A 288,358-nucleotide genomic window follows, 5' to 3' on the forward strand; every position below is an offset into this window, starting at 1 on the left:
ACGGCCTTGTGATTAAATGGAAATTTAATGCAGTTTCTTTCTCTTTATATTTCAGCTGGCAGTGGAAATGACCACTTCCTCCTTGGTAGCAATATAACCGTTGCGGTTCTGGGTATAGTCATTCCAATAGGTGAGTATTAAAGTTAACTAAGCATTTTATCCTGCATTTTGAATTTAGCCTTGTTCACCCAGTAGATGAACAGCTTTTGCCCTTGAGCTTTATGTGCACTACCTGCTTTGGAGACACTTATTAGTGGTCTTAACTAGCCATTTATAAACTTGCTGCTGCTTCATTTAGCTTAATATTCCAGGTTAAATACAACTTGAGTGCTATCGACAGCATGCTAATTTTTCCGGAAATATTCAATACTCAATTCTGAGTTTGTTAAATAAGAAAAACGTACAGTATACTGTTAGCTCTTGAATGAATTGAAAGTCTGTATGGCTGTCTAATCAAATGGTAGAATGAAAAAAGAAATGTAAAGCTCATGATGTTATTGTCCCTCTGTGCAACAAATCCACTTTCTTCACTTCGCAAACACATGATGCATAAAATACAATTGGTAATAATAAATCTTTATTCTTAGAGATGACTTAGAATACCCGTACGAGCTTTTTCAAGGTCGCATCACATCCAGTCGTCAGTGTAATCTGTCAATTCTTATGCTGGCATGGTACACAATGTGGAGGACACACATTTTTGCTCTTGAAACTTCTCTGATAAACATTTTTATAGATTTTTCATCAACCAAAAAATGTGATTTTGAATGAATATGAATTTAAACATGAATTTGCTTGTTGCCTAGAAACAACATTGTGCAGTGAATCTGATATTGATGTAGCAGTTTTTGTAAACTCTGCCACTGGAGTAAAAATAATTTGATAGGTTTTTATCTTTTCACTTAATTTCTGTACAAATATTTAAATAAGTAAATCAAGAATATTTCTTTTAGAACATTTTATTAGTAATGAAGCCAGTTTTAATTAGAAAAAGTGATTTATTTATTTTTTAAGCGAAACTTTTTTTAAAAAAACATTGCTTTCACAATTTTTTAAACAATTAAGTCAAATTTGTATTTTCCATTCATTTCTGGTTATGTTAGTGTCATTTGTCTTTACTCTATTAAAAGTTGTTGTGTGGAAAATTATATTTATACATTATAATTATATTTACACTACCAGTCAAAAGTTTTTGAACAGTAAGATTTTTTATTTATTTATTTTGTATATTCAGTATATTTTGAATATATTTTAAAATGTAATTTATATTTTTGCATCATTACTCCAGTCATGTGATCCTCCAGAAATCATTATAATATTCTGATTTGCTTATTATTATTATTATTATTATTATTATTATTATGATAAAAACAGCTAAGACGATTTTTTTTCAGGTTTCTTTGATAAATAGAAAGTTCAAAAGAACAGCATTTATCTGAAATAGAAATCTTTGTAACATTATATGTCTTTATTATCACTTCTGATCAATTTAAAGCTTCCTTGCTAAATAAAAGTATTCATTTTTTATCATTTGTACCCCGAAAAGAATATAAATACTGATTTCAGGCTTTTGAATGGTAGAGTGTATACTGTTACAAAAGCTTTTTATTTCATGCTAATTAGAATGCTAATCGTTGGATCTTTCTATTTATTAAAGAATCCTGAAAAAAATTACTCAACTGTTTTAAATATTGATAATAATAGTAATAGAAAATGATTCTTGAACAGCAAATCAACATATCAGAATAATGTCTGAAGGCTCATGTGACACAAAAGACTGAGTAATGGTGCTGAAAATGTAGCTTTGATCACAGTAATAAATTACATTTTTAAATTTAGAAGTTATTTTAAATAGTAAAAATATTTCACAATATTACAGATTTTGGATCAATAAATGCAAAAAAAACATTAAACATCTTACTGTTCAAAAACTTTTGACTGGCAGTGTATATATTTATGATTTAGTATTTTTTTCACAGAGGAGCTTAATAAATGCTTAAGACTAGTCTGAATATGGTTATACTTTGGTGACAGTGTGACATTTCCATATTTTAAACATTACATTTTTTGTAAGACCTTTACATTACACATTCACAGATAAACCACAGATGCTGTCGATTAACCTTGAATTGTATTTAATCCAGAATATTCTGTGTTTTTAAATATATTGTGCTGATTATGAAATTAGTGCTTTATAAATGGTTATTTTTGATCCTACAAAAAGAAGTGTCACTCATGCATTTTGATTTTGTGATCATTCTCTCAGTTAGTTTCTATACATCATCCTTTTGACTGTTTGATCAAACTAAATAACAGTACATGTGTATTTTTACAGTACAGTACATGTAAATGTATATATCTCATGGTTTTTACAGAAAGTCTCTGTCAAAAGGACCTGATGGGCTTCATTGATTGTCTGAGCTGTGTCTGGCCGAGTGGCTTAGTGGGATTGAAATGACCTTGTCTGTGCTCATATTTAACTGAAAGATACTAAGTGAAATGCCTTTCCTCTAAAACCCATTTTAATAGCTCTTTGTAATTGCAGTCCCTTTACGGCCACCCCTCTTATCTTAAAATTGTAACATTTTTCTAAATGCTCTCTTTTATTGTAGTTGGGTGAAAAAATCGAATGTAATTCATAGACGGAATGCATTCCAAGTGTTTATAGCGAGACAATAGAACTGAGTGATGGAGGAAAACACATCATGAGGAGGTCTCTGTGGCCCCCCAGACAAAAGAGCAATTAGGGAGAACTTCCAGGGGACCAGAGCAGTCACGGCTGATCTTTTAAATTAGGGAGTAGGTTAGCCAGCCACTGCAGGAAAGCCATACATGGTTATCAATTCATCCTGAATAGCAATGTGCTCCCCTCCTACCATTCACATGTAGACGTGTGTGAGCATACACACAGTCCAATTCGATTTCCCCTGGTCCCCTAAGACCCCTGCTTTCTCACTGAGCAGCATGTGAGCACCCCCTTCACATATTCCACTAAGCCACTGTGGGAGTGAATGTGTGTGTAAGAGTGGGAAAGGTGTGTCTTTGGCAGCCCTAGATTTTTTAAATATACATATCTGCTATTTTGGGGATTTTAAACCTGCTTTTTAAAGGGATAGTTCGCCAAAAAAAATTATATTCTGACATTAATTACTCACCCTCTTGTCGATCCAAACATGCAAGACCTGAGACCATGAAGACCTACAGGGAAGAGAGGACATTGTTGAAAAAAATGTCATTATTTTTGTTTTCTTTGCATACCAAAAGTATTGTCATAGCTTCGTAAAAGTACGGTTGAACCACTGATGTCACATGGACTATTTTAAAGATTTCCTTACTACCTTTCTGGGCCTTGAACGTGTCTGTTGCATTGTTGTCTATGCAGGTTCAGAAAGCTCTTAGATTTCATCAAAAATATCTTAGTTTGTGTTCTGAAGATAAACAAAGGTCTTACAGGTTTGGAACGACATTGGGTTGAGTAATTAATGATAGAATTTTCATTTTTTGGTGAACCCTTTAAATAATACACTACCTATCAAAAGTTCGGGGTCGGTAAGACTTTTGTTTTTAAAGTTTCTTATGTTCACCAAGGCTGCATTTGTTTGATCAAATATACAGTAAAACAGCAATAATATGAAATATTATTACTACTTAAAATAAGGGTTTTCTATTTTAATGTATTTTAAAAAAGCGTTTTTTCTGTGTTGGCAAAGCTGAATTTTTTAGCAGCCTTTACTCCAGTCTTCATGATCATTCAGAAATCATTTTAATATGCTAATTTGTTGCTCTAGAAACATTTCTTATTATTATCATCAGTTCTGAAATCTGCTGCTTAATATTTTTATGGAAACCATGACACTTTTTCAGTATGCTTTGATACATATAAATAAAAAAACAGCATTAGTTTGAAATAGAATAATAAATAAGTAGCATAAATAAAAGTATTAATTTAAATCTTACTAACCATAAACTGCACAAGGTGCATTATACACTGTATATTGCTTTATTTTAATTAAAACAATATGCATACTTCATTATTGTCACATAACCTCACAGCATTAATTTAATTCAGCAAATTACCATCAAAAATAAAAACCACATTCCTATTTTTTTTTCAAACTAACTGATCAAATAAATATTTTTTATTTAGTTATTGTAAATTTACTTTCAGTGTTTCAGTAACTACAAACCAAAATTTTCCCTAAACTCAACTGAATTTAATTTAAAATTGTATTTCATTCAATTATACTAAATTTACAACCCTGTTACACAAGCTTTTTTAGTTATTAATGAATTTTGTCTTTTTCATTTAGCTGCTTAAAACTGCTATAAATTGCTTAAATAAGGGTTTTAAACTAAATTTAATTATCCTTTATTTTGCTAACATGGTTGCAAAAACAGCATGAAATTAAATAAGATTTGCTTTGATGCAGAATTTTAATAATGATACATTTGAATAAAACCATTTAGCCCAGGTCTGCCATAATGCACCTTAAAGGATTAGTTCACTCCTGATTTAAAATTTCCTGATAATTTACTCTCCCCCATGTCATCCAAGATTTCCATGTCTTTTTTCCTTCTTCAGTCAAAAAGAAATTAAGGTTTTTGAGGAAAACAGTCCAGGATTTTTCTCCAAATAAAGGACTTCAGTGAGGATCAACAGTTGAAGGTCCAAATTGCACCTTCAAAGGGCTCTACACGATCTCAGCCGAGGAATAAAGGTCTTATCTAGCGAAATGATTGGTAATTAAAAAAAAAAAAAAATCAAATGTATATACTTTTTAACCACTTTTTAATGCTTATCTTTCACTAGCTTTGCAATGACGTCTACAACTTCGAACATTACGTAATCATGTTGGAAAATTCACACAAGATTAGTTCTTCTCCTGTGTACTCCGGTTCAAAAATGAAGGGTCAAAACATAAATCTCATTTTCTTCTTAGACTTCAAAAACATCCAACATTGTTTTACCTTTTTTTAAAAGGGACTTTCTTTGCACGTTCACTTTGTAAATACTGGGTCGGTACACTGTAAAAAATTTGCTGTAGTTCTGCAGCTGGTTTCCAGTAACTTACTGTAGATTTTTAATTTATGTTATTTACTGGCAACAGTTTGTTCAAAGTTAAATGAACATTAAACATTAACAAGTCTTTGTCTTTACAGAATAAAACTATAAAATAACAACCTACTGCAAAGCATTCTGGGAACCAGAAACCTTCATCAACCTTTTTCTGTTTTTTTCCTTCAGATTTTGGTTCCCAGAATGCTTTGCATGAGGCTGTTATTTTAGTTTTATTCTGTAAAGATAAAGACTTGTTAATGTTTAATGTTCAATTAACTTTGAACAAACTGTTGCCAGTAAATAGCATAAATTTAAATCTACAGTAAGTTACTGGCAACCAGCTGCCAGTAATACTGTAATTTCTACAGATTTTGTTTACAGTGTACTTATGCCTACGTCATGCATGACCTTTCCAGCGTGACTATATAATGCGCGAAGTTGAGCTAGTACAAGTATATAAATGATTATGTTTTCTAGAAAATGGCCAATCGTTTCACTAGTAATACCCTTGTTCCTTGGCTGTAATCTTGTAGAGCCCATTGAAGCTGCATTGAAACCTCAATTTGGACCTTCAACCTGCTGATCCCCATTAAAATCCACTATATTGCGAAATTCCTAGAATGTTTTCTTCAGAAACCTTACGTAAAAAAATGTCTTTTTAACTAAAGAAAGAAAGGCCTGAACATTTTGGTTGACATAGAGGTGAGTAAATTATCTGAAAATGTTAATTCTGGAGTGAACTAATCCTTCAATGTTTGAGTGTGTGAGCTTGTGTGTATATCTGTGTGTGTGTCATTATGCGCCGCTCTGTGTCCCCTGGCTGTGTTAACGCCCCCGCCGTATGTGTTGACTGTGTGTTAAATGCATGCAGTTCCTATCCTTGCCACAGTGGTCATCGGCCTGATGTGTACCGGAGGCTACCTGGTGTGGCGCAACTGGAGGAGACGGAACACCAAGAGCATGAACTTCGACAACCCCGTTTACCGCAAGACCACAGAGGACGACGACGACGAAATCCACATCGGCCGCAGCGAGCAGATCGGCCACGTCTACCCTGCAGTGAGTGGCAGTGCCAGACAGCCATACCTAGCACTGCCACTGGGAGGCGGTATCCCAGACCCGGCAGCTCATTGGTACTCAGGGGCACCTATGCTGTCCAGCGCAAAGTAAACAAGGAGAGGAAAGCAATCGGATAGGGATCAAATGTGGGCGGGGCTAAGACAGCATTCCCTAAGCGAGGGCATTATGCTGCCTCTTTCCTCACACATATTTATACTCATAATTCACCACACATTTTCATTCAAATGTATGTTTAATTAGTGTACGGATTACTATGTGAGAATTCATTAGTTGTCTGTGTGTGTGTTTCCCATAGGCTGCGTCCGAAATTGCATAATCTTTGAGTAGATACTTCTTTTGAATAAAGATAAATGTGCGTAATATGAACTTAATTTGACTACTATGAATTCTCACATACGCGCAGTTTTTCGCCTACTGTTTACTAGGGAAGTATGCAATTTCGGGTTGCAGCCAGTCTTTGGTTTTTCATGTTGTGTGTGTGTAAAGCTTTAAATGCTTTCCACGTTTGAAAGCTTTGAAATTGGGCTCTCCCATTATCCCATAGTTGTTTTTTTATGAATTCAGTATAACTGCTTTAGGGATGAGCAATGAGCACCTTAAATGACTGGACAATCTTTTAATATATTGTAATTTATTTATTTATTTAGGTGTTTTGCTGGTGATTTATTTGGGTGATGATTTACATGTATTAGCATAAATGTCGGCCAGGGCTGAAATAGTTAACATGGCACTGTTGAGAGCTGTTAGTCAGATGGAGGGATTAAACCAGTGTGATTTGAACTTCCTGTGCTACAGTTGGTATGTCAAGCACAAGCAGAGATAAAGACATCAGTCGCGCAGCAGAAACGGGGCGGGCCGCCCCGGTGGCATAACAGGATTCTCTCAAGCGCCCCACACGTCACACTCTTCACAGTGTGTGTGTGTGTGTGAGGAGGGGATCTGCATATCGGATGTGTCTGTATCTGTCTTCTTCTCCACGGGCCTTGTCGTTCTTTCCTATGTGTTTATTTTTCACCGTCTTTCTCTCAACACGTGTAACACTGTTTTTATTTGCTCTCTGCAGCGCGTGGCGCTCAGTCCAGATGATGACGGATTCCCCTGAGGGCGTTTCTTGCACTCGCTCTTTCCTTCTCCATCCTTGAATCCATGCGTCCTTTAGTCCTTACCATCGAGGAGGTCGCACGAGACAACGCAGCAAGGCGCACAGAGCCAAAAGGACACAAGAGCACTTGCTCTCCACAGCTGAGAGCTACAAACTGGGTTTGTCTTCTTGTAGTGTCTTTCCCAGCCCATAAACCCTCAGTCGGGCAGTAATCACTAGTTCTTAAATTAACTACTAGCATCATTCCTGCTCTGTGTCAGTAGTAGTAGGTAGTGTTGTTTAATGATGACTAACTTCATAGCTCATCACATCAGTAGTCGCTAACACTCAATGGCTCTCTTGCTGCACTCGTGCTGTAGTTTTGTTTAATTAGAAATAGTTTTATTAGTGGTTAAGCTGGTTTGAGCTGAGCTGTGGCCACTTTGTCTGGAAAAGAAGAGAACTGTGGCCAGTCCATCCTGATGAGAAGGAAAACATGAAATAGGATGGAGATGAGATGTGGGAAATTCATATTTGCAGACATGCAGTTGAGGTCAAAAGTTTGCATTCCCCTTTCAGAATCTGCAAAATGTTCATTATTTTATCAAAATAAGAAGAATCATACAAAATGCATGTTATTGTTTATTTAGTACTGACCTGAATAAGATATTTCACATAAAAGATGTTTACATAAAGTCCACAAGAGAAAATAATAGTTTATATAATTTATAAAAATGACCCTGTTCAAAAGTTTACATACACTTGATTCTTAATACTGTGTTCTTACATGAACGACCCACAGCTGTTTTTTTGTTTAGTGATAGTTGTTCACGAGTCCCTTGTTTGTCCTGAACAGTTAAACTGCCTGCTGTTCTTCAGAAAAATCCTTCAGGTCTCACAAATTCTTTGGTTCTCCAGCATTTGAACCCTTTCCAACCATGACTGTATGATTTTGAGATCACACTGAAGACAACTGGGGGACTCAAATGCAACTATTACAGAAGGTTTGAGCACTCACTGATGCTCCAGAAGGAAAAACCATGCATTAAGAGCTGGGGGGTGAGCACTTTTGAACAGAATGGAAAATAAATGTTTTTTTTTTTTACTTTGCCTAAGTATCATATTTTTTCATTTAGTACTGCCCTTCAGAGGCTACAGAAGATAATTACATGTTTCCCAGAAGACAAAATAAGTTAAATTTACCCTGATCTTCAAATTCAAAAAGTTTTCACCCACCCTTAATGCATGGTTTTTCCTTCTTGAGCATTAGTGAGCATTTGAACCTCCTGTAATAGTTGCATATGAGTCCCTCAGTTGTCCTCAGTGTGAAGAGATGGATCTCAAAATCTTACAGTTATTCAGGTCAGTACTAAATGAACAATAACATGCTTTTTTATGATCCCTTTTATTTTAATAAAATAATTAAGATTTTGCAGATTCTGAAAGGGGGATGTAAACTTTTGACCTTTACTGTACTAAACACAAATTCCACCATGTGGATGTTATGCATTCATATAATCTCACAAACAAATAACATCCCTGTTGAAAAAAACAACATGCTGGTTGTTTTGAATCATGGCAGCTGGTTTGAGCTGGTTTATGCTGGTCCTTATTTGGTCATAAGCTGGTCCTGAGCAGGAGCTAGTTGCTTAAGACCAGCTCAAACCAGCTGTCATGCTTTAAAACATACGTAACCAGCATATGGTGTTTTTCAACAGTGATACCACAAAAAATAAGACTTACTTTGTAAATAAGTCAGAATCTGTAATTTTCTGTCCTCCTGCTTACATACTTCCAATGCCAAGACTAGAATACTTTCATGTCTTCCATAGTTGCTTGAGTCAGACTTGACCCATGGAAATGAAGGTTGTCACCTCCCACCTTTGAGAGGCAATATTTCCATTTATATTTATTTCACCAGCACTGGGGCTTCCATTTTTCTTACATTTCTAGGACCAACTAAATTCTTCCTGCCCAGGCGCATTAACAACCCCAAAACTTTAGCTCAGGACATCAGTTTTTCTAAAATATTATCAGTTATCACTACAATCTGTGTGGTTTGTTATCACAAACACACCAATAGATATGGTAGCCAGGGTTTGATAATGGCTAAAATGCTGTTTGTTCATATCTACAGTCTAGATCGCTCCCTCTCAGACACACACACGCTCTCGCACAAACACAAACCAGACTTTTCCGCCCCTACATTAGTCATGCCTCGGGTAAAACTCTTTAGCATTTAGCATGCTGACAACAAGACACCGCCTGCCATACTAGGTGACTTAATGGTGTGATAGATTAGAGTCATAGATCAAAGCTTTGCTCCTCTGAACAGTCATCTGTTCAATGCGTGGCACAGGAAATGTGGAGTGCCTGAATATAGGCTTCCTGTACATATCAACTCTCCAACTCTCTCTGTGTGATGAATGAGTGCTTGGTTATTTCTGTATCACTGTCAGAAGGACACTGACTGATTGAACAAATGTAAAAAGAGAAGAAGAAAAACAGGTTTTGATCTACCTGGATATGCCTGCTGATAAAAAGCTCAATCCACCCAAAGGCTTTATGCTGGTATTAGTTAGGCTAGTCTGAACTGATGATTTAAAGAGGTTTGATAAAATTAGAACAGTGCTTGTCAACCTTTTTCTGGGGCCCCCTGATAATTTTTCACTTGCCCTGGTTGAAAAACACTGATTTACAGTTCTTAGAGACCATCAAGGCCATCTAAGATTCATCAAAACCATCTTAAACCAGCAAAAAACCTTAGGCTGGATTAAGATTTTCCAGCATGGATTCAAATTTGGCATGTGGCAGTATGTGTCTTTGTACTGGGGTGTGATGTTGGTTTTGAAGAACTAGTTATGAGACGCGTATGTTTGGTTCTGGCCCGCATGTGGGTGGTCTCGCGTCTGGAGTAGTTTTTGTTCCTGCCACCTTTGGCTCCTCTCTGCTGTGATGAGGCATCTTGTGTGCGGCTCTTTTAAAACATCCCTCCGCATTTCAAAGAATCCTCCACCTCCATTAAGTCACTGTTTGTTTTCCATTAGGAAAAGAGACAGTGTGGGAGTTTGGTTGCTCAGGCTTTTGTCTGTGAGGATTAAAGAAGTGGCAGTTTGTAGTTGGTTTTCTGATCAGATGGGCTTGAGATGTCCTCTCTGAGATAACAGGCCTTTTGTCATCGATACTATAGTTTGTTTGATGAATCTTCATTCATCCTTAACTGTTTCTCACGTCAAACTGTGTATACAGTATGGAAAGTGAAAAGTATAAATCGATTTTCTAGATTTTATCAAATGGAAGCGGTAACATTTTAGATGCTTCGGATACTTTCAATATATATCCGTTCTGAAAATGCGAAACTTTAGTTTTTGATTCGAAAATTTCAGACTAGCAATACAGGGTAAACAAACTGCTTCATGTGCTTTTTCAGAACTGTAATGTCATAAGTTATTGTTTGATCATTATCAATGGTTTCATCAGATGTCCCTTGCTGGGGGAAAATGCTTAAACCAGCCTAATCTAGTTGCTGGTCTTATTATATCTGGTTTGCTGGTTTTAAAGGTATTTTGGGTACTTTGCCAGTATGACCAGCAAACTTATTCATCGCCAGACTAGGAGACCAGCTAAGATGAGAAAAACAGCCTAAACTGGCTTTAGATGGATTTTGGGTACTTATGAAGCTGGTTTAGACTGGAATACAAGCTTGTCCACCAACTGAACCATCTGGACACTAAACTAAGAGACCAACTTTGACCAGAAAAAAACAGCCTAAATTGGTTTTACATGGATTTTGGGCACTTGTCAGTTGGTTTAGACTGGAAGACAAATTGTTGACCAGCTGGACCAACTGGACACCAGGCTTGGAGACCAACTAAGACCAGAAAAAAAAACAGCCTAAACTGGTTTTAGATGCATTTTGGGTACTTATCAGCTGGTTTAGACTGGAAGACAAATTGTTAAGCAGCTGAACCACCTGGACACCAAACTAGGAGACCAATTAAGATGAGAAAAAAACTGCCTAAATGAGTTTAAATGGATTTTAGGCACGTGTCGTCTGATTTAGACTGGAAAACGAGCTTGTTGACCAACTGAACCACATGGATGCCAAGCTAGGAGACCAACTAAAACAAGAGAAGCCAGCTAAACTGGTTTTAGACGCATTTTGGGTACTTATCAGCTGGTTTAGACTGGAAAACAAGCTTGTTGACCAACTGAACCACCTGGATGCCAAGCTAGGAGTCCAACTAAGACAAGAGATGCCTGCCTAAACTGGTTTTAAATTGATTTTTAGGCACTTTCATCTGGTTTAGACTGCTTGTTGACTAGCTGAACCTCCTGGAAACCGAGCTAGGAAACCAAGACCAGAAGAAACAGCCTAGTGGTTTTAGATGTATTTTGGGCACTTCATTTAGATGTATTTTGGGCACTTCATCTGGTTTAGACTGGAAGACAAGCTTGTTTACCAGCCAAACCATCTTAATACCAGACAAAGAGACCAAGTAAAAACAGCTTAAAGTGGTTTAAATGGTTTTTGGGCACTTGTCAGTTGGTTAGACGGGGAGATCAACAAAGACCAGAAAAAACTGTCTAAACTAGTTTAGATGGGTTTTGGGCACTTGTCAGTTGGCTAGATTGGGAGACTATCAAAGACCAGAAAAAAACAGCCTAAACTGGTTTTTAGGTGGGTTTTGGATACTTGTCAGTTGGTTAGACTGGGAGACCAACAAAGACCAGAAAAAACAGCCTAACTGGTTTGAGATGCATTTTGGACACATGTCGTCTGGTTAAAATGCCAGTTGGTCAGGCTGGTAGACCAGCTAAACCAATTGAAAACCAGCATGGCCAGACTGGAAGACCAGTTAAGACAAGCAAATAAGCTTAGGCGGGTTTAATCAGGTTTTTGTTCCAGAAGGGGCATCATGCATGTTTTTTTCCTTACCCCAAACTCATCGTTGTTATCAGGTGCTGCTCTAGAGTAAGCTCAAAAAATGTTTTTATGGGAAACTTTGTTACACTGAGCTCTCTAGCTGTCAAGGTTTCTATAAACACATCTCTTAGCGTATTATAATTTAGTATGTGTGGTACACATATTCGATAAACACATGTACGGTCTGGTCACAGAAGGTTCTAGAACAGGCTTTTAGACCTTTGATTTTCTGCCTCCGTGTACAGTAGATAACACGCAGTACTTTGTGACGGTCGTCCATCATTCTTACTCTATGCATATGTACCGGCGAGTCCTGCCTTCCTATAGCACTGCAGGGACTCGCCACGCTGCTCCTTCACCCCACTCCACTGTGACTAACATTCGTAATGTCCGTAACTCCTCCCCATCACTGTCTACCTGTCATCCCCCATCAGCCCAACAAGTAGGACATTGCTTTCGAAAGGGCTACCATTCTTTTAAAATGGACGATACACTGGACGATACGCTGGAACCTCTCCTGGAACAGTGCTCCTTAGTTTGGACTTGTAGAGCTGATCCGCCGACTCTAAATGGATGAGTCAGGTCCTCCACATACATGGTAACATTCCTGTTTGTTGTCTTTGTGACCTGTGGAAAAAAAAAAACTTTATTTTGGTTTCCCCCTATGAGATCATGTTGACATGATGTATATTACTTGAAGAACTGTTCATTTTTTGTATGGTTTGTAGGCGTTAAATTTCAGGAGAGGGGGAGGAAGGAGGGCCTGTCATTCCTGTTGTTTGAGGAAACATGCGTCGCGGTCATTCCATAGCCGTTTGGAGACATTTTGTACGCTGTTTGTTGCACAAACTTTTTCAAGAAGCCTTCTGCACTGTGTAAATGATTACATAGGATGGGGGGAAAGGGTGACCGTTGCAGTCCAATGAGTCTGAATCATGATTTGTAAATATGTTTTCATACAGCAAAACTTTTGATAAGGTTTTAAACATTTCTTGTAAAAAGAAGATGTGTATATTAGTCTCCTGGACGAAAAAGAGTGTAGACCATACATGGATTTATTTGTACTCAAGAGCACTGGATTTCTTTACTACTTGATTGTAACTAAAATTAATAATCTGCCAAAGTGTTTTCAATTTTTTTTTTTTTTTTTTACATTTCCTTCCTTCTGGTCTTAATTTTATTTTTGCTTTTTAACCGTAAACATTGCAGAAATAGTGTTTAATTTGTATTTGTACATTTATTTAATAGATAAATTAAATTGTAATTCTATTTAATAGGTTACACTCAGTGTTGAAAGAGAGGGTTACAGTTTAATTTATTGGTGCCTTGTATGTGTTCATGTATATTTTCCAAATTATGTTTTGTTTTGTTTGCTTTTCCGGTGTCTGTGTCAGTGGGTCAGAGGTGGTGGGAATAGGGAGGGGGTTTTAACGTTAGCAAAACTGTACTTACATGGAATATCTGTACTGTATGCCAAAATGGTCTCACTCACGTTTCTATGAAATTCAAGTTGTTGATAAATATCTATATATTGATATATTAAATTGTTAAAAATCCTTCGCTCTGTCTCCTTCATTGATTAAATGAAAACAGTGGTCAGGTGTTTGCAATATTGATGAAATGATTTAAAGTTATGTTATCTTTTGTTCCGCTGCATAAATTCGCCCTTTCCTACCAGCTCATGATTCTTGTCAGTATGCCGACATTGCGGTTATGCCTGGCTCCCCAGAGGAGACGGTGGCTCTGTGCCTGGTAATGGGAAGAGGAACTCCCCCACCAGGTGTCACACTGTGATTTTGCTAATGTCTGCGGTGAGTATTAGCCTCCAGGGAGACCTAAATAAAATGGGGAAACTGTTTGAACTCCCAGCGGCCGCTCCTGACAGTGGGCAAATTTGATGAATGTGATTTTTACAAAGTTGCCATGGTGTTCACCCAAAAATCTGAATTCTGTAGCCATTTACTCACCCTAATGTGGTTCCAAACCTGCATGACTTTCTTTCCTCTGCAGAGCGCAAAAGAAGATATTTTGAAGGATATCATACTAAAGAAATTCAGGTTTGGAACGACATTGTCAACTATGTGCAAACGCATTGATACAGCCAAATAAAATAATAATAGAAAAAACTGTGAGGCTGGTAGCTAGCTAGTTGTATCACATCTAGATTCAGTGACACCTGCACCATTTTAGTTCTCGTTCTTTCATTTTAATTCTCTTTTATCACTTTTTTATTATAAACTATTGAAAGTAGTCATTCATTCTATGGTGTTTTCACAAAGCATCATCAATCGGCCATATTGGCGGCACTGAGTGTAAACAATGCCACTGAACCAAGCTTGCATATTTTGCTGATTATTGCTGCTAAAAATGATCAATTATTGTCATGTTTTGGGCTGTACTGATCGGACAAGGAAAAACATTTGGAGTACACCAGACTGCCAAAAGTTATAACAAATCAAGGAGAAGAGTGCCAAAAACTCTGAAGAACAAACAGCATTTGTGATTGGCCAAACTGAACCAGATTTCCAGGGCTTTTCTATCTACTATCTATAAATATGGTTTATAGCAAGTTACAACAGAGAAACAAGTGAGGTCCATAATGCGCTGAACTTCAGTTTTAAAATTACCAAGAGTCATTTAAAACGCTTCTGTATATGGCGTCATATTAAGTCATCTCGAGAGGCCTTTTTTCTAAAATAAATACATAATGTCTCCAATTTAAAAGGACCCACCAACACTGCTAAAATATTAAGACATAAACAAACATCGACTAAATACCAACACTTGCACACATGGTGTTATAGGGGTATCATATTTAGCTATAAGAACATATATGGTAGTTTCTCAGGAGTTTTTTTTTTTTTTTTTTTTTTTTTTTGCTTTTTGTAATAAATTCCCTTCTTTGTTTAAAGTCACATAAAAAAATTAAATTAAAAAAAATCTTTTACAGCAAATATTTTTACCACATTTGTTACTTTTTAAACCTTTCGACTTGAAATCTTTACTAAACTTTTTTTTCCAGGCATATATCATAGGTAAAACAGCTTGTGAATAGTCATGTAATGTGATTTACCTCAGAAAAGACAACGTTAATGAGCTTTGGAGCCTGTATTACCCTATAACGTTTGGGGGGGGCGCTTGGCTTGTACTAAACCTGAACCCAGCACCAGACGGCAGTTAGACACTGTTTTTTGGGCTAAATCAAGTTGGCCCGTCATGGCCTACTTTTAGCCGAAAACTCGACGTTTAAAATTAAGTTTTGTTTGGTTCATCAGATTTGGTCCAAATTTAGTCGGAAAAATAGACATTGAAAACTGGGCTTTGTTTGTTCCATCTAATTTAGTCCAAATTTAGTCTAAGCAGTAAGCACATTTATTTCAGACCACATATAGCTCTAATATAGCCATGAACATAAAAGTAGCAAGTGAAGAAATAGGTTGTAGAAATAGTTTAAAGTTATGTGTCACCGCACAACCTGCACATCCCATAAATTATTTGTTATTAAAGGAGTAGTTCGCTTTTAGAACAAAAATTTACAGATAATGTATTCACCCCTTTGTCATCCAAGATGTTCATGTCTTTCTTTCTTCAGTCAGAAGGAAATTATGTTTTTTGAAGAAAACATTTCAGGATTTCTCTCCATATAATGGACTTCTATGGTGCCCCCGAGTTTGAACTTCCAAAATGCAGCTTCAAAGGGCTCTAAATGATCACAGCCGAGGAAAGCTGTCACAGCTGTCAAAATCGTCCTACGTCTTATTTGCGTGTTCACTTTGTAAACACAATTTTGAAGTTGGAGGAGAAAATGAGATGAACTGGAATAAGCAGAGTGCATGCAGAGCTAGGCAAGACGAGCATTTGAGATTTAATAAGTATATAAGTTGTAAATGTTTTTAGAAAATAACTGATCTTTCGCTAGATAAGACCCTTCTTCCTCGGCTAGGATCGTTTGGAGCCCTTTGAAGCTGCATTTTTGGAAGTTCAAACTCGGGGGCACTATAGAAGTCCATTATATGAAGAGAAATCCTGAAATGTTATCCTCAAAAAACATAATTTCTTTACGATTGAAGAAAGACACAAACATTTTGGATGACAAGTGGGAGATTACATTTTTGTTCTGAAAGTGAACTAATCCTTTAAGCACCTACATTAGCAAACCATATGTAAACATACGGTATATTTGGCATGGCAGAAATCCAGCAAAAAGTGCCCTCTAGTGGGTTAGGCTATATCAGATGTGCATTATTTTCTAATTTAATGGACCGGAGTCAATTATAATATGCTAATAATATGGTTACCACACCTCAAATATTGTTTTCAGATATTGTTCAGATATTTCAAGATTTCCACTGCTAATTCCAAAATAATAGTGAGCTCAAGAACAGGGCCATACTACCTCGCTTGAGAGAAATGTCACGTAGCTTTTGAGTTGCTGAACTATTTTACTGATAAAACACATTTCTGTGAGTGCGTTTGTAAAGAAGAAAGAGCAGAAGTAAGGGTATGTGCTTTACATACATAATAAAAAGTCATTTTGTGGTAAAGCATTTTGGTCAGTGTCATTGTTTTGAATCATTTGCTGTTGTAGGCTGCAATGACCTTTGAAATAACTGAAATCATTTGAAGTGATATAGACATGTAATCTGGTCAAGACCTGAAAATAATTACACACCTTAGAAAGTCTGCCAGCCAATCTGTAACTTAGAGACCTTCAAAGAGTTTTTTTTTTATTCTTTTGATGAAGCACATTTTTGAAAATACTTTATTAAATAATCACTTAATCAGCAGAAGTGCTAGTGACTGCACTAATGCACTCTATTTTAGCTCTTTTTGTAAGACCTGATGATATTAAGGAATGCTGCTTTTTTTAAAGCAGTTTCTAGCTCACAATGGTTTGCGCAATGAATTTAAGCTCTCCTCCCCAAACGGATTTGGCCTGCGGTAGGGGACCAACACCCTGGTTCGTTTCTACTTAGACAACCCTATTTATCATTCTATTTGTTGGTTCAGTTACTTTGCCCATTGTAGCAGTCTCTGAAAACAGTCCTCAAAGAGAATTTAATCTTGTTATCCTCATGTATGAATTTTTTTTTTCCTCCCAATCCCTAATCGCTGCTGTCCCTCAAGAAAAGAAACGGATATTTTCACAAGTGCAGTTATTTCCTCTTTCCCAGCTTTATTTTAGCATGGCGGATGACATTTAACACTCCCTCCTACTGTGCGAACATCTAATTATTATGCAGCCGGTCTAACTGTGGCAAAGGGAGCTGGGTGTGTCTGTGTCATCTGTCTAGGTGGAAGGGGGACAGAGCATTTGCTAAAAGCTATTAAGACTTAATTACTGCTAAAATATTCATTCTTGTACCAGGGAGTGTGCTGTTCACAAATAAACAAGGATCTGGAAAAAGGGCAGGGAAAGCATGAAGGTAATACTGATTAGGACAGGGAAATCAAAAGTAGCATTTGGGATTAAAACCCAATATGCTGCTGTTCCTGTTTCCATCCTTTCTGCCTTTTTGTTAAAGGGATATTGCAACCAAAATGTACTAACCCCCAATGTCATTTCACACCTGTGGTACTGATGTGAACACAAGAAATAGTTGAATAATGTTATTTTTGTTTACTTTGTGCACAAAAAATATTCTTGTAGCTTCAAAACATTACGGTTGAACCACTGATGTCACTTGGACTATTTTAATGATGCCCTTACTACCTTTCTGGGCCTTGAATGTGTCTATGGAGGGTCAGAAAGCTCTCTGATTTCATCAAAAATATCGTAATTTGTGTTCCGATGATGAACAAATGTCTTACAGGTTTGGAACAACATGAGGGTGAATAATTAATGACAAAGTTTTCATTTTTTGGAGAACTATCTCTTTAAGTTTATGAACGTCATCTAGTCTAGGTTTGCCTGGATTCGATTTCGACGTCAGATTTGGTCTGAATTTGTCCAGAGTTACTAATTTGAATTACATTTTCATTTTTGTTTGTTTGTTTGTTTGTTTTAATTAAGCTCCTGTGTTCTTCTGGCTATATACAAGAGTGACCAGTAGACTAAAGCCACTAGAAGGCAAGCCTCCAACCATTCGCCGAAAAAGATTAGGGGCTAATGCTAACGGAAAGGAAACCAGAGGCCGTTTTTACTTAATGGTTGTCAATGGAAGGGCCTTTACTATGCTAAATAAACAGCATTTTAGAAGAAAAAAACTAATAACTAATTTAATGAACTAACCACCTAATATCTTCAACATATTTTACACTAAACAATACTTTTGGATTGAATTACGTTTAGAGTTTACCATGAAAAAAATGCTGTTTTAAGAAGTAGTGAGTGAATTTTAGCGACAGGTGGGATTAAGTTTACAGCACTTGTCATTCATTTCTATGGTATCCATAAACCGTATTTGAGTGTCGCAAAACTATTCAGTTAAGGCTGTAATGTGATTGGTTAGTAAGGCACACCTGATCCAAGTTGGCCATTACACTTTATCCAATAGTAATACAGACCCTCTCATCTCCCTATATTAATGCCACGTTCCAGGCAAACCGTTAACCGTGTTTTTTCAACCATCTACCCGTGAAAGTGCACTCGAACGGCAGTCAAACCAATGACTTCATACTATATCGAAGTACTCCCAGTTCTGCAGTCTGACGTCACAAAGCCCACGAAACAACGACAGGCCCTACGGATGTAGTGTTATAAGTGGTACACGGTGAAAAAAAATAGACTTTAGGACAATATAACGTTGCAATCAAATTAATAATAATAAATGCGCTTTGGCGTGACTAGCCTGGAATGCTACAAGAGTCGTGGTTTGAAGTCGTGATTTTTCAAAAACCTGCCTGGAATGCAGCAAAGACAGTCTCTGGTGAGACTTCCGGTTTATTAGCCACTAAAGGGGAATAACAAAAAGACATTAAACGTGCATTATATGCTAAAACTGTTTGCACTACAAACTTATTGTGCTTTTCATTAATAAAGATAATACATTAAAATAACATGTTAAGACACCAATTTGCACTATTAAGCAGCAAAACCAGCTGTTTTGTACAGCTAAAAATAGGTGGAGGCAGATAAGACCAGAAGCCAGACCCATAACATTTACAAATGGCTGCGCCAACTCGTACAGGAAGGAAAAAGGTGGATAGACGTTTCATCTACCCATTTTTATTTGATTTTGCATTTTAAATCTCTTATGTTGTTGGAATCAATATATAATGTCAGTATACCTTAGCAGTATTGCTCCAAAGTTTAGGCTTTGTTTCTCACCTAAAATAAAACATCTCGTCGTCTGGTATTGTCTCGAAACGCTCCTTTGTCTTCCATATATATTCATTTGTGTTTCACATCTTCACATCTTTGTGTCGTGTGTTGGCTGTCCTGTTTTATTCTGTTTTTATCGTGAATTAGACTCTTCCAGCGTGAATGGAGCCAGCAGCTGAGGCATCTCCAACAATGTTCCCCAGAGAGCGGCAACCAGACACGTCTGTAGAACAAAGCAAAGAATGATTTTGTGAAGCTGAATGCTAAACTCTGTGTTTAGTATTCCAGGAACATTTCAGCAGCCGTCGGGTCATACACTTATGCGTACTTATGTTCTGCTTCTGTGCCATCCTTGATACAGACTGAATCTTCGGTCCTGAACTACACAACTTGATGTGTCATTGGTTTTCTCACGTGGTTCAGTCAGGAAAAAATAAATAAAGCAGAGGCGTATGTAGCTTATTCTAGAGCAGTCATTCCCAAAGGCGGGGTCCCGGGAGATTTTGTATGGGTCGAGCACTATTTTTCAGTGTGCTATATACTCTTGATTAAAATTTATATGTGTAGTTCACCTATTAGCCGCACGGGGGAGCTCGACGTTTTCTTCTGCCTTTTTTTTTCCTTTAGCTGCGCTCTGCACTCATAGACTGTATTTATTTTGTATTTTTATTATGTATTTTGCCTCAAAGTATCTTACTTGAGTAAATGTGGTCACAGTGGGTGCATAAAAAAGTTCTCAAAAAATATTTCAGTAAGAAACTTGTTTTTGATTTAACTTAATGTTCATATTCTGGTAGATGTAAAGCATTGAATGTTATATGAAAGGCATGCATTGAGTCTGTCTGGTTTTATTGATGATAGGAAGAAAAACAAATGATTAACTGCCCTATTCTGCACTTTGTCTCATTAAGTATAAATTGTGTACACTGTAATGATGATAATATGAAAACAATGAGATGCCTTGTCAACTCTTCCTTTCTCATTTCACCTCTGCATTTTACTTATTGTCAACAACAGGTAAATAAAAAAAAAATTGTGCTTTGTCAAATATCTGTATCTCTTTTAAATAGTTAAGTGGAAGCTTAACTGACCTTAAAAATGGTCATACATATTTTGTTAATGCATAAGTTCTCTTCGTGATATATGAACTATATGGGCCTAATGTTTATTGGGTCACAAGGATTTATCGACTTTAAAATATGGGTCCCCAGAAAAAAGTTTGGGAATCACTGTTCTAGAGAAACAATATCAGCTCTTTTTTTTTTTTTTTGGAGCGGTTAATTGTTCACTGAAAGGGTTAAATGTCGGTATTCAGCCTTTAAATAGTTTGGGGACCTCATGTGGTGAGTAGCCCAAATTCGAGCACCCTTCCTCTGTTCTGTGAAATAATGTGTTTGGTATAAAACAAGCAATGACTCTGTTTATAGTTCTGTTTCCAGCTATATTAAGAGCAACACTGACATCTGCTGTTCAGGCATATAGATAGACAACAACAAACAAAAGCTCTTGGACCACATGATCAATTTAACGTTTAAAATCAGGTCAGTTCACTTGGTGTGAACTTAGACCTTATGAAAGAGAGGATAACAGATGTAGCTTATATAGCTTTATTCAGCATACAGTACGCTTTACTAAAATGTGATAATGAGGTGACAAAATTTGATTCACAACAGTAATCACGAGACAATATGTGGGTAAATAGTTTGAGTTTAATGAATTAGTTCACTAATTGAAAATGGACATCTATTTGACACACCCTATAATGTTTCTGTACTTATTTTCCTGAGCTATGCAGACATGAATGAAAACCATTTTTTGGAAACTGTAGATTCACACGTTCCTCTACCATTTCTGACAGGAATAACAGGTCCTAGAAAAACGTAAAAAATGATATCTTAAGGATAGGTTGACATTCTCACAGTGAGAAAAAGAATAAATAGCACCATTCATTTCTGCGCTGCCTTTTTAATTCAACACTACTCGCTCCAGCCTATACAAATATACTCTGTATACTGGCCTCATGCGTCACCAATATCTGATTAAAAAAAATAAATAGCTATCAAATACAAAAATAAGACAATATTTCATATAAAGAGGAAATATCTTCTAAAAATGCTTTGCGTTAAAAGACCAATATCAACCATTCACTTTGGTCAAATAGGAAATTCAGAAATGACAAGGATGGAATGCTGCAGAGTTAGAAAAAGGACATTTTTACAACCGTCTGAATTTTTCAAAATGTTCCAAATACAAAAGTGTATTTTTCTTTCATAATAATTTTAGATTTCGAATATTTACAGTATTATACTTCATAGAAACTCAAGAGGGCTTTTCCACAGTGTGCATTTACAGCTAGAGCAATGTTTTGCACACCGTTTCACATTAAAATACAGTCAGCTGTCAGAAGTTGCTTTCGAACAACCTAGAGCAAACACAATAACATTGATCATCTTAACCTATATCAATAAATAGTGCTACAGAGTTGACTGTCTGATATGACAGTCTATCATGAGTGTTTGAGATATGAACTGAGCTCAGCGGCAGTAATGTGAGAGGACAGAAATGTGCTTCATTTGCATCCCTGAAATTCACACACACACATCTCAGCTACCTTCATGCTAAAAACAGGGCCTGTATCAACCCCTTATCTGAGGTCAGGAGTTTGGTGTCTTTTTTTTCTGGGTTTCTGCTGGTAAGTCAGACGGTTTCTGTTTTGTTATGGTGGACAGACCCTTCACTGCTGTGGTCTGTGTCAGTCCGAAGCCTTTTGAGAGGTCGCTCACAGTGTTCATCTTCCTCCTCCTGTTTGACTGTGATCTCCATGATTTGTGTGCTTGGGCTGCTGGCATCAGGGTTAGAGCAGGGTGGTGACTTTGCAGTAGATATATCTGGACACGTGATGGAGCCGTTTGTCTGAGATGTGTCATCTGTGGCACGGAGAAGGGCCTTGGAGGATTGGCTTCTTACACCTGTGAAATCAAAAGGTAACCTTTAATATTTAATGTTGTTAGAAAATTAAAGAAGCCCATTTCTGCCACAACAAAAAAAAAAGGTAATTGCAACTTTTTATCTCGCAATTCTGACTTTTTTTTTCTTCAGAATTGCAATATAAACTCACAATTCTGAGGTTTTTTTTTTCTTAGAATTGCAATTTTCTTAGACACGCAATTGCAATTTAAGTCGTAATTGTAAGATATAAACTTAAAATTCTGAAGAAGAAAAAAAAAAAAAAGATCAGTCTTTTTTCCGCCTCAGAATTGGACTTTATGACTCGCAATTGACCCTTTGTTAAAACCCGCCCTCTTTAGTTACTGCTGCCATGTCCGAACACGAAAACACTACACGTTCTCACGCAGTGAAAAATACATTGGGGAACAAAGAGAAAAACTGACAACATGCCAACAGACAACACAGAGCAGGTTACGAAACAAGGTCTCAGATTTAAATTGATGCAATGTTTTAAAGAAAAGTAAACAATAAATACCATTTGTGGCTCTTTAACTGTGTTGTGACAGATTTATTATTATTTAATTTCGTAAAAAGTCCGAATTGCAAGATCTGTCAGAATTGTGAGAAAAAAGTAAAAGAAAGGAAAAAAGTAAAAATTGTGAGTTTATATTCTTACAATTCTGAGAAATAGTCAGAATTGAGAGAAAAAGTAAAAAATACATTTAACATTTAATACTGAATAATTTATTTTGTGGATTAACTTGAAAAATGTGTCACTTAATGAAGAAAAAAATAATGATGAAAATTAACATTATGTGAATGCAGTCTTCGAATTGTGAATTGAGATTGGGTTTTTGGTGATTGCTGATTTGGTCAACATTAATATGATTTCTGTATCAGTGACACTGAAGACTAGAATAATAGCTGCTGAAAAGTCAGCTTTGCCATAACAAAAATAAATTACATTTTTAAATTATAATATCTCACAACTTTCTCTCTCTGTCTGTCTATATATCTATATCTACATATCTATATATATAGTAAAACAAAAATAAGTGTCTGATGAGCCTGACCATTCTGAACGTTTGCGTCACTCTCTGGCTCAGACGGGTGTTTGCCGTTGTTTGAAGAGGTGGGAGGTGAAGACGAAGATCCACTGGACTCAGTGCTCTCCAAAATACACTCCATATAATCTCTGTAATGCCAAACAAACACCAGGCAGGATATGACCTTACACAGCATCTGATTCTATATACAGAGTTTAATTAGAGGACTTAGACTTGTGACCTTCAATGTGCCACATGGTATTGACGACTGACTTACAAAACTCCAGGACGAAGACTGTATTTTCTTTTTCCAAGCTTGGTTTGCTGTGCAAAGAAATCATAACGCTCAGATTTCTTCCACATGTAATAAAAGGCCACACATTCCCCTACAGATCTAGTTCTCACCTGGAAAAGTTTAATTAAGTAACAATTACCTATGTGAACAATAACAGCCAACTGATTACTCTAAATTGTGATTCGAACTGTAGAAATTGTATAGCAGCAGTCATATTTGGCCCTGTTAGGTTTTGGAATGAGGAATGCGACTGAACACTAACCTTGTTTGCTTGTATTGAGCTGAAATCTTTTCCATAAGAGTTAAGTCCTTGCTCAAAACCTCGACACTCTTCTTCCGTCCAAACTGACATTTCCTCTGAGGGAGAGAGAGATTTTAGTTCAGGTGACAGATTGAGAGAATGTTGACTGACATAATCACAGGCTTGAATGCTTCTTGCGCTTGAGCTCGGAGCTTTTCAAACTTCCCAAAATAACATACTGAAAAACATTACTTCATAGAAGTCAAGAGTTTGGAGAAGAACATGCTGTTATTATAAACTTCATGCAGAAGCAACCCTATTTTGTACTAAGCTTTTAATAGATTAAAATACTTTTAATCTGATTAATAACATGTTGGTTAATTAGTCATATGAATCATACCCATATTTGCTGCAAAAAGCACCCAAGTAAAGCTAATTCAGAAACATTATTGTGGCACACAATAGTATTGTAATGAATATACAGTACATTATATTTCATTTCCATATTAACATTTCATTTTGCAATCCTTACAGTGCAAAAACCCTTCATGTTCTTGTGTATAAATGTGTAAAGATTCTTAAATCAAGATACTTTTCCTGGAGAAGCAATGACAAAAGTCTTGTTTTCTAAAAAACTAAAATAAAGCTTGTTCATGATTAAAACAAGAACAAATATCTGAAAAATTCAATGGGAAAACAAGTTTTCATACTCTATTGACATTTGTTCTTGTTTTAATCATAAACTCACTAAATTATAATTTTTCCAAGACTTTCAAGACATTTTAAATTTGCTTCTCAAGTAAATCTTAATTTAAGGATGCCTAGACACTCGTATTGGAAAACAAAAATACTACGGTGAATATAATTTTTTGCAGTGCATCAAATGGTTTTGGCATTTAATACCAATGATTTATGCTCTAATTTAAGAAATTCAAACTATTTTTGAATTAAGATTTTATAAGACCTGCAGAAAATGTGTAGCATCGTCTTTTTACACACACAAACACTCACCTTTGGCAGGCTTCACATTAAATTTCAGTTTTCTTAAAGCTTCTTCTGCATTAAAGTTGCATTTAAACAATTCATAAAGAGCCTGAAATTTAAGCAAAGAAATGTGTTACAACATAATGTCAAAAGGTAAAACTCAATCTGATTTAAGTAAACAGCCATTGCATGGTGACCTGCCTGTTCATTGTCTTTGATGTGAGATCCTTCAGGAATTGCATTGACACCAGACTCTTCTCCACTGCATTTCGAGGCCTCGGCTAAATACTCTACAACCTTTTCTTCTGGAATTAACTCCGGATTCCACAAAAGCTGATCATCATTTTCATATACTACATTTATAAGAGACAAGCAAAAATGTATATATAGGATATATGTATTAAATATTTATACATCACATCTAAATAAGCATATCTTTCAGTTCTGTCACCTTTTTCATTGTCCTTATACTTGCAAAGGCCAACAGGAGTCTCTGCTTGATACATTGAACCAACCATGATCTCCTATAAATGACAGAAGAAAAAAAAATCCATGTCTAAAATCTTTAAAAATATATATAAATAAAATAAAAATAAAACATTTGAGAGAAAATCATCAGAATTCTACCTTCTTCCAGTCTTCAGATGGAATATAATCATCATCTTCAGATTCTTCCTCATCCCCTGTAAAACAAAAAGTCACAGAGAGCCCTATCTAGTTAGACTCTGAATCTATATCACCATCTGCTGGTCCTACAAGGCATCTACTAAATAGCATAATATTTGAAAAACATTTCTGCAAGTGTACATTTGTTACATTTAAAACAATATATAATTAATAATATAGTGTGTGATGTTGATTTGGTAGATATATAGAAACATTTCTTATTATGAAGGTTAAAAAAAGTTATATGTAATATTTTTGTGGAAACGGTGATAAATTTTTTCAGGAATTTTTGATATGTACACTACCAGTCAAAAGTTTTTTTAATGTTTTTAAAGAAGTCTCTTCTGCTCGCCAAGTCTGCATTTATTTGATCCGAAGTACAGCAAAAACTGTCAAATTGTGAAATATTTCTACCATTTTAAATAACTGTTTTCAATTTGAATATATTTTTAAATGTAATTTATTCCTGTGATTTCAAAGCTGAATTTTTAGCATCATTACTCCAGTCACGTTATCCTTCAGAAATCATTCTAATATTCTGATTTGCTGCTCAAAAAAACATTTATTATCATTATGTTGAAAACAATTGAGTAGAATTTTTAGTTTTCTTTGATGAATAGAAAGTTCAGAAGAATAGCATCTTTTGTAACATTATAAATGCCTTTATCATCACTTTTGATCAATTTAAAGAATCCTTGCTTAAAGTATTCATTTCTATAATTTCTTTCCTTTCCAAAAAAAATAAATGTTTCTTGAACAGCAAATCAGCATTTTAGAATGATTTCTGAAGGATCATGTGACACTGAAGACTGGAGTAATAGTGCTAAAAATTCAGCTTTGAAATCACAGGAATAAATTACATTTTAAACTACATTCAAATAGAAAAAAGTTCTTTTAAATAGTAAAAACATTTCTACATTTTACTGTTTTTGCTGTACTTTGGATCAAATAAATGCAGGCTTGGTGAGCAGAAGAGACTTCTTTAAAAAACATTAAACATCTTACTGTTCAAAAACTTTTAACTGGTAGTGTAGAAAGTTAAAACTTTGTTCATCCCAATTCCCAGTTCCCAGTTTATATTTCACAATTCATACTTTTTTGCGAGATATAAACTTTTTTAAATTTATATCTCGCAATCCTTATTTTTTCCTTTTAATTTTTTAGTTTACATATCGCAATTGCCTTTTTTCTCTGCATTCTGAGTCTTTTTTTTTTTTTAGCTTTTACCACAAAAAATAAAAAGTAAACAAGTAAACAAGCTTTCAGAGATGTGTACCATGCTGTGAAATATTTGTATAATCATACTTTCAAAGTAATTGGATGGCCGAGGCCGATAGAGGAGTTGAGCTGTGCTGTGAGAAACACTGCAGGACGGAGGCTCTTCACCAGACGACTGCACTTCCTCATCTTCTTGTTCAAAAAGCTCCTGCTTTTCATCCTCCTGACAGCCAACACAATCATTAGATGGATTTACTATGTTTATCCACACAAAAACATATAAATTCACTGTTTTTCATGTAGAAACTTTGTTCTTTACCTTGAGTTTACTATGGCTGCTGCAATTATTCTCTGAAGAATCCTCCTCTTGAACTTCTTCATCCTCTTCCTCTGGAGACCCACCAGTGCTGTAGCCATACATCTTCAGGAGCTCCTCAATGGGCATCTCTCCCTCCTACCAAACCAGAGAGTAGCAATTTTATGAATCAATAACCTAGGAAGGATATTTAATGTGCCTTATCATATCATCATAACACTATGTATTGACACAGATGGTCCATACTCGAGTGAGTTCATCAATTTCAGTGGTGAAGTTGGTCTCTCCCTCCAGCTTTTCCTCTTCCTCCATTGTCCGCTCATCATCAAAGTCATGTACAAGCATGTCTGCTGATGGATCGAAGTCTTTGTCCTCATCCTGGACCACTGGATGTGCTCCTATTTAACATACATTTTTTTATTTATTGACATAATTATCTATTCTATATACACTAGCAAAAAGTTTTCGAACAATAAGATTTGTAATGTTTTTTAAAGTCTCTTCGGCTCACCAAGCCTGCATTTATTTGATCCAAAGTACAGCAAAAACGGTACAAATTTTAAATATTTTTACTACTTAAAAAAACTTTTCTATTTGAATATATTTTAAAATGTAATTCCTGTGATCAAAACTACATTTTCAGCATCATTACTCCAGTCTTCAGTGTCACATGATCCTTCAGAAATCATTCTAATATGCTGATTTGCTGTTTAAGAAACATATTTATTAATAATATTTAAAACAGTTGAGTACATTTTTATCAGGATTCTTTGATGAATTAAAAAAATCAGCATTTACCTTGATTTTTGGGAAAGAAATTATAGAAATTAGCACTTTTTTTTAAGCAAGGATGCTTTAAATGTATTAAAATTCCACACAAAAACATAGGGGAAACATGGAGTAAACATGACATTTATAATGTTACAAAAGATTTCTATTTCAGATAAAGAAACCTGAAAAAAAATCTACTTGGCTGTTTTCAACATAATAATAATAGCTATTTGAGCAGGAAATCAAAATATTAAAATGATTTCTGAAAGATCATGTGACACTGAAGACTGGAGTAATGATGCAAAAAATTTTGCTTTGAAATCACAGGAATAAATTACATTTTAAAATATAATTAAAATAGAAAACTGTTATTTTAAATAGCAATAATATTTTTTTTTACATTTGACTGTTTTTGCTGTACTTCAGATCAAATAAGTGCAGGCTTGTTGAGCAGAAGAGACTTCTTTTAAAAACATTAAAACATCTTATTGTTCAAAAGCTTTTGAATGGTAGTAATATCGACACTTTGATACAGCCTACATTCATTTTGTTATTGCTAGTAAAATAAAAACAGCTGAAGTATTTACCTTGCGAGCCTGAACCACTTAAGGAGGGCTAGAAAGAAAACAAGACGTTTTAATCACTAGAATACAATTATATGTTAAACTTTAAAAACAAAAACCGTAAGAGAAAACATTATATATGAACTGATTATGAATTATTATCTACAGTCAGAGGCAAATCTGTCAAACCACATATAACCCCATGTTAATGAATGAGACTCGAAATAATAGCATATAATATGTTATAATTTATTATGCAGTGTTGGCGTTGCGTAATATAAACACTGATAAACAAACTGGATGTGAGTTTGGCGCTCAGGCAACAAGTTAGCTGCTAGCTGCTAACACATTCAAATTGGGCGCCCTAACCTGTTTGCTAATTATTCAGGGCTGAATGTTAGGAAGAACGTCATCGGTGAAATACTTCAAAATTAAAAATGAAGTTAAGTTTATTAAGGTTGCACTGACCGCTCAAATGTGTTATTTGCTGCAATTTGTAATGTTTCTCTTACCTCCGCCATAGTACTTGTAGGTTCTGTGAAGCCAGCAATAATAAATGTGTTTGAAAATGAGGAGAGCTACACTACTGTGGTGAACACTACAAAATAAAAGTCATGTCACGACCCAAACACTGCGCCAGAGTAACAAGCAAAAAATAGTTACTGTCAGTAGTATTTGGAAAACACAAGAGTATTTCAAAAACAAGAATTCCTCTCATTATCATGATTAAAGAACGCATTTCAAACATATTACCAAACTGTAATTCAAAACTGTTGAAAATCATGTACACTCACATAAAAAAAAAAAAAAACACTGCTTATGTTTTTATTTTATTTTACATGGAGCAGCCATCATGGGTAGCTATAACCAGCTAAAAAATACAACAGCGTGTTTTGTAGACCTAAAACTTGGATGAGAATTAGCAGGAGGTGGTCTGTATTTAAGATTATTTGCAGCAACATTTTCTTCAACATAAATCAATATTATGCTTTTAATTTGTATTTGTTAGACAACCCATGTGGCTTCATGTAACAAATAACAAACAACCCTAAGAAAAGTAGTACACAATTTATTACCACAGAACAGAAGCATAGGCAATTTGAAAAACGAAAAAGGATTTTATTTTGGTTAACATCCGAAAATGAAATATTTGAGGTATTTTGAATGTTATACACTTTCCGTTTCTCACTGATACAATCACTGAGAATTTGCAGATATGACTTTGATAAAGAAAAGTTTCTTTAACTAAAATGAATAAAAACATGGAAAAATAAAATAAACATAAAATACTTCTGCAGTTACAATATGTCATCAGTGTTGAAAAATAAAGCACAAAAATGCACATCTGCTAAATAAAAATAAAAATAGAATCTCTAGTCTAGGCAATGAACAAAATGTTCAAAAAAAAAAGTGTCAAACATGAATGAAAATAGACATACATTCATTCAGTAACCGCAGAATGTATCATGTTTTCCAGATGGACAACAAATATAGCCCAAGAAATAACTTAGAAATGTGATATTTTCAGACTAGCATTTTGGATTTGTCAAAAATACCAACATCAAACATAAATGCAGGAGACATTCTCATTTCACTTTCTGATTCACCCAAAGGCATAAACGTTCTACAAGACAGATCAAAATACTGAAATGCTTATGTATATTATATTACAATGTTCTTGCAAAACTAATATCCTTATTAAATCACTGATAAATGAGAAAACCTGTAAACTGTTAAAGTGCAATTCCTACACCATTTTACCTTTGCCGTGATTCCATCAGTACAAAACAGTTACTGCATCTCATTCCCAAATACAAAAATTACAAAAGCAGTTATAAGAATTTGTCCAGTTGAACACTGTATAACACTGAGAACGCTTAACACAAAATATTGATCTTTAAAGCTTGTCATCAAAAGATCTCTAATTAAACATCTACATACAGTTGGTCAAAAGTTTACATCCCCCTTGCAGAATCTGCAAAATGTTAATTATTTGACCAAAATAAGAGGAATCATACAAAATGCATGTTATTGTTTATTTAGTACTGACCCTAATATGATGTTTCATATATATATATATATTTTTTTTTTACATATAGTCCACAAGAAAAAAAAAAGTTAAATTTATAGAATCAACCCTGTTCAAAAGTTTACATACACTTGATTCTTAATACTGTGTTCTTACCTGAATGATCCACAGATGTCTATTTTTTTTTTTTTTTTAGGTGATCGTTGTTAAACTGTTAACAGTTAAACTGCCTGCTGTTCTTCAGAAAAATCCTCCAGGTCCCACAAATTCTTTGGTTTTCCAGCATTTTTGTGTATTTTGTGAACCCTTTCCAACAATGACTACGATTTTGTGATCCATCTTTTAACACTGAAGACAATTGAGGGACTCATATGCAGCTATTACTTAAGGTTCAAACGCTCACTGATGCTTCAGAAGGAAAAACGATGCATTAAGAGCTGGGAGTGAATACTTCTGAACAGAATGCAGATTTGTACATTTCTTATTTTTCCTAAAAATCTTTTTTTTCTCCCCCATTTTATTACTACCCTTCAGAGACTACAGAATACAGTTACATGTTTCCCAGAAGACCAAAGTTAAGTTTACCCTGATCTTCAAATTCAAAATGTCTTTACCCCCTGGCTCTTAATGCATGATTTTTTCCTTCTGGAGCATTAGTGAGCATTTGAACCTTCTGTAATAGTTGCATATGAGTCCTTCAGTTGACCTGAGTGTGAAAAGATGAAAAACTAAAATTGTGGGACCTAAAGGACAGCAGGCAGTTTAACTGTTCAGGATAAACAAGGGACTCATGAACAACTACCACTAAACCAAACAAAACATCACAGCTGTGGATCATTCAGGTAAGAACACAGTATTAAGAATAATACTGTTGACTATATCTTATGTGAAATATCATATTTAGGTCAGTACTAGAAAAACAATAACATGCGTTTTGTATAATCTCTTATTTTGGTAAAATTATTAATATTTTGCAGATTGTGAAAGGGTGATGTAAACTTTTGACCTCGACTGTAAGTTCGCACACGTACCTTATTTTACAGACTCAAACACTCACTTTCCATTAATCATTCAAATTATGAAGGGACATTCCTAAAAACCATAAAACTCAAGTTGTGTAACAGGGTACCAGAACTGTCACAAGACTATTTAAAGAATGTATGTTAAACTCCCTTTTTATAGCTAGAATAAATCTTTCCCAACAATAAAACCCAATTTACAATCCTAGCATTAAAAAACAACTCTCATAAAAATAAATAGCCTTACTGACTAAAACCCATCTTTAAAAGTACTCTTCAATAGACAATACAACAGGTGTTTCAACACTAATGACAGTCCTCATTCCCAATTTGTGGCATGTGTCCAACATTGCAGGACACAAACCATCGGTTTGTAACACAGACAGCACTTCTTAACAGAAGTGAAAATTAACAGGCAAATATTTACACTGGAATAACACATTCCAGCATGTTTGAAACTTTCTGAACCTTTTTCATTTGAGACGATGTCCAAATATCTTCATATAATAACAATAATAATAAAAGAAATCTTAGGAGTGACTTCTTACTTTCGTGAGAAATACAAAAACTCACAGATACAGCCTTGTGCATCACCAACAAACGTCAAAACACTGGTCATACAGACACTTTCCCTTTGACCTCTAGTTTGTTGGCATTCTCGCTCTGTTTGGTGGTCTGCTCCTCTGTGAAGGTAATGTAGGAATACACCAGACTGCCAGCAATACTGAGAAGACAAGTACAGGCAATCAGATCATTAGCGTCACACTAAATCCATGCATCCCATCTGTTTCCTTCTGGGACACAGAGCACACTTCTTACCTGATGTTCAGACCAATGAAGTTAGTCCATGAGAAAATGTAATCTCCTCCAAACACCATTCCAATATATGTCACTAATATATTCTGCAGAGATACAAAAAGTCAGTAATTTAAAAAAGCAGCAGGAGAAACTGTATCTTGGCATGTTAAGGAAAGAAACACTCTTACTTTTAGGCAGCCGACGATGGTAGTAGTTAGCGCAGAGTTATACTGAGTGCAAAGTACGGTGGAGTACATTAAAACAAACCTGTAAACGTGCCGAAAGAAGATTAAGTTAAGGAAATGTCTAATTCCTGAAATCATAAATCTACATTGTTAATTTTTTTAAAAGAGGTCATGTACTGAGAAATGAACTGAGTCTTTGCATTGCCTTCCTTCTGATCCCAATGTCAGGAAAGTGTGGATGAACTTTATTTTTAATGAAGTTCCAGAACACGTCAGTTCTTTGTTCACTTCGCTTTGTTGCAGATTTGTTTACTAACAAGGCACAATCAGTCATGGGATTTTCAGAAAGACTGAAACTAAAAGACGATGCTGTACCGACTACATTGGATCCGACAGTAATGTCGCAGCACACAAGTGTGAGTAACTGTTTTTATTATGTATTCACTATTGTTTTGTATGTTATTACAGATCATTTGATATGTACTGAGTATTTATGCATCCATCTATGAAGGATGTAGGTTGTTAAACAAATACAACTGTGAGCCAATCACACCCACTGGGGGCATTTACTTTCGAGTCTACAATCCACCAGACCTATTCAAACAGAGCGTTCTGATGAGTGGGGTCAAAACAGGACAGAAAATAGTGTATTACTTAAAAATCTTGATAACATTATAAGGGGACTTCAGAGAACAGTACAAAATCATTTTAAAAAGCCAGTTCATGACCCCCATAAAGTAAAAAAAAAAAAAAAAAAAAAAAGGTAAATACTATCATATAGGTTTGTGGTGTGAGACACAAATTTAAAACATGGACACAAAAAAAGCAATAAACTATTTAACAACATAATATATAACTAATAAGAAACATACTTCAATGAAAAACTATCAAATGTGAAGTGTCAAACAGAATTCTGGGAAATTTCCCTTTCAATTTATTACAGGTTTTCATATAATATAATAAGGGAATTTGCCATTAACCAATTAACACTTTTACCACAGTATTTTTATGGGATTTTTTACCATTAAAATCATGTTTATCTCTTTGTGAGTGTAAAGGTGCGGTCACATTGGCAAAATTTTGCAGTAACTGACTTCCTGTTAGACTATGGAAGCCTGTTTCCGCCACTGAAAAATAATACATTTAAAAGGGTGTAGTGACTTTTTATCTCACAAATCTGACTTTTTTTTCTCAGAATTGCATGATACAAACTCACAATTCGGACTTTTTCTTAAAATTCTGAGATATAAATTCACAACTGCAAGTTATAAAACCAGAATTGCAAGATATCATAATCATAATTGTGTTTTATAAAGTCCAATTTTGAGGGGGAAAAGATGTTTTGAGAATTGCAAGTTTCTCACAATTCTGACTTAAATGCTTACAATTGAGTTACAAAGTCAAAATTGCAAGATATAAATTCAACTATGAGAAATAAACTCACAATTCTGACTTTATTATTCAGAATTGCGGGTTTATGTCTTGCAATTCTGACATAACTCACAATTGCGAGCTTACTACACAATTCTGGTTTCAATTCTCAGAATTGCAAGTTTATCTCACAATTCTCACTTTATAACTCACGGTTGTGAGTTTATCTTACAATTCTGAGAAAATTGCGAGTTATAAAGTCTAATTTTGAGGCGGGGACGGTTTATGTCTTGCAGATTACTCAAAAAAATAAAAAAAGGTTAAAGGGTAGACTTTTTCTCACAATTGCAAATTTCTCACAATTCTGAGAAAAAAAGTCAGAACTTTGAGTTTGTATCACACAATTCTGAGAAAAAGTCAGAATTGTGAGATGTAACCTCGCAACTGCAAGAAAAAAAGAAAAGAAGAAAAGAAAAAGTCTGAATTGTGAGATAAAGTCACAATTACCTTTTTTATTTTTTTTATTCAGTGGCGGAAACAGGTTTCCAAAGTTAGTCATTGTTGTAAATTCCCATGAACATCTTGAAGAAAATGGGAAAGTTTTCTCTTAACGTGCAGATTTTCATTGAAATGACTAGATTTTGCAAATTAGTGTTAAATGTACTATAACTTCATTCCTCATATCATTATGCAAGAGGAATCTATGCACAAAACATTAACATTTACTCTTTGTGCATTTACTCGAGTTCTTAGTCAACCAATGAAAATACATCATCAGGAGCTCAAAGTACTTCTCCAAAAATAATAAAGATTTTCCTCTGCAGCTTTCCTTAAACGTGATCTTACATCTGTACAGAGCACAGGCACTGGCTGCTGTCATCTGCTGGTGTTTGCATTTCTGTTTGAGTATGGTGATATATTATTTGTTGAGCTTTTATGACAATTAAATTACACCCTACAAACATTTACTGGCAAACAGATTTTAGTACTCACATAAAATTGATAAAACAAAGTAAATAAGCACATTCATCCCACTAAACATATTTAAGTTATACTAACTTTGACAACCCTAGTATTAACCAAATAGTTTCTATTTCAACTTACCCCATTATACAAGAGAGAACGAATTGACCTATAAAAAGCACATCTGACCAGCCGTCATAATCAAAAGCCTAGAGGAAAAAAAAGACATTTAGTGATTCATGGAAGGACAAACTAAATGGGAATCATTGCCTAGAGATCTTTCAATAACACAAACAGTTATTACCTTAGTTAACCATTACATTTCACAGTTATGGAGCTGTTTGGAAGGGAAATTTGTAGGTCAAGCTCTTGTATGGTAAAATGTCACTCATAACACAGAGAGAACTTTCCATATTTTTTTTCATAAGCTATCATGGTTGAAACGGCAACGAATGTATTCACATGGTAAGTAGAAGACAACAAACCCCCTCAACCAGTCTAAAAAGTGGTGAGGAACACACCTAAAAGGAATACACCTAACAAATAACTTCATAAGCTACTAGATTCACTTTGCTAGTTACGCTGACTGGTATAATGGCAGCTTTGTGCAAGAAACACACTGCCTCCTGTCCTCACTCCTTCCTGAAGCAACGCCTGCCAAATAAACTGGGGCCTCCCTGAGAACACACTGAGCTAAATAAAATGAGGCATTCATGGAGCAGGGCCCTGTCATCCTAACCTTCCAAACAGCTAAGCCTTGTGTTCATGTTGCTTTTCCAAAAAGACCAGGATGTAGCACACTTATTGACTAAGAAATTGCAGTTATTTTGTCATGGGAAAAGTGTTCAAGCAGCAACAAGCATGATGAAATTTATGTCATTCAGCTTGCTATGATTTCAAGAGAATTTATGACAAGCGTGCAGTCTTTCCAATCGGCTAATGGCGTGTGTTCTCTGGCAATGTGAGCTCACTGCAGCTGAGCAGATGGTGGGTTCGTGGTTGCCAGATCATCGGTGGGTATGAGGTCTTGTTGAGAGATGGACTTGAGTCCTGGGGTTATTTAAGGTCTGGTATGTGAACACAATGTATTATATATAATCTGCTGTATGTGTGCAACTACATTTTAATGATTATTAATGAGCCAATAACCATTGCTAGAGAAAACATATAAATTATAGTGTTTAAAACACAAACGCATAAAATGTATATTATAAAACAATATATAAATATATAATTAATACAAATATTTTAAATATTAAGATCTAGTATATACAGTTAAGGTCAAAAGTTTACATCCCCCTTTCAGAATCTGCAAAATGTTATTTTACATTTTAGTAAGAGGGATCATACAAAAAGCATGTTATTGTTTATTTAGTACTTACCTGAATAAGATATTTCACATAAAAGACGTTTACATATAGTCCACAAAAGAAAATAATAGTTGAATTTATAAAAATGACCCTGTTCAAATGTTTACATCCCCTTGATTCTTTATACTGTGTTGTTATCTGAATGATTCATAGCTGTGTTTTTTTGTTTAGTGATAGTTATTCATGAGTCCCTTGGTTCTCCTGAACAGTTAAACTGCCTGCTGTCCTTCGGGTCCCACAAATTCTTTGGTTTAGCAGAATTTTGTGTATTTCAACCCTTTCCGACAATGATTATGATCTATGATTTTGAGATCCATCTTTTCACACTGAGGACAACTGAGGGACTCATATGCAACTATTACAGAAGGTTCAAACACTCACTGATGCTCCAGAAGGAAAAAAAAAACATGCATATAGGGTATGTAAATCAGGGTAAATTTAACATATTTAAACATCTTTTATGTGAAATATCTTATTCAGGTCAAGATGCAACATGCATTTTGCATGATCCCTCTTACTTTTGTAAAATATTTTTTAAAATAAACATTTTGCAGATTCTGAAAGGGGGATGTAAAATTGACATCAACTGTAAATATTATATAATTAATATATAATTATTTGTGCTGTCAATTGATTAAAAAAATAATTAATCACAGTTTTTTTCTGAAATTAATGGTGATTAATCCCACCTAACAATTAAAGTTTGTAAATCTACTTTTATATTGCAATAATTTCACATTTAATCTTCAAATTAATGTAGAAACAACATAAAGACAGTATATTTTTAATATTAGTTATTTTTTATGACTGAAGGCGAGTATCAGTGATACCAATATTATTGATGTCTCTAGGAAATTGTTTTTTTTCTAATATTTAACCATTGACTATAGCCATTCAACATTACAGTATAACGAACAGCTAGCAATTTGAACATTAATTAGACTTTATTAGAAAAACAAACCTAATTTAAGTGAACTTAAAACAATCTTCACAGAAACCCATTATATACGTGTGCCTGAGCAAGTAGGAAATATACAAAAATTGAATAAAGTTATCAAACACTAAATAGCAAATTAAATATACATCCTCAAAGCTACAAAATGCATGGATTTCCTCTTTTTTCTTTTGTTTTAGATAATAATAGATATCACAGCAGCTGGGTTATTAGGTTATTTGGCTGCTATTACTTTAAGAGCTACCGTTGCTGAACGTAACGCGGATCTGACACGTATGCTCATAGTTTTATTTGTGCTTTAATATGAAATGATACAGGCTACAGCGCATGCTACCGCATTTCTGTGTGCAACTGAAGAGCACACACTACCAGCACAGTATAATGGCTGACAGGACAGGTAAATTAGTTTTTACTGAAATACTGCCTGACAACATCTCATCTGACCGCAGTTCAATGTTGTTCTACTAAAGCTCCTTGTTGTCACCGGGACCTTTCCCATGCTTGTTTGACTGGCACCTGGAACTGAAGTAAAATTGGAGTGCACACCTGAAAAGTCTGCCATTTGATGTGGTCATAAAGACATTCTGCGACTAAACAAACATTTCTTGTCAGGGAAAAAAAAGAGAAGCAGCAGTTGTGAATGGGGTGGCCACCTTAGCCCTGCCCCTGCAATAACTGTGTCAAATATTTTTTAATGCCATTAAACTAGAAAAATAAATATAGAATTCAGCCATCAATTTAGTTGCAGCATGGACTGACAAGCACACTATTTATATGCATCCTGAGAAAAATTAAATAATAAAATCACAATAAAATAAATCATATTAACTGAAGAAAAAAAAGGGGAAAAAAAAAACTTACCTTATCGATATCTCCTGTAACATGTGCTAACAGCAGTGTTGGAAGAATCATAAATAAAGCATTGTAATACAGCAGACCATACTTTCCCAGCTCCTATAGGACAAATAAAACATATATATAGAGTCAGACAAAATGAGGTACAGTAATGCCATGTCATGATTCCCTCTACCATCGCACTATCGACGCTAGCAGCTCTCTTTTTTTTAAACACCTGAAGTGAGCCAAAGGTCTTTCTTCAGACATTGGGCATTAGCTTTAACAGGTTGTAAAATTTTGACTTCCGCGTTCAGTGTTTGTTAGTGCTTTAGATAAATCTGTAGTTCCACATAGTCCACATTCTTCAGTTATAAAGACAGTTATAAATCTACTCTCTCCGAAGGCCTCAAATAGAACACACATGACTTCTTTTTTCAGTCCAAGCCAGTGGGGTAATGCAATAAACACTGCTCATGTTGCCAGCACTCTCGGTTTCATCAAATACAAGCACAGGCATATCTTCTAAATATACTGAAACAGAACCAGTGCTTGAAATGTTAGAACATGCATGTGAACAACTTATTTGCTCAAACTGGGTGAAGTAAAAAAAAAAAAAAAAAAAAAAAAGTGAAAGCACCTAAAATTACAACAATCATGTAAAACAGCAGTTCCAGGTCTAGAAATAGGTTTCAGATGTGTTCCGAAAGGACTGCGAGTAGGACAGCAAGGAAAACAGACTTATAACTCAAAAAAGGAGGACAAAATGTTTCCTAACTAGTGATCCATGAGGAGTTGCTTCATTTTGTGCAAGCATATGAAAGTAGTATATCTCAGAAAATGACTACAGAGAACAGCTGCTTCTTGAGGGAGAACTCAAGGTATTTGAGTAATCTCTACCATGAATGTGTTGCTTTCCTTACCTTAGAGTCAAGTTTCTGTTTCACAAAAGCTCCATTGGCAGCAGTTAAGACATCGTTCATTAAAATGAACACGTACCCTTGCAGGTCAAAAGCCAAGTCAGCACTGCACAAGAAATATTAGAGAAGTCATCAAAAACATGTTATTAGAAGTGTATTATCAAGTATTATTTCATCATACTTGATGACTAAGACAGAGATGTATAATTAACTCCTGTAATTAACTACAATTACTAATAACTATATTTAAGCTGGCAAGAAAAAAACTAAGATAAGGCTGAATTATATCAAACAATGAGTCATGGAAATTTTTACCTTGCAGCTACGAAGGCCCCTAGAATCATAGTAAATACTGTCAGCTGAACTGGCCGGGAGAACTTCTTCCTGTAATGAGGAATAAACTAGTCATATTTTTATCACCACAATATTAATGAATTACAGGTAAGCTATCAGAAACATTATTTGCAGTGGGAGAACTTTCACTTACTTTAACAAGAAGCCCTCTGCCAGCATTGTAAAGAGAATAGAAAACCTCCTCAATACTGTAAACATTGGCAGGCTGAAGAAAGGAGAACAAATTAATGTATAAGCTACAAAACTATAACGCAGATGTATTAATGGTTTTATTTTAAGTTGTTATCATACTTAAGTCTTTTTGTCCCAAAGAGTCCTGTTATTTGATTTCCTACATATAGTAGAGGTAGCGGAAATGTCTGCAATTACAAAAAGATAGGTAGAAGAAAGTTGAGCAACACTTACAAAGCACCATTGTTTTGCAGCCCCATGTGGGTATCTTTTTCCACGTCAACAGAAACTTGCAACACTGTTCAATAGTATACGTGAAGAACACGTGACAACACGTAAAAGTTTAAAGAGCCAGCATTCCTCACCTTTCTAGGTATGCTACCATCAAACTCTGGGAAGGTAATCACCCGGAGGGCCTTTCCAACCCGTAACACAACAACTGTTGCCAGCATCTGCAGAGGAATGTCGTAATATGTACATGACACTCTGCTTTGTAACGTAATGTGTAAATGTGTATTGAAAGTGAGAAAAACTTTGATCTGACAAAAGAAAACCCACCTGACCAATGCCAACACATATCGAAGAGGGGAACCTGTTCAGAAAGAGTGCTTTTTAGCAAAGACTGATTCTTTATATGATTCTTTAAGTTATTGCTATTATAAAACAATCTATCATATAAAATGTAGTGTTGATTGTCAGATTTAGTAACTATTATTTTACATCACTGACTCACTTTGATCCATACAAAACACATTGTACACATTTCAGGCTTCTTGCATTTAAAAGGAAAAGACAAAGGCAAACTCTGTAAAATCATCATTTTAAACCGTTTAAATCAGGCAGTAGCTCACTATGCTTACAAAAATGGAATGTGGACAGAGAAGATATAAACCTTAGAAGCCTACTCCAAGGTACTTTAAAGAATACTACAGTATCACAATGGTGTATGTCTAAGAAACATATGTCCCTAAATGCATTGTAATAACATTGCACTTCAGTCTTACACTGTATGTTCAAATCAGCCCACGAAGATCAACGTCCTTCCGTACCAGAGTGATATTGCTGCAATAACTAAGTTGCCAACTATCCCAAGTATTCTGCATCTAGAGACAGTCAAGCACTTGCAAAATAGAGTAATGTAACTCCAGTAAAAAGTCTTCTTACCTGTAATTGGTCAGGACGCTCTTGTTCACTACCACTATCAGGAAAGAGCTGATTCCATAAAAGCCGGCAGCTAAAAGTTTGCAGAGTACTGTCAACGTTGGGTCCGCCATCTCCGCCGCTTCATTCCTCGGCTCACATTGCTTCATTCTGAACGCAGCGCCTTTCTTCCTCCCCACGTTGACGCCTCTGAACTTCCGCCATGTTTACAGAGCTACGTATACGGTGACGACTACATTTCTCATTTACATACGTAAGGACCGTGCTTTTTGTCGCCACCCCGCGGCAGCTGACTGGAAGATGTTTACCGACAGAGCGTATGGCAAGCCGTTTTGAGATTTAATATCTATTTTATCTATTTTCATATTACTAGTACTTATTTTTTTAGATACTAGTGTCTTTTCCATTAAGTACTAGTACTTATTCATTAGATACTAGTACTTATTTTTTAGATCTAGTATCTTTTCCATTAAGTACTAGTATTCATTAGCTGCTTATTCTTTAGCTACTAGTACTTTTTTAAAAGATAGTACTTATTCATTAGACACTAGTTCTTATTTATTAGATACTAGTACCTATTAAATAGACACTAGTACTTATTTATTAGACACTAGTTCTTATTTATTAGATACTAGTATCTATTTATTAGATACTAGTACTTATTTATTTGATACTAGTTCTTATTTATTAGATACTAGTACCTATTTATTAGATACTAGTACTTATTTATTTGATACTAGTACTTATTTATTAGATACTAGTACCTATTTATTAGACACTAGTTATTTTTTATTAGATACTAGTACTTATTAAATAGATACTAGTACTTATTTATTGGATACTAGTACTTATTCATTAGGTACTAGTACTTATTCATTAGATAGTAGTATCTATTTAATAGGTACTAGTACTCATAGATACTAGTTCTTATTTATTAGGTACTAGTACTTATTTTGATAGTGACTAGTAACTATTCTGTTGTTACTAGTAACAAATTAAAAAAAATTCCATTGATTTCTATGGGGATCTATCAACTATTCAGTTTTGACTAGTATGTATTCCAGTTGTGACTAGTGCATAATTTTATGTACTAGTAGTTAATCATTAGGTACTAGTACTTATTAATTAGATACTAGTACTTACAGTTTTTTACAATCGTTTTTGCACTAATAACTGAACCTTAATGTCATTTTTCAAAACTCTAGATACAAAACTCAAAACAGTCATTATTTGTAACACAGGCCGTCCAGTGTTCAAAACTTTGCATATTGCGTTCATATCTTTAAAGAAGCCTTGCATTAGCAGAAGCTTTGTTTCAAAAAACGAATGTATTATGAAATATTATAGGAACATTACTTTAGATCACCCATACACAGGTTACCCATAGTTTCAATGTGTTTTTGCTAGTACAATCATTAAATATAGTTGTACAAAATATGTGATTCAGGTTTCATTTTTTTTTACTGTAGACTGAGAACAGTACAGACACAGTGGTATTGTCACGTATCTGGTCTATCTCATCATGAACTCTTGCACACACATTCTGGACTTCAATCCCCATAAGCCACTGCACCAATCACTGCACACAGCTGCTCCTCGTTTCCCACTGAACTGATTGCTGCATACACCTGTTTATCATTTACCCACATGCATTTAAGCCACTCACACACACAGCCACCTTGCGAAGTCTTATTGTTCCTATAGTCGTAATTCTAAGCGTATTTCTCTGTGTTGGATTATCTGTGTATGACTCTGGACTGTGTACCCCGTTGACGATTCCTGCTTCCTGCCATTGCGACCATTGCCTGTCTATCGAACTGTTTCCCGGATTACCTACGTTGTTCCTGTTTTCTGGTGATTATTCTTGCCTGTCGACACTTCTCAATAAAGCCTTGCAAATGGATCCGCACGTCTCTGACTCCTCCCTGTGACAGGTATCATTGAAATACTGTAATGTTGAAATTACTGATAAAATAAATCTCAGCATAGGTTTTCTAAAGGAAAAATTTTGATTCAAAGTTTTAGCTGTTTTTTTTCAGCAGGGTACAGAATACAGTTTACAGTATACTGTACCCTGCTGAAAAAAAAAAACTGCTAAAACCAGCCTAGGCTGGTTGGCTGGTCTTAGCTGGTTTTAGCTGGTCTCCCAGCCTGGTCAGGCTGGGTTTAGCTGGTGGTTTCCCAGCCTGACCAGACAGAAAAGTGGCCAATACCCCTCTAAAACCAGCCTGCTGACCAGCTATGACCAGCTAAAAACAGCCAAACAGCCTAGGCTGGTTTTGGATGTTTTTTTTTCAGCAGGGCTAATTTGTGTACCAACATTCTTTATACATTCTTTTTTTTTTTTTTACCAGGGTAGCCATTAACTCATTAAAAGCCCAAAAGCAATAACATAAAAATGACATCTTGCATTCAGTAATGTTGAATATGAAAATGTGTTCTGTAAAAGAGGTACATGGGGCCATAGAAACCATATCTGATAAAGAATGAAATATGACATCCATAGATACACAGTTAAAAAAAAAAAGGTACTGCAGAGGTACAATTTTGTTCCTGGGCAACAAAACATATAAAGGTACCTTTAAAGGTACACAATGGGTCCTTATTTTACAATTATGTACCCAAATATTTTTACCCTTGGTAACACCCCAGTGACAGCTACTTGTACCCTAAAAGGTATAGTTTTGTTCCTTTTTTTCTGAGAGTGTAGTGTAGTCCATCTGGGTCATATTCTGCGGTAACTGGTGTCAAATGATCTATCCTGAAACATGCACTATTTTCCATAAAAGCTATGCTTCAAGGGTAATGCAACAGTTACTTATCATTTTAAGCAGATGTATCAACTGATAGTTCAATCTTTGCAATGAAATGAATGCTCACTCATCTCAGATGTAATGTGTGAGTTGCATTTTGAAATAGTAATACTTTGATGTTAAGTTGTGTCATTTTGAAAAGGTGATTTAAGTTCAATGAACAAATTATCTTTGGCTTATGTGTATTGTATCCAAGCATTTGAAAAATGTGTTAAGTGGTTTGAAAAATGTGCATTTTGATCATTGGTTGTGTATTATGTGTCTAGAGTTTTGAAAAATGACATTACGGTTCTGTTATTAGTGCAAAAACGATTGTAAAAAACTGTAATTAATAGATACTAGTACCTATTTATTAGATACTAGTACTTTATTTATTAGATACTAGTACTTTATTTATTAGATACTAGTACTTATTTAATAGATACTAGTACTTATTAATTAGATACTAGTACTTATTAAATAGATACTAGTACTTATTTATTGGATACTAGTACTTATTCATTAGGTACTAGTACTTATTCATTAGATAGTAGTATCTATTTAATAGGTACTAGTACTCATTCATTAGATACTAGCACTTATTACATAGATACTAGTTCTTATTTATTAGGTACTAGTACTTATTTTGATAGTGACTAGTAACTATTCTGTTGTTACTAGTAACAAATTAAAAAAAATTCCATTGATTTCTATGGGGATCTATCAACTATTCAGTTTTGACTAGTATGTATTCCAGTTGTGACTAGTGCATAATTTTATGTACTAGTAGTTAATCATTAGGTACTAGTACTTATTAATTAGATACTAGTACTTAATTAATAGATACTAGTACCTATTTATTAGATACTAGTACTTTATTTATTAGATACTAGTACTTTATTTATTAGATACTAGTACCTATTTAATAGATACTAGTACTTATTAATTAGACACTAGTACTTATTAAATAGATACTAGTACTTATTGAATAGATACTAGTATTTATTTAAAAGATACTTGTACACATTTATTAGATACTAGTACCTATTTAATAGATACTAGTACTTATTAATTAGACACTAGTACTTATTAAATAGATACTAGTACTTATTGAATAGATACTAGTATTTATTTAAAAGATACTTGTACACATTTATTAGATACTAGTACTTATTTGAAATGTTACTAGTAAGATTTTTTATTTTACTAAAATGTTTAATTGAACTCTACTGTTCCATTCGGACAAGTCATAACATAAGACGAGTAAAAAAGCAGATCTGACTAGTAAGATAAGAATTGTTACTAGTAATAATTATGAAAAATACTAGTGTTTAATAACTAAGTACTAGTACCTAATGAATAACTACTAGTATCTTTTGAATAGTTACTAGTATCTAATGAATTAGTACAAGTATCTATTAAATTAGTACTAGTATCTAATGTCTGCTTACTAGTAATATTTAAATAGATACTAGTCACTATTGCAATAACTACTAGTCTGAAATCAAAAGATGATATCAAAAACAGAATAACTACCATTATGGCAATAACACTATGCAGATTAATTAAGAGGATAATTAAGTCAATTGTCAATGTTTTCAGATATAAAATTAAAATTCAAGTAGCCTAATATCAAACTAATATTAACTTTAAGGTACATTGTATTTTAAATAACAACGAAATATACTACCAATGAAATGTCCATAAATCTACCTGGAAAGTTTTTGTTTTTCCACTTAAGTTTTTCCCCCAAAAAATATGTGTATGCATTTTGTGAATATTAATTGTATAATATTCAAGGTACACATTTCTAGTAATTTTGCAGTTAATTCTCACATTGTATTTTCAGAAAGTTTTGTAATATTTGTCCTCTCCCCAAATTTGTCACTACTGAAACATAGTAATAATAATTTAATTAGAAGGGCTATATTTTTTAGAGGTAAATCAATAACAAATACATTTTTTAACAATATTTCTGTAATTTATGAGATTTGTTTTATTTTGAATTTTTTTTTTTTTTTTTTTTTTTTTTTGTAAAGGGCAAAAAGTTGATCACACTAATTTCAAACTTAAGGATTCATTAGTTTAATAATATATTGAACCAAAAACTATAACATCTTAATTGATAACTCAATATATTTTAGTTTTGACCAAACGTCCCATGTTTTGGGTGTGACAGCACATTCTTGGCAATGTGAATAATGTTTTGGTAGCAACCACATCACAGAACAGAATTAACTTACATACACAGGAATATTTCCTGATCATAAATGATGGGGTGTAGTTAAAACCAGCCTCGGCCAATGGACTAAAACATACACTGTTTCAGTAGTGACAAGAATTTTTTTTTAACATAAAGTTTCATAATTTACTAAAATAAAATAAATAAATAAATAAATAATAATAAAAAAATGTGTTTGTTGGTTGTGGGACAGCTGTTTGCACCAGTTCTGTAGAATGGCCCATATATATTATAACAAACTAGTGCTTTTTTAAGTTTCAAGAGTCTGATTTGGTATAATGTTAACTTCCTATAAATTTAGTGACTCACGGTCACTGGGCGCCACCTCATGGCACAACGATGTAACTTACAAAAAAAACCAGAAACAGCTAAAAACAGATTAAAACAGTCAAAAGTAGCTGAGGGTCTTCAATTCGTATGATATCCCACGATTCTGTGCAGGTGATTCGCCGGATGAAAAATTAAAAAAGGCGTTATGATGAAGTTATTGAAAAAGGAAAATTATTTCAGAAATGCCATTTTTTAGGTTAACTAAAAACAATAATTGTAGAACGTTGGCAGCCTGTCTAAACAAAAACACAAAATACACCCACGAAAAAAATATATATATATACTGTAGACTTGACATATTTGTGCAGCCAATCGAATTCGATGACCAAAAGAACTAATATAGCGAAGTAATGCATTGATATATAGGCTACTTATTATTATTGGATCATTTATATATATTTATAGCCTATACGTTGGTTTATAATGTTATTATTAAATATAAATTAATTAATTAATTAATTATTCAAATTAAAACTATAATTATAGCCCACATTTTATATTACTAATTAATTATTTTCTATTTTAGGTATAGGTAGAACAGTTCAAAGAAGCAGGTGCTGACTGTTTTTTTTAAAAAAATGAATTGAGGTCAAAAGACCACATTTTGTGCACGTTGTTGTTTTTATGTTACAAAATGAGGACAGATACAGTATATGATTAAGCTGCTCTTTTAACTCTTTAACACTTCTCTTTGATGCTATTTTAATGTGATATCTGATAAATCTATAATATATGCACATTGTAGGTAGCCTATATTAATCTTTCTCATTACTTCAAACGATCCTAAAGTAGTCTAACAGAGGCTCTTTCAAGATAGGTCACTCTTGAGATAAAATCATAGGTCAGCAACTGTGCAATCAAACGCTTATAAGTGAGAGGCAAAGGATATGAGTAACAATTGGTGGATTTTTTAGATAACGTTAGGTAAATTTATACAGTTACAAACGTTTTTAAGTGTCTTTTTTTATCCTTTCTATATTTTTTGAATACTTGTGGTCTGTCTTTGTGGTTCAGATGTGCCAGTTTCACACAAACTGTAATTGTGGCATTGACACATAACCTCATTGTTTTCCTTGTTTTGTTCGTTTTTTCGGTTTCCACACCCTTACGGTAAATAACTCGAACCTAATGTTTATGAAGAGTTTATCTTTTATTGTTTATTTTTATTATTGTAAACGCCTATGCTTATTAATCTACTGTTATTAGTGCATTCTTTGTATTACTCTGTATCTCAGATTCACCGTATCTCCGTGGGTTTTCCCCAGAAACACTTTGAAGATGAAGATGGAAAGTAAGTTTAAAAGAGATCAAAAATCTGGGGCAGACAGGAAGGCTGCTCTGCGGTGGTATTTTCACACGCTAAGCACATGTGTGAGGAGAATATGGGTAATTCATATTTCGTTTTTTCAGAGCCTCACATTTTTAGCTGTCCTTATGTATTTATATTTTTGATATCAACGGCGCTAGTTTGGGTGTAAAATGTATGTTTAATAAAAGGCATTACATCATAGGGCTTCTTGAGGAAGATTTGTCCACTGGTTTTCACATCCCCCCTAACATCAGTGTGTCTTTGTTGTGAAGTTGTCAGTCTCGTGGATCAAACTCGTGAACATCTATGATGGAAACAGCAGAGGAGCCCAAACTGAGGAGAAATCGCTGTTCTAAGTGCATTAGGAAAGGTTTGTTTGGTATTCACTTTTTTCACTTTTTTAGCCATTTGATGTATCATATCTTACTGAATTACATATTTTTCATTACATACATTTAGGTTTGAATTAACATTATTCTTTAATTCATGACTTTAAAGGTAAAGTCAATGCAACAAGCATATCTTTGTATGTACACTTGATAGAAGTTAATGATTGGTGATGACTAAAAAGGTGGTTTAATAAGTAGGATGCATAACTGTTGAAACACACGCTGCAGAGTTTCAGAACAGGCATAAATACCACAAATCTAGGTCATTGCCCCTTAAAAGAGCAAGCTAACTCTGAGAAAACAAGGTTGACACAAAAAAAATAGGCTTGTAACATTAAGTATCGCTCAGGAGAATGCTGACTATTTACAGAGATCGCAAGCTTATCATTTTCTGGTAACATTCTATCTTGGTGGTTTTTAATGTCTTTGATATACACACGTGCAGATGTGTGACCTGTTTATGTGACATCTTTAAACAGGGATGATCGTATGGAAGGCAACCCACTTTTTGTTCTGACTACATGCTGGTTTGCTTCATGAGTGAACAGAGAAGACAGGAGAAGACGCTGAAGGACTAGGCATGAAGTGCGGAGACAAATATCTGACTCAATATTCGCTGACCATCACTGAGACTCAGAACAAGAAAGGCATGAAATGGATTTTTTCATCAGAGTCTGGCAGGTGGTCTTCTTTCTCCTTTTCTATTGCAAATTTTGTGGTGAGTAAAGTCATCGTGATTGAATTTGTTTTACATTTGAATGCGTCATGATCAACTGAGTAGTGTTTTCTCTCTCTGCTTAGATTGCTACAGAGTCAGTTGTATTGGAAAGTTGATAGTAGATTCAAATGTCTTCCACCTGGGCTCCAATATGACTGTAGGCTGCCAATCAAACACTGAGCACTGTGGCAGACACTTTGCCATAGCCTTCAACGGACAGACCATTTACGAAACAATTAATTGCTCTGTTATAAAAACACAAATAGTCATCAATCAGCCCAGTTTTTGGCTACACTGCAGAGTGAAGGAGGGAAATACATGGCACACAATTTGCGGACAAGATTTCAAGGCTGGATGTAAGTTCATATGTTGTCTGTATTTAATTGCTCTGCATCATAGATGCAAGAAACATCTGGGTTTTATTCATGTAAAACTCAACCTGATTAAATCAGTTTGAAGGGTTAAATAAGCTTAAGAAATAGACATGCACATTTGCTAATAATCAATTGATGAAGTACATGAAATCGAAATATATAAAAAATACATGAATCAAAACTATGTGACATTTGTGACCCATGGACCACAAAACAAGTCATAAGCATGGGTATATTTTATATTTGTAGCAGTATAAAATTTTGCGATTTTTCTTTTTTGCCAAAAATCATTAGGATATTTAGAAACGATCATGTTCCATGAAGATATTGTGTAAATTTCCTACTGTACATATATCAAAACTTAATTTTTGATTTGTAATATGCATTGCTAAGAATCAATTTGGACGTTTTTCTCAATATTTCGATTTTCAAAAAGTTGTATCTCGGCCAAATATTATTCTATCCTTACAAACCACACATCAATGGAAAGCTTATTTATTCATTATTTCAAATGATGTATAAAACTCAGTTTCAAAAATGGACCCTTATGATGGTTTTGTGGTTCAAGGTCACATTCGTGATATTCATCAACCGTTAATTCCCATTATGTTTTTCCTTTGGTTAAAAATGCTAGTTAGTTGTGTACATTATATATAGCTTGTCAGATTTTGATTACAAATATCCAGCTATTAATTCATTTTCTGCTTTAGACCCTCCAGGTAAAGCTAAATTCAGCTGCGTCACATATCAAAATGCAGAGCACGTCAACTGCTCTCTGACGACCACAACTGAGACCTATTTATTTACAAATTTCACAGTGACATTTCAGTAAGTATGTCTTATTCAAATTTTACTCTTTTAACAGTTTGATTACATAAAAGTGGTATTGTACGCTTTATCATATCAGAATGTGACAGGAAGTAGAAATTCTTTACTCAAATATAGAGTTAAAAATTGAAACAATCTTTTTTTTCCATGCAAAGTGACAATACATCCCAGTTCCTTCAGTATGCGATGAACGAAGATGGTCAAGTCTCTATTCCACGATCGCTGTTTGTTGAGAACATGACATACAAAGTCCATGTAAGAGGTCACAATGCATTAGGAGAGTCACACTCTACTTTCAACTTCTCGATCTGGGACATTGGTAAGATACTAAATGACAATATCTTACTCATTTCTGAAGCACTTTCTCATTTTGATCATATTATGAGCTCTTAATTGTTCTTTTACTCAGTAAAAGTGGTATATAATATATTTTGACATACCAGATGTGCACTGAATTGTGATGATTTTATGACGTTTTTGTTTAGTGATTCCAAACACTCCAGAGATAACACAAGTTGTGTATGAAAATGGGACTCTATCTCCTACAATATGCTGGGATGGCTCAGAAGATATGCTGAAACCAATTTTGAGGTTCAGAAAAGCACATGACCAGGACTGGGTAAGAGTGAGATGCTGATTTCTTATACAGTGCCTTGTGAAATTATTCAAACCCCCATTTTTTTCACATTTTGTTATGTTGCTGCCTTATGTTAAACAATTTAAATTATTTTTTTCCCACATCAATCTACACTCCCTACTCCATAATGGAAAAGCAAAAAATAGGTTTTTAACATTTGTGCAAAATTATTAAAAATAAAAACTGAAAAGATCCCGTTGCATAAGTATTCATACCCTTTTCTGGGACACTTGAAATTTAGCTCAGGAGCATTCACATTGCTTCTAGATGTTACTACACTTCGAATGGAGTTAAACTGTGGCAAATTCATTTGAATGAGTATGATTTAGAAAGGCACACACACCTCTCAGAAAAGGTCTAACAGCTGAAAATGCATATCAGAGCAAAAACCAAGTCCTGAGGTCAAGATAACTGTCTGTAGAGCTCAGTGACAGACTTGCGTTAAGGCAATGATCTAGGGAAGAGTTCAGAAAAAAATCTGCTGCATTGAAGGTTCACAGAAGCCTCCATTATCCATAATGGAAGTTGATTGCAACAACTAGGACTCTAGAAAATGTCTGCCAGCCTCCATCCAAGCTGACAGAGGTTGAGAGGTGAAAAGGTGAGGCAAAGAATGGCAGATAATTGCACAAATGCAGATGTGCAAAGCTTGTCACATCATACCCAAAAAGACTTGAGGCTGTAAAGGTGCTTCAACTATGTACTGAGTTGGTATGAATACTTATGCAATGTACTTATTTCAGTGTTTTATTTGAATAAATTTGTCAAATTTGCAAATCTGGTTTTTGCTTTGTCATTATTATGGTGTATGGAGTGTAAATTGATGTGGGGGAAAACTAATTTAAAGCAGTTTAACATAATGCTGCAACAAAACAAAATGTGAAAAAAATGAAGGGGTATGAATACTTTTGCAAGGCACTGTATAAAAAGGGATTTGCAAAAAATGTGTACTGTTAGAGGAATAGTTCATCCAAAAACGGCAGAGAATGAAGAACCTTGAACATCCTTGGAACCTTTCAAATGCAGAAAAGGTTCTTTATAGTCAAAAAAGGTTCTTTAGATTTTTTAAATGTTCTTCAAAATGGTTCTTTCAACAACTGTTCACTGAAAGGTTCTTTGGGAACCAAAAATGGTTCTTCTTTGGTATCATTGCAAAAACACTCTTTTAGAACCTTTATTTTTAAGAGTCTAGGAACCGATTTGGAAGAATTTAACATTACATAACTTGCACACCAGTGGAACCTCTGCAGTGAATGGGTGCCGTCACAATGAGAGTTCAAACAGCAGTCAATCAGTTAATGTCTTGTGAAGTGAAAAACTGAGCAAAACAAATCCATCAAGGCGTTTTCATTTTAAACCATCACTTCTGGCCAAAATATGAGTACATAATTCATAATAACGCTTTTTGCATTAAAAAGTCAATCCTCTCACATCAAAATTGTTTAAGAACAATTTTGGACTGTGTTGGACTTGATCTGTGCATATTTGTCTACTGATTCAGATGAGAAAGCATTATGGATAGCAGACTGATATTTTAGATTTAAGCAATGCTTTAAAGTTAAAAACATCTTCACAATGGACTTTTTGCTTCATGAGATGTCAATTGATGAGCCATTGCTGAATCATGTGGATTACTTGTGGATTATTGTAATGTTTGAAGTCTCGTTCTGACGGCACCCATTCACTACAGAGGATCTAACATTGAGCAAGTTATTGCTCCAGATCTCCAAATCTGTTCTGATGTAGAAAAAAAAACTCATCTACTATCTTATTTGTCCTGAGGGTGAATAGGTTTTCATTTTTCTTTGAAAGCAAGCTATCTATTAGCTAGCTGTCTAAGAGATTTTTTTGCTATCGTATTTGAGCAGGCCCAGGGAAGTGTGAAGGAGCTCCAAGCTGGATGTATTCTGATGCAGGAAGCCTTAGAACCATTGATGCCCTATCAGTTTGAGTTAAGAGTTTGCACTGCTTCAACAAACTGCAGCATGTGGAGTAAAACTTTCAATATAACCAGCCCAGGAATTGGTAATTCCTTTATAGTCACATTAGTCAATGTGTTTTACCTGCATATTGTTTTGTCAATAATTGTGTTTTATATGTTCTAGCACCCTCACACAAACTTGATGTGTGGAGAGTCATCAACAGGAGCAGTACTCATGGACCTCTGAATGTCACAGTGATGTGGAAGGTAACAGCACCACCTACTGGAAAATCTGTATATAACTTAAATTCCTGTCAAATAGTTTGGGGTTGGTAAAATATTTTTTTGTTTTTTAAATAATTTGGCACTGAAGCAACATTTCTTATTATTATTATAAGTTATTACAAAACATTTTTTTGTAGAAACCATGATACTTTTTACATTTATTTTAAATTTACACTACCAGTCAAAAGTTTTTGAACAGTACTTTTTTTTTGTTTTTTTAAGAAGTCTCTTCTGCTCACCAAGCCTGCATTTATTTGATCCAAATAAATCAAATACATCAATTCAATACATCATCAAAAACAGTAAAATAACTGTTTTCTATTTAAAATGTAATTTATTCTTGTGATTAAAGATCAATTTTCAGCATCATTAATCCAGTCTTCAGTGTCACACGATCCTTCAGAAATCATTCTAATCATGCGATTTGCTGTTCAAGAAACATTTTTGTTATTTTTATAAATATTTAAAACAGTTAAGTCAGGATTCTTTGATGAATAGAACGATCCAAAGATCAGCATTTATCCGAAATAAAAAGCTTTTGTAACATTATACACTATACCATTCAAAAGCTTGGAGTCAGGGGGGGGAATTATAGAAATTAATACTTTTATTTAGCAAGGATGCTTCAAATTGACAAAAAGTGATGATAAAGACATTTATAATGTAAAGATTTCTATTTCAGATCAATTCTGTTCTACTGAACTTTTTATTCATTAAGGAAACATGACAAAATTATACTAATACTAAAAATTATACTAATTAATTTTATTTGATAAATTATTATAAAAATGTTTTTGAGCAGCAAATCAGCATATTAGAATGATGTGACTGGAGTAATGATGCTAAAAATGATGCTAAAAAAACAGTTATTTTAAATATTTATAAGTACAAATATTTTGAAATTGTACTGTTGCTGTACTTTGGATCAAATAAATGCAGGCTTGGTGAGCAGAAGAGAAAAAACATTAAAAATCTTACTGTTCAAAAACTTTTGTCTGGTAGTGTATTTAAACATTTTAAGTTATGGAAAGTCTTTTCATTTTTCAAGTAGGTAGTAACTGTCACTTTTTGAAAGAGTTTATTGCCACATATTTGATTAGTAATTAGTGAATCTTTCTGAAATTCTGGTCTGAATTATTAGTGTAATTTTCACAAGTAGCTTTCTTTTAATCAGTCTCTTGAATATGTCTATTCTGTGAGTGATTAAACTACTTAAAAGATTAAAAGATTACTTCAGTAAGTGCTGACTCAAATCACTACAGGAGAGTCCCATGTACACTGGTGGACGTGTGATCTCTCACAGTTCTTCTACAGGTTTCTTGGTTTAGCAGCCGCAGCCCACAATAGTTAATGCATTCTAAGTACTATTTGTCACCTAAGTGCTAAAAATCACACTCTTAAAAATAAAGGTTTTTTATTGGAAATCAGTGGTTCCATGAAGAACCTTTAACAACTATGTAACCTTTCCATTGGACAAAGGTTTTTATAGTGGAAACGGGTTCTTTAGATTATTAAAATGTTCTAGAAAATGTATTGGTATTGCTTTGAAAACCCTTTTTTGCAACTATAATTTTTAAAATATTACTTTGTTTCTGTGAAACATCAAATTAGATATTAATCTGTACACTGTATTCCGGTTATTTTGAAGACAATAGCTTTATATGAGACCTTGAAAATCAAAGGACTACAGCTACTCCAGAATGCATAGTGACTTTCTTTTTCTTCTGCGTAACACAAACAGTGATTTTCAGAAAAGCATCAATCACCATAAATCCATAATATGCAAGTGGTCACAGCTGAAGCTTTAATAAGTTAAAATTAAATAAATTAATAAGGCTGAAGCAAAATTATATTCATATTTTACATTTTTTTAACCATTATGAAAGAATGTTTGGGTGGACTATCTTTATTTCTTCGTCCCACTCAAGAAGCAAGTTTGCGAACTGGATCAGTCCAGTTTGAGAATGAATCATTCAGTTCAGTTTGTGAACCACATCAGGCAGTTCACTGAAAGAACTGACTAAAAAGAACGATTTATAATGTCATATACGGGGGAAAAACATTATTACTGTCCTTTGCCCTCAACATGAACTCACTTGTTGACTATTTATTTCTCCTTTTTCTTACAGCACTATAAACCAGAATATCACAGTGGAGATTTGTTATATTACAAATTATCTTATGAAGAAGAAGGCAAGATTCATGAACTCTATTGCTCAGCTCATGTCACCCATCAAACTCTTCAGCTGAATGCATCAGAGGTTAACATCAGTGCTGTGACAGCAGCTGGTTCCTCCCCACCTGCATCTGTCAGCTTGATATATACAGGTGAGAACTTTATTTTATTTCATTCTTTTTTAGTTTTGAGTTTTGTAGGACACACAATCTTGAATAAATGTTATATTCTACTGTTTGTATGTGTATCACAGGTAAACCAGCCCCCATGATAACACATTTAGTTCCAGCAGCAGGGGGCAGTGTGCTTCTAGCATGGGACGTGTCTCATTACAGCGAGGAGGTGAAGGGCATTCTGGGGTTTGTTGTGCAGTGGCATCAGAGCCCAGTGCACTTAGAATGGAAGAGATTAGGAAAAGACTGTAATTTTACATTCCTACAAGGTAAGAGTTTTCCAAAATTGTGTGCTATTGAACTTAATATCTAAGGATTAAAATAATAAATGCGTTCAGGTTAAGAATTTGATGAGTGACATGAATTGAACAATTCAGTTCATGGGTCTTGCCTACTTCTTAAATTTCTGTTTATTCCTTGTTGGCGGATTGAAAATAATAAATTTTCATTTTATTTTATTGCTGTATACTATTATAACTTTTTCTGTAGCACTTTGAGATTTTCTTTAAAATGTAAAGTGCTTTATAAAGAAAATGTATTATTATTATTATTATTAAAAATGGTTAAAAACATAGTATAACATGTTATGTAGATTAACCTAGTTCATATATAATAAAGTTCAGCATTCAAAAATCTGAAATTGTTCTTGCAGGTATGCGAGACGGTATCCTGTATAACATTTCATTATTTACTGAAGAAGCCAGTGGCGTTTCAGACCCTGCATTTGTTCAGGTTTATTCAAAGGAAGAGAGTAAGTACATGTTTGCTATATTTGCATTTGCATACTTTTCTCTCTTGCTTGTTTTCTAACATGTTTTAAAATGCGATTTATCCCTTTATGGCAAAAAATTATTTTTAGCAGCCATTATTTCAGTCATCAGTGTCACATAATCCTTCAGAAATCATTCTAATATTATTCTATTATATTATATTCTACTATAATTTGATTAAAATGATTACGATTACACTCTAAAAAATGCTGGATTAAAAACAACCCAACTTGGGTTATTTGGCAACACAGCGCTGGGTAAATATTGGATAGAACACATGCTTGGATATTTTGACCCAGGTGGTTGGGTTAAATGTTTTTACCCAACATGCTGGGTTGTTTTATTTAAAGGAACACTCCACTTTTTTTGGAAATAGGCTCATTCTCCAACTCCCCCGAATTAATAAATTGAGTTTTGAAATCCATTCGTCCTGTTTTGGCGATATCACTTTCAGCATAGCTTAGCATAGATCATTGAATCCTATGAGACCAATTTAGCATTGCGTTCAAAAATGACCAATGAGTGTACTAAGACCAGCGCTAAATGTAAAGCTGCGATTTTCTAGGCCGATAAGATTAGGAACTACACTCCCATTCCGGCGTAATAGTCAAGGAAGTTTGCTGCCGTAATATGGACGCAGCAGGCGGAGTAATATCACACAGCGCCTGAAATTAGTTCCCAGCTAGGTAACTTCCAATGAGGAACGCTCCCTGTGCATGCAGTTGGTCACGTTGTGCTGCGATGTGCTGCATGATATTACTGCGCCTGCTTTGGCCATGCTGCGGCTGCAAACTTCCGTGACTATTACCCTGGAATGGGAGTGTAGTTCCTAATCTTATCGGCCTAGAAAATCGCAGCTTTACATTTTCCGCCGGTCTTAGTACACGATATAACTACAGAAGAGTCAAGTTTTAAATAGGACAAATATCGAAACTCATTGGTCATTTTTGAACACAATGCTATATTGGTCTCATAGGATTCAATGATTTATGCTAAGCTATTCTAAAAGTGATATCGCCAGAACAGGAGAACGGCTGAATGGATTTCAAAACGGTAAAACTCAACTTATTAACTCGGGGGAGTTGGAGAATGAGCCTATTTCCACAAAAAGTGGAGTGTTCCTTTAAGTCAACTATAAGTATTTTAGCAATCATTCAAAAGTAGCATTTTAATTTACGTGTATTCAACCGTTCTCTATAATCACTTTTCACCAAAATAATGCTAATTCTTGTGCCGGTGTGTTGGCGAAATCTGAGCCATTGTTGGGCTGCTGTTCGCCGGGGGAACTAAGAACCTCAGACTGCCACCTTGTGTTTAACTCTTAGCTGAAAGATGCCGTGACTGACTCCATAACCTGGCCATAAACAAACAGTATTGAGATTAGAGTACATATTTTAACATCAAATTCAATTCAATTTAGTATTATAGTGAATAAAATCTGTTTACTGTATGTTATGCAAGGCAAAAGGCGTTTCCATCATGCGAAACGACCACTGCTGATGCAGCTGACTGACATTTCGTCCATATGTTGCGTTGCGTAAAATAATTGACAGCACTGTAAAGACTTTATAAACTAAATAAAATGTATACAAACCTTTATTTCGCTGAAGAAGTCCACCAAATCGGCGGCGCTAAGAACTGCTCTCTCTTGTAGAGGACGCAAAAAGCCCAGCTCTGACTGTTACTCAGCAGCTGGGTTGTTTTGTCGGAGACAGGCTTAACCCAGCATTAAAAAAAAAAGCAATAAGCTAAACCCAGCACTTTTAGAGTGAAGAAAAACTACCCAGAACCTGGATAAAAATATTAAAAACAACCCAATAAAATGACCCAATAGGCTGAACCCAGCATTTGGGTTTAAAAACAATAACCCAGCATTTTTGTTTCAAAACATTAGGCTATAGAGCAGTAAAGTGTTATAATAATCCCTGCTCTTCCTCCAAATTGCCACACGAGGGCGGTGACAGAATTTGTCAAAAAAAGGTTTATCAGTTTATTAAGTACAGTAGCATTTTAAAAAGTTGCATTTAAAAACAAGTTTAAACTTTAACTTCTCAGTGATTAAAGGGTCACTTAATCTCTTAAAACACTTTTATGTTCCTTTCCAGAGCCTTTAGCTGGTCCAGATGTATCAATTACCAATGAAGGGAAAAATCAGATTTTGATTCAGTGGAATGAGCTCAACCAAGAAAAACAAAGGGGATTTATCACAAACTACACCATTTACTTCCAGAGACATAAAGACGAGAGACTTCTTCAGAACCGTGAGTAAAACAGCTGTATGTGAGTGTGTTGGCCTGTGGTTTGTGTCTGAGGGGAGGAGTCACATGGTTTGTACACACGGAATCAACACTTTTGTTTGTTCGTCAACATTGTCTCAGCATAAAACACAATGCTTGTTGTTTTTTTCACAAGACCTCAGGTGTCTTCAACCTCACCCCACAAGTGATGCAGTGCACCTTTGTGCATTTCGCAAAGTGGAAAGACTTTACCTGTTTGGTTTGAGACTCATCACTGTCACACCCACAGTTTGACAGCAGGGTTTTCCACCATTTACTGAAAGAGTTCACATCCTCTTCCAGTAACCCCCACTCCCCTACACTTCTGCATTACTGGTCTAAAACTAATGCTCTGTCTGTTGCTCAACTATGACTGCGAAAACATTTAGTGTAAATAAGTTATGGATTTTTGTAGGAACTGACATGGGAACCACTTTTTAAAAGTTTTATATATTGTTGCATTGGTGGATTATTTATAATCAATAACCAATATCAATGCTTAAAAATACAAATCTATACCAGCGTAAACCTAAGCTGCTGGTTTTAGCTTGACTTCCAACCTGGCCAGGGTTGTTTTTAACTGGTTAGCTTGATGGCCAGCTGATTTACTAGACTCACCAGCTGAAAAGTGCCTAAAACCCCCTGTAAAGCCAACTAAAAGACCAGCTCAAACCTGTCTAATTTTTTTTAGTCATACCCTGATGCAACAAAATATGAAACGGAGTATGAAATATGCTAGCCAGGTTGGGAGACAACCTTAAACCTGCTAAAACCGTCTTTAAAACCATCTTAAACCTGTTAAAATCATCTTAAATAACCCAATACCAGCAAACCAGCTGACCAGTTGTTTAAAGTCTGTTACACTCACCAAGGCTTAATTATTTGATCAAAAACACAGTAAAATATTAGCTATTTAAAATAACTGTTCTCTATTTTATTATATTTTCAAATGAATTTATTTCTGTAATGAGAAAGCTGAATTGTCAGCTGCCATTAGTCTTTAGTGTCACATAATCCTTCAAAAATCATTCTAATATGTTGATTTGGTGCTCAAGAAACATTATTAATATCAATATTTAAAATGTTGAATATATATGTGAGTGTGTGTGTGTGTGTGTGTGTGTGTGTGTGTGTGTGTGTGTGTGTGTGTGTGTGTGTGTGTGTGTGTGTGTACCTGGTATTCATCACGTTATGGGGACCAAATGTCCCCACAAGGATAGGAATACCAGTAAATTTTGACCTTGTGGGGACATTTCTCAGGTCCCCATGAGGAAACAGGCTTATAAATCATGCACAATGAGTTTTTTTGAGGAAGTAAAAGTTTGCACAATCTCCTGTGAGGGCTAGGTTTAGGTGTAGGGTAGGGTTAGGGCGATTAGTACGGTTTGTACAGTATAAAAACCATTACGCCTATGGAATGTCCCCATAAAACATGTAAACCAGTGTGTGTGTGTGTGTGTGTGTGTGTGTGTGTGTGTGTGTGTGTGTGTGTGTGTGTGTATATATACATATTTTTATGTAGGATTGTTGTAGTTATATTTTGTCGTGTTGAGGTAATATTTTACTATTGCGAAAAAAAAGAAAATAATGTAGAGGTGTTGGAAAAAAGCTATCACTCTCAAAGGGACAGGCCCACATATCACTTTGCACTGAAACTGAAAACTATTTACAGGTGGGCTTCACATGCTTAAAACTGTAGCATGTGACTACATTATAAAATACTTGTGGTCAAAAAATTATTAGAGAGTAAACTGTGGTTTATATGTCAGTGGGCGTTCATATAGCCTGTCTGATCTGGCTGGGCATTAATGTATTCACGTATTCTCTAGAGTCTCACTAGAATCTCTTGAGGGCCTCTGTCTTCGGTGCCATTTCTGCGTCTTTAAAGTTACATCTCTGGCTGGCGCGAATGAGACCCAGCAGCTATTCTTAACATGTGGCTTCAGGCATGACAGGAAGTAGAGACAACAGCGGAAAGCATGTGGCTATGTGCAAATGTTTCTGTCTCCGACATAAGCTACTCTAACCAAGCTGTTAAACAGACACCAGTAGCTAAAAAATGTCTGTCATTATCCAGTGGCTTAACGGTATTGTCAAAAAAAGCAAAAAAAGTACATAACAGCTTTCTGAGTGTTAAATATCTCCACCCTTCTGAAAAGTTTGCTACATGAGCATTTTAACTTTCATGTTTTATTCTACTGTTACTCTTAGTTTGTTGACCCCTAACCATGACACCTGGTTTCATAGACGAACTGTCAGACAGCTAACTAGTCATTGCTGAAGTAGAGTGTGAGTGCAAATGAATCTTTAATATTATTTTCTGCTGAAAGAAGCATCCTGGAAGAAACACTCCTCATCTTCTGTGTTTTATGTGTTCTTGCAGAAACTGTGCCTTTTGCATCTCCTAGACGTTTGACTTGGGAGCTGCAAGGCCAACGGGAGTGTTTCGATATCCTGGTCTCTGCATGGAATTCTGCGGGAGAAGGGCCTAAAGGAAAACCTACCACTTGCTGTTGTCACAGCAAACCGTCATACCAAACTGCAGGTGCCTTTTCTTATGAAATAGATATCCACCTTAGTTTTGCCGTAGGAGTGGGTATGGCCATTTGTACATTTTATGGGTCTGGCTTCTGGTCTCATCTGTGTTCAGCTATTTTTAGCTGTACAAAACTGCTAATTTTGCTGCTTGATATTGAAAATTGGTGTGTCTTAACATTTTATTTTAATGTATAATCCTAATTATGAACACAATGATTTGAAGTGCAACGTTAATATTCTTCTCATTATTTTCATATAGCGGCTAATGAACCGGAAGTCTCGCCCATAGGCTAACTTCCGTGTTGAAAAAAAGGAGAAACTTTGACCTTAAAGTCAGTTTAAAGTACTATTAAATATGTGTTCTCGATGTTGTGAACACATATTTATGTGTTATTAACCACCCAGCCAAATTTGAATTTGATTTTTTTTAAAAAGCACGTAAATAAAACAAGTTATCAAAATCTTGAAAAAATAAGCAGTATTCTCTGCTCTCAAATGCTGGGGGCATAACGTCTAGAGCTGTTAAAATGGCTGAAAAACTAAATTTGAATTATATTTGAATTTAAAAAGCATTTTAATTTAATTTGGGTGAAAAAAAAAGCTTTTGGCTTCTCTCCTAAGGCCACAAGAGAGCACATCAAGCAAAATATTACTAATGCAAGTTTATTCAAAGCAATAAAATAACATGACATTTATAAAATAAAATAACATTTAAAAACATGAGATGCAGTGGGATGGGAAAAAAAAAACGCCATAAAGCCTCAAGATATGTTTTTTCAAAGCTGAACTTGCATTAATTTTACATAGCGTTTTTAAAATATGCATCTCTCTTGTGCGAGATGCAAGTGATAGATGTCACTCTAGAAAGAAAATGCGCGAAATAATGCGTTCTGTGTGAACGGCTTAGTTTCACATAAACAAGATGTTCTCCGCATTTATGTTCCCTTTTTCCGCAATATTTTTAATAAACAACGCAGCAGCGCCACATCTAGTGGCTTCAGATGGATAGGATAATAAAAACATTATAACGCAACGACAATTGCATCGTCTTCACATCTTGTGCACCACTGATAATGCTACCTCCTTAAAGGACACCTAAAATTCGAATGCTACGTTCTTGAATTAGAATGTGGGTTTTTATTTTCAATTTGACGAATATTTGAAATTACACTTTTTTTTGACAGCCCTAGTGGCTTCATCGCAGAAAGAGGACACTAGCATTTGAAAGCCGGAAAGCTGCCGCCTCTCTCAACTGCTAAATACCACTATAACCTAAATGAATGACCAAGCTGTTTTGTAAATTATCACGGCCAGGTAATACGCATTTACGTGACAATGGCATAGCTAGCTGGCAAACTGTAGGCTGTAGTACCTAACGTTTATGATAGTAACTGTTGGGTGGTAATTGAGTGGCTAATCACTGATGCTAATGCACTCTAGCAATTATAGAGGGTTTGCACTTATGTCACGGTTTGTTCCGTTATCTGGATGCACTGCCATATTGGAGATGCTCGGATGTACGGTTAATGTACTAAAGAATACGTTCTGCTAATTTATGCTGTCTAAACCATGCAAAAAATGCGTTGAAGCTTCTAAATCATATAGAGAAGGACTTGGTAAGCAGGAAAGGGCATGATATTTTGACAAACTAAACTTACAGGAACACTCCACTTTTTTTGGAAATAGGCTCATTCTCCAACTCCCCCGAGTTAATAAATTGAGTTTTACCGTTTTGAAATCCATTCAGCCGTTCTCCTGTTCTGGCGATATCACTTTTAGCATAGCTTAGCATAGATCATTGAACCCTATGAGACCAATACAGCATCGCGTTCAAAAATGATCAGAAAATCGCAGCTTTACATTTTCCACCGGTCTTAGTACACAATATAACTACAGAAGAGTCAAATTTTATATTGGACAAATATCGAAACTCGTTGGTCATTTTTGAACGAGATGCTATTGGTCTCATAGGATTCAATGATGTATGCTAAGCTATGCTAAAAGTGATATCGCCAGAACAGGATAACGGCTGAATGGATTTCAAAACGGTAAAACTCAACTTATTAACTTGGGGGGAGTTGGAGAATGAGCCTATTTCCACAAAAAGTGGAGTGTTCCTTTAATAGTGGGTAAAGATTCATACGAGCAGTATTAATTAAGATATTAGCCTAATATTTCACCTATCTCACCGGTAATGATACAAACAAACGAATGTTGTCAAGACTTTTGCCCTGGAAATCCTGGTTCAGTTTGGCCATCCACAAATGCCTTCTTTCCTCAGTCTTTTGCATTGTTCTCCTTGATTTGTTATAACTTTTGGCAGTCTATAGTATGTTTTCCCAGTCCTATCGATTTGTATACAGCCCAAAACATGACAATAATTGACCATTTTCAGCAGAAATAATCAGCTAAATTTGCGAGTTTCGTTCGATTCAGTGACATTGTTTGTATTCTGTTCCACCAATATGGCCGATTGATGACGCATTCTGAAAACACTCTGTAGTGTTAAGGTCACTGCACACAGAGTCAGAAATTTTCATCCGAAATGTTTGCACATTAAAAAATAAATACAATCTCACGTTGTGTTTACACACTGCCTGCGAAACTTTTTTCTGTAATAAAAAAAAATCGGATCAGATTCGATTTTTTGCGTTTTCGCATCTGTAGCAAGCATTTTGATAGCATTTTTTATACGAAAAAAGGCATACGAAAATTACAGTCACTAAAATGACCTTCAGTGTGTCATCGAAACTTGATTTCAGGCCGCCAAAATTTGACAAAAACAAAAATAGGGAAAAACTTTAACAATCTAACTCCACAACTCAGTTCCACATAGTTCACAGTCTTTGTAACACATTTCAGCAATACATTTTTAACATTTATAATGTGTTTAGAAACAATTCTTTGAATTGCCTTTACACAGACAGTCACAATATGTAATGTTTCTGTTTGAACAAATGAAAATTTTCTCATCTGCATTTACTCATCCTCATGTCGTTCCAAAACTGTACAACTTTCTTTTATCTGTGGAACACAAAAAAAGATTTATAAAACGAATAGTTCTGGTCCTTGATTCTGACTGGTTGAGCCGCATTCAAAGCTGTTACTCTAAAAAAAAAAAAAGGTGTATGTTTTTAAAAATATACACCATTGTTTACCACTTTGTTGCAAACAATAATGTTTTTATTAATATCATTACACTTTATTTGCGGTTTTATTTAGTGAAAGCTTACTACGTATTTGAAATAACCATTTTATTAAAGCAATAAGCCCCATGAAGCTGTGGTTTACAGTCAATCTGCTTCACCTCACGTCTAATAACGCACTGTAAACCACAGCTTCCTGGGGCTAATTTCGAAGTCAGTTTTTTCCACAGAATAAATGTCATTGAAACACTGGACCACTTTCATTGTATGAACGAAAAATCTTTTTTGCAATATATACATTTTTTTATGTTCTACTGATGAAAGAAAGTCAAACTGTCCCTTTAAGAGAATCAGCATGAGTTTCAGTGCACATTCTGACTATAATATTACTCATGGTCTAGGGTAAGGGTTAGTATTGCATACCATGCATACACAAGAAACTGAATAATATTCATGCATTATTCATAGAGTATGCACTTTCAATATTAGGAACAGTTAATGCAGAATTGTTCCAACAATACCATATCATGCGTTTATCCTAATGTGCTTAATGTGTTTCCAGGTGGAATGATAGCTGGAATTTGTTTGGCTGCTGCTGTTCCTATGGTGATCCTGGCTAACCTTATGTACCTGAAATGTGTGAGACAAAGGTGACGTGCTGAACTAGGGGGTTTTGGTTTTTACTGCACTTTCATTTGTGCAAGTAGTTTCACAATGTGGCTTATGCCTGCAGTTTTTCATAATGTTACAGCCACAGTCAGTGTAAACATGATGTGCAAGTTAGGTGTTTGAGTGTGTGTGTAACTGTCTCAAAAAACTTTCTTTACAGAATGATGAAAATGTGCATGTCCTTTGGAGTCTCTTGGATTTTTGAAAATCTACCAAAATTTGATAACAGCAATGCTATAAAGCTACTAAAGGTAATTTTTGTTAAATGATACAATTAACATGCAGTATAATGAGTTTGGCGGTCTTCTCTAGGACAAATACAACACAAGTGATGTTGTGATGTGGGTTTAGTTTGTAGCTCACAAGGTTGGAGGGGGTTACCTTATAATTCAAAGGTCAGGCGCTTTGTGTTCAAATAGAGGTAGTCTATTTTCACTCTTCGGAAGCGTACTGAACTTCAAGATTCCACAGAACCAAAACATAACAGCTGAATAGCTGCTGCCATCAATTGCATTTGAGAAAAGCAGCATTTATAAATCACCTGGCCAGGTATACTGAGTCAGTACCCTGTTTGGCATGTGGGCAGGTGGCCCAAAAATGTAACCTTTGAAAAATACAAAACATTTCTTATTTTTAAAAAAATTTCCACTAGAATTTCCCCCACTATGAAGCACAGTAGCAGAAATGTCATGGTTATACATGTCCTCAGTAATCGTCAAAACAATTACTGAACTTTGATTAAACAAAACTGTAAAATAAAAGTGCCAATGTTCGTTTTAACAATAAAAAAAGAACGCAGCGAAATTATGAAGTGGTTCTCATTCTCATTGAGTGGTTCTCAACTGAAAAGATGGTTGTAAAAAAGTAAAACTATCATTGACTTCATTTACACAAAAGTCGTTCTAAACCTGTAAGACCTTCGTTCATCTTTGGAAAACAAATTAAGATATTTTTGATAAAATTCGAGAGCTTTCTGAACCTGCATAAACAGCAACGCAACTGACATGTTTAAGGCCCAGAAGGGTAGTAAAGACATTGTTATGGTACTGTGGTGAAAACACATTGAAGACTGCACACAAAAAGTATTCTCGTAGCTTCATAAAATTAAGGCTGAACCACTGATTTCACATGGACTATTGTAACAATGTCCTTACTACCTTTCTGGGCCTTGAACGCGGTTGCGTTGCCGTCTATGCAGGGTCAGAAAGCTCTTGGATTTCATTAAAAATATCTTAATTTGTGTTCCGAAGATAAATAAAGGTCTCATTGTTTTCATACTGCATCTCGATACTTATACCACTTTTCTATCTTAGGATGACAGCTATGGCCCTTGGGGAGCTCTTCCTGGAGACTGTGATCCTCCCTTAACTCCCATTGAGGAAGTCAGTCTCTCTTTGGAGAGACAAGACTCTTATCCAACTGTGCTTCATGTCACAGAAACGGCCACGACGCACCTGTTTTCCATTGATTCTCCTTATAAACCTCAGCTATTGACCGCTTCACAGAGGAATGAAGACTTCTCTGAGAATACAGATGAAGAGCTAAAAGAGGAGGACCAATTTCCTTTGTTGGTGTCTCCATCACATAATGACTTCAGTTGGGATTTAACCTGTATTCCCGTGATACATGGACGTCTTAATAGCTTTTTAGCTATGGATGGAGCTCTGGGATCTTTGGGTGTTCTTGAAGATCTCCTCGCTCCCCCTCAGACAGCCTCCAATAAGGATGTGGATGTGAATGAGAGGACTGTGGAAAAAGGAGATGTAAATCAGAGCACTTTCACAAGTCAAACTGTACTACCCAATGACCTGGAGACCTGCCTCAGAGGCCCTGTCTTTAATTCCAGCCCTTATTCCCCACAAAGGCTTTGTCAAAGTTTTTCAGTTCCAGAAGAGAGTTAAGCACTCTATTTTAAAGGAAATACCATGTGGCAAGAGTACTTCTGAACTATAGGCGCATGGATGTGACCATAAACACAAGCATTTCCAGGAGATTGTATAACATCATCTTGTACATGAAGCATTAAGTGTTTTTTCCCAAGGATTTGTCAGTGATGATACTGTATTTTCTCTGCATAGTCTGCTGTATTGGGGCTAGTCAGATACATCTAAATCACATTGTGGTTTCCGCTCACTCTGCGGATAGTATGTAAAGTAAGTTGTACTGTACGTTGCTGATCAGTTTTTTCATAGTAACTTCTTCCTCTTGAATACTGTTCTGACACAAAAGGAAAGATACACGACTGACACACTGCACTTTTTTCTGTTTAACTGTATTGAATGTGCACTTCGAAAACTATACTTGCAGATAATATAATATTAACTCAATGAAAAGCATCTTATTGTAAAGTAGTCAATGAACAATGAATGTGGTTAAAAGAATAAAAAATCACCTTTGTGTGATTTAACATAATCATAGAAGTGTACTTAAACACGTCTATTATTATGTTTCCTATATAACATACTTAAATACAGTTAAAAAGTGCATAAAATTTCCTACTTAAGTGGGTCAAAAAGCACACTTATGTTCAACTAATTGCATTAAATGTACATTTAAACTTTTATACCATTTTATTTAATTGAAATTAAAGGGATAGTTCACCCAAAAATTAAAACATTGTCATTAATTACTTACTTTTATGTCACTCCAAACCTGTAAGATCTTCGTTCGTCTTCAGAACACAAATTAAGATATTTGTGATTAAATCTGAGAGTTTTCTGACCCTCCACAGACAGCAAAGCAAGTAAGCAACCACCATGTTTGAGGTCCAGAAAGGTAGCCAGGACATCGATAAAGTAGTCCATGCGACATTAGTGGTTCAACCTTAATTTAATGAAGCCACAAGAATGCTTTTTTCTCTTGTGAATGCATGATGAAGACTGACAGGGAAGAAATTGTTGAATAAAGTCCTTAATTTTGTTTTCTTTAAATTACAGTTGAACCACTGAAGTCACATAGAGGTCTTATGGGTTTGGAACGACATGAGAGTAAGTAATTAATCTCAGAACGTTCATTTTTGGGTGAACTTTCCCTTTAACATGCAATTAGGTGTCTAAAAACATTACATTCATATCACACTTAAAGGGATAGTTCACCCAAAAATGAAAATTTGATCGTCAGTAGAACACAAACTAAGCTTTTTAACTCAAACCGTTGCTGAGCCCGCGCTCAGGACAGTTGGACATATCAGAGGTAAAAATTATATAAATACTTTGTTTGTGTTCTACTGAAGAAACAAAGTCACCTACATCTTGGATGCCCTGGGGGTAAGCAGATAAACATCAAATTTTCATTTTTGGGTGAACTATCCCTTTAAGTATATTTTTAAAGTACATAATTTCAGTAAAATCAGATCAAATATGAATAAAATAAAACAAAGCAAATAAAGTGTAATGATATTGATAAAAATATTCTTCTGCCAAACAATGTAGTTCCTCAGAAACAGTTGTGGTTGCAGCAAAGTGGTTGCAACACATTCCAGGTGCTAAATATCACGCTATTGGGGTTGTTCAACCCGCGGACATGAAAAACAACCCACAGCAACAGTGTTAAAGTAGCCCAATTCCGCGGAAAACCACGGACTTGGCAACACTGTGGATGAGAGACTATGTGTTTGTGCATGTGTTGGTATTCCCTAGGTTCTGTGGACCAAATGTCCCCACAAGGATAGTAATGCAAATTTTGACCTTGTAGGGACATTTTTTGGTTCCCAATTAGAAAACAAGCTTATAAATCATACAGAATTATTTTTTCAGAAAGTTTTATGTGAGGGATAGTATGGAAGGGGATTGAAAATACAGTTTGTAAAGTATAAAGACCATTAAATCTATGGAATGTCCCCATAAAAGAAATCCAATGTGTGTGTGTGCTCATGTTTACGTGTGTATCTATCTATAGATATATTATCTATATCTATATCTGTGTGTGGGTGAATGTGTGTGTGTGTGTGTGTGTGTGTGTGTGTGTGTGTGTGTGTGTGTGTGTGTGTGTGTGTGTGTGTGTGTACCTGGTATTCATCACGTTGTGGGGACCAAATGTCCCCACAAGGATAGGAATACCAGTAGATTTTGACCTTGTGGGGACATTTCTTAGGTCCCCATGAGGAAACAGGCTTATAAATCATGCACAATGAGTTTTTTTGAGGAAGTAAAAGTATGCACAATCTCCTGTGAGGGCTAGGTTTAGGTGTAGGGTAGGTGTAGGGTGATAGAAAGTACGGTTTGTACAGTATAAAAACCATTACGCCTATGGAATGTCCCCATAAAACATGTAAACCCAACGTGTGTGTGTGTGTGTGTGTGTGTGTGTGTGTGTGTGTGTGTGTGTGTGTGTGTGTGTGTGTGTGTGTGTGTGTGTGTGTGTGTGTGTGTAACATTCTGCTCATGCTCAGAAAGGACTTCCTGAATGCATATTGGCCCACTAAATACAGATTTTAGGAAAACAGTAAGCATGATATTTTAAGGGAACTAATACATTTCTTGTACCACAACTGCAGGTGTTTCAAAGCTCAGTAAACAGGAACTACACCTTTATATTTCAGTGTTAGTTTACAGGAATTGTGGTAAGTTAGAAGTGTTTATACATTTTAGAGCTATGATTTTCTTGTTTAAAATAACTGCCTTTAACTGAAAATTGTGTGTTTGCTGTTGTCCTTTGGCATTATTGACTCACTATTTTCCTATTTACTACTGAAAAGCTGCTTTTTGTCTTGACTTTTCCAACCAATGAATAAAATCTTGCAGTGGAAATGTAACTGCTTATCTTTGACACAGTCAGATTGTGGCTAGAACATATTAAAAACCTGCAAAGCTGCGTTTGACATGTTTATGTTTCATGTCATGTTTAACCATGTTAACCTGATATGTTATTTATACCATTAGCCAGTGAGTCTCAAGAGGTTCATTTTGGTTCTCAGTTACACACCATCCTGCAGAGACACCTGCACCGCAAAGTTGTTTTTAAAACTTCCTGAGAAAGTTCTCATGTCACCCATAAGAATACAGTTCAACAGCTCACTTGTGAGGAGACGTCATCCACTCATTCGTAGCCCTTCTCTGCACAAACATTCCACTCTATTAATGTAGTACTGAATTACACCTTTCGAGATGATGTGTAGGAAATTTAAGGGTGAGTGGGCAGTCTGGCCTTACAAAAGCACCTATATATTTGGTCCCTTTATGATTACGATCATGCTTGTCACGTGAAATAATGTAGCACTGCCAAGCAAATCCTTTGGGTCAAAGAAAACATCCAATATCTTATGGAAGGTTGACAAACCATTACTAAGGCTGTTCAACCTTTACATCTGGAAGACATTCGTAATGTTCTATTGTAAATAATGACTATATATTGTCACAGGGACCCCACTGACACATTTCTTATGTACTAATGCTATGTTAAAGATTATTTAAAATCAGGTCGTTCTCAGCTTCTTGTCGGTTTGACGACACACTGACAGAGGCCACTCCCACGGTAGTCGATTGACAAGAGCGCCTTACCTTAGACCCGCCCTCCCCGAGCTCAAACAGTCAGACTCAGATCGCCATTGCGTGGACTCAGGTGCAGGGGAAGACAAGAATGTCTCCGATTGAGCGATTGAGGTGTTCTGTTGCTGGATGTAATAATGAACATAGTAGTCGTCATTTACTTCCGACATCTGAGCCGCTGAAGATGCAGAGGATAACGTCGCTTTTGTTCTTGAAAAGGAAAGCGGCAATCCCGATCTACATATGCGTCTGTGTTCGTGCGAATCATTTGTGATGCAGCTTCATCCACAGCAGAAGTGAGCATAAGGGTTTTTTATGCATCTTTGCAACTGGCATTTTTTAATAATGTGCTTGTTGGCAAGTTTTGCCGCTAAACGTGGCTAAACACGGCTATAGTAAACATTACGGCTCATCCTACGGCAAAAAGGGGCAAGGCAAGCAGAGCTCATTTGCATTTAGAGGACCATGCAATAGAATGAGTTGATTTTTTGCATACAGTGTAATACATACTTCAATTTAATTTAGGAGGTTTCCTGTCAGTCAAGTTTCCTCTCATAACAGCACACCTCCATTAAATGTAACCCGTTTTAACCGGTTTGGCACAGACTACCCAACATTGGGTTAAGCCGTGCATACACTGTGCGATTTCCACCAGGTACCATCTCACACTGTATAAGAAGATCACATCCGATGTAAAGCCAAAGCTCATGATTTATACGCTCGGTCCGGACCGATTGACGAGCTGTGACTTGACTGCTCACGCTATAATGTGTAAAATCAACACGTCATGCCCCCTGAACCCGGAAGACAAACAATGCACGACCAAGCTGAAATTCGGCCCGATTCAAAAAAGAATTCGGCACAAAATAGGATGAAAACCGCACAGTGTATGCCCGGCTTTACACTGACCCAGCACTGGATAGGTGTGTGAGGGGATTCATCATTTGTATCGACAGAATAATCAACAAAAATAACCCAGCAGCTAAGTTACAGAAAAACTACTCAGCACCTTGGTAAAAATTTGAAAAATAACAATAGGTTATTGTCGTAACCCCGGTTCTCTGAAACATCGAGTGGAGAGATCCACCTATGGGAAGGGCATCCGTACCTGACCTCTGCAGAAGCATCCAATTGCACCAAGTCTGGCTTGACAGACAGGAGCGCGTGCCCACTGGCAGGTAAGGGGCCGCCCCTTACCGAGCGCATAAAAACCCCTGCACGCGCTACCTTTTCTCAGTGAGCATATTCGCTTCTCGCGGCAAGCGGGGCAAACTTGGTGGATCTCTCCACTCGATGTTTCAGAGAACCGGGGTTACGACAGTAACCTATTGTTCTCTTTCATCATCTCGTGTTCGAGATCCACCTATGGGAGATATGGACAGCTCCCCGGTTGCCCAATACACTCACAGTGAGGCCCTGTAAGCCAGAGGACGGTCACCTGGAGAGGCGGTGCTTGACACGTCACTAAGGATCAGACCCCCATAATAAGCATGAATACCAGCCGTGCAGAATGAACAGTGGTAACATGCACATAATATGGCCACACACCTCATGCTGATATATTAATAATAATATATGCACACATAATAAAGATGTGTGTGTGTGGGGGGGGGGGGGGGGCAGATGACTTGCTTAGAAACATGAATAAGCTGAGTTGGACCACTCAAGCCTAAGGTGTTAAGGGTCCGAGGGCGCAACCCAACGAAGAACCCACACCTAAAACAGAATGAGCTACCGGGGTCTGGGTGACATCCAGCCGGTAGTATCTGACAAATGTATGTGGTGAGGCCCAGCTTGCAGCGGCACAAATGTCCTGCAAGGAAACCCCGTTAAACAGAGCCCAGGAGGCTGCCATGCCTCTAGTGGAGTGAGCTCTGAGGCCCTCTGGAGGACGCACTCCCTTAGATTCATATGCCAAGGAGATGGCTTCCACAAGCCAATGAGAGAGGCGTTGCTTAGAAATGGGATTCCCTGAGTTTGGGGGGGCCCAAGAAATGAAGAGCTGGTCGCTCCTCCTGAAAACGCTGGTTCTGTCAATATAAACCCGTAAGGAACGAACAGGACACAAAGCGTTTAGCCTCTTATCCTCTGTAGAGGAGAAAGGAGGAGGATGAAAGCTGAATCACCTCACACGTGAATGCTGGGAAGCATTTTGGCATGAAGGCCGGGTTAGGCCTTAGAAAGACCTTATCTCCATTGATGGAGAATTTCGTGCATGAGGAATGAACTGAGAGTGCATGCAAGTCACTGACACGCTTGGCAGATGCCAGTGCCAGGAGCAGAGCTGTCTTAAGTGACAGAAGCTTGAGAGAAATATCTCCCAGCGGTTCAAAAGGATATTGAGACAAGACCTCCAGCACCATGGAGAGGTCCCATTCTGGAATCACTCTTTTAGTGACTGGAAGGGAGCGGCGGGCACCTTTCATAAATCTACGAATGAGGGGGTGTTGCCCCACCGTCGTGCCATCAAACCCAACATGACATGCAGCGATAGCCGCCAAGTAAACCTTAATAGTGGAAAAGGATCTTCCACCATCGATAAGGTCTTGCAAAAAGCTCAAAATAGCAGTGAGTGAGCACTGATATGATATCAGCCGGCGCTCATCGCACCACTGCTCAAACACACGCCACTTACAATTGTAGAGGGAGCGTGTGGAGGAGGCTCTGGCATTCTGAATGGTAGCGACAACACGTGGGGGGAGCCCCAATGTGTTTAAGTTCGCCCTCTCACGGGCCAAGCCCATAGAGCCACCCTGTCTGGGTGGGGATGGTAGATCTCCCCGTTCGCCTGAGACAGGAGGTCCGTGCGTAGCGGGAGAGGCCACGGCTGTGCATACAGAAGAGGAATTATCTGTGCCAGCCATGGAGATTTGGGCCATCTGGGTGCTATCAGAATGAGAGTCAGGCTCTGTTCCTTCACCCTGGCCAGAGTGGGCGCTATTAACGATAGCGGAGGAAATGCGTAGAGGAGCACATTGGGCCATGGATAGGCCAGTGCGTCCACGCCGAGGGGGGCGTCCTCGTCCCGTAGCGAGAAGAACATAGGGCACTGGGCGTTTTCGCGCGAGGCGAAGAGATCGACGGTCGCCTGACCGAACCTCTTCCACAGTTGCCCCACTATCTGAGGGTGGAGGCGCCATTCCCCATAGAGCGGGTTCCCCCTCGATAGAAGGTCTGCGCCTCTGTTCAGAACGCCTGGGACATGAGTCGCCCGTAACGACAGGAAGTGTTGCCTGCTCCATATTAACAGCCTGTGAGCTAGAGCATGGAGCTTTGAAGAGCGCATCCCCCCTTGGCGGTTGATATAAGCCACGGCTGTGGTGTTGTCGCAACGCACCAGCACGTGATGCCCTTGCAGGCGGGGGAGAAAATGAGTCAGAGCTTTCCAAACAGTGAGGAGCTCCAAATAATTTATGTGGGCTGAGTGAAGTGTGTTTGGCCACACACCGTTCACTGTCCTGCCCTCCTGAGTGGCACCCCATCCTGTTAAGGAGGCATCTGTCGTCACCACTTTGCGCATCATGATTGCCCCGAGGGGAGTTCCATGAGCGTAAAACCCCACATTCCTCCAGTGGCGCAGCGCTGCAGTGCATGTGCGCGTCACCGATACAGAGCGGCAGAGATCGCGTAAAGGGCTGAGATGAAGAGATAAAACCCACTTCATGAACGCCCTCATTCTCAGAAGGCCTAAAGGCAGGACATGGACAGCCGAGGCCATAAGACCCTGTAGCCTGAGACATGTGCGATACTGTATCCTCGCCCCCTCTCTGAAAAGCGACAGGCAATTCAGGAGGGACAGAGTGCGCTGTTGCGAGAGCCGCGCGCGCATTGTGATAGAGTTCAGCTCCAGCCCCAGAAATACCACATTCTGCGTAGGAATGAGATTGCTCTTGCTCGCGTTCACTCTGAAGCCGAGCGCTGTGATGTGAGCGAGCAGACGGGCTGTGTTTTGTATCGCTTCCTCTCTCGAATTGGCTATGATCAGCCAATCGTCTAAGTACGTCAGGATTCTGAGTCCCGCTGCTCTCAGCGGAGCGAGTCCTGCCTCCACACACAGACAGAACGTCCTCGGGCTGAGTGAGAGCCCAAAAGGAAGAACTGTGAATTCGTAACAAACGCCTTGGTAGGCGAAACGAAGGAATTTTCTGTGTGGGGGATAGATGCTTATGTGGAAAAAAGCATCTTTCAGATCGATCACGGTAAAAAACGCAGTGTGATTTACGGATCTTAAAAGAGAGGAGTGATTCAGCATTCTGAAATTGTATTTCCTGAGATGTTTGTTCAACACTCTGAGATCCAGAATAGGGCGGAGAGAACCGTCTTTCTTCGGGACTAGGAAATAACGGGAGTAAAACCCCTGACTGCTTGAATGTGGCGGTACCACTTGCACCGCCCCCTTCTCGAGAAGAGCGGAGAGAAACGCGGGGGCCTTGTGGCAAACTGAAGTCTGTACCCCTTCGTTATTGTATGAATCACCCATTCGGGAGCTGACACTGACCGCCAGGCTGCGACATGATTCATTAGAGACCCCACACAAACCGGAGAGTTGCTTTGGGCTGCCAATTCGTCCGGTTCGCTCATATGTGATGCAATGGCGCCATCTAGTGGACAGACTAGGGACGGCGTGCAGGGAACCAGAGAGATGTTCTCTCGCTGAAACGAATTCATTTGATTCGTTTCTATCAGAGTGTTCTTTGTGTTTTGTGTGATGTTTGTGTTGGGGAACACATGGGCTGAAGCCTTTATTGTTTGGGTGAGGGGAATAAGGTTTGCTTGTGTACTCTTCCTCACAACGAGCCCCCCGAACGTGGGGCAACGACACACAACAGCTGCAGAACACATGGGCTGGTCGAGCCCTCCATGAGAGATTCTCCGTCTTTTGGACGGAGTCCCTTGGGCAAACAGCGAGTCTGACGGGCTTGTGGCCCGTGAACGTAGACTCGGAGCCCTTATCGATCCAACATCAGGCCGGCCGCTTCCGTTTCGTGTCGGAATGGGTGGGGTGGGATGGTTTTCCTGCTGCAGCGGCAGCAGCAGCCGTGGTAGGGGCTGGTCTTCCCCAGGCCTTCGCGGAGGGTGGGTTACCCTGTCGCGGAGGTGGTCTGTTGCGAGGCTTATCCTTCCCCTGTTGGAACTGTCGTCCCGTGACGGGGGGGATAGGCAAGCGCGCAGGGGGCGCCTGGCTTGGCGCTGCCTTCCTGGGCAGGCATAGCTTAAAAGCCTCGTCCTCTTTCTTTTTGTCGTCGCATCGCTGTTGCATCAGTGCGAAAGCGGGGCCAAAGAGAGCCTGGCCAGGCTCTACTGGAGCGCCCGCGATGCGCCTCTTCTCGCTGTCAGGGAGACCCGACAGATTGAGCCAGAGTGCGCGCTCCCCTACCACCGAAAGCGCCATGGAACGCCCGCAGGCTTGGACAGACTGACGGGCATTACGGAGGACGAGGTCGTTTACCGTGCGGATCTCCTTCCACAGGGAAGCGGAAGGGGGTCCCTTTTCTATCTGATGTCCCAAATCATCCAAAAGCTCCGCTTGGTAAGCGGAGAGGAGAGACGAGACATTAAGAGCTCTGACTGCCAGGGACGAGGACTTGTAGGCGGCCTGGTAGACAGAGGCGGAAAAGCGGTCCATTTTATTAGGCAAGACCGGTTTCGGAGGGGCGAGCAACCCACCCTGGACAGGGCTAAGGTGTCTGGCAATCGACGGCTCAATGACAGGGGGATCACCCATGCCGAGCGTTGCCATATCTTTTACCTCAAGGCCCGCGAGACCGTGTTTGAGGTTTAGTGGATCGCCCCAGTAGTGCTTCATGTGCTTCGCGCACGCTGGGAGGACGGGGAAAAATTGCTTTCTCGGGCCGGGAGGGAGTCCCAGCAGCTTCCCGTCATAAATATCCCGCTCCTGGTCGGAAGCGCTCTGTGGCGCCGGCCACTCGATTTTGAGCCGCGCGGCCGCGCGTTCACAGACGTCCAGGAGGATAGACTGAGTTGTAGGCGCAGGGGCGTTCATCTGGGGAAAGCCGGAGGGCGGGAAGGCCTCCTCGTCCTCTGACATCCCGAGAAGGCCCGCGTCATCGTCGTCGCCGCCGGAACCGGCCGGTTCGTCGGTCAGCGGGAGGATATCCGCGAAGATGTCCTCTTCGGGGAAAGCAGGATTGGGCTGGTCAGCCCAGTTGAGAGACGTCGCACCCCGGGAGTTCCCCGGTTGCGCAACGTCATCACCGACTCCACCATCTGAGTCCGAAAGGTCGAGCTCGACGCACTGAGTCACGGAAACTTTAATACGGCGCCGCAAAAGCTTCTTGGGCAGCGCGAGGCAATGGCTGCAGTTCTCCGGGTTCTCCAAAGCCTCTTGCGCGTGTTGGAGGCCCAAGCAAATGACACAGAACTGGTGAGTGTCCTTGGCGGCTATTAGAGCTCCACACGCGGCCGGGCAGGCCCGTGATAAAGTACCGCCGGCAGAAGAGGACGACTTGGAGAGCGACATAGCGGCAAGAACTGGGAGCAGGTGAATGAGAGAGAGCGTGGGCGGCTCAGGATGCAGCAACAGGAACTGACCTGTCGGTTGAAAACAGACTCTCACGTCTGGCGGAGGCTGATCAGATGATTTGTCCTCCTGAAGACACAAGTGAGCAGATGCAATCCAACCGTGTTGGTTTACGCAGAGATCGCGAGAAGCGAATGTCAACTGAGAAAAGGTAGCGCGTGCAGGGGTTTTTATGCGCTCGGTAAGGGGCGGCCCCTTACCTGCCAGTGGGCACGCGCTCCTGTCTGTCAAGCCAGACTTGGTGCAATTGGATGCTTCTGCAGAGGTCAGGTACGGATGCCCTTCCCATAGGTGGATCTCGAACACGAGATGATGAAAGAGAACCCAATAAAATGACCCAACAAGTTGAACCTAGCATTTTTAGAGTGCAGAAAAACTACCCGGCATCTGGGTAAAAATGTTAAAATAACCCAATAAAATGACAAAATGGGCTGAACCCAGCATTTGGGTTAAACAAATAACCCAGCGTTTTTTAGAGTGCAGAAAAACTACCCAGCACCTGGGTAAAAATGTTAAAATAACCCAATAAAATTACACAACAGGCTGAACCCAACATTTGGGTTAGGTTAAAACAAATAACCCAGCATTTTTAGAGTGCAGAAAAACTACCCTGAACCTGGGTAAAAAAAAAAAAAAAAAAGTAAAATAACCTAATAAAATGACACAACAGGCAGAACCCAGCCGTTTTTATAGTGCAGAAAAATACCCAGCACCTGGGTAAAAATGTTAAAAAATAACCCAATAAAATGACCCAACAGGCTGAACCCAGTATTTGGGTTAAAAAAAATAACACACATTTTTAGTGTGGATTGCAGCACTTCGATTTTAAGTTTTATGGATCATTCCTGTTATGCAGTACATTTTCCTCTATCATATATTCCTTTAGGCTAATATATTAAAGTAAAAAAATAATAATAAACTGATCATTTTGAATGTAAATCTATAAATCCCTTAAGTTTTTTTTTTTTTTTTTTTTTTTTTTTTAATATTGCAGTTAAGTACATTTAAAAAAAAAATCTGTACAAATTGGACATAATGAACTTTATTAATATAAATGGATTTCCGGTAGGCTATTTATTTTTTCAGGCGTTTTACCCGTTTTATTTATTTATTTATTTATTGGAATAGATAATGGCAGTACTTGTTGGCATTAAAAAATGACAAATAATGAATACAAAAAAATCATCGGTTGACTTCATTTTTATTCTTCTAATTAAAATGTTTCAAAACAAAATGTCTTCACTGTTAATCGATCTCATTAACATATTTTAAATGTTTCAAATAATAGGGAAATTAATTTCCATTCTAGATTCAATGCTGTAAATGTGTAAACAAGAAAGTTCTATTTAAAGTTTTAAACTTAAAATGCACTGCGTAACAGTAATGGCTACAGTACTGCCATCTGTACATCATATTACAGACATGAATAAAAACATTCCTGACTAACAGTATCCTACAGTGTTTTGAGGGCATAGATTACTGATGTCACCAGCACTCATTACTCATTCGAGTTGAAGCAAATCACACAAGCCATTTGCGCGCTCTCAGTTCTTCAACAGAAAAGGGAGGAGATGCGCTTGACGGCTCTACTGCCACATTCAAACCCACAATCAGCACAAATGACCAAACCGAACAACTTTGTCCCATGGGCAGGGGTAAGCATACAGCTATGTTATATACCACCAAGTCTTGAAAAGTAATAAAAGTGTTAAAAATGATAAACCGTTCTGGAATTCAAGTCTCAAAATTACGCGACATTGACGCGACGTGACAAACGCTCTGCTGTTGTAATACAATACGTGTGTACTGCTTAACTACATATTTTCGTTTAGTGTAGAACACGTCTAAATGTTAAAAGAGTGACATAAAATGTGTCAATAAGGAAGTAAAATGGAAAGGCAACGCTTAATATCTGATGAATGGTTGTCCACAGAGGGTCTTGTGAGTTTGTGTGATCTTCAGCACTGAGCTCGATGTCTTCTGAATGTACGTGGTCGGTCCTCATCATGTTGTGCTTCATCTTGGCTACAGGTGCACATGGAGGTATGACAATCATCTTCAATATTCATTTTATGGGCCAGGATTTGACTTTTATTCAAACAAACCACTTCATCCCGTTATTTGGACGTCTTGGAAACTTTAGCATGGCGTCGACGTTTATTCTTAGCCTACTACTTTTCAAAAAAGCATGAAAATACAATGTTGTCATTATTATTTAATGCTAGCTATAAAATTAGGCTTAGCCTTTTTATTGCCAAGAAGTTCAAACGCATCATTGTCATTTCTAGCATAGAATGTTCTATTAAATAAAAAAAAGAACAGAATTTGATGATGTGGTGGAAATTATACCGTGGCTTGACACCATGACTTAAAAAAATGGCAAAATTCTAGAGTGATGTTTGTTTATTGACTGCTGGATAATATTATTATACAAATAAAATACATGACTAAGAGAGTTCTTAAGACCAAAACTGTCTATAGTTAAAGAAACACCAGGACCTTAGATTTTATTTGGTCTAAATATCAAAACATTATTTAGAAAGGGTTTGAAATTAGACATGCTACATTTGTTTAAAACAATTGGCTTCTGTGTTCAGATTTGTATTTTAATTTATCAGATTTCATTTAGTTAATATACACTACCAGTCAAAAGTTTTTGAACAGTAAGATTTTTAATTAAAAAAAAAGTCTCTTCTGCTTACCAAGCCTGCAATACTGTGAAATATTTTACTATTTAAAAGAACTGCTTTCTATTTGAATATATTTAAAATTTAATTTATTCCTGTGATCAAAGCTCAATTTTCATCATCATTACTCCAGTGTCACGTGATCCTTCAGAATCTCAGCTGTTTTCAACATAATAATAATAAATGTTTTTTGAGCAGCAAATCAGAATATTATAATGATTTCTAAAGGATCATCGGACATCACAGACAAGATATTGATGCAAATATCCTGCATTTCCCACAAATATATTTTTGTTGCTTACTCTGTATGCTTCTTGCAGGAACTGTGTGCACTGTAAAGTCAAGCAAAGGTGTAGAAGTACTCTTAGGATCCAACCTTACCGTCTCCTGCTTGTTTAACTACCAATGCACCAAACGAACTTTTCGGAACGGGACACTAATTAAATTTATACAATCCCCCAATTCCTCAAGTGAGGTGTCTGTGGATGTTAAAAATTTAACAAAGCCGAGCACCTACAGCTGCAAGTGTGAGGAGCATGCAGAACCATGTGGAATTGACATCAAACCAGGATGTAAGCATGTATCTTATTTCAGGGTTCCCACACACATGGAAAGTCTGGATCATTTAATTTCTATCCACCTTTTTCTTTAACACGGAAGTAAGCCTATGGGTGAGACTTAGAGTTCATTATCCGCTCTAGGGAAATAAGAAGAAGAATAACAAAGTGCAGTAAATAGTAAAACTGTTTGCGCTACAAACCAGTGTGTTCATAATTAAGATAATACATTCAAATATGGTAAGACACACCAATTTGCAATATCAAGCAGCAAAATGAACTGTTTATTACAGCTAAAATAGCTGGTCAAGGATGAGACCAGAAGCTAGACCCATAAAATTTACATTCTTACGGGAAGAAAAATGTGGATAGTGACTGCATTTCCCAAGTTATTCTCAGTTCTGAAATGCAGTCTTTATATAATGATTTCATCCTAATCTTAAATTATTGAAAAAGTCTTGGAGGTTAACTGGTCCAAAGGTGTGTGGTAACCCTATCTTATAAGTAGCCACATTATTCATTATTCAGAAATTTAAAAGAAAATGCTTGTAAACCAAAACAAAGCTGACGAGTATGATCTGTTCCACCTTTTGGCAAGGGTGGAGACATTGAAACTTTGAAGTGAAATTGCATGCATGAAATATTCATGTGCTTTTTTTTCAGACCCTCCAAATGTTCCACAAAATCTGACCTGCATTCAAAAAATGATATCTGGCAATGTCAGTTGCATTTGGACAACAGGAAGGGGTACCATAATCGGCACAACATGTCAGTTATGGTTAGTAAAACGAGTCTTTACAAGAAGGATCTTTGAGTTTACAGATCATATGTGACCCTGGACCACAAAACCAGTCATATGGGTACATTTTGAATGAATAAATAAGCTTTCCATTGATGTATGGTTTGTTAGGATAGGACGATATTTAGCTTAGATACAACTATTTGAAAATCTGCAATCTGAGGGTGCGAAAAAATCTAAATATTGAGAAAATCGCCTTTAAATTTGTCCAAATGAGGTTCTTAGCGATGCATATTACTTAATATCTAAATGATTTTTCGCATGAAAGAAAAAATCTATAATTTTGACCCATACAATATATTTTTGGCTATTGCTACAAATATACCCATGCTACATAAGACAGGTTTTGTTGTCCAGTGTAACATATGATATAGCCCAAAGCAGAGACACAAGTAAAAGTCTCATTAATTATGTTACTTGATGTTTTTTCTCTGTTTTTTTAGGGTTCATGATGACCTGCACCCTAGCTATATGAGCATTATGGACTCTACAGGACTTTGTTACTCCACCTTCCCCATCAAAAGCTCAATGTCACAGCTCGTAGTGTCGCTCAGTGTCTCTAACAGTCTGGGCTCAAAAACCTCAGGCCCCCACACCTTCATTCTCAGCAATATAGGTAAAGAAATTCCCAAACACATTATTTTAAACCACAAAAAAAGTGAAACTGTTCAGTTCAGTTCAGTACAAGTGTGGCAAAAGTAAAAAAAAAAAAAATCATTGCATGACAAGCTTTTCTTTTCACACCGAAGAGCAGAAATGTTGCATGATGCAAATCAAAGCCACCAGTACAATGCAAGGATAAAATTTTTGTTTGCGTACTTTCAAAACACTAAAGCAGTGGTTCTCAACCATTTGATTCAAAGGCCATTCTCAGTCAAATATTCAAGTGTAGATATTTAAAAATATTTTATTTATGATTGCATAAGTAGAAAAATGTATATTCATAAAAAAATGTTTATGGAGTTTTTAAGATTTTACTAATTTACCTGACTTTCTAAGATATCACAATTTAAAAGGGTGTTCCCTTATAAACCCAGGTTTACAAGAACATGGAAATCCTGGTTCTTCACAAACAAAAAGCTACTTGATTAGCTTTGAGTCTTAGTTGTTTTAGATTATTTACTGGCTTGTTTTGTTTTGGAAGTTTGCTGGTTAAGGACCACTGCATTAAAGAGCATAAAACTAAGGACAGACTAATTGTTTCCTACTATGGTGAAAAACAAATACACTAAAATGTATTTAATATAATTTTATTTCATGCTAAGTATACTACAAATACTTTTACATATTATGTACTTAATAAAAATACCCTGCAATTGTACTTTTAGTATACTAAACTGTTATATTTAAAGTCTGCCAAATTGGAACAACTAATTTTGTACATAATGCATTTTAATTGTGCAGAAGTAGTGCTTAAGTTCAACTAAAGATATACTGATGTATATTTGATTGTGCTAAAGTGAAACGATTGCAAGTATACTTTAGGTACATTTGAAGTATTTTGCATTCAAGACCAAAATTATTTAAAGATCATACAATCCTCATCAATAGTGACATATTTTAGGCTTAATATTAGGAAATGTGCATTGTGCATAAGCAGTACTCCAAATACAGTTTAATTACAGTTTTTATATCAGTAAGCCTTAAGTGATATGTCAGTAAATATGCTAATAGACTTTAACTATACTTAGAATAAAATACATGCATTTTAAATCTATTACTTTTTTACTAGGGTATTTATGAGATAAATGATCAACATGTAAGATGTATATAGCATATATTGCTTGTGATATTGTCATGTTGTGCCTGCGCAAGAAGTGTTGTGGGTTGGGGGATTCCAGAGAAAAAAAATTGGGTCAGTTTGATAGAATTAGTTGTTTTTACACCAACCCACTAGTTGACATTATTATTGCAGATGACTGCAGTAAAAGATCTTATCATCTAAAACCAAAAAAGATTTGGATTGCATTTGGATTGCATCAAAAAATGACGCATTGCTTCTCTGTTTATTTACAGTAAAACCCTCAATGCCTAACATCAGTGAAGTGAGCTGCTCCTCCCGATGGTGCAGCCTACACACAGACAATCACAGCATGAACTTGGTTGAAATCCAATACAGTTCAGGAAATGGGATCCGGAACATCTACGAGGTAAAAGCTTCTGATTCTAAATGTGGTTTAATTGTTCTACATCTTTGGTTGTAATCAGATTGAAGTGGTATTCAGAGTCAAAGGCACTTCTTTGTACTTGCAGACCTATCAGTCGTCTGTCTTGGCAAAGCTGATAAATAAAAATGCAGAGTTGCAAGTCGAGTCAATTCATGATGACACAGACAAAACCCACAAACCTCACAGATTAGTTTGGTCGTCAAAACCACAAGCCCTCCTTGATGACTCAGAACTGGAATAAGAAATGTCAAGAAAGGGGTTTATCGTCATCCTTAGAGTCAGGAAACTGAACCGCTGACTGTTGCCCTTCCCACAATTAATGTCTTGAGGTGTCTTTATCAATGAAATTAGTTTCAGAAATGGTTCCATACAGTACATGACAGCCAGCTTTGAAGAAATATGTTTGGAGATCCAGAGATGATCTTATTGATTTTAAACCTAAAGATGCTTTTGACTGGTGAAAGTGCTTCTGCCATTTGCGTGCATAAAGGGATAGTTCAAACAAATTAAACGTTTGTCATCATTTACTCACTTTCATGTCCTTGGAACACAAATGGGGAAATTCTGATTGCCGTTTGACATCCGTGTCATCAAACAGTGTGTGATTCATTCACAGACGACATGTTGTATTTGGCTGTGAATGAAGATAAACATGTTCATACAAAATTTCTTTCTGGTCCTCGAATCTGATTGGCTGAGGCGAGTGTGATATTCTTGTGATGTCAGAACTCCAACCATTTCACAGTTTGTTTTGCTTGCAGTATTTGTCACAGCAAGGGTCATGGGGGACACCCACAGTTTTTGGAGTCACAGAATGCAGTTTAAAAAGTTTGTTTAGACAAATATGCAGTATGTCTGTTTAAAAAATTTGCTTTAATGTTTTCGGAGATGTGAGCTCCAGGGTGCAGTGGGCGCTCATTAACCCGTCTGAGAGCAGCCACACCTCGGCCAGATTTTCTGTAATTTTCCACTAGCTTTGATGTCTCTATAGTGGATATAATTTGTTTTGGGTAAATCTAACAGGCACTCTTTGGTCTCATAAATCTAATAATTGTTTCAGAGAAATTGTCTTGGCTGAGGGCAAAATCTGATCATGTTATGTTTTGTGTAACTTCAGTGCTGTATATCAAAAACTGCCTTTGTACTTTTGACTGAATTGCCTAGTATTTAGTATTGGGAAATGGTGTGAGTGCTCTCGTGCCTACAGCTGAATCACAGCTTTGCCGATATGCAGTGCCTTGCGAAAGTATTCATACCCCTTTATTAAATTTTTTTTATGTTGATGTCTTATGTTAAATTGCATTAAATTACTTCTTTACCACATCAATCTACACTCCATACACCATAATGGCAAAGCAAAAAAAAAAAAACATTTTTAACATCTTTGCCAATTTATTAAATACCTGAATGATTCCATTGCATAAGTATTCATGCAGGGTTGAAATTTAGCTCAGAAGCATTCATATTGCTTGTAAATGTTACTACACTTCGAGTGGAGTTAACCTGTGGCAAATTCAATTGAATGGGTATGATTTAGAAAAAGCACACACATCTTATTAAAAGATCTAACAGCTGAAAATGCATATGAGAGCAAAAACCAAGCCCTTAGGTAGAGCTCTGTAGAGCTCAGACAGGACTGCATCAGGCCACACATCTGGGGAAGAGTTCAGAAAAAATTCTGGTGTATTGAAGGTTCACAGAAGCATATAGTCTCCGTTAACCTTAATGAAAGATGTTTGAGACAACCAAGACCTCTTCCCAGTGCTGGCCTCTTGGCCAAACTGAGCAACTGATGCAGAAGGACCTTGGCTAGAGTGGTGACCAATAACCTGATGGTCACTCTAGTTGAGCTCAATGATCATATATGCAGATGGGAGAAACTTACAGAAGGACAAACATCACTGCAACACTCCACTGATCTGGGGTTTATGGTGGTGTGGCAAGACTCAATCCTCTCTTTAGTGAAGACATGAAAACACACTTGGAATTTGTAAAAAAGCATCTATAGGACCATCAGACTGTGAGAAACAAGAATCTCTGGTCTGATGAACCTGTTTGAAGGAAACTCATCACCTGCAGATTACTATCCCAAAAGTAAAGTGTGGTGGTAGCAGCCTCATGCTGTGGGGTTGTTTTTCAGTGGCAGGGACTAAGGGACTTGTCAGAGTAGAAGAAAAGTTTATTGAGATTGAACCCAATCAAACATTTCTGGAGAAACCTGAAAATGTCTGCCAGACCCCATCCAAGCTGACAGAGCTTGAGAGGTAAAGAGGCGAGGCGAAGAATGGCAGATAATTGCCAAATGTTGATGTCCAAATCTCATTGCATCATACCCCAAAATACTTGTAAAGGTGCTACAGCTAAGTACTGAGTTAAAGGTATGATAACTTATGCAATGTATTTAAAAAAAAAAAAATCATTTTTTTTTTTTTTTTAAATACATTTATGAAGTTGTGACAATTCTGTTTTTGGTTTGTCATTATGGTGCATGGAGTGTAGATCGATGTGGAAAAAAAGTCATTTAAAACATTCAACATAAGGAAGCAATTAGGGTTGTCACGATACCACAAAAATGACTTACGATACTATACCAGTTGAAGTATCACGATATCGAGTAGTATCGCGATACCATGCAGTTTTCATTCATTTAAAATTCAATTCTACAAAATGAATCAAAATTTCATTAATAAAAAGATGTAAATGAAAACAGACAAGATTTTTCTCTGAATACTTCATCAATGTGAATGAATGACTGGCTACTGTTATCCATTAAAAATCATGTACACAAAACTCATCTGAGCACTGCACAGAAGCTTTATGGAGTGACATTTAGATGTGGTATTAATACATTTAGACTGTACTTATAATTGCATAAATAATGGTATAAGATTAATGTTTTAAATACAAAACTCTGAATATGATGGGAAACTTAAAACCACCAGCAGGTGGCAGCAGTGTTCATGATTGAATCACTAAGTCGTTCAAACGATTCTTTCAAAACGTCTGAATCATTCAGGAGTGAATCAAATGACTGTTTTCTGAATGGCTTAGTGAATCAGTGATTCGCCCAAACCAACGCGGATTCGAACACAGAAACGAAACAAAAACATATTGCTCGTCTTGCTGAAGGAGCATTTATGCTCGCATATCTTGAAATTTCAAAGTTATCAGTTTTTTGTATATTAAAACGTATTCATTTATAATGTTGAAAAAATATATATACAATGATTGATAAGAACCAATTGCAAAGCCACTATGTTCATGAATGGAATTGCATTCGTACTGGCAAAAGATGCTTCCAGAAACGAATTATTACACGTGTTCTAAGAGTGGGTAAATGAATAAAAATACGAAAATACAATTTCTTGTAAAATATTTTTATGTTGAATAATTGATTAAGCTGCTATTTTTAAATAACTTAAGACGGTGTGAATCTGACCCTCTCTTCTGATAAACTGCAGCGTGACGCGACGTGCGCGTGCAACTTCTCATTTCAAACTGAACTGAAGGTCGGGAAACACTGAATACCATATAAAGCGTAGAGACAGCCTGTACTACACAAAGCACAGCAGAAAGACATTTTAGCAATCAACTTATAACATAATGTTTCTGCTGGCGTGCATGTAAACGTTTTAAACAGTGTTCCAGCCGTGCATACAACACATCTCACGGTATTACCGTGTGGACGGTACTACCGTTTCAAAAATGCAATGGCACCGCGGGTATTTTTAAGCTTTAGTATCGCAATTCTACCGTAGTAAAGGTATACCGTGCAACCCTAGAAGCAACATAAAACGTGAAAAAAAAATGCAGTATGAATACTTTCGCAAAGCACTGTACAGCCATATCGCATGGCTACTGGTTTGATCATATTGCTCATATTATATGTAATGAACAGCAAATAAATTGTTCCTGTAAGAATCTTAATAGAATCCTGAACAAATTTATCACAGTTTCTATCATAAATATTAGGCACCACAACCATTTTAAACTTGTGCTCGCATTTTTCACATTCTCTTTTTGCATTTCACTAAAAAAGGAAAATAATATTGCATGGGTTTTATGCTGAACTTTTCCTTTAAATTTAATCTCTACATAGGAATATCAAGGAAGCATTCAAATGTTTTGACAGACATTTTAACAGTAAACCAGAGAAATCTTCATAGTTTAGATATCACATAAACACATTATATTATGTTGTCTCCACAGACTGATGCTAAGAGCAGATTGAACATATCCTCACTGCAGCCAGATACCATGTACGAGTTCCAGATCAGAAGGAAAATTAGCCATACAGTAGGTCTGTGGAGTGACTGGAGTCAATCAAATAAAGCAAAAACCAAAGAAGAAGGTAAGTTACAAAATATATGTGACCCTGGACCACAAAACCAGTCTTAAGTAGCAATAGCCAACAATACATTGTATGGGTCAAAATGATCGATTTTTTAATGGCAAAAATCATTAGGATATTAATTAAAGATCATGCTCCATGAAGATATTTTGTAAATTTCCTAACGTCAATATATCAAAACGTAATTTTTGATTAGTGAAATGCATTGCTAAGAACATAATTTGGACAACTTTAAAGGTGATTTTCTCAATATTTTAGGATTTTTTTGGCACCCTCAGATTCCAGATTTTCAAATATCTCAGCAAAAAAACATACATCAACAAAAAAGATGAAAAAGATTTTAAAAAAAATCAGGTTATGTATGAATCTTAATTTAAAAAAATGTCCCTTATGACCAGTTTTGTGGTCCAGGGTCACATATTACTTGTAAAGACGTTTATTAAGTCACATTTTGTAATTAAACAATTTTGAAGGCAGTTTTCGTGCGTAATTATTGTGAGCTACTTAACTCTTTAAAAGTCATCAGAAAGTGTAAGAGAGATCAAATGAATGTAAGTAGTTCAGCGTGTTCTGGAAAGAGTACTTCAGAAGTATGATGGTGTTAGATAAGCTGACTGTATTGACGTAGGATAGTCACTTCTTTGTCAGCACGCCTCAGGTGCGTGAGATAATGGGGCAAAAATAGCTGAAGCAAACTTGAGTGGTGACCGATTAAATTAACTTTTGATAACATTTTTTAGTGTTACTTGGCCTAGTTGAGAAATAATCACAGAAAAGACTTAAATTTGATGGGAAGCAACTTTTGGTGCTATGTAAAAAACATTTGTGGACATTATTTTAGAGTAGTGCATCCCACAATATACTGATAATCAACAATTTAGTTCATTTACATGCCAAGTGAAGGAAAAAGAAAATTACTGAATGGAACGGTTTTTGTTCTTCTTTTTCTCACCTTAGCTCCTGATAAAGCGCTTGACGTCTGGTATCTCCAAGAACAAAAACCCCCACAATCTGAAAGCAAGTGTTTCCGCATATTTTGGAAGGCAAGTAAAACTTCACCAACCAAAATAATTGTTTGTATTTTCGATGAACTTTTAAATTAGTGGTATACAGGCTACGGACAGAACGCTACATGATCCCCTCCCCCTGTATTTCACTTTTCACACAGGCCCTTAAAGGTCAAACCACCACTAAGCGATGGTTTGCTTGTGTGAATTGCATCTTCCCAAACACACTGTTAGTCTGAAACCAAAAGTTAGCTCACAGTCAGTTTCAGTTTACAAAAACTGAGTAGGGGCTTAGAGGAAATGATGGATTTGAGAATTCTCTCTTTTAGAGTCATGTTTGTGTTAATTTATGGCTGACTCTGTCACAGATTTTGGTTAAATGCATCTGCATAATAGAAACTGCCTTCATTATGTTTTAGGAACTGAATATATCAGATGCTAAGGGGACAATTCAGAGGTATAATATAAGTGTTCGGAAGCAAATGGAAATAAAGAACTCTATCATCGCAGTTCCCCCCAGAAGAAATCAGAGCATATGCTGCTCTTATTGTTCTGTGTCCGTGTCCGCAATTAACTCGGTTGGTCAATCTCCTGTCAAATTTATTCCGCTGCATTTTGCAGGTAAGCCTGTTTTTGATCAAGTAAAGTGTTAGCAATGCTGAGTCAAATAACTGGTCCAGACTTATTTTAAAATGCTAAAAGTCAATGCATGTGGTCAATATAGCAAAGTTAAGCAATGCTTTTTGTGTTCACAGGTCTGGTTTCGGTTTCCCTGTCACACTCGCCATTGAATAATCATAGTATTGCCCTCTCCTGGACCAAGTTTGCCAATGCAGGCACTAAGTATGTGGTGCATTGGTATCCGGTTGAAAACAGAGAGGGGATTCAGTGGATTAGAGTGGTGGATAACAAAGCACACATTACAGGCAGGTTTGATTGGACGGTATGAGTTAAGACCAGTCATAATTAGTTGGTTGGTTTCCAGACTGTAATAAAAGTTCTTTCTTTCTTTCTCTCTTTCTCTCTCTCTCTCTCTCTCTCTCTCCTTGTACCTTTTATTCTGTTGTCTGTTCAGGTCTGCAGCCACAACAATGCTATCAGGGTGCAGTTACTGCTCTGCAGCCATCTGATCCCAAAATGTTATCCATTAAAGGCATCTCCACATGGCAATCAGGTTAATTCTTAATGCTTATTCTGCATAAATGTTCACTGAAGTGGATTAAATCATTATATGTAAATACAGTCAAGCCCGAAATTATTCATACCCCAGGCAAATTCTGACTTAAAGTTACTCTTATTCAACCAGCAAGTTTTTTTATTAGAAATGACACAGACTTCTCCCAGAAGATAATAAGACGATGTACAAGAGGCATCATTGTGGAATAAATTATTACTCATCTTTTATTTATATTTGAACAAAAAGTGGCATGTCCAAAATTATTCATACCTTTCTCAATAATTAATAGAAAAGCCTTTATTGGCAATACAGCAATCAAACGCTTCCTATAATTGCTGACCAGCTTTTTGCATGTCTCCACTGGTATTTTTGCCCATTCATCTTTAGCGATGAGCTCCACAGATTCTCAATTGGATTTAAGTCAGGACTCTGACTGGGCCACTGCAAAATGTTAATGTTTTTGTCTGCTAACCATTTCTTCTCTTCACCACTTTTGCTGTGTGTTTGGGTCGTTGTCATGCTGAAACGTCTACCGGTGCCCAAGGTCAAGTTTCTCTGCAGACTGCCTGATGTTGTTGAGAATTTTGATGTATTGCTCCTTTTTCATGGTGCCGTTTACTGTGATTAGGTTCCCGGATAACCCCCCCAAAACATTAGGTTCCACCGCCATGTTTGACAGTGGGGATGGTGTTCTTAGGGTTAAAGGCTTCTCCTTTAACCCTCATTGTGGCCAAACAATTCAATTTTTGTTTCATCTGACCATAAAACAGAAGACAAGAAGTCTTTTCTTTGTCCAGATGAGCATTTTGTGTACCTTATCTGGTGTCCTCCTTGGTCTGCGTCTGTGGAACCCAGTGGTGTGCACTGAGTAGGGTCCTCAGTGAGCTCCTTTGTCTTAGCCATGAGTGTCCACAAACAAACAGCATAGAGCATCTGTTTTTTTTTACCTGTTGAGTTGATTAAAACAGCTGTTCCCAATGAATCAGGGTAATTAGGATGCTTTAGAACAGCTTGGACTATTTGGAATGGTATAGAACTTTGGATTTTCCCATAGACTGTGACAGTTTACAAAGGGTATGAATAATTTTGGACATGCCACTTTTTGTTCAAATGTAAATAAAGGCTGAGAAATATTTTTTTTCACAATGATGCCTCTTGTACATCGTCTTATTATCTTTTGGGAGAGGCCTGTGTCATTTCCGTTCCAAAAAAACTTGCTGGTTGAATAAAAGTAACTTTAAGACTTTGCCAGGGGTATGAAAAATTTCGGGCTTGACTGTATATGCATGCACACTACTATTCAAAAGTTTGGAGAAAGAAAATTAATAATTTTCAGCTAGGATACATTCAATTAATCAAAATTACATTAAATTACCACAAAAATATTAAATAGCAATATTTTACAATGTTGATAATAATTAGAAGTGTTTCTTGAGCAAATCAGCATATTAGAATCATTTCTGAACAATCATTTGACACTGAAGACTGGAGTAATAGCTGCTGAAAATTCAGATTTTCCATCACAGGAATATTTCATTTTACAATATATTAAAATAGAAAACAGAAATATGTATGTAAATATAAGAGAAATACACCACCCGTCAATAGTTTTTTAATGTGTTTTTAAGAAGTCTCTTCTGCTCACCAAGCCTACATTTATTTGATCTAAAGTACAGCAAATACAGTAAAATTTTGAAATATTGTTACTATTAAAAATAACTGTTTTCTATTTGAATATATTTTTAAATGTCATCTATTCCTCTGATCAAAGCTAAATTTTCAGCGTCATTACTCCAGTCTTCAGTGTCACATGATCCTTCAGAAATCATTCTTTGCTAATAAATGCTGATATGCTCATTGGCTGTTTAAGAAACATATTTTGTTATTATTATCAATATTTCTTTGATGAATAGAAAGATCCAAAGATCAGCATTTATCTGAAATAAAGAGCTTTTGTAACATTATACACTATACCTATTCAAAAGCTTGAATTCAGAATATATATATATATATAATTACTTTTATTTAGCAAGGATGCTTTAAATTGATCAAAAGTGATGATAAAGACGTTTATAATGTTACAAAAGATTTCTATTTCAGATAAACGCTGTTCTTCTGAACTTTATACTTATCAAAGAAACCTGAAAACTTCTATTCAGTTGTTTTTAAGATAATAATAAAGGTTTTTAGAGCAGCAAAACAGAATATTAGAATAATTTCTGAAGGATCATGTGACTGGAGAAATGATGCAAAAAAATCAGCTTTAAAATCACAGAAATAAATTACAATTTTAAATATATTCAAATAGTAAATTGTTTTTGCTGTACTTTGAATAAAACAAATGCAAACTTAGTGAACAGAAGAGACTTCTTTAAAAAAAAAAAAAAAAAAAAAACTTACTGTTCAAAACCTTTTGACTGGTAGTGTATTACTATTATTCTTTCTGTATTTTTAATAAAATAAATGTAGCCCTGGTGAGAATATAAATAAAAAGCTTATCATAATCACTGTATCTTGGAATTCACAGCTCCAGAACAGGGTCCAGTTCCTCAACTTGGCTGGAAGAAGAGCGAGAGCTTGAACGTGACGTGGTCCAAAATCCCTCCAAAAAAAAGAAGAGGCTGTTTGAAAAAATATACCATTTACCTAATGGATAAGTCGAAGGGAGATATTGACAGTTTCAGTAAGCCCTGTCTTATTTTAGGGCAGCTAATTTGTGGTTACTGTTGCAACACAAAAAGACTGCTACTGTGCATCAATAACAGTGCTAAATAAACTGAGATTAAGAGTTTTCTAATATGGTGCTACACTTTGGCCGCAGGTGTAGACCATCCAAAGACACATTATGTCATCAGTGGACTAACACCAGGACAGTGTTATAATCTGTGGGTCACTGCCTGGACTGATGCTGGGGAGGGACCCAGAGGAAGTGATCTCCCATTCTGCACACCATCAGACTGTATGTATTCATGTAGAACACTTAAGGAACATTAAATACAATCTTAGTAATTATATGCTGGGATTTTGCACTTTTATGAAGATAGATGTCATCCTCTTTCAGCTGAGAGAATGCTGTCCCACGTGATCTTGGCTGGTGCAGCAGTACTTTTGACCTGTCTAATCATCCCGTGCCTCTGTCAGTTTACCTCCGTCCAGAAAAGGTAAGAATCAGCAGAATGCTTTAAATTCCACAGAAAAGGGCTGTTTTTGTGATTTTAAGCACTGCCATGTCTGTTCTGCTTGATAGATTTTCATGGTGTCGCAAGTGTCTGCCCACTATTCCAGATCCAGCAAACAGCAAATGTGCAAAGGCGTACACTGATGATCAGGTAAATGTGTGGAAATGCCCACACATGCTATGTTTCAGCGATGTGATTCTTCTGGATTAATCCGGAATTCTGGTTATTTGGCCTAAAATTATGGCCCACGTGAATCATGCTGATTAGTAATAAAAAATATTGGGTGTTGGGGGTAGTCAGGATGATGCTGGTTACTGCATGACTGAAATTGTAAAATGGCCTTAAGCAATTAACTAAATAAACTGTGAAGAGGTTATGTTTTCTAAAACATGGATGGAATGGTCCATGCAGCGCCATCTGCAGGACAGTTAAAAGGCTTCGAATGGTTCAAAGCCCAAAGAAAGTGTTGAAAGTTACTTTTTTATGAAAAGTGGTGAAAATTTGAGATTGCTTCATTGCACTACATGTCCGTTGTAACTTTAATTTGCATTTGGAAACTTTATTTTTGATCAAATAAATGCAGTCTTGGTGAGCAGAAGAGATTTATGTCAAACTTTTCATTTTTACAGGAAAATAGTATGTATTATTACAATATAGGAGATATCTTTTAATGTGATCATATATATATATATATATATATATATATATTAGGGGTGGGCATAGATTAATTTTTTTAATCTAGATTAATCTAGATTAAATCTTGGAATTAATCTAGATTAATCTAGATTAAAATGGCTAATTTGAATTCTGCTGAAGGCATTCAGAATACAGTATGTGTGCTACCCAAATAATGACTAAAAGTAAGTCTTCGAGAACGGGCCAGGTGGCGCATTAGATCAGGCGCTCATCTCCTGTTTCCAAAATGCATCACAAACTGCTTGACAATTGCATTTACAACATAATTACCTATACAAACTTGTGTAACCAAGTACTTCTGCCCAAAAGGTTGCACGACGTGCGCGTGCTGCACAGACGCGCACCGGCATGGATATCTGCGTGCATAGTCTTGGGTTAAACTGCGTTGCTTTTAGAAGCGTCAATTTAGTTGTTGCATATAGTTTAATGTCTTTATTTCGGGATTATCAAAGTAAATTATAACTCACGTGCCCCAGTAAAAAGGGTCTAGCAACGCACCTGCCCTGAAGCGGCTTCATAGCTGCATTCATGTTTGCGCGTCTCATTTGATGTGGTAATTTCACAGAAATTGAAGACTCGTTTTCGCCCCCTACAGTGCAATTCGACTAGGTATACGTCATCCGTGCTAAAATATCAAGGTGAAAGTCATCATAGCTTGCGTAGTTTAGACCCAGCTCCCAACCCAACTTTGAGAATAGATTAACGGCGATATTTTTTTTATCGCCCGATAAGAGTCTCACGTTAACGCAGCACGTTAACGCCGATAACGGCCCACCACTAATATATATATATATATATTTTTTTTTTTTTTTTTTTTTTTAATAAGTGTCATGGTCGTCACAAGGTTGGGGTCAGATTTTCCTGCTTTTTTGTCTGATCACATGCCTTGTATTTTCAAAACAAGCAGGCCACCTAACTGCATTTATGGGCATCATAGGCAGGGTTTGGCATCTAGGTTAAGAGGATAGTTCACCCAAAAATTTACATTCATGAAAAGTATATCATCATTTATTCATCCAGCAAGACACAACTGCAGAAAAATGAAAATCATTCCCTTAAACCACAGCTTTAAACCCTCATTTACGTGTATTTAGCAACTCTAGTGTTTCAATTTGATTGGCTGGGCATTGTTTTGGGGTCAGTTGCATAAACTAAAGACTGTTTACCTCTTGGCTAATTGTTAGTTGGTAAGATTTGTTTTTATGACATTTTTAAGGGTTGGTCACACTAAACTACAATACATTTTTTCGGGTGCTTGTCTTTTTTATAAATTTAACATACAACAAATAGTAATCAATCCAAACAATACACTCTACTTCACTTTCCTACAATGCTACAAACCTGCAGGTTTAAAGCCAAAACCCAAACCCAAAAATAAATTAGTAAATAAAAGTAAATTCTGTCATTCATTTCTCACCCTTATGTTGTTCCAAACCTGTAAGACCTTCGTTCACCTTCAGAAAAATAAATTAGGATACTTTCGATGAAATCTGAGAGCTTTCTGACCCTCCATAGACAGCAAGGGTCATTCTACGTTCAAGGTCCAGAAACCTACCAAAACATTGACAAAACAGTCTATGTTGACTATTTTGACATCAGTGGTTCGACCGTAATTTTATGAAGCTACGAGAATACTTTTTGCGAGCAATAATAATAATATTATTCAAGACCCTTGCTATCTAAGGAGGGTCTGAAAGCTCTCGGATTTGATCAGAAGTATCTTAATTTGTGTTCTGAAGATGAACAAAGGTCTTACAGATTTGGAACGACATGAGGGTGAGTAATTAATGACAGAATTTTCATTTTGGGGTGAACATCCCTTTAAGAGCTCATGCTATGATGTATCGATCTTCTATTGGTCACACATGATACCAAATTGCAGGTCAGAGATCACCTGTACTTTGGAATGCTTTGAAATGCAAAAGGTCTTTGCATGAGCCTGTGTTTCCAGTCTCCAGTATTGTCATACATATGAATAGAAGTGAATGGAATGAAAATTGCAGTGTGACTGACTGAAAAGCTTAATATAATGGCTTTGTTTACACAGTTGACCCCAGATATACTCTCCAAAAGCACTGGGACTTTTTATTCTTTGTATCAGCCCACTTGCTTGTCAGTGCATTAGTGGTGGGAATTTTTCAGTGGCTTTTTCTTCAGGTTACATTATTATGTTTACTTGCACTCACTTACATTGTGAGTGAACTATTGAATAATTTACTTAAAGGGATAGTCCAAAAATGCAAAAATGTAAATTACCCCATGATTTACTCACCTAGGTGTATATGACTTTCTTCTTTCAGACAAATACAATCTGAGTTATATTGAAAAATGTCCTAGCTCTTCCATGCTTTATAATGACAGTGAATGGGTATTATTTTCAATAGTCCAAAAGAAGTACAATAAAGTGCAACAACCCATCATAAAAAAGACTTCACACAGCCTTTGAATGTAAATAAATGTCTCCTGAAGTGAATCAATTCATTTTTGTGAGAAAAATATCCATATTTAAAACTTTCTAAACTGTAATCTCTAGCTTCCGCTAACTGCCATATGTGCATTAGAGGATGGATACCCTATCCGATCCCGACGGTACCCGACTGGCCGGGCCGGGTTCGGACGATAACGCCGGTTTCACACGGCACACGTAAGCAGGACGTAAGCAGCGAGTAGCAGGAGCAGAGCAGAAGCGTCAGTCCTATTTTTGCTGCACCGTTTACGCTGGATTAAAGCCACAGTGCATTTGTTCTTCATCAAAATTAACCAGATTAACATAAAAACAACAATTTCGTGTATCATATGCACAACAATCACGGCTTAAAAGACTCGCCAGATCAAAATAATGTTTTTGTGGGGTTTTTTTATAAATAATGTTGTAGTTACACTTGTTCAAAACAGTCACGTTAGCAATGTTTGTACTATTTTCTGCGTTTTTTGATAAATACAAGAATTTTAAAAATAAAAAATATAAGCTACTGTCATTAAAATGTTAACATAAAATATAATTTATAATATAGAAAGAAAATCATTTTTTAAAGTGAAATTTCTGAAAGTACTAAAGGAGATCCTATAATAATTTGATATAGATTTACAGTAGTAACAACAAATTATATTTGTATATGATATGTCTAACATGTTTTTAAATATAATGGTTTCATTATAAACCCGATGATTATCTTTGGTGGACAACCACCATAATAAAATATGATATTTACTATCTGAATCGAACCATGTCATGTCAACAAATTGAAAAGTCAGCCATCTATTAATTATCTTGTAAATTATTGTGTCGTTAGCCCCAACAGCAGGGGCGACTTTTACCCCAAATACCATTGTTTTACAAATTCTTTTCGTTATTGAAAAACGGTTGCTTTAATTATCTTAAACCAAACTGGGAATCATTAGGACGACCTTTGTCTGAAAATTTATTAAATAATTTAGTTTCTCATTTGTTACTTAAATCTACAACATAAAAAAGAGAAAGATTTTTTTTATATTGTAAACTATACAGCATGTTAGCCTGTTTATGTGGGACAGAGGGGAACACTTCCGCATCACAGCATGCTGCCCATATCATAACTAAAAGCACATGACCAATAATTAATAAATAGAACACCTGAAATCCGCAACTGAATGAACGATACTCGTATGTAATTGAAGTAGTTGGACTTAGTAATTGAACCAATCTGTGGTTCAGCTGCATGCAACAAATGCTGCCAGTGTGAAAGCACAATCTGCATACGCGCTGCATCTGCTCTGCTTGCGCTTCCAGTGTGAAACCGGCGTAAGGCATTGACCATTTAAAATTTAAAACTGCTTAGTAGGTAGCCAATCGGCCTGTTTCACTTGATGCAAAGGTTCGTTTTTGTGATTAAAATAAATGTAAAATATTACCCCAAATCTGTCTTCCTGTGTGCGGAAATGTGTCAAACTAGCCAGGACAACGAAAGAAGTGCGTAATCCGAACACCTTCTTACAGTTGCTCAATAAAAGCGGGCTTTCCACACAAAAAAGTGCATGTGTCATTAGTACGAGGAAAAAAATTAGATTTTAACTGTGTCGGGCTCGGGTCGGGTTCGGTTACTGCTCTGTCGGACGCGGGCCGGGCTCGGACAGAAAAATGCGGCCCGATCCGCACTCTAATGTGCATATGATGTATGATGTAAGTGTAGCATAAGCTTTAGTGTGACTATGGCTGGTCTCTCGAGAACCAAGGTTTGTTTACAGGAGCAAATATGTCTTCTTTTGGCTTATATTGAAATCCTACAACATTTTCCCTTTATAAATCCTTGTTATCTACTTCTAATTCATTACCTGTTTCTCGTTTTGCTCTCTCTTCTGCACTTCCACGTTCATCACTTCTCACCGGAGCTTACGCTACCCCTATGTCCTACTTCATCCACTGCATGTGCAAAAGACAGATTTTGGTTTATAAAGTTCTAAATATGGATATTTTCCTTACAAAAATGCACTGATTTGCTTCAGAAGGCCTTTATTCACCCCCCTGGAGCACTTTTAATGATGGATGGATGCGCTTTATTAGACTTTTTTTGGACTATTGAAAAAAATACACCCATTCACTGCCATTATAAAGCTTGGAAGTGTCAGGACATTTTTTTATAGAACTCCTATATTATTTGTCTGAGAGAAGAAATGCCTCAAGGGTGAGTAAATCATTTGGTAATCTTAATTTTTGTGTGAACTATCCCTTTAAATGATTAATTCAAAACATTGATTCATTTAGGAACAAAACAACCTGTTTTTATGAGTGAATCATTGAATCATTTACTGTTTCCCTTCCCACACAGAGTGAAATTAAATTCTACCTAGACCAGTGTGACTCCAGCATGAATGAGGAGCCTGATAATGTGGAGGTGGAGGAAGTTTCCTATCCCCCCATCTGCACCTACATTAAAAGTTTCTCTCAGGAGTCCAGCTCCTCTGATGCCACCCAGATCACCAGCATCACAGATATCACGGAGGACTACATCTCCACTCATGGTGCAATAAGTGGAGGAGAGGAGGAAGATGAAGAAGAAGAGACTGGTTTGAACGAATTTGAATTCTTCCCAAGCACTCACAGCCCATTCCTGGAGCCCCTGGTTGTAACTGGAGGGAAGCTTACGCTGGATGTAGTGAAAATAGACTGCAGCGAATTTCTGGATTGCACATGATTCTCAAGAGGCATTAAAATTGGACCTGACTGAGTGTGACTGTACTATGGATGCTGAACAATAACCATGGACATCCTAAAAACTATTTGCCAGTCAGAAGGACAAACATTTTCTTTTTGCTCAGAACCCAGCCAGACCTGGGCACCTGCTTATATCTGTCTGTTGTTGATTGGATGGAAGCAGATCTGAACGCGAAAGGTTTGAAACAAAAACATGATTGACTTTCCAGGCCTACCTCAGCTACTTATCTCTGAAATGCAGATGACCTAGCAGACTGGTAACAACCCATCAAGAGCACGGATACTTAAAGGGACAGTTCACTCAAAAATGACAATTCTGCTATTAATTACTCACCCTCATGTCGTTCCAAACCCGTTCATCTTCAGACCACAAATTAAGATATTTTTGATGAAATCCAAGAGCTTTCTGACCCCTCCATAGACAGCAATGTAACTGAAATGTTCACAGACAGAGAAATGTAGTAAGAACATCAATAAAATAGTCTGTGACATCAATAGTGTTCCAAAGATAATCGAAGGTCTTACGGGTTTAAAACAACATGAAGGTGAGTAATTAATATCAGTAAAACTATCCCTTTAACGAATGTAACTTATAAAGGTTTCAGGCCATATTCTATAAACATTGGTTCTTTTCACAAAACACTCAGCAGCTGTCCAACACTAACACTGTAACTTTTCAACTTTTTTACAATACATCAATCAAAAAAGAAATTGCACAGGTTTTAATATCAAGGCAGACTCAGTACTCTTGTACTCTATTGCATGATGTTTGACACAAATACATTCATCATTACATTAGTTTTTCATCACCTCAGCTGAATACTGTCTTAATGTAAAGTGTTTATTTTGCATGTAAACCTTTTAAGTCTAAGCGTTGAGAGAAAATAAATATGTTTTCTTTTTTACATATTTGCGTGGTTTACTGTCACTACAACTTTGAAATTAAATAGTAAATTGGTCCGTGGAGAGATGGCAACACATAAATTGCGTCTATACATGGACATTTTACCAGTTAGCCAGTCAGAGTTGTTTCTGTGAATTGCAAAAAGTAAACCTCAATAAACAACTAGATTTCAACATCTTCCAAAGAAAATGTGAATGCCCCACAACAGCACACACAAATGCTGCCAAGAGCTTTTGCAAATTCGACAGCAGTATTAGTACTGTGTAGTATGCTGCTGTCACTTAATACACAGATATAATAGAAGCATGCAATTTCCCTCCCAGCTGTTTACCTTCATAACCGACAGTTTTGTAACTTGTGTGTTTTTAACATAAACTTGTGTGAATTTGACAGTTTAAGCACAATGGAGGGTTTGCACTTATGTCACAATTTGGTTAAATACCCTGATGTGTTGCCATATTGATGATACTCGTATGTAAACAACAGCATGGATAGCACAGTTAATGTACTACTGAATAAGCTGTTCTGCTAATTTATCCTGTCTAAAAAAACGGAAAAACTGGAAAAACGTGGAGGCTGCTAAATCATAGACAGAAGGACTTAGTAAGCAGGAAAGAGAGCAATCTTTTGACAAACTAAAGTTAATTTGTGGTAAAGATACATATTAGCCTAATATTTCACCTACCTGACTGGAAATGATAAGAACAAACATGAATGTTGTGAAGATTCTTCCCCTGGAAATCCTGCTTCAGTTTGACCAACCACAAACGCATTTTGTTCCTCAGAGAGTTTTTTGGCACTCTTCTCCCTGATTTGTTATAACTTTTAGCAGTCTATAGTACTCCAAAATTTCTTCCAAATTAGCCCAAAACATGACAATAGCTGAACATTTTCAACAGCAATAATAAGCAACATATGCGATTTTCTTTCGGTTTAGTGGCACCATTTCTGATTTATAACGCATTGTGAACAGTCTATAGACATTTTTCCTGAGTAAACGAGGAGCGCCGTCATTACGAATTCTAAGGTCAGATTGGATGCTCTTCTGTTCCGGTGTCTTCAGAAATAGAGTCCGCTCTGGAATCGGGTCCCCTTTAGGATTCCGGCGGTAATTTCTGATCAAAAATGTTTTATATTTTTATAAAGAGCAACATACATATAATACATCTAATACAATGATGTAATTATACTATAAAAAGTAATTTAATAAATTATAAATGTGTAATTATCCACAATAATTCCTTTATGGGAAAACGTATTTAAATGTTTGATAAATAATGAATGAGTAAATCAATTTAAGTGTTGTTGTTTTTTTCATTTGCTGTAATATCTTGCCTCAGCATTGCTTCTGTATATATTCTTTCAGTTAGGAGACGATATGAAAGATGAATAAATGCTAATTTATTTATAATATATCCATTGTATTTATGTTAAATGTATATTCTGTTCATTATAACGCATTTTTTTACTATATAAAATATAACGTGATTTTGCAGGAACTGTAATCAGGCGCTAAAAATAAGACCCATTAGAAGTCAATTGAACCAATAAGATCACTCTGGGTCCTAATGGAGACCCGATTCCGGGTGGGGACTGGATTTCTTATAGGTTCGTTCCGATCGACAGGGACCCTACACAGTGTTCACTGCTCCCTACTCCCTTAGCACGGTATATCCGTTGAAGTGGACTTCGCTGACAATAATCGCTCATTTGGATTATGAACGTCATCAAAGCAAATCAACGGCAGGGACGGCATTTTATGATATAACATATATTGTAATTTATTTTACTTTCAAATTTAAATACATATAAAATACATGTTAACTAATGTATATAATAAATATAGTCAAAATGTATATGTTTAGACCGTTAACAGATTGTAGTGGTCTTATCTCGCGCACTTTCTTTTCAACACGCAGCCTATATTTAAGTATCTTGTGGTAACGTTAAATAAAACATGACAGAGCTTCACCTTGCCGGTTTTACTTTCATTCATACAATACAATATGCAAATGTAACATGAATGCCATAGCCATTCATAATCACTCAAATTTGTATAATAATAACAACATGTATTGTTCTAATTGGTGACGCGGTGCGCAATGACAGTTGGGTAATTTTCCCCGTCCACTTCCTGTGAAGTGATGTACCGATGTTCCCTTGTTCCCTATGCCGTTCACAGTGCCCTTCGAACTGAACATGTTCGCTCCCTTCGGTTTGGAATCTCACTTAAGATGGCGGAATACCCTTTGAAGTCCACAGTCGAATGAAACGCACCTTATGACACCGGTCTCCATAGGAACCCATTCAAATAGCATCCATCTGTTTTTAATGTAGCTAATGTCGGCAGTTTCGTGTCATTTACACACTCATTAAAGGAACACTCCAATTTTTTTGGAAATAGGCTCATTCTCCAACTCCCACCGATTTAATAAGTTGAGTTTTACTGTTTTGAAATCCATTCAGCCGTTCTCCTGTTCTGGCGATATCACTTTTAGCATAGCTTAGCATAAATCATTGAATCCTATTAGACCAATAGCATCTCGTTCAAAAATGACCAACGATTTTCGATATTTGTCCGATTTAAAACTTGACTCTTCTGTAGTTATATCGTGTACTAAGACCGGTGGAAATACAAAGCTTCAATTTTCTAGGCTGATAAGATTAGGAACTACACTCCCATTCCAGCGTAATAGTCAAGGAAGTTTGCTGCTGTAATAAGGCTGAAGCAGGAGCAGTAATATAGGGTGCAAATGCTAAACTAGCTGGGAACTCATTTCTGATAATACTCCGCCTGCTTCGGCCATATTACGGCAGCAAACTTCATTGACTATTACGCTGGAATGGAAGTGTAGTTCCTAATCTTATCAGCCTAGAAACTCGCAGCTTTGCATTTCCACCGGTTTGCATTTACCCCCAGTTTCACAGACAACGCTTATGCCTAGTCCTATACTAAAATGTAAGTCTGAGCTGTTTCAACTGAAAAAAAAAAACTTGCACTGACTAGACTAAAAATATATTCTTGCCTTTGTTTTGTCCCTAGACGCACACCAGTAATGTTTTTTGCTAAGCAGATTTATAAAAATGACTTTAATGTCCTAATTGAACTATGGCCTAATCCTGGTTTAGTCTAAGCCCTGTATGTGAAACCGGGCCATAGGCTACTTTGACTAGAAACACTGGAGACCGGAAATATAAAGCATTCTTTAGGTTAAGAGTCAGGCCTGAATTCTGACATGAAACGTTTAATACTCACATGCCATGTGACAGCCGCTTTCTGTGCATTCCCTCAGAAAACCGTATTTCAGAAGTTTAATCTGACATAGCTTTAAAAAGCATGATTTCAGCGAGATAGACATGATAATCAAAACCAAACATGTTTTAGCAGAGTATCTGAGGAACAAGCTGTAAAGGTACAGCCATATTCTGGAAAAGGGGGCGGGGAGCAGCAGCTCATTTGCATTTAAAAGAACCATGCACGAAAACAGTGTTTCTGCTTCGACTCAAAATAGGCATTTTCTAAATTATAAATGATCTGTGGAGTATTTTAACAAGAAATGTAACAGACACATTCTGGGGACATCTTAGACTTGTATTACATACAGTAAATAGGTCTCCTTTAATGCATCATGTACTAACATGAACAAACATTAAACAATTGCATTTTTATCAACCAAGATTAAAAAAACATGTTCATTGTTCATGTTAGCTAATGCATTAATGTTGACAACTGGGACCTTATTGCTACTTCTAAGCCAAACTCCATCTCTGATATAATTTTAACCAAGACTTCATTATAGGTTTTTTTTTTTTTTTTGGAAACTCAAAACAAACATAACTGAGAAACATTAGAACAAACATCTTAGGCAAGAGCAAGTTTGAAGCGGCTTCATCTTTGAAGTTAAAGTCCACACAACAACTCTGTATGAATCGACCATCTTTTAATTATTGACAGAGGTCTAATAGCAGGGTAGGAATTCACACATTATCATAGCATTCAGCTGTTCCACACTGAACAGGATGGCGTTTCTTTCAGATCAGTTATGCAGTAAAGCTGTTGTAAAAGCAATGGGGCAGAAAGAAAATGTCATTTCTAACAGGATTTATCTAGAACCTGGCTCACATTTTTCAGTAAACAGGAGTGTGGTGTGTAAACTTACTTGCTTGTATTTACACTGGAACTTTGCGTAACAAATATGATACTATCCTGAGTTACCAGAGTCAATGGTATAAAGTTACCATTTGGAACTTTACAGTGGTCATTCGATTAAAGACACTTTTTGTGGCAAGTGCAACTGAATCAGAACTACATCTTGGCATTAAATTATGAATCATAAATGGTACATTTAATCCAAATGTTTTCCGATTCAAGGCCTGCGTTCAGGGAATCGGGGGTTGTTAATTCCATGTAATTTCCCTTAGAGACGCAGTAACCTTTACAAACTAACTTGTAGACCTTATTCCTGAAATGGCTGCCTTGTTTTGAGACACTTGTGTGTAAAAAGCAAGCAAGCTACGGGACACCTTAAGATAAACTGGTGCTCTTCACACCTATTTTTGGAAATGCATATTTTCAAGCAGCAGTACAAAAAGTATCCATGAACAATGCATAATTTCCGAAAGAAAACAAAATAAAGAAAAACAATAAAAGAAACACTGTATGAAAACATCCCTGCTACCTTATTACTAAATACAAAACCTCGACCAATAATTTGCTTCAGAATAGCAAGAAGTCCGTCCTTTTTTTTTTTTTTTTTTTTTTTTTTTAATTTTCCATCTTTTTTTCTAAAACAGGTAAAATCAGTCCTCAGGGGTGAATGGCATGGATGACAGTCTTCCATCATTTCATCTGCTGAAGGATCCGTTAGCATGCAAGCCTCGTAGACAAGAACCCGTGGAGGAGTGATCCTCCGGGGTGAGCGGAGCGTGCCGTCTGAGCAGCTTAAGCCAGGGCTGGGAAAGCCTCTGGGTCGTCCACATTAGGGACAGACACTCCACCGACCTAAAAGAAGCAGAAACACAGCCCATGTGAGTCAAACGTATAAAACTTCAGAAATGATGGTACCTCTTTGAGATCATCTAGCAATACTAATCTACATGTACTTCATATTTTCTCCCAAGCAGCCATGGACATCTTGGTAAGTCTATTTTTGTTAATTTTCTCACAAATGGTACATTTCATATAGTAGTCATTTTGAGAAACTTATTCTAGCGATGGCAAATTTTCAGCAGACTTTTTTGTAACGATGCAATTATCTTCACTGTCACTTTTGATCAATTTAATGCATCTTTGCATTAAAATTTCTCAATTTTTTTCCTGACCCTAAACTTTTCAACAATAGTCAGCCAAATTTTAACAACCAATCAGCAGTCACAATCAAATCAGGTGTGCATTCCTCTATAATTAAGGTAGTAATGACAACATCCATTTTTGGTTAGATGTTCAGACTCTTCCACAGTGGTATATATACACAGGGTTTCTGCAGATATGAACAAGTGAAATTTAAGACTTTTTAAGACCTTTTTAATACCACCTTATATGAAATTTAAGACCGAAACCTGTAATGGAAATAGATATTATATTACATGCATAGATGTAATATTTAATGTGTTTAATGTAAAAAGTAAACACAATTTCATGGCTGTCATAAATTAAATTTATTACTACGATATACTGTGAACTTTTCATATCAGCAGATACTATTCCACACAAAATATCCCCATAAAAGTACCACTAGAAATATCTGACGTAAAAAAAAAATAATTCTGAAGCAATATTTTCATCAGTGCTCTATTAGCTTTTACATCTTAAATCTGCATATTTGATTTACCTTAATAAAGGCCTTTTTTTACTTTTGAAATGTATGCATTACCTTTGAAATTTATTTTATGAATTTATCAATAAATTCTAAATGGCTGTTAGCAGTGAGATTACATAATTTACACTGCAAAATTAAAAGTGAGATTAATGTTTTAAATACATTTATTGATTTATAAATATATACATTAGAAATGTTGGGTGTGGAGGCATACTTTTAAACACACTAAACTACCAGCAGGTGGCGGTAAGTCACTTCATGAGCGAGTTATTTCAACTGTTTCGACCAAAACGCTGAATTATAGCAAAACGTTGCTAGGAGAATGCTTCTGCTAATGTTGCATATTGTCTAATATGTAAGTAACTACTTGACTAACTACTTTTTTATTGAGCTAAAATTAATGTAACATTTGTAATTGTGAGAATATTCAGCAAAAAGCTCACTTGGTATATTACTGAACTATATCATGTTATAAATAAACTATACATTTTAAATTTTTACCTCAGTGTGTTTCTTTAGAGTGCTGTTACATTCATTTGTTTTAAAGTATGTCACAAATAGACCAGAAATACACTATCCATTATCAATTTCTGTTTACGCTGATTGTGTTAAAATAGGAATCTTTCTTGCCTTTCGATGCTTCGCTGGTTGTTTTTGTCACTTCAGTTTTAATCAGGCGGTTTGTTCGGTCGGGCAAGTAAAAAAAAAAAAAACTATATTTCTTATTATTATTGATAACATTATGTACAGAAAAAGGTCGTTTGACCTGTATTCTGCTACTGCGATTCTGAAGATGCAGTAACTTCCACAGAGGGAGAAAAAAATCTAGTTGTTAGCAACTGGCCTTAGCCAAGCCCTATATTCAGTTTTTTCAAGCTAAGTATCGCTAAACTTGCACTTCCCCATAGCTAAAAAGTTAAATCCATTTTACTTCTGTGGTACAATCCGAGAGAGACTCGCGCCAATAACAGAAAGCTGATTGGCTATTGCATGCTGGTCTCATTTGTAGTTTAAATGCAGCAAATTATATTTGGAATAGTGAAATAAAGAACTACAACACCACGGAAACAACAAAAAGAGAATTTAAATGAGCATTAGAGGTAGCGTTACATGGACATCGGAAAAATAAGACCTGTGTAAAATTATTTAAGACCTAGAACAGCGAATTTAAGACTTTTTAAGGCCTAAAATTCTGATTTTTAAATTTTAGACTTTTTAAGACTTTTTAAGACCCCGCGGAAACCCTGATACAGCAAATTTTAAAAATAATTCACACACCAGATTAAATTTTTGAGATTTCTTTTTTTTTTTTACTAGTGGGTGCAGAACACTAGAGTTCATTTACATAAGTGAGGGTAGCAAAATATAGTAAACTGTGACATATTATACCCAAAAATTGTTCATACATTTGGCTACCAGTAAAATGTATAAAAATTTAGGACCAAAAATTTTATTTGACTCTATGACTTGACCATGTTTTGTTACGTACTGTGATAATGTGAAAAATGTTTAAGGTGTCTGAATAAATTTTGGTTTGACTGTATATTTGCATACCTTGAGATAAAAAATAAATAAATAGACAATACCTTGTCTGGCCTGCGTTCGCGAGGTGGCCTGGCAGCAGGTGCTCCACGGCCTCCTCTGCCACCTCGTGGACCTCCACGACCACGTCCTGGGCGGCCCAGATCTCCAAAGTTAATCTCCAGCTGGGACGTAATGTCATTAGCTGGTTTGCGGAAGTGGTGATCCCCAGCAGCATCATCATCATCAACAGAGGCCTGCAGGAAAGGAATAAACATGTATGAGATATAATGCCCCTTTCCATGAAACTAAGACTTTAGTTCAACAGCTATTAATTTCTTAAATTGAATGAAAAGGACTGAAGCAACAAAATGAGACAATAAATGTGATGAAATGGCTTCTCAGTAATACAGCCTGAAGGCTTAGGTGTTTTTAAAGAAACACTGTGGTTGTGCTTTTAGAGTAATGACATCATACTAAAATGGAGCAATCAGGTTCCTCAAGCACACTTCCAGACTACTCACATGCATAAATTTAAATAAAAAAAGTTGTTTTGGGGAATGGTAGGAAAGCTACAACACACAAGCTCAAACGCTGTTATTTTACTTACATCCTCAGCCTTAGACTTGTGCAGAACGTATCCTTTCTTCCAATCGGTTCCCTCGTTGGCCTTACGAATGTTGAATTCCACTTTGGCTCTGTCTTTATTCTGCTGGGCTTTCCATTCATCCAGAGTCATTTCCTTGGGTCCTTCTTCTTTAACCTCCTCAGCCTCATTCTCCCTGTGAAAACATCAACATCACAATTGAGCTAAAACTGCTGCATTGAGCATTAATTGAATCAAAAAAGTACTTGTCCCTTCAGTAACTGTTAAAGATTGTATTGTTGCTGTGCTTGTAATAGAGCCAGTGTTCTTGAATTAATCCTAACTAGGGATGTAACGGTATTATCAATATTGTGGTAATGCAATAGCAAAACTCGCTCGATATATCGTGGTCCCATGACAATATGAAACGTTAGGTCTTTAAGGCAAAAAGTAGTTTTTAAAATATATTTAACTTATTCCACCATAAAAGGTCTTTAAAGTTGTTTTGGGCCATTATGCTTTGGCAAATCTAAACTATGCTTCAAAAAACTAAAACCAAAAGCACAATATGGCTTAATCCTTTCTTCAAGTCTGTTTTTACTGCGCGTTTCAAAGCAAAGCGCACACTTCGTTCAGGCGATCAACTTGTAATGCTGTGTTTTCCATGCCTCAAAGTGGCTCATTTCACAGTGAATGCAGTGAACTCTAATATTGCATGTGCTGTGAGTTTAAGCGTGCATTTGGGAATGCAGCGTCCACCAGTTATGGGGCAGATCATCTCAGGATTTCACTAGATTTGTACTGAGTTAGTCAAAGTAGTTTTTCCAGAAGCTGGAGTTTTCAGTCCAAAAAAAAAAAAACTCTACTGCTGTGTCCGTCTAAATAACATCTCAAAATGTTCAGCATGAATTGCTGTCAGCTGGTGGTTTAAATGGGTAATGTTACAGCAGTCCAAATTCAAAATATCTCATTCAAGTGTAGACATTAAGAAAGAAGTATCGTAATTCCCCTACTGTATTGTGTTCATTTGTCTTTTTCGTATCGAGATATTATTAAACCGTGAGATTTTGATTTCATCACATCCCTAATTGTAACGCTACTCAATACATTTTTCTATTATATGTGCCAGCAGCAAATGGCAAACAATGACTCAGCAAACGGCGCTAATTTAGAGCTGAAGTGTACACACTTGTTTTCTGAGTCAGCAGGTGGGTGCTCCTCTCCTTCAGGGGTGTCCTCGGTGACATTTGACTGGTCAAGCTCGCTGTAAAAAAGAAATGTATCCAGTTTCTTTACATGAGTCAAAATGTCTCCAACTGACCAGTCTGTGTTCAAATTCATCCACTTTTTCAAGATTTTGGCAGACAACGCATCTGTTGCTTCACTGACCTCAACTCATCCTTAACAGTGCCCCAGTTATGAGATCCACTCCCTCCACGTTTTTCCTCTGCTTTCAGGCTGCTGAAACAAAAATTAACACTTAGCTTTGATATGTCACACGGGTGGGTTTACAATTGGAGTCAACGTGTGGATGCAAATGACTCACGATCGGTCGCTGCCGCTGTGTCTGTCAAACTCGCGTTTGCCGCGTGCGTCAAAGCCGTCAGTCCTGCCAACACCTCTGCCCCGGCCTCCGCGCCCTCCTCTGGGACCTCCACGACCCCGGAACGGCCTGTCAGTGACAGACCTGAAGAGGAGAGATAAAATAGCAGTTAGACGCAGTCGTTTTAGCTGAAATGTTCTACATTTAGATCTTGCTACTTAATTGTAGACAGAAAGAATGTATTAAGTTCCTTTAAAGTCATGATTTTTCAAGAGATCTTTTCTCACATATTGTGATGTTCATCACTTATACAAAAAGGACAATATAGGGCATTGCACTTAAAAGTGAACGCAGGGACAAGGTTTAAGCCAATTAAATGACTAGAGATGTCCTGCATACATCACTTCAGAGAAGTCAGTTGTTTTCACTAAAAGTTATGAACTGATTATGTTTTAAGAAAATATATTTTCAAAATTGAACAGATTAACTGTTCATAAGGGTGAATTTTCATTTCACAATAATTGCAAACAATCAGAAATAAATGAATGTGAGAAAAATAAAGCATTAAAAACAGTATACTTGTGCTGGAATTAAATATTTTCAATATAAAAACATCAAAGATCAACTATGCATCACTACACAAAGAAACAATCAATTGACTCACTTCTCCACCGAGAATTCTCCACCCTCAGCAGGTTTTTCGTCAGCGGGCTTGTCAAAGCGTCGTTCACGTGGTGGCCTCCTGTCAGGCCGCCTGTCGGCTAGTGGACGACCCTCCCCCTGACCTCCCTGTTGCTGGGATCCCGGCTGACCCTGCTGCTCCGGCCGGCGGGTCATTTTTCTCATTCCTGCAAAATAGACACACAAATGATTCAACTATGCTGACACCAACAAGTACGACAGAAAACGATTATGAATAGGATGAAAAAAAGCCATTAAAACAAAAGGCGTTGTCTTAATCTGAATCATATGACCTACAAAAATAATTTGTCATTAGTCACCCTCAAAATTGTTACTAATTTCATTAGTGTAACTCAAAGTCTTTTATTAAAATGTACTTAAAAAGGGAATGTCACTCTGCAAAACATCTTCATAAAGGTTTAAAAAAAAAAAACATGAGGATGTCAATAAATGTTATTTCTGGACAAACTATCCTTTTATATGCAAAAATGGACTATACCACAGTTCTCTGAAAGGGAAGAACGATGTAAATACACATGTCTTCAACTTTACTTAAAAGTGTTTATTTTTCTTGTTTAGTCGCGCAGGGGATGTCTTTCTGCACGTAGTTTTCACACTAGCAAAGCAACAAACCTCACGTTGTGGTCTCTATAATAATGGTTTGCGCCTCTTGACTGATCCCACCCTCCACCTACCGAAATAGACGTTCTCGCGCAACCCAACAGCTGATCACGCGCGCGTCGTCCCGCCCGCGCGCACCTGTTCACGAGCCTGCTGCCTGCCTCCTCTCATCCAGATCTCTCAGGGCTAGCTGACACCCGAAAAAAAACACTTTGACAACCCTACCTTCAGAATTGTTCCGACTGGCGGAATTTTAAAGCAAATAATTAAGTTAAAAACCAGCGTTAGGCGAGTAACAATAGGAGGGTTTTCAATGGGAGTGTCGTGTCTGAGAGGACGGACTATGCTGCCTCAAACACGAGGTTGGAGCTGCAACCGTACTAACGTTACACTCGAGTGCTAATAAAAAGCCATACGATAACGTAACATTACTATGTATTTGACTGTCAATAAATAGTTTTTTTTAGTACTGAACGGAAGATTTTCACTAGTATGAAGAGTTAAATGCACGTTATAAGGTTACCCGACATTTAACAAACAAACTGATGGTTATCATTAGGCCTGCAGTTGTTGAAGAACCTAGAACATATTTAAGCAGCAACAGGTTCTCCCAACTTCCAACACATAAAAACAAAAGCATTTTTGCTGAAAGCGCTGGAGTTTTTGAGCCGTCAGGCAGTTGATCAACAATAGTGATGTGCGTGACCTCATGGGCTTAGTAGCGCCTTTTGCAGATTGCTCACTTAGAAAAGTGTGAGCAAATGGCGAGTTTAATGCAAGCGATATTTACCCTCTTTCTTGAGAGGAACGGGAGCGTGTGTCTCTTCCTTCTTCTCGGACGCGAGGATTTTTCTATCTTTCTGTGTCTCCTTTTTGGGCTGCTTTGTAGCCTGTGCGGCGGTCTTGGCGGCACCAGGAGCGGTCGCGTCCTTCTTCTTCTTTTCCGCCTGCTTTAACACCTCAAACGGATCCTCTTCATCATCAAATAGATGGTCGAACCGATTGGTTACGACACAGCCGAAACCTTCTTGCAGATTTCCGGGCATGATGGCCCCCTTTCAGCAGGATTCTCCTCCGATTCTACGGGGCTTGAGCGAGCACTTCGCTGCTAGATGCCACAAGATGGCTGGAAAAGACTCTCGCTTCTCTTCCGGCGTAAAAGACATCCGGGACTCCGAGCGCAAAGGCGTATGGGATATGTAGTCGCACAACATACTCGAGAGAGATACACAAAAAAAGACCAACATTATTTGATAGATTGGCTTTTGTAGTGTGATTGTATTAAAATCTATTATTATGTAAAGATATATAAATGTAAAGATTTTGTTTCACTTTTTTTTCTTATAGTGAAAAGCTGTCAATAAATTAGATTAAAATGTAATTTTTTACATAAAGGGATAGTTTACCCAAAAATGAACATTCTAATTTATTACTCACCCTCATGTCGTTCCAAACCCGTAAGACCTTTATACATCTTCAGAACACAAATAGAATATTTTTGATAAAATTCATAGCTTCCTGACCCTCCATAGACAGCAACGCAACTACCATGTTCAAAGCCCAAAAAAGTTAACACTGTTGGTGTAACGCGTTACAAGTAACGCATTACTTTTTAATTACAAGAAAATATCTGAGTTACTTTTTCAAATAAGTAACTTTTTTTCTTTCATTTTTTGATTGAAAGCTTTCCTGTCCCCATGTTGAGAGAAATCGGGAGTAAGGTGTTACTTTAGTTCTAGAATAAATGTGAACATGCATTACTTCTTCTCACTTGCACAAAAACAGATTCAGAATTCCTCAAAATTATTAAAAACATATTGAAAATAATGCAAACCTGCAATAATTAAATATGTTAAATTATACAAATATCCTTTAAGTAGCCTATTAAATCTCATTTTATTAGCCAGTGTCTTTGCTGCTGACCTTCGATAATCCAATTCAACCACACTAATAAGCCAAAATTACTTAAAATAAATGAACATTTTTAATTGCTGAAGAGTGTTGAACTCTTCTTCTGTGTTCTACTACAGACATGAATTACTTTTCCTTCAACCTAAAGCTTATTCATTTTACTTTTGGTGTAAAAGGGCTTTTACGTTTGCCAAAAATATCACTTTTTATATAAAAAAAAAAAAACAAGCAAGCCCAGTCCAGATATTAAAAGTAACGGAAAAGTAATGTAACACATTACTAAAAGTAACTAAGTAACGTAATTAGTTACTTTTTTAGATAGTAATGCAATATTGTAATAGATTACTTTTAAAAGTAACTTTTCCCAACACTGATCGTTATAACAGATCAGACATGGACTATTTTAACAATGTCCTTACTACCTTTCTGGGCCGTTTGAACTTGTCAGTTGCGTTGCTGTCTATAGGGTCAGAAAGCTCTCAGACTTCATCAAAAATATCTTAATTTGTGTTCCGAAGATGAACGCAGGTCTTACAGCTTTGAAACGACATGAGGGTAAGTATGACAGAACTTAAATTTTTGGGTGAACTTTCCCTTTAAAGAGTAAAAAGTCCCTCCCTAATACCCCTTGCGGTCCCTGAGGGACACTGAGTCAGGTCATATGACACCATGACTGGTCCTCTAAACAGCTTGAAATAGCTTTAGACTAGTGGAGTAACCCTATTCAAAATGATTCATCATTATTTAGCTTATCTTTGTGACAAAAATGTGCCATGTCACAACTTAACTATTAGACGCAAAGCTTGAATTATCTTGGCAGCATTGTGGAAATTTCAGAACAGGGTAGGCTAAAGTATGGTAGATTGGTGATGTTATTGTTAAAGGCCTATTTGTCTACTTAGAGAACAATGTAATTATATGATGATCATATAAAAATGATCCTAAAAACTTTTTTCATTGCTTCCATCTATTATTTACTAGTTTCAAATGATTTTTAATTATGCATTTTTATTGTTTTACCCTTGTTCCAGACTCAGTTCACCTAAGACTAAAAAAACCTGTCATCGTTTACTCACCCTTACGTCATTATAAACCTGTTTTGTTACCACTGACTTCTATTGTAAGCTTAAAATAAGGAGAAATTTCTTGGAATTCATACAGGTTTGGGTTGTGTAAGGGTGTGTTCATACTTGGAAGACTTGGTTTTAACATTGGTCCAAATACTCTGTTAGTGAGGTTTATTTAGATTAAGTGTGAACAAACCTTGGTGCACACCAAACAAGTTTCCAAATAAACTTTGATTCCGTTTGACTGAAATAATGGAACACAGACCAATTATAACCAATTTTGTTTCTAATATCCCCTGAAGTCAAATATCTGAGCTACTTTTTATAATAAGTTACAACATAAGTTACTGTTTTCCTATTTATTCACTGTGCGCCGTGTAAACATGATTTAGTTCTAGACTAGTTCTAGATGTAAATCTAAATTTACTCATCTCACTTGTGCTGAAACATATAGTATTTCTCCAACAATGAAATACACACTAATCACAACTAAAGCCAATCTAATAATTAAATATATTTAAGAAAACAAATATTCTTTGTGTATTATATTCCATTTTATTAACCAGTGTCTTTGCTGCTGACCTTTGATGATCCAATACAACCATACTAATAAGTAAACATAACTAGATAAACTAACATTTGTGCTTCATTTTTGTTTGTTTGATTTTTGAACATAACACATTACTTTCCATAAAAACTAACATATTTATATATAACATATTATTTTCAGTAAATATGTGACCCTGGACCACAAAACCATATGGGTCATTTTTTCTGAAATTAAGATTTATACATATTCTGAAAGCTGAATAAATATGCTTTGCATTGATGTAGTAGGCTATGGTTTGTTAAGATAGGACAATATTTGAAAATCTGGAATCTGAGTGCAAAAATTTTTTTTAAAAAAATCGGCCTTTAAAATTGTTCAAATTAAGTTCTTAGCACTGCATATTACTAATCAAAAATTAGGTTTTGATATATTTACGGGAAGAAATTTACAAAATATCTTAATGGAAGATGATCTTTTCTTAAAGGAGTAGTTCACTTTCAGAACGAACATTTACAGACAATGTACTCACCCCCTTGTCACCCAAGATGTTCATGTCTTTCTTTCTTCAGTCGTAAAGAAATGGTGTTTTCTGAGGAAAACATTTCAGGATTTCTCTCCATATAATGGACTTCTATGGTGCCCCCGAGTTTGAACTTCCAAAATGCAGTTTAAATGCAGCTTCAAAGGGCTCTAAATGATGCTGGTTTTAGCTGGTTAATGCTGGTCCTTTTTTCAGCAGGGTGTTTTGCTAGATAATAACTTTTTTTCCTCGGCTGGGATCATTTAGAGCCCTTTGAAGCTGCATTTTGGAAGTTCAAACTTAGGGGAACCATAGAAGTTCATTATATGGAGAGAAATCCTGAAATGTTTTACTCAAAAAACATAATTTCCTTACGACTGAAGAAAGAAAGACATGAACATCTTGGATGACAAGGGGGCAAGTACATTTTCTGTAAATTTTTGTTCTGAAAGTGAACTACTCCGTTAATATTCTAATGATTTTTGGCATAAAAGAAAAATCGATAATTTTGACTCATACAGTGTATTTTTGGCTATCGCTACAACAAATATAGCCTACACGTGCTACTTAAGACTGGTTTTGTGGTCCAGGCTCACATATATTGACAAATATTCCTTTAACTGTCATAATGAAGGCAGAAGCAATTGTGAAGCCCGAGCGCACAGGTACAGAGGACTGAAGAGACGACTGTGATTCATGGACATTCACCTCGACTTTGACTTCAGTTCACCTTTTATTCAAACCGTTTTTCCGCGACCAAGGATGCCGAATGTGGTGACGGAGGCGATGATTGAGTCTTATGCGCTCATGTTTTTAGTGATGTCAGCGTTTTTTGTGTACTTTTGTGGCATGGTCTGGGCATTCTGCAACCCTAAACTCAGCGGCTTCGCTGAGGAAAAAGAGTGCGACGAGAGCCGTTTTTCACAAGCCTCTCTGCAACAAATCTTTGCAGATCCTGAAGATGTGGAAACAACTCAGCCGGCACACACACGACTTTTGACCAGAGCTGAATATCTGGATCAACCGACACAAAGTTACATCGCTTCATCTTATATTGTGGATTAATATTAAGTTTAAAGAAAAAAGGACAAAATATGCTCAAGCTTCATTAGAGTTATATTCATAGTAGTAGAACATCTGCAAGCGCACATAACCAGAGGACTCCAGCATCAAGACAAAGGTAAGTTGACTGTTTAAAATTCTCGAAATCTAAAACTATTTACAAAACACACAAAGTTCAATCTTTATTTTCTTTATTAACACAGGGAAGTGCATCTTTATTGTCTTCGTCACCATGGCGACCCATCAATATCTGCAATCTTCCTACATTTCCAGCTGTCATCCTGAGAATTACAATCATTAGTTTCTGATATGTAACAGTTATATTCATTGATGCTGTGTAGTTGAATAAATTCTTACAAAGGCACATATTACTTTGCTGCATTTGCATTGTACTTTAAGAGCTAACACAATGACAATTTTCAACATTTTTTTTGTAGGAAGATGATCAAAGCTATAAAAGACTGTCACAGTAAAGTTGAAATAAAATCTTAAAACAAACACTATACACAGTTTATACTTTATTAGATGAATTTATTAATCATAAAATGTACACATACAGTTCCACACATACACTTTTATTCACTGGAAAGAGCAGCATCAGTGTCCATCCTCACAGCCTTTGTGGTCCCATCTTCAGAGACTGCTGACTGTTCACAGTAATTACTATGGTAAAAATCATTCACCTTGGAATGCACTACAACAAAACAGATATAAATTGCACAATATTTCTAAGTAGCTCAAACAGTAGAGCATGGTGCTAGCAACAACAATGTCATGGGTTTGATTCCTTGAATGCGATGTAAGTCGCTTTAGATAAAAGCATCTGTTAAATGCATAAAATCATAAGTAAAAATATAATGTGGTTTATAGCCAAGCTAGATTATCATCATAATTTCATATCCACCTTTTTTCTCCCCATAAGAGAGGGCATGGTTATTTGTAAATTTTATAAGTCTGGCTTCCGGTCCTATTTTTAGCTGTACAAAACAGCTCGCTTTGCTGCTTCATATTGCAAATTTGTGTCTTCTCATTATTTCCCTATAATGAATAATAAACCTGAAGTCTCGCCCAGTGTTGGGTGTAACGCGTTACTAAGTAACGCGTTACTGTAATTAAAATACTTTTCCACTGAAAAAGTAGAGTAACTGATTACTGTTCATTTTTAAGTATTTTAATTACAGTTACGTTTAATGTACTTGCGTTACACTGTAAAATAATTAAACTCGCTGAATATCATTATTTAATTTGATTAATTAATCTTCTAAATGTGAAAGTAAACTCTGCCGCTTTAAAATCGTTGAAGTGCAGGTGCACGTGATTTCGCGCAAGTTTGCTGCATACTCCTATGGTATTCTTAAAGGGGATGTTGGACTCGGCTGAAGCGAGTGGCTGTTTTGCGAAATGGAAATATGCCCATTACTTCGGTTTTCTGAAACAAGCAGACAAGAACATTACAGTAATATGTAAGCTATGTCCTGGGGAGAAAAAACTATCGGCCGCTGCGCTGTCAATAGCACGAGTACTCAAGCACCTGACACGGCAGCATAGACGAACACTTCTGTGTGATCCTTCATATTCGACGGATAAAACTGCGGAAACTCCTGCTAAACAGGCAAAACTTGATTTTACTTCGGTAGCGCAGAAAAGTGTCTGAATGAGCAAGGTTACAGTTCACTTTGTGGAAACACATGACATGATTACAAAAATGGTCAAATGTTTTAAATATTAAAATAATGGATAGTATTATAAAAGCTCCTTGAAATTCTAAATAACATTTTAGATTTGTTTAAATAAAGTAAAACATTTATAGAACTCATTGTTTTAAATTAAGTTTCACGTTTACAGGTTGATACATGTCATTTTTAACTTTTCTTAAGTTTCTTAAGAATAATATATATATTTTGTTATTCTGGAATTGTGTTTCTTACCGAAAGAAGGTTACATTTCTTACAAAAAAGTTTATTATTATAGAATGTTTTCATAGAATGTAATATAGATTATTAAAAAAGCTAAAATGCTAAACTATTTAATGTTTGACTCATGTTTTATTTAATTATCTATTATTTAAAGAGTTTAATTTCTATTTTTTGTCCACTCAAGGTTTATAGGGATTTTAAGAAGTATTTAGTTAAATTACTTATTGAGTATTTAAGTTACTTTTTAGACACAGTAATTAGATAAGTATTTTAAATACAACATTGATGAAGTAATTAGTAATTAGTAATTAATTACTTTTTTAAAGTAACTTACCCAACACTGGTCTCGCCTATACGCTTGCTTCCGCATTGAAGAAAAAGATGAATAGTGTTTCTAAATGTCTTGAAGAAAAATAAATATTTATGAGGTGTTTATCCATTCCTAAGGTGGATATGTGTTATAAGGCTTGAGGAATGCATGAGGTTTTGTGTCCATATTTAGTTTTTTGCTTTGATATCTAGATCCTCGTCTCTCAGTTTCTTCCGCACTGTATCCTCAAGATCTAATAACTTCACATAGAGGGCCTCTGACATGCTTTCATCAATATCCATCTAAAAAAATAATCACACAAAAAGCAGTTTAATTATAGACAGTATCAATAATGAATGCTTTGAAAAGAGATCAACAGCTGAGAAGCATGAAAGTCAATGCATTCCTTTGCAGAATCACATTTTTGAAAGTATATGTGACCCTGGACCACAAAACCAGTCATATAGGGGCAATTGAAATACCTGAAAACTAAATAAATAAGATTTTCATTATCATTGATGTATGGTTTGTTAGGATAGGACAATATTTAGCTGAGATATAACTATTTGAAAATCTGAGAGTGCAAAAAAATCTAAATATTGAGAAAATTGCCTTTGAAGTTGTCCAAATTAAGTTCTTAGCAATGCATATTACTAATCGAAAATTACATTTTGATATATTTACGTTAGGAAATTTGCAAAATATCTTCATGGAACATGATCTTTACTTAATATCCTAATGATTTTTGGCATTAAAGAAAAATTGATCATTTTGACCCATAATTTGACCCTGGTTTTGTGGTCCAGGGTCACATGTAAACCCTACAGACTATAATTTGCTCTATAAAACTGGTTCTAGTCTTAAAATGGACTAAAATAGGCATAAAATATAGATGGGTGAGGGAACCTAATTGTCAGTTCTGACCTTGTGTGGCTGGGTGTAATTGTTTCCAAGCCCAGAGGTCAAACTGTGGTATTTGGCCATCGGGTCCAGTGACTCAGGTTTCTGCATGAACAGCCAGAACTGTGTAATAAAAAACAACAGATGAAAACCGAGACAAGGAGAAAGCAATGAGGTCCAGACAACTGTGAATAAACTGAGTCATTTCTTCAACTGACATGCAGCACTAGGCTTCAAAAACGATTAGAATCCAAGTGTTTTCACATCTTGACTCAATTTTTCCATTCCATGTACTATGAAACATATTCTGTTTCACCGCCATACAATTTAGTAGGTTTATGAAGGGATTCAATACATTTAAATAATTATTTATGGTTAAAGGATTAGTTCATTTCATTTTAGTTCAGAATAAAAAATTTCCTGATAACTTACTCACCCCCATGTCATCCAAGACGTCCTTCTTTGTTCAGTCGAAAAGAAAGTAAGGTTTTTGAGGACAACTTTCCAGGGTTTTTCTCCAAATAGTGGACTACAAGGGTAGCCAATGGGTTGAAGGTCCAAATTGCAGTTTCAAAGGGTTCTACACGATTCCAGCCAAAGATTAAGGGTCTTGTCAAGTACATAATCAAGTTGGAAAGGTCATGTGCAGTTAGGTCTTCATCTGTGTGCTTTGGTTCAAAAAGGCAGGGTTGGGCTTCATCTCCATCTCATCTTCTCCTTCAACTTCAAAATCATTCAACATCATTGTTTTACCTTTTTTTGTAAAGGGTGTTCAACTTTTTCGTACATTCGCTTTGTAAACACTAGGTTGGTTACTTCCGCCTACGTCACATTTGACCTTTCCAAAATGATTTTGTGATGTGTGAGGTCAATATCTAAGAAATGAACTGTGATTTTCTGAACCACGAATGTTTATCTTGCACTAGGCAAGATTAGCATTTGTGGTAAATATGTTTTACATGTTTTTCAGAAAATGACATTTTCGCTAGATAAGCCCCCTATTCCTCAGCTGGGAACGTTTAGAGCTCTTTGAAGCTGCATTGAAACTGCAATTTGGACGTTCAACCCACTGATCCCCATTGAAGTCCACTATATGGAGAAAAATCCTGGAATGTTTTCCTCGAAATCCTTAATTTCTTTTCGAATGTAGAAAATAAGACATGAACATCTTGAATGACATATCAGGAAACTTTTATTCTGGAAATGAACATTTGTGGTGGGGATGGTACTTACCAAAGCCTCTGCTCCATTGTAAGGTGAGAGAGTGAAAGTATTGGTGAATATCCTTATCTGATGAGACAGGACAGGACACAAAGTTCAATTTGTCTGACTTTCCTATTATTGTGTTGATAAAGAAAAAGTAAAGTAAACTGAAGACCTACAAGCCACATTATTGGCATGATGAGAGTCCAGAAGAATGATGGTAGAATGCCATAGGTGAGGTTGGTCATGACCAGACCAGGACAGATCACTGATGAGTACAAACCCTGTGAACAGATCACTAGCACTCATAACTAATTCACAATTATGATAATCATAAATAATTCAGGTATAAAGTGTGTCAAACAGTAAGCATTTTCTGTAGGGAACTGTGAACTTACCCGGTTGTTGTAGTGACGGTTTAGGGCTAAGCTAAGTAGATCAGATGCATATTTTGAGGAGCTGTAGGGCTCACGGCCTTTCTGATGCTGTAGGTCATCTAGACTAAAAGCGGACCGCCGAGCATTACTGGAGGATGTCCAGATCACTAGAGAATTGTGGTCCATCTGACACATTAAGGGCTCCAGTTCTCTCACCTGTCACAGAAACAAAAATATGTTTTTTAATACGGGATTGTACTGGCACGAGTTAGTGCACTCTCAGGACTGGGTTGCATAAGGAAGGTCATCCGGCGTAAAACACGTGCCATCACTCCGCTGCGGCGACCCCTGATTGAAGGGAGCAAGCCAAGAGAAAAAGAAGAATACGCGATTGTACTGCTTCATTTCTTCACCATTTAAAGTGTAAACAGAATTACACTTTCACTTTTTAGACACACTGGTAATCCTACCCTGAACTATTACCATTAGTTGAGCCATAAAAAAAGACTTAAAGATAAAAAAAAAAATTTAACTACCATTCAAAATGAATTTATGTTTTTTGAAAAAAGTCTTTTATGCTCGCCAAGGCTGTAGCGTAAAAACAGTACAAGTGTTTATTACAATTTTATTTATTTTAAACAAGATTGTTACAATTTAAAATAAGTTTTTTTTATTTACCATATTTTAAAATGTAATATATATCAAGCTAAATTTTTAGGAGCCATTACTCCAAAAAGTCACAGAATTCATTCTAATATTCTGATTTGGTGCTTAAGAAACATTTTGTTTTATTATCAATTATGAATTTATTTAATGTTATTGATTTAATGATTTAATAATGATGTATTGCTTATTTCTTGGAAACTGTTTAAATGTTTTTTTTTTTTTTTCTGAATTCTTTGATAAATCAAACGTTTATAAACATACACTACCAGTCAAAAGTTTTTGAACAGTAATATTTTTCATGTTTTTTAACGAAATATGAAATATTTTTAACATTTAAAAAGACTTAGTTTTCTATTTGAATATATTTATTATTTATTTATCTGAAATAAAAAGCTTTTGTAACATTTAAAAGCTTGGATGCTTTAAATTGATCAAACGAGATGATAAAGACATTTATAATGGTACAAAAGATTTCTATTTTAGATAAATGCTGTTCTTCTAAACTTTCTATTAATAAAAGAAACCTGAACAAAAAAAATCTACTCAGCTGTTTCATAATAATAATAAATGTTTTTTGAGCAGTAAATCAGAATATTAGAATGATTTCTGAAGGGTCATGTGACTGGAATGATGCTAAAAATTCAGCTTTGAAATCACAGGAAGAAATTCCATTTTAAAAATTTATTTAAATAGAAAACAGTTATTTTAAATAATAAAAATATTTCACAATTTTACTGTTTGTGCTGTACTTTGGATCAAAAAAAAAAAATTCTGTTCAAAAACTTTCGACTGGTAGTAAAAAAAAAAAAATACTAAAAAAGCATTCATTTTCCCCCTTAAAAATACTACCGACCCCAAACCTTCAAACAGTAATGTAGGTATATTTGACCCTGGACCGCAAAACCAGTCGTAAATGTCATTTTTTTTTTCTTTTCGAAATTGAGATCTATACATAATCTGAAAGCTTTCCACTGATGTATGGATTGTTAGAATATAGGCTAATATTTGGCAGAAATACAACTATTTGAATATCTCGATTCTGCAGGAGCAAAAATAAGTTCTTAGCAATGCATATTACTAATCAAAAATTAAGTTTTGATACATTTACGGTAGGAAATATCTTCATGGAACATCGTCTTTACTTAATATCCTAATGATTTTTGGCATAAAAGAAAAAGTTATAATTTTGACCCATACAATGCATTTTTGGTTATTGCCACAAATATACCTGTGCTACTTACGACTGGTTTTGTGGTCCAGGCCTCCAGGGTCACATATATATAAAATAATCTAAAAAGAATTACAGTGTGCTGGGTGAGAGAGAAGCAGAGGGCAACTTGACTAGAAATACAAGCCTCGCTCCTCCTCACACGGTGCCTTCCCAGCAGAAAATCAATACGTCTTGTCTGGCCTTCGAGGACGTGGAGTGTCATATCTACTGCAACTTTAATGCCTCAGCCACTTGAGCTACAATAACATGAGTGTTTAAAGAAGCATGAGGAAAGAACGCTGCTGCCCGACTTCCAGCACTGATGACCAGATGCCTTAGTCCAAATGAATGAGCTCTTCAATTAGCAGACAGCAGTATTTTACAAAGAAGCACAGGGCTGCAATTTGAGGACTCAAAATAACTTCAGCACTAGAGACTTTCGGATGAATTATTGATCAGGACAGCTGCCAGGGAACAAGTTGTTGACAACAGTGAAATCAATCCTGTGGCATTTATGGGTGAAATATTGTTGAGGAAATATTTGTTTGCATGGAAATGCAACATGGAAACTATGTTGCATGGAAAAGACAGAAATACTGTAAAAATGAGAAGTGTTCTACCACAGTCAAAAACACTACTTTTGTCTATATGTGACCCTGGACCACAAAACCAGTCATAAGGTTAAAGTTTACAAAAATGAGATATATACATCATATGAAAGCTCAATAAATAAGCTTTCTATTGATGTATGGTTTGTTATGATGGGACAATATTTGGCCGAGATACATCTATTTGAAAATCTGGAATCTGAGGGTGCAAAAAAATCAAAATACTGAGAAAATCACCTTTATAGTTGTCCAAATTAAGTTCTTAACAATGCATATTACTAATCAAAAATTACATTTTGATATATTTATAGTAGGAATTTTACAAAAAATCTTCATGGAACATGATCTTTACTTAATTTCCTAATGATTTTTGGCATAAAAGAAAAATCAATAATTTTGACCCATACTATGTATTTTTGGCTATTGCTACAAATATACCCCAGCGACTTAAGACTGGTTTTGTGGTCCAGGGTCACATATGTGGTCATAAAAACACATTAATATCTAATAGATCAACTTACCAGAAGGAAATGACCAAAAAGATTAGTGGCAAACACCTCCTGCAAACCACTGGGTGTGACCTTATCTTCCTGGGTCAGAAGACCCTCCCCGGTGGCAAACATGTGAACCACATTACTGATAGGTAAAAAAAAAAAAAAAAATATATATATATATATATATAACAATGAATTATCATCAAATCAGTAAATACCAGGGTCAGAAATTGTGGGCTTGTGGGCCACCGAAATAAACAAAAATGCCCTATAAGTTCAAGACAAAGGGGTAAAAAATCTTTTAAAATGTCTTTAAAAGCAGTATACAATACAGTATGCAACAATGCATGCTATAGAAAGTATAATACTGAATGCAGAGTTTGTGTACTTTATTGTATTATGTCAAAGTGTAATAAGTAATATGACAGTAATATCAGATTTAAAGTAATGTTGGGGCACAAACTTGCTTTATAAAATATATTTTAGAAACTATGAACCACCATATTTTTACAATTTAAAATTACTTTTTCTATTTCAGCATTTTAAAATGCAATTTATTCTTGTGATAGCAAAGCTGAATTTTTCAGGGTCACGTTTCTTCAGAAATCATCCTAATATGCTGATTTTGTGCTCAAGAAACATTTATTGTTATTAATGCTAAAAACTGTTTTTTTAGGATTATTTGATGAATATAAAGTTTAAAAGAAAAGCATTTATTTGAAATAGTGACATTATAAATGTCTTACCCGTCACTTTTAATTAATTGATTAAAAGTGAATATACAGTAATATCGGCACCCTTGGTAAATATGAGCAAATGTGACTGTGAAAAAAAATCTGCATCATTTATCCTTTAGATCTTTCATCTGAAAAAAATTACGATTCTAACCTTTCATTGAAGTAAAACAATGGAAACTGGGGGGGGGGGGGGTCTCATTATGAAATAAATGTTTTTCTCTAGTTCACGTTGGCCACAATTATTGGCACCCTTAGAAATTTGTCTAAGTAAGATTTAAATTAATATTACAATTTCTTCAGCACACCAGGGTGGCTAGGAGTATAAAATTGTTCAGCCATGACTTTCTGTTTCACATGATTATATTATGAGGAACACAAAGGCCAAATACCCTTAATCACCCATCACAAGAAGTTAAACCAAAGAATATAGTTCTGATGTGCAGCTCAAGTTTGTTGAGCGTTACAAAATAGAAAGTGGCTGTAAGTAAAGAGCTAAAGCATTGACAATCCCCATTCCCACCATCAGGGTAATAATTAAGAAGTTCCAATCAACTAAAGATGTTACAAATCTGCCTAGAAGAGGATGTGTGTCTATATCATCCTAATGCACGATTAGGAGGAGAGTTTGAGTGGCCAAAGACTCTTCAAGGATCACAGTTGGAGAATTGCAGAGAATTGTTGAGTCTTGGGGTCAGAAAGCCTAAAATAAAATGATCAAACAGCCCCTACATCACCACATGTTGTTTCAGAGGGTTTCAAGAAAAATCCTCCTGGCTCACCCAAAAACAAACTCCAGCATATTCACTTGTCAGACATGATTGGAACTTCAAACAGGACTGGCTTTTATGGTCAGATGAAACAAAAAAAGAGCTTTTTGGCAGCTAACCTTCCAGATGGTTTTGGTGCAGACAGGGGTTAAAAAGTACCCCATGCCCACGGTTAAAAATACTGCTGGGTCTTTAATTTTGCGGGCCTATTTTTCTGCCGGAGGTCCTGGACATCTTGTTTAGATACATGGCTTCATGGATTCTATCAAATACCAGCAGATAAAAAATAAAAACCTGACTGCCTCTGTTGGACGATGATCCAAAACAAACATCAAAATCAACACAAAATTGTGTCACTTAGCACAGGTTGAAGCTTCTACCATGGCCATCCTAGTTCCCTGACCTGAACCCTCTATAGAAACTGAAGAGAAGAAGCACCAACATGAAGCTGGGAAGAAAGAGATTCTGGAGAATCTAGAGAGATTCTGTATGAAGGAATGGCCTCTGATCTTTGGTCAGGTGTTCGCCGAAACTCATTAGACATTGTTGGAGAAAACTCAGAACTGTTAGCTTGAGAAAAGGACGTTGCAATAATTGGGTGCCAATAATAGTGGCCAACGTGAAGTAGAGAAAAACATTTATTTCATAATGAGATTTCACCCCCAGGTTCTATTGTTTTACTTCAATGACAGGTTAGAATTTTGTGAATTTTTTTAATGAAAGATCAAAAGGATAAATTATGCATTTTTATTTTCACATCCACCTTTACTCATATTTACTAAGGGTGCCAATATTAGTGGAGGGCACTGTAATGCTGAATATAATAATTTATTTTATTTTTTTTACTGAGTTTCACTGAGCCAGAACTTTGAAATGGCAGTATATAAAGAAAGAAATACTGTACCTAGAAAACAGGCCTTTATAAAAGGCTTTGTGATCTACCCTGGGATTAGGCATGATTCCAGCATTGAGATACAGATAGTCCAATCTGTTGTACCTGTTAAAAAAAAAAAAGGTTCATCCAAGTTTGAGTTAAAAATAATGTTTTAAAGATTATTTACCATTATATTGTACTTAAATCAGACTGGGCACTTCAAACCTTCTCTTATAGAAGTAGTTCACTTCCAGAACAAAAATGATGTACTCACCCCCTGGTCATCCACAATGTTCATGTCATTCTTTCTTCAGTCGAAAAGCAATTGTGCTTTTTATGATTTCTCTCCATATAGTAGACTTCTATGGTGCCCCTGACTTTGAATTTCCAAAATGCAGTTTAAATGCAGCTTTAAAGAGCTGTAAAGGGTCTTATCTAGCGAAGCGTTTGGTTATTTTCTAAAACAAAATTACAATTTATATACTTTTTAACCTCAAAAGCTTGTCTTGTCTAGCTCCGCGTGAACTCTGTGTATCCGATTCATGACAGTTAAGGTACGTTAAAAAACTCCCATCTCATTTTCTCGTCTAAATTTAAAATCGTCCTTCATCACTGTTTTTTTGCATGTTCACTTTGTAAAAATTAGGGTCGGTACTTCTGCAGTGATGTAGAAGTGAACCTGAATACACAGTTCACGCAGAGCTAGACAAGATGAACGACTTCTTCCTTGGCTGGGATCGTTTACAGCCCTTTGAAGCTGCATTTAAACTTCATTTTAAAAATTCAAATTCGGGGGCACCATAGAAGTCCATTATATGGAACAAAATCCTCAAATGTTTTCCTCAAAAAACTATTTCCTTACGACTGAAGAAAGAAAGATGAATATCTTGGATGACAAGGGGGTGAGTGCATTTTCTGTAAATATTTGTATATGTCTTACTTCTGCTTGAACTGCTCAGCAGCCCTGAGCACAGAGCGCATGTTGCCTACATCTAAGTGCAGCAGAGTAACTTGAGCTTGAGGGTGAGACACTAGAAGAGCCTGTCGGGCAGCCTCAGCTCTCTGCATGTTCCTGCAGGCCAGACAGAGCTGCAGCTGGGCATCCTGACTTAGTAGACGCTCACACAGGGCAAGTCCAATACCACTAAACACACAATAAACACACATGCATGTAAACAGGGTTATATGGAGTGAACATACACATGCAGAGACATTATGCAACATGTCTTCTCTCAACTGCTGGTTATATGAGAACACACATGCAGAATAATACACCTTATGATAAACTGTCTTTTTGTTATTCAAAACAAACATTTTTGAAAAATAAACTAAAAGTTGTCACTACGATGATAACAGTTATGTATAACTATAACAAACAAAACAATTAGACAGACAATTCGTTACCTGTTTGCGCCGGTTACTAACACTACTTTCTTCATTCTTTCTTTACATTCATACAATATATCAGTACGCTACCTGTTACACTGTACTTTCCCTTCGTAACTGTTTCTAACGTGGTATTTCAGCAGTGTCTGTGTACGGATGGAGTTTGCACAGCCGCCATGGTGTGATTGGAGGTCACACTTCTATCGGCCAATCAGCTGCTTCCTTTCTGTGACGTGACATCTGCTCTGACCAATCCAGATTTAGCCCCAGTCAGACCAGGCTAACCAATCGTCGGAAAACAAAGTAATGCAATAGCACGCACACGGAATTTTAAAATCAGATTTATTTGACAGATAACCAATTCACGAAATTAACGATTTAAAAAAGAAATATTTGAGTACACACTTTGTTAAAATGAATGTTTCGATACATTTTAAACTGTACACAAATGTTCACTTATGTATACATACAAATACACGTTTTACTGTGAAAAGTATAAAAACCGTGTTTTTATAATTATAAAATGCCTAGACAAGTTGAAAGGTTCATCAATTTATTATCTTATGTACAGTTTCCTAACATATACAATAGGTTGTTAGAGGAAAAAAAGACTGCTAATTAAACAACACAGCACAACGCTTAGTTTAGAAAGAATGAGCATTTCTTTTGCTATTTGAAAACAAAAATCCAGTTTTCCATGCATTGTGATAAGACATTTCCAATATAGAGAATAGCATGTCCTCACAAAGATCTTTTATAAAGTGGAATGTTTTTGTAAACAAACTCAAAGCCTCAAAAAGGGCTAATACTGTTTTATGGTTATGGTTTGAAGAAAGAACATTTGATAGATAGGAAACCAGCACATAGAAACAGTGCAGAATTAAAGCATATCTATAATGCAACTTCATCAGTCATGTCAATAATGCTAAAATTAATCTATACATGTAGATAAAAGACTTTCAAACCCACAACTAAAACACGTCTTATAGACTGGCAGATATCTTAACCAAAAGGTGCACACATTTTCAACAATACGGTCAAATACAATGACTTACAAAAAATCATTTACAAGTATACAAGATAATTACAAAACAGATTTCCGAGCGTCCCATTCGCAGCACTTTTCACATGCCAAAACATATCACAACTTACTGTAAACCTTCATAGTGCATCTGTTCAATACAAATCCAGTATTTATCCCACACTTTAGCAATTCAGCACCACCTAGAATATACTCTGACATAAAAGTAAGACAAATAGCTTTAAAATAAGCTTATTTTAACATTTTCTACAGATTAGCTGGTGATAATAAATGTACTTACTACCCCATTCAGCCTAATTTGAGATTAGATGAAAACATAGGACAAATGCAATGAAAATGCGAAATTAGCATTAAGTAATATAACTATATCTGGTTTCATCCAACTTCATGCAAATATTGCTTCTTGATGCAAAAGTTGTTTTAAGCAAAGAAAAAAGAAAAAAGCACAAATGAAATGGACTTAAATAATAACCATCACCATAAGATTCTTTAAACAATATAACAAGAGGAAAAGCAAAACACTTACATAATGCAGTATGCTTAAATATAAACACAATATATAGGTAGTTGCAGAATAACATTTACAATTTTAATTGAATTTTGCTGATATTAAATTTGAAATTCTGTGACAACCAGACGATATGTGATAACCAGATACATCTGCTTTCTGTTAATCCACTTGATTGAAAGTGGTCTTTGCAGTTTACTACAAAGAAAAAATCAAATATGCAAGATAGCAAAATACTTTAGCATTTTTGATAAATGAGATGAAAATATACACAAACGTCAAGAGACATCAAGATGAAACCAAAGGTGAATCTGAATGTCAATTACTGATTCTTATTTACATTCAAGCTGTCTTCGGCCTCAAAATACTGAAAACAACATTAAATTGGAAATAATAATGGCGCGCTAGTAGCCAATGCCTCGTTTTTTTCTATTTAGAAATATTCTAAAAGATATTTTAGGAACTATTTGTAGAAAATACACAGTGTGTAAAATCCAATTCTTCTGTGTTAAAGGTGCCAAAATGCATTGCTACATTTTCTTTGGCCTAGTGCTGCACAAGTATAGTAAGCCAGGCAAAGGCACTTAGTTAGGGGACGTAGTTCAATCATACAATATATTATCAGTTTGCCTTTGCACACTCACAGTGAAAATTGCTACAGAAAAATGATAGATTCTCATCTCACTTATATACGGGAACATATAAGTGCATGTTGCGGTGTAGTTGACTGGAGTCCTGTGGGCGCACTGAAATGTCTCTGGAAGTGCCGAGGTTGGCACATAAGTGGACACTACGGCTTGCAATCCAGTAATGTGTGATGAATCTCCTGGAAGGATGGACGCTCTTTGGTGTTCCTGTTCCAGCAGCTCAACATGAGCTTGTAGACAGGGTCAGGACACATTGGCGGCTGGGGCAGGTATATCTGAGAACAAGAATATACTATTAGATGTGGTACGCTATTAAAACAAAGATTCTAAAAAGATGTTTTAGTAGTGATGCCATAGTAGAAGAACCACTTTTGGTTTCCCCAGGCAGAGTAAGTACGAATAGAAATACATATTACAAATAGTCAAATTAAATATGGATATTATTTATACTTGTAGGTGCAAATAATCACTACAAGTAGTCATGGCAACTTTTTGTCAATTTTGTGTATGTGCAGGCAATTTTGAACAAATAGTACAATTAATGATAGATACTATTTATACTTGTAGTTATTTGCAGCTCAGTGTGCAAAAAATACTTATAAGTAGTCATGAAAATGTCAAAAGAAACATTTTTTTATTTTGTGTATGTGCAGATAATTTTGAATCCAAAGTACAAGTAATGATAAACACTATTTATACTTGTAGTTATTTGCAGCTCAGTGTGCAAAAAATACTTATAAGTAGTCATGAAAATGTCAAAAGAAACATTTTTTTATTTTGTGTATGTGCAGCTAATTTTGAATCCAAAGTACAAGTAATGATAAACACTATTTATACTTGTGGTTATTTGCACCTTAGTTATCATTATTTCCCCAAATGTTCTGTATGTGCAGTTAATTTTGAACAAATAGTACAACAATGGTAGATACAATTTATACTTGTAGTCATTCGTACCTCAGTGTGCAAATATTCACTACAAGCAGTCATGACAAACAAACCATTTTTTCCTCCGAATGTTCTGTATGTGCAGTAAATTTTGAACGAAAAGTACAATAAATGATATATACTATTTATACTTGTAGTTAGTCGCTACAAGTAGTCATTACAACAGAAACATACCTTTTTTAATTTTGTGTATGTGCAGCAAATTTTGAATGAATAGTACAATTAATGACAGGTTCTATTTATACTTGTAGTTATTTGCACCTCAGTGTGCAAATAAGCACTACAAGTAGTCATGACAACAGAAACAATTTTTCTTTTCCCAAAATTTTGTGCATGTGCTGATAATTTTTAATTAAATGTACAATTAATGATATGATCTACTTATACTTGTATTTATTTGCACCTCAGTGTGAAAATAAAAACTACAAGTAGTCATTACAACAGAAACACCCATTTTCTCTTTTTTAATTTTGTGTATGTGCAGCAAATTTTGAACGAATAGTACAATTAATGAAAGGTACTATTTATACTTGTAGTTATTTGCACCTCAGTGTGGAAATAATCACTACAAGTAGTCATGACAACAGAAACAATTTTTCTTTTCCCAAAATTTTGTGCATGTGCTGATAATTTTTAATTAAATGTACAATTAATGATATGATCTACTTATACTTGTATTTATTTGCACCTCAGTGTGAAAATAAAAACTACAAGTAGTCATTACAACAGAAACACCCATTTTCTCTTTTTTAATTTTGTGTATGTGCAGCAAATTTTGAACGAATAGTACAATTAATGAAAGGTACTATTTATACTTGTAGTTATTTGCACCTCAGTGTGGAAATAATCACTACAAGTAGTCATGACAACAGAAACAATTTTTCTTTTTCTAAAATTTTGTGTATGTGCTGATCATTTTGAATTAAATGTACAATTAATGATATGATCTACTTATACTTGTATTTATTTGCACCTCAGTGTGAAAATAAAAACAACAACTAGTCATTACAACAGAAACACCCATTTTCTCTTTTTTAATTTTGTGTATGTGCAGCTAATTTTGAACAAGTAGTACAAATAATGATAGATGCGATTTATATTTGTAGTTATTTCGCACGTTGGTGTGCAAATAATCACTATAAGTACTCACAACAACAGAAACATTTTTTATTTTTGTTTTAAATTTTGTGTATGTGCAGCTAATTTTAAACTAATAGTGCAATTCATGATAGATACTATTTTTACTTGTAGTTATTTGCCCCTCAGTGTGCAAATAATCACTACAAGTAGTCATGACAAGAGAAACATCAATTTAAATTTTTTTGTACAGCTAATTATGAATGCAACAATAAAACTAACCACTAACACATTAGAAATTATGCACAAAAAATTTCAATTTCTAAGAAGCTACAATAAAGTTTTTTTGTTTTTTACACAAATCCTGTGTTTTTCATTTGCATTTTTCATTTGTTGATTTTTGGCAAAATTCAACAGAAACCAATGAGGATCAATTCCACCCTCAACGCAAAAGTTGCACCGAGTTTTTGAACACAACGGAAGGGTTTAAAGAGCTTTTATATAGAAAAAAATCTCATCAACCTCACCACAAAAGCAGATAAGCATACTTGTACCTGTCTCCTCTGATCCCGAAAGAACTCTCCTGTGTTTTCAATGACCTGCTCATCTGACAGCTGTGAGTAAGGTTGCTCTTTGCAGAAGGTAAGCATCTCCCAAAGGGTTACGCCAAAAGCCCACACATCACTGGATGTGGTGAATTTCCCCTGTAAGGACAAAAATCATCCTGTGTCAGACTTTTATAGACATAAAAAATGTTTTTACCTACAGAAAAATAAGTCACTAGAGATTTATTTGAAGCCAAAAAATACAAATTTGTTCTTCTAGGAGACTTTTAAGAGTATGATTTATTGTTTTCCTAGGTTATATGAGTGTGTCTGACCAGAAGAATGCTCTCCCAGGACATCCAGCGGATGGGCAGCACTGCTCTGCCCTGGATACGGTAGTAGTCTCCGCTATACAGGTTTCTACTCATCCCGAAGTCTGCAATCTTGATGGTGTAGTTCTTCCCTACAAGGCAGTTGCGGGTGGCCAAGTCTCGATGCACAAATTTGAGTGATGATAGATACTTCATGCCTGAAGCAATCTGTGTGGCCATGTGATGTAGGTTACTGTAACTGAAAGTTAAAACAGAATGTGAGTCATAACCTAGTGTGCTTGAGATATTTGAGATACATAATAACAAGTCCATCTTTCTTAGGGATTTAAAGTCACAGTCCACCACTGAAATGTTTGAAAACTTTTGGTATCTACCTGACTGTGGGAGCATTGCTGAGGAGAGCGATCATGCCCTCGGGCTCATGGCGAGACAGAAACTGATTAAGGTCTCCGTTCTCCATGTACTCTGTGATCATACACAGAGGGTCGGAGCTCATACACACTGCCAGCAGCCTGATGATGTTGGGGTCTTTCAATCGTGACATAATCTTTATCTCCTTCAAGAAATCATTCCTGTAAAGTATTGGAAAAAAGGAGCTATGGTAATTTGGCTGAGACATGTTTATTTTGTAAGGTTACAGAAAAAGGATGAATGTATGAATAAGAATACATTTTCATGAATATTAAAGCAACAGCATGCAGTGTTTTACTTTAATTTATTTAATAGTTGGTTGTGACATTTGGGCTTGCAAACCTTGCGCTTTTATTTGCATCCGCTCGAAGCATTTTAACAGCTACAAGCACTGTTTGGTTTTCAATGACATCAAATGAGAAATCCTCATCCATGAAATCTTGCATGCCTTCTGCTTCACACAAATGCACCTGGCGACACACAAAAACAGCCATTTAGATTCAGATATGATTTAAATACAGTTGAAGTCAAAAGTTTGCATACACCTTGGAGAAAATAAGACAGATCATACAAAATACATGTTATTTTTGTATTTAGTACTGACCTGAAGATATTTCACATAAAAGACGTTTACACATAGTTCAAAAGTTTACATACACTTGATTCTTAATATTGTGTTGTTACCTGAATGATCCACAGCTGTGTTTTTTTTTTTTTTTTTTTTTTGTGATAGTTGTTCATGAGTCCCTTGTTTGTCCTGAACAAACAAGTTCTGCAGAAAAATCCTTCAGGTCCCACAAATTCTTTGGTTTTTCATCATTTTTCTGTATTTGAACCCTTTCCAACAATGACTGTATGATTTTGAGATCCACCTTTTTTACACTGAGCAATTTCTGCAAATGCAGAGGTTCAAATGCTCACTGATGCTTCAGAAGGCTAAATATCTGCCTAAATATCATATTTGTTTTCATTTAGTACTGCCCTTCAAAAGCTACAGAACATACTTACATGTTTACCACAAGACAAAATAAGTTAAATTTACCCTTAATGCATTGTGTTTCCTTCTGAAGCGTCAGTGAGTGTTTGAACCTTCTTTAATAGTTGCAAATGAGTCCCTTGGTTGTCCTCAGTATGAAAAGATGGATCTCAAAATCATACAGTCAATGTTGGAAAGTGTTCAAATACACAAAAATGCTGAAAAAAAAAAAAAAAATTGGGGACCTGAAGGATTTTTTTGAAAAACAGCGGGCAGTTTAACTGTTCTTGACAAACATGGGACTTATGAACAACTATCATTAAACAACAACAAGATAAAACGGATAAAGCAGATAGATAAAGTATAGAACAGGAAAATGTTATGGATCTCCTAAATAGAGATGGTTATATGTTTTTTTGAGAACTGACCTCTCCAAACTGCCCTTCTCCCAACTTTTCTTTAAAGGTAAGCAGGTTCCGAGGAAATTCTTCCACAGCGACATCCTTCCCTGACAACAGATCCATGGTGAGGGCGGGCACTGCGTAAGTGTTGCCCCCAGTTACACCTTGCAGGTTGACGATGTCTGCCTCAGCGTAATGTGGGACTCCGTCTTGTACACTGACCGAAGTGGACTTGGAAGCTGTATTTGTTGAAGCTGCAGAAAAATAAACATATACATTATGTTTATTGCATAATATGCAATATCGTTATATGTTACATATATCACTTTTGGAACTCACCTGTGTCCTCTGAGGTTTGGGAAAACTCTGGCAGTTTGCGAACCAGGCGGGAGGGCTCTTGGTAGTCGGGTCCCAGAGGGAAGATGCGCTCATAGGTGGAGTTGGACTCTTGCTCGCTGGGCACGGAAGAGGGGCTGTTGTTGTTGTTATAGGTGAAGGTCTCACTCTGTATTGACAGACTAGCAGTTAGTTCATCGTCCAGCATCCTCCGAGACACCTAGAATGAGGGATGTTTAGTTAAGAAAGCTAAAAAAGGCTAAAATAGTAAGTAGTAGTTGGTTGTATTATGCAACTTGAACTGTTTTTTTTTTCCATATAAACACTGCAAAATAGCAGCACACTGTTAAGGGGTCAAGCAGCAAGGCCACAATAAACGCTTGTCATAATCATCCTTTTTTATATGTTAAGGTCTGGTGCAGAATGAGCTTCTGAGTGTACATATAATCAGACATAATTAAAACGCTTTTTAATGTTTTTGAAAGAAGTCTCTTACGCTCATCAAGGCTGCATTTATTTAGTCAAAAATACTAAGTAATATTGTAATATACTCTGCTGTTCAAAGGTTTAGGATCAGTGAGATTTCTGCTCGTCAAGGCTGCGTTTATTTGATCAAAAATCCAGAAAAAACTATAATATTGTGAAATATTATTTCAATGTAAAATAACTGTATTCTATGTGAAAATATTTTAAAATTTAATTTATTCATGTGATGCAAAGCTGATATTTCAGCATCATTATGTCATCATTACATCATTGTGTCACATGATCCTTCAGAAATCATTTTAATATGCCGATTTATTATCAATGCTGAAAACTGTTATGCTGCTTAATATTTTGTTAGAACCTGCAACACTTTTTTTCAGGATTCTTTAATAAATAAAAAGTTAATAAGAACAGCTTTTTTTTTAAACAGAGATTTACAATATAAATGACCATTTAAAAGTCTGTGGTCAGTAAATTTTATTCTTGAAGGAAATTAATACTTTTATTCACCAAGGATGGGTTAAATTTATAAAAATTAAAAGCAAAAAAAACTTATATTGTTAGAAAAGACTTCTATTTTGAATAAATGCTGTTCTTTTTACTTTTTATTCCTCAAGAATCCTGAAAAAAAGAATCACAGGTTCAAAAAAATAAAAAAAATACTACGCAACTGTTTCCAACATTGATCATAAAAGTAATAAAACAGTATATAAGAACGATTTCATGTGACACTGGAGACTGATGCACAGCTTATTTTTATCAGCCATTACTCCACAGGAATAAATTATATTTTAAAATATATTAAAATAGAAAACCATTACTTTAAACTGTAAAAATATTTTTTAAAATATTACATTTCTTTCTGTGATTTTGATCAAGTAAATCACAGAATATTTAAAAAAAAAAAAACATTAAAAATCTTACTGATCCAAAAACTTTTGAACGGCAGTGTAATAATATTGTTTAATATTACATTTTAAAAATAAAAAATTACAATCTTAAAATGACATTTATTTCTGTGATGGAAAAGCTAAATTTTCAGTGTCACATGACCCTTCAGAAATCATTCTAATATGCGGACTTTGTGCTCAAGAAACATTTCTTATTTTATACATTTTGAAAACAGTTGCGCTGCTCAGTATTTTTGTGCAAACCATGATTCTTTTCCCCCAGAATTTTAAAGGAACACTCCACTTTTTTTGGAAATAGGCTCATTCTCCAACTCCCCCCGAGTTAGTAAGTTAAGTTTTACCGTTTTGAAATCCATTCAGCCGTTTTCCTGTTCTGGCGATAACACTTTTAGCATAGCTTAGCATAGATCATTGAATCCTATGAGGCCAGTAGCATCACATTCAAAAATGACCAATGAGTTTCGATATTTGTCCTATTTAAAACTTGACTCTTCTGTAGCTATATCGTGTACTAATATCTGCGGAAAATGTAAAGCTGCGATTTTCTAGGCCAATAAGATTAGGAACTACACTCCCATTCCGGCGTAATAGTCAAGGAAGTTTGCTGCCGTAATATGGACGCAGCAGGCGCAGTAATATCACGCAACGCCTGAAATTGGTTCCCAGCTAGGTTAGCATTTCCGCATGTGCTGCGTGATATTATTGTGCCTGCTTCGGCCATGTTACGGCAGCAAACTTCCTTGACTATTACGCCGGAATGGGAGTGTAGTTCCTAATCTTATCGGCCTAGAAAATCGCAGCTTTACATTTTACGCAGATATTAGTACACGATATAACTACAGAAGAGTCAAGTTTTAAATAGGACAAATATCAAAACTTGTTGGTCATTTTTGAACGCGATGCTATATTGGTCTCATAGGATTCAATGATCTATGCTAAGCTATGCTAAAAGTGATATCGCCAGAACAAGAGAACGGCTGAATGGATTTCAAAATGGTAAAACTCAACTTACTAACTCGGGGGGAACTGGAGAATGAGCCTATTTCCAAAAAAAGTGGAGTGTTCCTTTAAGTAACTTGAAATATAAATATTTTTCACATTATAAATGTATTTACTGTCCCTTTTGATCAGTTCGAGTCTTTGCTAAATAAATGTATTCATGTATTAGTAAAAAAAAATGTAAACATTTTAAAGCTATGTAAGCTTCCGCCTGACGCAAATCCTAAATACATAGAAGAATCTTTATGATTATAAATCTGTCCACAATCTCACCTTCTCAAGCATCTTCTGCCACACTTGTCTCCACAGTATAATAACAATAATGGCCACTAGAATGAAAATGATGGCAACCAGGCAGCCAATCAGGATCCGGGTGTTGCTATCATCTACTTTGTGGGTGGGGTCATCCCCTAAGAAGGGGATAAAGAGAAAGACAACCTGTTGATGAAATTACACTCCAGAATACGTGAGAAACTGCTGGTTCTCAACATATGACTAATTCAAAAACAGTAGGAAATCTGACCTGGCTGATTGCTAATGGGAGGACCAGTTTTGGGGGGAACCAGTGTTGTGTTATACATGGCAGTATCTGAAATGAGTGCGTTTAACCATTCATTATATGACAATTATGCCATTATGAAACAATTTGAACAGAGTCTATGTTTTTGCTTGGCCATTTACTAACCTGACTGGAAGGTGATTTCACTAAACATCATCCAGATGTCAGCAAAGTAGTACTGGCACTTTATAGCACTGGCCATGTGATTGTAGAGTGAGACGGTGACAAAGCGAGCACTGGGATTGACATCGTCCATCACAGGGCTGAAGGATATGGGTGTGGCTTCCCAGTCCAACTCTGAGCGAAAGTAACACACCACCTTCTGAAACGTCTTCACTCTTTGGGAGAACATGTTGTTGCAGTGCACCTGAATCATGTGGGATTAAATGGGACAGAGAATACAAAGCATTATGCTGAGTGTAAAATAAGGAGAGATTTAAATCACTCAAAAGTCTTCAAACGCTTAATCACTGTAGTTCCAGCAATTAGAATGCACACCCATAAACTGGCTTTCCAACTAAGTTTATGTAATTGAAAAGAAGAGAATTATCAGTGTAGGACATGAGAGACATTTCTACCTTCATGGTGGTGAAGTTGCGGGTGCGGTCAAACTCAAACATGATCTCAACATATCCGTTAGAGAAGCTCTCGTTGGTCCAGCCGACATAGTCATAACCAGGCCATACATTGTAGACGTGACTGTGTGTGAAATCATCAAGGCCACACATGCCATCCGTCAGTTGTCCGAGTCCCTCTGTCATACTACAGGAGAAAAATAAGCCAGAATACATATTTTTGATTGAAATTAATACTTTTATTTAGCAAGGATGCATTAATTGATCAAAAGTGACAATAGATGATCAAAAATACAGATAAAAAGTAATATTATGAACTAAATATTATTGCAATTTAAAATCACAGTTTTCTATTTTAATATACTTTAAAATATAATTTATTTCTGTGATGCAAAGCTGAATTTTTAGCATCAAGTCAGTAAGATTTTTAATGTTTTTTTTAAAGAAGGCTTTTCTGCGCATCAAGGCTGCGTTTATTTGATTAAAAATACAGAAAAAAACTGTAATATTGTGAAATACTATTGCAATTCAAAATAGTGGTTTTCTATTTGAATATTTTATAAAAAATGTATTACTGTGATGCAAAGCTGAATTTTCAGCATCATTACGCCAGTCTTCGGTGTCACATGATCCTTCAAAAATCATTCTAATATGCTGATTTATTATCAATATTGGAAACAGGATTCTTTGATGAATAAAAAGTTTAAAATAACAGCATTTATTCAAAATAAAAATATTTTCTAACAATATAACTCACTTTTTTTTAAATCAATTTAACACATCCTTGCTAAATAAAAACATTAGTTTCTTTCAAAAAAAAGAAAAAAAAATATTTCCTGACCCCAAACTATGAACGGTAGTGTATATTGTTGCAAAAGATTTTTATTTAAATAAATGCTGATGTTTTATTCATCAAAGAATCCTTAAAGTATTACAAGTAATATTAAGCAGCACAACTGTTTCCAACATTGATAATAAATCAGCATATTAAAATGATGTCTTAAGAATCATGTGACACTGAAGACTAGAGTAATGATGCTGAAAATTCAGCCTTGCATCACAGTAATACATTCTATTTTAAAGTATATTAAAATAGAAAACCACTATTTTGAATTGCAGTAATATTTACAGTATTACTGTTTTTTTCCTGTATTTTTAATCAAGTGCAGCCTTGATGAGCAGAAAAGCCTTCTTTAAAAAACATAAACTTGAACGGCAGTTTATATGTTGCTACTTTTTGTTGTATTTTATTAATAAAAGTAAATAAATACTAGTTAATGATTATTTTTATGATAAGTCTGTCACAGAGCGCATTAATACTTTTAATTTGTGTTGTTTATAACATACCACCGCTAGATGGAGCCACTATATAAGCGTTTATCTTAATTTCTCCCAGCAGGCAATGACACAGGTCTCTCTTGAGATAGTTTAACGACTATGAATGTGTGGATTTTTACTTTGCGGTTTTCTGCCAGCTCTGTCAAGAAGGTAAACACGCTTTGCACTGTGTCATGGAAGGTATTGTTCAGGAAGCAGTGAGTCAAGTTCTCCTGTGAATATTGTTAAACCACTGTGACTCTCTCTGGTCTTGGCGCCTGTCGTCATAGCAACAAGTCAATAACAGACTGGCTATAGTTAGCCTGTCCATATTGTGCAACTGATCTGGGATCAATTTTTTCAAGTGCCAGGCATCAGGAAAACAGGTCACTTCAAACTATTAAAATGATCAGTCATCACTGGAGATATATTGACATTTAGTCATAGATTTAACACTGTACATCATATTTTGTAGATGTAAAATAAGACTATTTTATGTCAAAGGTAAATTACTACACACTGGTGTACTGGTGTATCCTGTATCTTGGCCATTTATTGAAGTGTACTGACCTGTAACTCATGGCTCCATCATATACTGAGTCATTGAGATAAATATGCTGTCCATTGAGAGTCATCCGCTGGCCAAGTGGAGAATTATATGAAACCAAGCCATCTAGAAACAGACACAGGAGAACACTGTCAATTTTTTTGTCAAGTGTCCTCTAATGGAAATGTTAGAGGAGGTTCTGCTGTGTGACATAATGCTGATTCATCCCACCGAAGGATGTAAAGTTGTCACTACAAAATGATAAAATACTCACCTGCATTTACAATTTCCATAACAGCATTTAACATATCACTGCAATATTTTTCAAACGTCACAGAGAGAGAATTTGAAGGGGGTTGTGAAGACGATGTCTTCCTCATTATCATATAATTCAATGTAGTAAATAAAAAGGTTGCGGGACAACACAATGTTGTCATTTACCTGGCCTGAATATAAGCCTGTAAGCAAAATATTAATAAAATAATTAAAAGTTAAAATATATTTTATATACAGTTGAGGTCAAAAGTTTGCATACACCTTGCAGAATCTGCAAAATGTTAATTGTTTTACCAAAATAAGAGGGATCATACAAAATACATGTTTTTTATTTAGTACACATTTCACATAAAAGACATTTCACAAGAGAAGATAATAGTTGAATCTACAGTATTTTTGTTTAGTGATAGTTGTTCATGAGTCCCTTGTTTGTCCTGAACAGTTAAACTGCCCGCTGTTCTTTAGAAAAACCCGTTCGGTCCCACAATTTATTTTGGTTTTTCAGCATTTTTGTGTATTTAAACACTGAAAATTAGGACAACTGAGGGACTCTTATGCAGCTATTACAGATGGTGATGCTCTAGAAGGAAAAATGATGCATTAAGAGCCAGGGATGTAAACTTTTGAACAGAATCAAGATATTTACATTTTTCTTATTTTGCCTAAATATAATTTTTTCATGTAGTACTGCCCTTCAGAAGCTTCAGAAGATACTTACATGTTTCCCAGAAGACAAAATAAGCTAAATTTACCCTGATTTTCAATTTAGTTGCAAAAGAGTCCCTCAGTTGTCCTCAGTGTGAAAAGATGGATCTCAAAATCATACAGTCATTGTTGGAAAGGGTTCAAATACACAAAAATGCAGAAAAACCAAAGAATTTGTGGGACCTGAAGAATTTTTCTGACGAACAGTGGGCTGTTCAGGACAAACTCACTAAAGTAAATAAAAAATAACATGCATTTTTTTATGATCCCTCTTATTTTGGTAAAATAATTAACATTTAGCAGATTCTGCAAGGTGTATGTAAACTTTTGGCCTCAACTGTATATCAATACATTAACTATAAATTAATATAACTTGTATGCGAAGGTAAAGACGATTGATTGGTCACTAAAGGTCCAACAACTATGATCTGATATGATGAATATTATAAAAGACAGTCAAAATGACCAGCGTTTATCAGCAGCTCATTTTAGATGCTGAAAGGACAACAAATGTATCTCACGCAACAACTTAATGAAGCTAAACAATGTATACTGTGTGTGTAGTGTTAAAGGGAACCCCGGCTTAAGGGCAACAGAACACGGAAAATATAAAACTTATACGATGACCACAGCTACTGAAGCGCAGGCTAATCCAAATGCCGTTCCATGGACTTTTCTGCACAAGGAGTCTAAAAGTCTGGATATCGAGTCGAAATTTGCACTGAGAAACTCCTTCAGTGGCTGCGGCATCATGACAAGTGTCAGCATGTTTACATCCTGCCAGTATGGCATCTAGCATTTCTTGCCTCTGCCGTTTGTAGGCTCTTTTAGTAGCTGTGGTCTACTAAAAGCCTCAAAGGGTAGCGCCAGTAGCTCAAGGAGTGCAACAATTTGATGTAATCAAAATAATGGCGCCTTCCTTAGTCCAAAATATGAATAAAACGATGTGGATTTTTTAAATGACGTAAATATTTATTGGGTTTTCTACTACATATTTCAGTTAAGCCATACAAGTCTTATATTCTCATTAAATTTTCAGTTCTATGTAAACATATTTTAAAATGAGTAGTAGTTTGGGTTGTGCAACATGAGTCATCAGGGTTTTTTTGTTTTGTTTTTTTTTTCCTAAGAAGAGAATAACTGTCAGAGATCATTTATGTTATATTAAGCCATTCAAGTCTTAATACCCAGGGTTTTCTTTAAGTGATTTAATTGGCCTTCAATTAAACAGCATTTATAAAAGGATAGTTCATCCAAAAATAAACCTGTATGAATTTCTTTCTACTGTGGAAGACCAAAGACAAATCTTTTGACAAAACAAAACTGATTTAAAGCATTTAACTCAACTTTAGTTCATTAGTTGTCAGACTTACCTAGCCACTCACAGCCGTACAGTTCCACACGCATACAAACGTTCATGGAATGATCGATGACGGGCATGAAGCGGACGAAACGTGCAATGATGGGCGGTTCCAAGTCCTTCAGCTTAATATCATAGGCATTCCTGTTTCCCTCAATCACCTTCACAACAGAAAAAAGTGACATACACATTGAAAAATGTATGTGGACACCTAAACAACTCACTTGTGCTTGTTAAGCAGTTAACATTACATTTCAAAATGATGTGCATTAATATAAAGTTGGTTCAGTTGCAGTTCTGGAACTCTTTTGGGAAAGCTTTGCTGGGATTTGCTCTCATTGGGCTCAGGCACAGATGTTAGACAATGAGGCCTGGCTCGCAGTTGGTGTTCCAATTAAACCCAGAAATGTTTGATTTAGTTTAGATCTGCACACCAGATCCAGTAAACCATTTCTTTCTCGACTTTGCTGTGTACAGAGGCACTCATGCTAGAACAGGAAAGTTATGTCTCATCCTAAAAAAGGATAGTCTATGGAGATTGCATTGGTGTATGCTTGATTTCATTTAGGTGAAATAGTCAAACAAGTTGATGGGTGTCCACATACTTGTGACCATGTAGTTTATGACTGCTACATCACATTTGCTACTGACATATTTTAGCTACAGCATTCAAATTTGTCTTAGGAGTTTTATGTTGTGTTCTCTGGACTAATTTGCTACCATTCAGCTTGCAAAAGAAATTTGCATAAATAAATTATATAACAAAAATTGATTCCTGTAATGACAAAAGCTAAATGATCTGAATATAATATAATATAATATAATATAATATAATATAATATAATATAATATAATATAATATAAATGTTTTTATTGTGCCAAAATACTCCAGTGTCACATAATTCTTCAGAAATCATTGTAATATGCTGATTTGGTTGTCAGGGAAAATATCAATGTTTCTACAATAAAATAAAATAAAATGAAATGAAATAAAAAAATTGTTCATAAAAAAAGTATTCATAAAAAAGATTCATGTCTTTGTTGGATTTTTCACAAGTTCACAAGAGCAGTATTTATTTTACTGTCAAATTTTTTTTACCATAAAGGAACTACTGTCTCAATTGATCAATTGAATGCATCCTTGCTAATCAAAAGTTTGAATTTCCATAAAAACTAATATAATATAATATAATATAATATAATATAATATAATATAATATAATATTAAAGTGTTATTAATAATAATGTAATAAGTGTTTTTATTGTGGAAAAAAAAAGATAAATAATTTAACTAAATTAAATTATTATTAACAAATAATTATGTTAATAAAAAATGCAATATTCTTAAATCAGACAAAAAAGGTATTATCAGTCAACCTCTATATTTTTCTTTCAGTGTTGCAGCATGTACCTCTTTGCCCTGCCTGTTGCGCCAGGAGATCCAGCGGCTGCCATCACGGCTGTATTTGATCTTGTATGTCTGGGCAAACTCATTCCCAATGCCCCCCGCGTGACGTCCCTGAGTGCCCACCAGAGTGATGAAATGCAGAGAACGCAGGTCTATCTGCAGGAACTCGTTCATATTTTCAGGTTCTCCTGCTATCTCAGGACACCACGCACCATCTCCTTCCTCACATTCCAGCCTAAGACACATAATAAATAAAAAATCATGTAATATAAAAAATACACGTAGACATCTGTTTAAGTTACAGAAATCTCTCTGGGTCTTTGGCCTCTGGGCTGCACCAAGACCTCAGTCAGGATAGACTGTAGGCCGTAATACTGAAAGTGTCTACTAATTTATTTATTTTTTTTCTCAGGAAAGACATTTCATTAGCTAGATAATCGGTATGTTGTTAAACATCACTACAATCCATTGAAAACACTGTACTTCTAACACTGAAAGACTCGTTTTCATTCTCATCAGAAATTAACTATAAAATGAGTCTAAAATGGTTCATTTTGGTGAAGGGGAATGTCTTGGGAACACTTGGGAAAATGCAGAAGTATATGCATAAGTATATAGAGGAAGCATAATTACATAATTTCAGTGAGGTCACCCATATTTCCCCAGATGTGGTTTGATCCCACCAAGATAACCTGCACTACAGTTCATGGAAAAGGCTGTCTGTGAGTGTGTGTGTGTGCGTGTGTGTGTGTGTGTGTGTGTGTGTGTGTGTGTGTGTATACCTGGTATTCATCACGTTGTGGGGACCAAATGTGCCCACAAGGATAGGAATACCAGTAGATTTTGACCTTGTGGGGACATTTCTGAGGTCCCCATGAGGAAACAGGCTTATAAATCATGCACAATGAGTTTTTTTGATGAAGTAAAAGTGTGCACAATCTCCTGTGAGGGCTAGGTTTAGGTGTAGGGTAGGTGTAGGGCAATAGAAAGTACGGTTTGTACAGTATAAAAACCATTACGCCTATGGAATGTCCCCATAAAACATGTAAACCCAACGTGTGTGTGTGTGTGTGTGTGTGTGTGTGTGTGTGTGTGTGGGCATGTTTTTGTGACATATCAGGACACAAATGTGTGTAATAACATGGGTATGACATAGGTATTACAAGGAGAGGGTGACTTATGAGGACATTGCCCATGTCCCCACTTTTCAAAAGGCTTATAAATCATACAGAATACGTTTTTTTGAGAATGTAAAGATATGCACAGTCTCCTGTGAGGGCTAGGTTTAGGTGTAGGGAAGGTGTAGGGTGATAGAAAGTACGGTTTGTACAGTATAAAAACCATTACGTCTATGGAATGTCCCCACATTTCACAAAAACAAACATGTGTGTGTGTGTGTGTGTGTGTGTGTGTGTGTGTGTGTGTGTGTGTGTGTGTGTGCTCATACCTGCCATATTTTGCTGCTGTGGAGTCAGACCACTGACTGGAGGCTGAAATATCTTCATCTAAGATTTGGCCTCTGGACATTCCTAATGGGGACCGACAAACACCTGTAAAAAAAAAAAAAAAAAAAAGTTAATCAGAATTTTATCTGACAATTCAGACTTTTTTTCTCAGAATTGTGAGATATAAACTCACAATTGCGAGTTATAAAGTCAGAAATGTGAGATATTCTGACTTTTCTCAGAAATGTGTGAAATAAACAATTGTGAAAAATAAAGTCAGAACTGTAAGATAAAAATGAGAGTGAGATTCTGAGTCAGAAATGCAAAATAGACTTTTTCTTAGAATTGCATGAAATAAACTTACAATTGTGAGAAATAAAGTCAGAACTGAGAGATAAAATGAGAGTGAGATCGCAATTCTGACTTTTTTCCTTGCAAATGCGAGTTTGTACCTTGCAATTCTGATTTTTTCTTCGAAATTTGTGAATTTATATCTTGCAATTTGGACTTTTTTCACAAAATTCTGGCTTTTTTTTTAATTGTGAGATATAAACTCACAATTGCAAGTTATAAAGTCAGAAATGTGAGATATTCTGACTTTTTTCTCAGAATTGTGTGAAATAAACACAATTGTGAAAAATAAAGTCAGAACTGTAAGATAAAAATGAGCAATTCTGACTTTCTTTCAAAAGCGAGTTTATGTCTTGCAATTCTGATTTTTTTTTTCATGTAATTCTGACTTTTTTCCTCAGAAATGTAAGATATAAACACACAGTTGCAAATGATAAAGTCAGAAATGTGAGATATTCTGAGTTTTTACCTCAGAATGGTGCGAAATAAACTCACAATTGCAAGAAGTCAGAACTGTGAGAGAGAAAATGTGCAATTATAATTTTTTTTTTCTCGCAGTTCTGACTTTTTACAAGCAATTCTAACTTTTTTTCTGAATTAATTTCTGGGAACTTGTAATTGCGAGTTATAGAGTCCAATTTTGAGGGGAAAAAGACTGATATGTTCTCAGAATTGCTCATTTATATCTCACAATTCTGACTTAATAATTTACAATTGCGAGTTATAAACTCACAATTCCGAGAAAAAAATCTGATTGTCTTACAATTCTGACTTTATAACTCGCGATTGAGAGCTTATTACATGCAGTTCTGACTTGCAATTGCAAGTTTATATCTTACAATTGTAAAAAAAAAAAGTCAGAAGTGCAAGATGTAAACTCGCAATTGTGAAAAAAAAAAAGTCAGAATTGTGAGATAAAGTCACAATTAACTTTTTAAATTTTTTTTTTTTAAGTGATGGAAACGGGGCTTCCATACAAAAATACACAACACAATGCAAAATGTTTGGCTAAGGTATAAGATTTATATTTATAATTTATATGAGATGAATATTGCTTTTTATATTTTATCATTATACATTAAAAAGGATAAAATATACATAAATAAATTTCTTTGTGTTAATTACATGAAACAGTATATAAAACATGTCTACATGCTTTTTATTACTGCACTTTACATTTTACTTCTTGAATTAAATATTTTGAATTTACAGTACCTGGCAACAGTGTCTGAAAAAGTTTTAAGCCAGTGAAAATAAGATTCACATTTTAAGATTTTAAATCTAAAGGTAGGCAAGAGTAAATTAAGTAGATTTTTTAAACATCAAAAAATTGACTGATTTATAGTCAGATTTGGTCTGTGAGAGGGGATAGGTCTTGAAGAACTCTTGAGTACACATAAGAATGTAGGGCTTTAGACCACCATACCACCCGCTGATGAATGGTACAATTTATCCATTTGATTGAACAGTATATTTTAGAAACATTATTTTATATTTTGACTGCAATATCACACAATCCTGTCAGAGCACGAGAGGATATTTATATAAACTCTCTTAATCTCTTGTAATATCACTTTTTCTTTGAGTGTCAGTGTGAAGATCCGGATATGTAAAAAAAAAACGTGTACAAGGACACTCCTATTCCAAGTGGCCCCTCCATTTCAACAAAATAGCCTTTGTGATCCTGCCAGCAATAGCAAGGATAGTGGTGAAGGACTTTTTGTCTCTCTTTTCATTTTTTTTTTCAGTCTCTCCTCCAAATGTTTGCTTAAAAGTCAAGATGGGGGAAACCTCAGAGGCTTGGTTTTGGCAATGACAAGCTGATATAATCCAAAACGAGCTGAATCCCCCAACAAAAAGCTCTTCCAGATGTAACAGAACGGCATCCTCCTCCCCCATCACTCACTCTCTCTCTCTGGCTGTTTCCTTAACACACATATGTACTCATGCTTAAATATAGACATGTATTTCTAAAAGCTAAGACTAGGCAATATATATTAAATACTTACAATTTATTCACACTGATTTTTCAGGTAATATAAAATTATGCAGTTTTACTATATTAAATGGTAACATGGTACAAAAAAAGGCACTTTTCATGTATTAATGTTCATTTTAAAAGTTAAAAATCTGACTTTTTCCGTGTTTAAGTGCTATAATCGGGTCCCCGGTGTATCTACCAACCCAGAAAACGTATGAAAGGACAACCCAGTACATTTTTTGGATGAGCCTTTTTCTGCAAGCATGTAAAAAAACGAGCTGCTCAGATTTCGCTCCCCCGTGACGTAGGAAGGGGATCATATTATAATACTACCACCCCCTAATCTGCACATTTTCACTTATGGTGCCGCCATTTTGTTTTCGCAAGTGACAATGGTGTACTAGTTCTAACACCATGGCAAATGTTTGAGCAAAGCGTGCTAACTGTTCTGTCGTTGGCTGCACAGACGAGCACAGAACACCTGAGTCCCAGCCTCAGAGGAGACAAGAAGGCAGTGGATTTATTGATTTATTTACTGTATATTATGCTGCTGCCACACAGATCTAATATATACATGCAATTTCTTTCCCTTCTGTTTAGCTTCACAGACATAACTGAATGTTTTTAACTTAAATGTGTTTTTAACTTAAATGTGTGTATTTGACAGTTTAATCGCAATAAGACATGAAAGAGAACTTTGTTTAGTACTCACATGCCGTATGACAGCCGCTTTCTGTGCACGTTCATAAAACTGTATATCAGAAGTTTAAACTAATACGGCTTTAAAACGCAAGATTTCAGTGCGATAGGCACAATAATCAAAAACAAACAGATGTTTTTGAGAGCATTTGAGCTGCAAAGGCACAGTCTTATTCTGGAAAAGATAATTTGCATTTAAAGAGTCATGCAAGCAAACAGCATGTTTCTGCTTCCACTCACAATGAGCATTTTCAAAATATTATAATAAATGATCTGTAGGGTATTTCTCACCTGAGACTTATATTACATATTGTAAAGATTGGCATAATAGGTCTCCTAGTTAAAAACAGCATAGAAAACTTGATTATTTTAACTAGAGTTGTACTGTATTACCCTGGAAATCCAGAGGTCTCGCGAGAGCACAATTTGAATTGTCTCTGCAAGACACTCTGGCATCGAGCAATGATGCATGTTACTGCATTACGTAAGCAGTTCTGGGAACCAATCAAATCGGTGTATCTGATGTAGGCGGGCCAGAGACGAGCTAAGCTGATGACGACAGCGCTGCGACGTCCGGAGTCATTTGGTAAACAAAGATGGCTATAGATGAACACCAGTTGTTTGAAACGGCTTTGGCCGCTACAATGAACGAGTTAGACTTGGCTTTTCATATAAAAGAGGGACAGAAAAAGGACGTTTTTGCTGTTTTGCCGACTGGATACGGCAAGGGTTGAATTTATCAGTTAGCTCCGCTGGTAGTTAAGCGTATGGGGCGACCACGAAGAGGAACAGATCCGAAGCGGGCAATGCCAGATAGCATTCGGCAGATAAATGGCGATAAATGTTATCGAACAAGGTCTACCGGGACAACCTGATCGGGATTGTGGTGGATGAGGTCCATCTCATTTACAAATGGTAAGAGTCACTTGGTAAACTTACTGTAACAAAAAACGGAACTATTCAATAGGAATATAGTAGCCTAACTTGAACAGGACGATATGTCTCGCTGCTGAATGAAAAGCTAGCGTCCATCCACATATTAGTTGATAGTTAATGAATACTTTGATCGGACCTAATTGTTTTATGAGGTTGATTCGGCTATCGTAATTAATAGTTATTAATCTTGTCACATTGTTTATGTCATAACATTGAAATCCACTATTATATGTTCACCGTCGCTCTGGATACGTCACACCGTGTATTGTTGTGATTGGTCGTGGCGTTATCCAATTGCTTGCAGTGAGAGTTTCAAATGCACGCTTGGTGCCGCCCCTCGAGTTAGGCCCTTTTCATTGCTCGATGCCAGACCCTTAATCTTAATAGATTAGGGTCTGGATTTTTCCAGGCTGGTACTGTATCTTAACAATGTATGATTTTGAGATCCATCTTTTCACACCGAGGACAACTGAGGGACTCATATGAAACTATTACCAAAGGTTCAAACGCTTACTGATGCTTCAGAAGGAAACACGATGCGTTAAAAGCTAGGGGGGTAAAAACTTTTGGAATTTGAATATCAGGGTAAATTGAACTGAACTTGAATTTTGTCTTCTGGAAAACATGTAAGTATCTTCTGTAGCTTCTGAAGGGCATTACTAAATGACAAAAAAATATATATTTAGGCAAAATAAGATAAAAATGTACACATCTTCTTTCAGTTCAAAAGTTTACCCCCCTGGCTCTTAATGCATCGTTTTTCCTTCTGTAGCATAATGGAGTGTTTGAACCTTGAATAGTTGCATATGAGTCCCTCAGTTGTCCTCAGTGTAAAAAGATGAATCTCAAAAGCATACAGTCATTGGGTTCATATACACAAAAATGCTGAAAACCATTTTTCAGAAGAACAGCAGGCAGTTTAACTGTTCAGGACAAACAAGGGACTCATAAACAACTAAACTAAACTAAACAACTAAAATTAACATTTTGCAGATTCTGCAAGGTGTACGTAAACATTTGATCTTAACTGTATAATCTACAATAGAAATGACAATTTTCAAAGTAATATTAAATGGTAACATTCAGCCACAAAGTGAGAAAATGTATGTGCTTTTGTAATTCAGAGTAGAGTTGTCATAGCTTTGTGAACGCAGGCAAAGCAGTGTTAGACAATTGACACAAGAGTGTCACATAGATAAAATGTCTTGCGAACGCCCAGTACTATTCGGCTGCAGACACAGGGCCAGCTATGTCTTTTGACAAATGGTCTCACAAAGCCACAATAAAAAAGCAGTCTGATATTTGATTTTGTCTTTATAAAAATAACTCACATAATACGCAAATATAAACATACACTCAATGATAAAATCAACAAACTGACTTTGTGGTGAATACTAAATAATAGTTGAATAAAATGAAACTAAAGAACCAAAGGGCTTGAGCAAATTTACAGGCTCTGATCTGAAATGCAGCCCATAAGAGACGTGTGTTTACTCTGTTTTTCTCTGTTTTTTGGATGGTTACGGCCTCACTATCAGATGGAGTAAACATTCAGTTACTGAGTCTAAAAATATCCCTCACTTGAGAAAGGTGGAAAAATACTCATGTTGTGTGAAGAAACTGTGGCTTTTGGTCTTTCCTCTCTCTCTTTCTCTTATGGGCCACTCTGGTCTTGTGGAGTAATTCATTGGTCCGAGTGGCGCTTATTTCCCCCTCCTGCCAACCAGTTTTTTCCATCTTTAATCCTCGTGAATGGCACATTTGTTCCACCATGTTTGCTGTCTAACTGCAGGGTCCAAAACCGTGCACACAGACACATGTATACTAATACACACACTTTTAATCACATGTAAACTGTTAGAAGAGGCACTTGCATTTTTTCTTTTCTTTCTTTCTTTCTTTCTTACAGTAGAAAAAAGTCAGAGTCTATTACTCAAAGTGGAAAAAGCAGCGAGTAGGATGGTATAACTACAGTCTTTGGGAATTTTAAACAGAGGAAAGTTGGCAGAGGAGATCCCATAGCTACTGAGTTCGGCAACACACTTTTCCAGAAGTAGGAAAAAAATGCTGCTTTTTTTCCAGCGGAAATATGAAGGAGCAAAACTGATATTTAAAGAGGTTACAGCATCTCTCTCCTGGAAAGAACGGAAATTCACCACCTTCGAGGAAAGCAACCATTTATACAGTTTATCTGAAACACTATCATTAACTTCTCTCACTAATAACACTAAGGTCAACTAGTCGAATACCAAAACGCTCAAACTGTAAACGTGAGAAAGACTGCTGCCGTGACTTATGAGCTGCAGAAACAAATATCTGAGAAACGCACAGAGCCTCTGGAGCAAAAAAAAGGAGAAAAGTACGAAATAGAAGCTGTTTCAATATACTTTCCTGTTGTCAAAATGTCTGGTATGTACAAGCCACAGACTCCAGTCTGATTGTTGAATCCATTGTAAACAATCATGCTTGCTCTCCTGCTACATTCAATAATAAACTCAAAGCAAGGTCACATCCTCACACAGAGCTCACACGCAGTTCAATGAGGTTTGAGTGATGGACGCTATCCCGTTACATTTCACCACTCCTTTAGCATGGTGTTCTTTCCTTTCTAACCACCAGCCTGTGAAAAAAAAATTCTGAACTGAAGGTTTTTTAAGTGTCTGTGATGAGAAGTAATAATATTCAGCAGCAATTATGGGACACCATGATATATTGCTAAGGAAGTGTTGCAAAGTACTGTAGCGTATTGATCCAAACTGTAAAGCACAACAAAGCGAAAGAAAAAAAGAGACCATGGATTTCCACAATGTCATTATAAATCTGTATTTTCAGTATGAAGTTCACAGAAACCCTTTATGAGTAAATGGATCTAATTAAATTCTCAAGAACATGTTATGTATGTCAAAATAAAAAACATGCCTATTTTAGAACCGTTAAAATTACTTTTCAATTGTGACGGTATTTTCAAATTACAAAAATCTCAAAATTCTGTATTTTAATAGGAAGTGTACAGAAACCTTTATCATGAATGAACCTCATTATTTTAAAAGAAAAGTAAAATTTTGTGAAATGTAAAATAAAAATGTAAAAATATTCTCAATGATTCTTTTTACTACTGTTACAGTTGAGGTCAAAAGTTTACCCAAATAAGAGGCATCATACAAAATGCACGGTGTAGTTTTTTTAGTACTGACCTGAATAAGATATTTCACTGTTTCTTTTTTTTTTGTTTTGTTTAGTGATAGTTGTTCATCAGTCCCTTGTTTGTCCTGAACAGTTAAACTGCCCGCTATTATTCAGAAGAATCCTTCAGGTCCCACAAATTCTTTATTTTTCCAGCATTTTTGTGCATTTGAACTCCAACAATGACTGTATGATTTTGAGATCCATCTTTCCACACTGAGGACAACTGAGAGACTCATATGCAACTATTACAGAAGGTTGAAACGCTCACTGATGCTCCAGAAGGAAAAACAATTCAATAAGAGCTGGGGTGTGAAAACTTTTGAACCGAATGGAGACGTGTACATTATTCTTTTTTTTTGCCTAAATATCATATTTTTTCATTCAGTACTGCCCTTTAGAGGCTACAGAAGATACTTACATGTCTCCCAGAAGACAAAATAATTTAAATTTACCCTGATCTTCAAATTCAAAAAGGTTTCATAATATGTTTTTTTCCTTGTAGAGCAACAGTGAGTGTTTGAACCTTCTGTAATAGTTGCATATGAGTCTCTCAGTTGTCCTCAGTGCGAAAAGTTGTTTCTCAAAATCATACAGTCATTGTTGGAAATGTTTCAAATACACAAAAATGCTGGAAAACCAAAGAATTTGTGGGACCTGAAAGATTTTCAGGCAGTTTAACTTTTGAATGGGGTCATTTTTATAAATTCAACTATTATTTTCTCTTGTGGACTATATGTAAACATCTTATGTGAAATATCTTATTCAGGTCAGTACTAAATAAACAATAACATGCATTTTGTACGATCCCTCTTATTTTGGTAAAATAATTAACAATTTGCAGATTCTGAAAAGGGGGTGTAAACTTTTGACCTCAACTGCATGTCTTATGTATAAATACTTAATACATAATTGACTAACATTATTTAAATATTATGCTGTTTTTTAACATTATATGAGATTTGTTTTGCTTAATTGTCATTAAAATAATGCCTCAAATCAAAAGCACAATGGCTATAATAACAGGCTTAAATGTTCTTAAACTTTAATTTCTTCCTTCTTTTGTTTTTGGGGTAAAAATGCTTGGCAGGATCCCTTCACCCACTTCTCTCTGATACTTTCAGACCGGAAAGTAACAATTCAGAACATTCAGTCAGCAACAGAACAGCGGAGTATAATTCTGTTATTTTTGCTAGTACCACAAGCCGTCTAAAAAACTTTTAAACAATTCAGACTGCCTTCACATAAACCACACAGAGAGATTTTTAACAAAGCGTTTTACATATTCCATGTTTACTTTGAAACAAGCCAAACAGTACTTTGTAGTTCGACCAAGCAAAGCGACAATTAAACAGTCTGGATGGACTAGAGTCCTCATCTCAGATTCATTAAAACACAATATGGCTATAAAAGAAACCATTATGCATTCCTTGTTGTATTACATTGGCCTGCTTCCGAATGTATGCGTTTTAAACAATGTATTTTCAACTTGAATGTCATTAATTTGTTAAATACGGCAGGGCAAACTGACACATGATCAGTGGAAGGAAGCAATAGCAATGTCACCTTGGATAACCAAATTCATCTGCTTTATAAGAAACACAGCCCAATATAGTACAAGAGCACAGTGTGGTTTTCATCCTGGGGGATCCCAGAAGAGAACTGCCTCTAGCCATGGTGGTATTAGCTGCTTTCCAGACTTATGCTTTAGTCTCTACTGTACGGCTGCTCACCATGAGCTGGCTTCTGGTTTCCTTGTAAAATATAATTGAACCTCACATTGACATCACACTTTCCTCCCCACAAACCACCCATGCTAGAGAGAGAAAGCTCAAGTTGAAAGACACAGATAAAAGAGAAGAATCCATGAGAACCAGAATGGAATCTGGGCATCTTCCAGACCCTATTCAGACCGATCACAAATACAATGCTGCCAGTTTAAAAGCTAGTCAAAAAATAACAATGCAACTTGAAGCACTCTGACTTTTAGAAAAACCTAAATTCATGGACAATAAAATCGGAGATTGTGACCACATGCTGTGTGTGACACCACAACAACTGATTTCCATAGTGACTTGTCTCATAAATTTTCAAACACAGTTTGAGTAAATTTATGTTGCCAATGTCCACACCACTGTAGTTGTTCAATTAATATTGTAGACTAGTAGTTAAACATTTGGGCTCAAGATCCTACAAACTCTGAAACCCATAAGCTACTGTTGCCATTAAACTCCACATTGCTGTTACATTTTACATTTACATTACATTTATTCATTTAGCAGACGCTTTTATCCAAAGCGACTTACAATTGGGAATACAACAAATAATTCATCCTAAGGAGGGAGATCGACATAGGAAGTGCTCAAAAGTACCATATGTCAGGCGTTGTCAGATGAGTACGGGCTAGAAAGGGAAGATCAGGAAAGAGAGGAGAATTTTTTTTTTTTTTTTTTTTTTTTTTTTTTTTTCAGATAGTCAGATAGTGTCGAAAAAGATGGGTTTTCAGCAGTCGCTTGAAGACAGTAATGGAGTCAGCGTTTCGGATGGGGGTGGGAAGATCATTCCACCAGGCAGGGACATTGAAGGAGAATGTTTTGGAAAGTGATTTCATGCCTCTCTGTGGTGGTACAATAAGGCGTCTTTCGCTAGAGGATCTCAGACTTCTGGAGGGAGTGTAGATGCGTAGTAGTGAATGGAGGTAGGCCGGTGATGAGCCGGTGGCTGTCCTATAGGCCAGCATCAGTGTCTTGAATTTGATGCGTGCTGTAACCGGTAGCCAGTGCAGGGATATGAAGAGAGGTGTGACATGGGCCTTCTTGGGCTCATTGAAGACGAGCCGTGCTGCTGCATTCTGAATCATTTGTAGAGGCCTGATTGTACATGCTGGAAGACCAGCTAAAAGAGCATTGCAATAGTCCAGCCTGGAAATGACCAGGGCCTGGACAAGGAGTTGTGCAGCATGCTCTGTTAGGAAGGGCCTGATCTTTCTGATGTTGTGCAACGCAAACCTGCAGGATCGAGCAGTTTTAGCTATATGTTCTTTAAAAGTCAATTGGTCATCAAAGATTACACCAAGATTTCTGGCTGAAGTCGATGGGGTAATTGTTGATGAACCTAACTGGATGGAGAAGTCATGTTGTAAAGTTGGAGTGGCGGGAAAGACAAGGAGCTCAGTTTTAGCTAGATTGAGCTGAAGATGGTGTTCCTTCATCCATGCAGAGATATCCGCCAGGCAGCCAGAGATCCTTGCAGCTACTGATGGATCATCTGGTTTGAAAGAAAGATAGAGCTGTGTGTCATCAGCATAGCAATGGTAGGAGAAGCCATGTGCCTGTATGATGGGGCCCAGAGATGTAGTGTATATGGAGAAGAGGAGGGGTCCAAGAACTGATCCCTGAGGAACCCCAGTGACCAGTTGATGAGTTTTGGAAACCTCCCCTCCCCAGGCCACTCTGAAAGACCTACCAGAGAGATAGGATTTGAACCAGCGAAGTGAAGTCCCTGTGATGCCCAACGATGAGAGGGTAGACAGAAGGATCTGGTGATTTACCGTGTCAAATGCTGCAGAAAGGTCCAGTAAGATGAGTACTGATGATTTGGAATCAGCTTTTGCAATCCGCAGGGCTTCAGTGACAGACAGTAGTGCCGTCTCAGTTGAATGGCCACTCTTGAACCCTGACTGGTTAGCATCCAATAGGTTGTTCTGTGAGAGAAATAAAGATAGCTGGTTGAAGACAGCTCGTTCCAGTGTTTTTGCTATGAACGGAAGGAGAGAGACAGGTCTATAGTTGTCTATGAGTGAAGTGTTAAGTGTAGGTTTTTTGAGCAGTGGGGTTACCCGGGCCTGCTTAAATGTAGTGGGGAAAGTGCCTGTGAGAAGAGATGTGTTGATGATGTGTGTGAGCGCTGGTAGGATTGTAGGAGAGATTGCTTGGAGAAGGTGTGAGGGGATGGGGTCTAAAGGACATGTCGTCGGATGGCTGGAGAGGAGAAGTTTGGTTACTTCTGCCTCAGAAAGGGGATGGAAGGAGAAGAGGGGAGTTTCAGCCGTGGGTGTGGTCAGTTTTAGTTCCTGTATGTGTGGAGCTGAGAACTTATTACTGATAGATGTAGTTTTTTCTGTAAAAAATGTGGCAAAATCATCAGCTGTTATAGAAGTGGTGGGAGGTGGTGGAGGGGGACAGAGCAGTGAATTAAAAGTTTTGAAAAGGTTGCGTGTGTCCAGAGCATTGTTGATCTTGTTGTGGAAGTATGAAGATTTGGCAGTATGGACATGGGTAGAGAAAGATGACAGCAGAGACTGATACATACTCAAGTCAGATGGATCCTTAGATTTGTGCCATTTTCTCTCAGCTGCCCTAAGTTTGGGCCGATGTTCACGAAGAACATCGGATAGCCAAGGGTTGGAAGGAGCAGCCCGTGCTGGCCTGGAGGAGAGAGGGCATATTTCATCTAGGCAAGAAGTAAGAGTGGAACATAACGTGTCGGTTGCTGCATTAGTATCCAGAGATGTGAAGTGGGTAGGAGAGGGAAGAGAGGAGGATATTGATGAAGAAAGATGGGAGGGTGAGAGAGAGCGTAGGTTTCGTCTAAAAGTAACGGGTAGGGGGGGTGGGGGTGCACAAGTAGCAAGATGTAGGTTTAGTGTAATGAAGAAATGGTCAGAGATGTGAAGGGGTTTGACCACAATGTCGTCTGAAGTACAGTTTCGTGTGTAGATGAGATCAAGTTGGTTGCCGGATTTATGAGTGTATGCAGTGGTAGTGCGTTTTAGGTCAAATGAAGCAAGAAGTGAATGGAAGTCTGCAGCATAGGGTTTGTCCAGATGCATGTTAAAATCTCCAAAGACCAGAAGTGGGCTGCCATCTTCTGGAAAAGAGGATAGCAGCCCATCCAGCTCTTCTAAGAAGATGCCAAGTTGACTAGGAGGGCGGTAAATGACCACAACATGGAGTTTGATAGGAGATGTTATAGTGATTGTATGAGATTCAAATGAGTTATAATTGCATAGAGGAGAATGGGTTGAGTATTTCCAGTTGTTGGAAATCAGAAGTCCCGTACCCCCACCCCTTCCAGTCTGACGAGGGGTGTGAGAGAAGGAGAATTTATTAGATAGAGCAGCTGGGGTTACAGAGTCATCTGGACGTATCCAGGTCTCAGTCAAACCTAGGATGCTCAGGCCAGATTGCAAGGAAAATGCCGAAATGAAGTCTGCTTTGTTGACAGCTGATCGACAGTTCCAAAGTCCAACCGTGAAAGAGAAAGGTTCAGTGGAAGAGGTGTGTATTGGACGCAGGTTAGAGAGATTGCGTCGGCGTGTGCGTGTGATGTTGGTGCGGTGTGTAGAGAGCACCGGAATGAGTTGGAAACACATGATAGAGAAGGACAGAAAGAAGAGTGAGAAAAGGAAAGGAGTACTTAAGTGCGTTGTCGGTGTCGTTGCTCGGAGAAGTCGCGCAGGAAAAGTCGCAGTCTTTACTCTTGTCGGTCTTCACGTGAGGAGGCTGAACGCTTCCGCTGACGCTTCAGCGTCAGCTGGTATGACACCGTTAAATACACAACCAAACAAAGCTTTACTGAAACAGCTAGGGACGCCTCCTGGGCTCAGTACAGCCGCAAATGTATTGCACGCACGCAAAATGTCTCTAATCGAAACTTAGATGCAACAGACTTCGCACTTCTAATTGCTCTGGAAGGGCGCGATATGAATAACCAAAGCTTCCCTTGGCCGTCCGCTCAGTTTTGAATTTTAATAAGCACAATCAAAACTACTATTAAACGCAGAAACCACTAGCAAGGCAAATAACAGACCAACGAGTGCTTAATTAACAGCAGCTTAATGTAAATATAAACCAATACCCTAGTTAAATAAATATAAGAGTGCTTTTAACCACAGCGCAATGTAAACAGAACGAATAAATGAACGAATCCAACGACAGAGTGCTTTTAACAGCAGATCAATGTAAACAGAACGAATAAATGAACGAATCCAACGACAGAGTGCTTTTAACAGCAGATCAATGTAAACAGAACGAATAAATGAACGAATCCAACGACAGAGTGCTTTTAACAGCAGCACAAAGCAGACTGAAACGAATAAATTAATAAATTCAAACGAGTGCTTTTAACTGCAGCTCAATGTAACGTCAATGTAACATTTTTCTGTTGCTTTGGTTACAATTATCAGAATAAAAAAAAATAGATAAATATCTACCTGGATTTACTTGAGACTTGACAGCTCCCAATAGGTAAAGGAGGATAAGAAGCGGAAAAAGCATCTTCCAAAGCTGCTTCATCTCAGGCGGAGACGGGACGTTCATTCCTGGAGAATGAGACACATGGTTAAAAAAAACCCCGTATGACTTCATTTCACCACAGACATCCAGGAACTGCTCTTACATGATTTCTCCTTAATAAAACTTAAAGAGGAACCAACTGTAGAAAATAATAGTTGAATTTAGAAAAATGACCCCGTTCAAAAGTTTACATCCCCTTGATTCTTAATACTGTATTGTTACCTGAATGATCCACAGCTGTGCTTTTTTTGTTTAGTGATAGTTTTTTATGAGTCCCTTGTTTGTCCTGAACATTTAAACGGTCCACTGTTCTTCAGAAAAATCATTTAGGTCCCACAAATTTGGTTTTTCAGCATTTTTGTGTTTTTGAACTTTTTCCAACAATGACTGTATGAATTTAAGATCCATCTTTTCACACTGAGGACAACTGAGGGAGTCTTATGCAACTATTACAGAAGGTTCAAATGCTCACTTATGCTCCAGAAGGAAAAAACATGCATTAAGAACCAGGGGGTGAAAACTTTTGAACAGAATGGAGATATGTACATTTTTCTTATTTTGCCTAAATATCATATTTTTTTCATTTAGTACTGCCCTTCAGAGGCTATACTGCCCTAAAAGTAAAATGGCAGTAACTACGCCGAGTGCAGAACTGAGAAACATGACTTTAAATTTATCCAATGTTAAAACCGTCCTGTGAGGATGCCGCGATATCACACACATTTGAGATAAGATATTTTGTCACATAACAAAGGATGCCTTGAATGTCATGAAAATGATAATAACTCATTTTTGACCAAAAATGCAGTTACTGCCTTTTTGCTTTGTAGGGCAGTATAGAAGATACATACATGTTTCCTAGAAGACAAAAATCAGTTACATTTAAACTTATCCTTAAGCAAGTTTCGGCCCAGGCCTAAATGGAGAGTTCACCTTCACGTCAGTATTTATGGCAAAAGAAGATATTTTGAAGAATCTAATCAGTTTTTTTCTACCCATACACTAAAAGCAAGTGGGGCACAGTGATGTTTTTCTCATTGTATGGACAAAAACATTCTTCAAGATGTCTTCGTTTTGTGCTCCACACAAGAAAGTAAATCATTCAAGTATGGAATGACGGGAAAGTGAAAGAAAGTGCTTTCCATCACCACCCACACCTTAAAAAAATGAGTGTCTGAAAAGCTAATAATCTCGTATGAATTTCACATTCGGCAACTCTTTCTGTCTCCATCCTTTCATTGAGTTTTTATGCTCTCATTATGAAAAGGCACTGAGCCATGACACAGTTTTAATAGGAAAACAGGTTGTTGTTGTTTTGAGGCGATGGATTTAATTTGGTCAGTAAAGATGCAATAATTGCCTGCAGAGAATAATGGAATTTCCATATATTTGTTATAGGGATGTGAGAACAGCAACAACTGTTGGGAAAACTTCATAAGGCATTGTGGCTAGACTTTACAAAGTCTCGTAGTTCAAAGAGAAAATACATGCTTTCTGGGTTTACTTCAACTACTGACCATCAACAGAGCCTTTTATGAAAGTCTGCTTTGTACATATAATTTTGAGCAAACACAGACACACAATTAAACTAGCCAGCACATCTTAACATCCATATTTACACTGATACATTACGCAGATGCTTAAAGCATGCTATAAAAAGGTTCGAAAAACTGGGACACTGCAAAAATCCTATTCTTAATTTACATCTTTGTCTAGTAAAAATTCCCTGAGAAGCTGCATGATGTACTTGTGACATATGAGATGAGACTATTTATTAACATATTTAAATACACTATTAAATACACCACAATTTAGTACATTTTAATAATCTTTTGTTATGCTTTAAAAACTTGATTATGATTTTATGTAATTACAGTTAATATATTTTTAAATATACAATTTTTCAAATTACGACTTCATTATTACAAATGTATTTAAATACCTGACATACAAGTTTCTATAAAAATAATATTAAAGTATATTTTAGGTTACCCTAAATGCTTATCAGTACATTCCACAGTACAATTTAATCATATTTCATATGACAAAGGAAGTAATTATGAAATTTCATGTACAAATTTTCTTAAGTCCTACCTAAGAGGTCCAAAATAGTAAAGTGCATATACTATAAATTTAAACTATAACACTTTTTTCTCGCAATTGCAAATTTGAATCTCACAATTCCGACTTTTTTCTCAGAATTGCGTGATACAAAATTCATAGTTCTTAAGAAATTAAGTCAGAATTGCATGTTATAAAGTCACAACTGTGAGATATAAACTCAAATTTATATCTCGTCATTCTTACTTCATAACATGCAGTTGTGAGTTATTAACTGAGATATAAATGTGAGATATAAACTCGCAATTCTGAGAACATATTAGCCTTTTTTCCCCCTCAAAATTGGACAACATTATAACTCAACATTGTGACATATAAACTTGCAATTGTGAAAAGAAAAGTCAGAATTGCGAGTTTTTATCTCACAATTCTGACTTTATTTCTCCCAATTGTGTTTGTATCATGCAATTGTAAGTTTATATCTCACAATTCTGAGAGAAAAGTCAGAATTGGAATAAAAATGTCAGAATTAAGAAATAAAAGTCAGAATTGCGAGTTTTTATCTTACAATTCTGACTTTATAACCCGCAATTGTAAGTTTATATCAAAATTCTAAGAAAAAAAAGTCAGCATTGTGAGAAAAAAAGTCACAATTGTGAGATATAAACTCGCATTTGCGAGAAAGAAGTCAGAATTGCACGTTTTAATCTCAAAATTCTGACTTTATAACTCAATTGTAAATTTATATTACTATTCTGAGAAAAAAAGTCAGCATTGTGAGAAAAAAAGTAAGAATTGTGAGATACAAACTCGCAATGACTTTTTTTCTCAGAATTGCAAATTACAATTCTGACTTTATTTCTTGCAATTGTGTTTGTATCATGCAATTCTGAGAGAAAAAGTCAGAATTGCAAGTTTATATTTCACAATTCTGACTTTATAACTCGCAATTGTAAGTTTATATCTCACAATTCTGAGAGAAAAAAGTCAGAATTAGGAAAGAAATGTCAGAATTGCAAGTTTATATTTACAATTCTGACTTTTAACTTTATAACTATAATTGTATTTTTATATCACAATTCTGAGGAAAAAAAAGTCTGCATTGCGAGAAAAGGTCCAGTTGCTAGATAAAAACTTTTTTCCTGCAAATGCGAATTATATCTCCCAATTCTGACTTGTTTCTCTCAGAATCGTGATATAAACTTACAACTGAGAGTAATAAATTCAGATTTGTGAAACATAAACTTAAAATTCTGACTTTTTTTCTCAGAATTGCATGATACAAACACAATTGCAAGAAATAAAGTCAGAATTGTGAGATAAAAACTTGCAATTCTGAATTTTTCTCAGAATTGTATGATAAAAACAGTTGTGAGAAATAAAGTTAGAATTGTAAGATAAAAACTCGCAATTCTGACTTCTTTTCTTGCAAATGCAAGTTTATATCTCACAATTGTACGTATATATCTCACAATTCTGAGAAAAAGAATGTGAATGCAAACACTCCTAATTATAATTTTGTGCATAATTTCTTTCATAAATCTGTCAGACAGCAATTTATCACCATATGTGTGACATTCTTAGCATGAAATGATAGCATTTGATTAAATAATGCAGATATTTGAATGTAACTATCGCGTCCTTGAATATTGTGGTTTGGAACCGCCAGTAGAACACAGGAGCTCTTGCTATGTCGTTTTAATAATAATATTTTAATGAGATGCGCTTTTGGAATGCATTGGCTGTGCATTCATGTCTGCGTTTGTCTACTTGCATAGTGTATGTTTTTGGCCTTAACATAAAAAAAAAACTGACCAGGGGATGTGGAGTGTCTGACTGTGGGTCAGACGTTACCTCAGAGAGTGTGTTAGTGCCAATACGAATGACCAGTTCAGTCAAAATATCACTCCCACCTGTACTGATCATACTATAAAATAGTACTGGCAAACTAAATTGTTATTACTCAACATGTATGTTCTAGTGATCAACAGAATTGCTTATGACACATAATTAGGGGTTTGTAATGCCAGGATATATGGCACAAAACTCAATTTCACTCACTAAACTATACTTAGTGTTACAAAGACAGATGCTGCAGACTAAAAGTAAATTTGCTTTAATTATAATGGAGAAAATGAAACGTACATGCTGGATTGTAAACAAGCGCTGGATTACTCACTGCTTTTAACTGTGCAGGACTGTCCTGGCTCTTTGAAAATGTCTCAACACATGATTCATGATGGGTTATGTAACATAAAAAAATAATTGATGCAAAAATATAATCATATGAACTCACCCTCAATTAATTCAAAACCAATCTGACTTTCTTTTCAAAGTTATTTTTCAAATAATTACAAAGAATGGTGAGAGGCGTTTTCATGTTTCAAATGAGAAGCAAAGACTACATTGATATTAATGCATGTAGTAAATAGTTTTCTCCACAATGGCAGGTTTATTGTTGTGTCACTAGAAACTATTTTAAACGAAACATGCATTTTACAATTGAAACAGCAGCATGCACATTTAGCAAAGTCTTGAAGGTTGGGACAAATGTGACTTTGGATCTCTGCTGGATGCCTTAAGAAGCCAGGAAAAGTCTTCATCACCGGCCTAACAAAACTCTCCTCACAGGATTGAAGTAGGAGTGCCCTATATACGAACATGTGTGATCACCAGGCAGATTTCTGCCTCTTCTGCCTCATTTAAGTTTAAGTTTTTCAAAAAGGGTTTAAAAGACCTCATAGACTCAACACACAACACACCCTTTGAACATTCACTACGGTAATATGGCGCACAAATCATACGATTTCCCTAAGGATATGGTAATAAGGTTTCACATGACTTTGATCGACCACCATGTAAAATCATAACATTTTTGCTGTGTGTTTGTATATGCAGGCTCCACATTATGCCTACACGGCTAACTAAACAAAACTAAACAAAAGCAAAACAAAACTTCAATTAAATCTAAACAAAAACAACAACAAAAAACAAATGAAACAAACAAAAAAATCAAATAAAAAAACATAAAAAAACAAAAAACAGCACAACAAAATAAAACAAACAAAAAATTATATCAAAACAAAAACACTAAATAAATGACACAAATGCATAAACAAAACTTCAATAAAAGCTAAACAACAACAAATAAACTAATGAAACAAAATAAAATTCATTTACATAATTTAAATTCAAAACAAAACAAAAAAATTACTAAAACGCTAAAAAAATACATCAAAACAAAACAGTAGATAAATGAAACAAATGAATCAAACAAAATAAAACAAAACTTTAATTAAATCTACACAACAAGAAAAAAAACAAATGAAACAAACAAAACAAATTAAATTAAATTAAAAAACAACGAAAACAAGAAACAAACCACAACAAAACAACAAATAAATCAAAACAAAACACTAAGTAAATAAAACAAATGAATAAAAAACAAAACTTCATTGGAAGCTAAACAACAACAAATAAACTAATGAAACAAAACAAATTAATTAAAAACATAACAAAAACAACAAAGAAACCACAACAAAACTAAAAACTAAAAATTACTAAAACACAAAAAAATTACACCAAAACAAAACATTAAATAATTGAAAAAAATGAATCAAACAAAACAAAACTTCAATTAAATTGAAAAAAAAAAACAATACAAATGAAATGAAATTAAAAAAACAATGAAAACAACAAAAAACCAACCACAACAAAACAAAACAAAAAAAATAAATCAAAACAAAACATTAAATAACGGAAACAAATGAATAAAAAACAAAACTTTAATTAAATCTTAACAACAACAAAAAAACAAATTAAACAAAACAAATTAAATTAAATAAACATAACAAAAACAAAAAATAAAACTAATTAGCAAAACAAACACTAAATAAATTAAACAAATTAAAAAACAAAACAAAAGAAAACTTCAGTTAAATCTTAACAACAACAGAAAACAAATTCAATTAAATAAAAAACATAACAAAAACAAACCAGACAAAAAAACAAACAAACTAAAAATTAAATCAAAACAAAACACTAAATAAAACAAATGAATGAACCAAAAACAAAAAAAGTAAATCTAAACAACAACAAAAAACAAAAACAAATGAAACAAATGAAACAAAATCATTTAAATAAAAAACAACAAAAAAAACAGACAAAAAAAAAAAACAATGAAACAAGCCACAACAAAACAAAAAACTTAACTAAAAAAATTAATCAAAACAAAACACCAAACAAATGAATTAAACCAAACCAAACCAAACCAAAAGAACAGCTGAAGTAGTTTAAAGAGGGGCAGCGCTTTGAGAACTCAATAATGAGAAACAACTATCTCTGTTTTTCTTTTTTATGGTGGTTCTTATAAATGTGCTTTGTCTCCCCAGGGACAGCCCTGTTTGGTTAACACGTGTGACTCTGCAAACCTCTGTGTGAACTCCCAAGCAGAAGGGATACCACACACAGGGGAAAGAGCAGTCATGACCTGGGTTACAAGGACCCTCAATTACTCGCTGCAGTGCATACCGGGGTTACGGCACAGTGGGGAAAGGATTCTTTGGTGCGTTATTTTTCCAGCATTTCCCAAAGTCACATTCCCAAGTTTCAAACACTTTTAACACTTCATAAACAGTCCATTTCAGAAAATATCAGAAGATTATCAGTTAACGCCACAGCAAATACTATATTATACGGTATAACATTATAGTTATTATTAAATGCAATGCGTGTTGTTTTTAGGAATAATAACTGATGCAAAATGTAAGTTCTAAATCAAATTATTTAACATGTTAATTAATTTAGTAAATAGTAATTTAGTAACGTATTATATATTGACAATGGATGATGCTGTCATTTTTATCCAAAAAAAGTTTTTAAAAAGTGCTGTTAAAAGTTACAATTAATATTTGAAAATTTTTAAAAGAGTTATGCTTACAAAGGGTAAATTTATTTGATCATAAATACAGTAAAAACAGCTAAACTGGGAAATACTATTATATATTCAAAAGGCTGTTTTTTATTTGAAATTTTTTCTAAATGTAATTTACTTCTGGTGATGATTAAAACATCATCCTAGTGCTGAAAGATTTATATTTTCATGGAAACCAAAATTTTCAGGATTTTATAAACAGTTAAAAAAATAACAGCATTTATTTGAAATAGAAATCATTTGTAATATTATAAATGTCACTTTCAGTCATTTTTGCTGAATAAAAGGATGTACGTATCAATTTATTTGTTTGTTAATAATTCCCACCTACCCTCATATTTTGAATGGTAGTGTTATATGATTTCCACAAAAATATTAAGCAGCTTAATAAAAAATATTAACTTATTTTGACCACTGATAATAATATATAATATAAATAAAATAAAAATTAAACCAACCCTCCCCCCCCCACTAAATTAAACCATTAAAACAAAACACTAATTAAATGAAACAAATTAATAAAAACAAAACATCAGTGAAAGCTAAACAACCACAACAAATAAACTAATGAAACAAACAAAACAAATTAAACAAAAAACATAACAAAAACAAAAAAACACAAAACAAAAAATTACTAAAACACAAAATATTACATCAAAACAAAACACTAAATAAATGAAACAAATGAATAAAAACAAAACCTCAGTGAAAGCTAAACAACCACAACAAATAAACTAATGAAACAAACAAAACAAATTAAACAAAAAAACATAACAAAAACAAAAAACACAACAAAAAATTACTAAAACACAAAATATTACATCAAAACAAAACACTAAATAAATGAAACAAATGAATAAAAACAAAACCTCAGTGAAAGCTAAACAACAACAAATAAACTAATGAAACAAACAAAACAAATTAAACAAAAACATAAAAAAACAAAAAACACAACAAAACAAAAAATTACTAAAACACAAAACATCTAAACAAAACACTAAATAAATGAAACAAATGAATAAAAACAAACTTTAGTGAAAGTTAAACAAAAACAAATAAACTAATGAAACAAACAAAACAAATTAAACTAAAAACATAAAAACAAAAAACACAACAAAACAAAAAATTACTAAAACACAAAACATCTAAACAAAACACTAAATAAATGAAACAAATGAATAAAAATAAAACCTCAGTGAAAGCTAAACAACAACAAATAAACTAATGAAACAAACAAAACAAATTAAACTAAAAACATAAAAAAAACACAACAAAACAAAATATTACTAAAACACAAAACATTAAATCAAAACAAAACACTAAATAAATGAAACAAATGAATAAAAAAAAACTTTAGTGAAAGCTAAACAACGAAAACAAATAAACTAATGAAACAAAACAAATTAAACAAAAAACTTAAAAACAAAAAAAACACAACAAAAAAGATTACTAAAACACAAAAAATTAAATCAATACAAAACACTAAATAAATGAAACAAATGAATAAAAACAAACTTTAGTGAAAGCTAAACAACAAAAACAAATAAACTAATGAAACAAACAAAACAAATTAAACAAAAAAACATAACAAACAGAAAAAACACAACTAAACAAAAATGTACTAAAACACAAAACATTACATCTAAACAAAACACTAAATAAAGGAAACAAATGAATAAAAACAAAACCTCAGTGAAAGCTAAACAACCACAAATAAACTAATGAAACAAACAAAACAAATTAAACAAAAAAACATAAAAAACAACAAAACAAAAAATTACTAAAACACAAAACATTACATCTAAACAAAACACTAAATAAATGAAACAAATGAATAAAAACAAACTTTAGTGAAAGCTAAACAACAAAAACAAATAAACTAATGAAACAAACCAAACAAATTAAACAAAAAAAAACATAAAAAGAAAAAACACAACTAAACAAATTTACTAAAACACAAAAATACATTAAAACAAAACACTAAACAAATGAACAAATGAATTGAAAACAAAAGTTCAATGAAAGCTAAACAACAACAAATAAACTAATGAAACAAACAAGACAATTATTTGTTTAATTAATTATTATTTATTTAATTAAATTATTAAATAAAAAAACATAACAAAAACAATGAACAAGCAAACCACAACAAAACAAAACAAAAAACTAAAAATTATTAAAACACTAAAACATTACATCAAAACAAAACACTAAATACATTTTAAAAATGAATCAAACATAACACAATTAAATTGAAAACAAAAAAACAGATGTTTATTAAGCACCAAATCAGCATATAGCAATGGTTTCTGAAGGATTGTGTGACACTGAAGACTGAAGTAATGGTTCCTGAAAATTCAGTTTTGCATTACAGGAATAAATTACATTTTTAAATATATTAAAGTAGAAAACAGTTTTTTTAAATTGTAATAATATTTCACAACATTACTGCTTTTTCTGTATTTATTATCAAAGAAATGCAGCCTTGGTGAGCATATTAAAAAATCCAAATTATTCCAAATGTTTGGCCTATGTGCACAAAATCCAACAACCATTTTTCATTCTCTCAGCCAGTGTATGTTAGTAGTTTATTACATGCCAAGGTATTTTAAAAGGCCCCTGACGTATTCCAGTTTTACACAGAAACATGCAGTAGTTTAGGTCCCTCCTAAGTTTATGACCTTCATGCTAAAACATACTTCAGGCAGAGTGTGAACAGAGCATATGATCTTGGTCACAGTGAGACTGTAGTCAACATATGGAATTACTGGACACTTGCCTCTGAAGCATCCATATGTGCTCCACACATTTACAGCATAAGACATGATTAAAGGGCCTGCTGTGTTTAAAATTGGTACCAGGCCTACAAGGCCATTCCTCAAAAGTCACAGAGTGATTCTGCAAGGAGGCAGATGAGAATAATTGCAGGGGACACCGGCAGATGAGGCACAACGGGGGAAGTAATAAGAGATTTGTCTCTAAATCAGTCAATGTGTGCATGCTAGAAAATGATCATGTCTTGAGTCGTGACTTAATCACATAACTTTAGAAAACAAAGTGGGTGACCACTTCAGAATATGGATGGTTTGTGACATTTCAGACACTTCAGACTTTCAGACGGAACAATTTCAAGACTGGCATATTATATTTAGCAACTATTGAAGTTTCTCATTTGTGTCACCCAAGTAGTTTGGAATGTTTCAAATCATTTTACCAGCGACTCCAAGGAATTATAAAAGAAAGGTCATGCTTCAGCTTTATAAATCATCTGCCATGCTTCATACGCTTCAAAGAAGATATTATTACTTAAGTAGTCTGCATTAAAGTATAAGTAGTCACTTAGCGTGAGTGGAACACACACTACTAAAAGAACTGGGATTAGGATTGTCAAAAAAAAATTCTTCAAATAAATGCTGTTTTTTAACTAACTTTTCATAAATGATCACTAAAAATTCAAGCAGCACAACTGTTTTCAACATTGACTATAAGAAATGTTTCTTGCACATCAAATCAGCATATTAGAATGATTTCTGAAGGATCATGGGACACTAAAGAGTGAAGTAATGGCTGATTACAATTCAGCTTTTATCACAGGTCAAAGGAATAAATCAATTTTTTAAAATATATTAAAATAGAAAAGTGCTATTTATATTATATACACTACCAGTCAAAAGTTTTTGAACGTCAGATTTTAAATGTTTTTTAAAGAAGTCTCTTCTGCTCACCAAGCCTGCATTTATTTGATTCAAAATACACAAAATCAGTAATATTGTGAAATATTCTTACTATTGAAAATAACTGCTTTCTATTTGAATATATTTTAAAGTGTAATTTATTCCTGTAATCAAAGCTACATTTTCAGCATCATTACTCCAATCTTCAGTGTCACATGATCCTTCAGAAATCATTCTAATATGTGGATTTGCCGTACAAGAAACATTTATTACTATTATTAACAATATTTAAAACAGTCGATTACTTTTTTTCTCCAGCATTCAGCATTTATCTGAAATAAAAAGCTTTTTTTTGGAAAGAAATTATAGAAATTAATACTTTTATTGAGCAAGGATGCTTTAAATTGAGCAAAATATTTCTATTTTAAATAAACACTGTTCTTCTAAACTTTCTATTGATCAAAAAAACCTGAAAAAAAATTATACTCAGCTGTTTTCAACATTTGAGCATGGATCATGTGTTTTTATTCAAAATCATGTGACTACACTGATGCTAAAAAATCTGCTTTGAAATCACAGGAATAAATTACATTTTAAAACATATTTAATTAGAAAACAGTTGTGTTAAATAGTAAAAATATTTTTACTGTTTTTGCTGTATTTTTAATCAAATAAATGCAGCCTTGGTAACATTTCAAAAATGTACAGTACACTCTGGACAGTTTCCCTGAGGCGGTTTGTACCAATAACTGTCTACCAGCCCTACGATTCAGTTAATACGTCTTAGAAAACAAGCCTTAGAAAAGTGGAATGGAATCAGGACACGTTGAAATGTCCCACATGATCTAACTGTTTCACTGTGAAAGGGCATCTTCCACACCAACACAAAAAGGTCCATCTTTAAATGGTATAATGCGAGGAATATTCCACGTGTAATTCTGGAGGGGAAAAAAAAACACTTACAGATTTCTTTTATGCCAAAAATCATTAGGATATTAAGTAAAGATGATGTTCCATAAAGATATTTTGTAAATTTCCTACCATAAATCTATCCAAACTTAATTTTTGATTAGTAATATGCATTGCTAAGAAATTATTTGGCCAAATTTAATGGTGACTTTTTTCAATATTTTTGCTCCCTCAGATTCCAGATTTTTAAATAGTTGTATCTCAGCCAAATATTGTCCTATCATAACAATACACGGATGGAAATCCTATTTGTTCAGCTTTCAGATGAATGGACCCTTATGACTAGTTTTGTGGTCCAGGGTCACATATTTGATACATTAGTATGCATATTACAATAAAATAGCTGAAACAGAATGGTGCTCCGAAATGACAAGGTCATGTGTCAATTCCCAAGCAATGCATGGACTCGTAAAATGTTTATATAAACATACTGTAAGCCTTTTTGGGTAAAAGTGTCTGACATATTCATATAACGCAAATAAATAACAGTTTTCTGAAATTTTACTCATAATGGTTGAAAATAATGGTGGGAAAAAGATTTGCAGTGTAAAATATCACAATCCTACAAAAATTCACATTAGGATGATTTAAATAATAGTCATAAATAATCTTTAACAATTTCAGTCTGCTGTGTAATGTACTGTTGCATGGTTTGATTGACAATAAAGTTGAACTTGAACTTGAACTTGAACTGCTCTAAAATATTTTTTTCCAGAAAAAAGGGTATTGTAAATAGTAAAGCAATTAAACATCTTAGAATCCAGTTTGATTATTAATATATTTTTGTTTATATGTCAATAATATTTTACAAGTAACTTTGTCTGGGCAATTGGTATCCACCTTTTTTCCTCAATGCGGAAGACTATGGGCGAGATTTCCGGTTTATTATCTGCTATAGGAAAATAACGAGAAGAATAACAACTTGCAGTAAACAGTAAAACCAGTGTGTGCTCATAGTTAAGATAATACAATAAAATAATATGGTAAGACACACCAATTAGCAAAATTAAGTATCAAAACAAGCCGTTTTGTATAGCTAAAAATAGCTGGACATGAATGAGACCGGAAGCCAGACCCATAAAATTTACAAATGGCCATGTCCGCTCTTACTGGAAGAAAAAGGTGGATACAAGAGTCAGAAAACCTTAAAATAAAAAGGGAAAAGTTAACAGGTTTTGTGGTGGGAATTCAGTTTCTCAATGAGATTCTAATCATAAACAGCCTCTCAGTAACATTCTAAAATTCTATTATTGAGAAAATACCATTTCAGAAAATCACACCTCTTTATCTGATAATGGTATTTAAAGAGAAACCATTAGTGGGTTGAAGAACCTTATTAAACACAACACCTCATAGTACAGAGGGCCAATAGTGCACATGAAGGCCGTGGCCCTTGTGAGACCTCGAAGTGTAAATATAGTAGGATTTCGCTGATTCCAAACCACAATACTGGCTCTTCAGTGCAACTTGGCAAAACGAGTCAATTACACATTACACTACGCCTTCTAGGTGCTTTAGTCAACATAATTCACATGCAATAGGTAAAGATCACTTTGGCCTCGCACAGAGCGCGGTTACCTCATAAACAGCATGAGGCCCATATCAGGAAAAAGGAAATGAAAGTCAAAAATAGTATCAGTGATTTTGAAATGAGGACACAGTGTGCTCTTTGAATTTAAATGCAAAGTGGGGCTCACAGGTAGATATGTGTGCAAAAGCTAGTCCATTTTTACAGTGCAAAGCTTTTATTTTTCTGCACTTTTTCCTGTGCCACATCAAGGATGCTTGAGTCATGAAAGGTTTAAGGCTCAAACTTTGTCAGGATGGACAGAGATGTAATTTGATGTGATGCATTACATTACAAAGATCATTAAAATAGATATATTTTTTATATTACAGCATATTACATGTAACCCTGGACCACTAAACCAGTTGTAAGTAGCAGGGGTATATTTGTAGCAATAGCCAAAAATAAATAGTATGGGTCAAAATGATTGATTCTTCTTTTATGCCGAAAAATCATTAGGATATTAAGTAAAGATCATGTTCCATGAAGATATTTGGTTAAATTTCCTAAATATATCAAAACTTTATTTTTGAGAACTTCATTTAGACAACTTTAAATGTATATAAATCTCAATTTAAAAAACTGACACTTATGGTTTTGTAGTGGAGAGTCACATGTTATATTGACTTTATACTAAATCTAGCAAAAATGTAACAATAAAACTTGATGTACTGTAGGTTTAACTAAATTAAAAGTCTCCATATAAGCTTTGTTCAAGACAAACGAATACTAACTCTAAATTTAACCAGTCTCTCATTATAGAATAGATCATATGTAAGGGTCTTAATTAATATCATAAAACATGAGTGTCAAATTCTGGTGAAATTATTTTATATTGTTATATTACAGATATATATATATATATATATATATATATATATATATATATATAGAATACATTTTTATTTTAAATTATTATTAAAATCAACAAATTTAGTTTAAAATATAGGTTGCCTTAAAAATAATATATATATATATATATATATATATATATTATTTTTAAGGCAACCTATATTTTAAACTAAATTTGTTGATTTTAATAATAATTTAAAATAAAAATGTATGCAAGTTTAACTATTTTAATAGTCTCCATATGTAACCATGGACTACAAAACCAGTCATAAGGGCCAATTTTTCTGAATAAATAAGCTTTCCATTAATGTATGATTTGTTAGGATAGGACAATATTTAGCTGACATATACTATTTGGAACTATTTGAAAATCTGGAATCTGAGGGTGCAAAAAATCTAAATATTGAGAAAATCACCTTTAAAGTTGTCAAAATGAAGTTCTTAGGAATGCATATTACTAATCAAAAATGTCATTTTGATATATTTACATTAGGAACAATGTACTTCCGGCTATTGCTACAAATATACCTGTGCTACTTAAGACTGGTTTTGTGGTCCATGGTCTCATATATGCTTCGTTCCACACATAAATCTTTAACTAGTCTCTACTAAAGAATAAAGCAGATAAACCAAATGACAACTTCAGATTGAAGGACAGATAGGTCATATCTTAAGGCCTTAATTAAATATCATCACAGATCAGTGTTGAACGCAGGCCAAGTTAATAAATTGTTGTATATGAATTAATATTTTTACAATATATTGTATTAAATTGAAGTTACAGTGTTTGTAAGTTATAATATACTATTTGTAAATCATTGAAATAAATATATAGAATATTATATGATATTAAATGTTTTTTTGTTTTGTTTTTTTTACAAAAATAAGAGACTTTTAACAGTAGTTCCCAATAAAACAGTTCATGCAGGTTTAACAGGTTTTCCCTATAAACTTTGTTCTGAACATAAACAAATCCTAACTCTAACCAGTCTCTCATTATAGAATACAACAGATAAGCCAATGACAGCTCATATAGATTGCTGGACCGATAGGTCATACATTATCTAAAGGCCTCAATTAAATCTCATTGCACATCAGTGTGAAAATCTGGTTTCAATTTGTGGCCCTGTAAGTGAGGGCTTTCCAAGATCTGGGATCGTCACTTAACCAACCAAATAACCAGAAAATGACAGTGAAGGTCTCTTCAAAAAGCACCTTTCAAGACAACTATATGCACTTTTGGTTATGCTTTAGAGTCTCCCTTCACTGCTCACTGCAATTAACTGTCACGATTTTATCATAGACTTCAAAAATGACGGCAGTGGGATCTTCACAATCAAGTATTTCAGCTTAAGCATTGTGCAACTTCAAGATTAGATGACACTAGCTTTCTACAAACATTTTTTTTTTTTTGTAAAAGGTTTGGTCTTCATGTTAAATTCAGTGTGTTATTAACCATTTTTGTAATTGTTTAATTGTTTAAAGTAAAATTGTTTCCACACAATGTTTTTCTTAATATAGGCCTAATTCCGAGTAAGAGAGCGGCTTATAATTCAGGTCTGAAATTAGCACAACTAAAATAGTGCATTTTATTTTGCATATTACGTACCACTGGAGTGAATGGATCTTATTCGCCAGGCTGATATTCACACGCCTGTAAATTTAGGTATGAAGAGAACATGTGTTTTTCATTTGAAACCTCTTTCATTCCTCCCTAAAGCAATGGTCATAGCATTGCAGATATTTTACTTTCATGGAAATGCATAAATCCAAATCAAATGGCAGTTCCAGCAAAATTAGAGCCAGGTGATAGCAAAAACAGATGCAAGTGCAACGACACATGTTACAGAATCATGCGGTTTTGTGATGAGTAAATGTTTTCTACTTTTCTTCGAACCTATTTAGGATAACACAGGTGGCTGAAAAAAGCACATTTAAACAAATGTGTCTCTATATATACTTTACAGTTACCGTAACTGCATAGCAATTAGATGATTAAAAGAATCAAGGACCACAAACAGTATAAACCGAAGTTAAAAATCTTAAAATCCTGCCTGTTTAATCATGTGACATGTTCTTTGTGAGACAGCATAGCTTTAAGGCTTTGCATATCATTCGCAATTAAAAATGATTTAAAATGCACAAGCAGAGAACAGTTAAAATTCTTAAAGTTGAAGATCACATTTAGTTTTTTTAGACTGCTATAAGGTCTAATGGGTCACAGTTCTTCTGGTGAACTTCATCTGTGCACCTGCACAAAACACACTGGAATGTAACATATACTCTCTCCTGAGCTTTCTGACTTAAATTACACCTAACAGCTTTGCCAGTGGAAAAAACCTTTTCCATTTCCCTTTTGAAAAGCAACAGTCAGTTTACGAAGTGTTGCATGAATCATACAAAACTCAAAGCAAGCAGTGGGTGCTTTCGTTCTGAATAGTCAATGAAACATATTTCTAAAGAAGCAGATTTGAGTGGTAAAAAAAGTTGATTGCCATAAACTTTAAAAATATATATTTTATGACTAAGTGGGCTGTTTTTATATTGCACCATAAAAACAGTCTGACATGCTAATAATTACAAGCATCATCTGTTTGCTAGTTTATATATTTTTTCCCTTTATGTATCCATCTTAATTCGGATTAAGGAGTGACACAAACATATTCTGTAAACTATTCAAAATCTCACATTAATGCGACAGTGAGAAAAGTATTTTCTGAACTTTTCTGTAAGAAATAGAGTATAAGATTAACTGAAAACAAATCTAAAAAAAAAAAAAAAAGACTGAATGGCTGAATAGTTTTACTATCCCACATGAAACTCCAAGTTAAATTATAATTTAATGTATATGACTAATAATAATTATTAATAGCTTTTGCAAGCATCACAAAAATATGTAAATGCATTAATATGGTACTATACTGTACATATCAGCACTATAGGCCTGGCTTAAAATGCAGTATTCAGTTTTATTCAATATGTACCAATATGTATCTCTTTATCCACTAAGCGGTCTGAAAGTATTGAAGATATCATCATATAGGATTTCTATTACTCCTTACCCTGCTCGCACCCAAAAATCTGCAGGAACTAAGCTAAACTACACACGAATTACACATAAATTTAACCCTCAATGATAAAAGCTTGGAAAACTTCATCCACCCTTTACTGCATTTGGCAGGTAGTTAAATTACAAACTGTCAATACAGTCAAACCAAAAATTACTTAGACACCAGATATAATTTTTGATACACTACTTTTTTTTTACTAGTGGGTGCAGGACACTACAGTTCATGCATGTAAGTGAGGATAGCAAAGCAAAGTAAACTTTGACATGATATACCTAAAAAAATTCTTTAAACAGTGGACTACCAGTAAAATGTGGAACTAAATATTGGATTTAACACATTAACCAAATCATATCTTGTTAAATACATTTCTGTCAAAGTTATCTGATATTATCAAGATGGATTTGTTCTGACAGTTTAACAGTTAAACTTAGTTCTTGTCCAATTTTATTACCATTTTCTAAACTATAGCATAAAAACTGTCATATTGTAAAAAAATGTTAAAGGTGTTTGAATATATTTTGGTTTGACTGAAATTCATTTGTGATTATTAAGATGAATTTGTTCTGACACAGTTTAACTCTTGAGTTCGTCATATTTTATTACCATTTTCTAAACTATAGCCAATAAACTGTGATAATGTTAGAAATGTTGAAGGTGACTGAATAAATTTTGATTTGACTGTATATATAAAGCTATTATTTTAAAGCAACATTACTTCAAATGTTTATTATATTCATTATCTTGATACACCGACTAGCCTTTTGCTGAACAAAACATAAATTTAAAACAGCTTTGGTTAAAATTAAAGCTCTGGATTCCTAAATGCTTACATAAATTTAAGGATGTATATAAACTGACCATACGCAGTTCAGATGAATCATATGTTGATGTCTTGGAAAGGTCATTACTGTGGAATGCCAGCAGTTAGGTCATGAACCATGTCCTAAACACACCAGGTTAAGTTGCACAGTGGGAAGATACAATGACACAATGGCCCCAAAAGTATTCATTCACTTAAACCAAAATTTTAAAACAAGTGACAAACAAATGAGCTTTTCTCATAAACCTCTCATAAATCTATCTCAAGGTGACTTCTGAAGGATGTATGAAGTCAGTTCACCTCATGTGAAAAAAGGTATAAATTCATAATTTATGATGATTATACTAAGTTTGAAAAACAAAAAGTCAGAATGCTTTGCGTCATAATTTTGAGCAGAATGTTTTATAAACAATTAAAAACAATTCTTTTTTGCTTAAAAGGTGTGCTTATCAAAATATAATATTAATATATTATACGTTTAAAAAGAGAGGCTCAACTGTTCAAATATTTTCTACAGATATTTAAGCCACTGTACTTTCATTTCTTTGTGTGTGGGTATTTAAACAAACCATTCAAATTGATAATGAATTAATAGGAAATAGCATCCTCATATTAACTTATAGAGACATTTTATAATACATATACATAATATTGTATTCTTAATAACTATAGAAGTTAAGTCACATTTATAATTTTACAAAGCTGCAAGAAAGTCAAAGGAAAGAGGAAGACATTAGGAGAAGCTAACACAATAATGTATAATTTCCAAGCAAAATCAAACATTTGCAGTACACTTTAGCGAAATTTAACAAGCTAGAACACACGATAGCTACCTTGTTAAAAAGTCAATTCAGAACAGCTGGTTTGCACAAGTTCACTGCATCAAGTCGCTCTGCAATCCTCTATTTTAGTCTGCCATGCAAACAGTGGCAGTTCCATGCAAGTTTTAACACAAAGAAAACGGAACAGTACTAATATACGTTAAATAATCTTAAAACAATCACAATCAATCATATACATATTCGCTTAAATCCAACAGAGGGAATTATCGAACTTTCCTAGATAAAAGAAAAGAAAACAAAGTAAACAGACAGTGTGCAGACTTACTTCTTAGGTTGCTGTCTTCAAACCATTTGTCCTAGGTTTTCCTAATTCCAAGTAATGTGTTTGTAATGAGGAGAATAAAAACAAGGCTTTTTCTTTCTCTCCGAACCTCTCCTTCGGGTCTCACATTCAGGCACAGTAAGCTGATGTAAGACACCGCTGGATGAAGGAAAAAAGAGAGCAAGAGGAGAGAGGGAGAAAGAGAGAGAGAGAGCTAAGAGAGAGGCTAAAAAACTAACATTCTGAGGATTCTTGGGAAAACGCCAAAGTCCCAGAATTCTTCGTGCCATACAGAAGGTTTCAATTAAGTCAGACTCCTGTGGCCAATCAGAGAAGATTTCCCGAGTATTCTTTCTCTTTTTTACAGTCAAACACCATTTAGAAACGCAGAATTCAGGACAGCAAGTATTAAGCTTAAAACGCCTGAACATTTTACGTGCATATGATCATAGTTCGCCTATTTTCCTTTGCCATATGTTGGCTCTCACTACTGGTAGTTATTTAAAATTTATTGAAGGCGCAGTTAACTTTTTTTCCTTTTCCTGTGTACGTTTCTTTGCATTTATAGTCCTGTATCCTGGTTATAAAAAGTATTAATTAATTCTTGGAAAAGTATGGGTAGGGCGGGAGCTGATACCACAGCTAGATCTCGTTGTAACTCTGGAATTGTACATCAATAAAAAAGAGAGTTAAGCCTTATTAAATAACCATTTAAGGTTAAAAGTGATTTAAGTGATTGTTAGGTAGTTCTACTTGTGAATTTAGTTTGCTTCCCCTTTAAATCCCTCCTCCATCTCTATAGAGGAAAATCATTCGGCAAGATAATGAGAAAAGCAGTCCCAACTTTTTTCACTTATTTTTTTTTTTTTTTTACCATTAGCTTTGGCTAGGGACAGGATATTCAATTATAATTTATAGATGGGAAACCGATACAGAACTATTGTTATAGGAGAAAAAGAAAATTCAACACTTCTCAACTCATCTGAAGAAACACAAATCTGTCTGCCTATTTGATTTTGACTAAAAATTAGAGTTTATCAATATTAAAAGCCTAAAGAATGCATCCCTGAGTTAAATTATTTGCACTAACCATCTGCCTAGGTTTACCTTCCTCAAGTGCACAAAAGTGAAAAGATCCAAATTGTGGATTGTCTATATTTGATCTCAAACAATCATTTGTCTAAGGCCTTAAAAGCCTTCCATTAAATATGTCCTCATGGTGCCAACACTACATATTTATTTGCAAGAAATTATTCTGTCATTTCTGAGCTTTGTGGAAGATTTATACAGGGATTGAGATTGATGGACCTAGGTCAAGGCATATTTCTTTATTTCTTTTTTATTATAGCAATGAGGCACTGTCCAGATTCAACTATGTGGTTAGTGTAAACAGACACACTTCAAGATGTCTAAAAACATTTCTCTATTCAGCTTTTTTGTATTAGGGTACAATGAAAACATCTCAGAATTCTTGGAGAACCAAATTAAGTGGCAGGAACTGATACTTTCATTGCCAATTGAAGGCAACGCTAATCTAAGAATTCTAAGAATATGTTTTCAATGTAGCCGAACAGGAAGAAAAAATGTCATAACTAAAAATGATTTTGAAATATGTCTGTTTATACTAATCACATGCTTGAACCCATGAAGCATTTGTCTCTGATTTAACATGAATGCGAAAATTGCTGCAGTTTTCTCAAATGTCTAATTATATGTAATGTAATTTTCCAATTTCCATGCATCTTGTGCCAATGCAAGTCAAGAAATTCCTATAGATGGTTACTTAAGTATACAGACATTAAGGTAAACAAACAAATGAATCCTTCATCCTGATAAATTATTTTATACATGGATGTGAACAAACTAACAGATGGTGGAGGCAAAAGCTAACGGGAAGATAGGTAAAGTGTAAAAGAGAGAGAAGGTGTCTCAGAGTGCCCACTTTCTGAAGCACTGTAAGTGGCAGCGACAGACTCCAACCAATCAGAAGCTCTCCCAATCAGAAGATGTCACATTCTCACTCACTTTCTCATCGAAAAACATACCTGTCAAAAACAGACATTCATAGAGAAGACTTAACTTTGTTTTACATGTATCTACATTTTCAGACAAAGGAACAGATTAAGCAGGAATGCCTAAAATCTTAGTGTCCATTCATGCAATCTACAGTACAGTGTATCATTTGATACATCCATATATAAATTAAACGTCTAAGTTCCAATTCTAGAAAAAAAAGCACTGCACATTGATATAAAAATAAGTCTTCGCAAAATAAATAGTTTGATTATAAAATGATTTGATTGTGATTGGCCTTCAGACACCCTTCCTTCATTTTATTGCACTAGATTTTCACGGTTTCCTCCACCCTGGCAGGAAGTGAGATGATGCTGATAGAGATAAAGAGTCTTCATTTTGGTTTCAAGTGCAGCAGCGAGTATGAGGTTCACAGGCCGTTCTTCACAAGCTCCTGGACGCCCTTCTCATCGATGACCAGAGTGGGCTGGAAAGCTTTTCCATTGACAAGATGCTCCAACCCCTTGAAAACAAGACAGGCTATTTGTTTTTTGAAACAGCATATATTATATAAAACACTTTGGGATTGATAAAGAGGTCAGTTTGGTCAGTTACCCGGATGCATGGCCATATTGGAGATACTTGGATGTAAACAACAGCATTGATTGCACGGTTAATGTACTACTGAATACGTTGTTCTGCTAATTTATGCTGTCTAAACCATGGGAAAAAATGTGTGGGAGCTGCTTAATCATATAGAGAAGGACTTAGTAGGCAGGACAAACTAAAGTTAATAGGTGTTAAAGATACGTACAAACAGTATTAATTAAGATATTAGCCTAATATTTCACCTACCTGACCGGAAATGATAAGAACAAACACAAATGTTGTCAAGATTCTTGCACAGGAAGCCCTGGTTTAGTTTGGCCAACCACAAAAACCCTTTGTACTCTTCTCCTTAATTTGTTATAACTACATATATATAATACCAGTCTATAGTACTCTAAATGTTTTTCTCGGTCCGACCAATTAGTACAGCCCAAAACGAGACAATAACTGACCATTTTAAGCAGCAATAATTAGCAAAATATGCGAGTTGTGTTTGGTTTAGTGGCATTGTTTATGTTCAGTGTGGCCAAAAACACTGTATGCAGGTTAAAGACATAGTAAGTAATTTGCAGCGCTAGAGGGCACATATTTAAAACAAACAAAGAAACAAAGGCATAGTTTGATGACGCCGCGATTGAGTGTGGAATCATGGGAGTTGTTGTATTCATCCCCACAGCTGATGCAATGCAACGGGACTCAGGCTGAAATCATGTTTGTGGTCGAACAAATGTATTAAAAGTTTTATTAATGTCATTGTAGTATAAAGCGAAACAAGGCTGCTGAAGCAATTGCTAACGAGAGACGAACGTGAAAGCAAACGGAGCTTTTATTATGCCACAGCCAACCGCTTCCAGTCCTTCAGGTCATTGGTATGTGAGGTAAAGCAGCGCTGTTTTATCATACTAGATACATTTGAGGGTTGAGGTATTGAAAGCCCTGTTAGAATGCTACTCTGTCCGTTTGGCAACTGTCTATTAAAATGCATAACATATTAAAGCGTCTTTGGTGTTTCCATGTTTTCTAGAAAATAAATTTGAGGGTGTATGAGTTCATTGGCAGGTGATGCAATGACAAGAGACAGGACACGAGTTAAAAGTGCTTATTTCTCTGGATTTAAACATTCTTTGAAATAATGCAAGTACACAAGTGAGCTATATATATATATATATATATATATATATATATATAATAACACCGTTAAAGTGTTTTTTAATAAAAAAATTTAATAAAAAAAAAATCGTACATATTGTGCCTTTAAAATAGACCTTTATGACTTACCTCACCACCATACGACACAAGAGGAGAGATCTCACATTTGATTGGCAGGTCTGTTCCATCCTTCAGGCTGTGATGGGCAGAGTACCAAAACGAGTTATAAACGTTAATGCTTTGCATTTCCAGATCAAGCATTAATCATGTCATATATGATATTAAAAGATTTTAACTTACAAATAAAAAACACATTTTTGCTTCAGTAATCAAAAATTAATTCCACCATTTACCCATTAGATACAATTTTGATCATCAAATCAAACAAATGCAAACATTCTGAATACATTCGAATAAACATAATACAAAATTCTGCCATTTTCTGTCAATTCCCACTTGATTATAAGCACCTAAACCAGATTATGTGTTATAATGTTGAGCAGCCTTGTTCCATTCAGCATGCCTGATGCCCATTTCCCAGCATGCATATTATTCTGCCCGTTAGTAGCTGCTGCTTGGGTCAGAGCCGGTTAAAAGATGCCAACCTTTACCACAGCCATCTGGAATTGGACACCTTCCCCCACTGAGCTCTAACAGCTACACGGAATCTACTAAGAGCGAAGCCCCATCACCATGCACTACATACGACAGGGAGAATAGTTACTTCTGGCTGACTTCAGGTGCGACTGTCCCTGCTGCTCCAACTCTAGAAATGTTACACAGGAAATATAGTGTGGTTACACTATCACTGAAGATAAAGGGGAGTGAAACTGAACACAGGTGGGAAGGAATCTGTGAAACGATGAAAGAGCTGCGACTGTTTGGGTTCAGCTGGAAATGAAAATTCTGTTATCATTTACACACCTTTAGGTTGTTCCACAACTGTGTGCTATTATTTCTGCAGTAGAACACAAAATGAGAATTTTCACAGATCTCTATTCCGTACAATGACATAATCGCTGTCAAGATCCAAAAATGACCCAATAAATAAATAAATCACAAAAGATTTATTAAAAACTAAATAAAGACCTGTGTGGTGATTCTCATTTTGTCTTTCATGTAAAATATAATATTAAATAAAGAATGAATTTTCATTCTTGAGTGTATGTCTCACCTGGGTATAGCAGGTATAGGGGTTCCATTCTCATCAACAAAATGTCCTCCTGCGTTTAAGATCCAGCGGTGATGCAGGGACATGAGGGCCTGACGGGCTGTAGTAGGGTTGTCCTTCCCATCCTGACTGTCAGCATTTTTCAATGGAGAAAACTCATCTTCTCTCAAAACTTCATATACAACAAACGTCCTGCCATACACAAAAAAAAAAAGTTTCAAAAAGTTATAACTTATTGAACATGTATGAGGCAATACTCGTACAAAAAAAAAAAAAAAAAAAAAGAGAGTACAAGATATTGAGATTTTTCAGTTACAGTTTAATTAGAATCTAATAAATGTATTATTTATTAGATTTTATTTATGACAATAATTTTAAGCCAGTTCTCTAGATATCATTTTAACCTCTTCAGCATGCAGAAAAGATGTTATGAGTTTGAGATTGTATATAATTAGTCTTAATTATATTCTTTAAGAGATTTTGGAGGCTCTCTGGATCTGTTTTAAGCATAAGAATTCATATCTCATAAAACTGTGTGACAGAGCATGGGTGTCAATTAAAGCGATGGTAAACCTAAAAAATAAAAATAACCCCATGGTTAATTCATCCTCAAGCCACCTTAGTTGTATATGACTTTCTTCTTTCAGACAAATACAATCTGAGTTATATTAAAAATGTCCTGGATTTTCCAAGCGTTAAAATGGCAGTGAATGGGTGTTGAGATTTTGAAGTCCAATAAAGTGCATCCATCCATCCATCATAAAAAGTGCACCACATGGCTCCGAGGGGCTAATAAAGGCCTTCTGAAGTGAATCGATGCATTTGTGAAAGAAAAATATCTGTATTTAAAACTTTATAACGCGTTATTTCCAGCTAATTGCTAATTGTCGTACATGCATACTGTGCAGGAAGTGGAGAGGAGAGAGAAAAACAAAACATGGATTTTTAAACAAGAATGTTGGGCGTATAGTTAGCGAAAGCAAGAGATTACAGTTTATAAAGTTTTAAATATGGATATTTGTCTTACACAAACACATCGATTCACTTCAGAATAACTTTATTATCCCCCAGAGCCATGTGGAGCACTTTTTATGTACTCTGTTGGACTTCAGAATCTCAACACCCATTCACTGCCATTATGATTGTATTTGTCTGAAAGAATAAAGGCATGGGTAAACTTTCCTATTAAAAGCTTTGATATTTTGATACCTTTTTTAATTTTTCAAATAATTGTTTCAATGACATGAGTACCAGAACACTGTCTACACTGTATAAAACTTGTAAAACACCTAAAACATCTATAAAACAGGTGCAAATGAGGACACTTCCTTCTAAAAGCACACATACTAAAAACAACAAATGGAAAAAAGTCCTGACACTAACTTGGCAAACTGGAATATGTCGAAGACAAATTTTTCCATCTTAATCCCATTGGGTTTGTCGGGTTTGATTAGCTGTCCTTGTGTGTTCACGAAGGGAATTTTCTTCTGTGCCACATGGTGTTGCAACTGCGGCTCGTGAGTCCTAAAAGGAAGATATAGAGGTATGAAGACAGAGGGATGGACAGGCAGACAGTAACAGACAGAAAAGCATGTTCTTTCGGTTAAAATTTCATAAAAATGACAATAAGAGAACACGTCTGGCAAAGTCATCTGTGTTTAAAATACCAGACACTCAAAAACTGCAGATGTTCCTCTTCTGACTTTAACTCATTCTCAGCGCACATTAAAGTCAGCTCCATCCTGTCTAGTATTTACAAGATGGCAAACCTCATTGGAAATAGCTCATAGAAATAGCTGTACTGTTTAATATGTTACAGAGATCATTGCCTAGCGACAAAATATCATTAAATAGCTCCTAAAGATGTGATCCATAACTGAGTAATTAAAAATTAGCCTACACATTTTGCCCAAAATAAATTAAAAGTATTTATTGACTAACCTCACGATTTCTTTGAGGAATGTGAGGGTGAAGAAGTGATTAGCAATGTTGCCAGCATTGAACATAAGTCGTCCATCGGTGCTTCGCTTCTCTGCCGTTGCCAAAGTAATCTCGCTGTACTCCACTACTTGATAAAGCCCATCCACCTTGCAGACCACGCCTACCGCCTCTGTTGGATTGGTCTTCTCCACAACCTGTCAATCAGAATCACTAGATGAATGTTTGGAAACAGCGTAACATGAATGCATGTAATTTTTGTAAATATCAACATGTTCAATACTTTTCTGCATATGCAATACCTGCATACCCCCAACCTCCCTTTTTTTTAAATATAATTTTCAAATAATATCTATTTACAGTTGAGGTCAAAGGTTTTGAGGTGCAAAATGTTCAAACGCTTGTGTGTATTTGAACCCTTTCCAACAATGACAGTATGATTTTGAGATCCATCTTTCCACACTGAGGACAACTGAGGGACTCATATGCAACTATTACAGAAGGTTCAAACACGCACTGATGCTTCAGAAGGAAACACAATGCTTTATGAGCCAGGGGTGTAAACTTTTGAACAGAATGAAGATGTGTACATTCTTATTTTGCTTATATCTTTTTTTTCTCCATTTAGTACTGCTCTTCAGAATCTACTTAAATGTTTCTCAGAAGACAAAATATATAAAATTTTTTCCCTGATCTTCAAATTCAAATAGTTTTCACCTCCTGGCTCTTAATGCTTTGTGTTTCCTTCTGGAGCATCAGTGAGCATTTGAATGTGCTATAATAGTTGTATATGAGAAGAACCAAAGAATTTGTGGGACCTGAAGGATTTTTGCAAAGAAGTTTTACTGTTCAGGACAAACGAGGGACTCCCTCAGTGTGAAAAGATGGATCTCAAAATCATACAGTCACTGTTGGAAATGGTTCAAATACACAAAAAAAGCTGAAAAACCAAAGAATTTGTGGGACCTGAAGGATTTTACTGAGGAAGAGTGGGCAGTTTAACTGTTCAGTACAAACATGGGATTCTAGAACAACAATCACTAAACAAACAACAACAAAAAAAGCGAACATGTGGACTGTTCAGGTAACAACACAGTTTTAAGAATAAAGTGTATAAACTTTTCATTAAAAAATTTACATGCATTTTGTATGATCCCTTTTATTTTGGTAAAATAATTAACATTTTGAAGATTCTGCAAGGTGTACAGTATGCAAACTTTTGAACTCAATTGTAGATCATCTAGTGCTCACTGTAAATTTGTACTACACTAAAAATTACATTACTGTCAAATATAATAAATATAATAAATACACTTTCTTTTTATCAAAGAATCATGGTTTCCAAAAACATACTAAGCAGCACAAGTATTTTCAACTGTGATAATAATAGGAAATGTTTCTTGAATACAAATTCAGTATATTAGAACGATTTCTGAACAATCATGTGACACTAAAGACTGGTGTAATGGCTGATGAAAAGCATTGCATTTTAGCATTGCCATCACAAGAATAAATTACATTTCAAAATGTATGAAAAATTGCAATCTTTCAGAATATTAAAATTAAAAATCAGCTTTGTGAGTGTAAGAAGTTTTGATGTTTCAATTTACTTTCTTAGCTCATTATTTATTGCAATTTATTTTTATAGACATTTATTGTTATTGTTGTCTATATCCTAGCCATATATATGGCAGTAGTTAAATTATTTAGGATTACACAATAGTTACAAAAAAAACAATTTACCGTAACAAACCCTGTAAACTCTTGTTAATGATTTAATTTAGGTTGCGTTTATCAGCTGTCATAAAGATTGTATCATATGTCAACTGATAACAACCTGTCATGCGTTTTAAAGTATGCCAAGTATTAAGCCCATGACTAAAACCATTTGTTAAAAGAATTTAGGTTGAAAAGACAAATCTATCAATACTAATATCTAGCTGCTGTGTTTGAATGGGTCGCACACTCATGTGTGCAGTGTTTGCCTGAGGTCTGTGCTAAATTACAGCAGAGTCAAAAGCAGAAAACCCTTTCCATTCATCTGAGTAACAAATTACAAACTTCTCGGTTGATGACGGGTTAGCAACGGGGGAAGGCTTTAAAGCCACTTTAAGTGCATGCTTCAGAAATTATGAGGGGTGGGTGGGTCCAAATTTTCTTACCATCATCCCCCTGTCACGCAGGAACTGTTTAATTGCTAGCAGCTTCAGAGAGAGCTCAAAACCAGCTGTTAAGTATTTATGTCGGAACCAAATATCACGTGCAAATACTTTCATGAATCACATATTGTACACTAACGATTAAGTTTGAGACTGAAATGATCCTTTTAAGGCATTTCGTCCACACTTCTAAATAACAACTAATAAACAAATAAGAACAAAATCACATTTAGAAAGAACAGAGAGAAAGACTCAAAATCAGAGCAGAAAATGTATGTAAAAAATAAGATAACTCAGAAATATTTGTCTGGAGATAACAAAACAAGTACTTCCAGATTCCATTAAATACTATCGTCATTACATCACTAACCGGTCATTCAAGAAAAACATGTCAAGTTTCACTCAAGTAAATGGTAAGTGAAACACACCTACTGTGAATCATGTCATAATGTTAGTCATGGATACATATTTAGCATTTTGTATTGACCATCTTCATTACGAATAATGTAAACGGAAATAATATAATAATAGCAGGTTCAACCTAGTTACTTGGTTTCCATTCCATCATAATCACTTTAATACGTCAAAACTCTGAGGCTGCACTGAGAATAATGGCTAAATTAATTGGTATCCTGCATCACTAGGCTGGTTATATAAGAGTTTTAAAGGCAATTTAGCTCCTGACTGGAGACCATTTAAAATGTCCTGAATAACCAGTTTCTTGTAAAAGTATTTTCCCCTTCTTGCTGTTGTGTACGCAGACTGCAAAAGCACATGTGAACAAGATACCTGAAATTACATTTTAAGGAACCACAATTAATTGCTGTAGGATGTGCGGCTAAACACAAGGCCATATCAAAACATTCCTAACGAAAACATCATTAAACAACAATTTTAACAATTATCAAAAAGTAACAAAAGTTTGTGGTCTGTAATTTTTTTTTGATTATTTATGTGATCAAAACTACAGTAAAAAGAATAACACTAAGAAATACTATTACAATTTACAACGGTTTTAATATATTTAAAAAATGCTATTTATTCTTGTAATGGCAAAATCCTGAATTTTTAGCAGCCATTCTCTCCAGTGTCACATGATCCTGCTGATTTGGTGCCCAAGGAATATTCCTAATTATTAATCCATGTTAAAATCAGTGCTGAATTTTTGTGGAAACAGTGACATTTTCAGGATTTTGTGATGAATAGAAAACTCAGAAGGAATTAATTTATTTAATCCAGAAATCTTTTGTAATATTATGTTGTTACTGTCACTTTGGATCAATGTCCTTGCTGAATAAAATTTTATCTAATTTCTTATTCAAACATGTATGAATAGTGCAAATTCCTGTATACACAGGTTTTTTGGAGCAGCTGCTCCATCTAGTGGACTAACAAAAAAGGTTTTGTTTTAAATTTATAAGTGACAAAGCACTTATGAATTTCACAATATATTACTAGAAAATATTACAGCCAGGGAATTGACCACGTATACAGATTATGACCACGTATACAGAAAAGGTTGCACAAGTTTGATGATACACCACTAAATCTGTGGATTAATTTTTAATAGCACTGTATTTGCATTATTTATAGAAGTGGAAATACCTGTATGGGGAGAGATGAGTATGTAAAGGACTGACCTTTGCACCACAATCAGCTCCTTTCAGTGTACAGAAGCCAATGAAAGCAGGGTCGGCCACTTTCACAAGAATGTTGTCTACGCAGTAGACGTGGATGTAGGAGACTCCTCTCTTCTCCATGTCCTTCACAATGTTCTGTGTTCCCAGAGCTCTGTACAGGCCCCCGTTTCCATCTGAATATAAAGATTTACAGTAAATACACAAGTTCGGAATATTCACTACTAGAGTATTTCTAATTATGAATCTTAGCAAGCTGGTCAGTCATGATGTAGGCCAAGCGTAAGGCCTAGAATTTCTTTAAGAAATTTTCAAATGGGTTTTTAGAAGTGTTTTTGATTAAACTTAAATCTATGTTTGAGATTACTTGAAGAGGCTATGATATTTCGTTCAGCAACATGCTGTTCATTATCAATGCTGGGTAGTAATTGATAACATGTAATCTTGATCACGTAATCAGATTACAAAAATGAAGTACCTGTAATTACTAAATTTATATAATAATTGAGTACATCATAAATCCACTTTCTAAACATGTTTTTGGCTTCTCCTGAAACACTATGGTACACCTACTGTATAATAAGTTTTTATATTTGGACTATTTTAGACTGGTTCTGGTAGGAACTGCTGCAGAGTAGCCCATTACCTTTGTGATTCGTCATAGACATAAACGGATAGAAGTAGCTCCGGAGACAATGTTCTTCCACAAGATGCATGCAGTCTGCTGTTTATTTATTTTATTAGTGCAGCTTTACAATGCTTGTAATCAGACTAGTTGCGTTTTTATTGATCACATGATTACATATTCACATAATAGCAATAAAGTATCATTAATTAACTAAAATCACAAACCCCATGTTGGAAAACCTTGATGTAAGGTAATGTTTTATTCACTTCATGTTTATAATAACAATAAATGGAATATATTTCCTTTCTGATTGTATTATTATATCCATATGGTACAAGATTTTTTTTTTTAAATCAATGTGATTATATATTATTATTTGTAATGTAATAGATTTTGTTACTGGCCGCAATTTTTGTCATGTAATTTGGAATCAGATTACAATTTGTACGCTTTGTACATTATTTAGAGTCATATCTCATATGTGACCTTGGACCACAAAACTAGTCATAAGGGTCAATTTTTTTTTTAAATTAAGATTTATACATTATCTGAAAGCTGAACAAATAAGCTTTCAATTGATGTATGATTTGTTATGACAATATTTGAATCTCTGGAATCTGAGGGTGCAAAAAAAAAAAATCTTAATTATGAGAAAATCGCTTTTAAAGTTGTCCAAATGAAGTTCCTAGCAATGCATATTACTAATCAAAAATTAAGTTTAAGTTTTGATATTTACTGTAGGAAATTTGCAAAATGATTAATATCCTAATGATTTCAGGCATAAAAGAAAAATCTATTATTTTGACCCATACAATGTATTTTTGGCTATTGCTACAAATCGTCACCTTAGAATTATAAGGTTCTATCTGACATTTTTGTCAAAATTGAGTTATTCACATATTCCTATTCTTTGACAACTTATTTACAATATTTGATGTTTCTTTTGTAAGCTGTGTACATTTTGTGCCTTTTTTTAGAAAACAAAAATGGTTCTATCTACAGAAGTCTATGGAATGCAAAAACTTTGAAGCTCAATATCTCGAAAGTGCTCAGAACGCAGATAGAACCTTATAATTCTAAGGTGACGAAATGTACCCATGCTACTTAAGATTGGTTTTGTGGTCCAGGGTCACATATAGTTTTGCTTTAAAAACTTACCTGGTGCCATGGACAGTTTGCCTTTGCCTTCTAGAATAATTTTCCCATTAAAGTCCACAGCGGGAAGCATGCCTTGCTGAAAGAAAAGCACATTCTCTTCCTTCAGGCCGAAGTATTTGTGTTCTGTGAAGAACTTTTTGGTCATGTCCATTGTTCTGCCACTTGTCATAATGTACCTGATGAATCAAAACATTTATCATGTCATTGGAAGACCAATCTCTTGACAGCATCTTAGCTTAAATTTATTTAAACTATTTTAATATATAGTGGAAGTCAAAAGTTTACATACACCTTGCAGAATCTGCCAAATGTTAATCATTTTTCTAAAAAAACAGAGGGTTTTACCAAATTCATGTTATTTTTTATTTAGTACTGACCTAATGTTAAGATATTAAGATTAGATATTTCACATAAAAGGTGTTTACATATAGTCCACAAGAGAAAATAATAGTTAAATTTATAAAAATGACCCTGTTCAACGCAGTATTAAGAATCAAATGTATGTAAACTTTTGAACAGGGTCATTTTTATAAATTCAACTATTATTTTATCTTGTGGACTATATGTAAACATCTTGTATGTGAAATATCTTATTCAGGTCAGTACTAAATAAAAAAAATAACATGCATTTTGTATGATCCCTCTTATTTTGGTCAAATATTTAACATTTTGATTCTGCAATATAAATGTATATAAATTTTTGACTTCAACTGTATTTTATAATGTTTTTTATTCCTGTAGAATACAATGAATACATGGATCAAAAGAACAGCATTTATTTGAAATATTTTTTTGTTAAAAGGTAGACATTTTTTTGTACAATTTAATGCATTAATAAAAAAATAAAAAACACCACTATGGCAAAAAAACAAATGATGGTATTAGCATGTTTATTTTGGATGCTAAACTGATGGTAATATTATGATGCTCTATAAAATATATTGTTATATGACTATGACTATCATACAGTGACATCGTATTATTATCTGTCATTATTAGGGCATCATGCGTCATGTGTCAGAGGTCAATTCTGCTGGTTAGAGATTGGCTCTGAAATTCTTTTTCTCTTGAGATCTGACCTAGTTCCTTAGGACGACCTGCTGGTTATGTCAACCTGATTTCACACTGATTAAACCATGTAATGACATTCATAGCAAAGAGGTCGCCAGGATTAAGGTAAATGGGGAGAAACTTCCTCAAGGTCGAAACAGGTCTGCTAACCCAAGTAATTAGGTTCAACAATCATCGACTCAAACTACTTCCTTTGGAATTTTGGAAATGGTTATCAATGGCTTAAAAAGTAAACTGAATACACTTCAATTGTACTTAATAATCATCTTACCATGGAATACAGCACTTCCTCGAGTGCTGTTTTTCAGCGAGCTGTTCCAGTCTTCTGATGCGTTCTGCCTGGATCTGAAAGAGGGTTTTGTGGGAAGGGAGACGCACGTCATACATGCCTTTTGGAAATGATACCCCCAGCCTTGTCCCTTGACCTCCAGCCAATAGAAGAACCGCCACTTTGTTCTCTGATATACAGCGCAGACCTATGTGGAATGATGGGAGGTTAGGCCACTTTGGCAAACAGGTGTTAATACCATGCCATACAATTTAAGAAATAAACAAATATAAGTCAGTGAAATATGTGACGTTAATGTACAAACGAAACCTACTTAACTATGATGAGAAAAGAGACGGATGCTGTAGGTATAAAATGTCTGGATTCAAAGACAACAGTTTGTGTTAAATTATTTCCAGATAAGGGTGATTATCATCAACTTTTATGATGCCTGCCTGGTTTATCTAACATAAATGACTGTTATGCTTGATGTTACATCAACCAATGCCTGGAATACGCTAAAATATGACTTTGTGACTTAAAAAATGAACTTTTTACAAAAAAAAAATCACTGAGTTAAATTAATTAAAAAAATAAAACACACAAAAGTAATGTGGTCTGATTCAAGATGATCTGATGGTGAATGAGCTCAACATGACTTCAGCAAAGCAATTACGTCAAATCTAACCAGAACCAGATGTGTTCTATCCATTTTGAAGCATCCTCGCCCAAAAATGTACTGGGTACTGGGACAAAACAATGTTTATTTAAATATGAAATCTATCGTTTTTCTAGAACAGAATGGCTTTTTAGACACACTCTGGAAAGAAATCTTAAGTCGCTGATTAGTTATCTCTTGGGGGTCATGATTTGTCTAAGGATTGTTCTCTGGGGTCCATTTGGGTGGAGAAGACATTGCATCACTCATTGTGTTTTGTTGTGCAATATTTCTTAGCAACAATTTCTGCCCAACAAAGAATTACTAACACATTTGGGTTATATTATTAAATGAAACATGTTTCAATCGTTTAAAATGCCTTGTATATCAATTCCTCTGCCTGTCCACTTGCTCAGACTGGGAGACTAACTGGCTGATCAGCTAAACTCTAGCTTGGCCAGGAAAGATCAGATAAACCAGAAACGAACCAAAAAAAAAAAAAAAACATAAGATGGAGAGCTGTGAAATATTAAAACATCTGAACTTACCCTCTTCTTCCCATTCTTTCAGACATTCACGATCACGTGTTACACTTCCCAAAACGTCTCGGGGCACCGGTTCCATCCTGGTGTCTACCTTCTCCTGCGAGGTCTGCCCAGATGTCTTCATGGCAGCTTTAAAGAAGTTATTAATCTCCATGAAGTTCATGCTCTCCAAATCGACAATCATCTCAGCTTGTTCCTCAGGGCTCAACTGGTCCCAAAACTGAAGAAGGTGAGACTGTCCGGCTTCAGCGAGCCTCTCAGCCAGTTTGCTGGTGTCCATGGTCTTTCCTTTAGATCTGGATCAGTCAGTGATGGAACAGAGGTAGAAGCAAAGTGACACTGGTTATCTAAAAGTCTCAAGAACTCCTGGCAGGAGTATCCCACCCATAAATTGATAACTACTCTGTGTACGTGCTCAGTCAAATAAACTCCAGGTGGGCTAAGTCTAAGGTCAGATGTGATCTTTACCTCTGCTCAAAGATCAACCTCACTTCTGATTGGCTGGAACACAACATAGATCATTTCTGGTCATCTGAAAGCTTACTGGAAGTAATCAAGTTTGATAAAAGTCTGATACTTGCTCTAATTCCTGATAATAAGATCACACCTGCTCCATAAATTTTAACTGTCTTATGCAATACATCTTGTGCCTACTTGTTCAACATAAATGAATGAAAACACCTGGATTAGTAACAACAAGGTATTAGTATTTATCATAGCCATTCATAAAAACAAACATACAGTCTTAAGATGTAAAACCCCGTCAGAATGACACATATCTAGCCAATATTTGCCCTCAAACTCAAATCGATAGATAGGTAAATCTGTCATTGATAAGAGTAGCATGGCATTACCGCCTGCACCCTATCTTTGACAGCTCTCTGTCGAGAACAAACCTTGCGAAATGTTTTTTAATAGTGAATTTAACAACACTGTAACATTCTTACCTTTCGAGCAACCGCTGACCACTTAATACTTCCCTCTCACTTCAGTCGAACTGAAGACACGGCTACATCTCCTGAGAGCGCCGCCTTCGCTGCCCGGGATCCTCCCCTAACTTCCGTCAGAGTCTGACGTGGCAGGACACACACAGAAACACCCATTTTCCGACAATCCCCACCTCCTTCGGACGAATGGGCGGGTCTTAGAGCCTCTATGCAGAACGTGAATAGACAGGCGAGCTGTCAGTCATGTAGTCGTAGCCAACAGTGAAACAAGCGGGACTCACTGAACAAGAAATAAAAGCGGAAAGGAAAAAAATACATTTTTGTTCCGGTGTTTTTTTTTTTATGTAGTCGATTTAATGTTTAATTTCTCGGCATCTTAGTTATTTTGCTTGCAAAATATTTTATCCACAAATGCAAGGTTATGAAAGTTACCTCCCACTTTTCTTACTCTCAAGAAGACATTAACATCTGTATTAAATCTTTATCTACCTCCTGTAACAAAAAGGCAACTAAAACTTTAAATGTATGCTCACTTTTTGACGGAAGTTTTTGTATACATTTTATTCGATAATTTATGTTTTGAGGGAAAAGTATGTTTATTGTTATGTGATCTGCTAATTTATTCGGTTTTTTTTTTTTTTTTTTTTTTTTTTTTACTTTTTCTCATTTAATTATTATCTCTCTCTCTCTCTGTCTCTCTTTTATTTTATTTTATTTATATTTTTACTTTTTTGAATTTTAATTGCTATGTATTCTTTGGCCATTGAAACCCTGGCTATTTCCTTGGCATCTGTTTTCTCACATTTGTATTTTTTAAGCAAGGGTTTAATAAATAAATAAAAAATAATAAAAAATAATTAGTTGATTTAAAGTTTTGTTCAGTAGCTGGGGTGAATTAACCTACATTTTACTTGTTCGGGTTTTCATTTTGAAAGCAAATTCTGGCAAACCCAATGTAACAATACTAAGTTAATATTTAATCAATTAATTAATAATTAATTAATTATTAATACTGATTAATTTGAACATCATACCAAGTCATTTACTCACATTTTAATTAAGATAATTGGGAGTAAATGCTTTTTTAAATAAAAATTTCCATAACAACAAAACTATAAAAACAGTAATACTAAAAATAATAAATAAAAAAAGTATTAATCACATCCAAAATAAAAGTTTTTGTGTACATAATATGTCTACTGTGTATATTTATTATGTATATATAAATACACACACACACACACACACACACACACACACACACACACACACACACACACACACACACACACACACACACACACACACACACACACACATGCATGTATATATATTTAAGAAAAAATATATGTTTATATATTACTTTTATTTATATATAATTATTTATATTATTTATTTATATATATATATATATATATAACATAATTTACAGTATATTATTATATTCATATAGTTTATATTATATATAAACTGTTATGAATATAATAATATACTGTAAATACATGTAAACATTTTCTAAATATATACTGTATTTGTGTTTTTATATATATATAATAAATATACACAGTACACGTACATATAGTATATAAATAAAAAAACTTTTATTTTGGATTTATATAATATATAATGTATAATATGTAATATATAATGTACTTTTCCTAATTTCCATTAATTTAATATTAAAGAGAAAGACACTATACGGAATAGACTGAATAGCATACACTACATTAATAAAGAATTTACAGATTAAAATAAAATTATTTTTTAATAACAATGTCGTCATTTCCGGTATCATGGCCACCAAAACAGTGGCAAGAATTTGTCCACTCGGTCCAAAACTGGGTTTTATGGATCCGCTGTATCTCTGAGGCGCCATCTCGGCTTTTCGGATCTTTAAGATCCGACTATGGTGCGGCACTTCGCACCAATTCGTGCGTTTGCGTTAAAATAATGGCATTTGAATCCATGTTCGTCAGCAGTTGGTAGTTAGCCGTAAACTTTGGCTTGCAGAGAAGCACTATGCAAAGATCAGTTTAGCAAAAAAAGTTTCTGCAAAGGGCAACTAATGGAGCAAACACTACTTATGATAAACCTGAAAGTATTTAACGCCGATTATTATTGATATTACGTATGGCTTGTAGTTCTGGCTCCAATGCAAACATGTCCAGTCCAAATGTCAGCACACCGGCGATGGTGGTGACACCAGACGCCGTGGATCAGAAGACAAGCCCGGTGGTATTTGAGATTTTCGGAAAGATCTGGAACGTGCAGGCTCGTTTGGGACAGGGTGTCTCGGCCTCGGTGTACCGGGTGAACTCCGGTCGGGCGAGCTCTGCAGTGAAGGAGTTTCAGGCGGACGCGCAGGGTGGAGATTACGGGTACCTCAAGGAGAGCTCCGTGCTAGAGAAGATTCAGGGACATAAAAATATCGGTAAGCCATACAGAGATAAAGACAAGCTAACAAACATAGATTTAAATCAGTTGTTCTCAACCAGGGGGCTGGGGTCCACTATGCATACTTTCCTAGGGGCCCCAATAATTCTTAAAATTATTTCGTTATATTACCATAATCTTAATTAAAATGCTATAAAATTAGAAATCTACAACATAAAATTGACACATCAGTATCAAAAGTTTACATACACCTAGCAGAATCTGCAAAATGTTAATTATTTTACCAAAATAAGAGGGATCATACAAAATGCATGTTATTTTTATATTTAGTTCTGACCTGAATAAGATATTTCACATGAAATAATAGTTGAATTGATAAAAATTACTTAGTTCAAAAGTTTACATATCATATGATTGTTACTGACTGTAACTGATCCACAGCTGTTTTTTTTAGTGATAGTTGTTTATGAGTCCCTTGTTTGTCATGAACAGTTAAACTGCCCACCGTTCTTTAGAAAAATCCTTCAGGTCCCACAAAAAAAAAAAAAATCAGCATTTTTGAGTATTTGAACCCTTTCCAACAATGACTGTATGATTTTGAGATCCATCTTTTCACACTGAGGACAACTGAGGGACTCATATGCAGCTATTACAGAAGGTTCAAACACTCACTGATGCTTCAGAAGGAAAACGATGCATTAAGAGCCGGGGGTGTAAACTTTTGAACAGAATGAAGATGTGTTCATTTTTCTTATATTTCCTAATATATATATATATATATATATATATATATATATATATATATATATATATATATATTTCATTTAGTACTGCCCTTCAGAAGCTACAGCAAATACATGTTTCCCAAAAGACAAAATAAGTTATATGTACCCTGATATTCACATTCTTAATGCTAGAATATTTCCTTCTGATGCATTAGTGAGCATTTGAACCTTCTGTAATAGTTGCATGTGAGTCTCTTAGTTGTCCTCAGTGTGAAAAAATGGATTTCAAATACATCAGCCATTGTTGAAAAGAGTTCAAATACACAAAAGCAAAGAATTTGGTTGTTGAAACCAAACTATTGTCTCTTGTGGAGGTTAATGTATTTTATCTTGAAAAATCTTATTCAGGTCAGTACTAAAAAAAAATAACATGAATTTTGTATGCTCCTTCTTATTTTAGATCCATTTTGCAGATTCTGCAAGGTGTATGTAAACTTTTGTTCTCTGTATAAGCTAACATGTGGGTGATTTCTAAAATATTCTTTTAGACAAAGGTGGCCTTGGAGTCAAAAAAGATGAGAACCACTGATTTAAACAGCTATCGTTTTATTAGTGTAAAAATCATGCAAAAGTCATAATTTCTGTTAAATTGAATATTTAGGTTATTGTAGTAAACTATTGTGTAACTCTGTTACACAAAAACAGCTTAAAAAATCATGAAGTAACATTATTTGGGCCCTTTCTACACCATGACTGAAATGAGTTAATAATAATAATAGCATTTTCTCAATTTTTACTCTATTCATTCACACAGAGCTGTAATTTAGATACAAATTATAGCTGTAAATCTTAAAGGAATAGCATTTTTTTCATCATTTACTCACCCTCATGTAGTTCCATACCTGTATAAGTTTCTTTCTTATTTTGAAGAATTTTGACGAACCAAACAGTTTTTGGTCCCCCTGACTTCCATGGCAAGGGAAGAAATACTATGGAAGTCAATGAGGACCATCAACTGTTTGATTACCAGCATTTTTCTAAATATCTTGTTTATGTTCAACATCAGAAAGAAACTCTTTGGAACGCCATGAGGGTGAGTTAATAATGAGAAAGTTTTAATTTTTGGGTGAACTATCACTTTAGAGTTTAATTTCCGTGGTTCCGTTTGTCTTTTCAAATATACACTACCATTTAAAATTTTTTGAGACTTTCTCTAAAGTGGACTTTCTACACAATTTGCCAGTGTGATCATGAGTTCTGAAGATCCAAATATCAGCAATTTCAGCAATGTAACATTGGTATTTTCTCTCTAGTGACGCTGTTTGGAATGTTCACCAATCACAATCCATTTGGTGTGGCCACTCATTGCCTCTTGTTGGAGCTTTTGGATGTGAGTGTGTCAGAATTGCTGGTCAGGGTGAGTAATCAGGGGCATTCCATGTGGTTGATTCAGCACTGCGCCCGTGATGTTTTGGAGGCCCTTAACTTCCTGCACAGAGAAGGTTACGTACATGCTGACCTCAAGCCCCGCAACATTCTCTGGAGCGCTGATGACGAGTGCTTTAAGCTCATTGACTTCGGCCTTAGCTTTAAAGAGGGACATCAGGTAAGAAATTGATATGGTTTACCTGAGACACCCCATAATTTGCTGTCTGAATTTATTCACATGCACAAACATACACTACCATAAAAAAATTTGAGGTCTCTCTAATTTTGTGAACAAAGTCTCTTATGCTCACCAAGTGATCATGATGTCAAAGCTGAATTTTCAGCAGTCATTACTTTACTCTTCAGTATCTAAAGATCCTTATAAACCATTATAATAGACTGATTATATATGAATGACATATACATTATTATAATATGCTGACCTCAAACTTTTGAATGGTAGTGTATTGTTAATGTGCCTCAGTATTTAGATATAGGTTGGCAGTGAGCCTAAGGTTTTCTTGTCTCTTTCTCACAGGATGTGAAGTACATCCAGACAGATGGATACCGGGCACCTGAAGCCGAGCTGCAGAACTCACTGGCCCAGGCAGGTCTGGAGAGCGACTCTGGCTGCACAACTGCTGTGGACCTGTGGAGTCTGGGAATTATTCTTCTGGAGATGTTCTCAGGAATCAAACTGAAAGAAACTGTAAAGTCTCAGGAATGGAAGGTCAGCTGATAGCCACGCATCTCCAAAGCTGTACTGTATCTTAAATATGACCTTAAATCTTAAACGTTTAGTGTAATAACAATCTAGACGCTTGCTAAGATGGCATTGTGTTGTGTCTCTACAGGATAACAGTTCTGCAATAGTAGACCATATCTTTTCAAGCAATGCTTTGGTTTACCCGGCTATCCCTGTTTTTCATTTAAGGGATCTAATCAAAAGGTACAGTAGGATGCAATCAAAGCGGTGTACTAGTGTGTTCTTTAGACGGGACTAAAATAAGTAATATATGTTTTTCTATTTCCAGTATGCTTCACAATGAGCCTAAACTGAGAAGCACAGCTGAGGCAGCATTAATCAACCCTTTCTTCAGCATTCCCTTTGGTTTGTATGATTTTGCATCTAAAAACATTGTCTACATTGCCCAGTGTTGGGTGTAACACTCTGTGAATAAGGAACTGCTTTTGCTTTTAGCACCTCATATTGAAGATTTGGTTCTTTTGCCTACACCTGTTTTGAGACTACTAAACGTAATAGACGACAACCACCTGTATAATGAGGATGAGTATGAAGGTGAGTCTTCGTTTTTACATTTTCTTTTTAGTAAATACAGTTGAGGTCAGATTTACATACACCTTGCACAATCTGCAAAATGTCAATTATTTTACCAAAATAAAAGGGAAGAGGGAAAATGCATGTTTTTTTTTTTTTTTTTCAGTTTTGACTGGAATAAGATATTTCAAGATATTTGTTGTCCTGAACAATTAAACTGTCCACTGTTCTTCCGGAAGACCCTTCAGGTCCAACCAATGCGGGTTTTTTTTTTTTTTATTAGCATTTTTGTGTATTTGTGTATCTCATATGCAACTATTACAGTGGGGTGAAAACTTTTTGAATTTAAAGATCAGGGTAAATTTTAGTTATTTTGTCTTCTGGGAACATTGAAGTATCTTCTGTAGCTTCTGAAGGGCAGTACTAAATGGGTAAATAAGGAAAAAATAAGAAAAATTTACAAATCTTCATTTTGTTCAAAAGTTTACACCCCTGACTCTTAATGCATCGTTTTTACTTCTGGAGCATAATGGAGTGTTTGAACCTTGAATAGTTGCATATGAGTCCCTCAGTTGTCCTCAGTGTGAAAAGATGGATCTCAAAATCAGACAGCCATTGTTGGAAAGTGTTCATATACACAAAAATGCTAAAAAACCTAAGTGGGACCTGAAGGACTTTTCTGAAGAAAAGTGGACATTTTCAGGACAAACAAGGGACTCATGAGCAACTATAACTAAAAAAAAAAACTAAAAAAACAAAAACACAGCTGTGAAACAACACAGTATTAACAATCAAGTGTATGTAAAATTTAGAACAGTGTTACAAATATTATTTTCTCTTGTGGACTATATGTAAATGTCTTTTATGTGAAATATCTTATTCAGGTCAGTACTAAATAAAAAATAACAGCCTCTTAAAAAATATCCCTCTTATTTTGCTAAAATAATCAACATTTTGCAGATTCTGCAAGGTGTATGTGAACTTTTGACCTCAACTGTATGTGGTTTATTTATTTAGTAGATCTCAAATCACATTTATTTCTTGGTTTACTTAGATATAATAGAGGACATGAAAGAAGAATGTCAGAAGTATGGCACGGTCGTATCCTTATTGATCCCAAAAGAGAATCCCGGCAAGGGACAGGTGAGGAAAATGCAATTTCAATAGTGCTTGTAAATTTCTCTAGATATTCTCTTCATCTATCAGTTGGAAGAAGAGACTTTAGCCTTAACCTTGTAAAATCATCTCTATAAAATGTATATACAAGTGTCTTTATCCAGTAACCACAAATGGCTTAAAGCAATGGAAATGTTTTCTATTTATTCTCTGTGGGAACTCACTAAGTGAGCCTGATGTTAATTTGGTAAGAGTTCTGTCATTAATTTCTCAACCTCATGCTGTTCCAAACCCGTCAGACCTTTGTTTATCTTCAGAACACAAATTAAGATATTTTGGATGAAATCCGAGAGCTTTCTGACCCTGCATAGACAGCAACACAACTGACGCATTCAAGGCCTAGTAAGGTAGTAAGGACATTGTTAAAATAGTCCATGTTACATCAGACTGACGTAAAAGAGAAGTTTAAAGTTTTCTTTGTGCACAAAAAGTATTCTCAAAAACTGATGTAACATGGACTATTTTAACAAATGTCCTTACTACCTTTCTGGGCCATGAACATGTTGTGTTTGCCGGTCAGAATGCACTCAATTTCATCAAAAATATCTTAATCTGAGTTCTGAACATGTACAAAAGTCTTACAGGTTTGGAACCACTTAAAGGGTGAAATCAACAGAATTACTATTCAGGTAGGTTCAGAAGCAGCAAAATAGTCAATTCCACCTCCTATTGGATAGAAAGACCAGTCCAGATCTGAAGATTCATCATTTGACTTGTCTTGGCAGGTGTTTGTGGAGTATGCAAATGCTGGAGACTCCAAAGAAGCCCAGAGACTGCTGACAGGCCGAACGTTTGATGGCAAGTTCGTGGTCACTACATTTTATCCACTGAGTGCCTATAAGAGAGGTTACTTATACCAAACTGTGCAGTAAAGCTGCACACACATCTCCATACAAAACATGTAAGTTACAAACATGTGACTGGTTTTTAACCCTGGATATATGTATTCATCTATTGTGCTACCTTTAATATTCACTTGTGTCACTAAGATCAACATAGTTGTGAATACAGGCACACATGCAATTTAACTTGGGCATATTAAGGCGAAAAGTTTTAGTGCCTGCTTCCTACTTCCCTTTTTTACTAATTGATCACATCATAATAAGACAATTATATTAACCGTGTGACAGCTGGTTGCCAGAGATTCGATACATATGCTTCCATACTTTCTTTTTTTGCAGTGAGATTGCACTGCTTTGGTTTACACTGCCTTCTAAACAACACATCACTTCAGAGACTAGGTTTACATGCTCTTTGAATGTCTACGATTCCAAAAATGTGTACTTTGTGTGGCCTGTTTTCTTCCGTTCTTTTTTTTCCGTTGATAGATTTAGTAAAGGTATGTAGGTATTTCCAGTAATTATGCACATATTTATAAACTACTGGCAAAATACACTGGCCTGCATGCACTGTGGCGTGGTTAACATTTATGTTCAACTTGACCATTAAAGCTGTTTAACCGCTTTTAAACTGAAAATGGAAATCCGCAGAGAGCACAAATACAAAAGTGGATAGCCTTGTGCTATAAATCATTCTTAAGTGACTTTTTTTGGGCTGACTGGAATGAGACTCCATGTCTAACACAAAGCCACAATCTGTCTCATGGAAAACTCTCTGGATATGTTTATCAAACAATATACAATCGTTTTAGAATTTTAAACTTAAATTCCAGAGTATAATATAACTTTAAGCATAATCTGTGTCTGAAAACTCATCAATAAGTGGAATTGGTTGTGCAAAGCAACGTAACTCATACCTTCATAGCACACATATGTGAAGATTCAGGAGCTAATAATATATCTTCATTAAGCTGGACTGCCCTGAAACATTGATAAATAACGCTGTTATTGTTGACTCACTTACTTTACTATCAAAGACACAGTAAGACTGTGTTTCAGAAAGGGTTTTACCTCCTTGTTAAAGCTGAAATGCTTTCTATAGACGCATTCAAGTCAGTTATATCAGCCATATAAATGGATTCTGCTGTCTGTACAATAATGGTGAGTGATTTTGAAGTCCTAACATTATTTAAAGGCCTTTCCAGTTGTGATAGGTATAGTGTTCCTGGTATCATTGTGTTTTCCAGTCAGTTTGTCTGTGAATGCATGACATTGAGTCTTTAATAGTAGCCTACTATAAAGCTTTCTGACACATGAGCAGTTGTTCGTAAGAGTGTTTTCATTAGCTTCATGAATATCAGGCTGGGTGTTTTTCTTTCTACCGTCCATATAATGCCATAATTTTCTCTATCCTGCAGATTAGAAACATGATATTCACTTCCAGAAGAGTGAGCTCTAATATTGTGTACAAGACGATGTGAGGAAAGAACAGGCTGTTGTTTTTTTGTTTGTTTTTTTACATGTAGATTAGGCTTAAACAAAGCATTCTTTTTTGTGGATTAGATGGCATTGTGGCCAGTAGTTATTTTTATTTATTTGGTTTCTTTTTGATGGTAATGTTTTAGGAGTGTTATTGTAGGTAAAGGGCACTTTGGTTGAACTGATTTGCATGTTCTGAGTGTGTGTCATTCCGGATCTGGGCAATGAAATTCTTGCTCTGAGCATTGGAAAGAAAGTGTGATTGATCTAGATTTTATACACTCATATCTCTCTCTCTCTCACTCTTGCACATTAATGGTGATGACATTTGAGAGAGTTATGAAGATGGTGAGCAAAAGGTCTTTTACTATCCTGCCCATATGAATCTAAACTGCTGCCATTAGTAAATGTGACTCTTGAATAGAAAGATTCAGTTGCTAAAACATGGATTGTGCTACTAATTGTAGGTGTTACATGTTTGGATAAATTTTCTAAATACAAAGAAAGAACCTGTATGAAACAAGAATTTCTCATTTTAAAGGAACAGTTCACTCAAAAATGAAAATTCTATCATTAATTACACACCTTCATATTGTTCCAAACCTGTAAGAACTTTGTTCATCTTTGAAACCCAAATTAAGATTTTTTTTGATGAAATCCAAGAGCTTTCTGAGCTCAAGGCCAAGAAAGGCAGTAAAAACATTGACAAAATAGTCCATGTTACACCATAAAGTTCAGAAAGCCCCTGGATTTCATCTAAAATATCGTAGTTTGTGTTCTGAAGAACTTACGGGTTTGGAACGACATGAGGGTGAGAATGACAGAATTTTCATTTTTGGATAAACTGTCCCTTTCATTACAACATTTATATTACTCTTAAAAATAAAGGTGCTTCACGATGCCATAGAAGAACCTTTTTTGTCTAAATGGTTCCATAAAGAACTTTAAACATCTGAAGAACCTATCTGTTTCATAAAAGGTTCTTTGTGGCGAAGGAAAGTTTTTCAGATTATAAAAAGGTAAGAAAGATGGTTCTTTAAAGAACCTTTGACAGAATGGTTCTTTGTGGAACCAAAAATGGTTCTTCTATGGCATTGCTTGAAGAACCTTTTAAAGCACCTTTATTTTTAAGAGTGTATGGTAAAGTTATATAGATTATGAAATTATGTGAATACTATGTGAGTCAAGGAAAATTGCTTGTGTGCATCAGAACCTTAATGAGAAAAGGGACTTTTCTGTCATTTTAGCCGAAGGGAAGATTCCAGCTTGACGTTGATTTGAAGTCTTTAATGGATGATGAAAAGATTCAGATTAATATTAGTGAATTTTCTATAAATGTGACAATAGCAATAGTCAATTTAATTGCATATTGTACTTGTGAGCCATCCATGCTTTAATTAAGCCTGTTATTAATATAAATCCACAATCAAATTTAAATTTATCCATTACTTTTTGCTCATGCAATATCATCAAAGCTGCTCAAATATAGCCCAGAGGCCCCTTCTAACCCTTTCAAAAAGCACAAAGATTTCTTTTCATTACTAACTACTGCATAGAACCTGAGATGGGTGTCTGTCAGGGATCATTTCATGCTGCCTTAATTTTTTTTTTTTTTTTGTATGCTGTAATAATGTCACAGTTGGTAAATGCTAGACCGTGAGAAAAGTGCCAAAATTGTTTCAAAGCCTTCCCCACCAGCAACCCTGGAGAAACACCCAAGGCTGCAGGGAATCCATATAAATATATATGTTTGTCTTGAATTGCATTTAAATGCCTTTAGATGTGTCCAGAAACATTAAAATGTGTTCCAGTTGGGTTCCAGAGATCATATGAACAGTAAAGCACAGTGCTGGAGCTTGGCTGGCCTTTGTGTTTGTGAATAATGAGCCTCCCAAGAGAAAACACTGCAGGGTGTAACCACAGATAGACATGGGAGTGAAATGCTCTTTGGGCCTTAATAACTCCAGAAAGGTTGGAGAACTAAATGGCAGCTTGAATATGAGGAAGATGTTGAGTTGGTGACTAGAACAGACATATTATAATTCTAATCAGGAATAGAGAGAACCTTCATATTTATGATCATAATCTCCTCTTTAAAAATGTATCGGCTGCTTTATTGGTTTCAATATTGCAATGAGGTAAACATACATACATATCACAGATATCATATATATGACCTTTGTATGAAAAGGGCAAGAACTCACCTGAGAGTACAGTCATTTAATAGGAAATTGTGACCTTATAAGGCAGTAAGGCGATAAGTTCATATGAATCATGCATAGATAATAAAATATAAGGTTTAAGGTCAGAAACTGAATATGTGGCTTTGCTAAGGTGCTAAGGTGAAAAACAATCAAGAAAGTCTATTATGGAAACCACTCTTTTTTCTGCAATGGGTTGAAGAATCAGAGTTTTAGATGATTGTTCAAATCTGAAAGCTGTGTAAACACAGCAGAAGTGAGATGTGTGAGCTACTGCTTGCAGTGAAGTTGTGGTAACACACTGACTTCACAAAGGTATGTAATATGTGCGTGTGCATACTAACATGATCAAAAGGTTTGTAGACAGTGTTTACAGTACACAAGTGCATTAGTGGTTGAAGTGCGGGGTTTATAGCATCAAAGCAGTAAGGATAATGATGTGAATTCTGATGAAATGTCTTGATGTTTTGTATGCAGATTCTATTTATGCTGCTTCCCTTTAAAACATGTTTTTGTGCTTTTCATATTCAGTCTTTGCCAATGATTTCATTGTTGCCTACAATATGGATTCAACTGTGAAAATTCCCTCCAAAGGATTAAAATGAGTATATTTAATAGTTGTGGTAAATAATAATTGACTTGTCCATTAGAGGTGTGGTGCTGGTGGCCTGCATTACTATTATTTTGCTTCATATTCGGACAATCATGTTCTTGTTTAACCTTCTTTGTTTCTGTCTTATCCCTGTGGCTGAGATGTGATTGGATGAAAGATAATTCTTTGTGAAGCTCTGCCTTAAAGTCCACATAATATGTGGCAGGGAAACCAAACCTAAACTTGAATTTGAACATGCTACAAAGTCTCGAAATGATCTAACGTTCAGTGTGAGGATGAGTGTTTTCTGTATTAGTTAGAGTAAAAAGATGTAGATGTCATTTGTAAAATGTAAGTTGAGCAGGTGATCGTCCACTAAGGAACATGGGAGACTGTGACTTAAGAGCTCTGGATGGAATGAATAATGTTCATGTTTCTCACAATAAAATGTTAATGTCTGTATCAGTTGTTTCTTATGGCTGCTTAATCACAATGTGTTTTATTCAGATTTAAATGAGAAATCAAAGGCTCTTATAGTGTGATTTAGGAACCTTCATACACCCGGATTACAGACCACTAGATGGCAGAACTACCTTTCGGACTGTTACTGCCTTAACAATGTGTAAGGTTATTGTGGAAACGAATATCATTACTGAAACTTAAGCAAATTTGCCACTAAATGTAAGCTGGGAAACGTAGGAATAATCACTAATATCTTTCAAATAAGACCTCCATCAAAAGCTTCACATGTTCTATGCCCTTTAAAATATTTTGGCACATTTATTTTTCTTCAGCTACCACAAATATATTATTTCCCACATTTAAAGCAATTGTATGTAAGATATTCTTAATCTTGAAATATCAGAATAAAAATCCCTTTGATGGTGATTTAAATGGCTTCTGTTTCTTTCCCACACTTCCACTAAATGTCTGTCCTGTATGGAAGTTCGTTTCCACTACTGAATAAAAAATGGTAATTGCAATTATTGCCGGAGAATTACAAGTTTATATTTCGCATTTCTTACTTTATAACACGCAAATGCGAGTTTATATCTTACAATTCTGAGAAAAAAGTCAGAATTTCGAGACAAAAACGAGAAAAAAGTCAGAATGGCGAGTTTTTACCTTGCAGTTTATACCCCGCTATTTTGACTTTATAACCCGAGTTCATATCACGCAATTCTGAGAAACAAAGTCAGAAATGTGAGTTTATATCTTGCAATTCTGACTTAATTTGCAAGAATTGGGAGTTTATATTTTGCAATTCTGACTTTATAACTCGCAATTGTGAGTTTTTATTTCACAATTCTGGGAAAAAGTCACAATTCCTTGTTTTTATCTTGCAATTCAGACTTTATTTTTTCGCAATTACGAGTTTATATCCCACAATTCTGACTTTGTAACTCGCAATTATGAGTTTATATGACACAATTTTGGGAAAAATTTAGAATGTTGAGTTTTTATTACACAATTCTGACAACTTGCAATTGTGAGCTTAGGCCTATATGTCACAATTCTGAGAAAAAGTCAGAATTCTGAGTTTTTATCTTGCAATTCTGACTTTATTTTTCGCAGTTGCGAGTTTATATCCCCCAATTCTGACTTCATTTCTTAGAATTAATAACTCGCAATTCTGATTAATATCTCGCAAGTCAGAATTGCAAGGAAAAGGTCAAAATTGCTATTCTGACTTTATTTCTTGCAATTGCGAGTTTATATCTGTATCTGTATACTGTATTACGCAATTTTGAGAAACAAAGAATTTCGAGATATAAACTCACAGTTGCGGAAAGAATTGTGAGACAAACTTGCATTTGCGTAGGTTTTTATCTCACAATTCTAACTGTTTTTCTCACAATTGCGAGTTTATATGTAACAATTCTGGGAAAAAGTCAGAATTCTACATTTTTATTATGCACTTGTGAGAAACAAAGTCAGAATTTTGAGATGTAAACTCGCAATTGCAAGAAAAAAAAGTCACAATTGTAAGAAAAAAGTCAGAATTGCGAGTTTTTATCTTGTATATCCCACTATTACTTTATAACTAACTTCGCACTTGAGAGTATATATCACGTAATTTTGACTTTATAGCTCACAATTGTGAGTTTGTCACAATTCTAAGAAAAGTCAGAATTGTAAGATGTAAATTTACAATTGCAAGGAAAAAAGTCAGAATTGTGAGATAAAAACTTGCAATTACCTTTTTTATTTATCTTTTACACCTGTTCAGGCTTAAGGCTAGAAGGGATACAGCCACGGCTACCAGGGCTCACTGGACATGCACACCTCAATAATGCTTCATACGGTGGTATATTTAGGACAGTAAATTCCACTTACTTAACTGTAGGGAGTCCCAAAGTCGCAAAAATGCACAAAACTACACGGTTGCTTTAAATACATTCTGTAGATTCTTTCACCAAAAGAAATTTTAAAAAGTCTGCAGATTCGGTCTGGGCTTATTAAACAATACATTGCCTTTATGTAGGAAAAGCATTCCAGTCTTTCATGTTTTGTCATCTTTCTCATTTAGGATTTGGGACATTAAATATCCCCTCCTGGTGGCTACATTCCTAAGAGCCCCATGGCACGTCTGTATCGGCAGTTCCCTGCAGTTCTCTATAACTCCACATCCCTGCCAGTTTAAATGTTCTGCAATTTACTGCAGTCTAATAAAGGAGGCCTTGTATGGGGCTCTCATTGAGGTAGGCAGTTTCCCAACATTGTCGACTCAATGAATTACAAAAGAGGAGCCGTTTTAATGAGGGGGGTATTAATTAGTGCAGGATTCTCCGGGATAAAAGGGCTTGTTCACATTCAAGCAAAGTGACAGATATGTGGTGTAGAAAGTGAATGTTAACCTGCGCTGCAGCCTTTGCCACTTGGATTTACAGAATGCCCATGCATGGCTGCACAATCTTGTTTCAGCATATGTATGGCAGAATGACAGAGGAATCCAGGGGATGTTATGGTTCAGGATCACTGCCTTCTGGATACCCAAGCGTGCTTATCGCCATACTGAGGAAATGCACATGTGGCTTATTGCACAATTAGCATGTTTCCTGAGTTTTCCTCAAGAAAACATGCTTACCTCAACATGCATTTTTTTCTCCTCAGGAATTAAATCTGTAAAACACTTGACTGTGTTTTGTTTAATGGATTGTGTGTTATTTCGAGAGAAGGACTATCCAATTTAAAAATCATACCGTAGAGCAGCATTTCTCAATCCTGCTCCTGGAGTTCAAGCCTATACATTTTTAGTGCTGTTTGGTAAGGCAAGCAGCAATATTTCTACAGTTCTTACTTATAGGGATTTCAATAAACCCCAAACCCATGTGGAATTTTTAGCACATTCATATAGCATTATTTCTGCCATGGAAATGCAGCTTTTTGAGAAGAGGTGAACTATTTGTTTTCTAAGCAATTAAACTTGCTTGGAAAGACATAAGTCGTATTAAAACTTGGTTTTGCATAGTATTATATTTTATTCAATTATATAATGTAATATTATATTTTAATATATACTAAATATATATTATTTTTAATGATAATTCACTCTCTGCCAATAGGTGGCGCTTATGGAACAGCATCGACATAGAATTTCCTGTTTCAATTCAGCGTTGCAGAATTGTAAACAAAGCAGGCTATGCTTCTAAACACTACTTTAATATGAATAATTTGGCCTTTGTTTACGTCCTGTTTATAAACTTTACTATTTATAGTAAATTTCTACATATTACCAGAGTTGAAGCAATACAATAAAAGCCAACAGGTATTTGATACGTATTTGAGCTGTTTGAAAAATAACAAGATTGAGCTAGTATTATGATGCGAGTCACGTGACATTTTTTAGAACGTTCATCAGTTAAAGCCCCACCAGAGCCATACAGAGAGAGAGTTGCGACAACGGAAGTCCAAAACGCTCGATCGTCACGTGATACACGCAGCCCTCAAATAGTTCCAGGAAGTTCATAGCGGGCAATTGGAATACATTGAGTTAGAGGGGACAGAACAGCAATTTTTGGTATTTAGTTGACCAAAAATGATTTATTTACATTATTTATAAAATAATGTATGCATGTATACATATGCAGTTGTAATAGTGTTGGTTTTAAAAGATAAAAACCGCTAATATTTGAGGATTAATGTGGTTAGCGAACCGTACCTGTCTTGTTAACATATTTAAGGCTGAAGTTACCATGGTAAAAGTCCGTGTTTGCTATATAAACAACATCGTGGTCTTTTACCAAGTAATTCAGCCTTTATATATAACGTTAAATACAATTATTTCTATATGTGCGTGTGTTCTTACAGCTTGTATGTTAATCAAGTGCAATCACATCTTAATGTTTATTGTCGTTTTACTAATCTCATTGTAAGTGTTAAGTTTGTTGTCTTTTTTAAATTAATTCCAAATAAGTAAAGATATTTTAAGATTAAGTGAAAATGAATCTTGATTAAGGTTTTTGATTCTTGTGCACCCCTCAATTATTAATATCTAAAAATGTATTTGTAGTATATTCAAATTGAAAAAAAAATTAAAACATTTTTACACATTAAATCATATATTTTATGTATGTTGAGTTTTGTTATGCACATATTTACAGAAATCAATTTAGACATTAATAATAAATTATAAACCAAGTTGTCCTTGAACAGTCTCCATTACAGTGGGAGTCTACCAGTTACATAAAGCAGAGTGAATGTATGGTTACTCTACTGATCTGGTGAGGAGAAAAAAATTATGCATCAAGTTTTGTTCAATTTACATTTATTTGTATGGCACTTTTTAGTATACACATTGTTTCTAGCAGCTTTACAAATAAGAGCTCTGTTAACAGGCGTATCTGTTTTACTGTAATGTCCATATTACAGAAATGTTCTGAAATTAAGCTATACAAATCATGCAGTTAAGTAACGTCACGTAATCAGAAACAATGAACAGATTAAAGCATGATGTGATCATGTTGATTACAGTGCAAGGGCAATTTATCAGTTTTGTATATTTATTTAGAGTCTGCTTCATCTGAAGTCCTCTCAAGGGTTGACGTCATCTCTTCACATGTGCTGGTCATCTGAAGTCTTCATAAAAAAACTGGATATAGTCAGCAGGAGCAATCTATAGATTACATTGACAAATTGTAATACTTAGGAGCTGGCACTGTTTTACTTCAGGTGGTTCTTGTTCTGAAAGCAGGATAGAGAAGGAGAATAACAGGAGAAATGGTTTTGTAGTTCTATAGTAGCAAGACGTTTAAGTGTAAAAACAGTAATAACATACAGGTTTACAGTGATTACTGCTATAATACAGCAGTGGTACATATATATATATATATATATATATATATATATATATATATATATATATATATAATATATATATATAGCCTAGCATGATTCTGAAACGAAAATAGCTCGCCTATTTTAAAATTTTCATTCTCACTTAGGTCAATCAGCATTCATTGCAATAAATTCAGAACTATTAAGTAGCTCCCATCAGCAAAAATCCTGTTTAAAAGCCTTAATTACACAATGATGGATGAAACTGCACGGACATAATGCATAACATCCCGTAAATCTACTAATTAAGTGAGAAATAATGTAATAATAATATGTTTTAATGCACAAGTTAAATTGATTAGCTGTGCTGATAGTATACAGTTTTGTTCTATAAATGTCTTACCTTATAAAAGTTGATCACAGCGGTCTCTTCTGCTGCATCTCTACGGCGCTGATATTATTAGCGCGAACTTCCGGGAACTATAGGCTGTATGCACGGCGGTGAATGACGTACTTCCGGTGGAATATAAGGATGCTGGATTACTTCCGTTCCGGCGCGATTGTAGAGTGTTGTGTACTATTTTTTCTAATAACTTGTATTGTCTTCTATACTACGGTAACGTTAGTCACAAAAACAGACTCCACTCATATTGTTGATGCTTATTTGCTTTATTATATTAAATAAACATATAAAATGACATCTAAACGTATGAAAGTATCTTTTCAAAGACGGGAGGACAGCCCCTCTAGCCACCACTGCTGTGTGCCGCAGTGTACAGCATCTGCTAAATTTAACACTTTTCTAAGTTTCCACGCGTTTCCTAAAGAATGTGTGATTATAAAACCAACTTTGCCGCCTTGTATCTCCATTACCACTGTTTCAGCTATAATTAGCAGTGATAATGCAGTGCTATTCATCTGTCGTAGAACTGCATTACATTTTTTATTCTTATTATTTTGTACAATAATCATCCATACTAGCTAAGATAACAGCTGTGGTTATCCAAGCTGAACAGTGGTAACGTTAGAAAAGTAAAAACTGAACTGGACTGAACATGTCCAACAGAACTTTGAACGTCACTTTTAAGCTACTCTACTCTCAGTTGGTGTGGAGTCTCTGCTTTCCTCATAGAGCGGTAGCAGTGAGCGTTCACTGAGATCTCATTTGTGGCCCTGATTTTACCTGACACTTTCAGACAAAATTACAAACACGCCTGCTGCTGGACGAATCGTAAAAAAATAATAGCAGTTCAGTTCAGGCGGTTCAGGTTAGCTGAATTTACCTTCATAATTGCACAGATACGAAGACACATAAAACTTGAAACCTTTCTCAAGTTTGCTCTGTGGCGTTGTACTGCACATCAGTGATTGTACATTTGGGCAACTCTTGCAAACACCGAGTAAAATTCGTCGACTCTGCCATAATCGCGTTTTTCTCCGCTTCAAACCTCTCCAACCGGAAACGGAATAGCAGCCTTGCGTCAAACGCGGAAGTACGCGTGCATAGAGCCAATTGAGCGTCTCCACGATCCGCCATCGCTGTAAAAAAATGGTCCATTGGCGTCAACGGAGTTGTCGCAACTCTCTCTCTGTATGGCTCTGAGCCCCACTAAGTAACTTTTTTTTTTTATCTTAAAATAATGTTTCCGAACTCATGTCAGTGGTTCATCAACTCATAACAGGGTGAAACGGCACTTTCGTATTCGCTTTGCGACCCTCTATCAGCCATAACAGCACTATGTTATGTAACAGTTATGTACCACTATGCAAGTGATATTCACCTACATCTAAAAATAGTTATTTAATTGTCTGGTATCATCACCAATATAACTCTGATCACCAATACAACTTTTCAGTTTAGTCGAAAAAAACTTTTTTCTAAATGTGCACCAATCTTAGTGTTTTAAGCATATAATAATAATATAATGATAATAATAATGATAAAACAGAAATGGCTGTGGACAACTGTGTATATTAGGAAAAAACAGCATATTTTCCTCATGCTTCTGCATCATGCAGATTAATATGAAAACTGATTACAACACAAGTTAACTTCATCAGATTACACATTTTAGATGTACATTTTTAAGCAAGCTATCAGCCTCCTCTGACGGACCACCACTGGGTGTACAGCCTATTGTACAAATAATACTAATTTAGCAAACTAAAGCAACCAGTTTTTAGGCTTTCATGTGTTTCTTAAAGGTGCCATAGAATGCATTGAAACAATATTTTGAATTGTTCTCTGATATCTACATAGAAGGTATATGGCATAGGAAAGGGCAAAAAATTCCAGAAATGGTTTTACAGGTCAATTTACAACCCTAGAATTTGTCCCTAGAATGAAATGGTCTGTTATTGGCTTATTTGGCAGGCTCGTGAATATTATTGTGAGCTCTGCTCTGATTGGCCGTTTTTACAGAGCTGCTCATCTCAATAGCTAGCACATGGAGGAAATATTTATTTAATTACGGAGCTCTAGCCGCTTTTAATATGCGGTTTGTTGAATCTGCCATTTTGAATCCCCGACATTTTACTTTCACTATAGTAATTGCATGCGCTCTGTGTAACGTTATACTACAGTGACACAAGGACTTACCGCACAAGTTTTAATGCTTTAGTGATGCTCAGGATCTGTTAATCATTCGTCATCATCAGCGTAGTCATCTCTCTCCGTTTACGTGGTAAGTGAAATCTAACTGCAGTGTAACAGTATGTACATCTGTACTGCAATGTAACAGGCTACCGCTAGCATTAAGCTAACCATGTTCCTTCAGTAGCTCGCGTTATTTTACTGATGTACTGACGTTACTGGTGATGCAAATGTTGGGGGCGTAACTATTAATGATCGGGACTTTTGCGTAATAGTCTGTGTTATGTTGGAATTGACCTATTTTTCGGTGGTCTTTTGCAAACACCAGATTTATATAAGAAGGAGGAAATGGTGGTGTTTGAGACTCATGGTATGTCATGTTCATGTACTGAACTGTTATTATTCAACTATGCAAAGGTAAACAGTTTTCCATTCTATGGCACCTTTAACTAAAATCTTCCTTCTTTCTCTCTCTTACAGTTTCACAGATAGTTTAGTGGTGCAAACAACCATTCAGAATTACACACCTTGTTTTGGATAACCATTCTTACCACCATCACTTATCCAAAAATGAGCATGTCAACCATGCCTACAGAACCCTTCATCCCCACTGATGAACATGATGAGCTCATTACAGCCCTCGTCGCTGGGCGTTGGTGGGCGATAATGGAGGTTGAAGACCTTTTACGCTCCTCATCTGAAAAAGGTGAGTGTGAGCATCTCCCTTCAGGCCAGTGGTGGGGAATAGTGGAGGGACCACCTGTGCCCACTGCATTCCCTGAGGAAGCACCTACTCCGGCCAGGTTCCCTGAGGGAGGACCTGTTTCCTCTGCTTCCCCTGAGGAAGTCGCTGTTTCAGCTGTACCCCCTGAGGAGGCGCCTGCTCCAACCAGGTCTTCAGAAGGTGCACCTATTCCTACCACAGCTTCTGGGGAAGCACCTGCTCTGACCAGGTTACCTGAGGGAGAACCTGTGCTCACTGCTTCCCCCGAGGAAGCACCGTCTCCAGCCAGGGCCGCACTGAGGAGAAAATTATCGATCCATGAGAATATGAGGCTGTACCTGACAAGGGATGTCATTTTAACACCCTTGCCGTTAAGGCCTCCAAAGGGATCAGCTCCACCTGCCAGGGCCCCAAAAGAAGGACCTGTTCCCTCTGCTTACCCTGAGGGAATCTCAATGGTGCCCCCTAAGGACGCACCTGCTCCATCCAGGTTCTCAGAAGGTGCACCTGTTGCTACTGTGGCCTCAGAGGAAGCACCTGCTCTGACCAGGTCCCCTGAAGGAGCACCTGTGCTTACTGCTTCCCCTGAGGAAGCACCTGCTCTGGCCAGGTCTCCTGAGGGAGCACCTGCTTCTGCTGCATCCTCCATGAAAGCACCTTCTCCAGCCAGAACCTCACTGCAGAGAAAAGTAACGATCCCTACAAATATGAGGCTGTACCTGACAAGGGATGTCATTTTAACTCCCTTGCCCTTAAGGTCTCCAAAAGGATTAGCTCCACTAGCCAGGGCCCCAAAAGAAGGACCTGTTCCCTCTGCTTACCCTGAGGGAATCTCAATGGTGCCCCCTAAGGACGCACCTGCTCCATCCAGGTTCTCAGAAGGTGCACCTGTTGCTACTGTGGCCTCAGGGGAAGCACCTGCTCTGGCCAGGTCTCCTGAGGGAGCACCTGCTTCTGCTGCATTCTCCATGAAAGCACCTTCTCCAGCCAGGACCGCACTGCAGAGAAAAGTAACGATCCCTACAAATATGAGGCTGTACCTGACAAGGGATGTCATTTTAACTCCCTTGCCCTTAAGGTCTCCAAAAGGATTAGCTCCACTAGCCAGGGCCCCAAAAGGAGCACCTGTTCCCTCTGCTTCCACTGGTGGAGTACCTGTTCCTACAGTGTCTTCTGAGGAAGCACACGCTCCAGCCAGGTCCTCAGAAGGTGCACCTGCTTCTACCTGGGCCTCAGAGGAAGCCCCTGCTCTGACCAGGTCTCCTGAGGGAGCACCTGTGTCTGCTGCATCCTACATGGAAGCACCTTCTCCAGCCAGGGCTGCACTGAGGAGAAAAATAATAAATAATATAAATAAATAACGATCCCTGAAAATATGAGGCTGTACCTGAAAAGGGATGTTATTTTTACACCTTTGCCCTTAAGACCTCCAAAGGGACCAGCTCCACCTGCCAGGGCTCCAAAAGAAGGACCTGTTCATTCCACTTCCCCTGGGGGTAAATTGGTTCCACCTGTGTCCTCTGAGGAACAACGTGCTCTAGCCAAGTCCCCTGAGAAAGAACTTGTGCCCATTGCATCTCCCAAGAAAGCACCTGCTGTGGCCAGGTCCCTTGAGAAAGCACTTGGGCCCACCAGGTCCCCTGGGAAAGCAGCGGTGCCCATCAGGTCCCTTAAGAAAGCACCCAGACCTGTCACACCACTACGGGGAGTACCTTGGAAAAGGCTCTGCCCATGGAAAATTGGAGATTTGGTAAGTCCCTCTTGTCAGAAAATGTTATTTTAATTTTGGTAAAGTAAATTTCATTTTAGATTGTGTCTAAGAGGCATTCATTAAAACTGTTTGTGCATTAAATGATGTTGTGTTTTTTTTTTTTTTTATCAGGACAGTGTAGATGTGGTTCAGCTACCTCCACATAAAAAACAGCGCATGGAAGAAGGTCCCATAGCCTCTCCAAGATCATAGAACACTCTGAAGAGGCTGTGCCCATGGAGCACTGACAATTAAGTAAATCCCTCCTATCTATTATTTTTATTTTTCAGATTTAAAATTCTTTGTATTATATTTAACAATATGTCTTTGGATTTTGCATTACATGAGGATGTCGGTTATTTCAACAGGACAATGTAGATGGGGTTCAGCCACCTCCACGCAAAAAAGCAATGTGTGAGAAAAGACCCCAGCACACCTTTAGCAGAGGCAGTGCCTAAAGAGCAGGGGACCTCCTTTATCTCAGTCTTACTTTTAGATTTATACAAAAAATTAAACACCGTCTTTAACTTAGCTACTGTTTTCTCAGTGTCCTATTTGAAATTCTTTGTATTATCGTTTAGTACATACTTTAATATGTGATGAGTTTCACACACTTTTCAATTCATAAACTCCTCATGTTAAAACAGAAGAAGCATTATGTATTTTCCCTCCTTCCAACTTATTAAACCTGATTTTGTCTGTTTCCTTAACAGGACAATGCATGTCTACATCAACAATGTCCACATAGAAAGCGGAGCATGGCTAAGAAATGAAAGAAGGAAAAAACTTCACAGACAGAATCTCCACCTCATAAAAAAGTTATATTTTTCATGAGATCAGCTAATAATTTTTAACTCTCATGACAAATGGATAAAGATATAAATATGTCTATATATATCACTTTAAAATGTAATTTATATATTTCCATTGTTATGTTTGAATGATCAAATCCTGAATTTTATAAATAAATAAAAGAAAAGCACATTGTTTTCTTGTTATTATGACTATACACAAATAAAAGTAGACCCTTTGCCCACAGCAACATTAAAAGTGTTGATTACTGTACAATGTTTTATTCATTTGCCATATTTAATACCGCATCCAAGTTATTTGACATATTTGAACATTTTTTTTCAAATATTTAATTAGTTACTTTTATAATGATGTAACTCAATTACTATTTGTGAGTAGTAACTAGTAACTATAACTGATTACTGTAATGCATTCAAGACCTGCCTGGAACTACTTTAGCCGTGCATGTCCCTGAAAATAACTGCCCACCTTAAAATGTTTGTCAGCCAATCAGATTCAAGCATACAACAGTCTCGCTGTAGCGGTAAGCATTTTTATTTTATATTACAAAAACATAGAAAATGTACAGAACAAAAACGAATACTATAGTATGTTTTGGTGTTTTTTTTGTTAGGGCCATCCCTGAGAGATCCGTTTTACAACTTAGAACTGGACCCAGACCGAATGAAACAGTGATGCTTCATGCCTTACCACACTTGACTGAACAGCAAAAATGTAAAACATTGCCTTCGGTTACAGTGGATGGAATCATAAGCTGCAGGGACTGCAGAGCACAGGTCTGAGACTGCCAGAAGAGCGTATTTACTTTGCCGCTGTACTGCCCATTCATTACTAATGCCAGCTATTTTCATTGTGCTGGTGATTTCAAACATGTTAAAAATAGAACAGACACCCTCTCTCTCTTTTTTCAACTCTCTCACCTTGTCACTCAGACATAGCTGACCATAAACCCAGATGAATGCTATATTCCCCCTGAGATAAAACAGAAACTTACTGGGGGAAAAGCTCTTTACTAAACATTGCACCTTATCTGAAACAAACATACGCACATGTGTGCTGTACGGTGGCGATCAATAAGACAGATAAATGATAACTCAGTGGGTTGAAGCTGACTCATACAGTCTCATTGTGTTCTCTTCTAGCACTCTGAGGTCAGGATATCACTGATGGCAATCTGTGTGAGACCCAAACATCAATGATTGGTGTGATTACAGGCCACAGGAAAGATGGCCATATCCACACAGCCAGGAGTCTTATGCGTTTTAGTACATTGCATTCAGAGATGGCTGATTGCTATCAACGTCGCTGTCTCCAGATCTCAGGCACATTTATCTAACTGTCCGTCATTTCCCTGTCTTGACGTTCTATCCTGTTTCTGGTAAGAAGATACAGTAAGTGGTCTGAACTGTGCGTTTAAGTTTAAATGGACGCTGTACCCATGATCAATATTCTGTCATTCTGTCATTTAGACAGCCTCATGTTATTCCCAAATTACTTTTTTCTGCAGTGGAGCGCAAAACACATTATACTGATAGTTTTTCCATACAATAACAGTGCAATGAATGGTGACTGAATCTTTAAACTCCAAAAATGATGCAAAAGCACTATAAAAATATCACAAAGTGGTCCATATGACTCAAAGCCCTATACCTTTGTGTGAGAAACATAACAAATTTAAGTCATTATTCACTGATGTTCCACTTCAGTGAGCTGTTAACTACTGCAATTGGATTATTGATTCAATGAAGTTGAATTTAATTCAATTATTCAATTAGTTGAATTTGAGCCTGTTTCTTACACAAAGCTTCAGCATATATGGCTCTATAGAAGATTTCAAATATAGTGCATAAGTCCACTTTTATGATACTTTATGGTGCATTTATGTTCTTTTTGAAGTTTGAAAGCTTTGTTTTTGTTTAATGTAATTGCGTGAAAAAGAGCCACTAGAACAGTTTTTTTTTTCCTGAAAGGGTTAGTTCTTACAAAATGCATGTTATTTTTTATTTAGAACTGACCTGAATAAGATATTTCACATAAAATATATTTATATATAGTCCACAAAAGAAAATAATAGTTGCATTTATAAAAATGACCCTGTTCAAAAGTTTACATACACTTGATTCTTAATACTGTGTTGTTACCTGCATGATCCACAGCTGTTTTTTTGTTTTTTTTAGTGATAGTTGTTCATGAGTCCCTTATTTGCCGTGACCACTTTTACTGCACGTCGTTCTTCAGAAAAATCCCACAAATTCCTTGATTTTTCAGCATTTTTGTGTATTTGAACCCTTTCCAACAATGACTGTATGATTTTGAGATCCATATTTTCACACTGAGGACAACTGAGGGACTCATATGCAACTGCTACAGAAGGTTCAAATGAGTTCACTGATTCTTTAGAAGAAAAAACAATGGATTAAGAGCCGGTTGACAACTTTTTGAATTTGAAGATCAGGGTAAATTTAACTTATTTTGTCTTCTGGGAGACAGGTAAGTTATCTTCTGTAGCTTCTGAAGAGCAGTACTAAATGAAAATAGGATATTTAGTCAAAATAAGAAAAAAGTACACATCTTCATTCTGTTCAAAAGTTTACACCCCTAGCTCTTAATGCACCGTTTTTCCTTCTAAAGCATCAGTGAGCATTTAAACCTTCTGTAATAGTTGTTCTCAGTGTAAAAAGATGAAAATCATACAGTCGTTGTTGGAAATGGTTCAAATACACAAAAATGCTGTAAAATCAAAGAATCTGTGGTATATATATATATATTGCAATTGTTATATTTGTTCTCACGCCATAAAAAGTTCATATGGCTTCAAAGACTGGGAATATAGCGCATGAATATAGACCACTTTATGATACTTTTATGTTGATTTTGTGTCCTTTTAAAGCTTGAAGATTTCTAACTGAAACTGTATGGAAAAACATTAGTACAATGCAGTATTTCTCCTTTTGTGCTCCATCACAAGAGTTTAGGCATTGGTTGTTGAAGCTTATATGGATAGTTCACCCAAAAAAGAAAATTCTGTCATTATTTACTCACCCTTATGATGTTCCAAACTTGTAAGACCTTTGTTTATCTTTGGAAAGTAAGTTATTTCTGATGAAAATATATTTTTGATTTAACGCATGCGTTGTGGTACTCTCGTGAACGCACATTGGGGACTGATGCGAAGAGAAGAAATTGACAAATAAAGTCATTATCTTTGTTTTCTTTGCACACAAATACAAGTATTCTCATAGCTTTATAACATTACGGTGGAACCACTGATGTCACATGGACTATTTTATCGATGTCCTTACTACCTTTCTGGGGTCATAAACTTATTTTGCGGCCTTACGTCTCATATGGGACGAAAAGGATTAAGTAAGTATTTTCACATTGCTTTTATGGCATGTGGTAATTTTTGCATGTTAAAAATGCTGCAAATGCCGGGCTTTAACTCAGTATGGCTTCACAAAGGCACAGCGGCGAACTTCTGTCACCATAGTAACACAATAACAAACTGAACTCTGTTCTTCAGCATTGTGCCTGCAGAGTCTCTTTACACAAACAGCATTCTGGGTCTTCTCTTGGCAGACAGATGAACGGGAGCTGGAATGTAAACAGGAGACAGATTTGTGAATACGCAGCATGTCATCTTTATTTAACACCCCACCGGTGACATGATTATTTTTCCACTTTTCACAGCATAACCCTTCTGGTTCAAACTGGACTTCTAGCTGAGTATTATTATTGAATAAAGAGTCACGCAGGCTGAAGACTCTCTAGCGCATCTGGGGAAATGAACTAGGGCAAATACATTAAAGGTGTTTTGGAGTTTCTAGTTAAAATAAAAAATGTTAAAAAGAATATGTTTTTTTTAAACATTTAAATGAGCTACTATATAATCATATGCAATTAATTATTATTATTAATATTATTATGCCTTTGATGCATAAAAGAGACTTAGGTTAATGATGGAAATAGATCAACATTTTTAGTGGAATGGCCTTTTAATTAATTAAATGCATGTAGCACTCACTATTCCCCAGAGGTTGATATGAATTGTTGGAATAAATATATAATTATAATACCAAGAAGCCAAATTATTTTATTTGTTTCTTCTAGGGGAAGTTGATATGAGCTGTTTTTCTGCTTAGGAGTCCAAACATTGCCAACAATATGAGAACAAATGCCATATTACTCAAATCCTGTCCCTACTGCTATAACAAGGAAATCCTCTTAATTCACCAACCGTTAGATCAGGAAGGAAGTACTCGAAACATGTTTTATCTTTGGTGCAAGTGCTAACATATTAAAATATAAGATGAACCCAGCATATCCCAGCATCTCACAGACCCTGCACATATTTTATTTTTTGTACTAGCACCGATTTTTTTTTTTAAATTATATTATATTTTATTTTATTTATTTATCATTTTTATCTTTATCTTTTTTTGCATGTACTTGCACAGATTTTTATATTACTATTTAATACTGGTTTTATTTTTGTATTATTTTATTTTTGTATATTATTTTATCTGCTCTTTTTCCCATGTACTTGCACATATTTATTTTATTTTTAATATTTTTTTTCTCTTTTTCACATGTATTTGCACAATTTTATTTATTTTTTTGTTTAATTTTTTAATCTACTCTTTTCCCCATGTACTTGCACAGATTTTTATTTTATTTTGATTATCTTTTTCACATGTATTTGCACAGATTTTATTTATACATTTTTTATCTGCTTTTTCCCCATATACTTGCACATGTTTATGATTTTATTTCATTTGATTTCATTTTATTATCTGCTCTTTTTTGCATGTACTACAGATTTTATTTATTTAAATTTTTTTAAATCTGCTCTTTTTCCCCATGTACTTGCACATATTTTATTTTATTATCTGCTCTTTTCACATGTACTTCACAGATTTTATTTTATTTATTATTTAAAATTGTTAATCTGTTCTTTTTCCATGTACTTACACATAGTTTATTTTTTTAATTTTTTTTTATTGTTAATCTGCTCTTTTTCCATTTACTTACACATATTTTATTTTAATTATCTGCTCTTTTTCGCATGTACTTGCACCGTTTTTTTATTTTTGAAAAAATTGTTAATCTGCTTATTTCCATGTACTTGCACATATTTTATTTTATTTAATCTGCTCTTTTTCCCCCATGTACATGCACATATTTCTATATAATAATTTAATTTAATTGATTTTATTTTCTGCTCTTTTTCACATACTTGCACAGAATTTTGTTATGTATTTTATTTTATTTTATTATTTATCTGCTCTTTTCCCCATGTACTTGTACCCTGTTGAGTCCTGGTTTCAGTTATGTTTAACAATGAATATTATTTAATAAATAATAGTGGTTTTTGGACACCTGTTTATTATTATTATTATTATTATTATTATTATTATTTATGTCATGTTTTAGTAAATGTTTCAAATTAAACCCAGTCCTAACTATTTTCAAAAGCAAGGTTACCATGCAAAATATAATGTAGTTCCATTTAGGGTCTACATGATTAAGTTCCTTTCACCTACAACAGCAGTCTGTGAATATACTTAATATTCTTTCAATTCAGTGTATGATGTACTTCAGCAGTAAGATGTTGATGTATTAATATTAGTTTAAGTGCAACAAGATTTAAGTATGATTAGATATATTCAAATGATGTATCTTGGGATCTGTTGTACATCAGCCTCATAATTTATGACCTCTCATCTCTGCTCTAGATGCTCACTATCAAGTGACTGTTGTATAAAGTGTGGCTGAGTACAAAATTTACATTTCAACAAGAACAACAAAACCAAAACACTGTTGTCTCAGAATGTTATTGTATTACATATAATTTGTGATAATTAAATGATTTTGTGTTGGCAAGGGTCACTGCACTTTGCATTCTTGCATGATTTTGTTCAATCTTCTTTTTTCCCTACCCTACAATTTGCTTTGACAGAGCAGATTGTTTGAACAAAGAGATGGATGCAGAAGACTCGAGAGAAATTACATGAACAAATTCAGTATTCATTGCTCTTGCCTGAGGGCATACATGATATAGTGTTTTTTTAGGGTTATGACATGCTACCTGTGTTTTCACAGTGAAATTGTTAAGATTTGAAGCCAGCAAAAACTCTGTCTCTGTACTCACCCTTATGATGTTCTAAACCTCTAAGCATTTTTGTTTCTTCTGTAGAGATTTATTTTATTCTGCTAAATTTCTTCAAATCTGTACCAATGAAGAAACAAACTCATCTACGTCTTGAATGGCCTGAGGAGGTAAGTAAATGTTTCATAGGCAAACTATTGCTTTAATAGGCCTACTTCTAACAAGGAAAGAATGTCTAAAAGTAATAATGGAAGAAACTATAGCTTCCAGATAGAAAGCTAGTCCAGCAGTTTAAAAGCAGACTATGGAAATCTCGCTTTATGCCTAAACAGATAAGTATTCAGTTTACTAAACTAAGAGGGTGATCTGAGTTTGTGTGTGAATATTGGATTGATACAATCATATTTTCTGGATTTGGTTGATCTCTACTGCTGCATTTTGAACAAGCCACAGCTTATTTATGGAAAGACTGGGGCATCCAGCCAAAAGTGCATTACAATAATCAAAGTCTTGAACTATTCTGCATCTCAAATAGAAAGATATTTTGAAACTTATATTTATGAGGTGGAAAAATTCTGTGATTAATAAGAAACATAAGAAAAGAGGCCTTCAAATGCTACTGTCATGCTTGCTAATAATATCTTCCTAGAAAAGGTAGTTACAATGAGAACAACAAAGGTGGCACACCTTACTTTGCCATTTTTAGAAAACTTATTGTTTACATAAACAAGATGGTAAGAATCTGTCAAGTTAAAAAGGGTTACTCCACCCCCAAAATGAAAATTGTGTCATTAATTACTTACCGTTCTTACCGTAATTAATGCCGTTCCAAACCCGTAAAAGCTTCGTTCGTTTTGGAAACACAAATTAAGATATTTTTGATGCAGTCTGACAGCTCTCTGACCCTCCCATAGACAGCAATGTAATTATTACGATTAACGCCCAGAAACGTAGCAAGGAGATCGGTAAAATAATCCATGTGACATCAGGGGTTCAATCGTAACCTTACAAAGCTACGAGAATACTTTTTGCACGCAAAGAAAACAAAAATAACGACTTTATTCCACAATTTGTGTCCTCCGCGTCACTCTAGCGCCATTTTGGAGCGTATCCATTGAACGTAGACAGTTGCGTCACGATGTTTTCAGTCAAATCAAAGCGTAAACAGCCCTTATGTGTCTTTTTCTTTGGCGAAATGTACTTGATTTATTGCTGTCAATGTTAACGAAAATATTACTTTACAGTGGAAAGATGTTCTTTTAGGAATTATCGAAAACTTTAGAGACAAACTAGTCTCAGCCTCAGACGTCACGCCCACGGAACGTTGGCTAAACGTCTGATGCATATGGTACACTTAACTGGAAACACTTCAGGAATGTCGAAGTCGTGATCTGATTAGTTGAATTTGATCGGATTTCCGGAACACGCGAGTGTCGCGTTTATTTTCGGTCCGCCGGGAAACAAAGCGCAGACTGATTTACTCGCGTTTTGCTAAAAGGTGCTTATGCAGACGTCGTTGTTGTTATACCCAGTGTTGGGGTTAGTTACTCAAAAAAGTAATATATTACATATTACATATTACTCTCAAAAATAGTAATGCCTTACTTTACTTTATTACTCCCTGGAGAAAGTAACTAGTTATATTACTAGTTACATTACTAGTTACATTTTTTTTTTCTTACACAAAAAACTGTTATTCTTAACAAAAAAGCATGACCTACTGCGTGCATCCAGTGCATACGCGATCTCATAAAGCTCTTATAACACAATGGATATTATGCACAATTAATCTTTCATAAAGGTCTACTTGTGTTGTGATTCGTAAGCACGCAATATTCAGCACTGTTCAAAACTTTTGAGCAGTGAGTGAATTCTATCTTAAACACTATTGATTGGCGATGCGTTCCAAAAATCAGCAGATGGCTACATTGCTCATGCTGCAAACAAGTTTTAAATTGAAACTGCCTATTCTTGCTCTTACTAATCATATATTTTGTTCTTGCTGCTTTTGTGCAATAGATGAATAACATTTTATTTTTTTTATTTTTAGATATTTTATGTTTAGATATTTCTATATTGCGGGAGTCCCGCGAATCATTTTATTTCCCGCATCCCGCATCCCGCACACACACACACACACACACACACACACACACACACACACACACACACACACACACACACACACACAAGTCTCTACCCGCCCGCATCAGCACACGCACTTGTCCATCAAGTTTTGTCCCGCGCCGCACTCTGTTGCGTTGGGTCCCGCGGGATTGCAGGTCTCTCTTTGCAAGTGCCGCTCTGCTGCTGGCTGCCGGTTGTCGACCAATCGGTGATGGTAATTTAATGATACCTCGTGCCAAACCCAGACCAATCACTGTTCCATTCGCGCCCCCCTCCCCTTCCCTTCTGTTCTCTGTGTTGTCGTGTGCCTTGTGTGTGATGAAGGTGCTACTGGCAAATGTAACGCAAGTAACTAGCTTGGGAAAACTGTAATAATATTACAATTTTCAGACGAGTAATGCCTTAAGGTGCGTTCACACCGGACGCGAATGAAGCGGCAAGCGCGAGTGATTTACATGTTAAGTCAATGCAAAGACGCGAATCTTCGCATCCTGCGGCGCGAAACGCGCGAATGAGGCGGCGCGAAACGCGCGAATAGCGCGAATGGCGCGGCGCGCATTGAGCGTTTCAAGCGACTGCCGCGCCATTCGCGCGAATCGCGCGAAACGCGCGAGTTCAAAAATCTGAACTTCGGCGGAATTCCGCGCCGCGGTAACCAATCAGGAGCTTACTCTAGTAGTGACGGAGGCAGAAATCCGAAACAACAATGGCGGACAAAATCACCGATGCTGTCTGTGGTTCCTCGGAGCTGTACGATACATCTTTGGACTTTTGTAGAAACAGGAATAAAAGGGATCTTGCTAGGAATAAAGTGAGTGAAGAGGTCGGACAATCTGGTTAGTTTTAAAAAACGCTCTTTACTCAATTTAACCTACATATACATACATATTGAGACTACAAGCAAGCTAAAGCTGGCAAATTGAGCTCATTCACCTATTTTACAACTACTTTCCTTCTGACGAGTGGCAGAAGCCCCTCCCTTGACGCGAATTCGCGTCTGTTGTGAAGAAAATGTCACGCGCGAATGACGCGAATTTTACCGCGCGAATGGCGCGAGTAAACTCAAATGTTCAAGCGTTCAACTACGCGCGAATAGCGCGTTTTTTCCGCGCAAGTCGCGTCCGGTGTGAACGCACCATTACACTACTAGTTACTGATAAAAGTAATATTATTACAGTAACGCGTTACTTTGTAACGCGTTACACCCAACACTGGTTATACCACATTTGCAACATTCACGAACAAATTACTGACTTACTGCTTGTTCTCCCTCTTCTTCGTTAACTTTCAATGCTGGTTATTTCAGTGACTGACTTGTTGCATGCCAGTCTGTTGTTGTGGGGGCATTTCTACGCCCCGAAACGTGACGCTGAACGAAACGAACTGTGATTGGTTGTTTGACATGTCGGTCAAACGGCCTTATGGGCGGGCCTTGGCCAATGAAAGCTGCCATGAATACCAGACCTTCAGCCGTCAGTCTGACCCCCAATTTCCACCAGATGCGTAACGGCTGCGTTACGGCTCCGGCACGGCGTCGGAGTCAATAGGTTTCCATTAAAGTCAATGAGTGTATTTCCACTGAATGCGGTACAGCTGCGTTCCGACTCCGGCGATCCGCAGCCCTCCGGAGCAGATACGCAGAGCTTCTATTTTTGCCGGATGCCGGAGCGCTCCGCAGCACTACAGGGCAGAGTACACAGGACAGGAAGTCGAGTGACGAAACAGAACAGCCAGAAACAAAATAAAAGATCCGTTTAATTTTCAAAATAAAATACACCGCGCTCATATTTCCCTACACTACACCTTGAAAACGTCAAATGGTTTGGTAGTTCTGTTTATAGAAACTACATATCGTGCGATCACACCAGAATTCGCGAGATTACATGGGGCCTCGTGACGTCAGCTGTCAGTCATGACCGCAGCCGTTCCGCAACAAATCCGGACCTGGTGGGTATTGACAGACGACGGAACACGGAGCTGTCACGCAGCGGAGCCGTTCCGCAGCCGTTCCGCATCTGGTGGAAATTGGGGGTGAAGGTCTGGCTACGCGAGACTAGAGACAAACAGACCCACACGTTTTTTTTTTAATTAATTTCTTTATTTTAACTGCAATTTTATGTTCATAACTGTACATTTTCAGGTAAAAATCCATATTTTATTGCACTTAAAAATGAAGTGAAGCATTATATTATCCATATTGCCCTCAAAGAAACAAAAAGCTATGCGAATTGTGCAAGCCTGTACATCCTTTAAAGGAACACTCCACTTTTTTGGAAAATAGGCTCATTCTCCAATCCATTCAGCCGTTCTCCTGTTCTGGCGATATCACTTTTAGCATAGCTTAGCATAGATCATTGAATCCTATTAGACCAATAGCATCGCGTTCAAAAATGACAGAGTTTCGATATTTGTCCTATTTAAAACTTGACTCTTCTGTGGTTATATCGTGTACTAATACCGGCGGAAAATGTAAAGCTGCGATTTTCTAGTAAGATTAGGAACTACACTTCCATTCCGGCGTAATAGTCAAGGAAGTTTGCTGTCATAACATGGCCAAAACAGGCGCAGGAATATCAGCACATGTGCAAATGCTAACCTTGCTGGGAACTAATTTCAGGTGCTGTGTGATATTACTGCGCCTGCTGTGTCCATATTACGGCAGCAAACTTCCGTGACTATTACACCGGAATGGGAGTGTAGTTCCTAATTTTATCGGCCTAGAAAATCAATAATAATAATGGTAATTATTTTACCAAACTCCTTGCTACGTTTCTGGACGCTGATCGTGTTAATTACATTGCTGTCTATGGGAGGGTGTAACGCTCTAACCCGGATAACTATTCAAGTTAGTGAAATGAAAGAGATAGAAAACGGCAAAGTTGGTGATCCACACATTTAATGGCTGGTACACGACAACGCGCCCCTCTCATGCATGAGAGTTTAACTCTTTCTTGGCGTTACAAATAAAAGTAAAGGCAAAATATTAATAGCAAGAAGGCAACTTATCGTCTATATGGTTCTCGTTAAACAGTCACGAAGTCATTCTACGTCAACTCCACACAGCGTGTGTTATATGTTACGTGATCAGTCTCTTAAAGGGCACCTCACAATATAATGTAATGTATGCAAATACAGAGCTTTGGCCGTTACAAGGGTCAGAGAGCTCTCAGAATATTAATTTGTGTTCCGAAGACGAACGAAGCTTTTACGGGCTTGGAACGACGTGGGGGGGCAATAATTCACAATTCTCACAAATGTTCGAAGAGTTTGTATATCAGAATTCTGGCTTTTTTCTGAATTTCGAGTTTGTATCTCGCAACTAAATTGTTTTTTGGCGCAATTCTGAGTTTGTATTTCACAACTCTGTCAGAATACATCAAAATTATCTTAATTTGTCTTAAAGACGAACAAAGCTTTTAGGGGTTTGGAACGACGGGTAAGTGATTAATGACAAAATTTTAAATTTTGGGGTGCAGTAACACTTTAACGTCAGTCCGCAAATACTGCCACAATTCATTAACATCTTAAATATAAAACAATACATGACAAGAAGAAAAGTTAGAGGTTAACCTAATGCAAATGCACTGCCCTGTGTTAAGAATATTCATTGATTCATTGATTTATTCATGCACGTTTGCATTCAGCTGTGTAAATTATTGTGGGTTGAATTAATATTCAACACTATTAAGAATAAATCACCCATCTGTTGCAATTAGGTAGTTATGGTTATCAAACCAGTCTTACATTGAGGTTGTAGACCACTTTATATGTATATTCATTGCCATGTAAATTCAGAACTATCACATTAGCATACAGACTACAGACCATTGTTTTAGTAGATTATTATTAACATTTTTTTCCAGACCAACCTCCAGTGTCTGCTGTTTTTCCTGTTTCTACTGCTGCTCCTGTATGTTGCAAGCTACATATAATGTAAGTTCACATGGTTTATCATTATGAATCTGATATGTTTGTTAGATGACAACAAATAGTCTGTGTCTGTATTGCCAAAAGCATATGTTGTCTGTGTGCAACAGGAAGCACTTGATTTAGATGTGAGGATGGAAGTGGAACAATGCCTGCAGAACTGCCAGAAGCTCCAGGTGGGTGACGCAATAGTTCCTGATCTGTGTTGTTGTCATAATGAGTCTTGCCGTTGGAAAACTTTCTCTCACCTTGCAAAATTGGCTCTTTTAGTCAGTATGGCAACTGTGGTATTTCCGCTCCCTTTCTCATCTTCTGGGACCCTGCTGAGTAACTATACTGGGAAACTTGAAGACACAAAAATAGTCATTTATAGGAACTTTTTTTTGTAATGTGCAGATATCAATAACTTCCTAATGCCTCAACCACATTATTTAAAAGAGAAGTATTTAAATGAGAAAGACCAAAGATTGCAGTATCATTTAACACCATCTTTAATGATACTGAAACAGTAGTAAACATAATAAAGTCTAACTTATAAACATTGTAAAAGTGCAAAATATTTTAGGATACAGAAATGGTTAACAGGACTATAAAAAAAAAAAAAAAAAAAAAATCCAGATACTTCAAACTCTGCAGAGAGACGTACAAGGACAACAAATGAATTCTGACAATACATTCTTCACATCCTGCAGGAAATCCAGCAGTAAATTAAAAGTATCCCTCCCTCTTCCAAGACGTCTGGTAGCAGCAGCAGAAATGTCTAGTCTGAAAAATGTCTCATTTGATCTTAAACTCTCAATATCAGCAATTCTTTGTAGTGAGATTTTGTCCAAAAGCACTTTATATGCATAACCATTCAAAAGTTTGGGGTTGGTACAAGCAAGGCTACATTTATTTAATCTAAAACACAATGAAATCAGTTATGTGAAATAGTACAGCATAAAAACTTTTTCTATTTTAATACATTTTAAAATGCAATTTACTCTTGTGAAGCTGAGTTTTTAGCAGCCATTGCTTCAGTGTCACATGATCCTTCAAATCACTGTTATATGCTGATTTGTGGCTCTTATTATTATGATAAATGTTGAAAACAGTTGTGTTGCTTTATATTTTTGTAGAAAATTATTCTTTTTTTTTGATAAAAAATTCTTTACTGTCACTTTTGGTCAAATGAAATATGGAAGTCCGTTTCTGCCTCTGAATAAAAAATTAAAACAGGTAATTACGACACTTCATCTCACAATTCTAACTTTATCTCACAATTCTTTTTTTTTTCTTTTTTTTTTGCATTTGGGAGTTTACATTTCACAATTCTGACTTTTTTTCTCACAAATGCAAGTTTGTATCTCACAATTCTGACTTCACTCTAACAAATGCGAGTTTGTCTCTCGCAATTTTGACTTTCTTTTAGCGATTCTGAGTTTATATTTCACAAATATGACATTATTTCTCGCAATTTAGACTTTTTTTTCCAGAATTGTGAGATATAAACTCCCAATTCTACCTTTGTTTCTCACAAATGCGAGTTTGTATCTTGCAAGTTTTGACTTTTTTATCTTGTCAGAATTCTGACTTTTTCCGTAATTCCGAGTTTATATCTCGCAATTCTGACTTTTTTTTAAATTTATTTATTTATTTATTTTTTTTTAGAAATTCTGAGTTTATATCTCACAATTCTGATTCTTTTTCTTGCAATTCTTTTTTCCCAGAATTGTGAGATATAAGCTTGCAATTCTGCCTTTTCTTCTCACAAATGTGAGTTTGTACCTCACAATTCTGACTTTTTTTTATAATTACCAGTTTATATCTTGCAATTCTCACTTTTTCCCCCCGCAATTCTTAGAATTTTCTCAGAATTGTGAGATATAAACTTGCAAATTTTCCTTTTTTTTTCTCAAAAATGTCAGAATTCTAACTTTTTTTGGAATTCTGAGTTTATGTCTTGCAATTCTGCCTTTTCTTCTCACAAATGTGAGTTTGTACCTCACAATTCTGACTTTTTTTTTATAATTACCAGTTTATATCTTGCAATTCTCACTTTTTCCCCCCGCAATTCTTAGAATTTTCTCAGAATTGTGAGATATAAACTTGCAAATTTTCCTTTTTTTTTTCTCAAAAATGTCAGAATTCTAACTTTTTTTGGAATTCTGAGTTTATGTCTTGCAATTCTGCCTTTTCTTCTCACAAATGTGAGTTTGTACCTCACAATTCTGACTTTTTTTTATAATTACCAGTTTATATCTTGCAATTCTCACTTTTTTCCCCCGCAATTCTTAGAATTTTCTCAGAATTGTGAGATATAAACTTGCAAATTTTCCTTTTTTTTTTCTCAAAAATGTCAGAATTCTAACTTTTTTTGGAATTCTGAGTTTATGTCTTGCAATTCTGCCTTTTCTTCTCACAAATGTGAGTTTGTACCTCACAATTCTGACTTTTTTTTTATAATTACCAGTTTATATCTTGCAATTCTCACTTTTTTCCCCCGCAATTCTTAGAATTTTCTCAGAATTGTGAGATATAAACTTGCAAATTTTCCTTTTTTTTTTTCTCAAAAATGTCAGAATTCTAACTTTTTTTGGAATTCTGAGTTTGTCTTGCAATTCTGCCTTTTCTTCTCACAAATGTGAGTTTGTACCTCACAATTCTGACTTTTTTTTTATAATTACCAGTTTATATCTTGCAATTCTCACTTTTTTCCCCCGCAATTCTTAGAATTTTCTCAGAATTGTGAGATATAAACTTGCAAATTTTCCTTTTTTTTTTCTCAAAAATGTCAGAATTCTAACTTTTTTTGGAATTCTGAGTTTATGTCTTGCAATTCTGCCTTTTCTTCTCACAAATGTGAGTTTGTACCTCACAATTCTGACTTTTTTTTTATAATTACCAGTTTATATCTTGCAATTCTCACTTTTTTCCCCCGCAATTCTTAGAATTTTCTCAGAATTGTGAGATATAAACTTGCAAATTTTCCTTTTTTTTTTCTCAAAAATGTCAGAATTCTAACTTTTTTTGGAATTCTGAGTTTATGTCTTGCAATTCTGCCTTTTCTTCTCACAAATGTGAGTTTGTACCTCACAATTCTGACTTTTTTTTTATAATTACCAGTTTATATCTTGCAATTCTCACTTTTTCCCCCCGCAATTCTTAGAATTTTCTCAGAATTGTGAGATATAAACTTGCAAATTTTCCTTTTTTTTTCCTCAAAAATGTCAGAATTCTAACTTTTTTTTGGAATTCTGAGTTTATGTCTTGCAATTCTGCCTTTTCTTCTCACAAATGTGAGTTTGTACCTCACAATTCTGACTTTTTTTTTATAATTACCAGTTTATATCTTGCAATTCTCACTTTTTTCCCCCGCAATTCTTAGAATTTTCTCAGAATTGTGAGATATAAACTTGCAAATTTTCCTTTTTTTTTTTCTCAAAAATGTCAGAATTCTAACTTTTTTTGGAATTCTGAGTTTATGTCTTGCAATTCTGCCTTTTCTTCTCACAAATGTGAGTTTGTACCTCACAATTCTGACTTTTTTTTTATAATTACCAGTTTATATCTTGCAATTCTCACTTTTTCCCCCCGCAATTCTTAGAATTTTCTCAGAATTGTGAGATATAAACTTGCAAATTTTCCTTTTTTTTTTCTCAAAAATGTCAGAATTCTAACTTTTTTTGGAATTCTGAGTTTATGTCTTGCAATTCTGCCTTTTCTTCTCACAAATGTGAGTTTGTACCTCACAATTCTGACTTTTTTTTTATAATTACCAGTTTATATCTTGCAATTCTCACTTTTTTCCCCCGCAATTCTTAGAATTTTCTCAGAATTGTGAGATATAAACTTGCAAATTTTCCTTTTTTTTTTTCTCAAAAATGTCAGAATTCTAACTTTTTTTGGAATTCTGAGTTTGTCTTGCAATTCTGCCTTTTCTTCTCACAAATGTGAGTTTGTACCTCACAATTCTGACTTTTTTTTTATAATTACCAGTTTATATCTTGCAATTCTCACTTTTTTCCCCCGCAATTCTTAGAATTTTCTCAGAATTGTGAGATATAAACTTGCAAATTTTCCTTTTTTTTTTCTCAAAAATGTCAGAATTCTAACTTTTTTTGGAATTCTGAGTTTATGTCTTGCAATTCTGCCTTTTCTTCTCACAAATGTGAGTTTGTACCTCACAATTCTGACTTTTTTTTTATAATTACCAGTTTATATCTTGCAATTCTCACTTTTTTTTCTCACTTTTTTCCCCCGCAATTCTTAGAATTTTCTCAGAATTGTGAGATATAAACTTGCAAATTTTCCTTTTTTTTTTCTCAAAAATGTCAGAATTCTAACTTTTTTTGGAATTCTGAGTTTATGTCTTGCAATTCTGCCTTTTCTTCTCACAAATGTGAGTTTGTACCTCACAATTCTGACTTTTTTTTTATAATTACCAGTTTATATCTTGCAATTCTCACTTTTTTCCCCCGCAATTCTTAGAATTTTCTCAGAATTGTGAGATATAAACTTGCAAATTTTCCTTTTTTTTTTTCTCAAAAATGTCAGAATTCTAACTTTTTTTGGAATTCTGAGTTTATGTCTTGCAATTCTGCCTTTTCTTCTCACAAATGTGAGTTTGTACCTCACAATTCTGACTTTTTTTTTATAATTACCAGTTTATATCTTGCAATTCTCACTTTTTTCCCCCGCAATTCTTAGAATTTTCTCAGAATTGTGAGATATAAACTTGCAAATTTTCCTTTTTTTTTTTCTCAAAAATGTCAGAATTCTAACTTTTTTTGGAATTCTGAGTTTATGTCTTGCAATTCTGCCTTTTCTTCTCACAAATGTGAGTTTGTACCTCACAATTCTGACTTTTTTTTTATAATTACCAGTTTATATCTTGCAATTCTCACTTTTTTCCCCCGCAATTCTTAGAATTTTCTCAGAATTGTGAGATATAAACTTGCAAATTTTCCTTTTTTTTTTTCTCAAAAATGTCAGAATTCTAACTTTTTTTGGAATTCTGAGTTTATGTCTTGCAATTCTGCCTTTTCTTCTCACAAATGTGAGTTTGTACCTCACAATTCTGACTTTTTTTTTATAATTACCAGTTTATATCTTGCAATTCTCACTTTTTTCCCCCGCAATTCTTAGAATTTTCTCAGAATTGTGAGATATAAACTTGCAAATTTTCCTTTTTTTTTTCTCAAAAATGTCAGAATTCTAACTTTTTTTGGAATTCTGAGTTTATGTCTTGCAATTCTGCCTTTTCTTCTCACAAATGTGAGTTTGTACCTCACAATTCTGACTTTTTTTTTATAATTACCAGTTTATATCTTGCAATTCTCACTTTTTTCCCCCGCAATTCTTAGAATTTTCTCAGAATTGTGAGATATAAACTTGCAAATTTTCCTTTTTTTTTTCTCAAAAATGTCAGAATTCTAACTTTTTTTGGAATTCTGAGTTTATGTCTTGCAATTCTGCCTTTTCTTCTCACAAATGTGAGTTTGTACCTCACAATTCTGACTTTTTTTTTTATAATTACCAGTTTATATCTTGCAATTCTCACTTTTTTCCCCCGCAATTCTTAGAATTTTCTCAGAATTGTGAGATATAAACTTGCAAATTTTCCTTTTTTTTTTTCTCAAAAATGTCAGAATTCTAACTTTTTTTGGAATTCTGAGTTTATGTCTTGCAATTCTGCCTTTTCTTCTCACAAATGTGAGTTTGTACCTCACAATTCTGACTTTTTTTTATAATTACCAGTTTATATCTTGCAATTCTCACTTTTTTCCCCCGCAATTCTTAGAATTTTCTCAGAATTGTGAGATATAAACTTGCAAATTTTCCTTTTTTTTTTCTCAAAAATGTCAGAATTCTAACTTTTTTTGGAATTCTGAGTTTATGTCTTGCAATTCTGCCTTTTCTTCTCACAAATGTGAGTTTGTACCTCACAATTCTGACTTTTTTTTTATAATTACCAGTTTATATCTTGCAATTCTCACTTTTTTCCCCCGCAATTCTTAGAATTTTCTCAGAATTGTGAGATATAAACTTGCAAATTTTCCTTTTTTTTTTTCTCAAAAATGTCAGAATTCTAACTTTTTTTGGAATTCTGAGTTTATGTCTTGCAATTCTGCCTTTTCTTCTCACAAATGTGAGTTTGTACCTCACAATTCTGACTTTTTTTTTATAATTACCAGTTTATATCTTGCAATTCTCACTTTTTTCCCCCGCAATTCTTAGAATTTTCTCAGAATTGTGAGATATAAACTTGCAAATTTTCCTTTTTTTTTTTCTCAAAAATGTCAGAATTCTAACTTTTTTTTGGAATTCTGAGTTTATGTCTTGCAATTCTGCCTTTTCTTCTCACAAATGTGAGTTTGTACCTCACAATTCTGACTTTTTTTTTATAATTACCAGTTTATATCTTGCAATTCTCACTTTTTTTTCTCACTTTTTTCCCCCGCAATTCTTAGAATTTTCTCAGAATTGTGAGATATAAACTTGCAAATTTTCCTTTTTTTTCTCTCAAAAATGTCAGAATTCTTACTTTTTTTGGAATTCTGAGTTTATGTCTTGCAATTCTGCCTTTTCTTCTCACAAATGTGAGTTTGTACCTCACAATTCTGACTTTTTTTTTATAATTACCAGTTTATATCTTGCAATTCTCACTTTTTTCCCCCGCAATTCTTAGAATTTTCTCAGAATTGTGAGATATAAACTTGCAAATTTTCCTTTTTTTTTTCTCAAAAATGTCAGAATTCTAACTTTTTTTGGAAATTCTGAGTTTATGTCTTGCAATTCTGCCTTTTCTTCTCACAAATGTGAGTTTGTACCTCACAATTCTGACTTTTTTTTTATAATTACCAGTTTATATCTTGCAATTCTCACTTTTTTCCCCCGCAATTCTTAGAATTTTCTCAGAATTGTGAGATATAAACTTGCAAATTTTCCTTTTTTTTTTCTCAAAAATGTCAGAATTCTAACTTTTTTTGGAATTCTGAGTTTATGTCTTGCAATTCTGCCTTTTCTTCTCACAAATGTGAGTTTGTACCTCACAATTCTGACTTTTTTTTTATAATTACCAGTTTATATCTTGCAATTCTCACTTTTTTCCCCCGCAATTCTTAGAATTTTCTCAGAATTGTGAGATATAAACTTGCAAATTTTCCTTTTTTTTTTCTCAAAAATGTCAGAATTCTAACTTTTTTTGGAATTCTGAGTTTATGTCTTGCAATTCTGCCTTTTCTTCTCACAAATGTGAGTTTGTACCTCACAATTCTGACTTTTTTTTTATAATTACCAGTTTATATCTTGCAATTCTCACTTTTTTCCCCCGCAATTCTTAGAATTTTCTCAGAATTGTGAGATATAAACTTGCAAATTTTCCTTTTTTTTTTCTCAAAAATGTCAGAATTCTAACTTTTTTTGGAATTCTGAGTTTATGTCTTGCAATTCTGCCTTTTCTTCTCACAAATGTGAGTTTGTACCTCACAATTCTGACTTTTTTTTTATAATTACCAGTTTATATCTTGCAATTCTCACTTTTTTCCCCCGCAATTCTTAGAATTTTCTCAGAATTGTGAGATATAAACTTGCAAATTTTCCTTTTTTTTTTCTCAAAAATGTCAGAATTCTAACTTTTTTTGGAATTCTGAGTTTATGTCTTGCAATTCTGCCTTTTCTTCTCACAAATGTGAGTTTGTACCTCACAATTCTGACTTTTTTTTTATAATTACCAGTTTATATCTTGCAATTCTCACTTTTTTCCCCCGCAATTCTTAGAATTTTCTCAGAATTGTGAGATATAAACTTGCAAATTTTCCTTTTTTTTTTCTCAAAAATGTCAGAATTCTAACTTTTTTTGGAATTCTGAGTTTATGTCTTGCAATTCTGCCTTTTCTTCTCACAAATGTGAGTTTGTACCTCACAATTCTGACTTTTTTTTTATAATTACCAGTTTATATCTTGCAATTCTCACTTTTTTCCCCCGCAATTCTTAGAATTTTCTCAGAATTGTGAGATATAAACTTGCAAATTTTCCTTTTTTTTTTCTCAAAAATGTCAGAATTCTAACTTTTTTTGGAATTCTGAGTTTATGTCTTGCAATTCTGCCTTTTCTTCTCACAAATGTGAGTTTGTACCTCACAATTCTGACTTTTTTTTTATAATTACCAGTTTATATCTTGCAATTCTCACTTTTTTCCCCCGCAATTCTTAGAATTTTCTCAGAATTGTGAGATATAAACTTGCAAATTTTCCTTTTTTTTTTCTCAAAAATGTCAGAATTCTAACTTTTTTTGGAATTCTGAGTTTATGTCTTGCAATTCTGCCTTTTCTTCTCACAAATGTGAGTTTGTACCTCACAATTCTGACTTTTTTTTTATAATTACCAGTTTATATCTTGCAATTCTCACTTTTTTCCCCCGCAATTCTTAGAATTTTCTCAGAATTGTGAGATATAAACTTGCAAATTTTCCTTTTTTTTTTCTCAAAAATGTCAGAATTCTAACTTTTTTTGGAATTCTGAGTTTATGTCTTGCAATTCTGCCTTTTCTTCTCACAAATGTGAGTTTGTACCTCACAATTCTGACTTTTTTTTTATAATTACCAGTTTATATCTTGCAATTCTCACTTTTTTCCCCCGCAATTCTTAGAATTTTCTCAGAATTGTGAGATATAAACTTGCAAATTTTCCTTTTTTTTTTCTCAAAAATGTCAGAATTCTAACTTTTTTTGGAATTCTGAGTTTATGTCTTGCAATTCTGCCTTTTCTTCTCACAAATGTGAGTTTGTACCTCACAATTCTGACTTTTTTTTTATAATTACCAGTTTATATCTTGCAATTCTCTCACTTTTTTCCCCCGCAATTCTTAGAATTTTCTCAGAATTGTGAGATATAAACTTGCAAATTTTCCTTTTTTTTTTCTCAAAAATGTCAGAATTCTAACTTTTTTTGGAATTCTGAGTTTATGTCTTGCAATTCTGCCTTTTCTTCTCACAAATGTGAGTTTGTACCTCACAATTCTGACTTTTTTTTTATAATTACCAGTTTATATCTTGCAATTCTCACTTTTTTCCCCCGCAATTCTTAGAATTTTCTCAGAATTGTGAGATATAAACTTGCAAATTTTCCTTTTTTTTTTCTCAAAAATGTCAGAATTCTAACTTTTTTTGGAATTCTGAGTTTATGTCTTGCAATTCTGCCTTTTCTTCTCACAAATGTGAGTTTGTACCTCACAATTCTGACTTTTTTTTTATAATTACCAGTTTATATCTTGCAATTCTCACTTTTTTCCCCCGCAATTCTTAGAATTTTCTCAGAATTGTGAGATATAAACTTGCAAATTTTCCTTTTTTTTTTCTCAAAAATGTCAGAATTCTAACTTTTTTTGGAATTCTGAGTTTATGTCTTGCAATTCTGCCTTTTCTTCTCACAAATGTGAGTTTGTACCTCACAATTCTGACTTTTTTTTTATAATTACCAGTTTATATCTTGCAATTCTCACTTTTTTCCCCCGCAATTCTTAGAATTTTCTCAGAATTGTGAGATATAAACTTGCAAATTTTCCTTTTTTTTTTCTCAAAAATGTCAGAATTCTAACTTTTTTTGGAATTCTGAGTTTATGTCTTGCAATTCTGCCTTTTCTTCTCACAAATGTGAGTTTGTACCTCACAATTCTGACTTTTTTTTTATAATTACCAGTTTATATCTTGCAATTCTCACTTTTTTCCCCCGCAATTCTTAGAATTTTCTCAGAATTGTGAGATATAAACTTGCAAATTTTCCTTTTTTTTTTCTCAAAAATGTCAGAATTCTAACTTTTTTTGGAATTCTGAGTTTATGTCTTGCAATTCTGCCTTTTCTTCTCACAAATGTGAGTTTGTACCTCACAATTCTGACTTTTTTTTTATAATTACCAGTTTATATCTTGCAATTCTCACTTTTTTCCCCCGCAATTCTTAGAATTTTCTCAGAATTGTGAGATATAAACTTGCAAATTTTCCTTTTTTTTTTCTCAAAAATGTCAGAATTCTAACTTTTTTTGGAATTCTGAGTTTATGTCTTGCAATTCTGCCTTTTCTTCTCACAAATGTGAGTTTGTACCTCACAATTCTGACTTTTTTTTTATAATTACCAGTTTATATCTTGCAATTCTCACTTTTTTCCCCCGCAATTCTTAGAATTTTCTCAGAATTGTGAGATATAAACTTGCAAATTTTCCTTTTTTTTTTCTCAAAAATGTCAGAATTCTAACTTTTTTTGGAATTCTGAGTTTATGTCTTGCAATTCTGCCTTTTCTTCTCACAAATGTGAGTTTGTACCTCACAATTCTGACTTTTTTTTTATAATTACCAGTTTATATCTTGCAATTCTCACTTTTTTCCCCCGCAATTCTTAGAATTTTCTCAGAATTGTGAGATATAAACTTGCAAATTTTCCTTTTTTTTTTCTCAAAAATGTCAGAATTCTAACTTTTTTTGGAATTCTGAGTTTATGTCTTGCAATTCTGCCTTTTCTTCTCACAAATGTGAGTTTGTACCTCACAATTCTGACTTTTTTTTTATAATTACCAGTTTATATCTTGCAATTCTCACTTTTTTCCCCCGCAATTCTTAGAATTTTCTCAGAATTGTGAGATATAAACTTGCAAATTTTCCTTTTTTTTTTCTCAAAAATGTCAGAATTCTAACTTTTTTTGGAATTCTGAGTTTATGTCTTGCAATTCTGCCTTTTCTTCTCACAAATGTGAGTTTGTACCTCACAATTCTGACTTTTTTTTTATAATTACCAGTTTATATCTTGCAATTCTCACTTTTTTCCCCCGCAATTCTTAGAATTTTCTCAGAATTGTGAGATATAAACTTGCAAATTTTCCTTTTTTTTTTCTCAAAAATGTCAGAATTCTAACTTTTTTTGGAATTCTGAGTTTATGTCTTGCAATTCTGCCTTTTCTTCTCACAAATGTGAGTTTGTACCTCACAATTCTGACTTTTTTTTTATAATTACCAGTTTATATCTTGCAATTCTCACTTTTTTCCCCCGCAATTCCTTAGAATTTTCTCAGAATTGTGAGATATAAACTTGCAAATTTTCCTTTTTTTTTCTCAAAAATGTCAGAATTCTAACTTTTTTTGGAATTCTGAGTTTATGTCTTGCAATTCTGCCTTTTCTTCTCACAAATGTGAGTTTGTACCTCACAATTCTGACTTTTTTTTTATAATTACCAGTTTATATCTTGCAATTCTCACTTTTTTCCCCCGCAATTCTTAGAATTTTCTCAGAATTGTGAGATATAAACTTGCAAATTTTCCTTTTTTTTTTCTCAAAAATGTCAGAATTCTAACTTTTTTTGGAATTCTGAGTTTATGTCTTGCAATTCTGCCTTTTCTTCTCACAAATGTGAGTTTGTACCTCACAATTCTGACTTTTTTTTTATAATTACCAGTTTATATCTTGCAATTCTCACTTTTTCCCCCCGCAATTCTTAGAATTTTCTCAGAATTGTGAGATATAAACTTGCAAATTTTCCTTTTTTTTTTCTCAAAAATGTCAGAATTCTAACTTTTTTTGGAATTCTGAGTTTATGTCTTGCAATTCTGCCTTTTCTCTCACAAATGTGAGTTTGTACCTCACAATTCTGACTTTTTTTTTATAATTACCAGTTTATATCTTGCAATTCTCACTTTTTTCCCCCGCAATTCTTAGAATTTTCTCAGAATTGTGAGATATAAACTTGCAAATTTTCCTTTTTTTTTTTCTCAAAAATGTCAGAATTCTAACTTTTTTTGGAATTCTGAGTTTATGTCTTGCAATTCTGCCTTTTCTTCTCACAAATGTGAGTTTGTACCTCACAATTCTGACTTTTTTTTTATAATTACCAGTTTATATCTTGCAATTCTCACTTTTTCCCCCCGCAATTCTTAGAATTTTCTCAGAATTGTGAGATATAAACTTGCAAATTTTCCTTTTTTTTTTCTCAAAAATGTCAGAATTCTAACTTTTTTTGGAATTCTGAGTTTATGTCTTGCAATTCTGCCTTTTCTTCTCACAAATGTGAGTTTGTACCTCACAATTCTGACTTTTTTTTTATAATTACCAGTTTATATCTTGCAATTCTCACTTTTTTCCCCCGCAATTCTTAGAATTTTCTCAGAATTGTGAGATATAAACTTGCAAATTTTCCTTTTTTTTTTCTCAAAAATGTCAGAATTCTAACTTTTTTTGGAATTCTGAGTTTATGTCTTGCAATTCTGCCTTTTCTTCTCACAAATGTGAGTTTGTACCTCACAATTCTGACTTTTTTTTTATAATTACCAGTTTATATCTTGCAATTCTCACTTTTTTCCCCCGCAATTCTTAGAATTTTCTCAGAATTGTGAGATATAAACTTGCAAATTTTCCTTTTTTTTTTCTCAAAAATGTCAGAATTCTAACTTTTTTTGGAATTCTGAGTTTATGTCTTGCAATTCTGCCTTTTCTTCTCACAAATGTGAGTTTGTACCTCACAATTCTGACTTTTTTTTTATAATTACCAGTTTATATCTTGCAATTCTCACTTTTTTCCCCCGCAATTCTTAGAATTTTCTCAGAATTGTGAGATATAAACTTGCAAATTTTCCTTTTTTTTTTCTCAAAAATGTCAGAATTCTAACTTTTTTTGGAATTCTGAGTTTATGTCTTGCAATTCTGCCTTTTCTTCTCACAAATGTGAGTTTGTACCTCACAATTCTGACTTTTTTTTTATAATTACCAGTTTATATCTTGCAATTCTCACTTTTTTCCCCCGCAATTCTTAGAATTTTCTCAGAATTGTGAGATATAAACTTGCAAATTTTCCTTTTTTTTTTCTCAAAAATGTCAGAATTCTAACTTTTTTTGGAATTCTGAGTTTATGTCTTGCAATTCTGCCTTTTCTTCTCACAAATGTGAGTTTGTACCTCACAATTCTGACTTTTTTTTTATAATTACCAGTTTATATCTTGCAATTCTCACTTTTTTCCCCCGCAATTCTTAGAATTTTCTCAGAATTGTGAGATATAAACTTGCAAATTTTCCTTTTTTTTTTCTCAAAAATGTCAGAATTCTAACTTTTTTTGGAATTCTGAGTTTATGTCTTGCAATTCTGCCTTTTCTTCTCACAAATGTGAGTTTGTACCTCACAATTCTGACTTTTTTTTTATAATTACCAGTTTATATCTTGCAATTCTCACTTTTTTCCCCCGCAATTCTTAGAATTTTCTCAGAATTGTGAGATATAAACTTGCAAATTTTCCTTTTTTTTTTCTCAAAAATGTCAGAATTCTAACTTTTTTTGGAATTCTGAGTTTATGTCTTGCAATTCTGCCTTTTCTTCTCACAAATGTGAGTTTGTACCTCACAATTCTGACTTTTTTTTTATAATTACCAGTTTATATCTTGCAATTCTCACTTTTTTCCCCCGCAATTCTTAGAATTTTCTCAGAATTGTGAGATATAAACTTGCAAATTTTCCTTTTTTTTTTCTCAAAAATGTCAGAATTCTAACTTTTTTTGGAATTCTGAGTTTATGTCTTGCAATTCTGCCTTTTCTTCTCACAAATGTGAGTTTGTACCTCACAATTCTGACTTTTTTTTTATAATTACCAGTTTATATCTTGCAATTCTCACTTTTTTCCCCCGCAATTCTTAGAATTTTCTCAGAATTGTGAGATATAAACTTGCAAATTTTCCTTTTTTTTTTCTCAAAAATGTCAGAATTCTAACTTTTTTTGGAATTCTGAGTTTATGTCTTGCAATTCTGCCTTTTCTTCTCACAAATGTGAGTTTGTACCTCACAATTCTGACTTTTTTTTTATAATTACCAGTTTATATCTTGCAATTCTCACTTTTTTCCCCCGCAATTCTTAGAATTTTCTCAGAATTGTGAGATATAAACTTGCAAATTTTCCTTTTTTTTTTCTCAAAAATGTCAGAATTCTAACTTTTTTTGGAATTCTGAGTTTATGTCTTGCAATTCTGCCTTTTCTTCTCACAAATGTGAGTTTGTACCTCACAATTCTGACTTTTTTTTTATAATTACCAGTTTATATCTTGCAATTCTCACTTTTTTCCCCCGCAATTCTTAGAATTTTCTCAGAATTGTGAGATATAAACTTGCAAATTTTCCTTTTTTTTTTCTCAAAAATGTCAGAATTCTAACTTTTTTTGGAATTCTGAGTTTATGTCTTGCAATTCTGCCTTTTCTTCTCACAAATGTGAGTTTGTACCTCACAATTCTGACTTTTTTTTTATAATTACCAGTTTATATCTTGCAATTCTCACTTTTTTCCCCCGCAATTCTTAGAATTTTCTCAGAATTGTGAGATATAAACTTGCAAATTTTCCTTTTTTTTTTCTCAAAAATGTCAGAATTCTAACTTTTTTTGGAATTCTGAGTTTATGTCTTGCAATTCTGCCTTTTCTTCTCACAAATGTGAGTTTGTACCTCACAATTCTGACTTTTTTTTTATAATTACCAGTTTATATCTTGCAATTCTCACTTTTTTCCCCCGCAATTCTTAGAATTTTCTCAGAATTGTGAGATATAAACTTGCAAATTTTCCTTTTTTTTTTCTCAAAAATGTCAGAATTCTAACTTTTTTTGGAATTCTGAGTTTATGTCTTGCAATTCTGCCTTTTCTTCTCACAAATGTGAGTTTGTACCTCACAATTCTGACTTTTTTTTTATAATTACCAGTTTATATCTTGCAATTCTCACTTTTTTCCCCCGCAATTCTTAGAATTTTCTCAGAATTGTGAGATATAAACTTGCAAATTTTCCTTTTTTTTTTCTCAAAAATGTCAGAATTCTAACTTTTTTTGGAATTCTGAGTTTATGTCTTGCAATTCTGCCTTTTCTTCTCACAAATGTGAGTTTGTACCTCACAATTCTGACTTTTTTTTTATAATTACCAGTTTATATCTTGCAATTCTCACTTTTTTCCCCCGCAATTCTTAGAATTTTCTCAGAATTGTGAGATATAAACTTGCAAATTTTCCTTTTTTTTTTCTCAAAAATGTCAGAATTCTAACTTTTTTTGGAATTCTGAGTTTATGTCTTGCAATTCTGCCTTTTCTTCTCACAAATGTGAGTTTGTACCTCACAATTCTGACTTTTTTTTTATAATTACCAGTTTATATCTTGCAATTCTCACTTTTTTCCCCCGCAATTCTTAGAATTTTCTCAGAATTGTGAGATATAAACTTGCAAATTTTCCTTTTTTTTTTCTCAAAAATGTCAGAATTCTAACTTTTTTTGGAATTCTGAGTTTATGTCTTGCAATTCTGCCTTTTCTTCTCACAAATGTGAGTTTGTACCTCACAATTCTGACTTTTTTTTTATAATTACCAGTTTATATCTTGCAATTCTCACTTTTTTCCCCCGCAATTCTTAGAATTTTCTCAGAATTGTGAGATATAAACTTGCAAATTTTCCTTTTTTTTTTCTCAAAAATGTCAGAATTCTAACTTTTTTTGGAATTCTGAGTTTATGTCTTGCAATTCTGCCTTTTCTTCTCACAAATGTGAGTTTGTACCTCACAATTCTGACTTTTTTTTTATAATTACCAGTTTATATCTTGCAATTCTCACTTTTTTCCCCCGCAATTCTTAGAATTTTCTCAGAATTGTGAGATATAAACTTGCAAATTTTCCTTTTTTTTTTCTCAAAAATGTCAGAATTCTAACTTTTTTTGGAATTCTGAGTTTATGTCTTGCAATTCTGCCTTTTCTTCTCACAAATGTGAGTTTGTACCTCACAATTCTGACTTTTTTTTTATAATTACCAGTTTATATCTTGCAATTCTCACTTTTTTCCCCCGCAATTCTTAGAATTTTCTCAGAATTGTGAGATATAAACTTGCAAATTTTCCTTTTTTTTTTCTCAAAAATGTCAGAATTCTAACTTTTTTTGGAATTCTGAGTTTATGTCTTGCAATTCTGCCTTTTCTTCTCACAAATGTGAGTTTGTACCTCACAATTCTGACTTTTTTTTTATAATTACCAGTTTATATCTTGCAATTCTCACTTTTTTCCCCCGCAATTCTTAGAATTTTCTCAGAATTGTGAGATATAAACTTGCAAATTTTCCTTTTTTTTTTCTCAAAAATGTCAGAATTCTAACTTTTTTTGGAATTCTGAGTTTATGTCTTGCAATTCTGCCTTTTCTTCTCACAAATGTGAGTTTGTACCTCACAATTCTGACTTTTTTTTTATAATTACCAGTTTATATCTTGCAATTCTCACTTTTTTCCCCCGCAATTCTTAGAATTTTCTCAGAATTGTGAGATATAAACTTGCAAATTTTCCTTTTTTTTTTCTCAAAAATGTCAGAATTCTAACTTTTTTTGGAATTCTGAGTTTATGTCTTGCAATTCTGCCTTTTCTTCTCACAAATGTGAGTTTGTACCTCACAATTCTGACTTTTTTTTTATAATTACCAGTTTATATCTTGCAATTCTCACTTTTTTCCCCCGCAATTCTTAGAATTTTCTCAGAATTGTGAGATATAAACTTGCAAATTTTCCTTTTTTTTTTCTCAAAAATGTCAGAATTCTAACTTTTTTTGGAATTCTGAGTTTATGTCTTGCAATTCTGCCTTTTCTTCTCACAAATGTGAGTTTGTACCTCACAATTCTGACTTTTTTTTTATAATTACCAGTTTATATCTTGCAATTCTCACTTTTTTCCCCCGCAATTCTTAGAATTTTCTCAGAATTGTGAGATATAAACTTGCAAATTTTCCTTTTTTTTTTCTCAAAAATGTCAGAATTCTAACTTTTTTTGGAATTCTGAGTTTATGTCTTGCAATTCTGCCTTTTCTTCTCACAAATGTGAGTTTGTACCTCACAATTCTGACTTTTTTTTTATAATTACCAGTTTATATCTTGCAATTCTCACTTTTTTCCCCCGCAATTCTTAGAATTTTCTCAGAATTGTGAGATATAAACTTGCAAATTTTCCTTTTTTTTTTCTCAAAAATGTCAGAATTCTAACTTTTTTTGGAATTCTGAGTTTATGTCTTGCAATTCTGCCTTTTCTTCTCACAAATGTGAGTTTGTACCTCACAATTCTGACTTTTTTTTTATAATTACCAGTTTATATCTTGCAATTCTCACTTTTTTCCCCCGCAATTCTTAGAATTTTCTCAGAATTGTGAGATATAAACTTGCAAATTTTCCTTTTTTTTTTCTCAAAAATGTCAGAATTCTAACTTTTTTTGGAATTCTGAGTTTATGTCTTGCAATTCTGCCTTTTCTTCTCACAAATGTGAGTTTGTACCTCACAATTCTGACTTTTTTTTTATAATTACCAGTTTATATCTTGCAATTCTCACTTTTTTCCCCCGCAATTCTTAGAATTTTCTCAGAATTGTGAGATATAAACTTGCAAATTTTCCTTTTTTTTTTCTCAAAAATGTCAGAATTCTAACTTTTTTTGGAATTCTGAGTTTATGTCTTGCAATTCTGCCTTTTCTTCTCACAAATGTGAGTTTGTACCTCACAATTCTGACTTTTTTTTTATAATTACCAGTTTATATCTTGCAATTCTCACTTTTTTCCCCCGCAATTCTTAGAATTTTCTCAGAATTGTGAGATATAAACTTGCAAATTTTCCTTTTTTTTTTCTCAAAAATGTCAGAATTCTAACTTTTTTTGGAATTCTGAGTTTATGTCTTGCAATTCTGCCTTTTCTTCTCACAAATGTGAGTTTGTACCTCACAATTCTGACTTTTTTTTTATAATTACCAGTTTATATCTTGCAATTCTCACTTTTTTCCCCCGCAATTCTTAGAATTTTCTCAGAATTGTGAGATATAAACTTGCAAATTTTCCTTTTTTTTTTCTCAAAAATGTCAGAATTCTAACTTTTTTTGGAATTCTGAGTTTATGTCTTGCAATTCTGCCTTTTCTTCTCACAAATGTGAGTTTGTACCTCACAATTCTGACTTTTTTTTTATAATTACCAGTTTATATCTTGCAATTCTCACTTTTTTCCCCCGCAATTCTTAGAATTTTCTCAGAATTGTGAGATATAAACTTGCAAATTTTCCTTTTTTTTTTCTCAAAAATGTCAGAATTCTAACTTTTTTTGGAATTCTGAGTTTATGTCTTGCAATTCTGCCTTTTCTTCTCACAAATGTGAGTTTGTACCTCACAATTCTGACTTTTTTTTTATAATTACCAGTTTATATCTTGCAATTCTCACTTTTTTCCCCCGCAATTCTTAGAATTTTCTCAGAATTGTGAGATATAAACTTGCAAATTTTCCTTTTTTTTTTCTCAAAAATGTCAGAATTCTAACTTTTTTTGGAATTCTGAGTTTATGTCTTGCAATTCTGCCTTTTCTTCTCACAAATGTGAGTTTGTACCTCACAATTCTGACTTTTTTTTTATAATTACCAGTTTATATCTTGCAATTCTCACTTTTTTCCCCCGCAATTCTTAGAATTTTCTCAGAATTGTGAGATATAAACTTGCAAATTTTCCTTTTTTTTTTCTCAAAAATGTCAGAATTCTAACTTTTTTTGGAATTCTGAGTTTATGTCTTGCAATTCTGCCTTTTCTTCTCACAAATGTGAGTTTGTACCTCACAATTCTGACTTTTTTTTTATAATTACCAGTTTATATCTTGCAATTCTCACTTTTTTCCCCCGCAATTCTTAGAATTTTCTCAGAATTGTGAGATATAAACTTGCAAATTTTCCTTTTTTTTTTCTCAAAAATGTCAGAATTCTAACTTTTTTTGGAATTCTGAGTTTATGTCTTGCAATTCTGCCTTTTCTTCTCACAAATGTGAGTTTGTACCTCACAATTCTGACTTTTTTTTTATAATTACCAGTTTATATCTTGCAATTCTCACTTTTTTCCCCCGCAATTCTTAGAATTTTCTCAGAATTGTGAGATATAAACTTGCAAATTTTCCTTTTTTTTTTCTCAAAAATGTCAGAATTCTAACTTTTTTTGGAATTCTGAGTTTATGTCTTGCAATTCTGCCTTTTCTTCTCACAAATGTGAGTTTGTACCTCACAATTCTGACTTTTTTTTTATAATTACCAGTTTATATCTTGCAATTCTCACTTTTTTCCCCCGCAATTCTTAGAATTTTCTCAGAATTGTGAGATATAAACTTGCAAATTTTCCTTTTTTTTTTCTCAAAAATGTCAGAATTCTAACTTTTTTTGGAATTCTGAGTTTATGTCTTGCAATTCTGCCTTTTCTTCTCACAAATGTGAGTTTGTACCTCACAATTCTGACTTTTTTTTTATAATTACCAGTTTATATCTTGCAATTCTCACTTTTTTCCCCCGCAATTCTTAGAATTTTCTCAGAATTGTGAGATATAAACTTGCAAATTTTCCTTTTTTTTTTCTCAAAAATGTCAGAATTCTAACTTTTTTTGGAATTCTGAGTTTATGTCTTGCAATTCTGCCTTTTCTTCTCACAAATGTGAGTTTGTACCTCACAATTCTGACTTTTTTTTTATAATTACCAGTTTATATCTTGCAATTCTCACTTTTTTCCCCCGCAATTCTTAGAATTTTCTCAGAATTGTGAGATATAAACTTGCAAATTTTCCTTTTTTTTTTCTCAAAAATGTCAGAATTCTAACTTTTTTTGGAATTCTGAGTTTATGTCTTGCAATTCTGCCTTTTCTTCTCACAAATGTGAGTTTGTACCTCACAATTCTGACTTTTTTTTTATAATTACCAGTTTATATCTTGCAATTCTCACTTTTTTCCCCCGCAATTCTTAGAATTTTCTCAGAATTGTGAGATATAAACTTGCAAATTTTCCTTTTTTTTTTCTCAAAAATGTCAGAATTCTAACTTTTTTTGGAATTCTGAGTTTATGTCTTGCAATTCTGCCTTTTCTTCTCACAAATGTGAGTTTGTACCTCACAATTCTGACTTTTTTTTTATAATTACCAGTTTATATCTTGCAATTCTCACTTTTTTCCCCCGCAATTCTTAGAATTTTCTCAGAATTGTGAGATATAAACTTGCAAATTTTCCTTTTTTTTTTCTCAAAAATGTCAGAATTCTAACTTTTTTTGGAATTCTGAGTTTATGTCTTGCAATTCTGCCTTTTCTTCTCACAAATGTGAGTTTGTACCTCACAATTCTGACTTTTTTTTTATAATTACCAGTTTATATCTTGCAATTCTCACTTTTTTCCCCCGCAATTCTTAGAATTTTCTCAGAATTGTGAGATATAAACTTGCAAATTTTCCTTTTTTTTTTCTCAAAAATGTCAGAATTCTAACTTTTTTTGGAATTCTGAGTTTATGTCTTGCAATTCTGCCTTTTCTTCTCACAAATGTGAGTTTGTACCTCACAATTCTGACTTTTTTTTTATAATTACCAGTTTATATCTTGCAATTCTCACTTTTTTCCCCCGCAATTCTTAGAATTTTCTCAGAATTGTGAGATATAAACTTGCAAATTTTCCTTTTTTTTTTCTCAAAAATGTCAGAATTCTAACTTTTTTTGGAATTCTGAGTTTATGTCTTGCAATTCTGCCTTTTCTTCTCACAAATGTGAGTTTGTACCTCACAATTCTGACTTTTTTTTTATAATTACCAGTTTATATCTTGCAATTCTCACTTTTTTCCCCCGCAATTCTTAGAATTTTCTCAGAATTGTGAGATATAAACTTGCAAATTTTCCTTTTTTTTTTCTCAAAAATGTCAGAATTCTAACTTTTTTTGGAATTCTGAGTTTATGTCTTGCAATTCTGCCTTTTCTTCTCACAAATGTGAGTTTGTACCTCACAATTCTGACTTTTTTTTTATAATTACCAGTTTATATCTTGCAATTCTCACTTTTTTCCCCCGCAATTCTTAGAATTTTCTCAGAATTGTGAGATATAAACTTGCAAATTTTCCTTTTTTTTTTCTCAAAAATGTCAGAATTCTAACTTTTTTTGGAATTCTGAGTTTATGTCTTGCAATTCTGCCTTTTCTTCTCACAAATGTGAGTTTGTACCTCACAATTCTGACTTTTTTTTATAATTACCAGTTTATATCTTGCAATTCTTACTTTTTTCCCCCGCAATTCTTAGAATTTTCTCAGAATTGTGAGATATAAACTTGCAAATTTTCCTTTTTTTTTTTCTCAAAAATGTCAGAATTCTAACTTTTTTTGGAATTCTGAGTTTATGTCTTGCAATTCTGCCTTTTCTTCTCACAAATGTGAGTTTGTACCTCACAATTCTGACTTTTTTTTTATAATTACCAGTTTATATCTTGCAATTCTCACTTTTTTCCCCCGCAATTCTTAGGAATTTTCTCAGAATTGTGAGATATAAACTTGCAAATTTTCCTTTTTTTTTTCTCAAAAATGTCAGAATTCTAACTTTTTTTGGAATTCTGAGTTTATGTCTTGCAATTCTGCCTTTTCTTCTCACAAATGTGAGTTTGTACCTCACAATTCTGACTTTTTTTTTATAATTACCAGTTTATATCTTGCAATTCTCACTTTTTTCCCCCGCAATTCTTAGAATTTTCTCAGAATTGTGAGATATAAACTTGCAAATTTTCCTTTTTTTTTTCTCAAAAATGTCAGAATTCTAACTTTTTTTGGAATTCTGAGTTTATGTCTTGCAATTCTGCCTTTTCTTCTCACAAATGTGAGTTTGTACCTCACAATTCTGACTTTTTTTTTATAATTACCAGTTTATATCTTGCAATTCTCACTTTTTTCCCCCGCAATTCTTAGAATTTTCTCAGAATTGTGAGATATAAACTTGCAAATTTTCCTTTTTTTTTTTCTCAAAAATGTCAGAATTCTAACTTTTTTTGGAATTCTGAGTTTATGTCTTGCAATTCTGCCTTTTCTTCTCACAAATGTGAGTTTGTACCTCACAATTCTGACTTTTTTTTTATAATTACCAGTTTATATCTTGCAATTCTCACTTTTTTCCCCCGCAATTCTTAGAATTTTCTCAGAATTGTGAGATATAAACTTGCAAATTTTCCTTTTTTTTTTCTCAAAAATGTCAGAATTCTAACTTTTTTTGGAATTCTGAGTTTATGTCTTGCAATTCTGCCTTTTCTTCTCACAAATGTGAGTTTGTACCTCACAATTCTGACTTTTTTTTTATAATTACCAGTTTATATCTTGCAATTCTCACTTTTTTCCCCCGCAATTCTTAGAATTTTCTCAGAATTGTGAGATATAAACTTGCAAATTTTCCTTTTTTTTTTTCTCAAAAATGTCAGAATTCTAACTTTTTTTGGAATTCTGAGTTTATGTCTTGCAATTCTGCCTTTTCTTCTCACAAATGTGAGTTTGTACCTCACAATTCTGACTTTTTTTTATAATTACCAGTTTATATCTTGCAATTCTCACTTTTTTCCCCCGCAATTCTTAGAATTTTCTCAGAATTGTGAGATATAAACTTGCAAATTTTCCTTTTTTTTTTTCTCAAAAATGTCAGAATTCTAACTTTTTTTGGAATTCTGAGTTTATGTCTTGCAATTCTGCCTTTTCTTCTCACAAATGTGAGTTTGTACCTCACAATTCTGACTTTTTTTTTATAATTACCAGTTTATATCTTGCAATTCTCACTTTTTTCCCCCGCAATTCTTAGAATTTTCTCAGAATTGTGAGATATAAACTTGCAAATTTTCCTTTTTTTTTTTCTCAAAAATGTCAGAATTCTAACTTTTTTTGGAATTCTGAGTTTATGTCTTGCAATTCTGCCTTTTCTTCTCACAAATGTGAGTTTGTACCTCACAATTCTGACTTTTTTTTTATAATTACCAGTTTATATCTTGCAATTCTCACTTTTTTCCCCCGCAATTCTTAGAATTTTCTCAGAATTGTGAGATATAAACTTGCAAATTTTCCTTTTTTTTTTCTCAAAAATGTCAGAATTCTAACTTTTTTTGGAATTCTGAGTTTATGTCTTGCAATTCTGCCTTTTCTTCTCACAAATGTGAGTTTGTACCTCACAATTCTGACTTTTTTTTTATAATTACCAGTTTATATCTTGCAATTCTCACTTTTTTCCCCCGCAATTCTTAGAATTTTCTCAGAATTGTGAGATATAAACTTGCAAATTTTCCTTTTTTTTTTCTCAAAAATGTCAGAATTCTAACTTTTTTTGGAATTCTGAGTTTATGTCTTGCAATTCTGCCTTTTCTTCTCACAAATGTGAGTTTGTACCTCACAATTCTGACTTTTTTTTTATAATTACCAGTTTATATCTTGCAATTCTCACTTTTTTTCTCACTTTTTTCCCCCGCAATTCTTAGAATTTTCTCAGAATTGTGAGATATAAACTTGCAAATTTTCCTTTTTTTTTTCTCAAAAATGTCAGAATTCTAACTTTTTTTGGAATTCTGAGTTTATGTCTTGCAATTCTGCCTTTTCTTCTCACAAATGTGAGTTTGTACCTCACAATTCTGACTTTTTTTTTATAATTACCAGTTTATATCTTGCAATTCTCACTTTTTTCCCCCGCAATTCTTAGAATTTTCTCAGAATTGTGAGATATAAACTTGCAAATTTTCCTTTTTTTTTTTCTCAAAAATGTCAGAATTCTAACTTTTTTTGGAATTCTGAGTTTATGTCTTGCAATTCTGCCTTTTCTTCTCACAAATGTGAGTTTGTACCTCACAATTCTGACTTTTTTTTATAATTACCAGTTTATATCTTGCAATTCTCACTTTTTTCCCCCGCAATTCTTAGAATTTTCTCAGAATTGTGAGATATAAACTTGCAAATTTTCCTTTTTTTTTTTCTCAAAAATGTCAGAATTCTAACTTTTTTTGGAATTCTGAGTTTATGTCTTGCAATTCTGCCTTTTCTTCTCACAAATGTGAGTTTGTACCTCACAATTCTGACTTTTTTTTTATAATTACCAGTTTATATCTTGCAATTCTCACTTTTTTCCCCCGCAATTCTTAGAATTTTCTCAGAATTGTGAGATATAAACTTGCAAATTTTCCTTTTTTTTTTTCTCAAAAATGTCAGAATTCTAACTTTTTTTGGAATTCTGAGTTTATGTCTTGCAATTCTGCCTTTTCTTCTCACAAATGTGAGTTTGTACCTCACAATTCTGACTTTTTTTTTATAATTACCAGTTTATATCTTGCAATTCTCACTTTTTTCCCCCGCAATTCTTAGAATTTTCTCAGAATTGTGAGATATAAACTTGCAAATTTTCCTTTTTTTTTTCTCAAAAATGTCAGAATTCTAACTTTTTTTGGAATTCTGAGTTTATGTCTTGCAATTCTGCCTTTTCTTCTCACAAATGTGAGTTTGTACCTCACAATTCTGACTTTTTTTTTATAATTACCAGTTTATATCTTGCAATTCTCACTTTTTTCCCCCGCAATTCTTAGAATTTTCTCAGAATTGTGAGATATAAACTTGCAAATTTTCCTTTTTTTTTTCTCAAAAATGTCAGAATTCTAACTTTTTTTGGAATTCTGAGTTTATGTCTTGCAATTCTGCCTTTTCTTCTCACAAATGTGAGTTTGTACCTCACAATTCTGACTTTTTTTTTATAATTACCAGTTTATATCTTGCAATTCTCACTTTTTTTTCTCACTTTTTTCCCCCGCAATTCTTAGAATTTTCTCAGAATTGTGAGATATAAACTTGCAAATTTTCCTTTTTTTTTTCTCAAAAATGTCAGAATTCTAACTTTTTTTGGAATTCTGAGTTTATGTCTTGCAATTCTGCCTTTTCTTCTCACAAATGTGAGTTTGTACCTCACAATTCTGACTTTTTTTTTATAATTACCAGTTTATATCTTGCAATTCTCACTTTTTTTTCTCACTTTTTTCCCCCGCAATTCTTAGAATTTTCTCAGAATTGTGAGATATAAACTTGCAAATTTTCCTTTTTTTTTTTCTCAAAAATGTCAGAATTCTAACTTTTTTTGGAATTCTGAGTTTATGTCTTGCAATTCTCACTTTTTTCCCCCGCAATTCTTAGAATTTTCTCAGAATTGTGAGATATAAACTTGCAAATTTTCCTTTTTTTTTTTCTCAAAAATGTCAGAATTCTAACTTTTTTTGGAATTCTGAGTTTATGTCTTGCAATTCTGCCTTTTCTTCTCACAAATGTGAGTTTGTACCTCACAATTCTGACTTTTTTTTTATAATTACCAGTTTATATCTTGCAATTCTCACTTTTTTCCCCCGCAATTCTTAGAATTTTCTCAGAATTGTGAGATATAAACTTGCAAATTTTCCTTTTTTTTTTTCTCAAAAATGTCAGAATTCTAACTTTTTTTGGAATTCTGAGTTTATGTCTTGCAATTCTGCCTTTTCTTCTCACAAATGTGAGTTTGTACCTCACAATTCTGACTTTTTTTTTATAATTACCAGTTTATATCTTGCAATTCTCACTTTTTTCCCCCGCAATTCTTAGAATTTTCTCAGAATTGTGAGATATAAACTTGCAAATTTTCCTTTTTTTTTTTCTCAAAAATGTCAGAATTCTAACTTTTTTTGGAATTCTGAGTTTATGTCTTGCAATTCTGCCTTTTCTTCTCACAAATGTGAGTTTGTACCTCACAATTCTGACTTTTTTTTTATAATTACCAGTTTATATCTTGCAATTCTCACTTTTTTCCCCCGCAATTCTTAGAATTTTCTCAGAATTGTGAGATATAAACTTGCAAATTTTCCTTTTTTTTTTCTCAAAAATGTCAGAATTCTAACTTTTTTTGGAATTCTGAGTTTATGTCTTGCAATTCTGCCTTTTCTTCTCACAAATGTGAGTTTGTACCTCACAATTCTGACTTTTTTTTTTATAATTACCAGTTTATATCTTGCAATTCTCACTTTTTTCCCCCGCAATTCTTAGAATTTTCTCAGAATTGTGAGATATAAACTTGCAAATTTTCCTTTTTTTTTTTCTCAAAAATGTCAGAATTCTAACTTTTTTTGGAATTCTGAGTTTATGTCTTGCAATTCTGCCTTTTCTTCTCACAAATGTGAGTTTGTACCTCACAATTCTGACTTTTTTTTTATAATTACCAGTTTATATCTTGCAATTCTCACTTTTTTCCCCCGCAATTCTTAGAATTTTCTCAGAATTGTGAGATATAAACTTGCAAATTTTCCTTTTTTTTTTCTCAAAAATGTCAGAATTCTAACTTTTTTTGGAATTCTGAGTTTATGTCTTGCAATTCTGCCTTTTCTTCTCACAAATGTGAGTTTGTACCTCACAATTCTGACTTTTTTTTATAATTACCAGTTTATATCTTGCAATTCTTACTTTTTTCCCCCGCAATTCTTAGAATTTTCTCAGAATTGTGAGATATAAACTTGCAAATTTTCCTTTTTTTTTTTCTCAAAAATGTCAGAATTCTAACTTTTTTTGGAATTCTGAGTTTATGTCTTGCAATTCTGCCTTTTCTTCTCACAAATGTGAGTTTGTACCTCACAATTCTGACTTTTTTTTTATAATTACCAGTTTATATCTTGCAATTCTCACTTTTTTCCCCCGCAATTCTTAGAATTTTCTCAGAATTGTGAGATATAAACTTGCAAATTTTCCTTTTTTTTTTTCTCAAAAATGTCAGAATTCTAACTTTTTTTGGAATTCTGAGTTTATGTCTTGCAATTCTGCCTTTTCTTCTCACAAATGTGAGTTTGTACCTCACAATTCTGACTTTTTTTTTATAATTACCAGTTTATATCTTGCAATTCTCACTTTTTTCCCCCGCAATTCTTAGAATTTTCTCAGAATTGTGAGATATAAACTTGCAAATTTTCCTTTTTTTTTTTCTCAAAAATGTCAGAATTCTAACTTTTTTTGGAATTCTGAGTTTATGTCTTGCAATTCTGCCTTTTCTTCTCACAAATGTGAGTTTGTACCTCACAATTCTGACTTTTTTTTATAATTACCAGTTTATATCTTGCAATTCTCACTTTTTTCCCCCGCAATTCTTAGAATTTTCTCAGAATTGTGAGATATAAACTTGCAAATTTTCCTTTTTTTTTTCTCAAAAATGTCAGAATTCTAACTTTTTTTGGAATTCTGAGTTTATGTCTTGCAATTCTGCCTTTTCTTCTCACAAATGTGAGTTTGTACCTCACAATTCTGACTTTTTTTTTATAATTACCAGTTTATATCTTGCAATTCTCACTTTTTTCCCCCGCAATTCTTAGAATTTTCTCAGAATTGTGAGATATAAACTTGCAAATTTTCCTTTTTTTTTTTCTCAAAAATGTCAGAATTCTAACTTTTTTTGGAATTCTGAGTTTATGTCTTGCAATTCTGCCTTTTCTTCTCACAAATGTGAGTTTGTACCTCACAATTCTGACTTTTTTTTATAATTACCAGTTTATATCTTGCAATTCTCACTTTTTTCCCCCGCAATTCTTAGAATTTTCTCAGAATTGTGAGATATAAACTTGCAAATTTTCCTTTTTTTTTTTCTCAAAAATGTCAGAATTCTAACTTTTTTTGGAATTCTGAGTTTATGTCTTGCAATTCTGCCTTTTCTTCTCACAAATGTGAGTTTGTACCTCACAATTCTGACTTTTTTTTTATAATTACCAGTTTATATCTTGCAATTCTCACTTTTTTCCCCCGCAATTCTTAGAATTTTCTCAGAATTGTGAGATATAAACTTGCAAATTTTCCTTTTTTTTTTTCTCAAAAATGTCAGAATTCTAACTTTTTTTGGAATTCTGAGTTTATGTCTTGCAATTCTGCCTTTTCTTCTCACAAATGTGAGTTTGTACCTCACAATTCTGACTTTTTTTTTATAATTACCAGTTTATATCTTGCAATTCTCACTTTTTTCCCCCGCAATTCTTAGAATTTTCTCAGAATTGTGAGATATAAACTTGCAAATTTTCCTTTTTTTTTTTCTCAAAAATGTCAGAATTCTAACTTTTTTTGGAATTCTGAGTTTATGTCTTACAATTCTGCCTTTTCTTCTCACAAATGTGAGTTTGTACCTCACAATTCTGACTTTTTTTTTTATAATTACCAGTTTATATCTTGCAATTCTCACTTTTTTCCCCCGCAATTCTTAGAATTTTCTCAGAATTGTGAGATATAAACTTGCAAATTTTTCTTTTTTTTTTCTCAAAAATGTCAGAATTCTAACTTTTTTTGGAATTCTGAGTTTATGTCTTGCAATTCTGCCTTTTCTTCTCACAAATGTGAGTTTGTACCTCACAATTCTGACTTTTTTTTTATAATTACCAGTTTATATCTTGCAATTCTCACTTTTTTCCCCCGCAATTCTTAGAATTTTCTCAGAATTGTGAGATATAAACTTGCAAATTTTCCTTTTTTTTTTCTCAAAAATGTCAGAATTCTAACTTTTTTTGGAATTCTGAGTTTATGTCTTGCAATTCTGCCTTTTCTTCTCACAAATGTGAGTTTGTACCTCACAATTCTGACTTTTTTTTTATAATTACCAGTTTATATCTTGCAATTCTCACTTTTTTCCCCCGCAATTCTTAGAATTTTCTCAGAATTGTGAGATATAAACTTGCAAATTTTCCTTTTTTTTTTTCTCAAAAATGTCAGAATTCTAACTTTTTTTGGAATTCTGAGTTTATGTCTTGCAATTCTGCCTTTTCTTCTCACAAATGTGAGTTTGTACCTCACAATTCTGACTTTTTTTTTATAATTACCAGTTTATATCTTGCAATTCTCACTTTTTTCCCCCGCAATTCTTAGAATTTTCTCAGAATTGTGAGATATAAACTTGCAAATTTTCCTTTTTTTTTTCTCAAAAATGTCAGAATTCTAACTTTTTTTGGAATTCTGAGTTTATGTCTTGCAATTCTGCCTTTTCTTCTCACAAATGTGAGTTTGTACCTCACAATTCTGACTTTTTTTTTATAATTACCAGTTTATATCTTGCAATTCTCACTTTTTTCCCCCGCAATTCTTAGAATTTTCTCAGAATTGTGAGATATAAACTTGCAAATTTTCCTTTTTTTTTTCTCAAAAATGTCAGAATTCTAACTTTTTTTGGAATTCTGAGTTTATGTCTTGCAATTCTGCCTTTTCTTCTCACAAATGTGAGTTTGTACCTCACAATTCTGACTTTTTTTTTATAATTACCAGTTTATATCTTGCAATTCTCACTTTTTTCCCCCGCAATTCTTAGAATTTTCTCAGAATTGTGAGATATAAACTTGCAAATTTTCCTTTTTTTTTTCTCAAAAATGTCAGAATTCTAACTTTTTTTGGAATTCTGAGTTTATGTCTTGCAATTCTGCCTTTTCTTCTCACAAATGTGAGTTTGTACCTCACAATTCTGACTTTTTTTTTATAATTACCAGTTTATATCTTGCAATTCTCACTTTTTTCCCCCGCAATTCTTAGAATTTTCTCAGAATTGTGAGATATAAACTTGCAAATTTTCCTTTTTTTTTTCTCAAAAATGTCAGAATTCTAACTTTTTTTGGAATTCTGAGTTTATGTCTTGCAATTCTGCCTTTTCTTCTCACAAATGTGAGTTTGTACCTCACAATTCTGACTTTTTTTTTATAATTACCAGTTTATATCTTGCAATTCTCACTTTTTTTTCTCACTTTTTTCCCCCGCAATTCTTAGAATTTTCTCAGAATTGTGAGATATAAACTTGCAAATTTTCCTTTTTTTTTTCTCAAAAATGTCAGAATTCTAACTTTTTTTGGAATTCTGAGTTTATGTCTTGCAATTCTGCCTTTTCTTCTCACAAATGTGAGTTTGTACCTCACAATTCTGACTTTTTTTTTATAATTACCAGTTTATATCTTGCAATTCTCACTTTTTTCCCCCGCAATTCTTAGAATTTTCTCAGAATTGTGAGATATAAACTTGCAAATTTTCCTTTTTTTTTTCTCAAAAATGTCAGAATTCTAACTTTTTTTGGAATTCTGAGTTTATGTCTTGCAATTCTGCCTTTTCTTCTCACAAATGTGAGTTTGTACCTCACAATTCTGACTTTTTTTTTATAATTACCAGTTTATATCTTGCAATTCTCACTTTTTTCCCCCGCAATTCTTAGAATTTTCTCAGAATTGTGAGATATAAACTTGCAAATTTTCCTTTTTTTTTTCTCAAAAATGTCAGAATTCTAACTTTTTTTGGAATTCTGAGTTTATGTCTTGCAATTCTGCCTTTTCTTCTCACAAATGTGAGTTTGTACCTCACAATTCTGACTTTTTTTTTATAATTACCAGTTTATATCTTGCAATTCTCACTTTTTTCCCCCGCAATTCTTAGAATTTTCTCAGAATTGTGAGATATAAACTTGCAAATTTTCCTTTTTTTTTTCTCAAAAATGTCAGAATTCTAACTTTTTTTGGAATTCTGAGTTTATGTCTTGCAATTCTGCCTTTTCTTCTCACAAATGTGAGTTTGTACCTCACAATTCTGACTTTTTTTTTATAATTACCAGTTTATATCTTGCAATTCTCACTTTTTTCCCCCGCAATTCTTAGAATTTTCTCAGAATTGTGAGATATAAACTTGCAAATTTTCCTTTTTTTTTTTCTCAAAAATGTCAGAATTCTAACTTTTTTTGGAATTCTGAGTTTATGTCTTGCAATTCTGCCTTTTCTTCTCACAAATGTGAGTTTGTACCTCACAATTCTGACTTTTTTTTTATAATTACCAGTTTATATCTTGCAATTCTCACTTTTTTCCCCCGCAATTCTTAGAATTTTCTCAGAATTGTGAGATATAAACTTGCAAATTTTCCTTTTTTTTTTTCTCAAAAATGTCAGAATTCTAACTTTTTTTAGAATTCTGAGTTTATGTCTTGCAATTCTGCCTTTTCTTCTCACAAATGTGAGTTTGTACCTCACAATTCTGACTTTTTTTTTTATAATTACCAGTTTATATCTTGCAATTCTCACTTTTTTTCTCACTTTTTTCCCCCGCAATTCTTAGAATTTTCTCAGAATTGTGAGATATAAACTTGCAAATTTTCCTTTTTTTTTTTCTCAAAAATGTCAGAATTCTAACTTTTTTTGGAATTCTGAGTTTATGTCTTGCAATTCTGCCTTTTCTTCTCACAAATGTGAGTTTGTACCTCACAATTCTGACTTTTTTTTTTTTTTACAATTCCGAGTTTATATCTTGTAATTCTGACTCTTTTTTTCCCCCCTGCAATTCTCATAATTTGCTCAGAATTGTGAGATATAAACTTGCAGTTTTCCCTTTTTTTCTAAAAAATGTGGTTTCGTATCTTGGAATTCTGACTTTTCCCCCTGCAATTCTGATTTTGTATTTAACAATTCAGACTTTTTTCTCAGAATTGTGAAATATAAAATTATAATTTATAAATATAAAATTATAAGTTATAAAGTCCATTTATGAGGGGAAAAAACACTTTTAATAATTTTGATTTAACTCGCAATTGCGTTAAGTCAGAATTGCAATCCTGAGGAAAAAAAAAACAGAATTGTGAGTTTAAATATTGCAATTCTGACTTTATTTCTCAGAATTGCGAGTTTATACCTCACAGTTCTGACTTTATAACACGCAATTGCAAATTTATATCTCACAATTGCGAGAAAAAAGTTAGAATTGCTAGATGCAAATTCTAAATTGTGAGAGAAAAAAGTCCGAATTGTGAGATAAAAAGTCACAGTTACCTTTTTAATTCATCAATTAATTAATTTTTATATATTTTTTTTAATTCAGTGGCGGAATTAATGAGTCATTGCTGAATTAAAAGATATATTTAAAAAGCACTATCAAAAAAAGTGTAACTTTTTCAAATAAATCAAATGCAACAATGTAATTTGCCTGAAACATTTTATTTCATAATGTACTGAATCACAAGTACATTTAGGTGTAAAATACCAGTAACAATTGCAATGATGAACAGATTTAATTGCACAGGAACAGGTGAGAAATGTTTAGAGCAAAGTGGGCTTCTGTAATAATGACCATGAGTTCAATTACACACCAACCCCATATATAATCTATGCTGCGTGATAATTAATTAAAATTGAAATAATTAAACCCCAAAACTGATTTCAGTACTCCACTGTTATCCATTATTCTACCTACATGACAAATTCTTTTCTTAAGATTAAAAGCTACCTTTCACGCTTAAAGTAGTCAGTCTAAACAATGTCTGGCTGGCAGTGATAAATAGAACACAGTTATATTTTAAGAAAGGAAACTGTAAAACAGGATAAGACTACAATAAACACTGAGACTGTCACAGAACGGGATAGAGGATGAAAATCCCACCCACTGCCCCAAATTCACTGAAGAATTTACTTCTAACGCCTTGCTTCTTGTCAACAGTTATTTTTGAGTTCAGCAAAGGCTGAATTAAAGATAAAACTATATAGAGCGCCAGAATACATGTCTACAATCTATATGTAAGAGTCAGTATTTAATATTTTTTGTGACAGATTAAATGATTTTGGAATAAAACAAACTAATTTCAAACATTTAAATATTTGAAAAAAATAAATATGAATTATTTGTTAATCATTATTTAAGCTATGAAAGTGGACAAACTAGATAAAAAAAAAAATCTTAAAGGAGAAGTTCATTTCTAGAATGAATGAAAATTGTGTGATAATTTACTTGCCCCCATGTCATCCAAGATGTTCATGTCTTTCTTTTTTCAGGCGCAAAGAAATTCAGTTTTTTGAGGAAAACATTGCATTTCTCCATATAGTGCAGTGTTTTTCAACCTTTTTTTGAGCCAAGGTACATTTTTAATTGAAAAAAAAATCACAAGGCACACCAACAATCAAAAGTCTGTAGCTTATATTACCAATATACAGCAATTCTTATCGAAGTGTGTTGAACAGGAATCAAATAAACACAAAGAAAAAAGTATTTTATCTTTCATATTTCTTCTTCTTTCAAATAAAATGTGCAATTAACAATATACAGTCATTCTTATCAAAGTGTCTTGAAAAGGAATCAACTAAGCACAATGAAAACAGTCTTCTTTGATCTTTCATATTTCTACCTACTCAGTGTGAAACCTGGGCCTGTTTGGATGAACACCGAGCATATAACTTATTAGGTTTCACTAAATGTTTTAGACCAATTAGGTGAAATTGAATAATTTCCCACGGCACACCTGACGATCTCTCACGGCACACTAGTGTACCACGGCACAGTGGTTGAAAAACACTGATATAGTGAACTTCAATGGTGGCCAACAGGTTGAAGGTCCAAATTGCAGTCCAAACAATGAGCATTTGTTGTTAAAAAGTATATAATTTAATTTTTTTCCAAAAAATGACCAATCGTTTCACTAGATAAGACTCTTATTCATTGGCTGGGATCGTGTAGAGCCCTTTGTAGCTGAACTGAAACTGCAATTTGGACCTTCAACCCATTGATCCCCATTGAAGTCCACTATATGGAGAAAAATCCTAAATGTTTTCCTCAAAAACCTTATTTTTTATTCGACTGAAGAAAGAAAGCCATGAACATCTTGGATGACATGGGGGTGAGTAAATTATCAAGAAATTTTCATTCTTGAAGTGAACTTCTCCTTTAAGTTGGACAAGATTGGCAGGGTGGATTGAAATATCCAGACAGTTTTGTCTGGATTTGGGGTGACCGTAACCTCACGATTAAGAATCAGTTCTAGTAAACCAAAACTTGCAGGTTCAATCTCACGTAGGACTCACAGCAATCGTCAAGTCCTGCTTTACTGTTGTTATGCAATAAAGCAGGCCATTTAATTCCAGTGGCGCAGACCCTGTAAATTCTGCTCTATAAACTGCCCTGAATGAAAAATAAGTTGCATAAAATCCATTTACTGAAAATAAAGGCACCCAGACCCAAACTTCATCATGAACAGACAGTTAGTATAATGGGAAATCACTTTAATATACCCAGCTTCTCGAAATACAATTCAGTGCACTCATAAAACCTTCATTTACTTGCATTTTCCTTCAACATTCTTTTTTCTTCATTCAAACAAACTGTCAATAATGGGACCACTTTGACTGAAATTAAAATACATGAATCATCACAGAAAAATTAGAAAAAATAAAATAAAAATTACCATCAGATTAAAAAAAAATAGTCCATCCAAAAATTACAATTGGCTAAATATATACTTAACCCTTAGTCCATCCACGGTAAAGAGTTTGTTTCTTTATCAGAACAGATTTGAAGAAATGTAGCATTATATCACTTGCTCACCAACAGATCCTCTGCAGTGAATGGGTGCCGTCAGAATGAGAGTCAAACAGCTGATAAAAACATAACAGTAATCTACACAATTCCAGTCTATTGCTTTCTCCAGTCAAAAAGTTGTCTGGTCTTTTAAGGAAGTTTTTAATCAGCTTTTTGGACACTCTGACAGCATCCATTTCTCAAACCGTTTTCTATAAAGCCAACCCCTTTACATCTTGGATGGCCTGAGGGTGAGTACATGGATTTTCATCCAGTTTTTATTTTTGCATGAACTATTCCTTTAAGTTCCCATCTAGAATCTTCTTAACTCTAAACAATAAGATAAATATGCTTTTCTTTCATTCATTCAAGCTGTTATTTCACCATATACACAGGCATTTCATAAAATACTTAGACTTCATATCTGACGGTCCGGTAACACAGCATCAGTGGTCCATATTCATTTATCAACAGCAAATGTATCTGCTTTACTCTCAATTCTCATTTTAGTGTTCACACTATTATGAGTTATTATGCATCATTGCACAAATGGTAGTGTAACCAAAACGTGGTACTCAAAGACATTCATAAAGCGCTTAGATAATGCTATAATGCCAATACATACAACTTTTAAGTCATCTTTTATAATGCATATCAGCTATTTCATCCCAGATTTGAGTTACAATCAACATCTCAGTACATCTATGCAGACTGACAGTATATTTCTATAAATAACGGGAGCGTAAATAGCGGCATTGTTAGCATCGGAATAGCCCGAAATCTCTCCAGAGAAGCCACTGTGTGGGATAAAGAACAGGCTTGAGAGAATGTCATGGGAGTCAGGCTGTCTACACAAACAAGGGGATGAGAATCGAGATTAGTGTTGAGTTATAGCATTCCAGGGAATTTCAGATCCCTTCTGCATACCTTCATGTTGACTGGGCCTCATTATTGACATTCCTCCAGCCATCATCACCTTGACTATTATCGCTATGACACTGCTTACATAGGTAGGATCCTAGACTTTCTCCATGAGGCTGCAAAAGTTGATCTAGAGGTCACATAGTGTCAAAAACAACGCGGAAGCTGTACATACTGCTGCCGTTAGGTGCATAACGCTTTATAGACTGACTCAAGGCCATGTGCGCTTACTCATACAGCCATTGATTATGACATTGAGCACAAGCTTAGAGATGTGGAAACTAGAAAGAAATCTAGTTCCAAGAAAACTTGAAAGCTACGGATGTAAAACTGATATGAAAAAACAAACAAACAAACATATAAGACATGAAATGCTGCCCACTTATGAAACTGCAAAGACAGCTTTGGAGGTATAACAGTAACACTGCAAAAATAATATTCTTAATGAGTATTTTTGTCTAATTTTCCAGTGAAATTGTCTAGAAATCCTTCTCTTGTACTTTTTACATATAAAATCTACAACACTACATAAATAAGACTTGTTTTCAATAATGTAAGATTGGGGTTGGTAAGACTGTTTATGTTTTTTTCTAAAAGAAGTCAAACACAGTAATATTGTGAAATATTATTAAGATTTAAAATAGTTTTTTCTATTTTAATATATTGTAAAATGTAATTTATTCCTAGGATGCAAAGCTGAAATTTCAGCATCATTACTCCAGTCTTCAGTGTCACATGATCTTTCAGAAATTATTCTGATATGCTGATTTTGAATTTAAGCACCTATTAAAAAAAAATTAATAAAAATTATTTAGCAAGCCTGTTACAACCTAATTCAATTATATATATATATATAAAAAAAAACTTTTTAGGTAGATTCAGGTAATTTGAAATAGAAATATTACGTTTTTTAACGTTTAGGACTGTTATAGGGCCAGCTGTGGTCTGATCTCCTTAAAACTTTGCATGCTTGTTTAGAATCACCTCTCGCATGTTTTCTTTTAGGCTTTATAGGATTTTGGGTAAATTTGGACAGGCCCCTTTTTAAGCCACCCCGTTACAGCTTCCCAAAGGGTAAATTTCAACATTTTTTGATAATTATTTACCTAGAGAGTCCAGAGAATTGTACTGCAGTGTTTTTGCCAGATTGAGTGAAAAACCTAGGACTAGTTCACAAAAGTCGAATTTTTTTACATCTTCTCAATCATTTAACAAATGATCTGATTGACAGCAGAGGTTATAGAGGCAAAGTTGTTCAGAATGAGGAGTTCATTTGTTAACCTTGTCTAATAGGTGCTCATATTTTATTGGCCATGTTTTTTGAGATATGTCCTTATAGACATGCCACTTTGGACCAAGACCGTGCACAGCGATTTTTATGTTGATAGGACAAATGGATGTGTAGGTATCGCCATTTTTGTTTTTTTCCCCTTATAGTGCCACAAAATATTCAAGCTCCGTGATTTTTATCCTGTGACCTAAGATTGAGCCTGTACATAAGTGTTCTGAGTTTGGCAAAGATATCTCATTCCGTTCAGGAGTCATAGGCATTTTACTAAAAGTGACCCCGCCCCTTTTGAATGTTTTGGCGTCCATTTGCAACTCTTTTTTGATAATTATTGATATTTACTCTCCAGAGCATGTTTCTGCTCTGATTTGGTTCCGATCTGGCAAAAAACCTAGGACTAGGTTTTTCAAAATACCTGACAATTTTGCCATGCTCCCGATGAACTTTGTCTGTTTTGTCTGGCGTGAGCCAAGGATTCCAACGACATAAGACACTTGAGCCTGCGACTGACTACTTAGGAGTTATGAGCCATTTCATACTTTTGATTGCTGTAGCACCCCTGTCAGGCCGTTTGGGTCGACACTTGGTGACGTTGTCAGCGGTGTGAGTACTACCATCCCTCCAAGTCTCAAATATCTATGACTTAAGGATTGGTCTGCACAATCACTTTTACGTGGAGATTGCTGATCCTTGGCCATTCTAACAATTACCACAGGGTTTCAGCGCTACATGCTTGAACCCCTAATATGTTATGCAGTGTTGCCTTTTTAAGTTCTACTGGAAGATTAAACTGGAAAAAAGCCAAGAAATACTAATTAAATTTTTTTTTTGCAGTGTAGTATTAACTTTGGTTTCTGATAATTAATTCATCATGCTTTTTTTGAATACAGGTTCACAAATACTTTAAAATACAATCTTTCAAATTAATTATGGTGCTACGATTATAAAACAATAGTGATTTTCATCATTTGAATAATTATATCTACGAAATAACTAAGTACAATCCGTGGTACTTTGCTATAAAGGCAAAATATGAAATGCAGAATAAAAGCAAAACCTGGAGAATCAGTGATCTTAAGGATCCCAAGCCTGTTATTCAAATGACAGCAGGTCAGGGTGAGATTCTTCGTTCTCCAAGTTGAGGGAAATCCTGTAATCCACTGTGCCATTCCCCAACAGTTCCCCTTCCGTGACGCTGATGCGGCAGCCTCCTTTCCCTGGACACGGGGTGGAAGCCATTCTAGTTTCTGAGGCGGCCAGTTTCTTTGGGTCCAGATTGTCTTTGTGAATGAGATCTGGAACAGAGAGCAGCAGCTGTGACTGATCGTCATCCTCTGAATTCTTGTTATCCGTCAGCACAGCTTTGGGCTCGGTTTTTAGTTCTAAACCAGGTGCCTTCTCAATCTGGTTGTCGACACGGTCGCCGGGTTCTGAAGGTTTCTCAAGGCCGAACTCAGGTTCAGGCTGAAGCTCAGCTTTATCTTTGGAGATCTTTTCAGGTGAGGAGACGAAGGAGGATTCTGGGGAGGCTACCACGGGGTCAGAGGATATCATCATGTCCTGGGTGGTCTTCAGGGCACGTGGAAGACGCTTTTTCCCGGTGGGAGGTGGGGGATCTAGTCGAGGGAAGGAATCCAGGGAGATGTGACTGTGTGAGAGAAAGAAAAAGACAATATCACAATGTGATCATGACCACAAAAGATCAGAGAAAATATGTCACCCTGGACCACAAAACCAGTCATAAGGGTCAATTGTATGCAATTTAGATTTAAACGTTATCTGAAGGCTGAATAAATAAACTTTCCATTGATGTATGGTTTGTTAGGATAGGACAATATTTGGCTGAGATACTACTATTTGAAAACCTGGAATCTGAGGGTACAAAAAAATCTAAATATTGAGAAAATCGCCTTTAAAGTTGTCCAAATGAAATTTTAGCAATGCATATTACTAATCAAAAATCAAGTTTAGATATATTTACAGTATGAAATTTACAAAATATCTTCATGTAACGTGGTCTTTACTTAATATCCTAATGATTTTTGGCATAAAAAAAAATCTATCATTTTGAGCCATACAATGTTTTTTTTTGCTATTGCTACAAATATACCGGTGCTATTTAAGACTGGTTTTGTGGTCCAGAGTCACATATGTGGCCTGAATTTTTTTCCTCCCACACGATAAAAAAAAAAACGACAAAACGATACTTCTAAAAAATTACGATTTCAAAGAACTCGTGATATTCCAGATATTTCCCTCTGTAATAAAGAACAAACTTAATTTGAATAAATCTTATTAAAAGTACATTTTAAAGCTGGACAACTCATTAGCTTTGCCATATTTTTTTTAATGGAGGAAAGTTGACTTGAATTTTAAACTTTGGATTGTGAAGTTTGTAGTTCACTTAGAATACTTTGTGATGTTATTCTCCATGTAAAATGATTTAAACTTTTTAGAAAAAGCAAAAAATTGTGACAAATAAATTAAAACCAATTAATAAATGTAGGAATGCAGCAGTACTTTCATATAAATAAACTCTGCCATAGGCATTTTTTTTAAAGAAAGATATATTTTTATTTAGCAAGGATGCTTTTAATTACTCAATTAGGTGACAGTAAAGATTTTACATGAAGTAGCATTTTCTAAAACTGATAATAATAATAATAAATATTTCTTGACCAAATCAGTACATTAAACTGATTTCTAAAGGACCATGTGAGACTGACGTCACTGCTGCTAAAAAAATTCACCATTTAACAATCACAGAAATAAATTAAAGAAAAGAAGCCAGGAAGCCAGTTTCCTGCACGTTTACATCTCCCAATTCTGATTTTTTTTTTTTTTAGAATTGCATAATATGAACTTAGAAATAGTCGCAATTCAGAGAAATAAAGTAAAAATGGCAAGATATAAACTCACAATTCTGACTCTTTTTTTTCCCTGAATTACGAGTTTATATCTCGCAATTGTGACCCCCCCCCCCTATATTTTTAAATATATATTAAAGGTTATTTCAAATTGACTTAAATTAAGATATTGGCATATTAGATTGATTTCTGAAGGATCATGTGACACTGAAGACTAGAGTAATTGCTGCTGAAAATTTAGCTTTGCCATCAGAGGAATAAATGACATTATAAAATATATTAACATAGAAAAGAGTTATTTTAAATAGTAATAATATTTTACATTTTTACTGTATTTTTAATTAAATACAGCCTCTGTGAGAGTAAGAGACTTTTGAATGGAAGTGTAAAATATATGTTAATATATTAGAATATGTTGAAAAAGGTCAGTGGACAAGAATAGTAGATGCAATGATGTCATTGCCTTCTCAAGTCACATGAGGTGCTCAGTCATTTAGTGACACATTCTTCTAATGAACTTCCCATAAATATCCCATGATAACAAGGTACAATTCCCTCAGTAATGCCACATATCTGTGCAATAATGGCCTTACTATAGCTGATAAGAAGTTGGTTTCTTGTAAATCCATCATTTCATTTATTATTTTATGACAGTGGAATTTGCACATGGTCTGTTGAAGATATGAATGTTGATGAAAGCCATAAAGTCTATAGGTCTTGTTCATCCATCATGCCACCAGACACGAAAAAACCCCCACCTCTCCTCATCAAGCTGTACAATTTTAATTACCATTCCTTTATGTAGGTTCCTTCACTAAAGTTATCCATTTGTAGTGCTAACTCCAAATATGAGCTTTAAAGTATGGCCGTTCAATGATTATCTTAGCAAGCTCTATTAATTATGAACATAAAGGCCTTATTTCCACAAAATGTATGAGCAGGCATAATAAAATGCTGGAAGGAATGTGTATGCTAGATGTTACACAACTGGTAAGATTCCAGCCAATTAAGCCAAACCCTCGACACAAGTCAAAGTTTGCCTGATGCAACACATGCACATGGACTCTCACAAACAGACACATGTCCATTCCCTTGCAGTGGCGCCACCAGGATTTTTTTCATAGGGTGGCCGAAAGGGGCCAGTAAAAATGTTAGGGTGGCACAATACAATGCAAAAAATTGAATGCCTAAATCTGATTGAAGACAATAATTTTTGGCATTATTTCTGGTAGCATATAAAGTTATAGGCTTCAAAACTTAAGTATTAATATGCTCTGTACAGAGCAAAATAGAAAAAGTCGCTCTGCAATTTAACTGCAAATAACCTCGTCTTTATTTGGAGTGCAAATTAATTTAAAATGAGATTAATAATAAACAAGAAAGCATAGATATTTAATCGGCATATTCATCAAAATAGACACAAGCTTAATACAAGTGCAGCCCGAGCCCGTCGGCTCTTCAGCGCAGTTTGAAGAGTTGCTCATGCGCATTCAATAGCCTACAGCTTGCCACGAAGCACGAATGTGTCGGGGAAAATATTAAGGTAATATTTAAAAAAAAAAAATTAAGCTGACGATCCTGACACGCCATTTCCTCATTGGACGCGTCTTTAGAGAGAATTGCATTTTTAAGGATTTCATAGCCTAATAAAAGATTTTGCTTTCGGTTTCGGTTAATTATTGTAAAATGCTTCTGTTCAAGACCAAGACGACAGTATCAAGGCCGTAACCAGGGTTTGAAAATGAGTGAGGTCCGAAGTAAGGTGTTAAGAATTCTGCTATAATAACACCCACAAATGCACTACATATAGTCTAGCCTCAGAGGAGAAAAAATAATTACGTTTGTTGTTTCTTTGACTGCACACTCCGCGACCCACCAGTTGAGAAACACTGCTTTAATTAATGTTTTTTGATGACTTAAGGTTAACTAAAGAGCACGAGACGTCTTCCTGCTGGCCAGTAGCCTATTTCATTCTGTAACAAACAGATTTGTATTATGCTATTGTTTTTGATAGTGTTCTACATTTCTTTCAAATAATAACGATGATCACTGCGTTTGTCTTACCGATTGTGGTATCTTCCTGTCAGCAATTAAGTTACAGGTAGTCTATAAGCTTTTTTTATGAATATACAATGTTGCCAGATATTGCTACGAAAAACAAGCAATTACAAAAAAAAGAAAAAGATATCCGAAATAAGTTCAAAGCTTGTGTTTTGTAAATGTTATTAATATATCACTAACACTAACGTTCAAATTTCCACTTTATAAACGTCCCAAAGTGTCACACTAAATTGGAAAAACGAGTCAAAAACACGTATAATAGGTGGATCTGGCAACAAACAGAGGCTGCACCCGCGCTCTCACTCAACGCGCTCTAAAGCCCCGTTCACTGCGCTGGCTTCTCGCAGCAAGATGAATTGCAAACAATCATGTGATATGAGGTGGCTAAATAATCGGCTAAATTAAACGGCTAAATAATCATTCAGAGAGCTTGACATTTTATTTTTGAATATAAAAAAATGACCGAGGTCCGGACCTCGGTGACCTCATTACTGGCTATGGCCGTGGACAGCAGCAGCGCATCAGGGGCGTCGGACAGGGGGTAATAGTGGAACAGAGTAACAGGGGCCCTTGGCGAGGGGGAGCCCATCGCGAACCCCTCCCCTCCCACTGAACGTGGTCTTCTATGTTTTCTTTTTTTATAAAGTAACAAAGTTTAAAGCCCAAAATTAGCTTTCACTTTCCGCATGCACAAACGATTGGATATGGGTCTATCAGCGTACATTTATATAGGTTAAATGTTTAAACTAACATATATAATATGATTGAACAGTTTAATATCCAGAGATTTTATTTTAGGCAAGTCGTGATTATTTGAGAAGGCTAAATTGATCAAACATAGGTTATGATCGACTCGCTGGTCGTTTTGAAAATCAAAAACTAACATTTAACGAACAAAAAAATGCTCCAAACGCTTTTCTAAATTAACTTAAAATAATAACGAAACGAAATATTATATAATCTCTTTGTCATTGCATACAGAACTGAACTATTTATGCATGCTTCGCGGTGCGGCTGCGCTTGTGAGAGTGCTTGAAGTCGCCGCAACTCAAGAGGTGGAGGGGTTGAGAGCGTATTCTACATTACACATCATAGAAGTTTATTATATTTATTTCTAATATTGTGTTTTGTCAATGTCCGTGTTAATTTATAAAATAAAATTATTATTCTAAAAAACTTCATTCTTGCTGGTTGGGGGGGCCAATGGGGTGGCCAGTGTCATTTTAGGGGTGGCCGCGGCCCCCCCTGGCCCCCCCTTGGAGGCGCCACTGTTCCCTTGAAGGCTGCTGATAATGACGGCAACTGTGTATGGCCACATCAAAACCTTTTTTTCTCCCTCTCAAAGAGACGTCAGTCAAATCTCTGCTGTAACGCATGGCATTCACATATAATAACAGAGCTCAAATTTTTCGTTTTCACATTCACTGCTAAAAGAGATATGAGCTGCCATAGAGAAATATGAATGTGCGATGATGAGTCTGTAGGGACTGAATGAATGGATCAACACATGTATGGTACACTACTGGTCAACAGTTTGGAATAATAATGTTTTTTTCATGTTTTTAAAAGAAGTCCATTATGCTCAGCAAAGGCAGCAAAAATAAAGTAAAAACAGCAATATTCTGAAAGCTGTTTTCTTTATTGTAATATATTTTAAAATTAATTTATTCCTGTCATGGCAAAGCGATTTTTTTTAGAAGCCATTACTACAGTGTCACATAATATTTCAGAAATAATTGAAGTATAATGATTCGGTACTTAGGAAACATTTCTTCTTATCATAAATGAAGAGAGATGTGATGCCTAATATTTATGTGAAAATAGTAATACATTTTAGATGAATAGAACATTCAAAAGATCAACATTTAGTTGAGTCATATTTGTGAGATATAAAGTCACAATTCTGACTATTTTCTCAAAATTGTGAGTTTACATCTCACAATTCTGCCTTTTTTTCTCAGAATTGCATGATATAAACTCGCAATTGCTAGTTATAAAGTCAGAATTGTGAGACGTAAACTCGCAATTGTGTGAAAATATCCGTTTTTTTTTTTTAATTTGGACTTTATAACTAGCAATTGCGAGTTTATATCTCATAATTAAGAATTAAAAGAAAAAAGTTGAGATATAAACTCAAATTTGTGAGAAAAAAGGCCAGATTGCAAGAAAAAAGTTAGAACCGCAAGATATAAACTTGCATTTGCCAAAAAAAAAGTCTAAGAATGTTAGGAATGCAAGATATAAACCCGCAAAAAAAAAAAAAGGTTGAAATTGCAAAATATAAACTTGAATTTGCTTGAAAAAATTTAGAATTGTGAGATAAAAACACATTTGTGAGAAAAAAGTCATAATTGCGAGAAAAAGTTGGAATTGTAAGTTCTAAACTCGTATTTGCAAGAAAAAAAGTAAGCATTGCTAGATTTAAACTTAAATTTGTGAGAAAAAAGTAAGAATTGCAAGATATAAACTAAAATTTGTGAGAAAAAAATCTGAATTTTAAGATATAAACTCAAATTTGTAAGAAAAAAGTTTATTCTGCAATTTTTACTTTATTTCTTGCAATTGAGTTTATATCGTTGAATTCTGAGAAAAAAGTCAGAATAGCAAGATATAAACTCAAATTTGCAAGAAAAAGTCAGAATTGCATAGTATATAAACTCGCATTTGTGGGAAAAAGTCAGAATCGCAAGATGTAAACTCAAAGTTGCGAGAAAAAAGTTAGAATTGCGAGAAATAAACTTAAATTTGCGAGAAAAAAGTAAAAATTGCAAGATATAAACTCAAATTTGTGAGAACAAGTCAGAATTTTAAGATATAAACTGCATTTGTAAGAAAAAAAGTCAGAATTGTGAGAAAAAGTGAAAATTTCAAGATATAAACTCGCATTTGCAAGAAAAGTCAGTATTGTGAGTTTTATACTGCAGTTCTCAGAAAAAAGGCGAGATATATACCAAAATTTGCGAGAAAAAGGCAGAATTGCAAGATATAAACTCGCATTTGTGAGAAAAAAGTCAGAATCATGAGATATAAACTCAAATTTGCTAGAAAAAGTCAGAATTGCAAGATATAAACCCACATTTGTGAGAAAAAAGTCAGAATCATGAGATATAAACTCAAATTTGCTAGAAAAAGGCAGAATTGCAAGATATAAACTCACATTTGTGAGAAAAAAGTCAGAATCATGAGATATAAACTCAAATTTGCTAGAAAAAGGCAGAATTGCAAGATATAAACTCGCATTTGTGGAGAAAAAAGTCAGAAATGTGAGATACTCAAATTTTTGATAAAAAGTCAGAATTGCGAGATAAACTAAAATTCGCGACAAAAAGTCAGAATTGCGATATATAAACTCGTATTTGCAAGAAAAAGACTATTTCTTGTTTATTTAATTAAGTTTATATCATGCAATTCTGAGAAAAAAAAATCAAAATTGCACATTTTTAATCATGCAATTCTGAGAAAAAGAGTCAGAATTGCAAGATAAAAAGTCGCAATTACCTTTTTTTATTTAGTGGCGGAAACAGGCTTCCAAAAATAGAGATCAATTCTTTGAAATTGTAATCCAATTTCACAATATTCCTTTTTTTGGGGGGGATGGAACACATTCATTCAGCATTAGTATATGAAAGTGTACTAGAACTAGATCAAAAATCACCCCACGTTTAGAGGAATATTATGTTTGCTTCCTTGTTTATTTGACATTTATTAGACAGGACAGTGAAGAGGGGGTATCGGATTGGGACATGACGCAGTCCAGCCCTGAATCTGTCTCTGTGGAAGCACTACGGGCCTTAAATGTCAAGAGCAAGTACCACGGCTGACAACTTCCTAGCAATTTTATTCTAAGCGTGAAGTCAATTGAATATAATGACCGTATTGAGGTCATTGCCGTTTGCAGCTGTGAGAGTGAAATCTTTACCTGTTTCTTGCTGTACTGTGGCCCATCTCAACCAGGCTGGACCACACCGGCTCCACGTTCTTATTCACCTCTGTGACGCCGATGTCTCCGAGGCTGTTGGGATCTTTTCGGCGGAGCAGGTCGTTTACTTTCGCCCCCATGGCTTTGCCTAAATTCAGGGCGTTTTTTAGGTGCTGGCTGCCTCCTGTCTTTGATCCTGCCAGGGCAGATGTGTCTGTGGAGGCTGCTGGACTGAGGGTGCTGCCCGCCTGACGAAAGTTTAGTTTAGGCTGTTCCGCAGCGTTGCAGTTCTCAAACATGCTTTGGTCCACTGAGGAATAAAATAACAAAAAGGGTTTCAGACAAAGTGTGGCACTGGGGAAATTTAAATGAAAACATTCATAACACATTAGCATTTAAAGGTGAGCTGTGACTTCAGTAGCTTAAAGTAGACTTAAATGCATGACTGTTTAAAATTGAAAGTGCAACGCTGCAGAACAGTTTTCATTTAATCAATTTGTTCAATGTAAACTCAATATTGTTATGTTTTGTGTTTTCTAAGATCAGATTAAATGTAGAGATGCTTTTTCATGTTTTGGCTGGTAACTGATAAATAACCAATATTAAATATCTAATGCATTAAATATAGTTATACATTTGTGGATTTAAGCATCACAACCTTCTAAAGTACACGAAAAATACTTTCTAAAATACATGGAAACTGGACACTCATTTTTAAATTTGTTAAAAACTACATTCACAGAGTGATTAAATTCAGTTGATGGCAAAAAAAGATTAAATATTCAGTATAACCTGATGCATGTATCAAATATAGACAGATAACATTTTAACAAAGTACATATAAACAATTTGAAAGATATTGTTCATCCCTAATGCCATGCAGTAGAAATTAAGCATTTTATACATAAAATGAATTTCATGCAAAAAACTAAATACACTGACACAAACATAGGCAGAATGGCCATCAATAAAATAAAAGAAATAATATAAAATAATAATAAAGTAAAATAAAATAATTTGGCAGGACACAAACATAGGCAGAATGGATCAAAATTAAATAAATAAATAAATAAAATAAAATTAAAATATTTCGCAAAACAAAACACAATGGCCATCAAAAAATAAATAAAAATAAAATAAAAGCATTTGGCAGGACACAAACATATGCAGAATGGCCATAAAAAAGTAAATAAATAATAAATAAATAAAATAAGAGCATTTGGCAGGACATAAACATATGCAGAATGGCCCAAAACATAAAATAAAAAATAAAATAAAAGCATTTGGCAGGACACAAACATAGGCAGAATGGACATCTAAAAAAATAAAAATAAAATAAAATAAATAAACGCATTTGGCAGGACACAAACATATGCAGAATGGCCATCCAAAAATAAAAAAAAATAAAAATAATTATATATATAAATAAAAACATTTGGCAAGACACAAACATAGGCAGAATGGCCATCAAAATAAATAAATAAATAAAATTTGGCAGGTCACAAGAAGTCATGTTTCTTACCTCAGAACCATTATTTCATGGTTAGCATTTGAGTGACAAAGAGAGCATAATTTATTGTTTGCATCTAACAACATTAATGCTCATACATGCAACTAGAATTGTATTTATAGGACAATGGACATCACAATGTAAAGAAACAAGCTTTTACCTTTTAAAAGGTGACTGAGGAGAGGGAGACCAACAGTGATAAAGATGGAAAGATGTGCAATTTGCCAACAAAAGCGGCCCTGACACGCTGTCCTATTTCAACTTCAGCTTCAATTTAGGCCATTCAAAGCTGTTTACAATAAAAGCTGTATATTAGTCTGCTTCTAATCAAATGTGATTTTAAGAAACTCTTGAAGGCATTTGATGTGGCATAGTTATTTCCAGCTTGTTAAACTCAAATAGTTTCAACACTTGCTCATGGAGGAGTAAGAATTCTCATTAGCTGGTGACACTCTCTCGCCGACGACAAACATGGGCCACATACGAAACTAGCGAGGCTTTTCCACAAATATTTGACAAAGCAAAGTTATTTTGATGCTGACAATGTCTTGGCTCTGCAGGCAAGGCAAACAGATGAATGAGGGAAATTTGTGCGCCAAAAGCAGCATGTTGTTGTCATGGCAATCAGGGGAGGAAAAAAAATGACAACAAAAACCCACAACTTACCATTTGCAACGGGTCTGCCTTTCTTTTTCCAGACACACCACTGGGTAACAAGACCAGCTTAAATCATTCACAAGATTGATCTTCAAAACGTGCGTCATCAGACTGAATTAATTTTGCTAACTAGCACAACATGCTGCTATAATGAGCACTAGAGAGAAATGAGCAGGAAAAAAGCAGCTACTCATTTGTGGTTTCATGTGATGGTATCATTGCACATATTGATCTGCGGTAGCACGCCGATTGAGCCACATCTGTCATCTGAAAGACATAATTGATGCCCGAACTACTATGCACTTCACTGGCTGACATGTTATTTCATTTGCTATTGATACAACACCCAGACTAGTTCTTCTATCTTTGCGAGTAGTATCAGCCTCAGACAGGCCACCCACGGCCCACCCCCAGTTCCTTCACTGACCGCCTAATGCATATCGCACAAAAAAACAAAAAACAAAAAAACACTCAATTAGATTGTCTGACTGCAAAGCAACTTTAACAAAATCATGTTTAAATATAGCTGCAAGCAACGGTTATCTGGGTTCAAGAGCTATAAAAAATAAACATTAGATATTATTTAGCAAGTCTGTAACCACCTAAATCAATAATTTAAAAATCATTTTAACAAATGGTCAATTACTATAGAAATAGAAACCTATGGACTGATCTCCATAAAACATAGCATGCTTGTTTAGAATCGCATATGCTCACCTAGTTTCGTGAAGTTTTGAGTTTTCATTTAGGATTTATAGGCTTTTGGTATATTTGGACACACCCCTTTTCTTAACAACCCCATTTTAGCTACCCAAAGGGTAAAGTTATATATTTTTTTTGATAATTATTAATCTAGTGAGTCCAGAGAATTGTACTGTGGTGCTTATGCATGAGGTCATCTATCAAATAATATGAATACTATGTTGATGTTAAACACCACGTGATTACAAAAGCATAACACTTGTTTGTTTCACCTAATGGCTAAATTCTTACAGTCCTCTAGGGCCATTAGTCGAACATGCCCATCGAGTTTTGTTCCGATTGACCACCGTTAACCTTGTCTAATAGGTGCTTAAAATTCAATATTTTTTTGAGATACATAAATGATGTCTTTGACAGGGGCGCCGCTCGCAATTTTGGGCCCTATGACAAAATATGAGGTTGGGCCCCCCCTACCACACAAAAGCAGATCTCTGGGGGCCCCTAAAAGGCGTGGGCCCTTAGAATTGTCCTAGCTTACCCCCCCCTTAGCGGCGCCCCTGGTCTTTGAGTAGACACTTGTAGCTGTTTATAGCCAGTTTTAAAGCACCACTAAGTAGCCAAATTCCATAACTTTTATTACTATGACCTCAGATTAAGCTCTTACATACGTGTTCAGAGTTTAACAAAAATATCTCTAAAGTATGTTTCCATTTAAAAGTTCTAGCCATTTTAGTAAAAGTGGCTCTGCCCCTTACCAACGTTTTGGCATAAATTTTTTTGATATTGATATTCACACTCCAGAGAACCTTTCTGCACTACTTTTTTTTAAACATAATCGAGAATATTTAAATTATCTGATTGACGGCAATGGTTCTTCAGGCAAACTTGCTCAGTATGAGAAGATCTATCATATAATTTGAATATCGTGTGGATGTGTGACACACCACGTGATTATAGAGATTAGCGTCACCTAGTGGCCGAATTCTTTAAAAACTATTACAGACCTCTAGGGCCAGAGTTGAACATGCCCGACAAGTTTAGTTCCGATCGACGTCCATTAACCTCGTCTAATAGACTTTCAAAATTCCTTGGCTGATGGCAGCCATTTTTTTGAGATCCACAAATGTCTTCGTAGTCACTTGTGGCACTTTAGACAAAGACACGGCATGCCAATTATTGAATAGGGTGCATGTAGTTATAGCCGTTTTTATGTTTTTTTCCCCCCTGTTATAGCGCCACCAAGTGGCCAAATTCTGCTGCTTTTTTTTTTTACTGTGACCTCAGATTGAGCTCTTACATGTGTGTTCCGGGTTTAGCAAAAGTATGTTTACATTCAAGAGTTCTAGGCATTACTTTAGAACCTTTCTGCACTCATTTGGTTCTGATCGGGTGAAAAACCTTGAAATAATTTGCAAAAGTAGGTTTTTCAAAAAATCTAAAGTACCCGAAAATGTCGCCAAGGACTCCAACGATATAAGGAACTTGAGCCTATGGCTAATGGTATAAGAGTTATGAGCAAGAAAAACTTTCTGCACTAGTTTGGTTCGCAAAAGTAGGTTTACAAAAAAAAAAAAAAAAATAATAATAATTTTGCCAAGGATTCCAATGAAGGAACTTAGGACAAGTTTGCAAAAGTATTTTTTTTTTTTTTAAAAGAATCCAAAATAGCCCGAAAATTGCGCCAAGGAACTTGAGCCTGTGACTAATGGTTCAGGATTTATAAGCAATTTCATACTTTTGAAATGGCCAATTTCTTTCAAATTTCATACAGATCTCCAGGGCCATGAGTCTACCATGCCCACCAAGTTTCATTAATAGGTACTCACATTTCAATGGCTGATTCTTTCTTTTTTGAGATACATGAATGTCCTCACAATTTTTGAGTCGATCAGACTAACGGATGCATAGTTATAGACATTTTAATGTTTTTTTCACCATTATAATGCTACCAAGTGGCCAAACATACAGTGAGCTCTTACATAGTTTTCCTAGTTTAGCAAAAATATCTCTTTCCATTCAAGAGTTACAGGCGTTTTAGTAAAAGTGGCTCTGCCGCAACAGTGAGTCGAAAGTTTAACTTTTTGATGCTTACTGAGATCACTCTCTAGAGAACCTTTCTGCACTCGTTTTCCGATCGAGAAAAAAAAAAAGTTAAAATAAAATTTTACCAAGGATTTCAACAAAGGAACTTGATTTGTGACTTACAGTTTAGGACTTATGACCAATTTCATTCTTTGGATTGCTGTAGCGCCACTGTCAGGCCGATTGGGGCGAGTCTTGGTGACGTTGTAGATGGTGTGAGTACTACTATTCAAAGTTTCATGTCTTACGACTTACGGTTTGGCCTACCCAATTAGTTTTAGCTGGAGAATGCTGATCCTTGGCCATTCTAAGAATTACAAAAGTATTTTTGTACAGTCTATTATTCTAGTATAATCCATTTCAGATTTATCTGTCCCAGAAATGCAACTAAAAACAAAGCAATCTATGGTTGGTTGGGTTATGTCTGTGTTATTCAGACAGTCTCATCCTGTTTAAGTGGGTAGTTTTTTGGCCAGAATAAGTGGAAACTGGACCAGACTTCATGTTCAAAATCACAAGCATGGTTCTGTGAGACTAGATTTTGAGTGAGAAAGAGAGAAAGAAAGATGTATAGCAAATCGTCAGCTTCCAATTTTGAGCGTGACGCAGTGATCATTGGTTTTGATCCTTCTCCACAGGGCTGGACATTATCGTGTAGCTCGCGGCTGCAGTTTAAAATACCTCAGTGAGGCTCCGCCACAGTAGCAAATGCTAGGAGGGTATCTGACACGCTGCTATTCTGGGCTGGTTTATGAGCTCCTGATGTGTCCCAGCAGGAAACCTCTGGACAAAACACTGTCCAGCAGACACATGCATGCGCCGCATGGTACAAGATTGCCTTTTTTTTTTTTTAGCAATGAATTTTCATGATATTTCCAGCTGTTCAGTACATAAAGACATTTACAAAATCCTTTTACAGCATGAATTTACAATTTTTAACGGATTAAATATTTAATATAATATCTAAAATGGTTTTATTCTAGAAATAATATTATATACATAATATACAATTCTAGAAATTATAATAATAATAAAATAATACATATTTTTACAAAGTCTTAGAAAACAAAATCCTATTTGAGATATTGACAATATGGGTATAGGAAATATAGTAATACATAAATATAATCGATGCCTATTTTTTATAATATAATATAATATTCTAGAAATTATTATATAATAAAATAATTCACATTTTTTCTTAGTCTTAAAAAAGACAAATTCTATTTGAGATATTGACTAAATAAATACATATAAACTATGCCTATTATAATAATATTATAATATGATATAAAACTCTAGAAATTATAATTATACTAAAATATATATGTTTTTAATTAAAATACTTGTAAATGACAACCTATTTGACATAATTTTGACGTTTTTATAGGAAATACAATATGTAAATATTAGGGCCGGGACTCGATTAAAAAATTTAATCTAATTAATTAGAGGCTTTGTAATTAATTAATCGAAATTAATCGCATTTTAATCGCATATAAATATTTGACCTGAGAACAGTGAGAAGTAAGTTTTTTTATATGGATTTTTAGTATACCATTAAATAATGACTGAATACATAAGCTTAAGCAACAAAATATTGTTTATTTTTGTTCAACCAAGTCCAACAGACCAGTGCAATATTGCCATTAAGTGTAGCAATAGGCTCGATGTGCTGTGGTGATATGCGATTTCCTTGTTGCATAGCTTAACATTATCTACATTTCCTTAAATTTATTTTCCTACCGTATTAGAGAGAACTTAAGAGGCACGTTCTTTAACGAGTCTTTCATGCCGAGAACTCTGCTCTTGTGTTTGCTTAATTATGCATTTAAACGTTAATGACCAAACCTATCATTATAAATGTTGCTGCACATGGAATATAACACGGATTACATTTAAAAAATATTTTTTATCAGGTTACACACTGATTATTTATCACTCAAACCCCTTTCTCTACCTGTCCGTTGGTCGCGCATATCCTCCATGTTTGTAGTTTTTTAACACTTTTTATGCGTGTTTGTAGTTCTAATCGAATCCTCGTTCACGGCGCAGTGTGTTGACTGCAATATTAGCCGTTAGAGTGTGCATTGATCGTTAAGTAGTAGACCATCCGGGAATCTTTGGAATACTTTTTTAAACATACTACGATTTGGGACATACAATACTATTTAGGACGGACGCAGCTTGTCTGAACGCTAGTTGGTGCTCCAGTATAATCGGTCCACCGAATCTCATCCAGAGAGAAACGTTCCGCGGTGCAAAACTAAGTGCGATTAAAATGCGTTAAAAAATTTTAACGCGTTATTTTTGTGTAATTAATTAATCTAAATTAACGCGTTAAAGTCCCGGCCCTAGTAAATATATATCATACCTATTAAATATATAAATTAAAAATATATATTTTTTATTATAATTTCTAAAATTCTAGAAATAATTATTCTAGACATTATAATTCTATAATGGATATTGACGATTTTTTAATAGGAAATATAATAATAACTAAATATAAACAAAATAAAAATAAAAATATATAAAAAGACGGAAAAGGCATTACCTATTTTTATAGGAAATACAATAATATGTAAATATATACCATATGTTTTAAATATAAAATATATTTTACTATAATTTCCACAATGCTAGAAATAATTATTCTAAACAGTATTATTATAAAATAATACATACTTTTACAAAGTCTTAAAAAAGACATATCAACACATATTTGAGATACTGACTGTTTTTTTTAAAGGAAATGTAATAATTAATTAACACAAACTATATATTTTTTAGGGCTGTCCCTGAATAGTCGAAGATTCGATGCATCGATATGCGGAGCCTGATTCGACCACCGATCTCACAGTCGAATCTTCGCGGGTGAAACGAGCATCATACCATTTTGCCAATATGGGGGTGCTCAATGTCTAATTGCACACAGAACTACTGGTTTTGTACGGTTATATTAAGTTATATACAGCCTTTGATTATGATAATACAGTAAAAACAAAAGTGAAAAGAAAGAAGCGTTCAATAAATATTTTTAACGTGTTTGTGAATAAATCCAACTACCCCTGTGACTTATTTAATTTTCACTTTCCCTGATGCATGACGAGATGAGGACCATCTTGACGGCAGGGATGGCGGCGATCACACCGAACGCGTTTTTGCAGTTGGAGGCGCCTCTTTTGAATGGATTTCTGTTGGCAGTGAGCGTTCTGCACGCTGTTTATGCGCGCCTCGCGTTTTCGCCGCCTGCTGCACCTCACGTTTTGCAGGAGCGCTCTGAGCGCCTGAAGTTGAAAAAAAAATCAACTCTGAGCGGAAAAACGCCCAACGTCATTCGCGTTCTTTTCCATTGTCCAATCGAATGAATGGAGAGGCGGGCCTTCTGTTGTGATGGCGAAAGTTTACCGTTGCTTAAAAAGTCCGGAGACTCCAAGAAATGGAGGAGAAACCTTCGGTGTCTATCGTGGGTAACCCGGAGCTGTATTATTTAGGGTTTCTGCTAATATGACAGTTTACTTAACAGCAAAAAACTAAGATTTTAGAGCGCTTGCGCTATAATCCTTTGAATTGACTGACAGGACAGCTGTTTTGGTCGTTGCTTAGCAACATAAAAAAACCGCAGCACACTGCTCTTTCATTAAAAGTCACCAAAAAAGGCAGTGCTGTGCGCCTCGCGTTTTTAGAACTAAAAGACGCGTTCTGTGTTTTTATTTAAACCTAAATAAGTTTGTCTGTCAGTTGGCAGGCAGTTTTGGTGGCTTATAAAATAAAATAAAAATAGTTTTACCCTCCTGCTGACTATATGTCGTGCCCCTCCCAACCCATTCACACACGCACATAAGCCTAGATGATTCGACTATCGGTCGACTATAGAAAGATTCGAAAATTCTGATTCGACTATGAAAATTCATAGTCGGGGACAGCCCTAATATTTTTTATATAATATAATAATATTAAAAGGTATATTTGCTTATAATTGTACCTTTTAAATTTCTGATTTATACAATACAGTAAAATACTTTATATTTTTAAGTCTCAGAAAAGACATTATATTTGATGTATAAATAAATGAAAAAATATATATATGAAGACATATTTCTGGGTTTTCAATTACCTGATGGTACAATCCTGTTGCACTTTAAGACTTCTCTTCTCTCAAGACCCCTATATTTATAAACTATATAAAATCTGGTCACTTATGTTTGGATTTCATAATGCACTACATCATTTAGTACAGAAAAACTAACCGATGAACAAATAGAGCCAAAAGACCACCATCTCTACTTGGACAAATTGAAGAATAACAATGAATAAATTAAAGCTGCAAGCAGCGTTGACCGGGCCCTCGCCGTCTGGCAGTCGCCATCCCGATAGCATCAGGAAAACGGTGCCCAGTTGGCACATGCATTCACAATAACCCTTTGGACTAACACTAACTGTCTCTCCTCCTGTCTGACTCTTTCTCCTACCACCCATCCCACCTCCTTACACTCAGCCACTTACCACACAAACACACACATAGAGTGCAGAGCAGAGTGAGATCAGATTTGTTTTTTAATTTTCTTTCATTCGTGGAGTTTTGTATAATTATGAAATGAACTGTGTTTAATCAGAATGAATAGTTATTTGTATGAAAAAAGTTTCACAGAGTTAGGATGCTGCACTTTAAATATATAATAAATCATTGAAAATTGAAAATGGAAAATAAAATTCTAGGCACGCTATCTGCCTCAAAAACACAGGAAACAAATATTTGAATGTATTTTGTATTTTTATTTATTTGCCATGGCAACAGCATTTGATGCATCAGGGACGCCTTTACAGACTCTCATCGGCCGTGTTTTTACATCATTCTGATGAAGTTTGAAGAAAATCTAGTACAAATATATTGTTCGTTGTTCGTTCGTGTGTTAGTTCATTAACCAATGTTAACAAAAGAGACCCTATTTTAAATAGTTACCATGTTTTATGATCTACATCCATTTTTAAATATTATTTTAATGATCTATAAGCATCTGTGAAATAATTATAAACAAATATATTAAAAATAAATACATATTAACTTAGTTGATGTATTTGTTTCTCATTCTAATTAAGTGAACTGAGCAGTATAGTGTCATACTTATAAGATTTTTATTCTATCAGTGAGATTGTATATATGTATATAAATCATATAATTTTTCCTTAAAAGATTAAAAAAAGATTTTAATGCTCTTTAAGCACCTATACAAAATAATTATGTAAAAGTACACTGACAGTACAGTCTATATCAACTGATTCTATGGATTATTTTCATTCTTATACACTGAGAATGAGCTAAATAGCATTAGAGGTCAAACGATTCCTTATCTTATGAGGACCTCTAGTGTTCATCCCTGGTATTAGAGCTTTAATCTGACAAATTTATGTGACACTTTTAATGTTTTTGGGGCCTCTGAGCATGATAACATTTTGAAACTACACGTATTTCCTAAGAATTTCTTGTTCTTTATATGTAAAAAGTTTTGATGAGTTAGAATAATGCAATTTAAAGATATATGAAAATAACTCTTCATCTTTTTTATTGTTACTTTCATAAATCACCACATCAACACCGTTCAAGATGTCCCAAAGCCGTTCACAATTTAACATCTTCAGTATCTTGGCATCATGTTGACAAAGTTTGGTGTGAACTGTCTGATTCTGCTATGAGTGATATGAATTTATTCACAGCTATATTTAAAAACACAGGAAACAAATGTTAAAGTTTGACATGTTGCCATGGCAACAGTATTTGATGTATCAAGGACCCCTTCACAGATTCTCATCGGCCGTGTTTTGATATTATTCTGATGGAGTTTGAAGCAAATTGAGTAAAATTAAGAGGTTGATTTAAAAGTGTTTTGCAAGCAACACACTTCCTGCTGCCAGTTGGTGGCGCTATAACTTTGACTCATAATAGTCACATCTCTGTGATCGGTATCATACGACGAACAAACTGCTTAAGTTTGGTCAAAATCAGATAAAGTGTGTCAAAATTATTAGACATTTCCTGTTTCTCATTTCTCGCCATAATTTGTCGCCCTGCCACGGCCAAACCGTTCGAGATACCAAAAATCCCCTGGCAATTTTGCATTCCCAATATCTTGAGATCATGCTGACCGAGTTTGGTGGCCATCGGTGGAAAGGTCTAGGAGGAGTATTTCAAATTCCACAGCTTGATTTTTCCAAAAATCCATATTTAAATAAAAATAGCTGACTTCCTGTTGGTCGTAGCTAATGGGTGTAAATTAGAAAGTTGTCCGGCTTGATGAGTCCAATATATGTACCGAGTTTGGTGACTGTAGGACAAAGTAACCCCCCAACTTTTGTCAAAAGGTGGCGCTATGGAGCGCCTGCTCCACGCCCATTTATGGGCTTTTATCAGTGTTTAACTGTCATTAATACAGATGTGTGTATTGAGTTTCATGAAATTCTAAGCATTTTAAGTGGCTCAAAAACACAAAAAACTAAAGTTAAAGTTTGACACGTTGCCATGGCAACATGATAAAAGTTATGGATAACGCCCTTCACAGATTCTTATCGGTCGTGTTTTGACATTATTGTGATGAAGTTTGAAGCAAATTGAGTGAAATTAAGAGGCTGAGTTTAAAGCGTTTCAAAAACGTCACGCTTTCTGCTGCCAGTTGGTGGCGCTATAACTTTGACTCATAATAGTCACATCTCTGTGATCGGCATCAGACGATGAACAAACTGCTGAAGTTTGGTCAAAATCAGACAAAGTATGTCAAAGTTATTAGGCACTTCCTGTTTCTCATTTCTCGCCATAAATTTGTCGCCCCGTCACGGTCAAACCGTTCGAGATATCAAAAATCCCCTGGCAATTTTGCGTCCCCAATGTCTTGAGATCATGCTGACCGAGTTTGGTGGCCATCGGTGGAAAGGCCTAGTAGGAGTATTTCAAATTCCATTGCATGCACTTTTTAGACATCCCTGAATAGCCGACTTCCTGTTTGGCGAAGCACGGACTATGAGTGTGAAATTTGTTCGGCCCGATGAGGTCTATATGTGTATGAATTTTGGTGACTGTAGGTCAACCGTTGTGCGTTCCAGAGCCCTTCAAAAGTCGCAATTTTTAACGCTGTGCCATGCCCCCCCCAGGTGACCCCCCCATGTCAAAGTCTGTCCGGCCCTGATGGCCGCAGGTTCCAATGTGTGTGCAAAGTTTCAAGAGTTTTCGTGTATGTTAAGGCCCCCGAAATCCCCCAAAACATTGAAAAAAAAATAATAATAATAATAATAATCCTTAGAAAAACAATAGGGCCTTCGCCCTTTTGGGCTCGGGCCCTAATAAAGAAATTTAACCCATTATCTCCACGCTGGCTGACCTAGATGTTCAGGTCAGCAGAAAGATGGGTCAAACATTAATATTTAATTTAAACTCTCTTTCTAACATGAATCTTTAAATACAAGGGCAGGGGGATGGGGAAAAGAGTTAGCCCTGGATAACACATGATGAGAGGGTCAAGGTGGAGCAACTGGAAATGCACTTGCACCATCTGACTCTCTGTTATCAACTCCATCATTAACACAAATGAGGTGGAGCACCACAGTGGCACAGCGGCCCAGAATAAAAGCATCAATCTTAGGCCTCCTAAATGAAAAGGGCAGAGAACTTCACAAGTAAACGGCACTGTTAGGGCTATCCATTAGCTTTATCTCTATTGAACAGCACTGCTGCCTGACTAGTCTCCTTGGTACTGTAGATATACTGTAGCACATATAAGGGCCAAAAGGAAATAAATGAATAAAATCCCTAAAAGAGCAACAAAAACAACACCACCCAAAACCGTAGATGGCATGGAAACTTTCCCGGTCAATAGCTATTTATATGTTAAGCAGTGTCCTGAAACCTACACTGGCACTTTAAAAAATGCATTGGCAAAAAAATGGATTTTTGAAAGACGATAAATCTCAAACTATGTCAGAACAGTCTTACAATTAAGGTGAGACCAAACAGCGGCACTGAACACATCAAAAATACATGTGGAGATGTTATTGTAACAATGTTCTGCTACTGGAGAGTGAACATAACAGGAGACAATGCCCCCATTTTCATTCGACTTCAAATCTCAGATCAATAATTAATCAAAGGTTCCGCCACATCAATGTCAAGCAGCAACACGCATGCAATGCAACTACTGACGACAGAAAGGGAATTAGAGCAAGTACTCTGTGATGCCAGATAATGACAGCTTTTATACTTGATCGACGGTCATGTGTCTTTAAAGAAATCATTAGAACCTGATTAGACTAACGGTGCGTTTCACATTCTGTGAAATACTGCTAATTAATTGTTTTGTTTTTTTTAAGGGCAGTTTTTAATTTCATGGTGTGTCACCTTTGTGGGGCATAAAGGAGTTCAAATCAATTGTAGTGTATTGGGAGTTCACTTTATAACAAGAAAGATTTTTACCAGTCGAGTGCAGCGACCATGCCCTGGATCTCCTTGTCGGTCGTAATGTCTAATTTTGTAATCTTGACAGGAAATAGAATAAATATGGTGGCCCAGTAGTGCACAACACAACAAAATCTCCACAACACAAAGCATAGAACTGCTCATTTTGTTGTGTTATGGCTTGTTTTCGTTGTGTTTTACTAATTTTTAGTTTAGAAATTAGGGCTGCACGATTAATCGAATGCGATTATGAGGCGTGTTTAGTCAATGAAGCCGGTACTTTGATTAGTAGTAAATCTCCATCACGTGCGTTCAGCTGCGTTCAGCTGGAGTGTTCAGAGGCGTAAATCACTGACAAGCTACGCCAAATCGCGCTCAAAATCGAATTAGATTTTTAGCGTGATTTGGCGTAGCTTGTCAGTGATTTACGTCTCTGTGTATTAACTGCCGCTCCAGCGGAACGCACGTGATGGAGATTTACTACTAATAAAGGAACCGGCTTCATTGACTAAACGCGCCTCAAAATCGCATTCGATTTATCGTGCATCCCTATTAGAAATATATTTGGAAGCGGCAGACAGGTCAATTTAACCTTTCTTAAATCATCACGATTTGAATTAAAATCCACAGATATAAAAAACTTAAAGCATATCACAATATTAGTTTAATCGTTTAACCTTGATAAATGTATGCTATGAGGCGCATATCCAATCGTTTGTGCGGAGAGTGAAAGCTGAAGCGCGCTTTGCAGAACATCGAGGCGCCGGTGCGATGTGAAACTTTATTTTTGCTCATAAAGGTAAGAGTAATATATCATCCGGAACTGTAAAGGGTCTACCTTAGTTTGTGTGTACTCACAGTATCAACAAAACATGCTTTTAAAGAAAACAAACAGGATGCACTTTCTGATGTCTTGGTGTTGAACACGGGTGCTTCACAAAAATTAACCGAAACCCAGCTAATTGTCTCATTACATTTTTACTTCACTACTATAAAACGAAATAATTCAAATTGAAAACAAAACTCTTTCATTAGCTATAGGCCTAATCCATAAAGATGCATTTTGGCATTAAAGGTGCGTCCAATGAGCAGATGGCGAGTCAGGATCGTCAACTTCATCTTTGCGACAAATACTAGTTTATTAATAATTCGAATGCTGAATATCTTTGTTTGCTGTCTCCGTGTTAGTGGCGCAGGAGTCTGATCTTTATTCATATAAAAAAGCGCGAATGAGAACCGTTTCGCGGGGGATGCCAGGTGTATGAAAAAAAAAAAAAAAAGAATATTCGAATCTCAAAATTCAAACCAACCCACAGATCGAATATTCTGGTCCAGCCCTAGTTGTGACTTGTTTCCATGGTGTTGTGCTAATTTTCGATTTGTGTTGCGGCTTGTTTCCATTGGGTTGTGCTAATTTTGTTGTTTTGTATCTTGTTTTCTTAGTGTTGTGCTAATTTTGTTGTGTTGTGGCTTGTTTCCATTGCGTTGCGGCTTTTTTCTGTTGTGTTTTGCTAATTTCATTGTGGTCCAGCTTGTTTCCATTGTGTTGGGCTAATTTTGTTGTGTTGTGGCTTATTTCCATCATGTTGTGCTAATTCTGATTTGTGTTGCGGATTGTTTCCGTTGTGTTGTGCTAATTTCATTGTTTTCCATTGTGTTGCGGCTTGTTTCTGTTGTGTTGTGGAGATTTCATTGTGTTGTGCACTGCTGGGCCACCGTAATAAAGGTTTATAGTCTATACAAAAGATGGAGCTAAACACTTCAAACAAAAGTACCTTGGCAACTTCAGGAGAAAGAATGTTCTCAAAGGCCTCCAGAGCGAGCAGGTGGGCCCGGGCATGAGCTTCTAATTCAGAGGCACCCGAGTTTCCAGCAGCTTCTCTTAGAAGCGGC

The 288,358-nt window shown here is 35.0% G+C and overlaps 10 protein-coding genes across 14 annotated transcripts in view; 4 read left to right on the top strand and 6 right to left on the bottom strand.

The window, feature by feature from the left end:
* lrp8 (low density lipoprotein receptor-related protein 8, apolipoprotein e receptor) overlaps positions 1 to 13,640 on the top strand; it is a 229,223-nt gene extending 215,583 nt beyond the window's left edge. Inside the window, exons 17-19 of the mRNA XM_073851156.1 lie at positions 56 to 130; positions 5,931 to 6,118; positions 7,203 to 13,640. Of these exons, the coding sequence (XP_073707257.1) occupies positions 56 to 130; positions 5,931 to 6,118; positions 7,203 to 7,241 (302 nt within the window). The 3' untranslated portion in view covers positions 7,242 to 13,640. The remainder of the gene's footprint in view (positions 1 to 55; positions 131 to 5,930; positions 6,119 to 7,202) is intronic.
* Positions 13,641 to 21,004: 7,364 nt separating this feature from the next.
* Positions 21,005 to 28,997, bottom strand: mier1a (mesoderm induction early response 1a, transcriptional regulator). Of its 2 annotated transcripts, none has more exons than XM_073851865.1 (13): positions 28,973 to 28,997; positions 28,485 to 28,512; positions 27,373 to 27,524; positions 27,130 to 27,264; positions 26,898 to 27,033; positions 25,554 to 25,609; positions 25,378 to 25,450; positions 25,128 to 25,279; positions 24,954 to 25,035; positions 23,964 to 24,058; positions 23,684 to 23,730; positions 23,434 to 23,555; positions 21,005 to 22,380 (listed from the first exon to the last, which is right to left on the bottom strand). In XM_073851865.1, exons 1-13 carry the CDS (start codon positions 28,979 to 28,981, stop codon positions 22,109 to 22,111), a joined length of 1,359 nt encoding a protein of 452 aa, XP_073707966.1. In that variant the 5' UTR covers positions 28,982 to 28,997; the 3' UTR covers positions 21,005 to 22,108. The 2 variants fall into 2 exon arrangements, with proteins under 2 accessions (XP_073707966.1, XP_073707965.1); XM_073851864.1 differs by having other exon boundaries at positions 23,684 to 23,811.
* Positions 28,998 to 29,564: 567 nt separating this feature from the next.
* slc35d1a (solute carrier family 35 member D1a) lies at positions 29,565 to 40,783 on the bottom strand. Its single transcript, XM_073851360.1, has 12 exons — positions 40,594 to 40,783; positions 39,988 to 40,021; positions 39,795 to 39,881; positions 39,550 to 39,617; positions 39,392 to 39,463; positions 39,220 to 39,288; positions 38,908 to 39,010; positions 38,012 to 38,104; positions 34,967 to 35,034; positions 32,495 to 32,573; positions 32,328 to 32,410; positions 29,565 to 32,232 (listed from the first exon to the last, which is right to left on the bottom strand). The coding sequence occupies exons 1-12, from the start codon at positions 40,737 to 40,739 to the stop codon at positions 32,124 to 32,126; spliced, it is 1,011 nt and encodes a 336-aa protein (XP_073707461.1). The 5' UTR covers positions 40,740 to 40,783; the 3' UTR covers positions 29,565 to 32,123.
* Positions 40,784 to 48,306: 7,523 nt separating this feature from the next.
* il23r (interleukin 23 receptor) lies at positions 48,307 to 66,406 on the top strand. The gene is made up of 15 exons (XM_073851142.1): positions 48,307 to 48,370; positions 48,454 to 48,726; positions 49,455 to 49,572; positions 49,728 to 49,891; positions 50,058 to 50,191; positions 52,078 to 52,234; positions 52,315 to 52,397; positions 54,545 to 54,743; positions 54,845 to 55,033; positions 55,417 to 55,515; positions 57,640 to 57,795; positions 60,194 to 60,355; positions 64,057 to 64,144; positions 64,324 to 64,414; positions 65,477 to 66,406. Exons 1-15 carry the CDS (start codon positions 48,307 to 48,309, stop codon positions 66,062 to 66,064), a joined length of 2,565 nt encoding a protein of 854 aa, XP_073707243.1. The 3' UTR covers positions 66,065 to 66,406.
* Positions 66,407 to 77,752: 11,346 nt separating this feature from the next.
* Positions 77,753 to 98,906, top strand: il12rb2 (interleukin 12 receptor, beta 2a). Its single transcript, XM_073852391.1, has 16 exons — positions 77,753 to 77,845; positions 78,124 to 78,233; positions 79,198 to 79,449; positions 80,098 to 80,212; positions 80,677 to 80,849; positions 82,250 to 82,383; positions 86,611 to 86,752; positions 87,710 to 87,795; positions 88,179 to 88,380; positions 88,515 to 88,685; positions 88,835 to 88,933; positions 91,464 to 91,619; positions 91,758 to 91,895; positions 91,998 to 92,097; positions 92,184 to 92,265; positions 97,617 to 98,906. Exons 2-16 carry the CDS (start codon positions 78,164 to 78,166, stop codon positions 97,980 to 97,982), a joined length of 2,286 nt encoding a protein of 761 aa, XP_073708492.1. The 5' UTR covers positions 77,753 to 77,845; positions 78,124 to 78,163; the 3' UTR covers positions 97,983 to 98,906.
* Positions 98,907 to 102,830: 3,924 nt separating this feature from the next.
* serbp1a (SERPINE1 mRNA binding protein 1a) lies at positions 102,831 to 110,813 on the bottom strand. Of its 2 annotated transcripts, none has more exons than XM_073851407.1 (8): positions 110,468 to 110,813; positions 109,040 to 109,223; positions 108,379 to 108,519; positions 108,222 to 108,290; positions 108,022 to 108,096; positions 106,857 to 107,028; positions 106,312 to 106,503; positions 102,831 to 103,908 (listed from the first exon to the last, which is right to left on the bottom strand). In XM_073851407.1, the coding sequence occupies exons 1-8, from the start codon at positions 110,721 to 110,723 to the stop codon at positions 103,849 to 103,851; spliced, it is 1,149 nt and encodes a 382-aa protein (XP_073707508.1). In that variant the 5' UTR covers positions 110,724 to 110,813; the 3' UTR covers positions 102,831 to 103,848. The 2 variants fall into 2 exon arrangements, with proteins under 2 accessions (XP_073707508.1, XP_073707507.1); XM_073851406.1 differs by having other exon boundaries at positions 108,222 to 108,293.
* A 6,239-nt stretch (positions 110,814 to 117,052) lies between these two features.
* On the bottom strand, positions 117,053 to 126,405 carry hsd17b7 (hydroxysteroid (17-beta) dehydrogenase 7). Its single transcript, XM_073852341.1, has 9 exons — positions 126,254 to 126,405; positions 125,790 to 125,993; positions 124,880 to 124,972; positions 122,499 to 122,613; positions 119,515 to 119,709; positions 119,296 to 119,400; positions 119,147 to 119,203; positions 117,938 to 118,036; positions 117,053 to 117,315 (listed from the first exon to the last, which is right to left on the bottom strand). Exons 1-9 carry the CDS (start codon positions 126,286 to 126,288, stop codon positions 117,202 to 117,204), a joined length of 1,017 nt encoding a protein of 338 aa, XP_073708442.1. The 5' UTR covers positions 126,289 to 126,405; the 3' UTR covers positions 117,053 to 117,201.
* Positions 126,406 to 126,560: 155 nt separating this feature from the next.
* On the bottom strand, positions 126,561 to 177,724 carry ddr2a (discoidin domain receptor tyrosine kinase 2a). 2 transcript variants are annotated; one of them, XM_073852498.1, is made up of 17 exons: positions 176,544 to 177,724; positions 157,408 to 157,515; positions 144,046 to 144,148; positions 142,602 to 142,833; positions 141,204 to 141,351; positions 138,873 to 138,975; positions 136,989 to 137,172; positions 136,537 to 136,777; positions 136,375 to 136,440; positions 136,125 to 136,261; positions 133,459 to 133,624; positions 133,147 to 133,373; positions 132,085 to 132,212; positions 131,706 to 131,903; positions 131,335 to 131,569; positions 131,009 to 131,158; positions 126,561 to 128,707 (listed from the first exon to the last, which is right to left on the bottom strand). In XM_073852498.1, the coding sequence occupies exons 2-17, from the start codon at positions 157,511 to 157,513 to the stop codon at positions 128,576 to 128,578; spliced, it is 2,556 nt and encodes an 851-aa protein (XP_073708599.1). In that variant the 5' UTR covers positions 157,514 to 157,515; positions 176,544 to 177,724; the 3' UTR covers positions 126,561 to 128,575. The 2 variants fall into 2 exon arrangements, with proteins under 2 accessions (XP_073708599.1, XP_073708598.1); XM_073852497.1 differs by having other exon boundaries at positions 133,459 to 133,675.
* Positions 177,725 to 177,863: 139 nt separating this feature from the next.
* uap1 (UDP-N-acetylglucosamine pyrophosphorylase 1) lies at positions 177,864 to 192,596 on the bottom strand. 2 transcript variants are annotated; one of them, XM_073852499.1, is made up of 11 exons: positions 192,492 to 192,596; positions 191,548 to 191,840; positions 190,345 to 190,549; positions 189,003 to 189,178; positions 187,220 to 187,392; positions 183,424 to 183,617; positions 182,866 to 183,006; positions 181,486 to 181,674; positions 181,036 to 181,077; positions 180,441 to 180,507; positions 177,864 to 179,076 (listed from the first exon to the last, which is right to left on the bottom strand). In XM_073852499.1, exons 2-11 carry the CDS (start codon positions 191,822 to 191,824, stop codon positions 178,984 to 178,986), a joined length of 1,557 nt encoding a protein of 518 aa, XP_073708600.1. In that variant the 5' UTR covers positions 191,825 to 191,840; positions 192,492 to 192,596; the 3' UTR covers positions 177,864 to 178,983. The 2 variants fall into 2 exon arrangements, with proteins under 2 accessions (XP_073708600.1, XP_073708601.1); XM_073852500.1 differs by lacking the exon at positions 181,036 to 181,077.
* A 1,699-nt stretch (positions 192,597 to 194,295) lies between these two features.
* On the top strand, positions 194,296 to 205,066 carry uhmk1 (U2AF homology motif (UHM) kinase 1). Its single transcript, XM_073852023.1, has 8 exons — positions 194,296 to 194,922; positions 196,924 to 197,216; positions 197,577 to 197,768; positions 197,893 to 197,987; positions 198,073 to 198,149; positions 198,240 to 198,338; positions 199,372 to 199,460; positions 200,219 to 205,066. The coding sequence occupies exons 1-8, from the start codon at positions 194,622 to 194,624 to the stop codon at positions 200,363 to 200,365; spliced, it is 1,293 nt and encodes a 430-aa protein (XP_073708124.1). The 5' UTR covers positions 194,296 to 194,621; the 3' UTR covers positions 200,366 to 205,066.
* The last annotated feature ends 83,292 nt before the right edge of the window (positions 205,067 to 288,358 follow it).

This window comes from Garra rufa, chromosome 12 (genome assembly GCF_049309525.1).
Source record: "Garra rufa chromosome 12, GarRuf1.0, whole genome shotgun sequence".
Taxonomy (NCBI): domain Eukaryota; kingdom Metazoa; phylum Chordata; class Actinopteri; order Cypriniformes; family Cyprinidae; genus Garra; species Garra rufa.

Excerpts from the sequence above, each read along its gene's own strand:
- serbp1a (XM_073851406.1), bottom strand. The coding sequence starts at position 110,723 with ATGCCCGGAAATCTGCAAGAAGGTTTCGGCTGTGTCGTAACCAATCGG. Across the intron at positions 109,224-110,467 it reads CGTTCCTCTCAAGAAAGAGG|GAATGAGAAAAATGACCCGC; the intron begins GTAAATATCGCT and ends TCTATTTTGCAG. Across the intron at positions 106,504-106,856 it reads ACAAGTCTAAGGCTGAGGAT|GCCTCTGTTGATGATGATGA; the intron begins GTAAGTAAAATA and ends CCTTTCCTGCAG.
- uhmk1 (XM_073852023.1), top strand. The coding sequence starts at position 194,622 with ATGGCTTGTAGTTCTGGCTCCAATGCAAACATGTCCAGTCCAAATGTC. Across the intron at positions 197,988-198,072 it reads TTAAGGGATCTAATCAAAAG|TATGCTTCACAATGAGCCTA; the intron begins GTACAGTAGGAT and ends TTCTATTTCCAG. Across the intron at positions 198,150-198,239 it reads TTTCTTCAGCATTCCCTTTG|CACCTCATATTGAAGATTTG; the intron begins GTTTGTATGATT and ends TTTTGCTTTTAG.
- mier1a (XM_073851864.1), bottom strand. Across the intron at positions 27,265-27,372 it reads AAATTGATGAACTCACTCGA|GAGGGAGAGATGCCCATTGA; the intron begins GTATGGACCATC and ends CTGGTTTGGTAG. Across the intron at positions 23,556-23,683 it reads AGTCTTCGTCCTGGAGTTTT|AGATTATATGGAGTGTATTT; the intron begins GTAAGTCAGTCG and ends TTGGCATTACAG.
- slc35d1a (XM_073851360.1), bottom strand. The coding sequence starts at position 40,739 with ATGAAGCAATGTGAGCCGAGGAATGAAGCGGCGGAGATGGCGGACCCA. Across the intron at positions 39,464-39,549 it reads TTTGGGACAAAAAGACTTAA|CCTGCCAATGTTTACAGTAT; the intron begins GTATGATAACAA and ends TCCTTTCTTCAG. Across the intron at positions 32,411-32,494 it reads CCATCGTCGGCTGCCTAAAA|AATATATTAGTGACATATAT; the intron begins GTAAGAGTGTTT and ends GTATCTCTGCAG.
- uap1 (XM_073852499.1), bottom strand. The coding sequence starts at position 191,824 with ATGGACACCAGCAAACTGGCTGAGAGGCTCGCTGAAGCCGGACAGTCT. Across the intron at positions 187,393-189,002 it reads CAAACTGTCCATGGCACCAG|ATGGAAACGGGGGCCTGTAC; the intron begins GTAAGTTTTTAA and ends CTTTATATTCAG. Across the intron at positions 183,618-187,219 it reads GAGCTGATTGTGGTGCAAAG|GTTGTGGAGAAGACCAATCC; the intron begins GTCAGTCCTTTA and ends TCTGATTGACAG.
- ddr2a (XM_073852497.1), bottom strand. The coding sequence starts at position 157,513 with ATGAACGTCCCGTCTCCGCCTGAGATGAAGCAGCTTTGGAAGATGCTT. Across the intron at positions 132,213-133,146 it reads GAGAAGGGCAGTTTGGAGAG|GTGCATTTGTGTGAAGCAGA; the intron begins GTCAGTTCTCAA and ends GTGTGTCGCCAG. Across the intron at positions 128,708-131,008 it reads TTCGGGATCAGAGGAGACAG|ATATACCTGCCCCAGCCGCC; the intron begins GTACAAGTATGC and ends TCTTGTTCTCAG.
- hsd17b7 (XM_073852341.1), bottom strand. The coding sequence starts at position 126,288 with ATGAAGAAAGTAGTGTTAGTAACCGGCGCAAACAG. Across the intron at positions 124,973-125,789 it reads GCTGAGCAGTTCAAGCAGAA|GTACAACAGATTGGACTATC; the intron begins GTAAGACATATA and ends TTTTTTTAACAG. Across the intron at positions 118,037-119,146 it reads ACAATGGAGCAGAGGCTTTG|TTCTGGCTGTTCATGCAGAA; the intron begins GTAAGTACCATC and ends TTTATTACACAG.
- il23r (XM_073851142.1), top strand. The coding sequence starts at position 48,307 with ATGGATTTTTTCATCAGAGTCTGGCAGGTGGTCTTCTTTCTCCTTTTC. Across the intron at positions 55,516-57,639 it reads GGTTTATTCAAAGGAAGAGA|AGCCTTTAGCTGGTCCAGAT; the intron begins GTAAGTACATGT and ends GTTCCTTTCCAG. Across the intron at positions 57,796-60,193 it reads CGAGAGACTTCTTCAGAACC|AAACTGTGCCTTTTGCATCT; the intron begins GTGAGTAAAACA and ends GTGTTCTTGCAG.
- il12rb2 (XM_073852391.1), top strand. The coding sequence starts at position 78,164 with ATGTCTTCTGAATGTACGTGGTCGGTCCTCATCATGTTGTGCTTCATC. Across the intron at positions 80,213-80,676 it reads GGCACAACATGTCAGTTATG|GGTTCATGATGACCTGCACC; the intron begins GTTAGTAAAACG and ends CTGTTTTTTTAG. Across the intron at positions 86,753-87,709 it reads AGCAAAAACCAAAGAAGAAG|CTCCTGATAAAGCGCTTGAC; the intron begins GTAAGTTACAAA and ends TTCTCACCTTAG.